This window comes from Ovis canadensis, chromosome 7 (genome assembly GCF_042477335.2).
Source record: "Ovis canadensis isolate MfBH-ARS-UI-01 breed Bighorn chromosome 7, ARS-UI_OviCan_v2, whole genome shotgun sequence".
NCBI lineage: Eukaryota > Metazoa > Chordata > Mammalia > Artiodactyla > Bovidae > Ovis > Ovis canadensis.
This window is the reverse complement of record NC_091251.1, coordinates 24,694,721-24,941,606: the sequence shown is the minus strand read 5'-3', so window position 1 is coordinate 24,941,606 and position 246,886 is coordinate 24,694,721. Positions and strand designations below refer to the sequence as shown.

The 246,886-nt window shown below is 46.7% G+C and overlaps 4 protein-coding genes and 3 non-coding genes across 14 annotated transcripts; 4 read left to right on the top strand and 3 right to left on the bottom strand.

Annotated features, from left to right (window-relative positions):
* Positions 1 to 8,453: 8,453 nt before the first annotated feature.
* Positions 8,454 to 8,560, bottom strand: LOC138444507 (U6 spliceosomal RNA). The gene has a single exon (XR_011258524.1). It is a non-coding gene; the product is annotated as a U6 spliceosomal RNA (small nuclear RNA).
* A 1,225-nt stretch (positions 8,561 to 9,785) lies between these two features.
* Positions 9,786 to 63,360, top strand: DPP8 (dipeptidyl peptidase 8). Of its 5 annotated transcripts, none has more exons than XM_069595414.1 (21): positions 9,786 to 9,964; positions 11,693 to 11,829; positions 13,995 to 14,264; positions 19,884 to 19,996; positions 25,515 to 25,688; positions 26,547 to 26,715; positions 32,444 to 32,554; positions 33,912 to 34,040; positions 34,580 to 34,641; positions 36,321 to 36,421; positions 37,194 to 37,371; positions 38,255 to 38,414; positions 41,044 to 41,123; positions 43,907 to 44,059; positions 44,309 to 44,444; positions 45,845 to 45,990; positions 53,097 to 53,243; positions 54,458 to 54,610; positions 55,822 to 55,964; positions 56,668 to 56,779; positions 59,130 to 63,360. In XM_069595414.1, exons 2-21 carry the CDS (start codon positions 11,793 to 11,795, stop codon positions 59,250 to 59,252), a joined length of 2,697 nt encoding a protein of 898 aa, XP_069451515.1. In that variant the 5' UTR covers positions 9,786 to 9,964; positions 11,693 to 11,792; the 3' UTR covers positions 59,253 to 63,360. The 5 variants fall into 5 exon arrangements, with proteins under 5 accessions (XP_069451515.1, XP_069451511.1, XP_069451514.1 ...); XM_069595410.1 differs by having other exon boundaries at positions 9,786 to 9,992; XM_069595413.1 differs by having other exon boundaries at positions 9,786 to 10,096.
* Positions 63,361 to 78,908: 15,548 nt separating this feature from the next.
* IGDCC4 (immunoglobulin superfamily DCC subclass member 4) lies at positions 78,909 to 117,978 on the top strand. The gene is made up of 20 exons (XM_069595408.1): positions 78,909 to 79,196; positions 89,182 to 89,532; positions 90,167 to 90,308; positions 97,053 to 97,189; positions 98,420 to 98,560; positions 101,753 to 101,908; positions 102,618 to 103,031; positions 103,483 to 103,647; positions 104,205 to 104,342; positions 105,104 to 105,274; positions 106,428 to 106,667; positions 106,824 to 106,925; positions 108,381 to 108,564; positions 109,252 to 109,379; positions 111,133 to 111,303; positions 111,537 to 111,674; positions 112,801 to 112,906; positions 113,455 to 113,683; positions 114,413 to 114,574; positions 115,096 to 117,978. The coding sequence occupies exons 1-20, from the start codon at positions 79,127 to 79,129 to the stop codon at positions 115,507 to 115,509; spliced, it is 3,759 nt and encodes a 1,252-aa protein (XP_069451509.1). The 5' UTR covers positions 78,909 to 79,126; the 3' UTR covers positions 115,510 to 117,978.
* Positions 117,979 to 121,201: 3,223 nt separating this feature from the next.
* IGDCC3 (immunoglobulin superfamily DCC subclass member 3) lies at positions 121,202 to 164,473 on the top strand. Its single transcript, XM_069595409.1, has 14 exons — positions 121,202 to 121,632; positions 124,298 to 124,603; positions 156,682 to 156,826; positions 157,197 to 157,327; positions 157,795 to 157,932; positions 159,218 to 159,376; positions 160,543 to 160,708; positions 160,972 to 161,219; positions 161,410 to 161,574; positions 161,886 to 162,077; positions 162,234 to 162,338; positions 162,810 to 162,948; positions 163,074 to 163,278; positions 163,533 to 164,473. Exons 1-14 carry the CDS (start codon positions 121,542 to 121,544, stop codon positions 163,698 to 163,700), a joined length of 2,358 nt encoding a protein of 785 aa, XP_069451510.1. The 5' UTR covers positions 121,202 to 121,541; the 3' UTR covers positions 163,701 to 164,473.
* Positions 164,474 to 191,666: 27,193 nt separating this feature from the next.
* LOC138444502 (U5 spliceosomal RNA) lies at positions 191,667 to 191,782 on the bottom strand. Its single transcript, XR_011258519.1, has one exon. It is a non-coding gene; the product is annotated as a U5 spliceosomal RNA (small nuclear RNA).
* A 4,946-nt stretch (positions 191,783 to 196,728) lies between these two features.
* On the bottom strand, positions 196,729 to 196,846 carry LOC138444504 (U5 spliceosomal RNA). The gene has a single exon (XR_011258521.1). It is a non-coding gene; the product is annotated as a U5 spliceosomal RNA (small nuclear RNA).
* Positions 196,847 to 206,519: 9,673 nt separating this feature from the next.
* PARP16 (poly(ADP-ribose) polymerase family member 16) lies at positions 206,520 to 232,350 on the top strand. 4 transcript variants are annotated; one of them, XM_069595405.1, is made up of 7 exons: positions 206,520 to 206,652; positions 207,125 to 207,445; positions 222,354 to 222,491; positions 224,766 to 224,972; positions 227,842 to 228,013; positions 229,429 to 229,570; positions 230,927 to 232,350. In XM_069595405.1, exons 2-7 carry the CDS (start codon positions 207,272 to 207,274, stop codon positions 231,063 to 231,065), a joined length of 972 nt encoding a protein of 323 aa, XP_069451506.1. In that variant the 5' UTR covers positions 206,520 to 206,652; positions 207,125 to 207,271; the 3' UTR covers positions 231,066 to 232,350. The 4 variants fall into 4 exon arrangements, with proteins under 4 accessions (XP_069451506.1, XP_069451508.1, XP_069451507.1 ...); XM_069595407.1 differs by having other exon boundaries at positions 206,570 to 206,652; positions 230,930 to 232,350; XM_069595406.1 differs by having other exon boundaries at positions 206,573 to 206,943; positions 230,930 to 232,350.
* The last annotated feature ends 14,536 nt before the right edge of the window (positions 232,351 to 246,886 follow it).

Sequence of the window (246,886 nt, the reverse complement as noted above, 5' to 3'; positions counted from 1 at the left end):
CAGCACTCTTGCCTGGAAAATCCCATGGACGGAGGAGCCTGGTGGGCCGCAGTCCATGGGGTTGCTAAGAGTCGAACACAACTGAGCAACTTCACTTTCACTTTTCACTTTCATGCATTGGTGAAGGAAATGGCAACCCATTCCACTGTCCTTGCCTGGAGAATCCCAGGGACGGGGGAGCCTTGTGGGCTGCCATCTATGGGGTCACACAGAGTCGGACACAACTGAAGTGACTTAGCAGCAGCACCAGCAGCAGACTATGTATGTTGAGCTTGTGTAGATACTATTAGGCAGTTTTACAAAGAGTTTTGATCAATTTACACTCACACAAGCAAAGTTAGTTCTAGTTGCTCTCAGTCATTCAGTCAGTTCATTCGCTCAGTCATGTCCAACTCTTTGTGACGCCATGGACCTCATCACACCAGGCTTCCCTGTCCATCACCAACTCCCAGAGCTTGCTCAAACTCATGTCCACTGAGTCGGTGATGCCATCCAACCATCTCATCCTCTGTTGTCCCCTTCTCCTCCTGCCTTCAATCTTTCCCTGCATCAGGGTCTTTTCCAATGAGTTAGTTCTTCACATCAGGTGGCCAAAGTATTGGAGCTTCAGCATCAGCATCAGTCCTTCCAATGAATATCAGGACTGATTTCTTTTAGGATTCACTGGTTTGATCTGTTGCAGCCCAAGGGGCTCTCAGAGTCTTCTCCAACTCCACAGTTCAAAAGCATCAATTTTTTGGCGCTCAGCTTTCTTTACAGTCCAACTGTCACATCTATATATGACCACTGGAAAACCCATAGCTTTGACTAGATGGGCCTTTGTCGGCAAAGTAATGTCTCTGCTTTTTAATATGCTGTCTATGTTCGTCATAGCTTTTCTTCCAAGGAGCAAGTGTCTTTTAATTTCCTGGCTGCAGTCACCATCTGCAGTGATTGTGCAGCCCAAGAAAAGAAAGTCTCTCACTGTTTCCACTGTTTCCCCATCTATTTGCCATGAAGTGATGGGACTGGATGCCATGATCTTTGTTTTTTGAATGTTGAGTTTTAAGCCAGCTTTTTCACTCTCCTCTTTCACTTTCATCAAGAGGCTCTTTAGTTCTTCTTCACTTTCTGCCATAAAGGTGGTGTCATCTGCATATCTGAGGTTATTGATATTTCTCCCGGCAGTCTTGATTCCAGCTTGTGCTTCCTCCAGCCCAGCATTTCGCATGATGTACCATGCATATAAGTTAAATAGGCAGGGTGACAATATACAACCTTGACGTACTCCTTTCCCAATTTAGAACCAGTCTTTTGTTCCATTGCCCAGTTCTAACTGTTGCTTCCTGACCTGCATACAGATTTCTCAGGAGGCAGGTAACGTGGTCTAGTATTCCCATCTCTTGAAGAATTTTCCACAGTTTGTTGTGATCCACAGAGTCAAAGGCTTTGGCATAGTCAATAAAGCAGAAGTAGATGTTTTTCTGGAACGCTCTTGCTTTTTCTAGTTGCTCTATTTCCTTGGTACTTTCAGTCTTTTAAATTTTAGTCATCTTGATTGTGATAGTGAAAGTCATTCAGTCGTGTCTGACTCTTCAAACCCATAGACTGTACAGTCCATGAAATTCTCCAGGTCAGAGTACGGGAGTGAGTAACCATTCCCTTCTTCAGTGGATCTTCCTGACCCAGGAATTGAATCGAAGTCTCCTGCTTTGCAGGCGGGTTCTTTACCAGCTGTGCTACCAGGAAAGCCCTGGTCATCCTGGAGGCTGTATAATAAAAATAATTTTAGTCCAGCATATCTGAACCCTGAGGTTTATCAACTGACCTCTATCCAAGGTGAATTGAATTCAAGGCTCTTGGTAAGCAAGGAGGCTGAATGTTGACATTTTGCCTCAGATGCTCCATAAGAAAAGTCCAGAGGAAGGGGACTTATCCAGACTGGTTCCACCACCACTAACCCATTGGATGACTTCTCTGGGCCTGAACTTCCATATCTATCAAATGAGAGAGTGCCCTCCAATATTCTTCTCAGCTATTCCTAAAGTTTCCTGTGAGGACCGCTATTGTGGGCCTCTCTCTCAATGGGAAATGCAGTTAAAAAAATATATATATATATAAATGGGGAAGGGAAAGAGTAGCATCCAGGTAAATTATAAAAGATAGCAGAGGGGGTAAAAAGGCAGAGCAGAAGTAGCCCTGCCGAGCTGAATCAGGAAGGGCTGAGGGTTTGATGATACCAGTCAAATGAGAATGCAAATGAAGCACAGTCTTTGTATTCTACCTTCCAGGTGAGCCTCCCCAGCCCTCTTTGGCCCAGGGTCACCCCTCCCTCCTCTGGTCAGCGGAAGCATTTGCTGAGTGCTTTCTGTGGCTGAAGCACGTGGTGGTGGTGTAGTTGCTAAGTCGTGTCCGACTCTTGTGACTCCATGGACTGTAGCCTGCCAGGCTCCTCTGTCCATGGGATTCCCAAGGCAGAATACTGGAGTGGGCTGCCTTTTCCTTCTCCTGGGGCTGAAGCACATGCTCAGTACATAAATCTGTACTCCTGCCTTTGACAAGTCATCATACACATTCTCCTTGTCCAGCATTTTACAGAAGCTTTTTATATCTATAAGAAACTTTGAAAAATGAACTACTGAATTTGGCTGTGCTGTGTCTCACCCAGGATCACCCAACCAGATATCCTTAACCGAAATCAAGTTACTCTATCTAGATGGCACAAAGTTGAGAGTGGAGAGATACTGAGAGATCAGCCCAGGCATCTGAACCTGGGGAATCTGTGCCCACCCAGTTCATATCCCTGTAACCTCTTAACTATGCCAAGAGGGTTGTGAGCATTGCAGCCAATCGTTGCTGTAAAAACCTTCCCCTCAACCTGTCAATCCCCAGTTCGGGCGACTGTGCAGAGATGCCCCTTTCCTTGAGTGTGGGGAGTGGCCTTTCTACCTTGTTCAATTTGACCTACCTGATAAGTCTTGGCTTTCTGGGCTGCCCATATGGTTTCCAGGAAGACAGTTGGTGTGCTACCATTTATGGAAAAATAGTGGAGTGGAGAGAAGAATACTACATTTACATATAGGCATTTGTTTATGGGCAAACATGGGCAAACTCCAAGAGATGGTGAGGGACAGGGAGGCCTGGCGTGCTGCAGTCCATGGGGTTGCAAAGAGTCGGACATAACTTGCGACTGAACAACAAGAAATTCATATATTGTGTTGGCCAAAAAGTTTGTTCTGGCTTTTCTGTAAGCTGTTACAAAAGAATTTTTGGCCAAGTCAATATCATAAAATGGGCTTCCCAGGTGACCCAATGGTAAAGAATCTGCCTGCAATGCAAGAGACACGAGATCACTCCCCGGGTCAGGAAGATCCCTTGGAGAAGAAAATGGCAACCCGCCCCGGTATCCTTGCCTGGGAAATCTCATGGATAGGGGAGCCTGGTGGGCTACAGTCCATGGGGGTCGCAAAAAAAGAGTCGTGCCTGACGTAGTGACTAATACCCACACACTAAAATATTACATAGAAAGTGTATGTGCGGAGGGAAACAGTGACTGAAAGATCAGCAGAGGAGAATATGTTTACTATATACACTTTGATTCAAAAAACTAAATATGAAAAGAAAATTAACTGAAAAGGCTCCTTTTTGTTATGGCAGCTTGGTTTGTACTGTCTCCAAAAAGGTGCAAAATATAGAGGAAGTGGAAAAACAAACTCTAACCCATCTGATATGATGTGGTCAACTGCTATTACATGCTTGTGATCTGTTTCCTCAACTAGATCAGAGGTCCCCAGCCTTTTTGGTACCAGGGATGGATTTCATGGAAGACAGCTTTTCCATAGACAGGGCAGATGGTTTGGGGATGATTCAATCACATTACATTTATTGCACACTTTATTTCTAATCTAATGCTGCTGATCTGACAGGAGGTACCAGTCCATGGTCCAGAGGTTGGGGAACCCCTGAACTAAGTCGTAAACCTCCCTGCAACACAGATAGTCTCCTTTTGGTATCCTATAGCATCTAGTACAATGCTTTAGAAAGTAAATGCTTAAAATGTACATGTTGATGATAATGCCCAGCGCTAGAAAAGTTTTAGTGAAATTGGCACACTCATGCTGAGTATAGCTAAGGGCAGTGTGAATTCGCGGCATTTTGAAAAGCAATTTTGCAAGAGGTAACAAGAAAAATGGAGATGTTTATGCTGGTTGGCTTTGTAATTCCCCTTTGGAGATTTTATTCTAACACAATAATTTCAAGGAAGAAAGATGTATATATGAAGATGTTTACAGTGTTACACAGAAAAACATTGGGACTTAAGAATGACCAAATGAATTGTGGTATGACAATTCAGTAGAAAAACTATACAGCTGTGCAAAATAATAAGAAACTAGCAGTGCTGAAAATATGATACAAGATACAAAGATTTTGATTACTGCTTTATATAGCTGTAAGATACTAGGGAGTAACTTGTGTTTTTGTTTTCTTCCTTTTTAACCCTTGATCCTTCCCAGCAGAGGGAGCTAGCATGAGGCAACCATTGTTTTCTGGGAGTTATAACTTTGGGGTTAGAAAACAAAGACATCAGAGTCTTCTCTTTTAACCTCAGTTGAACATTCAAGACAGAAAATATTTGGAGTAATATTCAGACTAAATAAAAATTTTCCAGGCACTCTTTCTGCACCCTTCTGATGTCTATGTCAGAAGCTTTTTCTATTTCTTTTATACTTTAAAACTTTATTTGAAAATTTCCAAGTATAAGAGGGAGGAAAATGTTTACAGATGACAGAAATAAAAAGATGCCTGATAATAATCTGTTAGTAAGGAGAGGACCCAGGATGGGAACCCAGGACTACCTGACTCCAGAAATCCGGGCTCTGACCCATGAGTCCCTGAGCAAAAGTACCACTGCCTGAAGACCATGGACTGGTAGATGCAGAAGGACGGCGAGGCAGGCTGGTCTCTGATGAGGCCCAGTGTGAAAAGGTGTCAGGTTTGCTAAAAATGAGGTCAGAACCGCTGGCGTGCTCAGTCGTGTCTGACTCTTTGTGACCCCCTGGACTGCAGCCTGCCAGGTTTCTCTGTCCATGGGATTCTCCAGGCAAGAATACTGGAGTGGGCTGCTATTTCAGGGGTTCTTCCTGACCCAGGGAAGAACCTACTTCAGGGGAAATAGTTTGTTATCTACTCCAAGGTTCTTCCAGGAATCGAACCCTTGTCTCCTATATCGCCAGCAGATTCTTCACCACTGAGCCCCCTGGGAAGCCCAGAATTGTATGAGGACCTGATTACCTCAGACAGGCATGGATTTCACTATGCAGTCCAGAGACTTCCCTAGTGGTCCCGTGGTTAAGAATCCACTTTCCAATGCAGGGGACACAGGTTCTATCCCTGTTCTGGGACTAAGATCCTATGAAAGAGGCAAGAGGGGCTACTGAACCCCTGTGCTCCTGAACCACAACTAGAAAGAAGGCTATAGGCCACAAGGGGAAAAAAAAAAAGATCCTCCAGGCTGCAGCTAATACCTAACCAACTGATAGCTGATGTAGCCAAATTTCAATTAAAAAAAAATTTTTTTTTTAAGTCGCAGCCAAGGTTCCCTGGAAAGGGTTCTCACTTGGCCTTACCACTCTAGCTTTCACTCACATTTACCTGCCTGCTGTCCATTATGTCAGAATATGATTGTTTTATGATGCTTTTTGATTTGTTTTGATCAGCAAGGGTGGATTTGTATCATCACCACCATGCTATTTATTCAGACCACGTGTGCTAGATAACTTGCCTTTTCCTGAGGAGTTCCTAGAGTGTAGCTTAATATGATACAGTTAAGTAGGTTTTGTCAAGCACACAGATACAAGTTTGGCAAGGCCCAGACCTGACTGATTCAGCCAGTAAATATACAAGGAGCCAGTTTAGGGACTTCCCTGGCACTCCAATGGTTAAGAGTCGACCCTTCCAACTCAGAGGGGTGTGGGTTCAATTCCTGGCCAGGAAACTAAGATCCCACATGCCACATGGCATGGTCAAAATAAAAGCAAGGAGCCAGTTTAGCCTCAGACAGTTCATTATTTACATATACCACAAAGGGAAGAATGTATCAAGGTGCCAGCTGCCAGTGATCCTTATCCCACATATGAAAAAAGACACTCCTGAAGCAAAAGGGGCCAGGTGACTACAATGTAAGTTCTGGGATAACTACCTGCTGAGGAGCCAGTTCTAGGCTGCAGCTAAGAGGCTTTTATATTCTCAGCTCTATTATGGAGGGGTAGCGGGGGATGGGGCAGAAAGTCTCCAGCTCATCAGACCTGCAGGGGGACAAGATATTCGGAGGCTTCTGGTCCTCTCCAGTTTCAGAAAAGTCACAAAGCATTCTGCTACAACTCAGGTAAGTATCCGTTTGACCCTTTTACCTGGGAGGGAGGCCTTTGTGGTTACATACAAGGTGGCCAGGGTTCATGGAGGAGATGTTCGCCCACCACTTTCTCAGGGTTAGAGGCTTTTTAAGCCTGCCACGTGTACATGTGCTTAGTCGCTCAGTCGTATCCAACTCTCTGCAGCCGTTTGGACTGTATCCCACTAGGCTTCTCTGTCCATGGAATTTTCCAGGCAAGAATACTGGAATGGGTTGCTATTTCTTGCTCCAAGGGTCTTCCTGACCCAGGAACTGAACCCTGTCTCCTATGTCCCCTGAATTGCAGGCAGATTCTTTACCCACTGAGCCATCAGGGGAGCCTTAACCCTGCCATAGAAAGAGAAAATAAGACTGAAAACAAGAAATCTGAATTCAGATCTAGTTCAGTCCGTCATTAGCCACATGACTTCAGAAAATCTTTTACCTCTCTGGAGTGCGTTTGTTTGTTTTGAGGGGGTTGGTATTTTTCTTTTCCCCTGAGCTTTACTGTTAATTTCTTTTTTTTTTTTTTTTTACTTTACATTAATATAGTTGATTAACAACATTGTGTTACTTTCAGGTCTATAGCAAAGTGATTCAGTTATACACATACATGTTGCTATTCCTTTTCAAGTCATTTTCCCATATAGGTTATTAAAGAGTATTAAGCAGAATTCCCTGTGCTACACAGTAGGTCCTTGTTGGTTATCTATTGGAGCTTGTATTTTTTTAATCAATAAAATTATGTAGTTTTTGTGTGCTTTTGAGGCGGTCTCTTTCCTCTTATTTGAATGTAAACTGCACAAAGTCAGGGATTTTGCCTGCTTTGTTTACTATTATAGCCCCAGTGCTTGGAACAGTGGCAGGCACACAGCAGAGATTCAGTAAACATTTTTGTTGTTATTCAGTCGCTCAGTCATGTCTGACTCTTTGTGACCTCATGGACTGCAGGCAGCTTCCCTGTCCTTCACGATCTTCTGGAGTTTGCTCAGACTCATGTCCGTTGCGTTGATGATGCCATCCAACCATCTTATCCTCTGTCACCCCCTTTTCTCCTCCTGACCTCAGTCTTCCCCAGCATCAGGGTCTTTTCCATTGAGTAGGCTCTTCACAGCAGGTGGCCAAAGGACTGGAGCTTCAGCATCAGTCCTTCCAGTGAATATTCAGGGTTGATTTCCTTTAGGATTGACTGGTTTGATCACTTTGCTGTCCAAGGAACTCTCTAGAGTCTTCCCCAGGACCGCAGTTCAAAAGCATCAATTCTTTGGCGCTCAGTCTTCTTTATGGTCCAATTCTCACATCCCATGACTACTGCAAAAACTATAGCTTTTTGCAGTATATGGACCATTCTGATGTCTCTGCTTTTCAATATGCTGTCTAGGTTCATCATAGCTTTTCTTCCAAGGAGCAAGCATCTTTTAATTTCATGGTTGCAGTCACTGTCCAAAGTGATTTTGGAGCCCCCCAAAATAAAGTCTGTCACTGTTTCCATTTGTCCCCCATCTATTAACCATGAAGTGATGGGACTGGATGCCATGATATCTTAGTTATTTTTTTTTTAATTTTAGTTTTTTATTTTTTAAATTTTAAAATCTTTAATTCTTACATGCATTCCCAAACATGAACCCCCCTCCCACCTCCCTCCCCATAACAACTTTCTGGGTCATCCCCATGCACCAGCCCCAAGCATGCTGCATCCTGCGTCAGACATAGACTGGCGATTCAATTCACATGATAGTATACATGTTAGAATGTCATTCTCCCAAATCATCCCACCCTCTCCCTCTCCCTCTGAGTCCAAAAGTCCGTTATACACATCTGTGTCTCTTTCCCTGTCTTGCATACAGGGTCGTCATTGCCATCTTCCTAAATTCCATATATATGTGTTAGTATACTGTATTGGTGTTTTTCTTTCTGGCTTACTTCGCTCTGTATAATCGGCTCCAGTTTCATCCATCTCATCAGAACTGATTCAAATGAATTCTTTTTAACGGCTGAGTAATACTCCATTGTGTATATGTACCACAGCTTTCTTATCCATTCATCTGCTGATGGACATCTAGGTTGTTTCCATGTCCTGGCTAAAAATATGGAACGCTTCACGAATTTGCGTGTCATCCTTGCGCAGGGGCCATGCTAATCTTCTCTGTATCGTTCCAATTTTAGTATATGTGCTGCCGAAGCGAGCACTCTTAGTTATTTAAATGTTTAGTTTAAAGCCAGCTTTTTCGCTAATGAAATGAAGATGTTTTATTTTGTTAGCATGTGCATTCAAAGTCCGTCCAGGTGTTTTGTGTTTGTTTTAGTTTTTTGCACAAAATTCATAGAGGAGTCCCAGTGAAAAAATGACTATTCTTTTAGGGGAACAACTGAAAAAAAAAATTCTGAGTGAAGACAGATTTAAGTTCAGGATGAATAATTACATAAATAAACCCTCATGACACTTCTGACAAATGGTTCCTTGCAATAATAGAAAAAAGGGAAGGCCCAGCTTGTCCACTGTTTCATTCTACACCTAGCACCTTCCTAGTCATCTCCCAAGCCTCCTCTTTCCTCTTTCTCTCAGCCAATGTGTAGTGCAGAATAGAAAATAAATTACCCGTCAAGAGACCTGCCTCCGGTTCTGCTAAAAGCAAGATCACTCACTTCCTTCCCCGTTTCTTCATCTTTATGTATCTGCATGACACACATGGTTTTCCTTAATTGTAACTAAGTGATGTTAGTATATCACTTTCACAGATCAAGAAACCGTGGCTCAAGAAGACTAACCCGCTGAAGGTCACTAATTAGTACCAAAGCCAAGCTTTCTGACTCCAAGTTCAGATTTCTTTGCGTGTTAGGTGCTCAGTCATGTCCGACTCTTTGCGATGCCATGGGCTGTAGCCCACGGGGCTCCTCTGTCCATGGAACTCTCCAGGCAAGAATACCAGAGTGGGTTGCCATTTCCTTCTCCAGATCGAACCCAGGTCTCTCACATTGCAGGCCGATTCTTTACCATCTGAGCCACCTAGGACGTCCTGTCAGGGTTCTTTGCACCACAACAATGAGACATCTAGAAACCCCCAGGCAGAGGTCCCTTCCCTCTCCATGTCTCCCCTATGAAGGGACAGGGATTTTTGCCTGACTTGGCCCTTGTTCTAATCTCAGCGTCTACAATTCCGCCTCGCACATAAGAGGCACTCAATATGTATTTGTCGAAGGGGAAAAAAAAAAAAAAAGATAAGACGCGCCACAATTCTTCCTGTAATTTCCAGCAAGTTACTGCCGTTTTCTGGATTTGTTCTGTCCCCCACTCTCGCGCAGTTTCTTTCCCGCTTCTCGTTCGCCCCTCTGGCCACTAGACGGCACTGTCGAAAGCGAACCCCGTCTAACAGAGAGCGGCGCCCTTCTTGGCCCCGTTGCGCCTTCCCCGGTCGGAGGGCAACGCGCAAGAAACCGGAAGTGCCGGAGCCGCCGCCGCCGTCTTTAAGTGCCGTGTTCACCCCTTCGGTTACCGCCGGCGCCGTCGCCAAGGAAGCCGCTGCAGCCGGGTCTGGAGTGGAGGCGGCGCGGCATGAAGCGGCGCAGGCCCGCTCCTTAGCGCGCGTCAGGACGGTCCGGGCGGGGCCGGGGAGGGGGGAAGGTGCAGTATCCGCCCTCTCTCCTTCCCCTTCGCCCGCGAGGCCTGCGCCCCTGCCCACTCGGGCCTCTCCGCCTCTCGGAGGAGCTGCCCGGCGCATTCTCCCGGTTAGCTAGCTCTGCGGTTTACCCGGCGCGCCGCTCTGCGCGGGCCACGGCCGGTGGTAGAGCCCCAGTTGCCGGAACAGGAAGCCGAGGCTCTCAGATTCCGAGTCAGCCAACGTTCACTGGGCGCCCCCTGAGCGCTGGGTGCTGGCCGCCGGGCTTCCACGTCCGTTATCTTAATTGAGCCTTGCTGGGGTGGGGAGCCGGGTGTTGTCCAGGCTTACAGATGAGAAGCGGAAGTCCACAGAGGCAAAGGGATTTGCCTAAAGTCCGACTGTGGCAGACCGGATTCGGACTGAGATTTTCTGGTTTCCTAGCTGGTGTTCTTTCTACTGCCCCATTTCTAGGTCGATTCCTTCCCTCCTTGTTCACTGGCCCCTTCTCATTCTATTTCACCCACCAGGGCAGGATAGGTTCTTTCCTCTCCTATTTCAAGCGTGTCCTCTCACACATTTTTCTTAAGTCTTGGCACCTTCCCAAGTCCCCTTAATATTCTCTGCTACACTTCTGCTCTTCATTCTAGTTCTCAAGGTCTTTGCCCACTTTGTGGTAATAAACCTCTCAACTAGCAGTGTGGATCCTGGCGAGTGAAATAACTAGGCTTCAGTGAGGCTTGGGGTGTTTAAGTGGACAAACTGGCGCCTGGATTAAAAATTAAGGAGTGATATTTGAGTGGGTCCAGATTCAAGCGTCATGTTTTCTAACCCGACATACTCTTCTCTGAATGGGAGTCCTAGTGCATGAGAAGGTGTCTTGACCTCTTAGTCCTGTTGTTGACCGTGTTAGCACAATTTCACTTTTTCCCCTCCATTTGCCAGTGACCCGCATGTCTCTCCATCACCTGTCAGGGCTATGAAAGCCTCTGATTAAAACCGATAACCAAATAACGGGTGTAATCGCAGACTCTGCTCTTTTTTCTTTTACTAAGCTAGAATTCCAACAAACTTAACACTTCCGTTTTTCAGAGAAGTTACCTAATTCAGTTATCAATATTTGCAAAGTGTACATGGAAAGGAAAGAAACAAAAATGGAGTGCACTGAAAATGGATAGTACATTCTTTATCTTGTGAAAATCTTGATGTTAACAGCATGTTCTCTTTTTGTAGTAATAGTTCTTACTGGTTATTATACTGAATCTGTTCTGTCTCCAATCTGCTAAATATGAATTCTGTAAAATAATACAAATTGACTATTATGTAAAAGAAAAACAGGACCAGGCACAGAGAAATAAATTTTATTATCCATTATATATCATTTTGAGAATTTGTAATAGCCATTGAGTAATCTCACATCTGTATTCCTTTTATACTTTTAAAATAATTTCTATAATTTACCTTTTAATATGTATCCAAATGTCAGGACTAAACTGTGTAGATAGTCTTTGGAATAAATTCAGCTGTACGTTGCTGAAATAAAATCATTTTATAATTTTCAGAAAATGCAGACACAAAATAATCCAGGCATTGTATATTATATCAAAAAGAATATGTATCAGTTCTAAGTACTAATTGAAACTTTAGGTTTAATATATTGGGGGCATATAACCATTTTAATAATGATCAACAGGCTTATATTTTATTTCATTATCCTGGTGAGCAGGATTGGATGGTGAGAAAAGGAAAGACTCCTGTGAGAAGAGAGCAGGATGAGCAGAGGGATCTATGCTTGAAGTCGAGTCACTTGAAAAAGATCTCTTTGAATGTGGAAGAGATCTGAACAGATGAAAATACAATCAGGTAGGCACCAGGGAAGGGCCTCAGGTGAAGAAGTAGGGGGGGCACTGAGGGTGTGTACTGGCCTGTTTTCTAATTGTTGAAATTAGAAAACTCGGGTCACGTGGCTTGAGGATGTATATCTAAGGTGCTGTGGAAATATGGAAATTAGTTACACATTTGTGTATATTACTAAAATTATGTACTATCAGGTCTATGCAAGGAAATGCAGAATATACATTTACCATAAAATATAGAGGAGTAGTGTCATTGCACTGTAGAATGTGTGTGAGAGAGAGAGTGTGGAGAAAGAGAAACGGTGAGTGTGGGCATCTAGTACAATTTAGGAATAGTTATGCTTAAGTGCAAGGTAATGCAAGTTTTACATACAAGAGATGTCAGTAGCTCAAGAAGCTGGGCAGTGAGCTTGGGAAGTCTGTCTGCTAAGCTTCCCTGTTCCATCCCCATGCTCTATTGTTTCAAGCAGTGATTTGGGGATGAAGTTCCAAATTTAACACAAGGAGTGGACAAGAATGAGCCCGGTTTGTATATCTCCTTGTTTAACCTGTCCCTCACTCTCTTAGGAATCAAACTAGATCCATTTACATATTTGATAGAAAACAGATCTCCACCAGCTTTTAGATGGGCAAACAACCACTACTGTCATATACTGCTACTTGACATCAGTGTGCTGAGTATCAGTTGAGCTGAATGACTTTTCTGTTGAGCTGTGTGGATTTTAATCATTGGAGGTAAATGCCCAGTTGTAATAACGTTCCAAGTTGTATACCTATAAAACTCTCGAAATAGGTTTTCTGACTGCTCTTGCTACTATTACATTGAAAATGGCAGTGTAATTCACTGTAACTTGAAAAAAGGCACAGTATCCTAGCCATTCAGTTTTGTTTATTTCATCACGCAGCGTACCTGATGGAGTAATTCACAGCCTACACTTGCTAGTCTTTTTCTCCGTGGTTGGTAGTTTTTTACCATAAGCTTCTGTTAACCTGTGAAATTAAACCTTAAAAAAGACATGTTAAATTTACAGCTGTGTATTGATTTTTGCTGTAGAAGTGGTTAATAATTACGTGAATTGGTTACACAAATGCAGTGTAGTTTATCTCCCAGGTCCTCATGTTTTTGGCATTTATTATTTCCAAAAGAGCAGGTTGCCCCCAAATTTTTATGTTGCTCCTTTTTGGTAGTGTTATAAATAATGCATGTCAGAATATCTTACAGTGGCTTATAATAACACTTCTTGTTATTTATTCTGATACTTTGCACCTGTTATATTTAAATATTGAACTGGATAGAGGAAAAAATCATCTTCTGGATTTGTAAAATGAAAGAAACATCATTAGTAGATGAAATGTTAATATTGTTTTAGGGTTGAACTGGTAAATTGGGTTCAGACTTTTGTCAAAATATTGATAATACAAACATTAAATGTTTTCAACATAAATTACAACTAAAGCCACTTTTTTCTCATTTAATCATGAGAGTAAAAGTTGTGTAATCTGTAATAAAAGTATAAAGGTACACAAGGGGTGGATATCTCTAGGCAAGTGCAAAAGACAAGAAAAATGTACCAACTAGTTAGGTCTTTTGGTGTTTGGAGTTCCTATTTAAAAGGAAACTGTATTATCTTGGGTAAATGCTCCAGGATGATTATTACAAGTACATTTTTTGCAACAATTTTATTAGTGTTCTAATTGGTTGTGATTGTTTCTGTTAGCTGAAGAAGTCCATAATTTATCAAATGTATTACTTTTTTAAAGTGCAAGAACACTGAACTCTCCTGGCACATTTAGCTTCACTATTGACATGCTCTTTGAAGGAACATAGCAGCCAACTGGCATATGGCCTGTTTCCTTCCAGTGTGGGAAAAAAGAAGGAATTTTGGCAAGAGATACCTAAGGAGAGCCTTTTATAAAAGTTCCCAAAGAGATTTATAGTCACTGTGAAATAGACATGACCTCAATTTTTTTTTTAAATCTCAGTTTCAAACTGAACACAGAGAAGGAGGAGCTATTGCTTTTCTTACTAAGTTTCATTGCAACTGTACTGAAAAGCATTTTTCCCCTTTTTTGGCGGGGGGGAGAGGGACCCTAATCAGGCTGTCATTCTGATTAGCGTAAGAGAGGACAGATCTGTGAACTTCGTGTGGCTTGCTTATTTATTTATTTTAGGAAAATGCAACATGGCAGCAGCGATGGAAACAGAACAGCTGGGTGTTGAGATCTTTGAAACTGCAGAGTGTGAGGAGAATATTGAATCACAGGATCGGCCTAAATTGGAGCCATTTTATGTCGAGCGATATTCCTGGAGTCAGCTTAAAAAGCTGCTTGCTGATACCAGAAAATACCATGGCTACATGATGGCTAAGGCACCACATGATTTTATGTTTGTGAAGAGGAATGACCCAGATGGGCCTCATTCGGACAGGATCTATTACCTTGGTGAGTATGAAGTCATAGTTTCTGAAAGGAAATGCTTTCTTAATTCAAAATTAGAGGCTAGATGCAACTGGCACTCACATTTTGGTGAATAGATAAGTGAATCAGTGATGGTTCCACTAAAGAGAAAAAAAAATTTGAAGAACTTCAGTTTGGGTACTGTTTTAACTTTTTGTCCCGTTAATTATGTTTTTATTTGCAGGTAACAAATCAGTTGATCATGATCTTACTTTCAAAGTAAAGATGCCAGATATTACTTCTTCCTAAAGTGAATTTTAAATGACTTTCCTTCAGAATGGTCAGATTCTTTAGGAATGGTAGATGAGGAACACAAATAACAAAAACCAGTAGTTTGTTCCCACTCTCAGCAGCTGCTGCTTTCACTTTACTAAATCAAGGCTGGTCTTGGTCTCTGCTTCCTGAGCCCATGCAGTCCAGATTTAAGATATGTCGGCATTAAGTCTATTATATCACTGATTGACTTTTTTTGTTTCTTTTTTGTTTATACACCTTAAATGCTTTACTTAAATGATGTGGTAAAAGAAATAGGCAGTAAAGACTGAACACCAAGCAGCTTAGGCACAGCTGGTAGCTCAGCTGGTAAAGAATCCGCCTGCAATGCAGGAGACCCTGGTTCGATTCCTGGGTTGGAAACATCCCCCTGGAGAAGGCATAGGCTACCCACTCCAGTCTTCTTGCCTGGAGAATTCCCGAGAACAGAGGAGCCTGGTGGGCTACAGTCCACGGGGTTGCAAAGAATCAGACACAAGTGAGCGACTAAGCACAGCACAGCATTGGAAGAAATGACTTATCTATGACTTATCTATCTTATACATAGACACAGGGCAGTAGATAAAGAGGCGGTCTTGGAGTCGGAAGCCTAGGCTCTGGTATCAACTCCATGGCTGACTGACTTACCCTGTGAGTCTCAGTTTCCTCATCTATCAAACAAGGATTAATATCTTTCTCATAGGATTGTCTTAAGTGTTGAGTTGACCAAAAAGTTTGTTCGGGTTTTTGTCTGCTCGTATGGAAAAACTTGAACGAACTTTTTGGCCAACCCAAATTTAAACAAATGTTAATAAACACAATACTGTTCTTGTAGAACCAAAACAAATTTTACTACAGCTAGTCTGAAGAAGAAAACTAGAAAAGAAAAGAAAAAAAAATTTTTGTTATGCGATCTCCCAAGCAGTTGTCTGCACTACAGTATTATTTTTTAGGATTAGAAATAAAAGTTGTAAAAAATCCTGAAAAAAAAACCAACAACAAATAATAGTTGTAAATTACAGTATGCTACCTAGTATTCACCAACTGGTAATTATTATTTGTACTATTATTAGCTTAAGTCCCAAAGGCCCATTCATTCATTCATTGTGACTCATCGAATACATTTATTGAGAGATGGTGCTGAAATATTTAGGTAAGTCATCTGAGTGAAAGTGAGTCTTTCAGTCATGCCTGCTGTTTGTGATCCCATGGGCTGTAGCCCACCGGACTCCTCTCCATAGAATTCTCCAGGCAAGAATACTGGTGTGGGTAACCATTCCTTTCTCCAGGGAATTTTCCCAACCTGGGGATTGAACCCAGGTCTCCTGCGTTGCAGGCAGATTCTTTACCATCTAAGCCACCAGGGAAGCCCAAGTCATCTTGGAAATACATATATGTCTTTCTCAAGAAACTTATGCTTCGGCTTTGTTGGAAGCAGAAAATCAGACTTCCCTTTGATTGGAGAAGCATTGTAAGAAAAGCTCATCAATAATTGCTAAATCAGGCAATTTGGTTGGAAGAGAGTTTGGGCAAAATTAGGGGGGAAGGCCTTATATTTTGTATAGTATTTAAAAATTATAGCCATACTGTCTGTAGTTCTTAACAGTAAACAAATGTCTCACAAAAATGTTTATTAATTACCATTAAAAGTGCTTACCAAAAGGGATTTCACCCCTAATACAAGTAGTTGAAATGGGATCCCAAGCCCATAAATTTTAGAGTTCCTCATGTAGTCATGCTATGCTATTTTATTTTCCTAACCCATAGCCTGAGGGAATGAATGTTTGGTTGGTAGAGTGAGAAAGAAAAGAATGTGAGAGATGAGAACACCGAAAGAGCTGAGGCCCGAGTAAACTCCCACAGCTAGGAGTTGGGTGGGAAAGGAAGGGCTGAGATGAGTTTGAGGGCACTGACCTCCTGATGTGCCTTTGTTTACCAAGTTTTTAAAAATAGGTCTCCCGCCCTCCTCCAAAAGTGTTTGATTTTTTTTTTAAAGAGATTCTCTGCATGAGTCCACATTAGTAATTATAGATTTTTTAAAACAACAATTTCAGAATATTTCATTATATAACTATGCCATATTTTACTTTACCAGTCCCCTAATAATGGGCATTTAGGTCTTTCTTTTTGGTATTACAAAAAATGAGGGAGCAAATATCACTGTATATCATTTTATACACATGTGAATTTACTTAATAGGACTGATTGCAAAGAGTGGAATTACTAGGACAAAAAGTGTACAGATTCTGAATTCTTATTGATATTGCCAAACTACCCCTCCATGGAAGTTACAGAGTTTACATCCCTGCCATCATTGTCTCAGTATGTATTTCTCTGTACCTGTACCAATAGTGAGTGAGCAAACTTTTTATCTTTCCCAATCTAATTGGTGAACAGCAGTCCCTCACTGTAATTTTTTTATTTATTATTGTTTTTTAATTGAAGTATAATTGACATTAGTTTCGTGTGTACAACCTAATGATTCAGTATTTGTATACATTGTGAAATGACCATTACAGCAAGTCGAATTAACATCTGTCACCATACAGTTAATAAAAAAAATTTTTTTCCTTGTGATGAGAACTATTAAGACTTATTCTTTTAGCTACTTTCAAATGTGCACTATAGTATTATTAATGATAGGCATCGTGCTGTTCTTATATCTCTATGTTTCATTGTAGCTTTAATTCGTATTTCTCCTGAGTGAAGTTGAGCATCCTTTCACATATTTACAAGGCATTTGTGTGTTTTTTTCTGTGATTGATCTGTTTGTCATCACTGTCTATTTTTTATTGGGTTGTGGGTACTTTTGTTGTCAACTTAAAGCATTTTTTGGTACAGTGAAGGAATTAATCCATTGTGATATTTTTTTCCCTGAATGTTGAATTTTTTCCATGAATGTTGAATGTTTTTTTGCCTTTGGTCCCTTTTGCCCTTTTGTAGAAATTTGTGGGTGGTTGGTGTTTTTTTTTTGGTAGTTAAATTTTTACTTTTTGTGTAGTTTTGTATCCCATCTAGACATCTAGAAAAGTTATTTCAACTTCAGATTGTATTTTTTTGAAATCCTTATGCACTTTGGACTTTGTTTTGCTCCATTGATCCGTCTGTCAAATCAAGTGCCAGTACTATGCTGCTGACTATTATTACTATAACTTTAGATGTTTTACTGTTTGATAGTAAACAAACTACTTTTCATTACTTTTTCATACTGTTCCTGATTATTTGTGTTTGCTTGTTTTTCTGTGAGAACTTTAAATTAGCTTAAAGCTCCTTTCCCCTGATCCTACTTAAACTGTTAGGATTGCATTATATTTATAGATGAAGTTAGGAAAGTTGTCAGTCTTTAAAATTTGTTTATTTTTGGCTGTGCTGGGTCATCATTGCTGCATGAGGGCTTTCTCTGGTCGCGGTGAGCAGGCGTTATTGCTCTTTGTTGCTGTGCTCAGGCTTCTCATTGCAGTGATTTCTTTTGCTCTGGAGCAGACTCCAGTGCTCGAGGCTTCAGTAGCTGCAGCGCGTGGGCTCCGCGCTGGCGATGCCTGTGTTTAGTTGCCCTGTGACTTGTGGAATCTTCCTGGACCAAGGACTGAAACTGTGTCCTCTGCTTTGGCAGGCTGATTCTTAACCCCTGGACCACCAGAGAAGTCCTCTTTAAAGTAATGAGCTTTTCAAGAAAGTTGTATGCCATTTTATTTGCTCGAGTGTTGTATAGCTACCTGAATATTAATTGTTTCCATATAAGTTTGTTTCAAAAAATTTAATATACTTCAGACACCAGTAAATACTGTTGCATCAACAAGAAAGAAACAGTGGGAAAAGGTCATTCTGTGTTACACAGAGCTGGAGTGTGTGTACCTTAGAAGTTTTTATTGGTCACGGTTGTATCCTAGAAGACACGGAACAGTAGCAGTTTCAAGAGGGGAATGTGAAGGGATTGTGGGAAATGACTCTCACTGAGAATAGATGAGAAACAGCTTTATCCTAGTCGAATACTGAAAGCTCTTAGAAGGGAAAGGCTTAAGGAGGATATGATCATATTTTGTAAGATTATGAATAGTATGGATAAGTGGCTACTGTCTTAAGAAATATGTAACAAAGTAACTCTGGAATGTGCAAAGTAGATTTAAGGTAAAACTAAGTGCTGGGTTGGGGAGATCCCCTGGAGAAGGAAGTGGCGACCCACCACAGTATTCTTGCCTGGAGAGTCCCATGGTCAGAGGAGCCTGGCAGGCTACAGTCCATGGGGTCACAAGAGTCAGACACAGCTGAGCCACTAACACTCCCACAAATGCTGAAAATAAGTATCAGCTGATAACTAACTTTTTACTAAGGCAAGACAGACTAAGAAAGGTTTAAGTAAAACTTAGGATAATAAAGGGGTACAGGAAGCTGTGGATCTTTGGGGACTCATCCCCAATCTTTGCAAGGGTTAGCATGGAAGTTAGCATGTCCTTCCACAGGCTGCCTTCTCTGCCATTATCAGAAACACAAGGCTGAAGATTTATTCTGCTAGGAGAGAGTTTTTGTTCTTCCGGTGTTACTTACTTTCTCTTTCTCTCTCCCCTAGCTTTTTTTTGAAAGTGATGCCTTGCTGGTACCTTTATGGTAGAGTAGTAGGACTTTATTTTACTGTGAGTTTTCTTTGGTTCACCTCTTCATAACCATGGTGTATTTCTGGTACTTCTCTCTGTCATGTAGTTTATTCTACACTGCTGTGATCTTCCCATTCGGTTATCCTATGATTTCACAGAATAGACCGGTCTTCTACTTAGTGTGGAGCTCTTTCTTTCACAGTTCCTGAATAAAGGATAAAGAGACTTTTAGCAAATCAGATACCAGATTCTGTGTTGTTTTAATGTGAATGTGCTTTCATTTGAAGCTTATTAGTGATTATAGTGATAGATATTTATATTGAAGAAAAATTCGAATTCAGTTAGACCTATGTATATTTCTAAATAAATACTGTAAATGATTCAGAAAAAGAAGCTTAATCATCTGAAGTTGTCACAAAGCACCCCCATTTGAAATCTAGTAAGTCTGTTGCCAATTTATAAGACACTAACAATTTTTTTAAAAACTAATAATGACACTTAACCCTTACAAAATCTTATACACCTTTTATGTTTGCTTTGAGGACTAAGATTTGAACATTTTCTGGGAGCCTGGGTTTTACTGAAGAAAACTGCCATGGCGTATGACGTGCGCATCTCTGCCTTGTTAACATGCGTTATCGGTCCCATAGAGTACAGCATCCTGCAGTGTGTAAGAGGCGTTGTGTACTTACTGCTGTGACTGTAGTAAGCAGATTGCCATTTCTTAAAGTAACAAAAAATGATCTGTTTTCTTTTATAGCTATGTCTGGCGAGAACAGAGAAAATACACTGTTTTATTCTGAAATTCCCAAAACCATCAACAGAGCAGCAGTCTTAATGCTCTCTTGGAAGCCTCTTTTGGATCTTTTTCAGGTAGGATTAAATGTTGTTATTATTATGATTTTGTGTATGTTTTTAGTATCGCATTTATTTAGGGGCAGAAATTCAGTTGGGATCTTATATTTGAAGTAGATATGAATCAAAAGGAATTAAGATAAATGTTAATAAAGCAATAATAAAAATAATTTTAAAAGACCAATAAGCCATAATATAAAAAAAGAATTAAAACGTTTTTGTGTTTTTCTATGTATGACCCTGAAAGTTCATTTAATTCTCAATATCTGAGACTAGGGATATTAGATGTTATTAATACAATTCAGTGTTTTTTTGGCTACCCAGTGTGGTGTGCCACGTGTGATCTCAGTTCCCCTACCAGGGATCAAACCCACGCCTCTGCAGACCACTAGGGAAGCTAGTTAGGTGGTCTAACTACTAGACCACCAGGGAAGCTCCCAGATTTTTTTTTTAATTACCTTCTCCCTGTTTAGCCACCTTTCCCTTCTGTAAACTTGCTAGTTACATGGTTCTCACATTTTGGGAAAGAATTGTTCACGTAAAAGAAGTAATGTATATTTCCAGAAAGCTTTTACTTAAATCTTTAAATTGAATTTGTAGGTCTGATATTTAGTAACAGTACTAATATAAGGATTAAATAAAGGTACTAAGTTCAGTTTTTGTTTCTAAATAGCATGACTCAATTTAGGGAAAATCAAAGGTTAAGTTTTTTTAGACAAAATGTAAATGGTCAAAAACATCAAAAGAACAAGATCATAGTTTGGGTACAATTGTTTGCCTTTTAGGTTCTCACTTTATATTTTTACATTGAATATCATTGAATGGCATATTTGGACTAAATGAACCAAAATGTGATATTTCTCTTAGGAAGTAAAAAAAAAAAAAAAATAGCGTCCATGACAGCTAACCATTTTGACTACAGCTGTTTATCAAGGATGTTGTTTTTCACATTGGTTTGTGATTTTTCTTTAAAGCAGAAACATTTCTTATTCTAAGAACAGTGTGTTGAACTAAAATAATGGTAATTTTCACATGGAATAGGTTGTAAATTAGTGAGTCAGAGGTTTTTGTGGGTTTTTTTTGAGGTCTATTATGGAACATTTCAAACCATACAAAAGTAGAATCCCATGTGAACTAGTTTTAGCAATTATCACATCTTGGCCATCAGTGTTTCATTACAGCCTTACCAGTCCCCACCCCCACGTTTTAGATTATTTTGAAAGAGCTCCCAAGTATATCATTTCACTCCTAAATAAATCATGTCTCTAAAGAATATATATTCTTTAGAGACATTACCACAGTATCATCATATCTTTAAAAAATCATTAATTATTTCTTCATATGAAATATTCAAATTTTCTTGATTTTTAGGTAAATGTTCTCTTTTTTTTTACACTTGATTTGTTAAATAGGATTGAAATAAGTTTCATATGTTACAGTTGATTGATAGGTTTCTTAAATTTCTTTTACTTTTAGTCCTCTGATTTTCTTTCTGTCCTTTTCTCCCCATTGCGGTTTATCTATTGAAAAAAGAGGGTCTGTTCTGCTGATTGTATTCCTGTGGTGTTATTTGATATGTTCTTCAGTTTCCTATATTTCCTATAAATAGAAATAGGTAGTCAGATCTAGAAGCTTGATTAGACACAGGTTTGCTTCCCCTCCCCACCCAAGACTACTTTACAGATCAAAAAAATTGAAAGCAAGGTCTTGAACAAATTCTACACCATGTCCATAGCAGCATAATTCATAAATAGCCAAAGTGTCCATGGACAGATGAACGAATAAATAAAATCTGGCATATACATGTGATAGAATATTATTCAGCCTTAAAAAGGAAGGAAATTGTAACATGCTTCAACATCAAGGAACCATGAAGCCACTATGAAAAGTGAAATAAGCCAATCACGAAAGGACAAATGCTATATGACTCCACTTATATGGGATGCCCAAAGCAGTCAAATAGACTATCAGAATGGTAGTTGGCAGGGACTGAGGGAGAGAAAAGTGAGGAGGTGCTGTTTAATAAGTTTAATGGATATAGAGTTTCAGTTTTGCAAAATGGCAAAGTTCTGGAGATGGGTTGCACAACAATGTGAATATAATTAACAGTACTGAATGGTACACTTTAAAAAGTTGTTAAGGTGGTAAATTTTATGTTATATATATTATTTATATGTATATATTTTTTGTACAATTTAAAAGGTAAAGAATACTTCATCAATAATGTTGTATGCCCCCATCAAAAGTCATATAGAGCTTTAGTTGCCTGTGATGATAGCATCATTTGATCATTACCTAGATCTATTATATTTATCATTCCTTCTTCATTTATTAACTGAGAAATTTCTATACAGAGAAAACTGCTATTCAACAACTATTCAGTGATCCTGAGGAGGAGTTCACGATAGAAAGGCAGGATGTTTCTTTCCTTTATTTCCCATTCTTCAAACACAGTTTTCTATGTGTCATAAATTAGGAGTTTTGGAGGGTATTTTGTTTCCATTTTTATATCTTTATTAACTTACAGTGTAAGCCTGTTTGGTATCTTTTGATCCATTTACAGTCGTTATTCTTATTGTACAAATTGTCTTATTTTTGACTGTTAGAGTCCCCGTCAACTTGACAGATCAAATCACTTTGACATGATCCTGGTGGTAGTTGGTATTTCTCTTACTTGGTGGTATGGAGATGTTTCATGATCATCTTTCACATTGCCTTTTCCATGCTTGGAATCAGCCATATCTGTCTGCTTCCTTTAGAGGAAAGTGGTATTAAGAGACTTTGATTTGGGTACTAGATACTGAGGGACAAGCTGTATACATAATCTTTATTTGTTTTTACATCTGTGTTGTGTTGTACAGACAAACCATATTCAACCACTTCCCTCTTGATGGACATTTTAGTTATTTTCAATCTTTGTATTATAAATAGTACTGTAGTAAAATGGCTTGGGCATACAACTTTTTACATTTTGCCAGTGTATCTTTAAACTAGATTCCTAGAGCTGAAATCGTTGGACCAGACGGTACATGGTTTTGTAACTTTGCTAGGTATCAAATTTCCTTCCATAGGAGCTGTGCCATTATGAATTTCCATCAGCAAGGAATAATTATACCTGTTTTCCCATAGATTTTCCAACACAGTTTGTAGTCAGACATTTGGATTTTTTGCAAATCTGATAGAAATGCTATCCCAATTGTAGTTTAATTTGCTATTCTTTTATAGGGAGAGTTGACCATCTTTTTATCTATAAACCATTTTTATGTAGCGTGGTCCTTTTTTCATTTTTAGAAGCCTTTTATTTCCTGGAGATACTCACCCTTTGTCTGTGATAGAGTTTCAGATGTTTTCATGAAGTTGTAATTTGCATTTTTACTTCTTTATGGTGTGTGTGTGTGTGTGTGTGTGTGTGCATGTGCATGTGCCCATGCACCACATGAAAGGTTTTGTATGATAGAATATATCCTTTTGATATTGCTTCTAGAATTTGTCTATCATAGGACAGTTTTTCTACACTCAGGTTATAAAAGAATTTACCCATGTTTTCATGTAGTGCTTTATATGGTTTCACTTTTTAAAGGTTTATTGAGGTATGGTTGACATATAAAAATTGCAAGTATTCAAGTGTATGATTTAATATATTTGGATATGCATACATACTTTTATTTTTTTTCATTAAAAATGATTTTTTAAAGCAATTTTAGGCTTACCATAAAGTTGAGAGGAAAATACAAGGATTTCAATCCATATGATTATTTTATTTATTAAATTTTTATTAGAGTATAGTTGGCTTACAGTGTTATCTTAGTTTCAGGTATACAGCAGAGTGAATCATTTATACATTTACATATACACATTTTTTTAGCTTATTGTCTCATATAGGCCATTATAGAATACTGAATGAGTTTCCTGTGGTATAGAGTAGGTCCTTACCAGTCATCTGTTTTATGCATAATAGTCCGTATATGTCGGTCCCAATCTCCCAATTTATCCCTCCTCCCACTGACTTGGTATCTATATTTATTTTTAGATTCCACATGTAAGCAGTATCATATGTTTGACTATTCAATGTGGCAATCTCTGGGTCCATCCATATTGCTGTAAATGGCATTATTTCATCCTTTTTTGTGGCTGAGTGATATTCCATTGTACATACATATGTACCGTATCTGTTTTGTTTATTCGTCTGCTGATGGATATTTAGGTTGCTTCTATGTCCTGGCTGTTGTAAATAGTGCTGCAATGCATGTTCGGGTGCATGTATCTTCTTAAATTATGTGTTTTTCCGGATATATAAACTTGACTACTTTTAAAGTATTAGTCCTTGAGACGTCCCTGATGATCCAGTGATTGGGATTCCATGCTTCCACTGTGGGAAACCAAAGTTTGATTTGGAAACTAAAATCCTGCAAGCTGTGGCATGGCTAAATAAAATAAAATAAAGTAATTAATCGTTGATAGCAGAAACCATGTCTGTTTCCCTTATTTATCTCTTTATCATAAAGAGCTCTTAGGGAAGCTGTGGATATAAATTCTTAAAACTAGCACTTACTAGATTTTTCTTTATGTTTCTTCTTATACATGTGAAATTATATATATGTATCAGATACTACTTTTAGTTTGGGAAGGCCCCTCATCATCATCAATCATTAATTACAAATATTCTTTGAGGGAGATTTTAGCTGTTGCTTTAAGTGGGAAAACAAAATGAGACAGATTCTGCTCTCAAGGTTTTTTTTAATTCATTTACTGAAAGAAAGTGAAAAACAAAACTATAGCCAAATGAGTAAAAGAGATAGTAACTCATATAAATATCAGGAAACTTTCCTGGCCAGCATTGATTTAGGGCTGAGGTTTTGGGATAACAGTAAAACTCAGATGGATAGAAAGAAAAATGGCCTCTCGGTGTGAAGGGAAATGGAACAAAGGCCGGGAGCCAGAACACCACGTACTGGGTTTTACATCAGTGATGTGATGGGCCTGACCTGGGGTTTTATTAGAGTAGTATTAGCAGATGTAGTGGAAAGGTACTAATGACAGCTCATGTTTGAGAACTTTACTCTGTGCCAGTCATTGTGCTGATAAACATTTTACATATTTTTATCTAAGTTAATCTTCACAGTGCTGAAGTAGATGGTTTACTACTACTCTGAAAGTGAAGAAAACTACTTTTGAAGAAGTTAAACTACTTCAGAGTCTCCTCTTAAATGCATGCAGAGCTGCTGTATTACATTTAAGTTGTAGGAGATCTTGAATGCCAAGTCAAAGTGATGGAGCTAAGAAACAAAACAAAACAAAACAAAGTGATGGAGCTTAACTCTTGCTCTCTAATGTATGCAGTATTCATCTAGGGACCTTTTACCAAATTTTTCAGCAGACTTCCCAAAATTAATCTGTTTAAAGTTGTAACAAATTTTGGGATCACTCAAAATGTAAACTCAATAATACCGTAGATACTAGAATTTCAGTGCTATTAATAAAAGCAAAAAGCTGGCTTTCAGAAAACTGGAATAGGAGACCTCTCTTTCTGCATTAGGCGACACTGGACTATGGAATGTATTCTCGAGAAGAAGAACTATTACGGGAAAGAAAACGCATTGGAACAGTTGGAATTGCTTCTTATGATTATCACCAAGGAAGTGGAACATTTCTATTTCAAGCTGGTAGTGGAATTTACCATGTAAAAGATGGAGGGCCACAAGGATTTACTGTAAGTTGATTTTACTACTTGATAAACTGTTAGGTGTCCTAAAATTATTTGTGTCCAAATCAGAAAGATAGTTAAACTAAAAAATTCTGCTTACCAGTTTTTTACCACTAACTTAGTAGTAAAGAAAATAGGAAATAGGGTATTAATTTCCAATTTTTAGTTAATAATTTTTCAGTGACATTAGTTATATAATTTTAAAATACTGAAAACACTTGTTATGTAGGAAGAGTTAGTTATGTAGTAGTTATGTTAGTTATGTAGTAAAGGGAGTCAGTGTGCCATTTTTTGTGTAATTGCTGAGTTGGATTTTCAAAGATAATGATATCACAAGACAATCCCTTTATGGTTCTTCTAAGAGCTTAATTCATCTCAATAAATAGTTTAAAAGTTTGATTTTATTCCAGGCAGTTTTTCATGTGATATTAGAACTGTTCTTCTGATAAAATTGTGATGCTTCTAGCTTTCATTACAATTTTATGAACAGATTATTTTATACTGGTAAAATGGAAACATTTAGTAAGTGAAATAGGCGTATAAGTTTAATAAAAGTATGCAAGAAATGATAATTACTCTGTTTAACAGGTTTGGTCAACAAAATTTGTGAGGTGCTGTTATATTGTCTTTATTTCCATTCCTGTTATGCTTAGCTTATTAATTCATAGGAAAAAAATGATCCGTTTCTTGTAAGTTAAGACATATCAGTACATTTTTCTGGAGAGCAGTTATCACAGTTGATATTATACTTGGGATTATTATTCATTTTATAGGAAGGGTGCCAGCAAACACCCTGTATTGTATGTATGTAAATGCATATGTATAAGCCTGATACTTGCCTTTAAATATTGTTTACTTTTCTAGCAACAACCCTTACGGCCCAATTTAGTGGAGACTAGTTGTCCCAACATTCGGATGGATCCAAAACTATGCCCAGCTGATCCAGACTGGATTGCTTTTATACATAGCAATGATATTTGGATATCAAACATTGTAACGAGAGAAGAAAGGAGGCTCACTTATGTGCACAATGGTAATTCAGGTTCTTCAAATCAATTTTCCTAGAAAGTATTTTTAAAATTTAATTTGCCTTTGCTTACATTTTGAAATAAAAGCATGCTAGATGATCTTTGTATTTTAAATTTAAATCTTTAAAATTTAAAAACAAATATAACTTTTTTTATAAACTTGTATATATCACCTCTAGAATGCTACTTGTTTTTTTTTGAAGTTGATGGCTATGTTTAATGTCTTGATTTTGCTGATATTATAGGTGTCTTCACATGTCCCAAATAATCAAGTATATATTCAATGCATGCACTTTTAATGTCAATTATACCTCAGTAAACCTTAGAAAAGATGATAGTGAAGCTTAAAACAACAAAAAGAATACAAGTTTCTGAGAACACTAGATTACATAAAATTTCCTATGGGGTAGAAGAAAGAACTACCTCTACCACCACCAAAAATGAAATAACAAACAAAAAGAATCACTGTAATGCTACCTTGTTTTAATGGTTATTTTCAGACAGCACAACAGTAGCACTTCTCTGATTGAAATAAAATTTAATTTTAAAAAATCTTGTTTTTAGGAAAACAAACAGAAAAACTCAATACACACTGTAAGAACTACTTAAAAATGTATTTTCCCTTTTTGGAGAGCCTACTTAGTTATTTTGTCGTAATAGGAAAAATAAAACTTTCTATGTTTTAGAAATATTCAATTTTTATTGAAATGACTTTAATAATGCTGAGCACTACTAAAAGGGCTTCCCTTGTGGCTCAGCTGGTAAAGAATCCGCCTGCAATGCAGGTGACCTTGGTTCGATCCCTGGGTTAGGACGATCCCCTGGAGAAGGGAAAGGCCACCTATTCCAGTATTCTGGCCTAGAGAATTCCTTGGGCTATATATATAGCCCATGGGGTCTCAAAGAGTCAGACATGACTGAGCCACTTTCACTAAAAGCACAGAAATGATATGGATTTTTTTCCTTTTTCCTCTAAAGCTCTTATACAAATGAAAGAAGGGAAGTAGTGTTTGGTTTTTTTTAACGTGGAAATAGACCTTAAGGTTAAGCTCCATGATGAAGGACAGTCCCTCTAAAAATTTATTGTCCAACTTTCTCATAATTTGATGGTCATAAAACTGATTTATTGGGCATGGGCATCTTCCTTAATAAATTATTTTAGAATATGATAGTGTATTGGCAACAGATTTTTCATTAGGATAGTCAGTGTTATAGAAGAAGCCTTTTCCTGAACAACTTACATTGATTTAAAACACTGAATAGAAGTCAAGAAATCTGTTCTAACCATTGTCAGTCAACAAAGATATATCAAGTTCCTGTGTGCCAGACAATGTGGAGGGAACTAAGGATACAGAATTGAATAAGACATAGTCCTGGCCCTACAGGAAACTTTATAAACAAATAACAAAACAGAATGATAAATAGCAAACATTGGGTGTTAAAAGAGTACAAGCCAGGATAGTGGTCCCAGGAGGCTTACCTGAAGAGATGAAACTTAGTGAAGTCACTCAGTCGTGTCCGACTCTTTGCCACCCGTGGACTGTAGCCCACCAGGCTCCTCTGTCCATGGGATTCTCCAGGCAAGAATACTGGAGTGGGTTGCCATTTCCTTCTCCAGGGTATCTTCCCGACCCAGGGATCGAACCCAGGTCTCCCACATTGCAGGCAGACACTTTAACCTTTGAGCCACCAGAGATGACAGTTAAACTGCTCTCAGCTAGTGACTGTACATTAGCCAGTACACTCCAGTCAAAAGGACAGCCTGGAAAGGCCTTGCTGCAGAAGGCATCATAGTTTGTATGAATTAGAAGCAGTCCTACGCTCCTAAAGCATGAGGTATGAGTCAAGATATAGAGAAAGATGAGGCTGGAACATGAGGGCAAGGAGAAGGGTGGACAATTTCTTAGGTAAATGAACATGGCCTTTATCATGATATGGGGGTTCACTGGAAAAAGCTTTTAGCAGTTGAGTAGTGTGGTCAGAGTCATATTGTAGATAAATTGTTCTGAATAGTTTGTGAAAGTTATATTTGAAAAGTGCAAGTCTAGAGAGAGGGCAAAGCTTAACTAGTATAAATACTGTAAATACCCAGGTTTTAACAACCTAAAACTAGAGTGTAGAATAGAGAAAAGGGGGAGGAGTAGGGAAATTTTTAAGTAAAATGTCCATATTTTGGTGTTTAATGAGTCTTCATCTGGAGTCAGGAAGTCGGGACAGCTACCACTGGCAAAACAAAGTTTAGGTTAGTAGTTAGTAAATCTGGGTTGGAAATCCTAGCCATTTGTTCATGGTTTCAACAAACATTAGAGACTCACTATGTACTGGTTATTGTACTTGGGGCTGGGACTGCTTTGACAGTGACTGTTAGAAATAAGGCATGTTTTTAGTCTGTATGTTTTTTCCTGCAGTAGAATTGTTTTCCATACAGGATTATTGTGAAGATTGGCAGAATTTAAAGTAGAAACCACTGAGATCCTGCTGGATGTGTGTGTATGCTGGGTGTGTGTGTGTGTTGGAATTTATTTTACAGATCTGAGAAGTGATTCTCTCGTGTGACATTTCTCTTTTAACCATTTTATTTATATTTGGCTGTGCTGGGTCTTCGCTGCTGCGTAGGCTTTTCTGTAGTTGCGGTGAGTGGGGGCTACTCTTCGTTGCCATGTGTAGGCTGCTTATCGTGGTAGCTTCTTTTGTTGCAGAGCAAGGGCTGCAGGCATGTGGCCTTCAGTAGGTGACGCACATGGGCTCGGTATTTGCGCTCACAGGCTCTAGAGCACAGACTCAGTAGTTGTGCACAGGCTTAGCTGCTCCGTGGCGTGTGGGATCTTCCCAGACCTGGCATTGAACCTGTGTCTCCTGCATTGGTAGGCAGGTTCTTTACCACTGAGCCAGCAGGGAAGCCCACTATAATAGTATTTTTATTAATTTTTTTTCTGTGCATGTAGGTATATGGTATATTTTTTATTTTCAGGGTTAGAGTAGTAGTTAATACCATCTAGAACTGGAGTATCTAGATTTGAGTCTCATCTACTGTTTTTTACTTCTGTTCTTTTGAGTAAGTTGTTTAACCTATCTTTGTTTTCATATCTGTGAAAAGGTTAATGAATAGCATGTCATCATAGGTTGTTGTTGAAGTTTTAATATTTGCGAAGTGTTTTAGACAGGGTCTGAAATTTGTTTATTTAGAGAAGTAGGTAGAGAGTAAGCATCATCACTTTTATTTCTCTTATCACAATAAATTTCCAAATGAAAGTCTTTTGCACGGGTTTATTAGTCACTCAGCATGTGCATTTGCTTATTCTCTGCCTTGTATATAGAGAAACTTAAAAGTAACGTCATACCAACCTCTACTCTCAAAGGACATATCTTAACAAGGTGATACCATTTATTCATCTAATTAATCTTAGTGATTGAGGTCATCACCAGGGACGCCTGTAATAAGTGATAGATATAAACGACTGATACATATTATCACATCTACAGGAGAACAAAACATAAAACAGTATGGGAGGTGTAACTTTGGAGTCGTTGAATGATCCAAGAAAGCTGAGCACTGATGGCTACATCATTAATTACAAAATTCAGAAACCCGGAAAACGGAGCTTAGTTTTGATTAAGTTGTTGTGAAAACTTCTTTGGTGGCAGGATGTGACCTGAACTGACCTGAGGTTATTTATAGTCCTCATCCTCCTTAGTTTGCCTATTCCTAAATTTGCTGCAGGAATATTAGTGTATTTGATTACCCTGCTGGAGATACGACATAATTATGTGTTGATATATAAACATGAAAAGAATCCCACAGATTCTGTGTTCTGAACACTTCTGGACTCAAAAGTTTGTTGTTTTCTTACTTGATTTTTATTTTATATTAGAGTATAGTCGATTTACAGTGTTGTGTTAGTTTAAGGTGTATAGCAGTGATTCAGTTATACCTATTCTTTTTCAAATGATTTTCCCATTTAGATTATTACAGAATATTGAGTAGAGTTCCCTGTGATTTACAGTAAGTCCTTTTGGCTTATCTAATATTTTATATATAGTAGTTAATTTATGTTAAGAGTGCCAGTTTCTTTTCTTTTACGTGTTTGTATAGAAACCAATATTTGTTGTTTAGTCACTAGTGCTGTCCAACTCTTTTGCCATTTCCTTCTCAAAATTTTTTGGTAAGGAGCAACTGGTTCATATTACACGTTATTTTCAGACAATATATGTAGAAAATACAGATAAGAAAAAAATAATACATTGAAACTTACCTGTAAAATTAAAATCACTGAAATATCACTATACACCCATTAGAATTGGAGAAGAATTCTCATACATTGCTAGTAAGTGTATAAAATAATACAGATACTTTGGAAAACTATGTGGCAGTTTCTTATAAATTTAAACATAAAATTCCATTCCAGCCATTTCAGTCCTAGGTTTTTATTCAAAGAAATGAAAACATATGTTCACAAAGATTTTTATACAAGAATGATTTCTGTTGAGCTCTTTCAGATTTTGGTCTGTTGCCTAAGTGCACATAGCTTAGCTAACTGTTAGGATTGGATGAAACCTATGAATATAATAAATGTCAGAAGACCTATAAGTATTTAACCTATCATTGTATATCAGAGTTTCCATGGGGATAATTCAAACTTCTGTCAGTATCCTGACTGATCAGAAAACTTGAATGAAAATCAGAAATCTCAGGGAAAAACACAAAAACCTTTTCTGCACAGTAAACCTTAAACATCAAATAAGATCAAAATCTTACATTTTTATAAACTGATAAGTGACATTTATCAATTGATAAATAACATTTTTAAACAAATACTTAGTTTGCTTCAGATAAATTTTTTCTGAGCAAATGTGAGTTTCAGAATTGAAAATAAAATTCTTAGCTGAAACTGATGTATCAGACTTCTGTTTTGTTGTAAGATCAAGTCTCATAGAAACTATACAAGAATATATTTACTTGTACACAAACTCACTGTGGAATGTGAAGTTTTTGAGATGGAGAGATAACTTGAATTCTGTGAACACCCCAATAAATGTGACTAGGGTCGGAAAAATAAAAGAGTGATTTTAGCATCTCTTCATAATAGCAACTAGAAGCTGTTCAGATGTCCATTAACAGATGAATGGATAAAAAAATTGTGATATACAATGGATTACCACTCAGCAACAAACATAAAGTATGTACTGTATGATTTCACTTACATGAACGTCTGGAATATGTAAAACTAACCTTTGGTGATAGAAATCAGATCAGTGGTGCTTCTGAGGCAGGAATGGACATTGACTGGGAAGGGACATGAGAATGGAAATATTCTGTGTCTTGGTAGGCTTAGGAGAGTTACAAGGCACCAGGACCCTTCTCGTGTATTCTTTTCCCCATGGTCCTAGCTAAATGGGAAAATAAAACCTGACATTTATGGAGCACGTACTATGATGGTTCAGGCTTTGTTGTAAGTACTTTATGAAAAATAGCTCATTTAGTCCTCATAACAACCATATAAGGTAGGTTCTTATTCCCATTTACAAATGGGACACTGCAACGGAATGTGATCAGGTGATTTGCCCAGGATCAGTCATTTGGTGGATGATGGAGTCCAGATTTGAATTCAGTCCATTTGGTTTCACAGTTCACCACGATACTATAGCTGCCTTTCAAAATAAATGGATCATTCTGCTTTGTACCTGTGAAAAGATGAGAACTTCTGTGAAAATTTTGCCTTTATGTTTGTTTAGAGCTAGCCAACATGGAAGAGGATCCCAGATCAGCCGGAGTTGCTACCTTTGTTCTTCAAGAAGAATTTGATAGATACTCTGGTTATTGGTGGTGTCCAGAAGCTGAAACAAGTAAGAGGGTTCAAAATAATATACTATAAGTCAGTTAAAGTATTATGAGATTCAACTACTAGTTAGTTAACTGCACAGATTCTTAATTCTGAATAGTAGATTCTTAAGTGATAAAGATTAGATCCTACCAGTAGTTACTGTGAATATTCAGGCTGTATACCACCATAATGAATTCTCATAAAAAACAATTATTTGTATTATGGTTCAGTGCCCCAGGTCCTTCAACTCTCCTTGCCAGTTTTTCTTTCTTTTTTTCATTTTTAATCTTGGCATGGCTGCACCATGCGGCTTATGGGATCTTAGTTCCTCTATCAGGGATCGAACCTATGCCCCCTGCCTTGGAAGCGCAGAGTCTCAACCACTGGACCACGTGGAAGTCCCACCAGTTTTTCATCTAGAAGCTGGTTGGTGGCAACTAAAAATACCACCCTTTAGTGGGAGTTGCTGTAAAAATGTAGGATTGCCTAGAGAGTCTGCATGAACAGATGGCCAAATTAGTATATGAATGGATCAGGAAAAAAAGGCAAAAATTCCTTTTTTCTTTGTGAATTCACAGGTATTTCACTAGCTGAGAAACAGCTCTCTAAAGCAGAAGCTTTCAAACTTTTTGACTGTGATCTGGTTAGAAATTTGCTTTACATTCTAGCCTAATACATTGTACATATATTCTATATAAAACTGAAAACAAATTTCATGAAGCAATGCTTAATCTTACATGTAATGCACTCATATATTTTTTTTGCTTGTCTTATTTTTAAAATGCTGATTATGACCAGGTAAAATATTTCATGACCCACTAATGGATTGCACGTAGCATTCTGAACACATCTCTAAGGGACCATGAAAAGTATTTATATTTAAGCCATATCTTAGATTTGGACATTTTAAGATGTAAAATGTTTTGCCATAACTCTGTTGTTAAAACAAGATTATGACATGAATTAGAGAAATCATTTAAAAAAACCTGGACTCCTTTAAAGTGGGGTTTATTTTGTTATAGCAAATACTTAAGTGTAATAATTCCTGAAAGGAATGCATTTTAAGGTATGCAGGAACTGAAATCACAAGTCTGTTTCTTCCAGAGAGAGAGAGTGTGTGTGTCTCTGTGTGTGTCTGTGTGTGTGTGATGATTTTCAGTTTTTATCTCCAAGAGTAGTAACCTTTAACCAATAAAAGTGGCTTAGCAGTAACTCACCTTGCTACTGCAAAGATTAGTAGTATTTTCATACATGAAAGAGAATATATTTTACATAAACTATTTTTTACTATGGGAAATAGAATACTAGAGGGAATGGTCAATTGTGATGATTTTCTGGCATAGTGCTCCCAAATTTTCAATATTCAATTTCCTTTTAAGCTCCCAGTGGCAGTAAAATTCTTAGAATTCTATATGAAGAAAATGATGAATCTGAGGTGGAAATTATTCATGTTACATCCCCTATGTTGGAAACAAGGAGAGCAGATTCATTCCGCTACCCTAAAACAGGTACTGCGTTCCGCTGATGTCTATGTACACTCATTCCTGCTTCGCAAACAAGATTCTTCCGCGTTCATTCTAAAGCTTGGCTACCATTGGTCCTCTAGACCGGAGCAGAGATTGTTAAGTGTCTCTGAAGGGAATTTTTTTAAATTATAGGCTGATCCTTTTAAATTATTTCAAAGGTAGGGAAGTGCACAAAACTGATTATTTCAAGGAATGGATAAAGAAGTATCTTTGCTACAAACTAAAGATTTTTAAGGGATTATAATCTTAATAAATTAGCAATTTTTTCCCCATATTGCTATTTACAGCATTTCGATTGTGAAATGAAATAGGATTCTCCTTCATTACCTACTAATTCCTAATGTTTTTTGGCTCCTTTTATAGTCATATTGAAAATTACGAATTTGAGATAGAATTTTGAGTTTTTTATGTAATAAAGCCCTGACTAAATGCAATATTCCTGATTTGACTAAAAAGGATTCATCTGGTAAAATTAGTTTGAATGGCTTTTTATTACTGTTTGTTTATATCTCTTCCTAAAGGCACAGCAAATCCAAAAGTCACTTTTAAGATGTCAGAAATACTGATTGATGCTGAAGGAAGGGTAAGTATAAAATGCTGAGTTAACTTTTTGTATCATTTGTCTGTCAACAGAGATTGTAGATATGCTTTCTTATATTTTGGACTTGTGGAACTTGCTGAGACATCTGTAGATCATGATTTCAGGTTGACCTCATTTTCTACTTTGAAAACTTTCTTACTGGTTCCCAAGTTAGGAATATGAGGAGATGCGTATTTACCATTCCTTTCCAGTAGTTTTTCCTCTTTGCCTTTGTTAATTCTCCAGATCAGTATTTCTTAAATAGTGGTTATTGACTGATGAGTTACCCTATGTGTTGAATAGTTATCTGTCTTAGATTAAATATCCCTCATGTCTTTTATACTGCTGCTTTCCACAGTCAGATGCCTATAAGCTTAATGTACACATAATTAATTAAAAAAACAATCTTCTCTGCTAGACTTTTTAAAAACAGCTTTATTGAAGTATAGTTCACTTACAATGTAATTCACTCATTTAAAGTTTAAAATGGCTTTTAGTAGATTCTCAAGATTTGTGCAGCTATCACCACAGTCAATTTTAAAACATTTTCCTTACTCCTAAAGGAAATTCACATCCCTTAGTTATCACCCCCAAACCTCTCCATGGCCCCAGCCCTAGGCGGCCACTAATCTGTTTTCTGTCTATGGATCTACCTATTCTGGACATTTCATATCAATGGAATCATACAGCATCTAGTCTGTTCTTTCACTTAACATCTTATTTTCAAGCACTAATCCTGTGGCACCAAGTAACAACACTTCACTACTTTTTATCACCTAAAAATACTCTATTGTGTGGCTATATACCACATTTTTTTTACCCACTCATCAGTTTTGGACATTTGGGTTCTTCCAAATTTTGGTTACTAAACGTAATGCTACCAGTAATGTGGGTGTACAAGTTTTTGTACGGTCATACATTTTCATTTCTCTTGGTTAGATACCTAGGATTGAAATTGTTGGGTCATATTATAATTCTGTATTTTAACCTTTTGAGGAACTTCCAAACGGTTTCCGCAGTGGCTGCACTACTTTATATTTCCAGCAGCAGTGTATGAGGTTTGCGACTTCTCCACATCTTCATCCGCTCTTGTTATTATGTGTCTTATAGCCATCCTAGGGGATTTGAAGTTGCATCTTATTGTGCTTTTGATTTACATTTTTCTAATAACTATTGATGTTGAGCATCTTTTCATGTGCTTATTGGCCATTTGTATATCTTCTTTGGAGAGCAATCTATTCAGATCCTTTTGTTCATTTTTAAAAATTTATATTTTAAAGTGTGTTAGCCAGACTATTTAGGGAAAAAAGTTTGCTTACTCAAGACCATTTCACTAATATATTATACATATAGTATTTTAAACTAAAATGTAAAGAACTAGAGACTACTATTTTTCTTAGATACTGAAGTCTATAAAGTGATTAAAATCTGATTTTACCAGTTACTATCAAGAGTTCTATTAGTATAAACTCATGGAAAAAAACTTTTAGACTGTGCTAATCCTTTTAGTTAGAACTTTTTTAGACATAAAGAGAGCCAATAAAGGTAACCCATGACTTACTGCTGGTTTTGCTATATCCTGTGTACCTAAGACTGAACAAGTGTCATGCTGTTAAAGACAGTGCTTTAAGTAGACCAGTATCAGTCTTCTGTAACTAGATCCCTTTTTTCTTTTTCAATAGATTATAGATGTCATAGATAAGGAGCTAATTCAGCCGTTTGAGATTCTGTTTGAAGGAGTTGAATATATTGCCAGAGCTGGATGGACTCCAGAGGGAAAATAGTGCGTATGTTAAATTGTCACTTCTTTACAAATAATTTAGGACCCAGAACTGTCTGTGCTGTTAGGCCCTTCCTTTCCTTTGGAGCTGTTTTCACATGTAAATTTGCAAGGTAGTTAGTTCTGCACAAAGAACTCTTCCTGAACTCAGTGGGCTTGTAATCCTATAAGCATAGGTGCACTGCATTTTATTTCTGTCTCTTACTTAGCCAGTGACAGTTTCACAGTGTTACTTGTGGTTAAAGTAGGACTTTCAGGCTCATATGTAAGTATATGTATTTCTTTAATTGTATAATTTAAGCAAAAATATTTGTACAGCCTTATGTGAAGATGTACATGTATTTCCTGTGTCTGATGTGGACAACAGGAGTTTTCATGGGGCTGGCATTTGTTGACATTAAAGGGAGAAAATAATTTCAAAGGCCATCTGTGATTTCGGAAATTTAAAGAAAACTACTTTTAAAACCTCTACTCAAGCTTAACTGTAAAAAAATAACTGGAATATGTGTACCTATGGTTGATCCATGTTGATCTAAGGCAGAAACCAACACTGTATTTTAATTATCCTTCAATTAAAAATAAACTTTAAAAAATAAATGTAGAATGAACTAATACTTTTCATTAGCTGTTTATAAGTGATAATTTAACATATACTAAAGCAATACTGTCCCTTGATTACAGAAATAACCGATGGGTGCTAGGGGAAAGATTAGTGGAATATTCATTTTCCGAAAGTGAGCTTTATTTTGTTCTTTTCTTTTGTTTATTTAAATAGTGCATGGGCCATCCTACTAGATCGATCCCAAACTCGCCTACAGATAGTGTTGATCTCACCTGAATTATTTATCCCAGTAGAAGATGATGCCATGGAAAGACAGAGATTCATCGAGTCAGTGCCTGACTCTGTGACACCACTGATTATCTATGAAGAAACAACAGACATCTGGATAAATGTATACATGTTTTCTTGTAATACTTGGTTTAAATATTTTCTCAGAATGCTAAAGTAAATGAAGCTCGATAGCAAACTATCAAAAGAAATTTTTTAAGTTCACAGCAATTTTGAATGTTATTTGCTTAGTTTGAACATTTCAAATGGGAATATTGGTTCCATAATGGGGAATGGTTTGTAGATGAAAGGTCGATGCCATTCCAATGACATCTCCCTGGATGCTGAATTGCCCTTGTTTCTGGACACATCAGATATTGAAAACACAACCTCGCCAGTGCCTCTTGAGAGGACCACGAGAGTCCTGACTAGAAAAAACTTTCTATTTTAAGTTGGTAAACTATCCCAAAATATACCAGTTTTGGATTGAATCTTTCCTTTTCCAGTTTAAAGGAAAAAACTCACACAAGGTGCAAAATAAAGAAAGCCAGATCACTCTCCTCTCGCCGCATATAGGCTTCATGTGACCCACCTAACACCTAACATCTGGTTCCCTTGAATTGTTAGAATATTTCTCTCTGGAAAAGTAAAAAAAACATTTTTTCTCATAATTCTTGTAATAAGATTTATATCATTGAATAAACTTTGTGCCATTTTTCAAAGAATTGCAGAGATGGTGAGTAAGGAACAGCTTTTGGTTGTGTTTTTCATTTTTCTCCATTTGGAAACATTTATTTCTTGGTAGCTGATGTCTTTGACTAAAATAAGGTAAATATGAAAGGCCCAGGAAAAATCTGTAATTTGTACATATACCATAACGCATAATCTGACAGTTACTTATATTTCAGAAAATGTTTATCAAGTAATTCTTTCTCTCTGGCTTAGTCAGATTGTTTGCATAGTATTCTCATTAATGTATATAGTAAATTAATCTATTTATTTTACAGATCCATGACATCTTTCATGTTTTTCCCCAAAGTCATGAAGATGAAATTGAATTTATTTTTGCCTCTGAATGCAAAACAGGTTTCCGTCACTTATATAAAATCACATCCATTTTAAAGGAGAGCAAATATAAACGATCCAGTGGTGGGCTGCCTGCCCCAAGTAAGAAGTTACTTTCTATTTAAAAAGAGGCAGAAGGTGGGAGGGTATATATGAGGTAGCTAGAGCAGTCAAATTCATAGACATAGAAAGTGGCTGCCAGGGGCTGAAAGGAAAATGCGTAAGCCTAGGAAAAATGAAATAGTGCATTGGATACTTCTGTGTTTTTAAAAAGACTGAGTATGGTTTTCTACTTTAATAATACAGAGTTTGTTTTAGAATACTGGACATTTAATGATGTTATGCTGTATGCTTTACTGCCATTTATAACTTAACAGACTCAACATAGCCATTTTTTAAAAATTGTGGTAAAATATGCGTAACAAAATTTACCATTTTAAGTGTGTGGTTTCTTGACATTAAGTATATTCCGTGCTGTTCTGCAACCGTCACCACTATCCATCTCCAGGATTTTTTTCGTCTTTCAGAACTGATTCTGTCCAATAAGTAATATCCAATTTAGTGGTAAATAATTAATAGCTTCTCATTCCTCCCTCCTTCCTTCCCCTGGCAGCCGCTTTCCATCTTTATGAATCTGACTGCTCTAGCTACCTTGTATACGTGGAGTCACACAGTGTGTGTCCTTTAATGACAGGCTTATTTCATTTAGTATAGTGTCTTCAGGGTTTGTCCGGATTGTAGGATGTGTCTGATGTCCTGCCTTTTTAAGGTTGAATAATATTCCATTGTACATGTAAACACATTTTGTTTACCCGTTCATCTGTCTATTAACAGTGAGGTTACTTCTTTAGACCATTTTAAATAATGCTGTAATGAGCATGAGTGGACAAATAACCAGTTTGAAACCCTGCTTTCAATTCTTTTGGGTATTTATCCAGAAGTGAAATTGCTTAGTATTGTAATTCTTTAAAGTTTTTTGAGGAACCACCACCATATGCTTTCAATAGCAGCTGCACCTTCGTACATTCCCATTAGAAAGTGCCCAGAAGTTCCAGTTTCTCTACATCCTTGCTAACGCTTGTTGTTTTCTGGGTATAGTTCCTTTTTTGTTTGTTTTGTTTTGGTTTTTGGTTTTGGCGGGGTTTTGGTAAGAGCCATGCTAATGGATGTGCAGTGGTATATCCTTGTGCTTTTGATTTGCATTTTCCTAGTGTTTAGTAACATCATATTATTTAGCCAGTTTGTATCTCTTTAGAGATATGTCTATTTGAATCCTTTGTGGACTTTTTAATTGGATTATTTGTTTTTTCAACATGCCTTTTAACATCATTCTTATTTGGGAAACACTGACCTACAATTTAGGACAGCAGAGTGAATACTACCTATGACTTGCTCCTTCTCTTAGCATGAATTTTTTTTTTTAAATCAGACTAGATCTTGTATATCCAAGATGGAGATTTCTTCCCTAAGAGCCTTAGTTTAATTTGACCCTTGGTGTGAAATTGCTCTTACTTGTTCCTCTGTTGTTCAGAAGTTAAATCTACTTAGAGATTCCAGAAAGTTTAGTGATGAAGACTGGTCAAAGAGCTATGAATAGTAATTCACTAAAACAACATTCTTGGGACAGGATTAAAAGACAACTTAAAATTTTATACTCGTATTGAAGAATAAGAAGCACTGTCACCTCAGCTGACATTCTTTTCAGAACACTTAGCCCCTGTTCCTCTCAGTGTCTGCTTCTGGGCCCTTCAACCTGTCTACCTCTTTCCATTTCCCTCCTTTTTACTTAGACTTTCTTGCTCCAGATCTTCGTCCTGTTCCTTGATGTCCATTTTATTTTCCTCTTCCCTTCTCTTTTTTCTCCCATAAGTGGCTATAATATGTAACAATTAGTATTTGTTATATATTAAATAATACTTATTTTCTGGTGATAAAATTTAAAGTACTAAGTTGAATTTTTGTGTCTAAGAAAAAGAAAATGAGTCTATTTTTTTTAACTTGAGTAGGACCCTACTTAAGATCCTATATCATCTCAGCCTCTTCTCAGCTATCACTTTGAGAGCCAGAGCTGGCAGTAGCTAGCCAGAGAGCAGGGGTTTCTTTCTTTTTTTATTTTAACCTTCTCCTTAGGCCACTGAGAGAGCCTCATCTACCAAGACAGAATCTTACAAAGATAAATGGAACATGTTGTTATTTGCTATGGTAATATTCAGTTTGTTTTTTGCAAATAATAAACAGTTGTATTAAAATTTTCCTTCTCTGGCTTAAGTAGTTTGCTGCATTTCTAGAAGAAACGCCTCCTGGACGCATTAGATTGTTTTTGTCTATCTAACCAAAGGTCTAGGAATGCAAGTGCTTTTGAGTTCTTTTCTGTCTTTACCGTTAGAGCGTATTTTGCTGTTTTAACTTTAGTTACATGGATCATTCCATTACTACTATGAAGACTCATACTTGGAATTTTTTTACCTGTAGACTTTATGTTGAGGTGAAACTCACATGACATTAACCATTTTAAAGGGAATGTCCAGAATGAATGGTGGCATTTAGTATAGTCAGTGTTGTGCAGCTACTGCCTCTCTTTAGTTCCAAAGGATTTTCATTATTCTAGACATAACTTTGACTTTTTCAGTGTTCCCTTTTTGAAAAAGAGAGTTTAGAATACTATTTTTCATTGTTTCATTTGATTCTGGTCTGATGTAAAGTACTGAATTATAATTATATTTATCTTTAGGTGATTTCAAGTGTCCTATCAAAGAGGAAATAGCAATTACCAGTGGTGAATGGGAAGTTCTTGGCCGGCATGGATCTAATGTATGTTCTTTTATTCTACTGATATGATTAGTCAACATCAGCTGTGTGTATGCAGTACTGAAAATCGATAGTCCAACTTCATATGACCCCAGTATTTTGAAAATACTGCTTCTGCTGCTAAGTCGCGTCAGTCGTGTCCGACTCTGTGCGACCCCATAGACGGCAGCCCACCAGGCTCCCCTGTCCCTGGGATTCTCCAGGCGAGAACGTGAGTGGGTTGCCATTTCCTTCTCCAATGCATGAAAGTGAAAAGTGAAAGTGAAGTCACTGAGTCGTGTCCGACTCTTAGCCACCCCATGGACTGCAGCCCACCAGGCTCCTCCGTCCATGGGATTTTCCAGGCAAGAGTACTGGAGTGGGGTGCCATTGCCTTCTCCGAAAATACTGCTAGGGCCTCAAAAAACCCAAGTTGTTGGAAAGGGAGAATCTTAGTTTAAATTCTAAATCTCACCCATTTATTAGATGTGTTCTGGTGACTAAAGGTCACCATTTTCAGATGCAGTGTTGCGTCTTAGTAAGGAATGGGCTGGTCCATACTTTCCAAGTCTCGCAAAAGTGAGTGAGGATATAGTTTGAAAATTATTTCTGAATCTCTTATAGACTACTTGTGTCATTTCTGCATTAGTGCGTTTACAGTTCCTGAGGTAGTGATGCTCTTCCATTCGCCTGTTTGTTTTATCTCACAAATTTAAAGTTTCATATACCACTTGCAAATTATAATGGACATTTATACAGAGCATAGATTGGTAAGGAAGGGAGGAAGTCCACCCTCTGTTTCACTGTTGGCATATGGCTTGCTATAGCAATTCAATGAACTCTAATTTTTTTCTTTTGCCTTTCATAGTACCTTGTGCTTCTTTCAGCTTTCAGTTAGGTGGTCAGTTTCATGAGATCTCTCAGAGCTCCATCCTTTGCATGTGTGATACATAAAGTTAAGTTGAGGTATGCTACCAGGATTTAGTGAAGGCCTATGACTTCCTCAAATTGATTGAGAAATTTATTGAAGAATTATGTATACTGGCTACTATAGAAGTCACTCAGTTCCTTAGATGATTAAGGAGAACGAATGAAGACACAGACCCCAGGTTTGTTTTTGTTGGTGTGATAACTTTAGGATATAACAGGATATATAGGTCACCTATAACTTAGGCGACCTTTAAAGTCTCATTTCCACTGGCAGTGTCAGTTGGCCTTCTGGTTATATATTCAATATATTTTTTCCTGTTTAGGGACCCTTAAATGTTACTGTCAGATGTTAGTGGAATTCTTAAGTTCTGATAATAAAAATTTACACTAATATAAACTTCATGCTATGTAATGGTTGGATAATACTGAGGGAAACCCCAAAATTATACAGAGCTGAACCTTATTTGGGCAACCTAAATGTCTTTCTATTACTTGCTATAATGTGCATCAGCTCTTTTCTATCATGCCTGTTTATGTGATATATTCATCTCTCTTTCTTACTCTTCTATTTTCCCTCTATTCTTGCGTTATTTTTTTTTGAAGTTATCTTTCCATTTTCTACTTTTGCAGGTGACCTGTTCACCCAAAGATTTTTAATGCCAGTAATTGAGTAAATCTTTGAGGCTTTTAAGTCTGTTAGCCACTAGGGTTCTCAAAGTGTGGTCACTAGACCACAAAGTATCAGTATCACCTGGAAACTTTAGAACTGCTAGGCCCACCCTAGACCTCTTGAATTGAGAAAGTTGTCTGGAGGTGGGATTCAGCAATCTGTTTTACAAACCCCTCAGGTGATTCTGATGTAAAGTTGTTACATGAAACAAAGAAAAAAGGAATAAGGAATTAACTATTTATTTAGTTTTGAAAGGCCTGACTTCTAACTGCTAAGTCAAGAGCAGAACCAGTCCTGACCTTTTACACAGATTAACACATACCTGTGAAGCTTCATGAAAGTTTGTTCTGCCATCTCTTATCCTTTGTATCCTTTCTATGTCATATAGGCCTTGCTTAATGTCAACTGTGTTTATTTCTATATCCATGCATGCTAAAATATGTTTGCAATGATTAAGAAGCTTCTTGAAGAAAATGTGGCATCTAAAAGTATTTGCTTTTAGAAATACACCTTTGTTTTCTGTATAAAAGTTTGGATTTTATTAAACATTATTTGAGTAGGCTGCTGGAAGATTTTGAAAAGGAACAATAAAAGCCATTTATTTAGAATCTCACTGTAATTTGGGAGGAATATTAAGTGAATTCAGCTGTGAGTGTACTGGCAGTTTTTTTTGTGTTCTGAATGAAGACTTAAAAGATCCTTCATACTTATTTATAAACTATGCCAGTATTGAAACTGTTGGAGTGATTGAGTAGAGTTATTCCCCAACCCAATAGATAAAACATTTTTGCAAATTTGTACAAAAGACAAAAAAAAAAACACTGCCTAAGATACTGCTGCACTGAGAAATAGACAGGATGCTAAAATTAGACTCTCTTAGGTGTGCGTGAATGGTTGACCTGAGCTGTGATATAGATATTTTTTCTCTGTAAAGGGTAGTCGTTTTAATGAAATAATTTTTTTATTTTAAGAAAAGCACACATTTTACCATATAGGAAATTAGCAGCAGCATGCAGCTCGGGTGTCCTTTTAACTTTCTGAACAGGATCTATTAAGACATGAACAAAACCAACTCAAGCTATTAACATCGGTGACAAATTTTTAAAGAGAGGCACAAGTCAGAGTGTGACTCAGATGATTCTGAGTAAAATTGACTGGTCTTGCCAAGGTCATACTAGCACTGATTTTTATGTTGTTATTTTGACAGATCCAGGTTGATGAAGTCAGAAAGCTGGTATATTTTGAAGGCACCAAAGACTCTCCTTTAGAACATCACCTGTATGTGGTCAGTTATGTAAATCCTGGAGAGGTGACGAGGCTGACTGACCGTGGTTATTCACACTCTTGCTGCATCAGCCGGGTATTAAGTCCCTGTTTGAAAAGGGTTTCCTGTCATATAAAAAATCTCTGCTCATATAATACTCCTTTTTAGTAACGTGAAAAGTGAAATGGCCTATAAAAACCTTAGCCTTAACTTTAACATTGTATATATATTCACATAAATGGTCAGACTGTTATACTCCTGCTGTAGCATCAGTGCAGATATAGCAACAGATAACCGTTTTTTAGTTTTCCCTGGGGGAAAAGTAATTGTTTTTCCTTTTTCTAGCATTGTGACTTCTTTATAAGTAAGTATAGTAACCAGAAGAACCCACACTGTGTGTCCCTTTACAAGCTGTCAAGTCCTGACGATGACCCAACCTGCAAAACAAAAGAATTCTGGGCCACACTCTTGGATTCAGCAGGTACTCATTCTCCTGAACCCTATCTTTAGCAAGATTAGTACATTAGTGCTCTAAACCCGTGTCGTAGGTCCACATTTCCTGACAGAGCCTTCCCGCCCCTCACCACCGCCTGTCCTTCGGCTGCTGGCTGATCTCATCCCGCCTAGTCTATCAGTTATCAAATAAGGCTGGTTACTTCTTACTCCAGGCAGGAGCAAGACTGGAAGGCCTTTTTGAAAATAAGATTAAAATAATCAAGATTAGTCCAGGTTCGATGCATGATATTGGATGCTTGGGGCTGGTGCACTGGGATGACCCAGAGGGATGGTACAGGGAGGGAGGGGGGTTCAGGATGGGGAACACGTGTATACCTGTGGTGGATTCATGTTGATGTATGGCAAAACCAATACAATATTGTAAAGTAATTAACCTCCAATGAAAATAAGTAAATTTATATTTTTGAAAAAAGAGAGCACTCTATAAAAAATAAATAAATAAAAAATTAAATAATCAAGATAACAGCTAGGAAGTGATTTATTCATGTTTGGATGATTTTCCAGGTAAACAACTGAACTCGAATGTCATGGAGACTGAACTAGTAATACGAGCAGGGAAGCTGCAGCTTTAAGGAATACCCAGCTGGTAGCTTTCTTAAACTTCTACCAGCAGTTGCAATGGCCATCTTAATAAAAGATAAATCCTCATTTTGTATGGGAGTGAAGAGCACTATGATTACCTGAATTTAAAATGCTTGATTTCTTAAATATAAATAATGGACTAATATATCTTTTAATTCATTTTGTACCCAAATCCTTTTTTCTGTTAGGTATTTTCACTCATAAATATCTCCTAAGGGGTTAAGAAATTAGTGCAAAACCACAAGGTATAGGTATGTTCTGGTGTCCACAATTAGAGTTTGTAATATGCTGATCTCTGCTTCAACTGGAACATCATCCAGTATACACAGACTTGGGAGAGGTCTGTGAAGCTTTCAAACACTGATCATGAATTTTTTTTCTGGGTTCTGATTAGGCTTATTGTCTAATGATCATAAAGAAATGTTTTTTGAGCACCTGCTGTGAGGAAGTTAAGTTAATTTGTGCTCTCAGTTTCTCATCAGGTATATGGCTTAACCATTGATAAGTTATACAAGCGGAGAGTGAAGTATTTGTGTTCTCCTTGTAAATACCTCCTGGGCTCCAGTGATTATTGATAATACTTTGTGTCTGCTTCTGAAATGGATATTTGATGTCTTCATTAGATTTCCTTTTTAAATATAACTATTTGTGCTTAATTTCTTGCTTCTCGTCTAAAGGAGGGATAGTTAGTTATTAGGGTAGTGGGTTTATGGTATTTTTCCCTTTCGCTCAGCTTGTCAAGCTCCCATAAGAACTTTACAGAATGTGTTTACCTCCTCCCAGGTCCTCTTCCTGACTATACCCCTCCAGAAATTTTTTCTTTTGAAAGCACTACTGGATTTACATTGTATGGGATGTTGTACAAACCTCATGATCTACAACCTGGAAAGAAATACCCCACTGTGCTGTTTATATATGGTGGTCCTCAGGTAGGCATATTTCTGTACCTATGTGTATGTGTTTTCATTTTCTTTTTTTTTAGATAATTTGTTATTTAAATGTCTGGTCAGTTGTTTAAGATTTGAGCATTGCTGAGCCTCTGCTGTTACTGACTCTGGCTTATGCTCTCATTACCCAGTTTAGGAGTTTAGGAAGCTGGGTTTTGTTAGGTAGCGAATTTGAAAATCAGTGTCACTTTCTTTTTTTTGGCCATGCTGCTTTGCTTGTGGGATCTTAGTTCCCCAACCAGGGATTGAACCAGGGCCCTTGGCAGTGAAAGTACAGAGTCTTAACCACTGGACTGCCAGGGAATTCCCTCAATGTCAATTTCTTAATTCACAGTGTGGACTGTAACTGTCATGGGGAATGTAATAGTCATGTCAGTTAGTAAATGTGTTGTATTCTAGGTAGAGAACTTGTTTGGAAAATGATATTAAATAATTAAATGTCTTGATTAATAAAGAATCTTAACAGATATTTTTGAAACCTTTGGTATCCTAATGAATTCCCCCTCTTCATTCTAAGGCCAGATCTCTCAAGCAAGCTATAATACTTTTATCAGCTAGTTAAGGCAGCTGCTGGAGAAGGAAATGGCAACCCACTCTGGTATTCTTGACTAGAGAATCCCATGGACAGAGGAGCCTGGTGGGCTGCTGTCCATGGGGTCGCACAGAGTCAGACACGACTGAAGCAACTTAGCACACATGCGTGCATTGGAGAAGGAAATGGCAACCCACTCCAGTATTCTTGTCTGGAGAATCCCAGGGACAAAGGAACCTGGTGGGCTGCTGTCCATGGGGTCACACAGAGTCGGACACGACTGAGTGACTTCACTTTCACTTTTCACTTTCACGCATTGAAGAAGGAAATGGCAACCCACTCCAGTGTTCTTGCCTGGAGAATCCCAGGGATGGGGGAGCCTGGTGGGCTGCCATCTGTGGGGTTGCACAGAGTCAGACACGACTGAAGCAACTTAGCAGCAGACTTTAAACCCGAGGCTTCCGAGATGGCATTGGTGATAAAGAATCTGCCTGCCAGTGCAGGAGACCCAAGACATGCAGTTTTGATCCCTGGGTTGGGAAGATCCCCTGGAAGAGGACATGGCAACCCACTCCAGTATTCTTGTCTGGAGAACCCCATGGACAGAGGAACCTGCTGGGCTACAGTCCACGGGGTCGCAAAGAGTCATGACTGAAGCAGCTTAGTACAGCACATACTATTCTTCAGCGCCGCAAGAAGTTTACATATTGATTTTCTTTTTTTTCCTGCGTTAAATAGTAGCATGTGAGTATTAAGGAAATTTTACTATCAGAGTAAAGTGTTTTGGTTAGGTTAGTTGGTTAACTGGTAATTTTTTTTAAAGTTTAATCTTGGTTATATATCTCACATTGAGCCCCTAAAGAAGTTAGAATTATACATATGTATATGTTTTTTTCCTAGTATAACTCTCTCTCTCTTTTTTAAAATTAATCTGTTTTTGACTGTGCTGGGTCTTTTTTACTATACTCAGGCATTCTGTAGGTTTGGCCACAGGGGCTACTCTTTGTTGCAGTCGCGCGGGTTCTCGTTGTGACGGCTTCTCTTGTTGCAGAGCACAGCTCTAGGTGCGTGGGCTTCCCAGCTTCAGGAGTTGCGGCTCCTGGGCTCTAGAGCACAGGCTCAGTAGTTGTGGCACATGGACTTAGTTGCACCGTGGCGTGTGGGATCTGCCTAGACCAGGGATTGAACCTGTGTCTCCTGCATTGGCAGATGGATTCTTATCTGCTGCACCATCAGGGAGGTCCAATTACAACTCTCTAGAATTCAGTAAATATCCTGTTTTGTAGTTATATCCAGTTATTCAGATCTGGAAGTGTATCTAGGTGTCAAGTTATCGAAAACATAAAAGGTAGCTACATAAGCCATAACATCTCAGCAGTGATGATCATATATCAACTTGTCACTTTGCCATTGTTTAATGTGTTTTACAAACAAAACATGATTTTCATTGTAGTTATCTACACATAAATTATGAAAGAGTTAAATGAGACTTCTCTTAAAAACTTGAAAGCCAGATCTTTGTGAACTTAAAGGTGTAATATAAAGAAATTCAAGAAACTACAGGGCACTCTTAAAAGCTTTACACGTTCTGTTATTTAAAAAAGAAGGATGTTTCTTCTTCCCAATGAAGAAATGAAATATGAGATATGTGAAAAACATACTATAAAAACTAGCTGGTTATCTAGATTTTTAAGACTAAAGGACTCCTCATATTAGTGAAGTGAAGTCGCTCAGTCATGTCCGACTCTTTGTGACCTTATGGACTGTAGCCTGCCAGGCCCCTCAGTCCATGGGATTTTCCAGGCAAGAGTACTGGAGTGTGTTGCCATTTCCTTCTCCAGGGGATCTTCCCAACCCAGGGATTGAACCCGGGTCTACCACATTGTAGGCAGATGCTTTACCGTCTGAGCTACCAGGGAAGCCCCCCTTACATTAGTAATTAAGTTTAAAAAGTCTAAGCCATATGAAAAGATAGTGTCACTAATCATTAGGGAAATGCAAATCAAAACCACAGTGAGATAGCACGTCATACCCTTTAGAATAGCTCTTTTTTAAATAATAAAGAAAATAATAAATGTTGGTAAGGGTGTAGAAAAATTGGAACTCTACTTTGCTGATGGGAATGTAAAATGATGCAGCCGCTGTGAAAAACAATATAGCAGTACTTCAAAAATGTATACATAGAATCGTAATCTGATCCAGCAATTCCATTTCAGGCCATATACCCAAAAGAATTGAAAGCAGAGACTCGGATACTTGTTTGAGTTACAGGTATGCAGTGTCAATTGCAACATCATTCACAATAGCCAAAAGGTGGAAGCAACCCTAGTGTCCATTGATAGACGAATGGATAAACAAAATAAGATATATAAAGGAATATTATGCACCCTTAAAAAAGGAGGAAGTTCTGACTTATGCTACATGGATAAACCTGAGGATATTGTGCTAAGTGAAATAAGCCAGGCACAAAAGGATAAATATTGTATTATTCCACTTGTGTGAGATACCCAGAAGAAGCAAATTCATAGAGATAGAAAGTAGAGTAGAGCTTGTCAGGGACTGGGGGAGGGATAGGGAATTATTGTTTAAAGATTTGAAGTTTCTGTTTGAGATGATGAAAAGGCTCTGGAAATCAGTGGTGGTTGTACAACAGTGTGAATGTGCTTAATACCACTAAAATAGGGCTGTTTGCCTCTCAAAGTGTTCTTTGGTGAGGCCAGAGGAAAATCTGGTGTTCAGTCTGCAGGGAGATGTCACCATAAGACTTTGAGTGATAAAATTGGTTGGCACTTCAAGCCATTGGGAGATCATTCATCCTTGTGTTTGATAATCGTTTTGATTAGTTATGAAGAGACTCCTTAATGTAAGACCAGATCTTTCTACTAGCACACAGTAACCTTGCAAAATTTGATTAAATCCTAAAAGTGATCCAAGCCTTTTTTTTTTCCTTCCCTTGGTGGGTATTCAGGTCAAAGTGGAAGTCTTTTTGAATAAGGAACAATGTCTCAATTCATAACATGAAAGGAATTACTTCCTGATTAAATGTAGCAGTGCCTGCAATAGGACATAAGTGAAACCAAGGAAAGCAACAAATAATTCTATTTGAAGTTGTTAAGGCTTATTGCTTTAAACTTTTTACTGATAACAGTAGTGTTGTTTATTTAGAAGGCAATGGCACCCCACTCCAGTACTCTTGCCTGGAAAATCCCATGGATGGAGGAGCCTGGTGGGCTGCAGTCCATGGGGTCTCAAAGAGTCAGACACGACTGAGCGACTTCACTTTCACTTTTCACTTTGATGCATTGGAGAAGGAAATGGCAACCCGCTCCAGTGTTCTTGCCTGGAGAATCCCAGGGACGGGGGAGCCTGGTGAGCTGCTGTCTTTGGGGTCACACAGAGTCGGACACAACTGAAGTGACTTAGCAGCAACCTAGAAACCTGTTAGAAACCCTTCCTGGAAAAGGCATGGAATTAGTGTATATCATGCTTACTAAGTGCTTCCTAGGCTTTGTTTGGTAAGCGTTAAAGTCACAAATCTCACATCATTATATCAAAAAATGAATGTCTTTCTCTGTACTTTTGATGTGTATTTAATCATGGATCATACCGTGGATTGTAAAAAGTTTTATTTCAACTATGTGTGAAATCAATACATGGTTATTAATAAAAGTGAATACCTTTAAAAATAAATAAGTAAAAATGTTTATTTAACAGATACTTATGATACTTCCTATGTGTTGGACACTGTTCTGCAAACATAAATGCATAAGTGAGGTTAAAATAGCAGAGTACAGGTTTTGAAGAATTGATAACTGAAGAAAACTTTTGGATTCTTAGTGCTAAAGGGCATTATGTGTAAGTACCTTCTTCTAAGAAGAAGCAGGCCTTGAGGCTACAAAGGCAAAAACACTGGCTCTGGGGGAAAATGTTTCTATCAGGCAACTGAGGCCGTCTTCGGTGATTTACAGCAGGCAAAGAAGTGAGTTAATTTTTTTATATGTTCGTATTTGTGCTCTTCTAGGCTTACTACTTCTTTTTGCAGCTCCCTTCCTTGAAAAACAAGCACCTTTGCCCACCAAACACCTCTTTCCAAGGTAGAAAGGAAAACCATCATTCTCTATTTTTCATTCATTCATTCAGCAAATAGTTACTGAGTGCCTGTTATGTACCAAGCAGTATTCTAGGCAGTGAGGATACCACAATGAACAAGTCAGACTAATGTCCCACCCTCATGAAGATTAATGAGGAAAATAAGATAAATTCTATAACTTCATATAATGGCAGTGTTATGAATAATTGTTGAGAAGGAAGATAACAAAGTGACTAATAGGAGGGTTCTGATCAGAAGGTCAAGGAAGCTCTCTAAGGTTGCAGAGGATGAGAAGGGATGAGCCACGTTAAAGATCTAAGGGAAAAATAAATGTCAAGGTCTTGGGGTTAGAACCAACTCAATATAATCGATAGTAAGACTGGAATACAGTGCTCAAGGGGGAGAAATGGTATGAGACGAGGTGAGAGAAAATAGCCAAGGACCAAATATTGTAGGGTCTCGAATGTAGTGGTAAGGAGTTTAGATCTTACTCTGATCTAAATGCCCAACCATTAGAAGGAGGCAAGCTATAAAGTCATACCTGGTTTACATTTTTAAAACATCGTTCTGTTACTATGAGAATAGCTTATATGGAAGCAAGTATAGAAACAGAAAGATCTGTTTGGCAGTTGTTACAGTGGTAACTAAGCATCCAGAAGTTCAAAAGGAAGATTTTTGTACACACCCACCTCCAGTCTAGCCCAGTAAATGATCAGTAGATGTTGATTGAGTGAAGATAGCATCAATTCTTATTTTAATTCCTGACTAACTTGGTTTTCCCAATGGTTTCCACCAGAGAACACTTTCTCAATTTTGCCAGAATGCATTTTTTGTTTATTATCTGTCTTTGTTGTTGTTGTTCAGTCCCCCAGTTGTCTGACTCTTTGCGACCCCATGGATTGCAGCACTCCAGGCCTCCCCGTCCCTCACCGTCTCCTGGAGTTTGCCCAAGTTCATGTTCATTGCATCGGTGATGCCTTCCAGCCATCTCTTCCTCTGACGTCCTCTTCTTCTTCTGCCCTCAATCTTTCCCAGCATCAGGGACTTTTCCAGTGAGTCGTCTGTTCACATCAGATGCCCAGCATACTGGAGCTTCAGCTTCAGCTTCAGTCCTTCCAGTGAATATTCAGGGTTGATCTTCCTTAAAATTGACTGGTTTGTCCCAGGTTCTGGCACCAAGAAATGAAACAAAACAAAACAAAAGATGGGTTTGATCTCTTGCTGTCCAAGGGACTTTCAGGAGTCTTCTCCAGCACCACAGTTGAAGGCATCAGTTGTTTGGCATTCCACCTTCTTTATGGTCCAGCTCTCACAATCATATGTGACCCCTGGGAAGACCATAGCCTTGACTGTATGGACCTTCGTTGGCAGAGTCATGTCCCTGCTTTTCAACACACTGTCTAGGTTTGTCATCGCTTTCCTGCCAAGAAGCAATTGTCTTCTGTTTTCATGGCTGCAGTCACCGTCTGCAGTGATTTTGGAGCCCAAGAAGAGGAAATCTGTCACTACTTCCACCTTTTCCCTTCTATTTGCCATGCAGTAATGGGGCTGGATGCCATGATCTTAGTTTTTTAAATATTTAGTCTTAAGCCAGCTCTTACACTCTCCTCCCTCACCTCATCAAGAGGCTCTTTAGTTCCTCTTTCCTCTTAGTGTCCACCAAAACCTTGAACTTCTGTAGCTTTTTGCCCATTAGTTAAAGTCTTTTCACTGGAGAATTTACTTCTGGTGAAGCAGTAAACTGCATTTAATTTCTCAGTCATTTTGAAGTATAGTTTCTAGGATGCGAAAGTTTTTTGAGAATCATCACCTTTTGCACTGATCTGTGTAACAGGAAAAAGTAAGCTGACTGGTCACTATTTTATTAAAGTACTGAAGTTTTCCCTCTACTGGTCAGAGACAATCCCAGAATATACAGGTAGGGAGAAAAAAAAATGATCCTGTTCCATCATTTGAAGGGTGCATTTCTTTCTCAAGGTAGAAGTAATCATTTTTGTAACTTTTTTATGGAATAGACTGAATCATTTATCTTGTAGTTAATATCTAGATTATGATTTTGAAGTCTGTAATTGTTCATTAATCCTCTAACTTTGCATATGAAGTTAAGAAAGAAAAGAAAGAACATAAACGTGAAAAGATTTAAGTTAATTTAAAAATATATCAGGGAAGGGGAAAGAGGGAGTTACTAAACAGTGACCTTAAAAAAAACCCTGAATTATGCAAGATGAATAAGTTCTTGAGATCTGCTGTGCAAAATTGTCCTATGATTAACAATACAGTATGGTACACTTAAATTTTTAAGAGGGTCCATTTTATGTATTCTTGCCACAAAAAAATAATTTCATTTTATAGGCAAAATAATATTAAAAATGTAAGCTTTCTGTTTTTAGCAGCATCCTGCCTCTCTCATTTGCTTTTGTGTGTCACCATAGAATACATTTCACTGAAGTTGTCTTTCTTCCTCAGGTGCAGTTGGTGAATAATCGGTTTAAAGGCGTGAAGTACTTCCGACTGAACACCCTGGCCTCTCTGGGCTATGTGGTCGTGGTGATAGACAACAGGGGGTCCTGCCACCGAGGGCTTAAATTTGAAGGCGCCTTTAAGTATAAAATGGTGTGTGAGCATACCAGCATTTCTCTTTTAAAGACATTTGCAGTTTTTGGTGCTTTGTTTGATGTGAAATCCCAGAGACAGAAATGGGGAAGGGACTGTGAGTGAGTGTGCGTGTGTACATATGTGAGTGTGTGTTTGGGGTGGGAGGGGAGGTGCTACCTGATCCTCACTAGGCTATTCCAGTCCACCTATAAGTAGCTCTGTGGAGCTGAGAAAGAACCACTTTACATAGAAACCCCCTCTCTTTCTATTTTTTATGTCCAGTTTAGCCAGAAGGCATCACATTTAGTTTTCAGCATCCTGTACACTATTAAGAGGAATAATTGAGATTTGTTCTGTCCTCTGTGAAGAGAGAAACCAACTGGTTAGTGCCTTCCTTGTGACAAGCCTCTTTCTCTCTACAGGAAGCTTTAAATGCTACCTTTTAGAGATGCCCCATGTCCTTTCTGCTGCTTTGGGAAATGATGAGAATCCGATGTTCCTTTTGCACAGTAAGGCAGTTACTGTGTTTGCCAGTGTATTGGACATGCTGAGTAAGACATGGGGATTTTCTCCCACAGCCAGTTCTTTGACCTTATGTTGTATTCTCATGTAAGTTTTTGTTTTTATTTTTGTTTTTGGCTCAGTGAAGTGAGATTGTGTGCACTGGCAGGCCTAGTAATACAGATAGGGTGGTGGTGATAGGAATTAGGACTATATAGGACTTTAAAGAAACTGTATGTTCAATTCCTAGAGGTAGATAATGGGCAAAGAGGAGGACAAGACCTCAAGAGTGATTCCTTCTACTTTATTGCATGAAGTTTTAAAGAGAAGTAAAATTAGTCATCCACTTAAGGGGGCTAATTTTTCATCTTTGGGTATAGGAAGGCTTGTTACAAGGAAGATGCTGACCTCTTAGCAGACAACAGAACAAATGGAAATGGGAAATACCCACATGACAAAGGACATTTGGGGTTGCAGTAGGAAAGAACTTTGTGACTAAGGGGTAACTAAACTCTAGGACAGGCTAGCAACAGAAGCTATAGGCTCCTATCTCTAAATAGAGGTAAAAAAATTTTTTCCAAGCCACAGAATCTCAATCAATAATAAGTTCTTTTCTTAAAAAAAAAAAAACACAGGTGTTTTTAGTAAGAACATCTGCCAGCTTTCAAAACACTCTTATAATGAGATTTTTATTTATCAGAATCAGTGAAATGTTCTCCCTTTTTTGACAGGGTCAAATAGAAATTGACGATCAAGTGGAAGGACTCCAGTATCTAGCCTCTCAATATGATTTCATTGACTTAGATCGTGTGGGCATCCATGGCTGGTCCTATGGAGGATACCTGTCCCTAATGGCGTTAATGCAGAGGTCAGATATCTTCAGGGTATGTGATTTCCTATGGTATTTCTTTTGCAATAAGGGTAGAATTTTCTATAAATTGAGATACAAGAAAAGAACCAAATTTCTGAAGTTGACAGTATTATGAAATGTTAGGGTTTGTGTGTTTAACAGCCATGAGAAATAATAGATTTATCTTGTCAACTTGTGGGATATATATTTATATTTCTTTATCTGTATATATCTGTATAAAATACTTGTCCGCTTGATCAGTTATTAGCTATTAACAGACATATGCCAAATATTATGGGAGATAGTCATGATTAGTAAAACCCACATTCTTATTGGGTTGTTCTTATTTGTTTAATTATTGGGCTACAGCCTCTGAGGGCAGGGCTCTATCTGCCTTATACTGTATCCTCAGCAGCCAAGCACAATGCTTAGCACATAGTAGGTCCTAAGTAAATCTGTACCAAATGAATAAACTACTAAATATATAAGCAGTGATTACAACTTTATAAACAAACTCTTAGAAAAATATGTTAGAAAAAAGATGCTAAAAACTGTTAAGAAAATGGAAATAATGAGTAGCATTTTTCTTTTTTTAATATTTCATTAACATGATTTTATTTTACAGTGGAAATTATTTATTTTTAGGAATAAAAGTGATAAGGTTTTTGTATATTCAGATAATCTTTATTTATAATAACCACGAAATGAAGTCTGAATACTGCCATAATTTTCTCAGGCTTGCAGCTGTCAAGAAAGTAATTACAATAATTAAATATAAAACTGTGTGGGGGCCTTAAAATGAGACAAGTGTTTAGTACGTAAATAAATTTCATTCATTGTTTTACATTTTGTACTGCCAACGGAAGCTAAAAGAACAAAAAAGAAGAAAGTGACTGCCCTTCCTATGTAAAGCTGGCGCTTGTCCCGTGTTTTTCCTCATTACACCGAGGCAGTCATATGTTCTAGCTCAGCCTCCTCTTCTCATGGAGACTCATGTTTGTGTTTCATCCAGCCCAGGTTAAGGATTTAGTGTGTGCCACCTCTGTGGAACATGAAGCTATCTGACTCATTAAGTATCAAGTTCTTGACCTTGGCATTCCCCTTTGATTTTCTAAGTAGCCTGAGACCGCAGTTGTGAGGCTAAAGCCTAAAGATAATTTTAGCCTATAAATTTGCAGTTACAGACTCTCAGTGTTAACCATTCTTTTCTGAACCGCGCTTGACTGTCACTGTTGTCTTCTGTAGGTTGCTATTGCTGGGGCCCCAGTCACTCTGTGGATCTTCTATGATACAGGCTACACGGAACGTTACATGGGTCACCCTGACCAGAATGAACAGGGCTATTACTTAGGATCTGTAGCCATGCAAGCAGAAAAATTCCCCTCTGAGTAAGTTCAAGCTTTAAAATTAAAATTATAAATTTAAAATTGTATTTTTTAAGATTGTCTTTAATAATAAGGAAAGCTACAAATATGACAAAAATAAAACTAATATTTTATGGATTACTAGAAAGCATGGCTGTTTTCTTAAAGCTGAATTATAGGCTAGTTCATATAATTTGGGGTTTTTAGCAAGTTATATTTGAAGCAATTGCTTAAGTGCTAAAAGAAGCTTATTAAGTATACCACTGTTTCCCTGGAGGAGGGCATGGCAACCCACTCCAGTATTCTTGCTTAGAGAATGTCCATGGACAGAGGAGCCTGGCAGGCTACAGTCCATGGGGTCTCAAAGAGTTGGACACAACTGAGCAACTAAGCACAGCACACCACCACTGTTTCAGAGTGGAAAAAATCCCATTTCTGCTTCCATATATTTTACAAATAGCATATATGATTATTCTTTTTCTAGGGATATGCTGTAATTATTAATGTATGATAATATCTTAATAAAAAATTGAATACATTTAATTTTTTTCATTACATGTAGCATCTGGTTGATATATTACTAATTTAATATTGAAATGTTGAATCCTTATTCTAACATTACAGTATAAGGAAGTTATTGTAGTAGGTTATGGTTAGTTTTAACAAGTTAAGTAGTTTTCCCATATTCTCTATTTTACCTCATCCTCTGATATTTCCATTTCTCCAGACCAAATCGTTTACTACTCTTACATGGGTTCTTGGATGAGAATGTTCATTTTGCACACACCAGTATATTACTGAGTTTTTTAGTGAGGGCTGGAAAGCCATATGATTTACAGGTGAGTTCTTTTAATTTTCTGATTAAAATAGTCATGATTCATGATTGGTTACTTTGGAATATAATAAACTATGGAGTGAGGTTGAATTTTCAGCTGTGGCTACTCTCTGCTTAAGAGAACTGAAATAATAGGCATAGTTAGCAGTGCCTCTGGTTGGATAAAAGTTAAGGTTCTATTCTATCGAAGTCAGGATGAAAATTTGCCTGTCCGATTACATGACTTGTGTATCTGTATCTGCTTTCAGTTTGTAATCGTGGACAAGATGACAGGAATCCATTCATTATCCTCCTTTGCTTTTCTTCTTCCCCTTGGAAGGGTGAGGAAATGCTGCTTGATTTCATTGTTGTAAAGGATTTTTAGGACCTGAATATGTGGTCTTTTAATTTTCTTCTATTTTATATTGACAGTGGGGCAGAAACCAAAAGTTACCCACCTCCATTGCTCCATTATTAAAAAAAAAAAAAAAGCCTTTAAGAGAAACTGTTCCTTCCCTTCCTTGTTTCTACTCCTTGCGTGGGTTATACACTCATAAGAAATGAAAATGTGACTTTTCCTTCTTTTATGTTTCAGTTGGCATTTATTCAGGTAAACTATGAGGTATTTAGCTATAGCATCAGTTTTCAGGGGTCTCAGGACCCTTTTATATACCAAACAGTTTTTGTTTGCGTGAGTTATGTCTATGAGTATTGCTCTCACATTGACTAAGAAAATCTTAAAATATTTATTTGTTTAACAGTGATAAACTATTATTACATATTAGCACAGATCACATTTTTTTAATGGGGGAAAACAATTTAAAGTTTACTGAGAAAGTTAGTACTGTTTTACATATTTGTAAATCCCTTTAATATCTGACTTAATAAGAAATAACACCTCAATGCTCGTATCTACTTCTGTTGTGCAGTGTTGTTTTGGCTAAATAAGTGAAGAAGTTTCAGCCTCACAAAATACCTAGCTAAGAAATGGGAGTAATATCTTAGCTTTTTCAGATAATAATGGCTGTTCTTCTTTGTTGCTACACTAAAGCTGGACAAATGGTACTTTCTTACAGGTTAGTTTTAGTGTGGAATCCGAAGCCGTATCTATAAACTTTTCATGCTCTGTTATAGTCTGTTGGGTGGATCTTGTACTTCAGATGCATCTTTTATCCATGCATTGGTCATCTGGAAAACACTGGTTCACCTCTAATTGTTGACTGATTTCATCATACAATATTTTAAAAATCACATGCATTAATGCTACCACTGATCCCAACAGAAAAGTCTTCCAGGTATTGGGAAACTCATGAAATAGTAGTGGCAGATGCAAGTTTTCCAAAATTCTAATTTTCACTTAAAATCTCAAAATTTGTCACTAACAACAAATACTGTCAATGTTGTCTTTGAAGTAGCCAGCTCACATTATTTTTGAGAGAATGTTTGCCAAATAGCCAAGTCTGAATCACCGTAGATGTCTTTCTTTCAAGTGAGAAAATGGAGTTCCATTTATAAGCTCAGTTTTAGAGACCCTGGCAATCCAGTGGTTAAGACGCCACACTTCAGTGCAGGGGGTATGGGTTCGATCCCCGGTTGGGGATTTAAGAGCTTGCGTGCCTCAAGGCACAGATAAAAGAAAGAAAACTCAGTTGTACAAGTCTTTCCCTTCAGACATCCTGTAGCAGAAGTGCTTTATGCATTCTGCCCATTTTATCACCACAGAATATAAAAAGACCTCTGCTCAAGGGTTGCAATTTAATAAAATTCTAAATTTTACTTCTGCTTAAATGAAGCTGGCATTTTTTCCTATTTACGAAAGTGTGCGTCACTGATTTGATTCATGCTAAGGCACCAGCAGTTTTACCCACCATTGCCTTTCATTATCAGTGCAGGTGCCAACACAGTGAATAAACGCTTATTCTTTAATGTCTTAGTTTTGTCTTAGTTTTGTCCTGAAAGTAGTTTTGGCCCTGTGTATCCCTTGAAAGGGTTTCTGAAGACTCCAGAAGTCTGCAAACCACACTTGGAGAACCATTGGTCCTTCTGTAAGCTTAGTGATACATAGGGAATTACAAAAAGAAGAGGGACCTCCTCAGCAGTTCAGTGGTTGAGATGCCACACTGCAGTGCAGGGGGCATTGGTACCTACCTTGGACAGGAACTAAGAGCCTACACATTGTGGGGCATGGCCAAAAAAAAGGTTTTTAATAATGATAAAGAAAAAAAGGAGGGGAGCCTTTACATTGGAGGTGTGTATGCAATATCTTGGAGAAGCTCTGCTCCATGTGATTAATCCCGTTGAGAATCTCTGGAAAGCTTTGGAAGGAGATACTAAGTTCTTATTTTTTGTATTTTGATTTTGTTGTTGTTTTTAAGATCTATCCTCAGGAGAGACACAGCATAAGAGTCCCTGAATCTGGAGAACATTATGAACTGCACCTTTTGCACTACCTTCAAGAAAACCTTGGATCACGTATTGCTGCTCTGAAAGTGATATAATTTTGACCTGTGTAGAACTCTGGTATACACTGGCTGTTTAACCAAATGAGGAAGTTTAAATTTAATCAGTAGAGAATTGATCATCACATTTTGGTACTTGCCACATAACATCTACTTCTGAAAGTATATCTGGTGCCTTGCCACATAACATCTACTTCTGAAAGTATATCTGGTGCCATGCAGGTGTTTACAGCTTGTGGATAGTAATCTAATACCTTAACCATACACACACAAAATTAAATGACACATATTTCTAAGGGACCCAGCAATACCTTGAAAATCACTGAGAAAAATAAGACATTAGCACCATGTATTCATACTACCTTATTTTCATTTTTAATAGCATTATGAAACCTCATGGACTTAGTGTATTTTTACAGTATACTTCTGAGTTTGTTAAAATATGATGATATTAGTGATTGGCTTGGTTCAATTCCAGAATCTCTGACTAGTTACAGATTTGATAGCACTTAAATGTAATTGACTAGCTTCTGCTTCATTGCTTGGGGTGTATCCAGCATGTTATAAAGTAATCACTATTAAACCTAAGACTTAACCAATCATTAATGATTGTTCAAGGTTAAGTTAGTGGCCTCCTAAAGACACTTACTTTGTTTCATTCAAACTCTGACCAGTTTTTAGCCAATTTAAATTGTATCTAGTATAAATGGTTCTCTTTGATGATATGACTGAGTGGGTTTTTCTTTTCACATAAAGGCAAGTAACTATATATGTAGCATGATTATAATATTGATAATTACAGGCAGGAAAATTTTAATCAGATAATTAGAGCTTAAATATTTGCAGGCAGTTCCTTTCCCTTTGGGAAAAGAAGAAAGTACACATTCACTCGTATTCTTCAGAAAATTTAGTGGTGCCATTTTCCATTGGGTATTTCCTCACTGAAATGTTCCAGAGTTTTAGGGCAATGGAAGGGAATTTTGGTGGAGTCAGGGAGACCAGGGTGTGGAGAATGGCAAGGAGAGGAGAAGGCAAGGGTCTGCTTAAGAACTAAGCAGAAGTATAATCTGACCAAAAATACTCATGAAAAAGTTTAAGAATTGAAATTTAAACTCCTAGAATATTAGTTAAGGAAACCAGAATTAAGAAATCACTCTCTTGCCAACAGTTACAGACTAACTTTATTCAGGGGAAGAAAAGCTCCTTACAGTTACTTTTACATTTCTAATTCTAATTTTTTGTTATTTTCTTCTTAATTTTGGAAGCCTTGCAAATTGAAACTTTCTTGAACCTTTATAAATTATTTGAGCATCATTTAAATATTGTGATCTTAAAATACAGAGGTTTCCAGACAACCTCTTTACCATAAACTGATCCCCAGCCAGCCGTGACTCTTTTTCAGTGTTCAAAGCTTATAAGCGATTTTTTGAATGGCCATGACATTTTCCTGATTTAGCCCTAGCACTTGACTATTAAGGGAGCCCATAGTGCTGATTGGTGCTGATTGGGATCTGTCATCTTAGAATCTTAGGGTGCTAGCTGGGTCACATTGGAGCCAATGTCAGAGAAGGCACCCAAGAGTTGACCCTTTTTATCACAAGCCTCAATGTTTGGAAAGTCATTATCAGTACTTCTAAACAATGTTCCAAGAGAAAAAAATTTTATTCTCTGTCACCATTACGGAGTGAATAGAGTCCTAATCCTAGAGAGCACAGCCTCCATTAGTAAAGATAACTGTGCTTGAGATGTGGACTTCATCTTTGAGGGCCACATGGGAGGTGGGAGAGGTCCAGAGATGGCAGGGTGACCTGGTGGTTCTGTCCATGGAGGGGGATTGGGTTTTGCTGTTTTTGTATTTATACTGTATTATAGGTACCACACTTTTCCCTATGACTGTATATGTATTGATTTTCTTGTTTATGATATTTTCCCATGCTGAGATATGTTTATATTCTTTTCAATGTTAAATTAAATTGATTTGGGTAATATTCTTCCCCAAGAAAGTATTTTCCCCCATGACTTAAGTTTGTATCTGATTACTGAAGACGATTTTTGTTTGTGGACCTAGTTGGCCTCCGAGGATATATCCTTATATAATATGCAAAGTAGAAATGGTATACAGTAGCTTTTAGACAGTTGTTCATTTGAAACCTTTTACCCAATATCGCTGTGTTTCCAAAATGGCATCTCATATTTTACCAAACAAACCTTAGAGGAACCTCATGGACGCTCAGATTCACAGGTGTTTTCCTTTTGCTTCTTGCCATCTGCTTTCCTCCCATCACAAGGAATGCATCTGTTTAACTGCCCTGACAGTCAGTTACAGGCCATTCGCCTTCTATAGAGGGGGAAAACACCTGACTGAATTTGCATGCAGAAAGACAACTTGACTGAATTTGATTTTTAAAATCAATGTGAAAAGCATAGTCATTTCAGGCAATCTGTAGAAACCTCACTAAAACTATTTGTACCCTATGTATGGGCAACAAACTAAAAGGCAAGAGTATAGCAACATTTTTAATGAGAACCAAAAAGCACTAGGTTAAACATCAACGGGGAGTTTTGCAGGTTTGATAACTGAGTGCACTTGAACAGCCATCAGGTAGGTATGGTTGCTTGTATGTTGAGCAGCGAGACTCAAGATCTGATTCATCTGGGATGCTTTTCAAAAGAAATGCACTCTTGAACCTTACTCTTAGAGATTTGGATTTGGTTGATTAAGTGGAGACCAGGAATCTGCATTTCTAACAAGCTTTCCAGGTGACTAAAGCAAGTCATTTGTGGGGCTACTTTAAGAAACTCTCCTATAGGACTGAGTTGGATTAAGAAAATAATAGGTGATTTTCACACTGGACTGATTTTCAAGAACCTAAAACAATAGTTAAGATAGCTCCTCATACAATAATTATTGGCTGTTTTTTCACTCTGAAAGAAGCAGAAGATATTAACTATCTCCCCTTGGTCTGGAGATTAATTTTGGAATGAAGGTTTTTTCCCTCTTGCTATTCCTGGCTTGTTTCCAATGCCTCATACATAAGAGGAAGAAGTCACAATGCATGCATGATTTTTCAAAAGAATGAGGTAATAGATAACTGATGCTTACTTTTACCTGTTTTATTTCTTAAAGAAAAGTGTATCCCACCTCTCTGTAATATTGTCTCTCTTTAGGTGGAATGATTCCGATGAGATCTCTCATTATTATAGAATTACAGAACTTTCAAGCTATTATATCTTTGGTATAACCTGATGTTCTCATTTTTTAGAGGAGGAACCTCCATATAGAGAGGAGAAAATATCCCCGTGGCCACACAGCCCCTTAGTGCTTTGTCAGTACTAGACTCCATCCAGATATCCCAACTCATGGTAGTTAAATGATATGTAGAAAAGGCAAATTTTTAAAGAAGTATTTATTAATATATTCCTATGAAACATTTTAAAGATAACATAAAATGGTTAATTTTTCCATTCTGAAGTAAATGCTAAGCATGCTTATTAATGAAGCAGTACTTCTAATTAGTATATGACATTCTGAAGTTAATTAAAATTGTTACACTCAACATGTCTTCCTCGGTGTAGTGGGAGGTTTGGGGCTTGGGATATAAAGTGCTTGTTTAAGCCTAGGAACCCAAATTAGAGCTATTTAAAGTAAGCAAAGAGACATGGCCATATCTAAACTAAGATATGGAAGCTGAGTGTCCGTTCCCAGCAGACATAGGAAACTTTCCTGACTCACCTTTCCACAGCCCAACCTCACCTGTCCATCTCGCAGCCTAAAATATGAAGGCATGTTAGTGCAAGGTGCTGGCTCCAGCTTTTTCTTACTTTGTCAAAGGACAGTTCTAGGTAATCATTTAAGAAGTCCCTCACAGAGAGAGAAGTAGTGTTTGTATGTTTGTTTTTAAATAACCCAAATACAAATTTATGTTGCATTCAGCACAATTGGAGTTCAGGTCTTTAATTTTAGAACATAAAGTGCCTGCTGTTTTAAGCGTTGACTTGTATAAAAAGAACTGCATGTCTCACTCCAGTAAGTTTATGGGTTTTCTCATTTTCAGCTACATGGCTTTTAATCATGTAAAGTGAAACATTAGTTTTGTTGCATTTTATTACAGGTTCTTTGTTGCAATAAAGATGCTGCTAAAATTAATTGATGTAAATGTCCCTTTTTCCCCCATTCCGCACTTGTACACTCTTGCTTTGACTAGTGGCAACCGTGACTGGTTAAAACACACGAACAAGATCATGTGCTTGCAGTGGAGAATGGAGACTGCAAGGTGATTGATTACATGTGGTTTCTAGTATAGATACTAACCAAAGGTACATCCTGGCTTCCTTGATAGTTCAGTTAGTAAAGAATCTGCCTGCAGTGCAGGAGACCCTGGTTTGATTCCTGGGTCAGGAAGATCCCCGGAGAAGGCATAGGCTACCCACTCCAGTATTCTTGGGCTTCCCCTGTGGCTCAGCTGGTAAAGAATCTGCCTGCAATGCAGGAGACCTGGGTTCAATCCCTGGGTTGGGAAGATTCCCTGGAGAAGGGAGAAGCTACCCACGCCAGTATTCTGGCCTGGAGAATTCTATGGACTGAATATTCCGTGGGATTGCAAAGAGTTGGATACAACTGAGCAACTTTCACTTTAAAAGATGCATCCAGACACAGAGGGAGGTGTGCTTTGTATGGGTAAGTGGTTCCCAGCACCCAGAGCTGGTGCTGCAAGGGTGGGCGATGCTTGGAGCCAGTGATGAGCATCTCCTCCCTGAGCAGCTGGCAGTCTCTCTGGAATGCCTCTTGGAGTTGACAGCGGCTTCTGCATGCTCCCTAGGAAGTTACAAGGGAGGTCAGTGTAATACTTTCCTCAGAGATTTCTTTGGCAATTCTCTGGTCTTTAAAGGCTGAACTAGAGAAAGGGTGGAGGAAAGAAGCAGATGAACCCCTCTAAAAATAGTAAATTTGTATTTGTCTCATAATTCTTCCAGAACAGACCTTCAGTTTGGATTTTATAGCCCTCTGAAGTTGTATGCAAAATACTCCATGAGTGAGTGGGGGTGCCTTCTGGGGAGCAGGGCTTTGGCATCAGAGTCTCAAAGGGATAATGTTTGTTTGTTTTAATGCTGTGTTCTATATTAGGGTCTTTAAACTTTTATATATAAAAATTTAGAAATAAAAGATTAAACATCCTACAGCCATAGACCTATCCTTTTTACCTCATGACATATTTTAAAAAGGAAAAAAAAGACCTTTAAATGACTCTGGGATAAACTAAGGTGCACTGGGTTAACCTGTTGAGGTTACTTTTAGCCAGAAATGATCAGCCAGACCCACCCAAACTAAAGAAATTTAGTGCCTCAGCGTATATATAATTTATGGCACTCCAGATGAGAAACTTTTTATAGACTATGATCTCTTTAATTTAGCCAGGATTAATGCTAATCAAAAATTAGCTTTCAAACTGCCCATAATCATCCCACAAAGATGTATGGCAGTGTGGACTTGCCAGTGGCTCTTGGGCTCCAGGGTCCTGTCACAGCAAGCGTATGACTTCAAGGCCTCTGACAGCCCTCTGGCCTGACCTCACCCAAGCAGTGGTTATGAGAAATATGGATTGATCCCTTCGTGCTTTGGAGGGGAGCAGAGTTAAAACAACTGCAGTGTAAGGATCTCATAACCATAATTTTATTTGGGGCTTGGAGCAGTTTGGGGAATTAACAGGATTTAAATAATCAGCCTAGTTCTGTCCACAGATATGGTGCCCTGGCCATGCCACCCTGGATGGGTGTGAGCTCTCACTGAAATGGATTACATGGGATCAGGTCTGACACAGGGAATGAGATTTTTGAGTTTGTGTGCTCCTTACTGAAAGATACACCTTCTAAATTGGCTCCCTACTTGAGCTCTTGAAATAGAAGTTTGGGAACAGGACAGTGGTCCTTAGCCAGTGTCAGGAGTCCACTCCCTGCCGCTGCCCCCACCTGCACATCTTCACTGGAAAAGCGCTCTGCGGAAGGGCATAGTTAAGCGTTCTCAGACTTCCCTGGTGGCTCAGATGGTAAAGGATCTGCCTACAATGCAGTTCGATCCCTGGGTCGGATCCCCCGGAAAAGGAAGTGGCAACCCACTCCAGTATTCTTGCCTGGAGAATCCCAGGGACAGAGGAGTCTGGCTGGCTACAGTCCCTGGGGTTGCAGAGTTTGATGCAACTGAGTGACTAACACTTTCACTTTTAGCATTCCTCTCATAAGTGACAGTTATTCGCAGGAAGGTCGTCTGGCCAGGTAGGTTCTGGAAACCACAGTGCTCTTCTGTGAAATGGACTCTCCATGTTGGCTCGGTTTCTGGGCACATGTGTGGCCACAGTGCCATACTCAGCAGGCATGTAAATACCACCCTCTGTACCTAATGTACTTGGGCACTTAATGGAGTGTTGCTGAGCCACATCATTGTTTTTCGTTGTCTCAGCTGTCCGTCCTCAGTCCTATCTGCTCCTACCTCCTCAGTCTAGGACCTGTAATATCGTGCTGGGTTGGAGTAGAGAGTGAAGATAAAGAATTCCACCTGGAGCTGGAAATGGCAACCCACTCCAGTATTCTTGCCTGGGAAATCCCATGGACAGAGGAGCCTGGCAGGCTACAGTCCATGGGGTCACAAAAAGTCGGACACAACTGAGCAACTAAAACAAAATAAGTGGCATCTGAAGTTTCTACACCCAAGGTAATCTGTGAGATGGGATCTGATGTTTCACTGGTCCCCTCATATGGAGTCATGTGTTGATTTAAAAAAAAAAAAAGCATTAAGTATGCTTTAGGAATGCCCATCATTCAGAGGGCAACTATCCATATTCCAGGCTCTGAGCTGCTTGCTTTTGTAAAACCATATAGACTGTTAGCTATTTGAAGTGAGTGTGTAATTGTTCAGAACATGTGGATTTCATGTATTTGAGTACCTGTCCAGTTACTGTCAGTTTTTCTTCTGCTGCCAACCTGTGACTCATGAACAACTAGGATCTCTTGCTCTTTCATTTCAGGGGCTGTTCCAGGACTCCAATCAGTAACCTGATTATTACAAGGTGCTGCATATGTTGGTAACCATATTGCAATACACCTCAAGGAAAGGATTCAGATTTTTATTTTTAAAATATTTTTGTTTCCTTCTCTTTTGAATTTTATATCCATGTATCAGCTCAGACATGCCTAACCTATAGATGGGGATATTTATTATGAAATGGGCTTTTTTATTTTTTTGAAGAGAATATTTTGCTTGAAAGGCAAAGGACTGAAAGATTTGTAGGTTGTTGATTTTGTTACTTCATACTGGAGCTTTCAAGTTTTCATTAAAGTTTTGTTTTCTACTTAAAAAAAAATTTTTCCAATTTTCCAAAATTTTCCAAATTTTTTCTGACTTTCTTCAGAGAAGGAGAAATATCGTATGACACCCCTTATATGTGGAATCTAAAAAGAAATGATACAAAGAACCTACTTACAAGACAGAGACCCACAGACTTTGAAAATGATCTTATGGTTGCCAGGGGAAATAGTTACGGAGTTTGGGATTGACATGTACCCACGGCTATTTTTAAAATGGATATTGTTAATTGGTTATACCCCAATACAAAATAAAAGGTTAAAGAGAATCCCAAGTGACTTCAAAGAAGCAATTGCCAACTTCACTGACCAAACATAGTAGCAATCATGTGCCAGGCCTGTGTACAGGAAACAAAGATGGAGAGGACACGACCCTTGCCCTTAGCAGGTCCTCGGGACCAACTTCACCTCCCACCTCACTAGTGCACTCGGCAGAGCACTGCCACCTTAACAGCATGATAAACCCGCACCGTCTCACTCCTGTCCCTAGTCAAATCCACTCAACACTCAAAGCCCTGTGTCACCTCACATTCCCTCACATGGTCTCTTCTCTCACCCACCAGCATCTGGAAAGTTTCTCCTTTTCTTCTTTTAATTAGTAAAACACATGCTTTGAGGCCAGACCCAGGTTCCTCTTGGTACCCTACAGAGCTTATATGAGAGTCTCCCTGCCAACACAGGTGACATTGCACAAAGGTACCAGCGTCAGCTTTGGAGCCTGGCTTCAACCCTTGCCTCTGCTACTTGCTATCTTTATGGGCGTGTGCATGTTTACATAACACTCTGATCCTTGGTTTCCTTAAGTGAGAAGTAGGAATAGTAGCAGAACCCTCCTCAGTGGGTTATTGTGAGGATTAAATTCGTTTAATATACTAGAAGGCACTTGGTGCCTGGCATGCAATAAAAGTGCTCAATAAAAATTATCTTAGATTTAGCACTTAATTTTATACCATACTGTTTGCCGCTGATTTTGTTTCTGCACTTAAGATTGCAGACTGTTAGACTAGGCACTGTATTATACTTGGTTAACTCTCTGCATCATAATCTACTATAGTCAGGTAGGAATCACTTATTAGACACTGGAATATCAAAAAATTTTTAATGAAAAAGTTATTTTGACCTCCCCTATATGGGATCATTTAATTGATAGGTGATAGTTTCCTGAATACCCATCCACCAATCTATTTGTAAGACTGCAAAAGAAAATTCTCCCCAGATTTAAGCTTTTAAGACTCCTCTGACATGTCATTGGAATTCCTATTCTTTGTCCCGCACTGAGGCTTTAGGTCTGAGCCGTGCTTGCAGTCACAATTGCCAGGGGAGCTTACAAAAAGGCGGATGTCGATGAGTCTTTCCTGGGGTCAGTTACATCAACATGGTGCGGGGTGGGGGGGGAGGTCAGCCATGTTTTAATAATTTTTGATAAGCTCCCTCAGTGATACTAATGTACAGCCAGAGTGATGTAGAACCTTTGAGACAGAGCAATGGAAGCCCGCATTCACGGAATGTCAGAGCCAGAACAGACTCTTAGAAATCATCTGGGACTTCCCTGGTGGTCCAGTGGTTAAGAATCCGCTTGCCACTGCAGGGACACAGGTTTGATCCCTGGTCTGGGGAGATGCCACATGCGATGGAGCCACTAATCCTGTGTGCCACAACTACTGAGCCTGCATGCCTTAGAGCCTGTGCTCCACAACGAGAGACGCCATCACAGTGAAAAGACCGCCTGCTGCAACTAGAGAAAGCCCAGGCACAGCAGTGAAGACCCAGCACAGCCAAAAATTTAAATAAGTAAATAAAATCAGTGACCCCTCCAATCATTCTAGAGATGAGGAACCTGAATCCCAGAGAGGACCACAGAGCCACATGGCTGTCAAGTGGCAGAGCCAGTGCCAAAAGTCAGGCCAACTCCCCGAGGCACAGGCATGTAGAACGACAGAGGCACAGAGCCAGTTGGTAACTGAATAGAGACCCTTGAATGCGGTCCCAGGACTCCTTCTAAATTTCCTAAAATCTCAGATGTTATCATTTTCATGATCTTCATATCAGAAACATAAAACTAAATAAGAATACGTCTTAGAATCAAGGAAATATGGAATTTGCCTGAAATCTGAGCTCCTCTGGGGACTGAGCTCATGCTGAGCTCAGAAAGCCTGAACTGGGTGGGTCTTGGATATGAATCTCCCTGAACTTGCCCAGAGAAAGAAGGGGGAGCATGAGAAAGACTAGCGTATCTAAAATCTGATAGACTTGTGTTTGAGTCCAGCAGTTGTGCTCTTGAGCAAGCCCTTGGCTTCTGTAACCTTGGACTCTACAGTGGGGTTCTAATACCTTCTTCACGGAGTTGTGGTGAGGTCAATGTGTTGGAAGTGATTTATGAAGTTCAAGTTGGCACTCCTGCCGTTGATCTGACCTCATCTCCTCCAAGGAGTGAAGGGCTGCCAAGGGGAGCAGTCTGCTTCCAAGACCTGAGCTGTCAGACCCAAGCCCTGGGGAGAAGTTAGATGTTGGGTGGGGAGGGGAACATAAGTCAGCCCCAGAGATCTTGGGAGAAGACCAGGTTCCAGGACGAGTAAGGAAGGTGGGGACAGAAGCCTCCCATGGGGGTGACCAGGCTCTGCCTTGACCTCAGATACTTCTCATTGGCCTGACTGAAGGCTGATCTTCCAGAATTACACTTTAACTTGGATGAAGATATCATTAACTGTAAGACCCTTGTTAGCATAACATGTTTTACCTGTGAGCAGTTGACACATTTCCCTCTGAATACCAGCTGCGTGCTAAGTTGCTTCAGTCATGTCTGGCTCTGCGACTGTATGGACTACAGCCCGCCAGGCTCCACTGTCCATGGAGGTTCTCCAGGCAACAATACTGGAGTGGGTTGCCACGTCCTTCTCCAGGGGATCTTCCTGACTCAGGGATCAAACCCATATCTCTTACGTCTCCTGCATTGGCACCTTGGTTCTTTACCGCTGGGCCACCACGGAAACCCTGAATATCAACCGCTAGCAATGGCACCCCACTCCAGTACTCTTGCCTGGAAAATCCCATGGACGGAGGGGCCTGGTAGGCTGCATGGGGTCGCTAAGAGTTCGGCACTACTGAGCAACTTCACTTTCACTTTGCACTTTCATGCATTGGAGAAGGAAATGGCAACCCACTCCAGTATTCTTGCCTGGAGAATCCCAGGGACCGGGGAGCCTAGTGGGCTGCAGTCCATGGGGTTGCACAGAGTCGGACACGACTGAAGTGATTTAGCAGCAGCAACACCTATATGGTGAGTGCCCCACCGCTTACACTATATTTCCTCATGACAGCATCATGTTCAATTTGATCTTCATAGTAAGCTTAGTTATGCAGTATTAATACCCTCCACCCACCATGTTGCTTTTTTTTTCTTCCTCCAAAGAAAGAAATGAGAGCTCAGGGAGGTTGTGTGCCTTGTCCAAGGTCACAGTGCAGAAGCAGAATGCTATTCCTGGCTTCGCTCATCCTTGAGCAAGCAACATGAGTTGAGCAGCTGCCATGGCCTGGCTCATGCTGAAGGATTCAGGGATCTGGGAATGCTCAGAGGAGTCAGTCTGCTCTCAAGGGTTCTCAATCCAGAAGTGGACATAGATGTATAAGCAAAAGAGGGTCAGTACAAAGAGAGATGTTGAGTGCTGAGTCTTGCGTGAGCACCCCACCCCCAGGAGGCAGGGAAGAACAGCAGTTAGAACAATGGGCTTTGACCTAGAGAGTCAGTGTTCCTGTCTCCCACCGAATCACTTCCTACTGTGTGACCATGGTCAAGTTACTTAACCTCTCTGTGCTTCAGCCACCTCTTCTATAACATAGAGTTATTAACGGCACTACTTCATGGAGTTGCTGTGAGCTTCAGTATGAAAAAAATGCATGCAGAATTTCTAGTATCTGACACACAGCACTCAACAAATATGAGTGACTGTTTTCTCTGGGCAGTGGAAAAGAGGATGGTCAGGGCTTCCCAGCGGTTAAGAATCCACCTTGCCATACAGGGGACACTGGTTCAATCTCTGGTCTGGGAAGATCTCACATGTCTTGGAACAAATTAGCCTGTGCACCCTAGAGCCCAGGAGCTGCAATAAGAGAAGCCACGACAACGAGAAGTCCCCGCTCCACAATGAAGAGGAGCCCTGGCTCACCACACCTAGAGAAAGCCCGCTCACAGCAATGAAGGCCCAGAGCAGCCAAGAATAAATACATAAATAAAAATTTTTTAAAAAAGAAAAGAGGATGGTCAAGTGGAGCTGCACAGAGGAGGTGGCGTTTGGATTAGGCGTCAAGGAATGAGCTTCTCCAGGTGAGAGTAAGTCATTCTAGGCAAAGAATCCTTTCCTCACAGGCATGAAGTGGGTAAAGTTTGGGAGCCGGCACTCGGGAAGGCTGGAAGCTGAGTGTGGCCCCGGGAGGCTATGATAGGGAAGGGGAGTTGCTGGGATAGGCTGTAAGGGCCTTGAACAGTGAGAGCCCTCGGGGTTGTGCATCCGGCCCCCGCCCCTCTCCTGCTGGCGGCCCCTCAACAGGTTTAGTTTGTCTGAGAGACCAGAAGAGAAGGTGGGTCATGAGTGGATATACTTTAACTTGACTGACTGACTTTTGCCCTTGCTGGGTCTTTGTTAGGCTGTGCAGAGAGTGTGGGCTACCCATGCGGAGAGTGAGGGCTACCCTTGTTTGCTGTGCATGGCTTCTCAGTGCAGTGACTTCTCTCATCGCACAGCACGAGCTCTAGGTTTTGCAAGCTTTGGTAATTATGGCCCCTGGGCTCAGTAGCTGCCGCTTCTGGGCTCTAGAGAACAGGCTCGACAGTTGTGGCTCAGGGGCTTAGCTGCCCTGAGGCATGTTGGATCTTCGCAGGTCAGGGATGGAACCTGTGTCTCCTGCATTGCAGGCGGACTCTGCATTGGCAGGCAAATTCTTTACCAATGAGCCACCGGGTAAGCCCCTAAGACATATATACTTTAATGGGGAAAGTGAAGAGGAGAAAGGCTATTAGGTAGGACAGGACCTGGGGAGGACTCGGGCCCCCAGGGGCTGAAGGAGGCCACAGTATCCAGCATGGAGGGTGCAGCTTCCACAGATGGGTGGACAGTGTGACCAGGATCACCTACCTTCAGTTCCGCAGAAGGCAGGGCTTGCATCCTGCCACAGTCAGTATGTCCAGCGACAGGCAGAGTTTCCAGAGACCTCAGGAGAGAGCTGGTCTCAGCCCACCGTGTTGGGTGTACAGAGGTCCCACACAAGGGGACAGAAAGAGCCACTCCAAACCCAGGCCTGCAGGGGAAAGGTGGCCTTAGGCACAAGTGGGTGTCCAAGAGCAGTGATTCCAGCAGGAATTAGCTTCTGGGCTCAGCAAGGTGGTGTAGAAAGCTGTAGGGGAAGGATGGCTCAGGGCAGGAGGGCCACCATGTGAACAATACTTCTATCATCTCTTTTTTTAAGTTTTAACTCTATCATAGTTACATACCCACATAGCTTAAGGAGTCAGGTTCTAAAATCTCTAAATAACATGTTTGTAACGTTACTCTGTGATTCGTTTTTCCAGTTTTACTTCATTATCTAGTGGTGTCCCACGACAAAAGATTAGAATTTAGCTGTTTTCCCTCCCATTTCCACCAAACACACACATCGCTTACCCCCCTCCTCATCTTTTCAATAGAGCAGTTCTACTGCAGTTTTACTTAGATCAATATTCAGCGTTTACATCATTATAACTATGTAAATATACTCAGAGATGAGTCACATATTGTAATAAACTGAATCATTTTCATTTATGCAGAACTTTGTTTTATCTATATAATTATCTTTTTTTTTTTAAGTGTAAGTATCGGCTTCCCTGGTGGCTCAGTGGTAAAGAATCTGCCTGTCAGTGCAGGAGACACAGATTCGATCCCTAGCCTGGGAAGATCCTACATGGCATGGAGCAACTAAGCCTGTGAGCCACAACTACTGAGCCTGTGCTCTGGAGCCAAGGGGCACAACTACTGAAGCCCGCTCAGCTTACAGCCTGTGCCCTGCAGGAGAGGCCGCTGCGATGAGAAGCCTGTCCACAGCAACCAGAGCGTAGCCTCTGCGCAACGTAACTAAAGAGAAGTCCATGCAGCAACGAAGACCTAGCACCGCCAAAAATAAGTAAATAACATGATTTTTTTAAACGGCAATTTTTTTAAAAAAGTGTATGTATTTATTACAGATTCAATCCCAAACTGGTCACCCTTTCCACTGATATTTTTGGTTTTAATTGCTAACATTTCCAATGTTTTTCTTTTTAAAGTACACTTTCATTGCCAATATCCAGCATTTCAGATATTTAATGAGTTTAATAGGTTTGGATTGGTGACATCTGGAAGGTAACCTTGAAGGAGCTGAGACTCAAGTCGAGTTTTACAGGATTGTATGTGTTTTTCCATTATGGTAAACTATACATGACAAAATTCACCATTTCAGACATTTTAAATGTACAGTTCAGTGGCATTCTCTACGCTCACACTGTTGTTCAACCATCACCACTATTTATCTTCAGAACTTTCTCATCTTCCTTAACGGATATATTTTTCCCTTAGTTACATTTACTATTTCTGTTTACAAAAATAATATGTGTTCAATGTAGACAATTTGGCAAAAAAACAAAAACAAAAACACAGAAAAGCACAAAGGAAAAATGAAAATATCCCGTAATTTCACAAATCTGTTAGCATCTGTTGATAAGAAAGAAATGAAAAGATATCTTAGGGTGAGAAGACCCACCCATCTCCCTGGCTCAGAGGATATGAGCAGAGGCGTCCTGTGGGAGATGGTTTCAAATGTGAAGAGTGAAGATATTCTAAACATATCTATCTTTAGTATTTTCCTCAAAAGGGGATGAATAAAAGAAGCAGAGAGTGGTTCTAGTGGTGAACCCAACCCAGTAAAGATTCTAGCATGTGTTCTGGTTATCTGGTAATACATATCAAACCATCCCAAAATTAACGGTGCAAAACACTGACAACAACCACGTGTTACCATTACTATTTCTCACAGTGCTGGGGGTTAACTGGTCTCAGGATCTCCTATGTGGTGTGGTCCGTCAGACAGGAGCTCGGGGTGGACATGGGAAGGTGTCCTCACACCCTTGGCTCCTGGACTGGAACAACTGGGGCTCCTCCAGCATCTCCATCTCCATAAAGTCTCCCCACATGGACTCTCCAGCAGGGCAACTTCAGGGTGGCCAGACTTCCTACCTATGGCTCAGGGATCCAAAGGCACGTGTCGTCTGGAGAAAGCCAGGTGGGAGCTGCATTTTCTTGACACAGCTCAGAAGCCATGTAGTACCACCTTCACCACATACAGTTCAGTTCAGTTCAGTTGCTCAGTCGTGTCCGACTCTTTGCGACCCCATGAATCGCAGCACGCCAGGCCTCCCTGTCCATGACCAACACCCGGAGTTCACTCAGACTCGCGTCCATCGAGTCAGTGATGTCATCCAGCCATCTCATCCTCAGTCGTCCCCTTCTCCTCCGGCCCCCAATCAGAGTCTTTTCCAATGAGTCAACTCTTCGCATGAGGTGGCCAAAGTACTGGAGTTTCAGCTTTAGCATCATTCCTTCCAAAGAAATCCCAGGGCTGATCTCCTTCAGAATGGACTGGTTGGATGTCCTTGCAGTCCAAGGGACTCTCAAGAGTCTTCTCCAACACCACAGTTCAAAAGCATCAATTCTTCGGTGCTCAGCCTCCTTCACAGTCCAACTCTCACATTCATACATGACTACTGGAAAAACCATAGCCTTGACTAGACGGACCTTTGTTGGCAAAGTAATGTCTCTGCTTTAGAATATACTATCTAGGTTGCTCATAACTTTTCTTCCAAGGAGTAAGCGTCTTTTAATTTCATGGCTACAGTCACCATCTGCAGTGATTTTGGAGCCCCCCAAAATAAAGTCTGACACTGTTACCACATACAGTGCTTTAGAAATGAGTCACTAAGGTCACTATATTCAAAGGCAGGGGAAGGAGATTACCTGAAGGGAGGGATGTCAAAGAACTGGTATAACTCTCCATACCTGTGGGTTCCATATCTGCAGATTCAAAAAACCACAGACAAACATTAAAAAAAAAAAAAGTTCCAGAAAGATCCAAAAAGCAAAACTTGAATTTTTCACCCATTGCCAGCTATTCACATAGCATTTACATTGCACTTAAAACAATTTATATAGCATTTATATTGTACTAGACATTACAAGTAATCTAGAAATGATTTAAAGTGTATGGGATGTTATATGTAGATTATATGCAAATCCTTCCCCACTTTATATAAGAGACTTGAGCATCCACGGACTTTGGTATCCATGGAGGGTTCTGGAACTAAGCCCCCACAGATACTGAGAGACAAGGGATGACTGTATTTTAAAAATCACTACAGTCATTGATTCTGGTATTTATTCTAGCATGATGTGAATGCCACAGAACCCCATTGCTGGTCCTACAGAGCAAGTGTTCCATAAATGATTAATTTAGGATCACAGAACCTACTGAGATCTTAGAGATTACTCAGGCAAATGCTTGCCAATGCTTTTTCCTGCTCAAATCCCTTTCACAGTAATATGCTCTCTTGACAGCTTCCTTAGTGATTTAAAACTCTCGTCATTTTTGCTTAGTAAATGACAAAAGAGTAACTTTTTTGAAGCATTCGCTTAAGAAGCATTCACTGGGCTCTTACTATATGCTGCACACTGTGTTGGATCCCAGGAAAATAACAATATATACATGGTTCCTGCCATAATGAACTTACTGTATGGCGGTAGAGCCAGACAACTTAATGAAGTATATTATAATAAAGTGTGTTGGATGCACTGATAGAAGTACCAGCTCACAGAATAATTTCTCTGGTTCTGATCTCTCTGCTCAGAACAAAGCGGTGTTTCCAAGACTTTAATATTTTTCACTTGGATGCCAGGCCATGAAAGCTCCTCACACTCAAGATGTTAAAAAAACAAATTATCTCCTCTATACAGACCTTCCCTCTGTTCTCTTTATTTAATGACATTCCACCCAACTGGCCAAATTAATAGAAACTATGGTCTTCTAGCCTTTTCCCAGTCTCTAGTCCCCTACATTGACCTGTCCCCACAATGTTACCTCTGTCACAGACTGTCTCAAGAAAGTTATTTTAAGAAAAAAACAATTGTAACAGTATATTGTTAAGACAGTTTTAAAGTACTTAAGTAAACTGATGATTAAAAAAACACTCTTCCCTATCAAAGAAGTGATGGGCGCTAGTTTTAAATTAATTGCAAAAATGTATGCTCTGTCAACAAACAAGATGACATATAAAATTTGGGGACCAAATGTACATTGAAATTTAATCATGTTATAGGATCAAAGATAAATATTGCCTTTATTTGGTGATTGCATTTTGTGCTAAAGTGAAAAAAACAAATTTTGAGTTTTATTTCTGAAATGTGAAAGAAAAGATTTTAGGATCTATTGGGAAGTACCTCTCCACAAATAACATAGATAAAATCCATGTGCCATTTCTCGTGCCCTCATGCAATAGTGCATTTCCTCCCCGACCATGGCTGTTCCTCCCCTACCAAGGCTGTAGCCTCTTTAAACTGTCAAGACCTAGGTCAAACATTCACAACAATTAACAATTCTGTGAAGGCTTTTTCCTCAACTACTCCCTAGCCTCCCACCACACACGGTTAGTCCCTCCTTCTCATATTTCCATTCTCCTAGCCACCCCATGCCATTTAGGACACAGCTATCTCCGTGGGCAGTGACTTGTATCTTATCCTGGCCCCCTGGCATCTACACGGTGTCCGATACTGGTTCACTGCTTAGAATTCAGCAGTGAACCCAGCCCGCGAAAATCCTTGTCCTCACAAAGCCCATATTCTGGTTGGGAGGACAGATTATAAATGAAATCAGTGAAACAGAGGATGTTAGAGGGGCTTCCAAAATGGGTCAGGGATAAAGTATCTGCCTGCAATACAGGAGATGCAGGGCATGGAGATAAGATCCCTGGAGGAGGGCATGGCAACCCACTCCAGTATTCTTGTCTGGAGAATCCCATGAACAGAGGAGCCTGGTGGGCTACAGTCCATAGGATCACAAAGAGTCGGACACAACTGAAGCAACTTAGCACGTACAGGGCATGTTAGAAAAATGGGGGACACAGGCAGAGTGGGGGGCTTGTGAGGATATGAGATGTGGGGGACAGAGCTCCAGACCTGCACCAGCTGAGTAAAGGTCTAGAGGCTGGGGGTGGGGGTGGGGACTGGCTACAATCAAGTTACAGCAAGGAGGCCGGTGAGACTGGAGAGGCAGTGAGCTAGGGGGATGGCAGGAGGAGAGGTCAGAGAGGTAGGTTGGCCTTCCAGATCAGATAGGCTTTCCTGTCATATATATGAAGGACTCCAGCTTTTGCTCTGAGCTAGGAGGCACTAGTGGGTTTTGAGCAGAGAAGTGACATGATCTCATCCCCATTATAATAAGATCACTCTGGATGCTATACTGAGAAAAGACTGAAGGGGGACAAGGACAGAAACGAGTGAGAGGGCTATTGTGACAATTTAGTGAGAGATGATGGTGCTTGGCTGAAGGTAGTAGCAGGAAACTAAAGTGTGAAAGACGGGATAGCAAGGAGTCAAGGATGGCTCCAAGGTTTTTGACCTGAGCATCAGGAACGATGAAGCCGCTAGGAACTGAGATGGGGAGACTGGGGAAGAAGCAGATTTAATAGGGAAGGTCAGAGCTCAGTTTCAAGCATGTTAAATTTGTTGCTGTTGTTGTTTTAATCCTTGCAGTTTATGGGGATCTTAGTCCCCCTCACCAGGGATTGGATCTGTGCTCCTGGCAGTGAAAGCCACTAGACCACTAACCACTAGACCACCAGGGAATTCCCTGGACTCGTTACAGGTGAGATGCGCATTGGCCAATGGAAATGTTGAGCAGGTAGCTGGATACACAAGTCTGAAGTTCAAGGGAGATGGTGCAGGCTGAGATATAAATGTAGGCATCTTCAGCATAAAGATTTAATTTACAGCTTTGATGACCAAATGAGATCACTAAGAGAAACAAGTAGGAGGGACGGGCTAAGTCAAATGCTACTGATGCGCTTGGCAATGAATGAATAAATGCTAAATTCCACTGGACCTGCAAAGTGCTGGTCATTATTAAGGGTTAATTAGCAACAGATGGGTATGGTACACACTGGGTACAGAGACAAAATAGCTCTAAGTCATGGAGACAGAGGAGATGAAGAACCATGGTATCTTGGTCTTAGGAATGACCTTAAATAGGTCATTCTGTCTGTACTTCACTCCCTACCCTAGCCTGACCACTGAATCCCTGTCTTTAGAGAAAGAAGTGTTCAGGATACCAAGACAACCAGTCTAGCTAGGACACAGAAAGCACAGTTGAAATTGTGAGTGGGGAATGACCCTCTGGAGTCAGAAAACCAGAGTTCAGGTCTTGTATCTGCTACTCTCTGGCCTTGTTTCCTTAGGCAAGTCACTTTGCCTCCTCCAGCCTCAGTTTCCCTGCATGTAACATGAGAGCAATCAAACCTTCCTCGTCTCTCCCAGGGCTGCAGAGAGGTCCAGGTATGGCAGTGCTCGGATGTTCATGGGTGCTGAGTCGCTTCAGCTGGGTCCAGCTCTTAGTGATCTCCTCTGTCCATGGGATTCTCCAGGCAAGAAAACTGGAGTGGGTTGCCATGCCCTCCTCCCAGGGATCTTCCTGACCCAGGGCTTGAACTGGCATCTCTTGCACTGCAGGTGCATTCTTTACCCACTGAGCCACCTGGGAAGCCTGAGCCAGTGCTTGGAGTAGAGTAAATGCCCTGCTGGGGCTGGTTATTCCAAGACCAAAAGAAGGTCAACAGAAGCCAGCAGTGTGTTATGGCAGTGGGAGTGGAGATGAGGAGGGAACCGCGTGTCCCCAGAGGGTCTGTCGGAGGAGAAGCTAAGGAGGATTCAGGCCAGGACCTGGGCTGGAATGGACTGGCTCAAATGGCAAGATGGGGTTATCAGGACAGAAACCAAGGCCTTGAATCTGCCTCCACTGAGCCTGGAACCCAGACGTTGGAGACCCTGAGGCAGCTGCAGAGAAAAGGAATAGAGACATCGAGGCAGAAAGAGATCCTGAGACAGAGAGGAAGAGACAAACAGCCCCAGAAACCAACTGCCCAAATGGGGGTGCCCATGGCAAGCCAGAGCCGGCGAGGCACACGCGCGCAGACCCCAGCAGGGCGGAGCACCCGCGAGGCGCAGGTCACAGCACAGGGCCAGGGTCCCTGGCGGGGCTCGACCGGCCGCGCTCGCCTGGCGCCCCCGCCTGGGCGGCTCGCCCAAGATGGCGATAGAGGGGCGGGCGAGGCGGCAGCAGCCCCGGCCCCCGCGCCGGCCCCCGCTCAGGCCCGGGCCCCCGAGGCCGCGCCCCCGCCCGCGGCGCCGCGCCTCCCCGGGCCACTGACGCCCGGCGCGCCCTCCCCCGGCGGCGGCGGCGGCGGCCGAGGCGCGGGGAGGCGGCGGCGGCGGCGGCAGCCCGGGCCCGGCCCCATGTCGCGGGGGAACGCTGGCCGCGGCAGCGGGCTCATCGCGCTGACCTTCTGCCTGCTGACCGCGCGCGGTAAGGGCGGGCGCCCAGGCAGCGGCGGGAGCGCCTGCGGGGTGACTGTGCGCCCCGGGCTGCGTGGGGCTGCGGGGCCGCCGCGCCCCGAGTCCCGAGCGAATAGGGACCGTGGGGGCGCCGGCTGCGCGCCCTGGTGCCGGTGATGCCTGCGCTCCGGGGTCCGCGAGCCTCGGCTGGTGGCGTTCGCGGCGCGTACTTGTCCATAGGGGGTGTGTATGTCCTTGGTTTGTGGAGTCCGGAGTGAGTGTACGAGTGTGTGTGTGTGTCTGTGTGTGTGTGTGTGCGCGCGCGCGCGCAGAGGGTGGGGAGGGGGCTTCTGCCTGGCGCACAGGTCCGCAGTGCGTGGCCGATCGCTGCGTGGCATCGCGGGCAGTGGCTGCGGTGCCGGTGGTTTGTGCGGGGCGGGTACTGCCTTGTACGCGCGCGTTTCCTGGTTGGGAGTGTGAAAGAGGAGGGGTGTGTGTTGAGATTGTGTGTAATTGTGTTCATGGCACTGAGCTAATATTTGGCCTTGGCTTTTGGGGAGTGTCCTTGCCCTTGGTGGGGGGACAGGAGTAGGAGATTCCGGATTGACTGGGGTTAGTTTTGATAAAATACTCAACTTTGTCCAGTGGGTGTGTCCCTGAGGCTGGTTGTGGGGAGAGTGGGGGACTGTTGCCTCCCCCCAAAACCCGAGGCCCGGAGTGGGCTGGGGGAGGGGGCAGGAATCAGTTGCTTTCGTGGACGAGTCCAGTACTCGCTGTCGGGCTGGGACGCGTATCACTTCTGCCCCACCCCCCAGGGACACATCTGAAAAGCGTTGACGAGGTCAGCAAGGCCCCCTCCAGCCCCCCAGCACAGGGCGCATTGGGGGTAGGTAACTCTCCAGAGTTGTCCTAGCTGGAGAAAGGGCTGGGGATGGGGTGACGGAGTCCCAAGTGTCTGTGCTTAAGGGAGCCTTTTTCCACCCCGGCCCGCTCCCTTTCGGCCCTGTGTGCGTTTGGGGGGCGGCCCAGGGGGAAGGTGGTTCGGAGCGCTGGGGAGGGGGATGGGCTGCCCGCTTTGTTCGCCTAGTCCTTGCCTTCCCTGCTTAGCGGGGAGCTGAGGATGTGTCCGGGGCTAGTCGGGGAGGGACTTGGCGGTGGGGGTGGGGAGGGGGATTTCTCTCCAGCTGCTGCGGCTTTCCAGAGAGACTCAGCCAGGCCACGTGGGAGGGAGGCAAGGACGGCGGAGGGGGGAAGGAGCCTCCGCCTGGCCCGCCCCGGCCCTTCTCCAGGAAACCCAAACAGCGGGTGGGAAAGTATCAGGAACTACTCGGACCCCCTAGCTCCCTACAAAGACACGCCCCTTTTCAGACTTGAGTGCTGACCCGGCAGGAGGCCGCCTGGGGTCAGGGTCCCGGCCTCTGGGCCGGGGTAGTGGGGGGTCTAGGGTTGTCAGGTGGGGTGCGGGGAAGTGCCAGAGAGGCGTCTGTGCTTCTGGAGGCCTAGGGATTAACGAAGAGTTGTACCCACCCTCTTCTCCAGAGCTCCAGACCGGGGTCGGGATCATCCAGCTAAGCGGAGTCAGGGCTGGGAACTGCACTCAATGGAGCATTATGGAGTAGCGGTGGGGCCTCCCGCCAGGGGCTCAGTTTGCCTCGGAGACCTGGCCTCTCCGGACTCCGAGTGCACAAGGCCGAGCTGGGGCTCCCTTGGCAGCAGTGTGCTTGGCTGAAGCTACTGCGCTGCTGGTCCTCAGTACTAAATCCTTTGAGTGTGCAAATCTTCTCAGTCCTGGGGACACTCCCCAGGCTAGAGTTCTGACTACCCAGCCCCATCTGGATGGAGGTCATTTATTCAACAAATATTTACTGAGTACTCGTTTTGGCTAGCATGTGACCGGTGCCTGGATATAGTAAATAAGGAGGAGACTGACAGGTAGTCAGCAAAGGCTTCCTTCAGGAAGTAGTGAAGACTAGAGCTCTGTGCAGAGGGTCAGTTAGCACGGCAGGAGAGCGATGGTGGGGAGAGTTTTGCAGAGAGAACTGCACGTGCAAACGCTCAGAAGTGACTTTCTTTGGACTATCGAATAAAACTAAATATGGCTGGAGTTTAGAGTGCAAGGCATGAGGGTGGGGCAGGTTAAAGAAGAATGGGCCAGGGGCCACAGAGTGTCAAAAAGAGAAGGCTGAAAATGGAGCTGGATCCAGCTCATGAAGGGGCTTATAAGCCCCACCAGGGTTTCTGGCCTGAGAGCCCAAATGAGTCCTTGGATTTTGTTTTTTGTTTTTCTTTTGAAATATTTGCTTATTTTTGTCTGCTCTGGGTCTTCGTTGCTGCTTGTGGGCTTTCTCTAGTTCCGGAGATTGGGGGCCCTTCCCTAGTTGTGTCTGGGCTTCTCAGTGCCGGGGCTGCTCTTGTTGTGGAGCACAGGCTTTACGCATGCAGGCTCAGTAGTTGCAGCTTGCTGGCTCCAGAGCACAGACTCAGTAGTTGTGGCTCAGGAGCTTAGTGCCCCTTTGGCATGTGGGATCTTTCTGGACCAGGGATCGAAATGGTGTCCCCTGCATTGCAGGGCGGATTCTTAACCACCAGAGCACCAGGGAAACCCTGGAGGGTTTTGAGATCTGTTTTGCATCAGCTCACTCTAACCAAGGCAGAGAATGACTGCATGGGATGGAGGCAGGAAGCTGCTACTTCTTGGGAGGCTGTGGTAGTAATCCAGAAGAGAGGGTGGTGGTAACTAAAGAGGTGGCAATTGGAATGGCCAAGTAGCTGGATTCTAGAGATATTTAGGAAGTAGAATTAGCATGATAGTTTCAGGGAGTTTGTAGAGAGTGAGGGGGTGAGAAGTAAAAAATAATAGACACTTGGGCCACCTTGACATGTTGGAGTCAAGACTGTGACTGCCTGTCTCCCCAGCGCACTTCTGGTCAGGGGTTGGGAGCTGGGGAAATGTTGATGTGAATGGGATCCTACCTGGGAGTGGTGGTGGGATGCCCAGTGCTCTGTTTTCACCACAAGCGAGAAACGGGGCTCTCCCTTACACCCAAGCAGAATTTAAAGGGTGGTGATGCAAGAGGTCAGTAGAAGGAGGGCTCTAAGAATAGGTGAGCTGCTTTCTTCTCACCAGGAAACTCCCACCTCTCATCCCTTTCTCAGTCGAGAGGCTCGAAGGCCAACCTCCATCAGTTGCAGTGTTGGGGTGGCCCTTTCTGACCTCATCTTGGGGGTTAGGAACTAGGTCAAACACAATCTCTTTTTTTTTTCAAGATTTTTAAATTTTGATGTGGACCATTTTCTAAAAATGTCTTTATTGAGTTTGTTACAGTATTGTTTCTGTTCTGTGTTTGGGCTTTTTGGCCAAGAGGCATGTGGAATCTTAGCTCCCATACCACTGATGTTGGAACAGGACATCTTAACCACTGGACCGCCAGCAAGTCCCAGACAATCTCTATTAATAGTGAATCTAAACAATCCAGTTAAACCTTCCAGTTAAACCTTCATTGATCTTGTATGTATTTTCATGGCTCAGTTAATTATAAGTTTCAAGTTGATTAATCTCACAATGAGTCTTCAAAGGTCAGCACTAAGGAAAACTTAGAAATAATTTTAGCGTGAACTAATTTTGCAGATGAGAAAACTGAGTGACTTCCCAGAGTTACATGGATGGAGACTGAACTGGGACCGTAACCAATCTCCTGGCTATTGGAGTAGCCATGCCTTCCTGGGATTCGGTACACATTAACCGGAGTTCAGTCTCTCTTCACCCCTCCCCCTCACATGAGAAGTTATCAACAACTTGGGGTTTAGCCCCCTCGCTTCGTGTGTCTGGGCCTGGGCCCTGGAATCCACTCTTCCTCACCCACCCCCACCCACTGCCTCCTGTTCTGCCTCCACTCTTTCTGAGATACAGGAACCAGACTGGACACAGAATTCCAGATGCAGAACAGATGTTATTGCCAAGCAGGCCTAGGGGCTCCCAGCTCCCCGGGTCACAGGGGAGGAAGAGAAAGAGTGGCTCTGATGGGGGAGGACCCCAGCTCCAGCCTGGTCAGAGACGGGGGATGGCAGCTGGGGGGAGAGAAGAAAACCAGAGAGGATGATCCGGGCCTGACATGCCAAGAAATGGAATCCTTGTGCTTGGGGCTGGCTGGGCTGCCAGGTCCTACTGCCTCACTGCTGAGGCATCTTCTGGATTTGAGGGGCTGTGGGGTCCCTGGGGTTGGGAAGCAGAGGCTCAGGAAGCCGTCTCTCAGGTGCAAACCTGAACACGCAAGCTGGTGCAGAGTGAAGACTTCCAGATGGCTTCGTAAGAGGCTCACTTACCTTGCACATAGCTTGGAGCTCTGGCAAATGAATGGAGCATAAGAGAGACAAAGGTGAGCACTCAAGCAAGGTATTTTTAAACGGACCTTCCATATAGCAGCAGAGGTGAGGTAATGAGCTCCCCAGTCCTGGTAATGTTTAAGTACAGAATTTCTTTGAATGTGAGTTTGCTGTTCTGTCTCAGGGCTTTTTCTTTCTTTCTTTTTTTTTTTTTGTGGCTGCACCAGACAGCTTGCACGATCTTAAGTCCTTAGTTCCTTGGTGAGGGATGAAACTCTGGCCCGCGGCAGTGAACACAGAGAGTCCTAACCACCGGACCTCCAGGGAATCCCTGCCTTGGTGCATTTTCAGCATTTTGTTGAATCTCTCATAGGTGCCACATACTATGCTAGGCATTTCCCCACATGTATTATGCAGATAATTCCCAGCCCTGAAGGGAGTTCCTATAATTTTTCCAGATAAGGAAATGGATGTTTGGAAAAGCACAAGGGGCTCTGTGTCTTGTCGTTTTGCGTGTGTCTCTGCCTGTTCTCTCATCTGTTCAAGGACTATTTATTGAACACCTGCTGTGTGCCAGACAGTGTCTTAGGTCCTAGGCAACGCTGACCAAGACGATAATCTCAAACTTGCCTCGCTGGGGAGATAGGCAAGTCAGAAATCTGCCATGCTAACTGCAATGGCCCAGGTACCCAGGGTCCTATGGGGCAGAAAAAGGAGTGGCCTCGAGGTCAGACCCCAGGATGGCACAGCTACTGAGGGAAGACGGAGCAGCAGTGCTTTCAGAGAACAGGAGGTGGTTTGGTCCGGTGGGGGCTCCGCGTGACAGGAAACAGGAGGTAGGCCAGTCAAGCGAGGGTGGCTTTGCTGTCAAGCCTGCTGGGGCCGAGCCTGACTCTGCAGGATCACAGATGAAGGGAATGCTGTCTTCCTTGCTTCCCAGACAAGCGCCCCAAGCTCTCCTTCCAGCTGTTGTGGGAGGGGCTTAGCGGGTGGTGTGGGAGGTGCCCAAGGTGGGGGCCTGGGGAAGGAGGTTTCTGGAGGAAACTGGCTTGTGTCTCCTGGGAAAGAGAGTGGTGTTGGTGTCATGGAGAATTGCCCTTGTAGACTGAAAACAAGTTATAAATCTGTTGGGCCCTGAAATTCAAAAATGACAAGGCACTGATGTTTGTGGCAAGTTCTTGCCTTAACGAAGGTGGCATCTCAGCTTTGTCCCCCTTCTTCCCCCCACTCCCTCATCCTCTTTTCTGAGCGTTCACTGAGGAACAGAACCCTGGCTTATGCCAGGCCCCCACAAATCCTGCAGAACAGCACTGAGCTGGCCCCAGGGCTCAGCAGCGAATCTCCTTTCTGTCTGGGTCCTAATTGGCCTCATAAAATCTAATTTATCCTGCAGGTGGGTAAGATAATGCCAGAAAAAGGAGACTGAGAGATGATCCTGGGGCTTCTGAGCATAGAAGCTCTGTATCTCCAGCAGGGTTCCCCCTCCCCACCTGGGAGAGTGAGGAGAAGGGCTTGTGGGAGAGGGAGACCCCCTCGAGGAAGAAAGCTGGCCAAGCAAGTGTCCACTTTGTCCGCCCTGGCCTGAGAGGGAGGGCTGAGAAGTGCTCATGGGAGGGGCTGGGGGCAGTGGGAAGGGGGGGGCATGAAACCACTGGGCAAACACGGCCCACTTTATGCAAAAAGATTTGGTGGTGTAGGAGCCACATTTACATGAAAGCAAACCCTGCTGTATAACAGAATAGGATGCAAAATGGGCCAGAGGTTTCAAAATAAAAGCATTTCAGGTGGTCAGTAAGCCTCCTGAGTCTGATCTCCTCTACTGCTGGGAGAATTTTGGTGAAAACAAGAACTGTGGCAGCTTTTCATTTTAAAACTAGGGAAACGGAACCAGAAAGGAAGAGAATGGACCCAAGGTCATACAATACCCGATGTACCTAGGACTCTGACTCTAGGCCAAGGCTGGTCCCACCACATCCCATGGTCTGTCTTAGGAAGGATGGGTAGGGGACCTCTGAGTGGCTGCATGCTGTGAGACCCAGGAAAAACCTTTCTTGGTGGGGACGGGCAGCTTCATGGAAGGATGTGGCACCTGAGCTGAGCCCCTAAGGATGCGCATGTCCTGGGCACAGAAGTTGGGCCCTGAGGCAGAGAGAACCTCCTCTTATTCGGGAGCAGCTCTCTCCTCAATGCTGGGTTCACCCCTGGGATGTCCAAGAAGGGCAGTTTCCCCAGACTATCTCCCAGAGAGGCGAGACCCTCCCCTGTTGGGCCTCAGTTTCCCCGTCTATAAAATGAGCAGTCTCAGGCTCTGCACATATTTCATTAACGTGAGCTGACCTGGACTCCTGGCACAGCCCTGTACCCGCTGGGGACCCCGAGTTCTCCCCACATCTACATCCCTGTTGGTTTCCACTGCCGCCTGGTCTTGCTGGGTGCTGAGCTCCTCTGAGCTGGGGCAGCCAGACATCTGCTGATCCATGAATATTCAGGAAGGAATTGGAGCCTTCTCTGGACTCTCCAGCCAGCCACGGCCCCTCTGGCCGCCATCCTGCCCGTCCGAGCCCAGGCTGCTGACAGACCCAGCAGCTGCTCGGGGCCCCAACTGTTCACATTGTTTGTTCACCACGGCAGGGGATTTTCCAAGCCTCCGACATGCTTTGGGGGGCAGGGAGGCTGCCAGAGGGCTCAGGGATTCGAGTCATGTGGGGCTTTTCTTCCCTGAAACTCAAACCGACTGCTCGGTGGCGGCTGGAATGGGGCATTTGGAAGCCGCTGGGCTGACAGCCCAGGCTGGCCTTGCCCCCACCGCGTTTGCATCAGAATCTAGGGGCTCAGATAGACAAGGGACTGGGTGTTGAGAATAGTGATTTGCATTTGTACATCCCCTTCCAGTTTATGAAGTCAAAGTATTAGTCGTTCAGCCGTGTCCAACTCTTTGCAACCTCATGGACTGTAGCCCACCAGGCTCCTCTGTCCCTGGGATTCTCCAGGCAAGAATACTGGAGTGGGCTGCCATTACCTTCTCCAGGGATCATCCCAACCCAGGGATCGAACCCGGGTTTCCTGCACTGCAGGCAGATTCTTTACCATCTGAGCCACCAGTGAGACCTCCAGTTTATGAAGTGCCTCTAAAGAATGAGTTCCCATTCCTTGATTGATGCCTGTCAGGCTTTGAACTGGAGCCCTGCCCTCCATCATCTGGTGTAATCCTCACAGGCTCCATAGTATCACCTTCATTTTACAGATGTGGAAACTGAGGCCCGGAGAGGTGAAGTGGCTTGTCACATAGCTGGTAGATGGAACGGCATGATTGGAAGCTTGATCTTCTGCCCCAGGATCAGGTGCTCTTTGTGGCTTCCTTCCCCAGTTTGGCTGGAAGCCAGGTGAGGCCAAGTGCTGCCTTCGCCTGGCTGCAGCCTCTAGTACTGCTGAAGCCAGTTGTGTCGCTGAAGGTGCCTGCAGAGCCTTTAGGAAAGGCAGAGAGGCCGTTCAGACCCCCTCTGTCTGCCTGCCTTCCCACTGTGGTGTCCTGGCTTCTGCCCTGGCCTCTGTATCTCTACCTGTCAGGACTTCTCCCCTCCGTCTTGATCCTATTCGGGGCTTTAAGTGTTGGCATGCATGTGTCTAGGTGTTGATGAGTGTAGCAGAGATTCGGGTGCACGTGTTTAGGTGTGGAAGGTATCTATAGTATCTAGATGATTCAGGCTTCTCAGATGGCTCAGTGGGTAAAGAACCCGCCTACAACGCAGGAGATGCAGAAGGCACAGGTTCGATCCCTGGGTTGAGAAGATGCCCTGGAGGAGGTCTTGGAAACCCACTCCAGTATTGTCTGGAAAATCCCATGGACAAAGGAGCCTGGTGGGCTACAGTCCATGGGGTCACAAAGAGTCGGAGACGACTGAAGTGACTGAGCCCTGCGCAGCTGGATGATACTCTGAATCAGTTTAGGAACAGGTGTGTCCCGTTCACTGAACAATCCTGCCGTCATAGAATCTCAGACATCACCCGCTATGTTTGAGTAAACGAGCAGGGCGGGGCTGGGGGCAAGGAAGTCCCCAAGGGCACACAGCTGGACTGTGACAGGTCCAGGTCCAGAACTGAGGGTCGCCTGAGTCCCGCACCGCTGTGCTGCCCGCGTGGCCCTGACGAGGCGCTGTCAGCCCTGGCCTGCCTGCTCATGAGTGTGGGCCACTGTCCTCACCTCCGTCCCTGACTCCCTCTCAGACACACCATGGTGCCTTTAAGCAAGGTGTCAGGCCAGAGGATAGGAGGGGGCCTTCAGCCTGGGAGTGTCTATGGACAAGGAGGCAGCCGGCCAACCTTGTGGGAGATACAGTGGGGAGAACCCACCATTTCCCTGTGAATAATGGTTACTAGCCTGGCTGAGATGTTGCTTAAAATGATAAACACTGGCATTTGGGTGTTTTGCCTTGACCCTGGGATGGCATTCCCTGTTCTCCTGCTCCCTTCCTCTACTGTCCACCTTTGTGGCCAGGGTGGTGTTGGAGCTGTGGGCTCTTCTGGGGCATCTGCAGAGGGTTGGAGGCCCAGGTTCTGTGCTGGCTCACTGTGTGGCTCTGGAGGAATCAGCTGCAGGGAGGAGAGTTTAACTCTTGCAGTCACTGCAGCAGAAGTGAATTGGACAATCATGGTTGAGACGACCTGCAGGATTCCAGGAGAGGGGACGACATTACTGAGCCAGGTCAGCCACTGTGCCGCTCTCCCTTACACGCGGCATCTCACTGACCGCTCACGGCAGCCTTCTGAAGAACGAATGACTGTGTCTTTTTAAATTGAGAGGCAATTCAGATGCCACAAAATTCACCATTTAAAGGGTACAAATCAGTGGGTTAAGTTTATTCACAAGGTTGTGCAACCATCACCACTATCTAATTCTAGAAACATTTTCAGCACCCAAAAAAGAAACCTTAGATCCCATAGCCATCTCTCTTCATTCTTCCCTCTCCCCAGTCCCTGGCAACCATGAATTTATGGTCTTGTCTCTATGGATATGCCTATTCTGGACATTTCATAGAAATGAGATCACATTATACAATATGTGGCGTTTCATAACTGGCTTCTTTCCCTTTGCATAAAGTTGTCAAGGTTTATTTCCTCTGAGGCAAATGTCAGTTCTTCATTTCTTTTGATAGCTGAGTAATATATTTATCCATTCGTCAAGTGATTGGGCTTCCCAGGTGGTGCTAGAGGTAAAGAATCTTCCTGCCCGTGCAGGAGGCATGAGACGTAGGTTTGATCCCTGGGTTGGGAAGATCCCCCTGGAGGAGGGCATGGCAAGCCATCCCAGTGTTCTTGCCTGGAGAAACCCCATGGGCAGAGGAGCCTGGTGGGCCATAGGGTTGCACAGAGTTGAACACGACTGAAGCGACTTAGCATGCATGCACGCACAGGTGATTGGGCATTTGAGTTGCTTCCACCTTTTGCTAAGAACTGTGTTATTTTGTGGATGAGGAAGTTGAGTGGGGCTGAGGGGCGCGCATGATGGGCATGAAGCGCAGTCGTTGGCCCAAGATCACAGGCAGAGGCAGAGCTGGGATCCAGACACAGGTTTCCTCATGACCGCTCTTTCTCCGAGGCTTGTCCCCAACCCTGGTGCAAGTGACTCAGGAGCTGGAGGCTGTGGGATGTTGGAGGACACACTCTGATGGCCCTGGTGTCCCTCCTCTACGCAGGGGAGCAGCCATTGCCCCAGGAGACGACCGTGTCGCTGAGCTGTGGAGCAGGGCCGCTGCAAGTAATCCTGGGCCCAGAGCAAGCCCTGGTGCTGGACTGCAGTCTGGGGGCAGCTGCCACCGGACCCCCAACCAGCATCACGTGGAGCAAGGATGGAGGCGCCCTCCCTGAGCACGAGCACCTTCGCCTGCTACCCAATGGCTCCCTATGGCTGTCCCAGCTGCCGACAGTAGATGGCGCTGACGAGGCAGACCCTGGGGCTCCAGAGGTCATTGAGGGCAGCTATTCCTGCCTGGCCCATGGGCCCCTCGGGGTGATGGCCAGCCAGGCTGCAGTGGTCAAGCTCGCCAGTAAGTGCTACATCTGGGGCTGAGCTGAGACCCACACAACGTGGGGTGTGGGAACTGGGATCCGCCATTAGTTACTTGCACAAAGGCTTGTCTCTGAGCCACCCCCCTCTCCCTGCCTCCTGTCCTGCTCAGTGGGTCCCTTCCTGCTACTATCTGTCTCACCGTTCAATAGTCTCACTTCTTCCCCACTCTTCTGCTGCTCCTCTTTTTCCTTCCCTGTGACTTTGAGGGTCTAGACCTGTGCTTTCCTCCAGGAAGCCCACCAGAGACTTGTAAGAGTGTCAGGAGCACAACGGTGCTCCCCATGCCCGTAGAGTGTGTGGAGCCGAGCTGCATCGTCCAGCCACCCCTTGGGGGGCTCTTAGGAGGCACAGATCACCATGACATAATTTTGAGGCCAGAGGAGACACTGTAGTCTGACATGAGTAAGGCAGGGGACTCATCTGACCAGTCATCGCCACTTACCCTCTGCTTGCCTGCCTGTCTGCGTCGGGCCGAATTTTCTCTGCTCGTGTTTCTGTTGCCCCGTGCCCCTCTGTCCGTGCGTGTGTGTGTTTCACCATCCATGCTCGCTGTGCCTCCTTTCTCGTGGCCCTCTCCTGTCGCTGTATTTTCTCACTGTCCTCATCCCCAGCCCTCGCAGGCTTCTCCCTGCACCCAGAATCTCAGACTGTGGAGGAGAATGGGACCGCTCGCTTTCAGTGCCAAATCGAAGGACTGCCAACACCCATCATTACCTGGGAGAAGGACCGGGTGACGGTGCCTGAGGAGCCTCGGTGAGTGTCCTGCAGGGGAGTGGGGAGTGGGTCCCAGAGGGCCGGTAGGTTGGGCTCTGGGACATTCTTGGAAACTGGGATCCTTAGAGTCAAGGTGGCTCCATTTGCCCAAACTGACTTAGGAGCCAACCACCAGCAGATGCTCAGCTCATTTCTGGTCCCAAAGAGAAATTGGGCCAGAGGTTTTTGCTCCCTAGGAGAAAAGCCACCTACCGAGCTATGCGGCTTGGGTTAAGAGCAGTGATCGAGTACTTCAGAGCATATGTAGCCTAACCACTTGTTTTATCGAGGAGGAGACCAAGGGCCAGAGAGGAGCTGTGTTTTATCCAAGGCCACACAGTGAGGCATTGGCTGGATGTTCGTTGTTTTTGCTCAGGGCCAGGAGGCTGCTGGGAGGCTTTCCCTTTGCAGGTTCCTCTAAGTTTCCACCCTAGAAACATAACTTCTTTTCTTCCCTCAGTTCCATCCAGTGGGGTGCAGCATCTGATAACTGGGTTGTGGAGAGCTTTCCTGTGTCATCCTCCTTTCTCCCCATAAAGGCAATGGAGCAATCCCAGGGAATGGTTTCTGGGGCAGAGGAGAAGCAGAGGCTAGACCCAGGACCTGATCGCTCCTGTGGCTTCCTGGGAAGGCCCAAACGTACACAGAGCATGTCCAGAAGGCATGAGGCTCGTTTGCATCCCTGATCTTGGAATTGGTCTCATGACTTGGCTGCCACCCCATAGATTCTTTTTTAATTGATGCGCGGGGTCTTTGTTGCTGCACATGGGCTTTCTCTATTTGCGATGAGCCAGGGCTGCTATCTAGTTGCGGCGCGTGGGTTTCTTATTTCGGTGGCTTCTTCTGTGGGTGAGAGCACAGGCTCTTTAGCACTCTGGTTACAGCAGCTGCGGCTCCCAGGCTCAGTAGTTGCAGCACATGAGCTTAGTTGCTCGGACGCATGTGGAATCTTCCCAAACCAGGGATCAAACCTGTATCCCTTGCATTGGCAGGCGGATTCTTAACCACTGTGCCACCAGGGAAGTCCCACCCCGTGGATTGTTACATTTTGGAGAGGTTTCTCCAAAGGCCTTTCCCAGCCGCCCTGCCCTCCTTTCCGTGCATCTCTCTCTCTGGCTGTAGTTACCAGCCCACTCTCTCCTCTCCCAGTTGAGGTGAGATTCCTCAGGCTCAGAAATACTGGTTTCCAGATCTCTCTGCCCTGGAACTAACCTGTCTTTAGAGTATTGAGTTGGCCCAGCTCCTCTGACTTTTATCCATGTCTCGATAGGGGTGAAAGTGTGAGAGAAAGTTCTAGATAGAAAAGCCACAGGCCACATCTCTGCAACAGTTGGAAGGGAGGAAGAAGGGTGAGAAGCCAAGATGTAAGTGATCCTGTGATTCTGGTGATCAGTCGGCCCCAGTGGTCCAATGGGTTGGACTAGATCGTGGTTTCCAAAGTGAGTTTTTTTGAGAATATTAGTCCCTAAAGATGATTCTTGGAAAAATTCTTTTTTTCCATGGTCAAATAAGACCTTGGAGTTGACAAGTCCCCTGAGAAGCCCTGTGCTGAGAAACCTGTTTAACTTGTTTAACCACCTCTTAGAGTCATTTGCTCAAAAGTGTCAGTCACTCAGCTGCATCCGACTCTGCGAATCCGTGGACTGTAGCCTGCCAGGTTCCTCTGTCCATGGGATTCTCTAGGCAAGAATACTGGAATGGGTTGCCATGCCCTTCTGCTATCCCCAGAATGAACATTCTAGGGCGGGGACCTTGGGATTGCTAACCCAGTTTCCCAGCACTGGCATGTTAAGTTCTGTGCCTCCGCGTGTGGTGCCCCTCACTGCTGGGGGTGGATGCTTCCAGCGGGTTGCTGGGTCAAGTGAGAGGTGGGAGAGAGCAGAAAACTCTCCCCACGTTAAAAGTCACGAGAGGCTCTGCTTAATGAGAGCGGTGTTTTCTCACTTAATCCCTCCCGTCATCCTTCAAGCTAAGGGTATCTTATTTTTCACATTTTCCTCTATTTACTTTGTTTATATTCCTGTTAAACCCATTTTTCAAATTCGTATAAACAGAGAAGAAGAAACAAAAATGACTCATCTTCTTACCACCCATGGAAAGCCTCTGTTAGTTTTGATGTCCACCCTCAGGACTTTTCCCTTATATGTTTATAAATATTAAAAATTTTGGCTGATATATACTGGGTATTTTTATTCAATCTTTTTTATAGAAAACAAAAATGGGATTATATTGCAATTCCTGCTGGGTTTTTTTTTTTCCACTTAATGCGTACAGAACCCCCTTCCAGGTCTGTCTGTGTGGCTGTGGCAGATGCTCTTCTCTGAACTGTGAAATGAGGGAACTGAGGATCAGAGACACTAGTCACTTGCCTCAAGTCACACAACTGCTGCTAAGAGTATCTGGCATTGGAGCCCTGGGGTGGATGAATTGGTGGTTGGGGTGGGGAAACCGCAGGGTCTGAAGAAGCTCCTGTTATAGGTGGGCTTAGAGATGGATCCAGTTATGCTCAGAGGAGAGAAGTTACTTCCTCAGTGTTTCTCCACAAATAGAGAAGTTCCCGCACCTCCCAACATCTAGTTAGGCCTCTCCCAGGAGGCTGGAGCTGCCTGTTCCTGGACTCTGGAAGCGTTTGCCCCCAAGTCCTCTGAAAATTGATCCTCATCTATAAATAAGCCAGGCTCATATGTCCCAGCACATTGTGTGTGGGGTGGGGGATAAAGAAATACCTAAAACGGCAACTTGATTATGCCCAAGGTATGTATTTTTACACATGCCCAGATAGAGTTCATGTACAAATATGCTATTCATAAACTCAACTCAGAGGTTTGAAGGAGACCATATGCCCAGGTGTAGGCTGTGCACATGTGCAGTTAATAAGCACACTCTATCAGGGTCTGTATGCATATTTTGGGCACTGACGGCAAAGTCTAGACCCTAAGGCAATTGCCTGATATTTAAACTAATTTCTAATGAGAGGGGATCATTTTTCTTCCACGGGAACCAATAATCACCAAGAGCAGCGTTTCCCAAATCACAGGCATTCACAAACTCCTGTCATAATCTTGGCCACCCCTAAGCCATTTATACAATCACTCACTTTATACATTTCTTCAAATCAACTCTCTCTTTTATAACTTTTGTGTGTGTGTGCTAAGTCGCTTCAGTCGTGTCCGACTCTTTGCGACCCTATGGACTGTGGCCTGCCAGGCTCACCCGTCCATGGGATTCTCCAGGCAAGAATACTGGAGTGGGGTGCCACTTCCTTCTCCAGGGGATTTTCCCGACCCAGGGATCAAACCCAGGTCTCTCACATTACAGGCGGATTCTTTACCGCTGAGCCACCGGGGAGGTCTGCTTGGTCACTTTGGTGGTGGTGGTTTAGTTGCTAAGTTGTGTCTGACTTTTGCGACCCCGTGGACCCCATGGAGCCTGCCAGGCTCCTCTGTCCATAGGATTCACCAGGTAAGAATACTGGAGTGGGCTGCCATTTCCTTCTCCAGAGGATCTTCCCGTACTCACACTTTAAAACAAATGGATTTAATTCCTGCAGGATCCCTGGTCCAGTCCTCTGCCCTGCCCATCTTCCAGGGTCCATCTTGTATCAGCCTCATGTGACCCTCAGCTCATATCCCTTTTCCTGGGGTGGATCTCTGAAGGGCTCTGGGTGGGGCGCCTTGGCCCTCAGGAAATTCAGAGCAGCTCTGCCATTTCTTCTCTGCTCTTGAATCCTGGGGTTCAAGTGTCGTTTTGCAGGTACAGGAAGCAGGCTCAGGCTTGGAAAGAGAATGATTACTCCCTTTTAGATAGAAGTTGCTTTCATTCTACAAGTAGCTATTTTATTTGAAGTCCTTTTAAAACTATAAGTATACTACTAACTTAAAGGAGAAAAAGTCACCTACAGATTGACCACAGATAGCTATTACCATGATCTTATGTGAGCTTATAACACATTAACAGGGTCAGGAGTGTGAAATAGGTAGGAATTATGAAGCCCGTTTTTCAGATGAGAAACCTGAGGCCTGGACATTGGATGTCACTTGCTAAAAGTCACATATATTGGAATCAATTCTCTCCACTATGCCACAGCTGCTTTTATTCCAGAGCCAGAAATGACAAAACAAAGTGCGTCTTTCCATTTAAATTTTTTTAAGTTTTATATTCCCAAACTAATAAATAAATGCTCGCTGTAACTAAGAAATTTAAAAGCAGAACAAAGAAGAGCCCCCCCACCCCCAGTAATCCCCCTTGCTGAGAAAACCTCGACGAATGACGTGAGCTTTACCACCCTTGACTTTTTCTGCGCACATCCTCGCATATCATTTATCTATTCTCCAAAAATAGCATTGCTTCGTAAACACTGTTTTGTGATTTCCCCCCACCCCCACCACTAACCAATGTATCTTGGACATCCTTCCAAGGACAGAGCTTTTGAAACCACATTTTTAACAAAGCAGAAAAGATATTAAATGAACATGAAAAGTGGTACCATCTCACTTCTTTGGCTGTAGCAAAGGCAGCAACAGCACCACACCCAAGGAAAGATATCCATTCCTTTGTTCGTTCATTCGGCACACATAATTAAGGCAGTATTGCTTGTCATAGGAGGTATTAGCTCTTGGATTGTTGTTTTTGTTGTTTAGTCGCTAAGTCGTGTTTTTTGCAACCCCACGGACTGTAGCCCTCCAGGCTTCTCTGTCTAGGGGGTTTCCCAGGCAAGAATACTGGACTGGGTTGCCATTTCCTCCTCCTGGGGATTTTCCCAACCCAGAGGCCAGACCCGTGTCATTGGCAGGCGCATTCTTTACCCCTGAGCCACCAGAGAAACTCTTGGATACCTGGAGCAATATTTCCCTGGAAAGACCGGGAACCTTTGGGGTCAGGAAATGTGGGCAGCTATTGAGACTGAGGAAGGAGGAAAGGTCTTAGAGAATATAAGGTGGAGGAGCCCAGGATGGGGGTGGGGGCCTTGTTCCTGAGATGGGTCCTTGTCTTTTCCATCAAATTCTCCGTGGCAGCAGGCTGCGTCCTGGCCCAGGATTTAGCTCTAGACACCCTGCACCTCCTCGTCACTTCTCTCCTGCTGGCCCCAGCACTGCTGCAGGCAGCTCTTGGAGCTGAGGCGAAGGCTCTGGGGGCAGAGTTGAGTTTGCCTGTAGGGTGAGGGAAGGAGTGATGAAGGTTTATGCTTTTGTTCTAAGTCTTTGGGCCACAGCAGATTTCTAGGCTTATGGCCAGAATTCTCTCCCAACACCCTTGAGCTAGTGCTTTTCTCCTGTGTTTAGATTTTCTCATACCCCGCTTTCCCCACGAGCCAAGGGGTCTTCGCGTGCACAGCTGCCCCATTCCCTCCCTGACCTTGACCTAGCCTGCATCCACAGTGAGAAACTAGAACTCTCACCCTCGAGCTGACCCTGCAGAGATCACAGCTAGAAAATTCAGGAAGACCCACTCCCTCCCTGCTGGGGCCAGAGCCCATTCTGCTTCCCACCACCCAGGCCCCCGTGGACACGTCTCTGCCTGGGATTGTACTGTCTCTAAGCAAGATCTCTGGGCTCTTCTAGCCCAAATTGCTTTCCAACCCTCACCAAAAGGGCAGACAACACCACCCTCATCCATCCTGCCCCTCCTCCATAATGTACATGTTGACTGGCGGGCGGGGGCACTTGCTGGGACTACATCCCTTCCCACTGGCATTGTTAGCCATCTAATGGCTGCTAAGACAGGCAGGTGGGAAGAACGTGGGATTTGGCACCAGGAGATGTGGGTTCCAATTTTAACTCTGCTTTAACTGTGGGACTCTGGAAAGATACCCTCCTCCCTCCAAGACTTGGTTTTGTCACCAATAAAATGAAGGCTATGATCCCCTCTATCTCTTAGGCTTGTTTCAAGGTTCAGATTGAGATGTGACTAGAAGGGAGAGGAGAGAGAAGGTAATACAGGCAGGAAGTAAACAAGTTCAAAATTTACAGAAGGTTATTTAATGAAAATAAAGTCTCCTCCTGAGAGCTCCCCAGATCACAGGTCCCCTCTCAAGACAACTGCTATGACCAGGAACATTCCGTGCAAAAGCATGTAAGTGTACATGTCCTCCACACACTGTTCTATACCATATGTATTTTGGAGATGGTTTTGTATCAGCACACAAGGAGCTGCATCCTCTTAACAGCTGCCTAGCATTCCATTCTATGAATGTACCCGAACCAATTTAGCTAGTTCCCACCCTACAGATGGACACTTGGATTGTTGCCAGTCTTTTGCTGTGGCAGACAGGGTTGGAGTGAATATTGTTAAACATACATTTTGTGTATGTGTATGAGAATATCTTGGGATGAAGTCCTTGAAGTGATGTTGCTGAGTCTAAAAGGTGCATGCAGATTTGATAAAATACTTATTTGGCTGTGTCGGGTGTTAGTTGCGGCATAGTTGTGGCTCGCAGGCTCGAGAGTGTGGGCTCGGTAGTTGGAGAGCTCAGGCTTAGTTACCCCGTGACATGTGGGATCTTAGTTCCCTGACCAAGCATAGAACCCAGGTCCCCTGCATTGGAAGGCGGATTCTTAACCTCTGGACCACCAGGGAAGTTCCAGTATCTTGTAGTTTTAATTTGCATTTATTACGGGTGAGCTTAGTAAGCCACAGTAGGTGTTTCAGGAAGGAGGGGGAGGTGGGTTCAGGACAGTTGGGGCACCGCCACCCTCCCTGTAGAGCTCCTGTCCGCCTCACAGGTGCCCTCTGTCCCTTCCCAAGGCTCATCACCCTTCCCAACGGGGTCCTCCAGATCCTGGATGTACAGGAAGGTGATGCAGGCTCCTACCGCTGTGTGGCCACCAACTCAGCACACCAGCGCTTCAGCCAGGAGGCCCTACTCCGCGTGGCCCACAGAGGTAAGGGGGCTGGCCGGATGGGGCAGTCATCCATCTCAGAGCTGGGAGGGACCTCAGGTGGTCCAAGACCTGCCTTCAAATAGGTGACAGATGAGGCCGTGAAGCCCACAGAAGGCAATGCCACCCAAGTCAGAGAGAGCACTTGGGGCCGGAACCCAAGACTTCCGGTCCAGGGCGCCCTTCCTGCTGAGACTGTTTCCGTAGGTGGATGGAGTGTCCAGGGCTGGGGACGGGCGCAGGGAGGTGAGGTGTCTGTGGAGAGGGTAGGTGCCAGCCCCTGCCCTGGGGGAGCCGCCCCGTGCTGCTTGCTGTGCGTCCGGCTCCTAGAGGTCTGGGACTATTCTTTCCATTTCCCTGAAAATCTCCCGTCCCAGAGTGACGCGGTAGAAAGGACACAGGCTTTGGGGTCAGAACGACCTGGTTTGAATCCTGGCTTCTCTACGCACCATCTGTGTGACCCTGGGCTCCTTATCAAATGTCCAGCCCAGGGAGGTGGTGAGAATCGCCAGGATAGGAATGGGAAGTGCCTGGTGCCTGGCGAGTGTTCAATAGATCTCACTTCAGGCCTCCCGCAAAGGCCTCTGTCTTGCCTTCCTTTGCCAAGGCAGCTCCCCTCGACCCCCACCCCTCCACTCATCTCTTCCCATCCCCCTCTCATCCCGTCCACTTTCCCTCCCACTCTATTTCTGGGGCTTAGCTGATGAGCTGAGTCTGGTTTGCTGCCCGTTCAGTGCCCGGGGTCTCTGCCTCCACCTGCTGGACAAACCGGGTATTTACCATGCTGACCCAGGGACCCAGGGTCATGCTGAGAACTCAGCAGGGAATGGGTGCTCCCGGCGCCGCCACGCTGGCAGAAACTCGAGCCCTTCCCCTGCCTTCCCCACATGGGAACTGAGGCGCTCCAGGGAAGGGACTGGCCAGAACTGGAGACTCCAACTGTTGACTTCAAGTCCAGACTGCAAGTCTACTCTTGACTCTGCTGGTTCTCTGCCTTGAGGGTGGGTTCCATCCAGCAGGAAGAATGGGGGCGCTGTGTCGGAGGCCCAGTTATTCTTCTCTGGCTCCCAGAGAAAGACCTCTGAGTTCCAGTCCCAGCTCTGTTGAACTACGCAGCTGCTCTCCCATCTGTCCGATGGAACCCTGGCTGCCCCACCTGTCTCACCAAGTGACTGAGCACCAGGTAAGGGGCTGACTGTGAAGACGCCTGATGGTAAGGCTACCTCTCTCCAGGGTCCCTGGCATCCGCTGGAGGGCAGGACGTGGTCATCGTGGCAGCCCCGGAGAACACCACCGTGGTGTCTGGCCAGAGTGTGGTGATGGAGTGTGTGGCCTCAGCTGACCCTACCCCTTTTGTGTCCTGGGTTCGACAGGGTAAGTGGAGGGAGAGGACTTGAGGGCATGGGAGAGGAAGGGGGTGACGTTGCACACACCCCCAAGTCAAGGATCTATGAGCGTGACCACAGTATGGTCACCAACCTTTGGTGTGGCAGGAACCAACTTCTGTCCCAGAGTGGAGTGTGGGTAGAGGAGCCTGGACCAAATGAATCAATCCGTATAGCAAGTTTCTTTTATGAAGCTCACTCAGTCTGCCTCTCACAAAATCACTCTTGAGACCTTTCTTGGGGGTGGGCGCTGGGCTGTTTCTCCACCTTCTATGTTTCCAGTCCTTACAACAGTGAGTGTGGGGCCAGTGAGTCAGGGAGCACTTGGACTCTCTGCTGGTCTAACTACACAGCCCCTCCTGGTCCACCCAGTCTGCTCCTGCCTTTGTGTGCCCGGCTTCATGCTGGGCACAGTGAGTGAAAGACCCAGGTGAAAGAGATGGGGCCCCTGCCCTCTGATCTCACAGTCTGTGTAAGGGAGATAAACACATGTCCGTGAAGAGACTTGATGGTATCCGGCAGCAAGTGATGAGTGCCAAGCAGGGCTGCATTACAGAGGATGCTGTCAGGGTAATGAGAGCGCCGGGCCAACATAACCTTCCAGTCTACTGAGCACGAAACCCACTTTCCTGCTGGAGCCTCCTAGAGCAGTTCAAAGAGGTTAAGGGCCAGGGCTGTTATTCCTGGTGGGCAGATGAGGGTACTAAAGCTCAGAAAGGCAGGTGGAAAGCCAGGACCCAAACTTTAGAGCCTGTTCCTTTTCTGGTACACCACCCCCTACAGCTCTGAATGGAAGAAAAGCAAGGATTTCTTGTTTCCACTTGTCAATAAGAAGTGACTTGGGACTTCCTTGGTGGCTCAGACGGTAAAGCGTCTGTCTACAATGTGGGAGACCCAGGTTCGAGCCCTGGGTTGGGAAGATCCTCTGGAGAAGGAAATGGCAATCCACTCCAGTACTGTTGCCTGGAAAATCCCATGGATAGAGGAGCCTGGTAGGCTATAGTCTAAGGGGTCGCAAATAGTCAGACAGAACTGAGTGACTTCACTTGTCCCAAGTTGATGGCAGAAGTAAGTCTTAAATCCAGCTATTTCTACCCCTCTTCCCTGGTTCAGTCCATGATCCCACACTCCCTTTTGTAAGTTTGTATCTCACACTCAAGGCTATATAATGATGAATACATAGACTTTAAAGAAAAGTAATACCCCAAGATGACTGTGTACCCCCACCGAGCTGATGAGAAAGAACAGTGCTGCTCATCTGTGCCTCTCTGACCTACCTGACCTCACTGGACTCCTGACACTTGCCTAGTTAGGGGGAATCTTAGGCCAGCAGGACCCTCATAGTATTATTGGGGTAAGCCTGTGATGTCACCCAATTCTATCATCAGTGCTTCTCAAATCCTGACCAGGCATCAGGATGACCCAGGAGCTTCTTCAAACTGCAGACTCCCTCCCTTCACGCCTGAAAGATCATGACCCCGGATTCTTAATGTTTAACAAGTTCCTAAGGTCCTTCTACCGAAAGTGTGGTCTTTACCTACCTCCTGGGTGAAGTTAGAAATGCAGAATCTAGGGTGCCTGACGCCTCTGCATCTTAACGAGGTCTCTTGTGATTCTGTGATTTGTTTGCACAGTTGGGGATTTGAGAATTGCTGTCCTAGAGGGTCCAGACACTGTGGTTCTGGGATCTCACTTGAAACTCTGCTAATACCACACTTAGAAGACAGAGACTGGCTTCACTCCTGTCCCTGGGTGCTGTTCCTTTTCCAGGAACTTACTCCACTTAAGTCTGGAGAAGGAAATGGCAACCCACTCCAGTATTGTTGCCTGGAGAATCCCATGGACAGAGGAGCCTGGTGGGTTACAGTCCATGGGGTCGCAAAGAGTCAGACACGGCTGAGTGAGTAACACAACACAACAACTCCACTAAGTCAGGCAAGGGGCATGGCTTTTTTGTTCTGTTTTGTTTTCTTCTGATGGCAAAAGGTGTACATATTCATTATAGAAAACTAAGGAAAAACAGAACCAGTAGACATCCCACCACTCAGAGATTAAATTGCTAACATATGAGTGTGTTTTCTTCCAGAGTTTTTTTCTATGCACATGTATATTTTCCCCCCAAATAAAAGCTTGCTGTATTTACAGTTCCAAGTCTTGTTTTCATTCAACAGTATATCATAAGCATCTCCCCATCTTTATTTTATTTATTTATTTTTGGCTACACCATGCTGATTGTGGGATCCTAGTTCCCTGACCAGGGATTGAACCCGTATCTCCTGCAGTGGAAGTTCAGAGTCCTAACTACTGGACTACTTGGGGCTTCCCTCTCCATCTTTAAAGCTTTTTCAAAAAATAATTTTAATAACTGATAGTCCATCATTTGAGTATAGGCATTATTTAATTTTTGAAGTCTTTCCCAGTTGTCCACTGTTACCGTTAACACTGAGGCGATCAGCACTGTTAACAGCTCCCCACCACAGGGTGCCCACAAGTGGAATCCGGGCTTCAAGGTCAAGCTGGAGCCCCTGTATAGCCCTATCTGCATTTACCCTTTCTCAGGCATTGCAACTTACTGTCTTTAAAAACGTTCCCACTTTAATAGGTGAAAATGAACATCTGTGTTTTGACATGCATTTGGTTTTGTGAAGTAGAATAGTTTTTTTGTTTCTTGGCGGTTTGCATTTCAGCTCCTGACTGTAAGGCAAGGGCTTTCAAAATGCTTCTCACTTCACATCAAAATAAACTTCAGGTATTCAGGCCTCTGGTTATGGTGCAGATCTTTCCAGCCCTATCTTCACCATAGCCCTGGGCTGAGATCACACTGCAGGAGTGTGTCCTTGAGAGAAATGAATTGAACAGTAAATGGTAACAGTTTAACTGAGTGGTGTTCAGAGCACCTATTAATGTGCCTGCTTCGTGTGGGCCAGTCTCACAGACCTTATTGGTTCCACCCTCAGAACAGCCCTTCCAGCGAGGGACTATCTCCCCACCGTACAGAGAGAGACCCTAGGGCTCAGCGGGGATCACCGGTCTAGCAAATGGAGGAACTGACCCAACCAGAGACTGTTAGGTTCTCTTAACTCGGGTGGAGAGGGCGCCCGCACTCGAGGTCCGAGGTCCGGAGAGTGGATGGAGGGGAAGCCGTCAGCTCCCCGCTCCAGCACTCTCCCTCCTCCCGCAGACGGGGAGCCCATCTCCACCGATGTCATAGTCCTGGGCCGCACCAACCTACTCATCACCAGCGCGCAGCCCCGCCACTCTGGCGTCTACGTCTGCAGAGCTAACAAGCCCCGCACTCGGGACTTCGCCACCGCAGCCGCCGAGCTCCGCGTGCTGGGTGAGGAGGGGTGGAGGGTGAGATGGGGCAAAGGACCGGGGAGCAGGTGTAGGGGGAGACTGCAGTGCGGCGGATTAGCGGGGCCTGAGCGCAGGAGGAATAGGAAGTGGGAAAGCGGGCAAGTGGGCGTGTCAGAGGCGACGGTGGAGAATGAAAAGGGAAGAAGATAAGGCTGAGGGGGGCGGGGTCCCAGCACCTGGGGAGGAGTCCTTCGTAAGGGGGTGGGGTGCCTTGGACAGACTAGGTAACTAGAGGAGACAAGTGTGGGAGGAGATTGGAGGACGGAGTTGAGGAAGAGGAGAGGGGTGATAAAGGGCATTGCTTGGGTTATTGGAGAGGTGGTCTGGGTGGGATCCGGGTAATGTGGGGAAGGATGAGAGTGAGGTTATTCGGGGGGGGGGGTACATGTGATAGGTGTGGGGTCCTGGGAGGTAGGGGAGGCGGAATAAGTGCGGGAGAAGGGTTAGATCCTGGAGAAGCCAGGGTATTTGGGGAGGCCGAGGAGGCCTGGAGAGAATGGTTAGTGTAGGGCCGGGGTAGAAGGAGGAAGCGAGCTAGAGCTGCGCTGCTGAGGGTATTTTGGGGGGACGGGTGAATCAGGGAGAGGTGAGAATGAGTGAGGGGCTGCGGGAGTCCCTTGGGTATTTGGAGGCGTTGCAGGCCTCTAGCGGCGGGAGCGCGCAGTCAGCGTCCCTCTCCGGTCCCCCAGCCGCTCCAGTCATCTCGCAGGCGCCGGAGGCGCTGTCGCGGACGCGGGCCAGCACCGCGCGCTTCGTGTGCCGCGCGTCCGGCGAGCCGCGGCCGTGGCTGCGCTGGCTGCACGACGGGGCGCCGCTGAGACCCAACGGGCGCGTCAAGGTGCAGGGCGGCGGCGGCAGCCTGGTCATCACGCAGATCCGCCTGCAGGACGCCGGCTACTACCAGTGCGTGGCCGAGAACGGCGCGGGAACGGCGTGCGCCGCTGCGCCGCTGGCGGTAGTGGTGCGCGAGGGGCTCCCCAGCGCCCCCACGCGGGTCACCGCCACGCCACTGAGCAGCTCCGCCGTGCTGGTGGCCTGGGAGCGGCCCGAGCTCCACAGCGAGCAGATCATCGGCTTCTCCCTGCACTACCAGAAGGCGCGGGGTGCGTCTGCCCAGCAAAGGCCTACTGCAGGGCGTGCCTCCGCGGTGGGGGGTAGGGACGGGCACAGGCTGGATGATTGAAGGCTGCCTTTGGGATAGGATGGGATGGGGTGAGAGACCTGTGTGTAGATGTGGGTTAGCGCATTTCCCCTTCAGCGAGAGGAGCAGCGAGAGGATGCTTCTCCCAGGGAAAATGCCTTGGCATTCCTGGAGCCAGCTTGTTAATTGCAGCAGGAGTCACTTCAGTTACACGCTAGAAAAGACTTCTAACCAGTGGGAGGAACTAATACAGTGCGACTAGATGTCAGGGGAGTTTATAGTCTCCTACTCAGATTATCTGGAATGATTTAGCTAGAAAGAGGCTATTTCAGGGACTGGACAACATGAAGGATTCCCTAGACAGCTTTGAGCAGTGGCCCTGTGACAGACACTTTGTCCCCTAACCCACTCAGGCGTGGACAATGTGGAATACCAGTTTGCAGTGAACAATGACACCACTGAGCTACAGGTTCGAGACCTGGAACCCAACACAGACTACGAGTTCTACGTGGTGGCCTACTCGCAGCTGGGGGCCAGCCGCACCTCCTCCCCAGCACTGGTCCACACACTGGATGATGGTAGGGCCTCTGCACCTGCCGTGGGTACCTTGGGCCCCAGGGAATTCCCTGGGGATGGTAGCTTAGTTTCTCTTAACTCCTATACGCCAAGGTGCTTTTACATGCCTTGTGCCATCTTTTGTGCCCTGTAAAAGAGTGGGCAAGGGTTCATCTCCCTAATTTGCAGTTGGAGAAACTGAGGCCCAGAAAGTGAGTGACTTGCCCAAGGTCAATAGTGCAGCTGGGACTTGAGCCCAGGTTTCATGACTGCCTGTAATCAGGTGGCCCTTCGCTGCACCCAGGTACCATCCATCAGGAGCTTCTCCATCAGGTACCATCAGACAGGAGCCAGTGACAGTCTGCTGGATGTAGGAGACTGTGCTGGGGGAATGTCCTGGGAAGGCTGTCCCATCCTCTCCAGCTTGGGGCTCCCCTGAGAGGCTCCCTTTCCTCCCTCAGATCCTGGTCCTGGGCCTACTTCTGACTTGCTGTGTGACCTGGGCAAGTCTCTGGCCGCTCCTGGGCCTCACCTTCCACGTCGGTGGAGCAGAGCTCATGCTGATGTTCTTCTGTCTCAGTCCCCAGTGCAGCACCCCAGCTCTCCCTGTCCAGCCCCAACCCCTCGGACATCAGGGTGGCGTGGCTGCCCCTGCCTCCCAGCCTGAGCAATGGGCAGGTGGTGAAGTACAAGATAGAATACGGTTTGGGAAAGGAAGGTGAGTGGGGGCAGGAATCAGTGAGGTGAGGGGTCGGTCAGAGCAGCTGGTGGAGTAGGGCAAGGTAAATCTAGAAAAGGGGAAGGTGGGCTGGGGGTTGAGAGGGCAGGAGTGGAAGGAAAGGCTCAATCAGAGGGCTTGCTCAAGACAGGGGTAGGGCTGGGGGCTAGCCCCACCTTCTATACAGCGTAATCTGACAGTCCCTACTGCAGGCTCCTTGTCTGTGAAGTGAGGCAGGTGACCTAGGTAATCCCTGGGGTCCCTCCCAGCTTAGAAGGGATAGGGAGGTGCAGGGCTTGCTTGTGGGATTGAGGGAAATGAGGCATGGGTGAGGTGTTAGGACAGATGTCAAGAATCTTGGGGAGGAGGAATGAAATTGATGAAGACACAGGAGAAAGCAATTGGTTGGGAGCCAGGGGGCCAGGGCGAGGAGGGAGGGAAGGGTGAGGAAGGGAGCTTGGGTGGTCGATAGGGCTCTGGAAGAGGCGGTGCTTGGTGGCTTCACAGTCAGCCCCTCGGGCCCATGCCCTGGTGTGTGTGGGCTGGCTCCTGGGGCAGTGGGGAGCGTGTGCCCTGATTCTCCCCACTATGAGCCCAGGCTCATGGCTGGCATCAGCAAGGGTCAGAGGCCTGGGCATTCACTGAAGCATGGAGTCCATCCAGGCACTGAGGGGTCAGGGCCTGAGGTGGAAGAGTCAGTGTAGGGGGGTTTAGGAGTTCTTAAGGGGGCCACCCAGAGCCAGTGTCTTCTGTCCCAGCAGATCAGATTTTCTCCACCGAGGTGCCGGGGAATGAGACGCAGTTTACGCTGAACTCGCTTCAGCCCAACAAGGTGTATCGAGTGCGGATTTCAGCTGGCACAGGGGCTGGCTATGGGGCGCCCTCCCAGTGGATGCAGCACAGGACGCCCAGTGTGCACAACCAGAGCCATGGTATAGGGTCAGAGGGGACAGGTGGGGTGATGTGAGTGACTGTGTGGGCGTTTGGGAGCCCTTGGAACCCAGACCGAACCACCCCCTGCATGAGAGATCTACCGTGGCTGCCCCTGCTCGATGGGTGAAGAGGCAAAGGGCTGGCGTTTGTAGACCCCTGGGCTCATGTATCCCTTCCATCTGCTGTGTGCCCTTGGACAGACCATTCACAACTCCAAGACTTCACTTACTACTGCCAGGTGTATCATGAAGATTAATTAATATAAACAAAAGTTTGATACATAATTAGAACTGGTTAAGTAGTAGCAAATAGGGGACTTCCCTGGCAGTCCAGTGGTTAAGAAGCCATGCTTCCACAGCAGGAGACACAGGTTTGATCCCTGGCTGGGGAACTAAGATTCCCATGTGCTGCGAAGCACAGCTGGGAAAAAATAAATAAATAGTAGCTGCTTCTGTGATTATGACTGTTGTGGGTTTTGTTGAGAGGCCCAATAGTAGAGTGGATAAATGAAGACAAAACCTGGCATACATACTATCTGTGTCATCTTGGGCAAGTTACTGGACTTCTCTAAACCTCAGTTTTCTTATCTGTAAAATGGGGACACTAGTAGTTTTGTTATTTTGTAGGGTTGTGAGAATAAAGTTAAAATACATGCTCTGAAGTGCTTAGGACAGCATCAGACACACAGTGAGCCAACCCACTCTCAGGCTCCAAGGAGGTCTCCCCACTTCGGTGGCTCCATCCCTCCTTCCTGGCTTCAGCAACCCCTCTGATCCCCTTGCCTGCTGGTGCCCATGCCTTCATCCCTTCAGAAGATTTACAGAGCCCTCCTCTAAGTCAGGTATTAACAGCTCTGCCCCAGAAGTGCTCTTGGCCAACCTCTTTGCAAACACCCAGGAGATGTCCCCGTGTTCCCAGCACTCTGGGCTTATGGAATAGTGAGTTCTCCTCTAGACCCAGCCTGGGCCTGACCCTTAGGCTGGTGGCTGAGTGGTGAGATTTATTGGGAGAACTCTGGCAAGGGCCTCACTCAGTGCTGTCTTCCTGCTTTCTGCTTCCCCATGCTTCTTCCCTCCTCCCTTCCCCGGCCTCCCCTTCTTCCTTCTCCTTCATTCTCTCACTCCTCCTCCCTTCCTGCTCCTCCGCCCCCAGTCCCTTTTGCGCCCGCAGAGCTGAAGGTACGGGCAAGGATGGAGTCCCTGGTCGTGTCCTGGCAGCCACCCCCGCACCCCGCCCAGATCTCTGGCTACAAGCTGTACTGGCGAGAGGTGGGAGCGGAGGAGGAGGAGACGGACGGTGAGAGCCCTCCAGGGGGCCGTGGAGACCAGGCTTGGGATGTGGGGCCCGTCCGACTCAAGAAGAAAGTGAAGCAATATGAACTGACCCAGCTAGGTGAGGAGGGCCGCCCGGGAGGGGATGAGACGGACACAGGTCCAACGGGGGGCTGGACAAGCTGGGCTGCTGGTTGGAGATGGAATCTCTCAGGGGACGCGAGAATGACCCCGGGGGTTCCTCTAACCAGCGAATGACCCCCATGGCCTTCCCCAGTCCCTGGCCGGCTGTACGAGGTGAAGCTCGTGGCGTTCAACAAACATGAGGATGGCTATGCAGCAGTGTGGAAGGGCAAGACGGAGAAGGCCCCCACCCCAGGTGAGGAGGCTGGGGAAGCAGAGAGGGAGGGCTCGGTCAGCAGGGCTGCGCCTGGCCTCCTTTCCCTCTCCTCCGGGCCAGCCCTTGTGGGCAGGCCGTCTGGAAGTTTCAGCCACCTACAAACCTATTCTACTGGCTTGTTTAGATCATAGGGAGAAGCTCCCGCTTCTGCCTTATAGGTCCATGTTTTCATTATCCATGAGCAGTGCTAATTTGGAAGGTTTGGACAGAGAGAAACCCAATGGTTCATCAGTGACTTCTGGCCCCAAGTTTAACCTTTAAACAATTTTTAAGATGACCCACCTTCATCACACTATCTCTCAGATTATTCCTCTGCTCTAGGCAGGGAGGGTATCCCTATGTGGCCCTCTAGGAAACTGAGGCTCAGAGTTGGTTCAGGCTACTGTAACAAAACATCATAAGCTGAGTAGCTTACACAACCAACATTGACTTCTCACTGCTTTGGAGGCTGGGAAATCCAAGATCAAGGCCTTAGCCGAGTCAGTGTCTGGTGAAGACCCGCTTCCTGGTTCATAGACCATAGGCCATCTTCTCGCTATGTCCTCACAGGGCAGAAAGAGGTCTAGAGAGTTCCCTAGGGTCTCTTTTATAAGGGCACTGTTATGGACAAAAAAATCTGTGTCCCCCAGAATCCATACGTTGAAACCCTACTCTCCAGTGTGATGTATTAAGAGGTAATTAGGATTAGATGATGTCATGAGGGTGGAACCCTCACGAATGGGGTTTGTACCCTTTTAAGAGTCACAAAGAGCTTGCTTCCCTTTTCTGCCCTGAAGATACAATGAAAAGTTGATAATCTATAACCCAGTAGAGGGCCTTCACCAAAACTTGATCTCAGACTCTGAAATTGTGAAAAATAAATTTCTGTTGTTTACCACCCAGTCTGTGGTTGTTACAGCGGCCCAGACAGACAGGACTCCACCATATGTTCAAATTTCAAAGTTCAGTAGGAACTTTGTGGGGGGACACAGACATTCATTCCATGACACTTCTATATACTTTACAAATATTAACTAATTTAATCCTCTTAACAACCCTATGAAATGTACATACTATTATTAGCCCCACTGATGGAATAGAGAATGGAAACACAGAGAGGTTAATTAACTTCTCCATAGTCACACAGCCAGTACATGGCAGAGTTGGAATTTGAATCAGGACAGCCTGGCTCCAGAATCTATGCTCATAATTACCATGACTTGCTGCCTCTCTCTCTCTTACATTCTTACATACTAGTGTTCCATAGTCTGCTTGCTGTATGCCCTTGGCCAAAATCACTTAAATCCTTGGGGGCCTCAGTTTCCTCATCTGTGAAGTGGAAATAAAGCATTATTCCCAACTCACAGTATCACAAGTGAAGGGTAAAAGAAAGTGCCTTGGGAACTGCAAACCACAGTACATATTTCCAGATGAGTGTCTTCCCTCCCTTCCCAGACCTGCCCATCCAGAGGGGACCGCCCTTGCCCCCTGCCTATGTCCATGCGGAATCAAACAGCTCTACCTCCATTTGGCTTCGGTGGAAAAAGCCAGACTTCACCACAGTCAAGATTGTCAACTACACTGTGCGCTTCAGCCCGTGGGGGCTCAGGAATGCCTCCCTGGTCACCTATTACACCAGGTGGGAAGAGGGGCTATGAAGGAGCTGAGTGGAAGGGAAGAAGGCAGCAGGTAGTGACGAAGAGAGGGGCCTGAGGGTTCAGGGACATTCCATGACTCAGGTGTTAAACTGGGGGCACATTGAGAGTCTGATGGCCTGGTGGCAACAGATGGGAAAGGAGAGCCCATCCAGTCCTGTCCCCTCACCGGGGGGCTCAACCCTGGGAGACATCATGCAGGACAGACCTATTTCTTCAGTCTCAGGTGATGGGGAAGAGACAGCCCAGCTGCTGCCTTGAGAGGCCCCCTGTTGGATGGGGAGTCAGAGACCTCTTGATCTCTGTTGTTTGGCAGACAAAACAAAGCATAAAAAGCAATAGATACGTATTAATACGATTGCAGCTGAAGGAAAATTATGCGTCTTTTCCTTTAAGTCAAGGAGAAGATGCATCAGAGAGGATTCTTTGGGTGGAGAATGACGTGGATTAACCCAGGAATATTTCTTGAAAGAGGGGCCCTGGCTTGGTGGTTGGACTTGGAATCTGATATATACGTCCATCCATCCACATCTCTCTGCAGGTCTCTGGATGGTGTTGGTGGCCCCAGTGTCAGGGAGCAGATTCCCTGCCCGAGGCAGGGGTTGGGGCTGGGTTGGGGGAGGAGACTTGAAGGGGCCTGAGAGTCCCAGTTGCATTTCTTACCTCGGCAGCTCTGGAGAAGACATCCTCATTGGCGGGCTGAAGCCGTTCACCAAATACGAGTTTGCGGTACAGTCTCATGGCGTGGACATGGACGGGCCTTTCGGCTCCGTGGTAGAGCGTTCCACCCTGCCTGACCGTGAGTAGCCCCTCAGCCCCTTGACCACAAGTCCATCTTTCACCAAACTTCTTGCCCCAGCAGCCCTCTTCTGAAATGCCCCTCAGAACCCCGTAAGTTCCTGTCACTCGCTTTGCATTTATGCTGGCAGTTCAGTGCTGGTCTTAACCATTTACTCACAGGCATGATCACGTGAGGTTTAGAGGAGCGGTTTCTTTTAAGAGGCTGTGCTGAGACCTCACTGAGCTGTGAAGAGGGTCAGCTCTGGAGGCAGGCGTCCTGGACTCTGCGTTTGGGTCCCCAGCGTGCCCCTGACACACAGGGAGACCTAGGCAGGCCCCTTCCCCAGCAGGGCTTCTGGGTCCTCATCTGTAAAAAGGGAAGGTGAGACCATGAGCTCTGCAGGTCTGTGACTCTGGAATCCTCTGGAAACGCATCTGGAGACAAGTGGCTCTTTGTCCTCACAGCACAGCCTCTTAGGTTCTGCTGATGAGACAGTTCCCCATTCTATCAGCAGACCTTTGTTCCTGATTTGAGATAAGAAGACGTGTGTAGGGTAGGGTAGGGAGGCCATCCACCCTCATGAATGCGCTTTTTTTAAAAAAAATGCTTACAAATTGTTTCTCACACACCCATGACCTCAGCTCAGGTGCCATTAGTCCCTCAGCCGTGTCCAACTCTGCTCCTCACGGACCGAGGAGCCTGGCCATGGGATTCTCCAGGCAACAGTATTGGAGTGGGTTGCCATTCCTTCTCCAAGGGATCTTCCCGATCCAGAGATCGGACGTGGATCTCCTGCACTGCAGGCAGTTTCTTTACTGTCTGAGCCGCCAGGGAAGCCCAAGAGCTCCGCTTATCGTGGTCTTGCACGTGGAGTTTAGGGAGCCTCAGTGTTTTCTCAGGGGAGACCATGACATGGAATCCCCAGCTCAATTGACCTGATTACAGAGGGGGGAATATTTTCTCCTTTCACAGATGGGGAGACTAGAGCCTGAGAAGTGGGGAGTCACCTAGGGCCATTGAGGGTTCTGACAGCCCATGGTGCTGTGGCCTTTTTAAGCCTTACAGCCCTGGGTCCCCATCTCACTCTCTGTTGGGCCTTGAAAACCTGAGCTCCCAAATTTCTGTTGTTTCCCAACTCACTAGACACCTTTTGTCCCTCCTTTCTTCCCTCCCTTCCTCATTTACTCCTGCCCCGCTCCCGCCCCCGTCAACTTCTCTGAAAACAAAACACAAAGCCTTTCAAGGTGGTACTTCTCACATGAGGATTCCTGTGACTCTTAAGGTCCTGGGCCCGGGCAGGCGTACATGGAAGCTATACAGGGCATCAACCAATTTTACTGAAGATTTGGGGTGGCAAGGGGAGTTAGGAACTTTATATTATATAGATATTAAATGTTACCATGGAAGAGATGAGTTTAAATGAAATGTGAGCCTTCCAAAAACTTTTGAGCTCTGCCCCCAGGTCCCCTGAGGACCAGCCAACCATCCTCAGCCCTTGGAAGTATTCGGGTGTGGAAATTTGAGGCGCTCTGCTCGAAAGAGTGGAAGAGAATTTCTAAGAGGGGCAGAATGGTGGCAAAGCCCCCCTCCCTAACTGTTTTCCAGGAATTCCCCAGTGAGAGACCCGACCTCATTTTGCTTCGTGGTCTGTGGTTTGTTCCAGTAAAGGCGGAAGCAAGGAGGCCATGCCTTCACACCCTGGCGCCCAGCTGCGCCCACAGCTGGGGCTGTCAGTGACCCTGCCTCTCCCGTCTCCTCCCCTGACACCCAGGGCCCTCGACACCCCCATCCGACCTGCGCCTGAGCCCCCTGACACCATCCACCGTCCGGCTGCATTGGTGCCCCCCCACGGAGCCCAACGGGGAGATCGTGGAGTATCTGATTCTCTACAGCAACAACCACACCCAGCCCGAGCACCAGTGGACCCTGCTCACCACAGAGGGTGAGTGCCCTCACCCCAGGACCTCTGAGCGTTTCCCCCCACCCCTTTCCAGCCTCCCCAGTGGCTGGGTTAGTACTGAGACAGCCACGGAGGTTTGTTCTAGGAGGAGCAGGCAGAAGCTGCTGCCTGGGTGGGAGCAGCAAGTCTTCCCAGGGCCACTTCCCAGCCCAGCCCTGCAGGCCACCCCCACCCGGGTCACCAACCCTGCTCTCCTTGGCTCCCCCGCCCCCCAGGAAACATCTTCAGTGCTGAGGTCCACGGCCTCGAGAGCGACACTAGGTACTTCTTCAAGATGGGAGCACGCACAGAGGTGGGGCCTGGGCCCTTCTCTGGCCTGCAGGATGTGATTACTCTCCAGGAGAAGCTCTCAGGTAAGAGGTGGAAAGGGAGGAAGGGGTGGGCTCCATCCTGGGGCAGCCCAAGCTCTCCAGAGGCCCCCAGAGCTGGCTTCTAATCCTGAAGTCATCTCCTCCAAGGCCTTGCGTTCAGGCACATGTTGTTGGACAGCTGCCCTCTCTATTTGGTGTGAAAGTGTTAGTTGCTCAGTCATGTCCGACTTTTTGTAACGTCATGGACTGTAGGCTCCTCTGTCCATGGAATCCTCCAGGCAAGAGTACTGGAGTGGCTAGCCATTCCCTTCTCCAGGGGATCTTCTTGACCCAGGGACTGAACCCAGCACTTCTGCATTATAGGCGATTCTTTACCGTCTGAACCACCAGGGAAGCCTGGTGTGGAGAGGACAAATTTGAAGGGGAAATAGGTGAGGTTCAGTGGTAATTCAGTCGAAAGGTCTGATTTGTGGGGGACTGACTTGGTTTCTTTGGGAGCATACTTTCACTGGAGAACTGGCTTGAAGAGGCGATGAGCTTTGTATGGTGGAGGTCTCAGGCCATGAGACTGTCTACACCGTAATTTGCAGGGCCCAGTGTGAAAGGAAAATGTGGGACCCCTTATTAAAAAATGAAGAAGACAGACTTCCCTGGCAGTCTAGTGGTTAAGACTCCACACTCGCTCTGGAGGGGGCATGGGTTCGATCCCTGGTCAGGGAACTAAGATCCCAAATGCCGCACAGCAACCACAAAAGAAAAAAATATCCTGTGTGCCACAGCTAAGACCTAGCATAGCCAAATAAATACATTTTTTTTTAAATGGGCAAGAATTTCAAGGTGGTGACAGCAGAGCATTAAACCAAGCCCAGAGCCCTTCTAAACATGGGCCACGTGCCACTGCACGTGTTACACACCTGTGAAACCAGCCCTGTTAGGCAGGCAAGAGGCATGTTTCACTGTCCAATGGGGCTGACAGTTGGAGAGAGAGGTAGTGGTGGTCCCTGTGAATCTGTGGAGCCCTCTGATCCTTGCATCAGAGATTTCACGTGTCCAAAGGAAGAGACTCAGGCCAGTGGCCTCCAGAGGAAGCCCCAGGATGTCCTGGCCTATGAGCCTCGGGTTTTCTCCTGTCCTTGATCTGTTCCCTTCCCTCCCTCTCCCCTGCCAGACTCTTTGGATGTGCACTCAGTCACGGGCATCATCGTGGGCGTCTGCCTGGGCCTCCTCTGCCTCCTGGCCTGCATGTGTGCTGGCCTGCGCCGCAGCCCCCACAGGTGGGTGGAAGGACCAGTCTGACCGCAGAGAGGAGCACCTTCCTCTGCAGAGAAGAGAGAGCAGGGAAAGTGGCTGTGACTTGCTCTAGCGCCTCCTGGGGGCCCCATTTAAGTTGTCTGGGATGAATGGGTTGGGGTGAGGTCCTCCTGAGCATGCGGAGCGGAGTGGGTTTAGGGACGCCCCCAGCGTATCCCCTCAGTAAGGGCTGGCATAGCATAGCTGCCTCTCTCCTGCTTCCTTGCTGGTGGTTGTTAGTCGCTCAGTCGTGTCTAACTCTTTGTGATCTCATGGACTCCTTGGTAGCTGCTAGCGTCTTGCAAAGAGGGCCCCCAAATCTCCAGATGCCCAGAGCCCGAGGAGGAAGGATCTCAGTGCAGTGTGACAGCTGTTGTGAACAGTCATAGAATTTCTTATCCATTGCACAGACGGTGAAATTAAGTCTCAGAGATGGGTAGGAACCTGCCCAGGGACATAGGCTGGACTAATCCCAATCCCAGCCCTGCCCCTCTCTTTGACCACACTGTCTGTTCCCCATCTTCCCTTCCAGAGAAGCCCTCCCAGGGCTGTCCTCCTCGGCCACTGCTGGGAACCCCGCACTGTACTCCCGAGCCCGCCTGGCCCCCCCCAGCCCCCCAGCTGTCCATGAACTGGAGTCCCTTGTGCACCCTCGTCCCCAGGACTGGTCCCCACCGCCCTCCGACATCGAGGACAGGGCTGAAGTGCACAGCCTTATGGGTGGTGGCGCTTCTGCCGCCCGGGGTCACTCCAAGAGAAAGGTGAGCCTGGAGCCGGGGAGGTCCGAGCCCCACACAGTGGTTCATTCCCAAATAGGACACTAGGGGGCGCGAGAGCACGCTGTGCGACGCTGTGAGAGGCCCGCTCCCCCCTCCCCTCCCTGGACCAGCTGCAGAAGAAAAGGCTCTCCCTCCTCTTTGAAAGGGTTGGCAAGGCAGGGAAGCAGATGGGCCTCCATCTCTGGCAGAATAGGTCAGCCTGGTTCTCAGGAAGGAGGGGAGAGCCCCCGAGGGGCTGTTGGCGGGTGACTCAAGGTGGCCAGAACACACCTCGTGCTGGGAGCTGGGGAGAGCGCTAAGACCCAGTTCTCCCCAGCGTGGGGGAAGGAGGCTGGTCCGGTAGGCTGTGGCCAGGTAGGACAGGGACCCAGATGAGGTGCGTCCCCACAGGGAGGGTCCTGTTCATGCTGGCAGTGCTGGCTCGTCCTGCATTCTCTGACCAGCCAGCTCGAACCCCTGAGTCCTTTCTCACCCTCTCCCTGCCTCTGTGGTGAAGGAGACCTTGCCTGGCTCAGAAACTCCTGGACTGTTCTGCAGGAGCATCTTTCTACCCTCAAATCCACCCCCAGACTCTCAGCCCATTCTGTGCCTGTCCCCACTGCCTTGGGGAGGGAAGTAGAAAGGGGGCCAAGAGTCTGTGGAGGGGGCTCCAGCCGTTTCCTGGGTATATCCCCAGCCAAGCCCTCAGCTCCTGCTTCTTTCCCTGTGCAGATCTCCTGGGCTCAGCCCGGTGGGCCCAGCTGGGCAGGTTCCTGGGCAGGCTGTGAGCTGCCCCAGGCAGGCCCCATGCCCTCTCTGACTCGGGCCCTGCTGCCCCCTGCTGGAACTGGGCAGACACTGCTGCTGCAGGCTCTGGTGTACGAGGCCATAAAGGTCAGTGTCCTGGAAAGAAAGGGGGAGGGAAGGAGAGAAGCTCCCATGCTTGGTAAGAGCAAGTAGTGAATCCTCTGGAGACCCCCTGGTGGTAACATCCCCGGGGGTAAAAGTCGAGCCTGGAGACCCCCGGAGCCTCTAAAGGTGAGTGGGTGGAGGGCAGGCCAGTGTTTGGGAAGACAGTCCCTCCTCGAGCTAGGCAGAAGTGGGCCACTGCAGAATTCCCACGGATCTGAGGGTGCACCAGTCTGACTGCATTCAGCCCTTCTTCGTGTTCACGGACCCCTGCCTGTATCTGGTATTTCTGAAATTCTGTGACAAGGGCAAATCGTAGTGTTTCCCTGCCTTCCCCTGGATCTGATCATCTCCTAGAGGACAGTCACTGTTCTTCCCTTACCAACTCCCGCATGATATATAAAGGGCTCTAGGCTGGGGGTCAGCCTCTCTCCACCCCGAGAGTGACAGTCATTCTTCTGACGGTCACGCTCAGTGACGGTTTTTGTGTTCTCTGCTCTGACCAGGGCAACGGGAGGAAGAAGCCTCCCCCAGCCTGCAGGAACCAGGTGGAGGCCGAAGTCATCGTCCACTCTGACTTTAGTGCATCCAATGGGACCCCTGACCTCCACCTCCAAGACCTGGAGCCTGAAGATTCCTTGCCTTCAGAGGCTCCTGACCTCACTTCAAGTGTTGTGGATCTCGGTCAAGGGGAAGACTGGCTGGACCGGGAGCCAGGAGGGTGTGAGCAAGCAGCCCCTGGGCCAGACAGACTCACCTGCCTGCCAGAGGCAGCCAACGATACTTGCCCCTACTCGGACCTCCAGTCCAGTGAGGCTCTGGAGGAGGCCCCTGGGAACAACTGCCAGCCAAAGGCCCCCTGCCCTCCAGGAGCCAGCCCAAGCCTGCCCAAAGCCCCAGTCCCGTCCTCCTCTACTTAGCTCCCCTAGAGGGCACCGTTTGGGACAGGCTGGTTTGGATCATGCGACATGTGTGTGGCTACACGTGTACTCGTCTCTGCCTGCAAGTCCTCAAGCCACTTGGAGCCTCCTGGGGTGCTTTGGCTCGGGGAGAGGAAGGATTGGATTATTCACTCCCCCATACTCTGTGACACATGTGACGCACAGTTACATGTGATGTGCACATGTGTGGAGCACATGTGTGTGTGCTGGTTGGTGAGCTGGGGAGCTCTGGGCCAGGCAGTGCTCACTGTGGCCTAATTGATCCTCCAGGTCAGGACACTGCTCCAGAGTGGTCTGTCCCCAGCCCTGCGGGCCCTACTCTGTCACCCAGCCTTTTATTACACACTCTGAGAGTGTCTCCAATGCCTTGTCTGACAAAGACAGCCCCGGCCCACTTTCCGGTTGGGCTGGGCTGAGTGCAAGTAGGCTCTGAATGCCTGACACTTCAGTTGCATCACCTCCCATCTGCCATGTGCCCCGAGCCCAAATTGAGAGGGTGTCTCCAGCTCCCCTCAGAGCGAGTCTGCACCTAATTTTGTAATTGGGGAAGTGCCTGCTTTTGAAAATCTGCTTTCTCTTGCTCTTCCTTCTCTCCTCCCCCTCACTCCTCTAAGGTCTTGTTTCTCTGTGCCCCTGTGCTCCGGGGCTCTGTCCTCTCCTCTCAGGGGCTTCTGTCTGTCCCTGCTGTCTCTCTCTCGCCTCTCCCACACTGTGTCATGTGGCTCGCTTGCCTGGGTTCAGTCTCAGCACCCTTCCCTCACAACACGACTACCTCATGTCTGTTTGGGGCCGTGATGGGACTCCTGTGTCCGCCGTCCACTTCAGCCATCATCCTCCTGCCCCTGCTTCTCTGTGCCTCTGTAGACCCCATCCCTAGGCAGACTGCACACCCCCAGTGTGGGTTGGGAGAGGACTTTTCAGCTTCCCTTGCATCTTTCTCCCTGGGATTGAGACTGGAGGGTTCTCCTTAGAGAGGATAAATGCAAGTCATCCTTGAAGGTTTTGAGACAAGGAAGGGGGAACATGACCCAGAGGCTTGGGATACAATTATTCCCTCCCTTCCATGCGGTAAGTCTGGTTTGCTGGACAGAGGCGTTTGAGGCACCTTCCTTCCCAGCTGGAGCTTGAAAGGGAGAACAGGGTGGGAATTAGGGGCTGGGCAGCCCCTTCGCTTCCCACTCTGTGCACCTTGTCCAGGAACTGACAGGGTGGGGCTGGGAGGAATCTCATCCTCTAGGGTGCTGGAAGTAGGGTCTTCGCACAGGACAAGGGTGATGGGCTCATCTCATTTTGCTCTTTCTTTAAATTCAGTCCTGAAGTCATTTTCTGTTGACCCCCCCACACAGGGACAAGCCTGACTTGTTTCATTTATTTGATTTTGCACCTCAGCCTCTCAGAGGACCATTTAGGACTTGGTCTCTTCTCCCTGAATTCACCTTTTTTTTTCACAGAGCAGCAAGCACATCAAGGGTTAACTCTGGCTTCTGAGCCAAATTAGAAATAACCAGTCTATCTTTCCTTTTTTTTTTAATGGTGAAATGTCTCTCCGTGGAGTTGCAGCTTCCTCAGACCCTTTCAGCATCTGTGTTTATTACCCTCGGGTGTCACTCAGGTTTGACACCCGCACCTACGTTTCCTCCTCCTCCCCCTTCAGGCAGCCTATGATAACACTAAAGATTATTAATGTTGGTTTTGTATCTCGTTAAGGACAGAACTGTCATTTGTACTGTTTCTGTAGCATTCAGCATTGCTGTGGCTAACACTACTGTATATGTTTCATCAGTGCTCTGAAGGTCAAAAGCCTCATTTTATTTGGCTGCTTTGATTTTTTTCTTTTTTTTCCTAAAGGGGGGAAAAAAAAAAAAAACTGTCCTGAATTAAATAGCTGTTTTAACAGTAGGCTCTTAGCATTACACCACATAGTCATTTTTCATGTTCTTGTTTAACAGGCACTGAGGTTCTGGTTTAAATTAAATAGCTGCAAATGAGACAATTTATAACCCATTAGGTTGGGTGGAAAATTGTTTCTCAAAAGCAAATAAGTAATAAATCTGGTATCTGCCTATAACTCACAGTTGATAAGAACATGGCCATTACTCACTAGCATTATATATGATTTGGGCTCTGGGTAATTTGGAAGTGTTAGGTTTGTGTCTTTGTAGCAGTATTTTTATTAGAAAAGAGTCCATTGGCCTTTTACAGGGTATTAATCCTTTTGTCACCTACCATGGATGCCTTATGGTTTTTGAGTCTCATTTAAAAACCTTTTCTTGATGCATGACAAGTATAATCGGTACCTGCTCATTTATTTGTCTGTAGTTTTGCTGTATTATTTAATTATTTTTCCAGCATTTTTTCTCCTTACAATTATGATATTCTTTAGTGTTAAGCCAATGCATTGATCATATATCTGTCCCTGTAATGAATTAATAAACTATTTTCCAAAAATGTTCTTGTTTTTAGAACCAAGTGACTAGAATTTCTTCAGCCTTTCTGCCCTAAAGAATGTATTTCTTACCAGGATGGGAAATGTTGAGTTTTGAGCAGAAGAGCAGGTGGTTAAAAGAAAGAACTGGACTTTCTCTGAAGAAGAGGGAACCTTTGTACACTGTTGATGGGAGTGTAAATTGGTGCAGTCCCTGTGGCAAACAGTATGGAGGTTTCTCAAAAAACTAAAAATGGAACCACCATATGACCCAGCATTTCAACTCCTGGGTATGTAACATAACAAAAACACTAATTTGAGAAGATATGTGCATGTCAATGTTTACAGCAGCATTATTCACAATTGCCAAGATATGGAAGCATCCTAAATGTTCATCAACAGATGAGTGGAGAAAGACAATGTGGTATGGTTAAGCAATGAAATACTGCTGCTGCTGCTGCTGCTAAGTCACTTCAGTCATGTCCTACTCTGTGCAACCCTATAGACGGCAGCCCACCAGGCTCTCCCTGGGATTCTCCAGGCAAGAATACTGGAGTGGGTTGCCATTTCCTTTTCCAATGCATGAAAGTGAAAAGTCAAAGTGAAGTCGCTCAGTCGTGTCCAACTCTTAGCAACCCCAGGGACTGCAGCCTTCCAGGCCCCTCTGTCCATGGGATTTTCCAGGCAAGAGTACTGGAGTGGGGTGCCATCGCCTTTGCCAATGAAATACTACTCAGCCATAAAAGAGAATGAAGTTTTGCTACTTGCAACAACATGGATGGAATTGGAGGTTATCATGCCGAGTGAAATAAGTTAAATACTCTATTACTTATATGTGGAATCTAAAAAATACAACAAACTAGTGAATATAACAAAAAAGAAGCAGACTCAGAGAGAAAACAAGCTAGTGGTTACCGTGGGGAGAGGGGAAGGAGCAAGATAGGGTAGGTCCATACTACTATATATAAAATAAGCTCCATGGATATGTTGTGAAATACAGGGAATAGAGCCAGAATTTTGTAACTGTAAATGGAGTATGACCTTTAAAATTATGAATCACTATTGTACACTTGTAACTTATATAATATTGTACATCAACTATATTTCAATAAAGTAGGTTACTCAGACTCCTAGGATAGGAACTACTCCCCCCACCTCAAAAAAGGAACTGAACCATCTCCCTCCCTCAACAGGCACTTAGAAAAAACACCTGAACTTAGGAAAGATGCTTTCTTTGATGGCATTCTTTTAGGCTCTTCAAGGATCTCTTTTCATCTGGACACACATTTTTTTTAACTTTGTCAGATGCAAGGGAGGAGTGAACCACCAAACTCCAGAGATTGGGTTCAACAAATCTTCTTTGTATAAATCTGGTTTCCAAAATGGCCCGTGATGCCCATTCACACATATGGGTGCAGTGCCTATGAGCTCAGAGACCCACACATGCACTCTCACCTTCACAATCATGCTGGTGTCCATTAACTCAAACCTAGGCACAACAGTCATACACCAGACTCCACGCTTACACCCCACACACATCTCAGGATTACAGTTGGCAACTGCTCTGCTAGGATCTTTATAGTGCCTGGACTATGGGTGTTTTTCTACTGCTGGGAACCAAGAACCAGAGGCCTTCCTGGCCAGGACCACCCCCAAAGTGGCTGGAGAACCAGCCCTGAGTTAATTGACACATTGTAGGGGGAGATACTGCACATTTTGCATGCAGGAGAATATCCATTATTTGCATATCACTCTCAGACCAAGCGTTGTGATAAAGAAGAATTAAACACTTGTCAAAATGAATTTAAAATGACAGCAACTCAGGACACCAATTTGACCTCTCCTGAGTCTAGGACAAGCCAAGAAGGGGTTGTTGAGAATTCAAGCCCTGCAGGAGGGAGTTTCAGGCCTTTCGGCCCAGGGAAGGCCCCCACCCCTCTGTTTCCTATGGCCAATAGAGGCTCATCCTTCCTGCCCTTCCTTGTAAGGAAATTGGTTTGGTACTTCGGTGTGTTCCCTGACCCTGAATTTCTCCATTGCCTCCTACTGCTTGCTCATATGTCTCAAGTCCTGTTCATCTTCCAGTTGCTACTACAGAGTCCTTGGGCTGCACAAACCCCATCACTAGTAAACTTACCTGATTTCTGGAGGCCCTTTCTTTACCTATCTGCATCAGAGTTAGTTTTATATATGTTAACACTCCTGCTCTGCAATTCCACAGTTGGTATCAAAAGAGAGATGTAATTACTCCTCTGCCTGACCAATTCAATGCCAATAGCTGAGTAAGGCAGAGACTACTCTCTTTAAACCTCTTGCTCCTCGAACTTAGTAGATGCTCAGTAATTTTGATGGACTAGCACATCATGCTGAACTCAACAGAAGATCATTTAATAGCGAGTGGCCAAGACTGATGGTCTCTGCAGGCGAGCGTGGGGCTGTATCTCCTAAGAGGCATGCCTATCTCCCGTAACAATCCTTACCTGAGACTGATGTCATCTCCTTTTACCTTCCCTGACATGAAACATTGAGTCTTTGTGGCACAGAAGTGTTATTGGGAATGTTAACTTTCAGTGTGCTATTCCAGTTATCAGGTCATTTGTCATGACCTGTATCCTTTACATTTCCTTGAGAGTGAGCAGGGGAGACAGGATATCTTTATCTTTCAGATGAGCTCTGACAGTGACTGCCCGGGTTTGCTGAACTAACCAGCAGGGAGAAGTGGGGTCAGAACCCGGGTTACTTTAGCGTTCTCTTTGTCCTGTTAGGTCTGCTCTCTCAGGGCCCTGGACCAAGCCGCCTTCCCACTCTTCCTCCCTCCTGTCCACCCAAGCGCCACAACTCTTCAGTCTAAAGAGGCCAACCTTGCAGCTAAACGTCCTAACCTTTGGGTGGAAGAACCAGAAACCCATGGAAAACCGAATCTTTAACAACTTTGTGCAGCTTTTAGGGAATTATCTCGACAATACAGACTTGGACACGGTGCAGAAGGGCGCAGCAGAAAGAGTGGGTAGGAGAGAATCCGGCAGCTTTGCGTGTTTCTCCGCAACGCGGTCCTACTCCGCAGTCCACTGGGTTTCCACTCCCCCAGCCCCCCAAGTTCGGAGCTGGCCCGCAGGGAGGGGTCCGGGGCTGCAGCTCTGGATGGCGCCCGCCGCTCCGGCCCCAGTTCAAAGCGCAGGGGGCGCGTCCGCCGCGCAGCCGGGAATGTCCGGCCGCTTAAAGCGCTCGCCGGCTCTTTTGTTCCCCAGACCCGGCCTCCGGGGAGAAGGGGCTGGGGGAGGGGACCGGGAGGGGAAGGAAGAGGGGCGGCGGGCGGCGGGAGGGCGGGGCGGGTGGTGAGAGTGCGGAGCGCGCACCCCGGGCGAGGCTGACAGATCGCCCGGGTGGGTGCAAGATGGCGCAAGCGGCCGCGCTCGCCCTGCGCCCCCGGAGCTCCTAGGCAGGCATGTGGCCCCAGCCCCCGGCCGCCCGGGCTCGGCCCCGGCCGGAGCCCCGGCCCCGGCCCCGGCGCCGGCCCCGCGGGACACTGTGAGCCGCGAGAGGCCCCAGAGCCGCGCGTCGCCGATCCGAGCGGACCGCGAGCCCCATGGCTGCCTCGCGCGCCGCGCCCCCGCGCCGCCGGCCCCGGCTCCTGCTGCCGCTGCTGCCGCTGCTGCTGTTGCCTGCGCCAAGCGACGGTGAGCTAGGGCGCCCGCGGTGCGGCTGCTGGGGCCCGAGCCCCGGAAGGCGCGAGAAGGGAGTGAGCGGGCGCGGGCGGCGGACCTGGGGAGAGCGGCGCGGACCTGCCGGCGGCCCGCGGGCTGGAGGGACTTGCCCCAGAAGGGGAGACGGGCGGGACGGGGAGGAGCCGCGGGAGAGGGCGCGGAGGCCCGGCTGCCGGGAGCGCGGAGCCAGGCGATGCTGAGGACGGACCCCCCAGATGAGAGCCTCACATTCAGTCCGCTGCGGCTCCAAGACTCGGTAGTGTCCGAGCCCGGACCAAGCGGCAAGGAGCGCGGCAAAGCAGGGGATCGGCGGGCAGGCTGGAGTTGGGGAGAGGGGGGAACAAGCCTTGGGAGACCGCAGGGCTGAGTCCGGTCCGAGGGGCGAGTTGGGGAGCGCGGAGCCCGAGGGTGGGCACCGAGTGGCCCGCGGTGGCCGAGGTTAGGAGACCGCCGACCCCGGGGGCGGAGTCCGGGACTGAGCGGGCTGAGATGGGTGAAGAGAGCGCGTTGCGGGTTTGGAGAGGGACTGGGACGCGGAGTGCGAGGGAGAGATCGAGGAAGAAAGAGGTCCCCGGCTGGCCGTGCGTGGGGAGGGGGAGACACCCTGCGAGCTGAGGAAAGGAAAGAGAAGCCGGCCGAGGGCGAGAGAGCGGCGGGGATGCCCACGTGCCCGCCCTGCCCCGGAGGGAGCACACGCAGAGCTTGGGGTCTGCGGGCTTCGCTGCCCGGAGCTCCGTCACCACCACCCTGTTCCCTCAGGGGCTGTAGCGGGCCCATTTCACGCGAGAGAGGTGAAAATCTAGTCGCTTCCCCTCCCACCCCAAGTTCTCAGCAGACACTCATCTGGGCAGTATTCTCTCCCCTCTTAGCTCCGGAGAAGCAGGGTGTCGCAAGCGCATCTAGTAGAAAGTTTATCCATCCCCCAGTTGCTATTAAAATACCGGGGTTGGGGTGCAGAGCCGAGGCAGCTGAAACGCAAGTCTTGGGAAGGATGGGAAGGGATCTGGAGGGGCGTGACCCTCAAATATCTTAAAATACGAATTACACTTCCCTGAAGGTGGGGGAAACGCCCCTCGCCGCAGCGCTCCTCCTTCTCCTTTCTCCCCCTCACTGCCCCGTCTCCCCGCAGCCAGGGAGCGCGCTGGCCCGTGAAGGGAGGGGCCCGCTCCGGGGTCACTAGTTGCCCAGAAATGCGGAGGGGGTCTGTGGCTGCCTTCTCAGCCCAGGTGGGTTCATTTCCCCAGGACTGAAGTTGTAACTGGTCTGGTAAGTTGCTCGCTGGAGAAGTTGGGGACTTGGCATCATGCCTGGGCTTGGAGCTCTCGTCCCTCCTCTCCCACTTCTGGTTCCCTGATCACCCTCATCTTCTCCCTTCTCTTCCTCCCCCTCGTCTTCCCCTTTTCCAGTTCCTTTCTCTTCTGCAGGAGTGAAGAGGTTGCTGGGAGAAAGGTTCTAGGAGCCGCCTTCTTTCTGAATTTTGAGAAATCGGAGTAGATGTTTGGTATCCCTCATCCTCTTTATGACAAAGGCAAAACAAACGGAACTGCCAAACCCCAGAGCATCCTAGGGGTGGGCCAGTGGAGCTGGACCATAACCTGGCCTGTACCCAGTCCTAGACCCACACACCCTTCTCCCTGTTCAGATGGTGTTGTCAGCAAAAAGAAGCAGCGATTTATTACTATCTCACTTTATGTTTGTTCAGAAATTTTAACTTTTCATAGTGCCTTTACGCCTGTAGATCATATTTAACATAGGGCTTCCCTGGGGGCTCAGTGGTAAAGAACCCACCTGCCAATGCAGGAGACATAAGAGACGTGGGTTTGATCCCAGGTTGGGAAGGTCCCCTAGAGGAGGGCATGGCAACCCTCTCCAGGATTCTTGCTTGGAGAATTCCATGGACAGAGAAACCTGGTGGGCCACAGGTCATGGAGTTGCGAAGTTGGACTGAAGTGACTGAATGCCTGAAGTGACTTAGCACGTTACAAACGACACAAGCCATATTGTTGTTCCTTATTTAAACAGATGAGGATGGAAAAGCCAGGGCATATTGAATACTTTACCTGAGGTCACACTGTGAAAGTCTGTGCGGCTTCAGTGTTTAACCAGGTGGCCACAGAAGTGGCAGCAGCTATGCTGGAATCAGTCTTGCTTTTAGGTCCCAGACTTGTAACTATTAACTCTGAGGTCTCGGACAAGCTGCTTAACACCTCTGGGCTTCAGTTTCCTTTTCTGTAAAAGATATGAATAAAGACCTCGTGCCACAATTATAGAGTCCATGCACCACAATGATGATCTTGCATGCTGCAATGCAGCCAAGTAAAGAAATATTTTTAAAAACCATACAAATAAAAGAAAGGTGGTAGAAATAATATCCATCTCTCTGAGACGGTCTGTTGATTAAGTAACTGTACTACATGAGATGATATTCATAAGGCAGAAATTTCTATATATTAATAGAGATTCCAAGCATGAGATGACCCTTCATAATGCATACATTTCTATATATTAATAGAGACTAATTAATTTCGCAGAATGATGGGGATGGGACACTCAGATCCAGAGAACTTGGAAGCCCTGTGTTTTCGAGTTCATTCCACACTAACTTCTCCTTTTACTCTCTCTCCCCCTCCTGATGCAGGTCTTGGCCACTCTGCTGAACTGGCATTTGCTGTGGAGCCAAGCGATGATGTTGCAGTCCCTGGGCAGCCCATAATGCTGGGCTGCAAGGTAGAGGGGACTCCTCCAGTGCGAATCACCTGGAGGAAGAATGGGGTGGAGCTGGAGGACAGTACCCACTCCACTGTGCTGGCCAATGGATCCTTGATGATCCGCCACTTCCTGCTGGATGGAGGAGGCAGCCCTTCAGATGAGGGGGACTATGAGTGTGTGGCTCAGAACCGCTTTGGGCTGGTGGTCAGTCGGAAGGCTCGAATCCAGGCTGCAAGTAAGTGGGTGCCCTTACTTTTTTTCCCCCAGGTCATGGAGGGATAAAGGGAGCAGTTCCATCTTATGTAGCTTCTGGAGAACTGTTTCAGCATGGGTCAGTTGAGAGGAGCATAGCAGCAATTTGCAGTGGTGGAATTATATCATTTACTCATTTAACTGACTGGAATGCAATTTGACAAGAATGTAGCCAAACACTCTTGTAGGAAAAGGGAGAGAGAAAGCCAGCTTTATTCAGCTCTTGGTTCAGTGTGTCTTAGCTTCCATATGCCTGTATATTATGAGCATCCCAGTCTTTTGAGCATGATTTTTGTGTTTAAAGATAAACTTTGGGGGTGATTTAAGAAGATTTTGAAGGGTAATTTTGATTACATGCAGTTATTAATTACGTGCTGACTTTCGAACCTTTGGGGTAGAATAAACCTCACTGTACCAGTGATAACATTCTGAAGCTTCACAATTTGCTTTACAAAAAATATGATAGAATAATTTCAGGGTTAACACAGTGATGATATTCCCCTCACTCACCTTCCTGCTGGTGTACTTTAAAAAAAAATTTCAGCTTTATTGAGGTGTAATTGATAATAAAATTATAAGATATTTAAAGCGTACATTATGATACACTTTACTTGATATTTGGTGTGCTTTTTTGATTGGGAGAGAAGAGGTGTTTCATCTCTAGAATTGTGCTTAGCTGATGGACCAGCAGTCATTGTGATGATGAAATTATGGTCGTGCTCTCCTGCTTTGTCCTGCCAAAAGTCTGCTGTTGCTGTTTAATCTGTGTACACTCATAGGTATTATCACATAAACCAAAATTATTTATGTATCTTGGGAAGGTGGCAAGCTATGAGGGTGGGAAGTCTGCTCACAGACTTCTGGTTCTTTCTTTCTTTTTTTTTTTTGGCTATGTTGCTCAGCATGTGGAGTCTTAGTTCCCTGACCAGGGATCAAACCTACATCTCCTGCATTAGAAGCAGGGAGTCTTAACCACTGGACTGCCAGGGAAGTCCCAAGAACCATTGCTTTTGAGAAAGGGTAAAAGTTTTGCCAAGTGGAAAATGTTCTGCATCCCATAATCTCTGTACTTCTGGGTGGTGTCCCTTAAAAAGGCTGCTTTAATTTTGGTTGGTAATCATTCAAATTAATGCTTATTAAACACTTGCTGCGTACTGGGCATCCTGCCCAGGTGCTCTATATGAATTATCTTATTTAGTCATTGTGTTGACACTGGAAGATAGGCAGTCATCATCCTCATTTTACAGATGAGAACTCTGAGACTTAGGGGGATTGGCGACCTTCTGGTGAGCAGAGAAGCCGGGACTGCAGCTTAGGTGTTCTGAATCCTGCAGCCTCCCACTTAACCCTTGTGGCACGCTGCCTCCTCCCTGTCTGATCACTGACCAATTTCTCCCTGGCTCCGAGGGCATTTGCACAGTTGCTCTGAATGGCTGGCGAGTGATGAATTGTTCCGAGGCAGGAGGCCTCTCCTTGGATTTAAGATGCCCCTTTGTTCTAAGGAAGGCTCTTCTAGGCCCCCATATGGAGCTCTCTGGGACGCGGCCCTGGACCTTGAGACGGAATCACTTCTGGCTCAGCAACCCCTCATCCTCCAGCCCTCCTGGCCGTGTAGGGGAGGCTGGTGCGTCTTCCGAGCAGATGGCTGGGTGTGAGGAGGGAAAGTGGGGACAGACAGTGGGGACCCAAGGAAGCTTGTTGGACAGAAGAGAAGAGACTTCTCAGGGAGCTCTCCCTGGCCTGCGTCAACTCCGAGGGCCTGATGGCTCCTGCATCACCAGCCTAGACTTCTGGGAGATAAATCCCCAGGTGTTTATATAGAGCTAATCGTAAATGTGCTTTTCTATAAATGGTAATACCTTCAAGATGTTCAGCCTCCTTAAACTCCTAACAGTATAAGCAGTTGAGCTGTGGGCTCTGGCTGCGGGGAGGGCCAGCGGGTGAGCTCGGCTTTGTTAAGCCTCTGGGGTCCTGGGGACAGCTGGGGATTTGCCTCCAAACCCTGGCAGTCTGATACGGGTTCTCTCCCCAGCAAGGCTTGTGGCCCCTCGGGGAAGGCTTGGACGGTTGGATCCCCTTTCCTCACGTCACAGGCTCATGTCCCTGTGAGGTTTTAGAAACCTCCAAAGCTGATTAGCCGCCTGGGTTCTCTCCTTTGGTAACAACGCCCTGCCCATGTGCCCACAGGCTGGGCAGATGTCGTATGACATAGGAGGAGGCCTTCTGAAAGGGTGTGAGGTGCCCTCCAGAGCCCCTGCTTCTCCTGCCTGCTCCACAGGGGCTGACGGGGCAGGAGGATGCTAAGCACCCCTCACAGACACACAATCCACCCAGCGCATCCGGTGAGGCAGGTCGGTGTGGGGCACCAGCCAGAGGCCGATGGCTGGGAACACCTCCTCTTCCATCCAGTGGGCCTGGATGCTGTCATTGAAAGATGGCCTGACCATGATGGACTAGACCTCAGGGCCATTCCTTGGGGGCTTCAGTAGCAAAGGTCTGCTGTTGGGGAAGAAGTGGCTCAGGGTCCTAGGAATACTCATGCTTCCAGCATGTCTGGTTTCTCTGCCTTGCTGTTCCATGTGGTTATAGCCTGGGGGCTGAAAATTGCGACACTTGTGAAGGAGGAGATCCTAAACAAGTTAACCTCTCCATGGCCCAGTGTCCTCACCTGTGAAATGTACATATAATCCTACTTTGTGGGATGGTGGTAAGGACTAGCACACTCCACGCTTTGCCTGGCACAGAGTTGGTACTCAGTAATGGAGTCAATCTTCTTTGCTTCTTTTAAAGGCTATTCCAGTCTTGTGGCTCAGCTGGTAAAGAATCTGCCTGCAATGTGGGAGACCTGGGTTCGATCCCCTTGGGAAGATCCCCTGGAGAAGGGAAAGGCCACCCATTCCAGTATTCTGGTCTGGAGAATTCCATGGATTGTACAGTCCATGGGGTCACAAAGAGCTGGACGTGACCGAGCAACTTTCACTCCCAGTGACATTGCCAGCAAAAGCAGACTCCTGAATCCACTCCCAGCCCCCAGCTTTCTCCCACACTGGGATTTAGTTAGGGAGTACTCCAGGAAAATCTCTCAGGGAGTGAATCTCGCACTTCAGAGGCGGAGTGCAACCTGTTCTGTTTTAACCCCTTCCTGGGAGGGTCTGGAGATTCTCCCAAGCCTCTGAGCATCCAGTGAAGCTTGGCTGCCCTGTGAGACCTTCTACCATCCCCCTGGAGAGGCTCCAGGAAGGGCATGTGGGACACCTGATCCAGTGGCAATAGGCAGTGACTCACACCTGTTGAGATCTGTGTGCCTGGATGACTCCAAAGAGGGATGGCCTGGCTACAAGGAGGGCAGATAAGTGGGGGCCCCACCCCCAGCTCCCCTCCACCCCCAGCTTCCCTCCACCCCCAGCCCTCCTCCACCCTCCTCCACCCCCAGGTCCCCTCCACCCCCAACTCTCCTCCACCCCCAGCCCCCCTCTACCCCCCTCCACCCCAAGGTCCCCTCCACCCAGCCCCTCTCCACCCCCAGCTCCCCTCTACCCCCAGGTCCCCTCCACACCCAACTCTCTTCCACCCCCAACTCCTCTCCACACCCCAGCCCCCCTCCACCCCCAGGTCCCCTCTACCCCATCAACTCCCCTCCACACCCCCAGCCCCCCTCCACACCCAGCCCCCCTCCACCCCCAACTCTCCTCCACCCCCAGCCCCCTCCACCCCCCTCCACCCCCAGGTCCTCTCCATCCCCAACTCCCCTCCACCCCTAGCTCCCCTCCATCCCCAGCCCACCTCCGGCAATACTCTTAGTTCCTGCCGCCCACTTTCTGGCCTCAGTTCCTGGTCTCGAGCCCTTTGGGAAACTGGAGTAAAGAGGTAGATGATCTGGAACACAGTTTGTCGGACTTTGCTGTGCCCATGATCTTGATAAAATTCAGATTTTGAGTCAGTGGGTCTAGGCCAAGGCCTGGGGGTCCTGCAGGTCTAAGGGATCCCTGGTGACGCCCACAGTGCTGGTCCACGGGTGTGAGAGGAGGGCCTCTCCCACATCATAGCTGCTAGTGTAGGGGCGTCTGTGGGCAGTACGGTGAGTCTGGAGAACATGGGCTTCAGGGTCATATCTGGGCAGGTTTGAACCCCAGCTCTGCCACTCAAGATGCCATGTCCTTAGCACAGTTACTTTCAACTCTTGAGTCAAATGAGTCTCTGCCTTCATTTGAAAAGAAAAAGAAAATGCATAATCCCGTCATCCTATCAGGGCTGTTGGGGAATCAAATGAGGTGATGGATGGAAAGTATCTGGCCCAGGGCTTGGCCTCTAGAAATGCTCATTAGGTATTATTGTTAGTATTAGGTTTGCTGTTGCTGTTGTTTAGTCGCTAAGTTGTGTCCGACTGTTTGCAACCCCATGGACTGTAGCCCTCCAGGCTCCTCTGTCCATGGGATTCTCCAGGCAAGAAGACTGGAGTGGGGTGCCGTTTCCCTCTCTAGGGGATCTTCCTGATCCAAGGATCATTGCCTCATCTCCTGCATTGGCAGGCAGATTCTTTACCCTGAGTCACCTGGGAAGCCCCTAGTGATAGGTATTGAGCGCTAATTTAGGATGAAGACAAGCCTGTTCCAACAGGTAGGATTCTCGAAGTGCCAGGATTGCCTCCCCCGTAGCCCGGAGCCATCCTGACTGGGCGTTCCCAACGATGGTTATGAGGGTAGGCTGTGGAGGGAAACAGATCCCTAGCTGGATGGACTTGGGTAAGTCACTGGAATCCCTGAGTCTCAGTTTCCTCATCTTTAAATTGGAGGAAATAACACTTGGCAAGGAGGAATGCTAGGAGGATCCCCCATGACAATACGTGTAAAGAACTTAGCACAGTGCAGGGCACATAGAAATGTTCCTTAGATACTGTTATTATTCTGGGGTGATAACAAAGGTGAGACGTGAAGTTCTAAGTTTCTTTAGATAAGGTGGTTCCAGGCGGGTCCCTGGTAGCCTGGACTCCTAGTAAGAGGCAGTGGGGTGTGGTGAGAGGGAAGGAAGTCCAGGTCTAATCCCCTGCTGTCTCCACCTTACTAAATTACCTGCTGCTCAGGCCGTCAGTCACCCGCTCCTGAAGTCTGAACCATTCACAGCCTGTCTGAGCGAGGGCAATTTCACCAGCTACTCTGAAATCTCTTCCAGCAGCAAGGTCCATGCCTGTGTGGATGTGGGGACAGGGTCTCAGCACAGATCTGTGGAGCCAGGTCTGGGTGGGCAGGTTGGGAAAACTATGGGCTGGAGCTGCTGAGTGGCACAGCTTGTGTGGTGGGCTCGGTATATTTAGGGGACTCCGGCAGTGCCTCAGTGTAGGGCAGCGAGTTGTGCAGGGAAGTGGTTCCTGGCACAGTGACTGGTGACCCTGGAGGTCTTTGTCACCTGGAGGCCTGGTGTGTGAAACCCAAGCTTTTTTCTCCTCTTTGAGGGACAGCTCAGCCAAAGTGGATGTTGTTCAGTCACTCAGTCATGTCCAACTCTTTGTGACCCCCTGGACTGCAGCACACCAGGCTTCTTTGTCCTTCACCATCTCCCAGAGCTTGCTCAAACTCATATCCATCGAGTCAGTGATGCCATCCAACCATCTCTTCCTCTGTCGTCCCCTTCTCCTCCTGCCGTCAGTCTTTCCCAGCATCAGGGTCTTTTCCAATGAGCTGGCTCTTTACATCAGTGGCCAACATATTGGAGTATCAGCTTTAGCATCAGTCCTTCCAAAGAATATTCAGGACTGATTTCCTTTAGGATTGACTGGTTTGATCTGCTTTCTGTCCGGGGACTCTCTCCAAAGTAACCCTGAGGAAATCTTACTTCTGCCCCTCACATGCTTCCACCTACCTGTTAGAGCAGAAAGCAGGTGCTACTGCTGAGGTGTCACCAGTGTGACGAGTGATGGGCATGCCAGGGCCTACTCTCACACCAGGTAGGTCACCCGTAAGTACGCCAGGGTGCAGAGGTAGGTGGAAATCAGTACTCCACAGCCTGACCTCTTCTGATGCTCTTGAGAAGCTGTGAGGCGTGGTGGAAAGGCCCTTGCCTGGACACTGGAGTCCTGTGTAACTCTAGGCAAGTCAGTCACCTTCTCTGGACTTTGTTTTTCTGATTGTAACATTGAGTTGTTGGACCAACGTTCATCTCTGTGCTGCGGTATTAAGGCTTCCTTTCCGTCCAGTTAGTCCTTGGACTGCCTGCCTTTCTGAGCCTTTTCCCAGTCTATTCTTGCCCCTGCTCGTCCCTTACCCGATCCCTCCCCAAAGACCACTTAATTCACTGTAATTTCTTCCTCGCCCTCCTAAGACGAGGAGTATTTGTGGTCTGTGGAATTCAGGCTCAGCCTTCCTCTCAGTGGGGGCTGCCTGCATTGTTAAGTAACTGTTTTGTGGCTGGATATTCCATCTGTTTCCTTAACTCGATTTTAAGCTCCTAAAGGGCTTCTCTCTCTTTTGTATCTCTCACGTCCTCTGCCTGTGGAGCCCGATAAAAACTAAATGAGTATGTGGCCTTGTAGGTGCAAAACTCCATCGCTCTCTGCTTCTCTTTGACTTTCCCTATTTCTCCCCACCTCGTAATTGATAGCATAGCTCAAAGGGACAGAAGCTGGTGAGTGGGGAATTTAACACACTAGGGGCAGAATCTTGGGGTGGCTGTGGCTGCGTGTTTTTCTCTGGAGGAGCTGAGACTCTCTTCCTCAGCAGATGGCGTGTGAATCAGAAACCACATTGCTTGGTAGCCCTCATGCCTGGGTCTTGGGGTCTCCCGCCTTGGACTGTATTCCCTGGCTGGATAAAGGCTGTGTCCCCAGGCCTGCTGGCCTCAACTGTAGTGGGAGGACCGCCCCTCGCCCCAGCAGCAGGACTTGAGTGTGGAAGTTACAAGCTTCTGGTTCCCACACCTTGGCTCCGCTGCCGCAGGCAGCCAGCTGGCCCCTTGAACACAATGTGCAGATCTTCTCTGTTCCCGTTCCCGGCATTGTCCATGGCCGGGCGCCTTGGCTGGGAATGCGGGCCGGTGAATAGCGGAGGCATTTGCAGCCTGCAAATGAAACAGGCCCCCAGCCCCCTTAGCCCCCCATTCCCTCCCCACCCCCAGGAGAAAGGACTTTTTCACTTCTGGTCTTCTTGTATTGCCTTCCCTTCGCCTCTCCAAAGTCCTTGCAGGCGTGTGTGTGTGTGTGTGTGTGTGTGTGTGTGTGTGTGTGTAAGAGACTTCACAGCAGCTTGAAGGCTGTTCAACACAGCCTTCAAAAAAACAAGTAGAATGGAACAGAAAGGCACCCAGGATGGAAAACCAAACAGCTCACTGCTGTCTTTGTTTAAACTGGACGGAGTGGTTCCAAAAATGTCTGCCTGTGTAACTAACCTATGGCTCCCTAAGATCTCTGGCCCTAGCCTTGTTGCAACAAGAAATGCAGAGGTCAGTGCTAGTGTTAAGTTGCTTCAGTTGTGTCTGACTCTTTGTGACCCCATGGACTGTAGCCCGCCAGGCTCCTTGTCCATGGGATTTACAGGGTGAGAATACCAGAGTGGGTTGCCATTTCCTTCTCCAGGGGATGTTCCCAACCCAGGGATCGAACCTGCATCTTCTACGTTGGCAGGCAGGTTCTTTACCACTAGCGCCACCTAGGGAGCCCATGGAGACCAGTAATGTGTGTGTATATTGCCACGTGGGCCTCTGTGGGCACCTGAGCATACAGCTACGAGCGGAAGAAGGGTGCATGGGGCTCAGGATGAAGGTCCAGCTTTCAAAGGACTCTCCTGTGGGAATCCCTCCTCCCTGAGCAGTGTGACCAGGCTAGAGATCTAGAATGGACCGAACTGGTACAGGGCAAGAGAGGGTGATGGATCATTTTATTAGGTCCTATAGCTGAAGTGAGGAAGGAGGGAAAGCTAGCCTTAGGTCACTGGCGGAGGGTGGGGCTTACATGATGGGAATGGGGGCCTGGCCTTAGTAACTTCTGGGAATCTAGGCCGTGGTTTTCTTATTTATTAGGCGAGTGCCAGCAATCTGGCTGCAATCCGAGCCTGCTGGTCTAGGCTGCTCGTGTGCCCACCCCCTCCCACCCCCCCACCACCAAATGACCATTCTTTGATGTCTGAGCTTGCTTCCCCTGCCCCCAACTTTGTTCACCCTGTTTCAAGAAAGGCTGACCCTTTCTGACTGCCCTCAAAGGTAAGGGAGGAGCAGAGAAGAGACTGTTCTCTGTGAATCCGAGTAGCCCCAGGGGCGCTTCCTGGACAGGTGATGATGTGACCTATGGAAGGGCAAAGACAGGGGCCTAGCAAGGGCCTGAAGAGGGGCAAGCAAGGAGGAGTGCCAGGCCAGACCCTGGACCCCAGGCAGACGGAGGGGATGGAAGTGTGGGCTTAATCCAGGCCAGCTCACCACCTGGTTCAGGCAGAGGGAGGACAATTCGATGCAGAGGGCTCCCAGCCCACCCTCTCCATCTCTTCCCTGGATCTTAGGCTCCTCAGTCTCTGACAGCGCCCCCCCCCCACTCTGCCCCCCACTCTGCCCTCCTGTGAGGCCACGCTCTGCCCTCCTGTGAGGCCACGTTCCTCTTTGTCTTTAGCATTCCTCCTGCCTCCTGGTTTCTCCTGCCCTCCCTTCTTCCTATCTCCAGCTCTCCTTATTGTTCTGTGTTTCCTCTTGCCTCTGGCTCCAACTGTAGCAATTCCTGTGTCCACCCTCCACTGCTGTGCTTGGAGGGAGACACCACTGCAAAAGTAGGTGAGCTCAGGCCTCGGCACAGAGCAAAGAGATGGGAAGAGGGGAGTCAGAGAGGATGAGGTGCAAAGAGGACCCCAAAGGAAGGGGTTCGTGGCCTCCCCAGCAAGTCAGAGTCTCGCTGGGGCACACTTTCCCGGGAGAGGAATCTGAGAACGCTGGCCCCTGCTTGGGCCCTGTCTCTGAGCCCGGACACTGACCACGGTGGGTGGTGGGGGCAGCCCCAGGCTCCTCTCTGGAATGCTGGTGTTGGGTTGCAGTGCAGATGCAAGCAGTGATAAAGGGCAGGAACTGGACTTTCTGGTCTGGCTGCTGCCCCCAAGGCCATTGGAATGTGAGGGGGGACTAGCAAGAGGCCCCAGGGACTTGGAGTGGGCAGATGGAGACCAGACCACCTAAATGGAGAGGAGGGGGCAGACCACCAAGAGAGAGGACCAAGTTCTAGCCCTTTCACTGAGTTGCATGCTACAGTCAAAGTAGCCTAAAATTCCTGGTCCATCTAGGACCTTGGAGGTCTGCCCAGCCCCGCAGTGGGACCACAGGCATCCAGACCGCATCCATTTGGACCTTGCCTGGTCCCACCTCCTCGTTTTACAGAGGTGAAAACTGAGGCCCTGAGGAGGTATCTTGCCCAAGGATGTGATTGGTCCTCCAGCCTGGGCAGGTTGGAGAGCCCCTTGAGTCCCTCGTGCCGCTTGCCCTGCCCAGTGCCTCACCACTTTCTGGTTGGGGATGGGGGAGATCTTTTTATATCCCCTCCAGGGCAGACTGGCACATATATTTTCATTTTTCTCCTGATCTACCCCCACCCCTGTCTGTGGGGGTGGTTCTGAATGTGTGTCAGCCAGGGGGTATAGGCTCCTGACATCTATGGCACATCTCAGAGAGTCTCTGAGTTTCCAGAGCACCTGGGATGCTGAACTGAGTGGTGTGAGGGCTAGCTACGTGCTGGCTCTGGTGGGGAACCTGTAGTAGTAGCAGGAGTCTTCCTAGTCCAAGGGGGCTGCACTGTCCTAAACCCTTTGTATGTTAATTTACTTAATTCCCACAGATTTCCATTAGTAGGCATTACTAGGCCTATTTTACAGATGAGTAAACAGAACTTTTCACTTTCATGCATTGGAGAAGGAAATGGCAACCCACTCCAGTGTTCTTGCCTGGAGAATCCCAGGGACGAGGGAGCCTGGTGGGCTGCCACCTATGGGGTCGCACAGAGACGGACACGACTGAAGTGACTTAGCAGCAGCAGTAGCAGCAAACAGAAGCCCAGACTGGTTAATTAACTTGCCCAAGGGTACACAGTAAGTAGAGAAGCTGGGATTTAAACCTGGTCTGCCTGACTCAAAATTCAATGGCCTGAGTGTCCTTGAAGGGGGCTAGAAGTCCCTTGAGAACATAATCAGTATTTTTGCCTAAAAAATATTAATAGAGCTATGCTTCTGTGCGGGAGTATTGGGAGCGAACAACTTAGAACCCTGGCCAAAGTGGGAGCCACTTCTGGGTGTGCCAGATGGGGCTACATGGTCCCCACCCCCAGCTGCTGCTGGAGGTCTGGGGAGAATCTGGAGGGCAGTTAGGCTGGGTGCTCTACTGGGATGCTCTGCAGAGAAAAGTTGTCCTACCTGAGAGGCTGGGCGGAGTGGCTGGATACAGGTTCCCAGCAGAAGTCCGGAGGGTGTTGGGCTGTAGGTGTGGGAATTGCTTGTTTCAAGGAGGAAAGACAAGTTCCCCTCCCCCGGAGCCCCTCATCTCCCTTTCCCTTTCTTGTTTCCCCCCGCATAATGATGCTGATTGCTCCACATCTGTCATAATTACTCTTTGTTTGAAAATTCAGAACAAATCACAGGAAAGGAACTGGTGTGGCTTGAGTAGGATCCTTCTCCCTAGGGGTTCCGGGGGTGGGGGCTGGGTAGTAGGGAAGAGACATAATCAGCCTTGGAAGATGGAGGAGCCAGGCTGCTGATTGTCCTTTTGCTGTTCCCTTGCCTGAGCAAGGTGGCCTAAGGCCTCGTGGAGTTACGTGGGCCCCACCCTGACCACAGTCCCTGCCCGCTGTGGTAGCTGGAAGATTCGGCTACTGCCCCATCCTGGGTGACTGGTCGACGTGAGGCCCCTGCCCTCTCGGCCCCTTCCCTGCCCTCTCGGCCCCTTCCCTGCCCTCTCGGCCCCTTCCCTGCCCTCTCGGCCCCTTCCCTGCCCTCTCGGCCCCTTCCCTGCCCTCTCGGCCCCTTCCCTGCCCTCTCGGCCCCTCCCCTGCCCTCTCGGCCCCTCCCCTGCCCTCTCGGCCCCGCCCCTGCCCTCTCGGCCCCGCCCCTGCCCTCTCGGCCCCGCCCCTGCCCTCTCGGCCCCGCCCCCGCCCTCTCGGCCCCGCCCCCGCCCTCTCGGCCCCGCCCCGCCCTCTCGGCCCCGCCCCCGCCCTCTCGGCCCCTCCCCCGCCCTCTCGGCCCCTCCCCTGCCCTCTCGGCCCCTCCCCTGCCCTCTCGGCCCCACTGAGCAGTGTGTGTTGGACGGCAGGCTCCACGGTCTACCCAGCAGCACTGCAGGGAGGGGCGGGCTGTGCCTGCTGGGAGGGCACAGGGCGGGGGCTTTACTGGCCAAGGGGAGGGGGCCAGTTTCGGCGGGGATCCCTAGAACAGGGCGAACTTCGGATCTCTGAGTGAGAACCGGTAATGAGGGTGGGGAGGGAGCGCCAAACCAGACCTTCTTGGGACGCCGCGGCAGCCCTGGGCGCTGTGCATTTCTTCACCCTCACTCTCAGCAACGTGACTTCTGGGGAGGATCCTGGATCCTGCCCCCACCCCTACCTGAAAGCCTTGGTTTGGGGGCTGATGATTCCTGGGGCGTATGCCCTGACCTGGGGCCCTGCCTGCCGCGGAGCTGCCTCCATGTCTTCCTCCCAGTCTGCCCGCTTCCCACCTGGGAAAGGGTCTGCCAAGACTGCGGACTGGGAGGAGCCTGGGCCTGACGTAGGAGTCATCATTACTTCTGTGTCCTCCTTGGCTCCCACTTCAACCAGGAGCTGCTTGTAATATATAAATATTCAACTCATCCCCATGTGGTTTTGGACTCACAAAACCCAAAGTCCACTTTCCTGGACCTCAGTTTCCCCATGGGTGGAAGGTAGTGTGGAAAGGACCAGATTACAAGGTTCTCAAAGTCCCTTCTCACTTCTGACTCGTTCTGCCCTGAAGGTAGTTCCCCCCTCCCCAACTCTCCCCTCTGCCCTTCCCCAGGCTGGCCCTAGCGCTCTCCTCCATCTCCCTCTCCCGCTCCTCTGTCTCTCCCGGGCTGGGCTTGGCTTCTTCCTTTTTGAACTGTCAAGATCACAGTTCTACAGCAAAGCTCTCTTGTCATCCTCACCGTCTGTCGCTGCCAACGCACGTGTCCGAAGCGGGGCTACTGAGTCCCTGGGATTGGGGTGTGGCGGGGGCCCTCAACTCCCTGCTCAGGGACTGGCTCTCCGCCCCGCGGCAAGCGCGGTGTGAAATGAGCATACCGGGAGGAGCCGCGCTCCGAAAACGACTCAATTCCTTTGCATGGGGAAGAGGGATGCCCCCAACCGTCAGCACAAAGCGGCAGAATCAATGTGCCTTCAATTAACCCGCGCCCGCAGTCGCGGGGCTGTCGAGTCACCGCGCCCTGTGTCTCTGGATGTGAGAACATGTGTGCGTGTGTGAGTGACCTGCGGTCTGCGAGTGCGCCTGTGTCCTCCTTGGAGCTCCTGTGTATGCTCCACCACTTCCCTGGCCTTCACCTGGTAACTCGGGAACTGGCTCCCACCGACTGGAGGCCACCAGGTCTAGGGCTCCCAGCCTCCTTCCTCCCGATTGGCTTGGAGTGCAGGCCAGGGACTGCTGACAAGGGGCGGGAGGGAGCTAGACAAAAGTTTGTAGGCCATCCTTTGAACAGGAAGCAGAGTGGGTCCCAGAACCTTCACAGAAGGGCAGCTGGAATGGAGATGTGTGCTTGTCGCCCTGACAGTGCTTGGGAGTGCGCTCCCCCCAGGGGCAGGCAGGAATAGGGAGAAGGGACTTTTCCGGGTTTTCCTGATATACCCTCACCCTGCTCTGCCCTGTCCTCCAGTCTCTTGCCCATGTTTCTCACATCACTGCTGTGGAAGCTGAGACCCAGAGAGCAGGCCTTGCCCCAAGTCCTGGGTGTACAGAACTGGGACAGAAAGCATTCAGGCATTCTTTCCAATGAGCTGATTGGCCAAATGGGATTTGGGATTCTAACTTCAGAGCCAGGATCTGAGAACGCTGAAACCCAGTATTTGCTTATGATAAACAATTCCTGGATCTTTTCCTGCCATCTTCACATCTGGCTGTTTTTTCCTCACCTACCCTGCTCTTCGTGGGTTATTTTTGTTTTGCCTCTTACATCCCAGCTTATATGGAATATCACTCTCTTTCTGCAGTAGTTCCTTTCACCCTAAATTTTTAGAGGCCTCTTAAAATTGTATGCTGGGCTTCCCTAGTGGATGAATGGTAAAGAATCTGCTTGCCAGTGCAGGAGACATGGGTTCAATCCCCGGGTCGGGAAGTTCCCCTGGAGAAGGAAATGGCAACCTACTCCAGTATTCCTCCTTGGAGAATACCATGGACAGAGGACCCTGGGCTATGGTCCATGGGGTCACAAAAAGTTGGATACAACTTAGCAGCTGAACACCATCACCACCACGAAAATTGTATGCCAAATCTCTAATACCTTGGAGAAACCCTGTTTTAAGTTGGTCCCACTTGAAGAATGGGTTAGAATATCCTTGATTCCATTATATCAGAAGACCCGTAATATATCATAGAATGAGTCTCAGGACTGAGCCTGTTTGACATTCCTGCTCTCTTGTGTTTCTGATTTTGCTTCTCAAATCAGTCATTTTCCCAGTGAACCGTGACAAAATCAAGATCATTTCAAGCAAGGCTGCTAAGTATAAGGTTGATGGGATCAAGGCTTCCCTGAAATAAAGCCATATAGCTTTTATTGCATCAATTCGGGAAGGAGTCATTGAACTGTATGCCCAGCTTGGCTTTTTAGGGGTGAGGAGAATCAGAAGACACCCCAGTCTGCTCTGGGACTGTGAGTATAAAGCTTGTTCCTCCCACTGGTTTGCAGATTCCTTGAGGGGTGGGGCTAGCTCCTCTGAGCATCCTCAGTGCTAGGCACAGTGTGGTGCCTGGGAAGGGTAAGAATGGAGAGCTCCAGGCATATGAAAGGGAGGGTGGGAACATGTCCTGCCCGCTGTGGTCAGCACACTCTTCCTCTGGAGCTCAACAGCCTGACTTGGGGGAGGCAAGGAAGGCCGGGTCGGATATCACTCGAGAGCCTACAGTGTACTTTCACTGAAGCCGTTCTCCGTAGGCTTCTGAGTCCCCTACTGTCAGGAGCCGAGAGCAGCCATGTCTGCATCTAACTGTATCACCGTCTCCTAAACCAGCTTCTTGTAGTCTTAAGAGGCACCCCTGTCTCCCTCTTCTGTTCCCTTCCTTGAAACAGCCTTCTTCCAAGGTCCCACTGCTGGCCACTTGGGGGAGGATCGAGACTGGACGAAGCTGCAGGTGAGGCGATTGAGTGCTGAGGGGGAAGGGGTTGGCCGGGTGGATTCAGACCTCAGTTTACCAGGAGAGGTGGCTACCGATACGCAGTCATCTCAGGGTGGGACACCCTTCCAGACAAGCTATAGAAAGTCCGAGGATGCCAGACCTTTGGCCTCATTCCCCAAATGGCTAACAGGCTAGTTCCATGCTGGGAAGTGTCCGTCTTCCCCTGTACTTCATGTGCATCCTCTTGGGAAGGACTATCCTTGCATATGTACATGCCTAACTTCCTGTTATCTTGAAAAATCATAACTATGATAACAAAGCCTCCTGTGAATGCATGTTGCTGTGGGAATGGATAAGAGAAGAAAAAACACACTCTCGTTATTATACTCATTATCTTCTTATCAAAATATTCACCCATGGAGCATTATTTTTAAAGTTACTTAATGGTCTTGGGTTTGGGGGAAGAAGAGATGTGAGGGGAAAGAAGAGATGTGAGGAGAAATAGGCTTCCTTTAAAAAGCACTTTTTTAGTTAAAAGTGTTGAATCTCCAGTTGGGGCCTGGAGGCGCCTCATGTTTTTTGAATAGTGGGTCATTTCCCAAGTGTAATTTTCTGGGGATTAGACATTCAGGCGCGCTTGTTGAAATCTGGACAAACTATAAAGACACATGTATAGTCCTATATAATAACAATTATAGTTTCTGTTTGAATGGTCATTTTAGTCTTGTAAAATGAAGCTAGTGGCCTGTATGGCATTAGAATGATCTCTGATCTACTGCAAACTAACTGTTGCTTCCTTGGGTAGGTCCTTTTTTTCTCTAGATGAAGGGACGTTAAGGATCATTCTTTACGGTCCTTGGGTCTGTGAAGGGGGCTCAGGGACTGCAGAGGAGGGAAAGAGAAGTCAGATTGGTGGAGCTTCAGGCTTCTTATATTTACCATATCCACAGCAGTTCTGAATTACCTTTTTGTTTTGTTTTGAAGTTCTTTAGACCAACTAACTAGGCATATCAGCTAACTAGGTAGACTGGCCTAAGCAGGGGAGTAGTTCAGCAGGCACTGGGATACCAAATACGCTTAAGATTCTAGAGCCTTAGGCAGAAGAAACATGACTCTGAGATGAAGATTTAGGAGAATTATTAAGAAAAACATTACGATCATATTGGCACTTATGACCAGGTTAAATTAAACCTTGATTGAGAATTGGGTTAGGAAAATAATAACCTATACTTAGATTTTTCTCTCCTTTAAAAAGCATACTTTTTTCATGTATCACTGTTACAACTAGCACTCGGTAATGTTAGACGTGGTTGATCAGTCAAAACAAGGAACCATTTTGGCGGCTGTTTAGTCTCTCAACAAGTGTTGTCCAGCCTTTAATTTTATTCTCAAATAAATGGATGGATGAAATGGCAACCTATTCCAGTACTCTTGCCTGGAAAATCCCGTGGATGGCAGAGCCTAGTAGGCTACAGTCCATGGGGTTGCAAAGAATAGGACACAACTGAGCAACTTCACTTTATGGGTGGTCCTGTTTCAGAATCTAGTTATCGGCTGTACACAAAGGGTTCATAATCTCGTTGTGTAACATGGACATTGCTGCTACTGCTAAGTCACTTCAGTCGTGTCCAACTCTGTGTGACCCCATAGACAGCAGCCCACCAGGCTCCCCCATCCCTGGGATTCTCCAGGCAAGAACACTGGAGTGGGTTGCCATTTCCTTCTCCAATGCATGAAAGTGAAAAGTGAAAGAGAAGTCGCTCAGTCGTGTCCGACACCTAGCGACCCCATGGAGTGCAGCCTACCAGTCTCCTCCGTCCATGGGATTTTCCAGGCAGGAGTACTGGAGTGGGCTGCCATAGAACATTAGAAAAGATTGCTGCCTTAGAAAGAGCCCAGTAATATGCATCATAAGTGATGCTAACCAAGGGCTACTGGGTCAGCCCAACAGCCTACTGTTGATCTGAGCAATGGACCTTTTTAACAGTTGAGAAGCCTGAAAGGACACTGGATCTTGTATGTTCTTCCTTTAGGCAGACATAATCTAAGAGCCCATCAGAAGGGATTAGGAAGTATGTGTTTCCAGGAAAAGGATACTGGAACTGAAGGATATTAAAGCAGGTCAGTTATCAAATCAACCAATCTCTAAGAGCATCTCTCCTACACCTACCTGCCTCTAAGCTGAGGACTCTGAGGGACAGAAAGATAAGACACCTCCTGATCTTGAAGAATGTGAGCTCCTCTTCCCGCCTTGCCAAAAAGCAACCATAACTGGTGGTGATAGTGAAGAGAGAAGGCAGCCTGATAAAGCACAGAATCTGTTGAACTGATTAACAGTGTGATTGTCAGCCTGTCCATCTGCATCGTGATTTTCCTTTAGTGCTGATTTCTAAGCTCAGCCTCTCAGATCCTCATATGAGAAGAAAAGGGAAGTGCCTCAGGCTAGTCCAGTTCCTGATGAAGAGTCGGTTTTCACAGGCAAGAGGTTGAAACTCCAGTCCCTCCTTCCCATGCACCATTTTCATCAAGGGGACCTTTACTTGGATCAAAGCAGTGGCCTGGGTGCTTCCGGTATCACGTCCCAATCCTGAACCGTGCTCCTGACTGGTACTGACTGTTGGGGCCTCCCCTTTCCAACCATGCTCTCTTCCTCCCGGAACATGCCAGTACATTCCTCAGCCCCCACAGCTCCCCATCTTCCTGCCTCCTCTTTTCAGAGCCCTGTTCCTCTCCTCACATCTCTCCCAGCCATTCTCTGAACGTCTCCAGCCCTTTCAGCTGGTGGCACACAGTTGGGCACTGAAGAATAGAAATCCGACTCTTCCCATTGTTTCATGTGTTCCCAGCGAAATCTAATTAGGCTGTGAAGGCAGGGCCTATAGCTGTGATACCGAGCTATCACAGTAGGGCACCTACCCAAGAACCCACTGGTGTAGAGGGGAGCCCCGGGGCAGTCTCGTAGCCCCCGCCGGGCTTCCATGGGTAGGGGGGTGCGCGGAGGGCTTCTTCCGTGGGGAGGCGGGACCTGCTTCCTCAGTTTCCCTGGGCCGGCCGGGTCCCCCCGGGCGCAGCTGGGGCATTTGCCCCGCTGGGGGGAGGGGGTGGCGGGAAATGGTGCCTCGCTCGCCCCAGCGACATCAAACCCTCGTTTGGCGTGCGAGGACAATGGTTGTCTTATTTTCTCCATTCGCCGCGCACAATGCCGGATTCTCTCATTCACCCGCGGCGGTGCGAGCGAGGTAATTAGCCAGCGCCATTCAGCGCGGACACTATTGCTATGCGGGGGGGCGAGGACGCCCGCGTTGGCGGGGATTAGCCGCGGCTCGGGGTGTGCAGCTGCGGCCACTTCAAAGGGGCCCGACGGCCCGGCCGGCTGTGGGAACCGGCGCCGCCTCCCTCGGGAGCCGCCCCGCCGGCTCGGCCCGGGCCCGGCGGACCGGACGCGGCTGCTCCTCCCCGGCCCGCAGCCGCCCGCCGCGCGCTCTCCGCCGGCGCGGGCTCAGCATTGCCCGGGCCCCGAGCTCCGGTGTCGCTCCCCATCACACTCCCACTTTCATCAGGACCTCAAGGGCTTCTTTTTTATTTTTTCTTTTGAGTCCCGGGAGTCAAAGGGCAAAGAGGGGAAGGTGGAGGGAGGAGCGAGGGGGGATGGGAGCTTGACACAAAGCGCTGACCTCTGCCGAGCGGAGCAGATGGTCCCACTTACTCCTGCCGCCGAGCGAGCGGCTCTCAGGGCCCCAGGCTCGGGGGCCCTGACCCCGCCCGGCAGCCGAATGCCAGCACTGGGGGCCCCGCGGGGGCCGGGCTCCCACATGCTCCACCCGCCCCGCTGCCGGCTCCTGGCCCTGGAGTCAGACTGCCTGGACTAACTAGCCTGCCTCGTTGCTGGAGGGGTTGGATGGGTGGATGGGGTTAGGGGTGCTGGGCTGAGAATCTGCCCTTGTCGGATGCTGGAGCTCGGGGGACGATAAGGATTCTCGAGAACCTGCCAGTCCAGGGGGTCCCAATGCCGGCCGGCCGTGCACATGTGACAGCCTCCTGCGCTTTCATAGTGATAATAGAGATTCCTGAGCACCGCGCCAGACCAAGGAAGTGGAGTCCGGAAATCTGCACTGTTACTCAGCACCCTAGGTTATTCTGATACACAGTCAGGTTTGAGAAGAGGAGTGGGGGTGCTTAGTCCCAAGTCCTTCATTTCACTGAAGAAGCTGAGACTCAAGGAGAGAAAGTAACTTGCCCCAAATAAACAATGAGTTGTGGCAGGGTGGGGACTTGGGTGGAAGAGAAGATAATGTGTAATGAATGACCCCCAAGATCATATGACCCTTAACGCTAGCATTCAGGACACAGTTAATGAAGACTTATTATTTACCTAGTATTTATTCTAGGTGCTGGAGGTAGAAAGGCAAATTAGACCATTCTGGGCCCATAAGGGACTCATAGGCTAGTAGGTGATTGATGTGTAAGCAACAGATTGTGGTATGTTTTGTTAAAGGCTAGGAGAGAGGCACAAAAGCAACACATTCAAGGCAGGAATTAATTCTGCCTCCTTTGGGGGCTGTAGAAGATGAGATGCTAGTAGAGAAAATGGCAAAAGAGTTCCAGGCAAATGGGGACAGCAGAGCCAAAGAGAAGTATGAACATCTATGGTATGTCTGGAAAAGACAAACCTGTCTCACACGGTCGGAGTGCAAATTACATGAAGAGAGAACTAGCTGCCTTTGAAGCTGGAAAGATGAATCGGGATCTAATAATGAAGACCTTGAATGCCATCCCAAGGAGACTACCTTGATTCAAGGCAATGGAGAACCACCAAAGATGTTAAACTGGATATTCAGGAAGATGATTATGGCTTCAGGATGGACTAAGAAGAGGAGGTGTGTCTGATGCTTTGCGACCCCATGGGCTGTAGCCCGCCAAGATCCTCTGTCCGTGGGGATTCTCCAGGCAAGAATACTGGAGTGGGTTGCCATGCCCTTCTCCAGGGGGTCTTCCCAACCCAGGGATCAAACTCAGGTCTCCCACATTGCAGGCGGATTCTTTACCAGCTGAGCCACAAGGGAAGCCCAAGAAGTGGAGGAAGGGAGCCCTAGAAATGGGAAGACTGGGCAGGGGAAGCTATTACAGAAGCAGTTGAGAGTGTCGAGAGCCTGAGCCAAGGCGGTGGGAGCAATAAGGGAGATTAGCCCGTGATTAGTGACCAGCTGACTGTGGGGGAGAAGGCGACAGGTGTGGCAGTGACCCCTTGTTTTGTTCCAGCTTGGGTAGTTGGCCCATGGTGAGGCTCTAAGAATCGCAAGAAAAGGAAGAGGTTAGGGGTGGATGTGTGAAACCTTTGAATTTAAGGGAAGGCTTTTGAAACCTATAGAATATTCCTAGGGCTGTGGGAGACCTCTGACAACTAGAGGACAGCAGTGGCGTTCACCAAATAAGTCTACTTCCAAGAGCTGGTGCCTCAGCCAAGAAAATTCATGATCCCCTCATGGAATGCAGGCCTCTTTCCTCCCCCAGTAGATAAGGCTTCTCCTGCAGTGTTGCCGGGGTGGAGGGTCTGCAGTCCTTAAACGATCATGGTTCAGAGTTGAGCCGCCAGAGATTCTGTAGAATCATGAGAGATAAATACAGCATCAGATCAAGGTTTGAGAAGAGAAGTCCTTTCATGGGAGGAGAGAGACCATTTCACCTAGTGTTATCCCAAAATATTAAATGTATGAACCTTACAGATTATCTCATCTATCCTCCTCCACTCCCATTTTAAAAATGAGAAAACCAAGGTTGAAATGGAAAGGTCACATAAGGAATCTGTGACAGTCAGACATGATCAGGTCACCCCTCCATTACCTAATGCCTGCTAGATTAGTCCCCTACAAATCCTAATATGTGGTTCTGGAAATTTGGGGGCAGTGTCTGTTTTTGTTGAGTTGTCCTCATGGTCACGTGAAAGCAATTTACTTAATAGCTCCAGCCTGCGCCCTCGAGCCAGACGTCCTTCCAGGAGGTGAGGGAGATCCGGTATCCCGACCAGAATGACGGAAGTTAAGGATGTCGTGGGCCCAGGCACGTTTACATAAGGGAGATTGGTGACCCTGACACAGGTGGAGACGTGCAGTCTGTGGAGAGGGGCCCCGCCGGGCCTGGACAGTTTCAAGTCTAAGGAAGAGAGGAATTCCCAAGCTGTCTCCTAGCCCCCAACCCGGCACCCTCGGCTGCCGCCTGCAAGCATGTGCGTCTCAGGCTGTAGCCGGATAGACTTTGTAATCGGCCCAGTTCAACTCGTCCATTTTACAGAGGAGGAGATAAGAGTCCCAGAGAGGGGCTTTGGCTTTATCAAGACCCAGTTATTAAAAGGACTGAGACAGTCACGGCGACCCTTCTCTTTAACGCATTCACCTTCCCTCTCCTGCCCCACCACCCCGACTCACGCCATGGAAAGCACTGGCATCTCAGTGCTTTGTCCTCTTCCTGCAAAACCTGGAAAATCAGTTCAGTTCAGTTCAGTCGCTCAGTTGTGTCCGACTCTTTGCGACCCCATGAATCGCAGCACACCAGGCCTCCCTGTCCATCACCATCTCCCGGAGTTCACTCAGACTCATGTCCATTGAGTCCGTGATGCCATCCAGCCATCTCATCCTCTGTCGTCCCCTTATCCTCATGCCCCCAATGCCTCCCAGCATCAGAGTCTTTTCCAGTGAGTCAACTCTTCGCATGAGTTACTCCTCTGTTTTCTAAGGCCTGAAAGTGACAGGAATAACTCTGCAGGCTCTATCCTTGCAGCTTGGTTTCTTGGTTTGCGTGCTTGTGGAAGGGCTACCTGGGGACTGGCGTCTGGGTTGTTTATTTACCTATGTTAATAGAATTTAGGAAACATGTGTGGGCTCAGTGACCATTAGGAGGCTAATAACACTGTCATATCATAGTGCTTATCTGCATTAGTTACGCTCTGTGAAACCTACCTCAAACCCTGGGGGAATTCAGTTAAAGTGAAGCCTGCTATGTCATGGGTGTCTCTGAATGTACATAGGCATGATACTTTTTTGGGGGCATGGTACTTTTAAGGGTCTAGGATGTCTGTGCTTCTGTGATTTTCTGTACCATTGTTCAAAGGTATGGTCAGTCGTGTTTGAGAAGCATTTGAATGTGTGTGTCTCACAGCTGTGATGCAAGGAAAGAGCATGGGTTAGAACATTTTAAGTTCAAATGCCTGCTGTGGCATCATTAAATGTTAATGCGTGAGCATCATTATTAAATGACTGTGTGACCTTGGGCAAGTTACTTAACCTCTCTGTGCTTCAGAAGGGCTAATAACCCCTGCCTCTCAGGGTTATACTGACATAATACCTTAGCTTTGCTCATCAGTGGTGTCTGCAGGCTTCTGTTTCTCAGGGTCACAGGACTGTGACCATCCCTAAGACTCTGGCTCCGGTGTTTCCACCTTTCTGATATTTCTAGGAGCTTGGGCAGAAAGTCTAAAGGCAGGGTCTGTGGGAGGAGGGAGTTTGTCCCAGGGTGCCAGGACATCATCTTGACACGTTAGCAATCAGTAAGTATCTGTTGAATGAATGCTTAGAGTTGATTTAGTGGGTGTGCTATGTAAACATAGGACAGATGACTGTATTTCCCAGACGAGGACGCATCCTCTGACTCACTGCCTGATATGTGGGAGCTAAATATTTGAAGTTGGGACTGCTTTTGAAAACCTAGCAGTGGAGTGGGTAGGGTGGTCTCATGGGGTGAGTGATTCGCTTCGCCTTTCCCCTCCCGTGTGTAGGGGCCACACTGACAGCAAGGGAACACACCCACCTAGTGGCTCAGCCAGGATGCTGCGTTGGGCAGGGCCTCCCCCGTGTCCCACAGCACACTCCACCAGACACCTTTACACCCTCCATGGTGGGCTGGAGGTAGGGGAGGGATGGGGAGCCCACTGCTTGCTGTGGAGGAAGAACCGGAGCCTCCGAATTACGGGCTGAATAATTGAAAAGAGGGCTTTGAGAGGTTTTATGCTCTTTGGGCAGTAAAAGCCCAGCCCAGAGACTGCAGAGAGCCCGACTGCCTCCCCTGCAGCTGTGCCTTGGGTCTTCCTGTCCGTTGGAATCAAAGATCAGGCCATAAAGGTTCGATGCTCACCAGCCTACGGTGGGCCAACAACTGGATGCAGGGACTTTCCCAAGCTGAGTCTGGCCCCCCACTGTCCCCCACTCCTCCCATTTGTCAGAGGTGGCTGCCAGGAGGCAGGGGAGAGACGTGGATTTATGGCTGCTGACTTGAAAGACAAAGTTGCCTTTTGTGTTAGAATGGGGGCCGGGGGAGTGGTGAGCTGGTGGTGGTGTGGGAGGGTGGGAGGGAGGGTCTGGGGTTCAGGGGCCTAAGGCAGGGGGTAAGGGGCTTGAGGAGGGGGACAAAAGGATCCAGAGGCTTCTCAGAGCAGGGTCACCAGGCAAAGGCCCAGATGAATCAATCACCCCCAGCAAAGCTGAGCAGGGCCTCTGAGCCATTGCAGTCTTCTGGGGCTGTTTGTAAGCCCCAGACACCATCCACCCATACCCATCCACCCAAACCCCACACAGAGCCTCCTCCCGGCAAAACACCATACTCCCTGGATTCAAAACCTTAATTCAACTCTGACTTCCCTTTGGAGGCCCAGGGAAGTAAATTCAGGTCTTCTGAGTTCATACTTTGCTCCATCCCAAATGTCAACAGCCAATCAATGTGGGTGCTCTTCCCTAACAGAGCCAAAGTCATGTGCGAGGCGGGGACCCAGATATTGGGGAGACTGGGACAGAGGGTTAGGAAGGGTGAGCCTGGGCCAGAGAAGCCTGATGATAAAACCAATACCCCATGGGGACTGTGGCAAGCTGCCAGCCTCCCCAGGACTCGGGACTCTCTGCCATCACTTCCCTCCTTCCCATTCACATGTAGAGATAGGACATTTACAAGTGCTTTGTGGAGTTTAAAGGGCACGTGAGGTGGGACTTGGCTGGCCTCCTCACCCCTCCAGGGTTGCTCTGCCTGGTGGGTCTGGGTGGAGCCTGAAGTAGCTGCAGGGTGCCAGAGTTCAGCAGGTGCTTTAACTGCACCTCAGAGAGCCACATCCATCCACCGGAATGAGCTTGGCCAATAAAGGCATGAGTTTATGGGCTTCATAAACATTTTACTAGAGAAGTCAAGGCCTCAATTACCCAATGGCTTCTTCCAACTGACAGCTCGCCTATTAGAGCCTTTGTGAAGCCCCCAGGCAGAAGTGAAATAGAAGCCAAGTTTGGTTTATACCCCACTGCCCCCTTCCCCCTGCAGTGACCCTCTCACCATTCAAGCCTTGCAAATTCTATCTTTACTCACTTTTTCAGAGCCTCTACTGCTAACTCTCTGAGCCTTTGCCTGTCCGTGAGAATATGGCTACTCTCTTGGAGGAGATGGCTCCAACCCCCAATCCCACCGTGCTCTACGATAACCTCAGCGCCTGTTTGGTTTTTTTTTCCTTCATTTTCTTGGCTGTGCTGTGCCGCATATGGAATCCTAGTTCCCTAGCCAGGGATTGAACCCAAGCCCCTTGCATTGTAAGCACAGAGTCTTAAACACTGCTTCACCAAGGAAGTCCCATAACCTCTCAGCATCTTTTAACTCAATTCCTCTATTTCCCCTCAACAATAGGTAGCAAGCTTTTGCTATTTTCTGAGGACTGTGCCAAGTATTTTACAAACAGGTCTCATTGATTCCCCCAGTGCAGCGGCTCTAACGACATGAACTATTATCAACCTTATTTTTATTAATATAAGTGAGAAAATAGAGGTTCTGAGAGACTAAGTAACTCACTCAGTGTCACAGAGCTGAGAGTGGTGGTGTTGAGTTTTGTTCCCAGTTCTGTCCCATTCCAGAGCCTGTACCATTAACCTCTTCACTGGACCGTTCCCTCAAAATGCTCTTAGCAAGTATTCCCCCACCAGGAGCAGAAATCTTGCTGTGTGAGGCCTTCCTGCCATGCAGAGATGCAATCAAACGTGGGCCTTGTCAGCAGTCTCTGAATCCATGTGGCCGGGAGAGGGGGGATCTGGCAGGGGAAAAGCTGGGCTAATGATGACGATACAGAAGAAGGCAGGGGCTCTCCGGTGGGGTAGCAGGAGAGAGGAGACGATGCAGAAGGCAGCTGTGGGTCTGAGGCTTTGCCTTGGGTGTGGGCCAGTACTGTCCAATAGGATTTTCTGTGACGATGGAAGTATTTTATTGGTGTTGTCCCATAAGGTAGCCTGTAGCCACTTGTGGCTGCTGAACACTTGAAAGGCAGTTAGTGAGTCAGAGGAACTGAATTTGTAATTTAATTTTAAGTGACCACATGTGACTAGTGGCTGCCATATTGGATAGCACAGGGATGGTCACTACAGCTGATAGCTGAAATCTGCTCCAAGTCCCCGGTGGTGTAAGGCTCTGTGGGTTCAGAGCGTTGCCCATGGTCTTCAGGCTCAAGACACCTGAGCGTCACTCATCATCACAAGTGACTGAAGGAGTTAAGGGTATTTCCTCTCAGTGGGCTTCGCCAGTGGCTCAGAAGGTAAAGAATCTGCCTGCAATGTGGGAGACCCGGGTTCAATCCCTACGCTGGGAAGATCCCCTGGAGAAGTGAACCAAAACCCACTCCAGTATTCTTGCCTGGAGAATCCATGGACAAAGGAGCCTGGCGGGCTACAGTCCATGGGGTCACAAAGAGTCGAACATCACTGAACAACTTTCACTCCTCTCAGAAGATGTTTCTCAGGAAACACCCTGGACCTCAAGTATTTGAAGGTCTGTTACATGAAGAATAGAATTGTCTTCTAGAGTAGCAATGTCCAGTGGAAATATAACAGAAACCACATAGATAATTTTAAATTTTCTAATAGTCACATATATTTTTTTAAAAAGTAAAAAAAAAACCAGAAGTTAATTTTAATAATAAACTTTATTTTACTTAATATATACAAAGTATTATTCCAACACAAAATCATTACTTTTAAATTTTTAATAACTTTTTTATATTTTTCGACTGTCTTTAAAAATCCAAACTATTATCGTTTCAACTTCATCAGTATTTAAAATTCTTAGCTATTATTATCAATTAAAATTATTTTTCCAACTTTTTAATTGTGGTAAAATACACGTAACGTAAAATTTGCTGTCTTGACCATTTAAAAAAAATATTTATTTATTTAGCTGTGCTGGGTCTTAGTCATGTGGGATCTAGTTCCCTGACCAGAGATTGAACCCAGGCCCCCTGCATTGGGAGCCAGGAGTCTGAGCCACTGAACCACCAGGGAAGTCCCTATCTTAACCATTTTTAAGTGTGCAGTTCAGTGGCATTGCTGCTGCTGCTGCTAAGTCGCTTCAGTTGTGTCGACTCTGTGCGACCCCATAGACTGCAGCCCACCAGGCTCCTCTGTCCCTGGGATTCTCCAAGTACCTTCATTTTTTATGCAAACCACCACCACCATCCATCTCTAGAATTCTTTTGCCCTCCCCAATGTGAATCTCTGTTCCCCTTAAACAGTAATTCCTTCAACCTCTCTCCCCATCAGCCTGTGGCAACTTCCATTCTACTTTCTGTCTCTATGAATTGACTACTCTAGGTACCTCATACAAGTGGAATCATGTAGTACTTGTCTTTTGGTGACTGGCTTATTTCACTTAGCATACGACAGAGGATGAGACGGCTGGATGGCATCACTGACTCGATGGACGTAAGTCTGAGTGAACTCCGGGAGTTGGTGATGGACAGGGAGGCCTGGCGTGCTGCGATTCATGGGGTCGCAAAGAGTCGGACACGACTGAGCGACTGAAATGAACTGAACTGAACTGAATGTCCTCAGAGTTCATCTACGTTGTGGCATGGGTCAGAAGGCTGAGTAATATTCCACTGTGGGCTTCCCTGGTGGCTCAGTGGTAAAGAATCTGCCTGCCTGCCAGTGCAGGAGACGCAGGTTCTATCCCTGCGTTGGGACGATTCCGTGGAGGAGGAAATGGCAACCCACTGCAGTGTTCTTGCCTGGGAAATCCCATGGACAGAGGATTCTGGCGGGCTACAGTCCACGGGGTTGCACAAGAGTCAGGCACGACTTCGTGACTAAAAAACAACAGCAGCGATATCCCATTGTGTAAACATATTTCGTTTATCCATTCATCTGTTGATGATCACCTGGACTTCCCTCACATTTTAGCTATTGTAAATAAGGCTGCTTTGAACGTGGATGTACAGCTACTTCTTTGAGACCTGTAATTCTTGGGGGTAGATACCCAGAGGTGGAATTGCTGGGTCATATGGTGGTTCTGCTTTTAAGTTTCTATTTATTTGTTTATTTTTGGCAGTGCTGAGTCTTTGTTGCACACTTGGGCTTTCTCTAGTCGTGGTGGGCGGGCTTCTCATCGTGGTGGCTTCTCTTGTGGAGCATGGGCTCTAGTCAGGGGGGGTTCAGTATTTCCTGCAGACAGGCCCAGGAGTTGTGGCCCACGGGCTTAGTTGTCCCGTGGCATGTGGGATCTTCCCAGACCAGGGATCAAACCCGTGGTCCCTGCATTGGCAGACAGATTCTTAACCATTGGACCACCAGGGAAGTCCTCTCTTTTTAAGTGTTTGAGGAACGCCCTCACTGTTTTTGCTAGCAGCTGCACCAGTTAACGCTCCTACCAACAGTCCACAACAATTCCATTTTTTTCCCAGGCTTGCCAACACTTGTTATTTTCTGTTATTTCTTGCTGTTGCTTTGATCGTAGCCATCCCAATGGGTGTGAGGTGGCATCTCATTAAGGTTTTGATTTGCATTTCTCTAATGCTTAGTGTCTTTTGGTTTGTACTAAATCTTTGAATTCCAGTGTGTATTTTAAAGGTACCGCCCAACTAAATTTGGACTGGTCACATTTCAAGTGCTTAATAGCTGTCTCCTCTATTGGAAAATGAAATTCTCAGGGGGAAAGTTGGGGCATTCATTGGGTGGAAGCATATGGGGTTCAGGCATGTCTCTAGCACAAGGAAAAGTGTTCACATCTGAGCTGCTTGAGGGGCAGCAGGGCATTCAGGACATCCCTGGTCCTTGGCAGGGAAGGATCCAAAGAGAGGGACTGGCCTTGATGGCCTTCGGAAGAGTTTGCAGATCGTGGTTGTTCTTCTTGAAGGGCAGTATGGATGGGGGCAGTTGGTGCCTCAGACCCCCAGGGCCTCCAGCTTCCACAAAGGCTGTGTTTTGAACGCTCCATCCTGGCAAGCCCACTGATCTTTTTGTCATCATACACCAGACAGGAGTCTGGCTGTAGGCAAGGGCTAGAGGCTGGGCCAGGGGGATGTGGCCGGCTTCCTTCCCAGAACTCTGGCCCGACCCTTCCTGCCCCGCAGCGTCCCCCTGGAGCCTGTCTAATCAGATCCAGGCCTGACCTTGCCAGAGGTCCTGGACCAGGAGGAAAGCCCCCTCCCCTCCCTGAGCCACTCTAGATCTGGCTCTCAGGAGAACTCCCCTCCCCTTGGGTGATTTATAGGGGCATCCAGGAGCCATATCCTGCCTGTTTCTGCTGCCTTCCAGGCTGGTGGGTTGCTGGGCTCTCCCTCTGAACCCTCTTTCTTCATGGCGTGTGTATACCCGTAGCGGAAACAGGGAGTGGCTGGGAGACTCCTCTGCAGACTGTTGGGGGACAAAGTTACTTCCTTCTTCGCTTCTCCACAGTGACCGCCCCCGCCCGCCCCGCAAGCAGACCTCTGTCCACCCTGTCACTCTCTCTGGTCCTCACCCCAGAGGGGCGTCCCAACACGACCCCCTCCCATAACCCAACTTGAAGCAAGGAACCCACAATGGCCCCTACCTGACCAACAGGTGTCAGCAGGAGAATAAAGCATCGGCAGCCACAAGCCACAGCTCACCTTCGCATCCGCCAGCCACGGACACGCTGCCACCCACACTGGCCTCTGGGCAGTGTTTCCAGCCCCCACAGTGACCCGTGTCTGCCGTTATCTACCACAGTGGCCTCCAGGATGGCTTGCTCAGGGATCAGGGTTTTTGGAGGTCCAGTCCTCAGCCCGTCAGCCCCATGGCTGCCCAGGGACCCTTTCCCAGAGTGAGACACGATCAAGGACTGCTTCCCCTAGCTCCGAGGCCAGCTTGTACAATCCAGTGCAGAACAGACTTGTCAACCCAACACGTCCTACTCTGAGAGATCGGAGATTTAAGTGGACCCTAGAAACTTTCTCCCCTGACTTCAGGAGTGAACTTGGAGTGAGTGGACAATTCCCAGAGACCCCAGCTCAGCTGAGAATAGACAAAAGAAAGTGAACGTGTTAGTTGCTCAGTCGGGTCTGACTCTTGCAACCGCATGGACTGTAGCCTGCCAGGCTCCTCTGTCCGTGGGATTTCCCAGGCAAGAATACTGAAGTGGGTTGCCATTCCCTTCTCCAGGGAATATTCCCAACCCAGGGATCAAACCCAGGTCTCCTGCATTGCAGGCAGATTCTTTACTGTCTGAGCCACTAGGAAGCAAAGGCTTGTTTATGAAGGTGGCAGGAATCAGAGATGGTAGGCCCTGAGGAGCTCCTGTTCACCCCTTCATCTGTGGAGGGGAGGCCGGGCGCTTTTGTTACACTGAAGCAGTGGAAACAGGGTTCCCAGAGATGGGCCATTATGTATACTTTCAGCATCATCACTTTAGAGATGAACTTGTAGCCAAAGCAGTAGAATAAAAGGTTAAAGTAAAAGAAAGGGATCCAGCATGGAGTCGGATTTGCTCTTCCTTATTACCCTCCGACACTGCCTGCCCAGGGCCTCACTGTAGTCCCCCAGGACACTGCAGGGATTCACGGGGCTGACCCAAGGGTTGAATAGGAGTGGGAGGAAAGGAGGGGAAGAAGGAGCCTCTGATAAAGGGGGCCAGCCCTCCTATTGCACCACCTGGAGCACACCGTGCAGCCAACTGGGCTTGAGGGGTGGGGTTTAGGAACCGTCTCGGGGGCTCACCACAACTTGCAGCACGGTGGTAACTCCCAACCAGTGAGAAAAGGCTAGTCCCACCTGCAGTCCACTCTGGGGTCACCTGGCCTTGGAGAGTGAACAATTTGCTGGAGCACTAAGGGACACCCCAGCACAGGGCTTAGGGCGTGGAACTTCTGATTTGGGGCTGGTAGAGCCACCAACTGGGCCTGGGCCTCAGTTTCCCCTTCCTAAAGTAAATGGGTTGGCTCGCGATGAGTGGTTTTCATGCACTTTTCAAAACAAAGCTACCCTTCAAAGGAGATGTTTGGCAGAATGGCAGTTGGGTGAAGCTGATAGAGAGGTTCATCAAGGTGCTGCTCTGAGGGAGCAGAGCAGCCCTCCTGGGTGGGGAGGGGCCCTGGCTGCCTCCCAGGGGCCCTGGGGACCTTTCAGACTCTTGTACAGTGAAAAGATGAGCAGACCGACTCCTTAACGACTCCTTAACTACCGCCTTTTCCTGCTCCAGCATTCCTATCCAGCAGGGCATTCAAGCCAGGCTTTGTCATTGTTTAGTTTTAGGGGGAGGAAGAAGCTTAGAAGCCAAACTTTGTCCATCCTCAGTGCCCTGAGGAGAAGCAGTCCCTTCCCTGGTATCTCTCCCCAGGCCAGCTCCTAGCTCTCTGTACCTCCAGGGAGCCCAGAATGGGGGCTGGAAACACAAAAGGATTCGGTTCCTTAATGAGGAGGCATCTGTACTCAGCAGAGCCATTAGTCCCCGCCCCAATCCCCTGGGGGACTGCAGGCTCCTCTCCAGCTGGAGTGAGGGGGTGGGTGGGGGAGAAGGGGGGGGTGACAGGCAGCTCCTCAGCTCCTGAGTGGGTCGGGCTGGGTTGTGGGGGCACAGACAGCTGACCCAGGAGTCTGGGTGCCCTCTCCACTCCCTAGGCCTGCCTCCAGCCCTGCCCTCCTGGAGGCTGAGGCCTGGAAGCAGTAGAGGGGTCCCACTGGTATGTCTGCCCCCTCCCCTGAACCTCTGGGCTGACCTGCAGGCTATTGGCCAAACACAGCCTTTGGCCTGAGACGGGGTAGGCTGACCTCACGATGCTCCCTGGGGATCATTTCACCAAGCCTGATGGGGACACCAGCTGGGCACTTGCCCCCACCCACCTCCCCTAGGGCCCAAGGTGCCCTTTGTAAGAACTATATCTACCTGGGGACATGTGTGATGGATTACCTACACAGAAGCCACAGAAGCGGAACCATACACCAGCCACAGGAGCTGAGGGATACAAACCCCCATTCACATCCAGCCTCAGACCCACACACCACACCACACATACACACACACAGCCCCGTCCTCCCGCACACACAGCCCTGCACACATGTGCAAGGAGGTGCTCACACCCATCAGCCACACTCCCAGGAGGCCCTGAAAGAGGAGGAGGCAAGGCTGGGGATTTTTATGCATGTTTATATTTAATGAACCACATGCAAATGAGACGGAGAACGTGCCACAAAAGAGTCAGCCCCCAGAGACTCTGGCAAGAAGGGCACAAAGGCTTGGCCTTTCTGAGCTGCCCTGGAGTCCTGCACAGGCTGGAGGATTGAGGGGGTCTGACATGGGGTGTGCCCGCCTGCAACCAGGGAGCTGGGAGCCGGAGCTGGGACAAGCTCCAGGGTCCCTGCTGCTGTGGGGGAGGGCTCCTTCTGGGAGGGGACAACTGTCCCCATTGATGGAGTGTTGGAGGGGAGGGGCTGCCTGCCTGGACAGATGGTGAGCCGCCTTCCCGCACTTGAAGCAAAGTGGATTTTAATGAAATCACAGCCCTGGTGCTGAAACTGGGAAGCCGCGTGGGAGGGGCCCCTTCCCCGGGGCTTTACAGGTTGGGGAGTGGGGATGGCTGGGAATGAGGGTGGGCAGGGACACTTAACCAGCTGAAAATGGAGTGAGGGGAGGGGGTGGCCTACGGCCCCTCTCATGATCAACCCCTCTCATGATCAGCGCTGGAGCAGTTAGTTCAGATCCCCGAAAGGTGGGGAGGCAGTCCCTGAATATTTATGACACATTGAAATGTAGATTGGTGGGTCTGACAGTCTTCTGAGAGGCTTGTCACCTTCGATGGATATACCACCCTCTTGGGGTACATTGAGAAGCTGCAGAAGAACCGGGGATAAAGGGATGAGGATGAAGGGCAAAGAAAGCCACTGGGCTCTGGTCTCCAGGGTCTAAGGACTGCTGGGTGACGCTGGCCTAGTCACTTCCCCTCTCTGGGCCTGTTTCCTATTCTGTAAAATGTGCAGCATACTATTTAGCACCTGCATACTTTAGCCAGGGGAGGGGGGCTTCCCTGGGGGCTCAGTGGTAAAGAACCCATCTGCCAATGCAGGAGACTTGGGTTCAATCCCTGGGTCGGGAATATCTCCTGGAGAAGGAAATGGCAACCCACTCCAATATTCTTGCCTGGGAAATCTGTAGCCCTCCAGGCTCCTCTGTCCATGTGGGTCACAAAAAGCTGGACATGACTTGCGACTGAACAACCACCACCACCTAAGGGGGAGTTTATAAAAAATAAATCCAAAAGCAGCTGTAAAAGTGGGGAGCAGGCCCTGGGAGCAAGGCTTTCCGTGACTGGCCTCTGTGTGCCCACAGCCCACTGTTTCAGTGTTAGAGGTTTATCATTCAAGAATTCGTCCATACCTTTCTCAGTGTCCAGCCAGGCCTATACTGTGCCTTTGGGGGAGATATTCCCACAGGTAGGAGGCAGGGTAAGCGCTGCCGTGCGATCTGAGGCCCCCACACCCTCTCCCATCCCCTCTGCTCCTCGGCAGCGTGCCTCCCCCGTGCACACCTCCTTTTCTTTCTCCAGCCATGTCAGACTTCCACGTGCATCCCCAGGCCACCGTGGGCGAGGAGGGCGGTGTAGCCCGCTTCCAGTGCCAAATCCACGGGCTCCCCAAACCCCTCATCACCTGGGAGAAGAACAGGGTCCCCATTGACACGGACAATGAGAGGTGAGCCCTGGGTGGGCGTGACCGGGAGGCTCATGGTATGACCAGGAGGCAGGCCCAGTCCAGTGTCTGGGCCTTGAAGAAGGCCTGCCTGCAGCCTCTGGGGTGGTATTCCTGCAACTTTGTTGAGACTGAGTATCTGGGTGGCTTGTGAACCCAGATGTAATACTTGAGTCAGTGAGAAGATGGGTGTGTGGCCGTTTGTTGCTGAGGCTGGAATTGCAGGTGTGTCCACCAGTGAGAGTCCCAGAGTGTGTCTGCGATGACGAAAGTGAGACTGGGACCGTGGCTGGGTGGTGGGCTGTGTCCGTGATGCTGAGTGTCCTTGGGCCAGGGGTGCTGTGCTGGTGGTTGACCGTGCCCCCCACCACAGGTACACGCTGCTGCCCAAGGGAGTCCTGCAGATCACAGGCCTTCGGGCTGAGGACAGCGGCGTCTTCCACTGTGTGGCCTCGAACATCGCCAGCGTCCGGGTCAGCCGCGGGGCCAGGCTCACCGTGACAGGTGCGGGCCTCTGCCCATCGCATCCTTCCCCACCACCACGTCACCCTCCCTTCAGTGGAGTTCCAGGGCCTGGACTGTCGAGTGTGTACCGAGCACCTTCTGAGCACCTAGCTCTGTGCTCGGGAGGAGCCGAGGAGGGCGCAGGGACCCCGAGGAGGGTGCAGGGACCTCGAGGTCCCTCGCTAGCTCAGATCTCTTGGAGGAAGCCCACCCTCTGCTTCTAGGTGGTTAGGTGGGGGTGGCTGTCCCACCGCGAGAGGCCCTGACTGGAGAGATGAGTGTGATAACGTCCAGGGACCGCCAGCGTCTCCTCTCTCCACCCACCGGACCTGGTTTGGGGCTGCAACTTGTCTCCCACCCCCCATGGCCTGAGCTGTGTATATGGGTACGGGGGGGTGGGGGGGGAGTGTGGTGAGGAGGTGGGAAGGGTCCCAGCTACAGTGAGCAATGTGGCATCTTCCTCCCAGGCTCCGGCTCTGGGGCCTACAAGGAACCTACGATCCTCGTGGGGCCTGAGAACCTCACCCTGACTGTGCACCAGACCGCCGTGCTCGAGTGTGTCGCCACGGGCAACCCGCGCCCCATTGTGTCCTGGAGCCGCCTGGGTGAGCCCCATCCTGCAGCCCCCGCCTCCCCCAACCCTGGGAGGGCCAGTCTCTTCTCCCAGCGCTGGGGGAACTTGGAATCCTGTTTATTCTCCGTGGGGGTCCGTTTTCTCGAGTCCTAGGGAGGGGGTGGTTTCCCTCTCCTTGGCAGGACCAGGGAGGTCCGCCTGCCCACTGCATTCTCCCTCCCCCCCGTGTAGATGGCTTAGCTCCCCGGGTTACCTCATCCAGTCCTCCTCCAGTCCTGTGCCAGCTCACCTCCTCCATGCTCCACTCACCCTTGGCCTCACCACTGGGGCCTCCAGAACCTCTCTGCAGCTCTCAGCACCCCTAGTCACTTCCCCCTCCGGCTCATCTCTGTCCTCTACACCCTGGCCATCTTACCCAGCGATGCAATCCCAAACCCCTCCAAATCTCAGCCGGTAGTCACACCCTCTCTCCGAGTGCCCAAGTCTCTAGCCTGGTCCCTTAAATCCCCAGCCTAAATCCCCAGGCAGCTGAAGGAGAGAAATGAAAGGGTGCAGATGGGCCCACATTGTCTGAGTGGAGAGGTCACTGGGGGAAGGAAAGTCTGGAGGGGACGGGGTGGGGTCGCATTCACAAGGAGACTGCAGTACATTGTAGCAGCTGAGTGATGGGGAAGGAGGGGGCAGCAGGCAGGATAATGGAGTAGATTTCACCACTTCAGAGGTTGAATGGGGAGCTGTCTCCTCGCATTCTGACTGTGCTAATCTGATCCTGGGTGGGGGGAGGGCCCAGGGCCTGGGAGAGGCCGAAAAGAGTGGCCTCACCATTAGGAGGAGCCCATAGGCCTGGTAAAGACCATCTGGGAGAGCATTTCCCAAAGCGTGATCTGCAAGGGGAAGGGATGGCTTGGTGGTCTAGCAAGTTTGGGAAACCGAGTTAACCAGATGCCTTGGCTGCGGGACTTGTCAGAGCCTTGATATTAATGGGCACTGGGATAGTCAAGGAGCAGAATGGATATTTGATCAAGGAACTTTGCTCAGGAGAGACAAATCAGGCTGGGGAACATCCACGTAAGACCTTACTTTCCTGTTTGAGAAACGAGGCGGAGGGGACTTGAAGGTCACCAGAGAGGCAGGATTAGGACCCAGTTCCCTCCTGCCGGGGCAAGAGTTTCCTGTGCTGCCCCTGCCCCTCCAGCATGCCGTGATGCTTGGAGAGAAGAGCCAGAGGCAAAGACAGGGGCTCCCTGGAGGACTGATGGTGCTCAAGCTGGGACGTTCCTGGACACCTCCCTCCCTGACCCTCCCTTCCTCTTTAGATGGCCGCCCCATTGGGGTGGAGGGCATCCAGGTGCTGGGCACGGGGAACCTCATCATCTCAGACGTAACTGTACAGCACTCAGGCGTCTACGTCTGTGCAGCCAACAGACCCGGCACCCGGGTGAGGAGAACAGCCCAGGGCCGGCTGGTGGTGCAAGGTACGGGCTCCCCCACCCAACGCCGCCCCACACTGCCCCTTCACCTGCCCCATCCTGCCCAAGCCCAGGGCCTGATGCTTGCCCATGTGCCTGTCCTCACCCTAACCTTGCCCCTGCCCTCTCCAGGCCCCTCCCCTCTCCAGGCCCCTCCCCCCAGGAATGTATGTGTTGGGAAGGGAAGGGCATCTTTGGTCATTGGTCCTTCCAGGTGCCATCACCCCCCATTCATTTCCACCTTGTAATCTCAGCGGGTCTCCCTGACTTGTGCCATCCCCCTCCCTGGGTCCCTCCCGTCACATGCTGTTCTCATTCACACATGTGGCACTTCCACGCTCACACCTGCACGCACGCTCTCAGCATGTTTGTCATTTCACACTCTCACACCCCAGCTCCCTCCACACACGCAAAGACAGACACACACATTCTCCCCTCCGGAAGCGTGTGGGCCCTCTGCAGTTGACCAGGTCATTCTGTCCATCCTCCTGTCCTGGACCTCAGCTGTCTCTGTGAACTGGGCTCGGCGATCCATTCTCGGGGTGGGGGTCGGGGGCGGGTTCTGTGGTTGTTCCCTCCTGGAGAGCTGGGGAAGAGATGGGAGAGAGCGGAATTAGGAACTTAAATGCCTGTTTGTTTAGCATTCCATGTGCCGTTAATCTGTCCAAATGAAAGTGATGGAGCATTTCATTTCTCGGGTGTTAATGGAAGCTCAAGGCTTGGGATTGGAGGAGAGTGGAACAGAATGTAGGGGTGAGGGGAGCCGGTACTGAGGGCTCATCCATCTCCCCGTCATTACCGCCTTCAAGGTGCAGCCAAACCTATTAGCACATTTATTTGTTTAACAATTTCCTGAACAGGGAGCTCAGCTTGATTGCTTTCGGATACAAATGTCAGTCTTTTAAATAGTCATTGAAATGGAGTCCTCTCTTGGGTCTGCCTCTCCTGAGGCGGAGGGAGGTGAGGGCTGCCATATCCTGGAGGCTGGACCAGGCTGGAGGGTGGGCCCCACCGGGGGGGGGGGGGGGGGGGGGGGGGTACTCTCCCCATCCACCGGCTCTCCTGCAGGTCTCTGGCCCCGCCCTCTCCCCTCCTCATCCCTTCACTTAGAGGTGTCCCCTGCGTCTCCCCCTGACCCCTCACGTTTCTCTGTGCCCCTACCCTGACCCTAGCCCCGGCAGAGTTTGTCCAGCACCCCCAGTCCATCTCCAGGCCGGTTGGGACCACAGCCATGTTCACCTGCCAAGCTCAGGGCGAGCCACCTCCTCACGTGACATGGTTGAAGAATGGACAGGTCCTGGGGCCCGGAGGCCACGTCAGGCTCAAGAATAACAACAGGCACGTGCGTGGCGTGTGTGCGGGGGTGAGGCCTGGGGAGGTATCGGGGAAGGGGGTTTCGGATGAGTGGTCCAGGCAGGCCGTGCACCTCCTGCTGGCCGAGAATACTAAACTGGGGGTCTGGAGACTTGGATTTGAGTCCCAGGTCTGCCCCTAACTAGCTGAGAGACCTCAGACAAGCCTGTTGTTGTGGGGAGATGTGGCCCACCTCCGAGGAGACTCTGAGAGGAGGAGGGGGTCTGAGACTCCCCCTCTCCCTGCAGCACCCTGACCATTTCTGGAATCGGCCCTGAAGATGAGGCCATTTACCAGTGCGTGGCCGAGAACAGCGCCGGCTCCTCTCAAGCCAGCGCCAGGCTGACCGTGCTGTGGGCCGAGGGGCTGCCCGGGCCCCCCCTCAACGTGCAGGCGGTCTCCGTATCGTCCACCGAGGTCCGCGTGTCCTGGACCGAGCCCCTGGTGAACACCAGGGAGATCATCGGCTATGTCCTGCACATCAGGAAGGCTGCCGGTGGGTGGGGCCCCGGAGGGCAAGGGGGCCTCTGCAGCGCCTTCCTCTTACTCCCACGCGTCCTGACCCTCCTGACCCTACACCTTCCCTTGCTCCTCTGGACTGCCCCCTGGCGGCCGCCCCCGTTTCCCCAGTGTGGGCAGGATTCTTTCCTGCCCCTTCACTGCCTACCCCGCCCTGGCCTCCCCAGACCCCCCGGAACTGGAGTACCAGGAAGCAGTTAGCAAGAGCACCTTCCAGCATCTGGTGAGCGACCTGGAGCCTTCCACTGCCTACAGCTTCTACATCAAAGCCTACACGCCCCGGGGAGCCAGCTCAGCCTCCGCCCCCACCCTGGCTAGCACTCTAGGCGAAGGTGAGGTCTGGGTGTGGAGCACAAAGCCCCAGGGTTTTAGGCAGAACCCACGTGCACCGTTGTTCAGGCTGTGCAGGGCACATAGGGCTTCGCCCTGGGGCTGAGACGGGGCTGGGTCAGCTTGGAAGAAGGGGTGCCCTTTTCTGTTGATAATTCATGCAAAGGCGCTGTTTGAGCAAGCAGAGGCCCTGGGTAGAGTCAGCAACTGGGCTCTCGGGGGCAGTGGGGTGTGGGGCGTAGGTGGCTGGTGGGAGGGAAGCATTTCAGTGACCACCACGTCCTCACATCTCAGCCCCCTTCTCCACCCACAGCCCCCGCCCCACCGCCGCTGTCAGTGCGGGTCCTGGGCAGCTCCACCCTGCAGCTGCTGTGGGAGCCTTGGCCCCGGCTGGCCCAGCACGAGGGCGGCTTCAAGCTGTTCTACCGCCCCGCGAGCAAGGCCTCCTTCACTGGCCCCATCCTGCTTCCTGGAGCTGTCTCCTCCTACAACCTCAGCCAGCTCGGTGAGGCAGAGGCGGCCCGGGGCTTGGGGCGCTGGGCAGGGGTGCGGTGCCTGGGGCCAGCAGGCGGTTCCCAGGGGTCTTCTCCAGTTCACCCTGGAGACACCATTGCCTGGTGGGGCCTGGGGCGGTCCCTCAGCAACCTGCCCTTGCCCCCAGACCCCACTGCAGTGTACGAGGTGAAGCTGCTTGCCTACAACCAGCATGGGGACGGCAATGCTACAGTCCGCTTCGTGTCTCTGAGGGGAGCAGCTGAGAGGACAGGTGAGGGGTGGGTGTGGGGTCTGGCCAAAGACTGGCCCTTAGGAAGGGAGGCCAGAAGCTGAGTGGGGGGCGGGGGGAGCAGGCATCCAGGGAAAGGAGGCTCAAACAGTACACGAAGAGCTGGAGAACATAGGCTTAGATCTGAGCTTGATGCTTGGCTATGTGACCTTGGGTAAGTTACTTAACCTCTCTGAGCCCTCATTTTCTCCTTCATAAAACAGAGATGGAATACCTTTATAGAAGTGTATGGAGGATGAAATGGTCCATCTCAAGTGTTATTCCTAGTATTTGGCACCAAGTTAGTATTCAGTCATTGGTAAAAAGAACCAAAAACGATGGGCTGGGACCCCGTAGACAAGGGCAAACGCCATGGGGACTAGGGGGGTAGGAGCAGATGTGGGAGAAGTAGCCCACAAAGGCTGGGTGTCTGGGAGCCACAGCCCCCAACCTGCCCCTGCTTCTACACCCCAGCCCTGAGCCCACCATGTGACTGTCGGAAGGAGGAGGCCACCAATCAGACGTCCACCACGGGCATCGTCATCGGCATCCACATTGGGGTCACCTGCATCATCTTCTGTGTCCTCTTCCTCTTATTTGGCCAAAGGGGCAGGTGGGTCCTGGGCCGGCACAGGGCAGGGGAGCCACACGGGAGGGGCAGTTTGGGGCCCACTGTCTCTATCCCTGTGTTCTTGCCGCTCCCACATCCCTCCTCCTAACTCTTGGCTCATCCCCTAGGGTCCTCTTGTGCAAGGATGTGGAAAACCAGCTCTCCCCTCCTCAGGGCCCCCGGAGCCAGAGGGACTCTGGCATCCTGGCACTGAATGGGGCAGGACGGGCAGAGCGGGCCCAGCTGGGCCGAGACAGGAAACGTGTGGACGTGAAGGAACTGGAGCAGCTATTCCCCCGAGTAGGGGCTATGCAGCCTCACCCTAGACCCACGGTGAGTGCTCCTGCCTGAGCCAGCCCCCTGCTTTAGGCTGTGCCCTCCTTACCTTGGCCATAGGCCTCGGTCACCAGCCTCTGCCAAGCTACAAGACACAGAGCATCTCTCTCTGTGCCCCCAAGTTAGGCAGGAAGGCCTGGAGACCTAACCCCTGAGTGGAATGGGCTCCGGCGCCTGACCCTCTGACTCGGGGCTCGTGGGCCTCTGGCCCCCCTTGCTGAGGCCTGTGTGACTTGCCCTGTCCCCAGCAGGACCCCGAGGCCCCTGCCCTGTGTGAGGAGACCCAGCTCTCCATGCTGCCGCTTCAGGGGTTCAGCCTCCTGGAGGAGATGCCGTCGGAGGCCCCGCCACCCCAGGACGTGAGCCCTGGCCTCCCGAGTGAAGGACTGGCTGCCCAGCCTGCTCCCTCGGGACCGTAGCTGGTGTCTGGCAGGCTCTGCAGGGAGCAACCCCCATTCTCAGGTCAAAGGCAAGATTTCTCCTGTCATGTGGGATTCACGTAGGGGCTTCCAAGGCGCTTCTGTCCTGACTGATCCTCTGATTCTCAAGACCTACAGTAGCCTCAGCAAGAACCCCTCCAAGGACCCAGAAGGGTTCCTACAGGAGCCCCCGCCTTGGGCCAAGGACCCCCTTCACCTCTGCTTGTACCCACATGACTTGAAACTGAACTAATGTTTTCCTTTAAAAAAGAACAAACTTAAGAAAAAAAAAAAAAGAGCGAGAGAGAAAGAGAAGAGAGAAGGTGAATTAGACTCCAAAACTGTGCGCCAGCTGAGGCTGGGCGCCCGACACTGTCAGCCTCCGCGACCTTGTTTTCTCAGGATGGAGTTTTGCTGTTTTGGCTCTCAGCACCTACCTCAGCCGGAATGAATGTCCTCGGGGGAGTGGGGCCGTGGCCTCAGCCCCTTGCCCCACAGAACCCCGAATGCACTCCTACCTCAAGCCCCTTTGGGGGCACCCCTTCTCCCTCCCCACATTATTGCCCAGAGTTAAGAAAAAAAAAAAAAGGAAAAAAAACACTTCCCCATTTCCAGGTGTGAAAGAAAATGTCTACCTCGAAGTTCACTGGCTCTCAGGCCTGTGTTGTGTCACTGGACCGTCCCTCCTGGCTCCTCACCAAGGGTGGGTCTCTTGGGGCCTGCAGAAATAAAGATGGAATTGGTCAAAGAAAATGTGAAAAAAAAAAAGAAAAGCCAAAAATAAGAGGAAAATTTGTTCCTGGGAGTGTAAATTGTTGCTCCAGACTAGCCGCTTCTCAGCACCCTACCGGTGCTCCATCTCGTCGGCCTGTCCACTCCCATTTTGACCCTCTCAGCCAACTCATCCTTGACTGGGACCCCAAGGACCCTCTCTGTACCTGGGCCTTGGGAGGGTGGGCCGTCACCCTGCAGCCTGCCTGCCCACAGAGCCGCTGGAGCAGACTGGCCCCAGGAATGTACTGTGTGTGCCGGTTGTGTGCATGTTGGCGGAGGTGGGGGGGGGGGGTCCCCAGCCCTCTGTCCCCTGGGACACTGCCAGCTTGACCCACTCCCCCGGGCAGTGGACCAACCACTGTCAGCAGCTACAGCCGGAAACTATTTTTATACGAGGTGTGTTTAAGGATTTATGTTCTTGTGATTTCTTGTTTCTCTTTTCTGTTGTGTTCTTCGAAAGACTTAGTTAAAGATGAAGAAAAAAGGCAAAGGAAACAAATACGTATTTTTGGTTACACGCAAACATTTTTTTAAATAGCAGAAAGAAAACATTTGTTTTAAAAAAGAAAAACAAACTGTATTCTTAAGTATGAGATTAGACCATAAAGTCCCTGACTCCCAACCCTCTAGGGACTCCCCACCCCAGACTTTAGTGGATTAGCTGAAGGAGGTACACTTGACGGGGTTTTCCTGAAAGACTGAAGTCTCATCCATGTGGATTGGGGAAGGGCGCTGTCCCTTCTCCCCGGTGCTGGGCCTGAGCCCAGGGTGCCTCAGACCTCCCAGGCAGTGCCCCGTGGTCCCTGCAGAGCTGTCTCCACACCCCCTTCCTCCTGGAATGCCCTCTCCCTAGGGAAGGGTGGGCATGCGGGAGGGTGGATGGGGCCACCTGGCCCATCTTGGGTTTGCCACACTCATTTTGACTGAATAAAAGTCCTGTTGCCAAAGTGAAGCTTGTGTGTTTGGGTACCTGTGGCAGGTCCTAGGGGAGGGGTGGAAGTGCTGGGTAACGGGACAATCCAGGCGGACTCTGACAGGGTCGGAGCCCAGCGTGGTAACAGCGGAACCCTGGGTGGTCCTACAGGAGCCTGCTGGGTCTTCTCCGTGGGTGGGGAGGCCAGGTAGGTTCTCGCAGCCTCCCTGGGCGGGGGTGGGAGGGGTGGAGTTTGATGTTCTCGTTATCACCATCTCCTCTCACAAATGATGGAACCGAGAAAGGATGAGAAATGAAGGAAACCTTTTATATCCCACACGGCCCATCTCGGCATGGTCGGCCGAGATCAGTTCGCATCCTGGCCAGGTAGCCTGGTTCCAGAGTTTGCCTTCTGACCGCGGCTCGTGCCTCCCTAGCTGGCAGGAAGGGATCCGAGACTAGTCCTTCCACCAGATGCTGACAGGCCACCGTACGGAGCCGGTGGCTGCGCAGGGCTATGTGCTTTTAAAAATAATCAGTTAATTACTTTGGCTGCCCCAGGTCTTGGTTGCAGCATGCGAGATCTTTAGATGTGGCAATGTGGGATCTAGTTCCCTGACCAGGGCTCGAACCGAGCCCCCTGCACTGGGAGCTCATGAGACATAGCCCCTGGACCACCAGAGAAATCCCAGCTATGTGCTTTTTTCTGCCTTGTCTATGAGGAAGGACTAAAGTTGAGGAGACTGGGGCCCTGACTGGCTGAGGCTTTACAGGACACACGGCCAGACCCTTGGCCAGGCCTCTCTGTTCCCCCTGTGGTTTCTTCAGTCCAGACTCCTGAAGCTGCTGAGTCTGAGAATAGGCCAAGAGAGACTGGGCTTAAAAGTGTCATGCTGACAAAGATCTGGAGGTCTCAGGGCTTCCTTGGAGGTCCACTGGTTAAGACGCCGCCCTTCCAATGCAGGGGGTACAGGTTTGATCCCTGGTCCCTGGATCCCACGTGCCGCACAGCAAGTCCAAAAAATTAAAAAAGACCCGGAGGTCTCAGTGGGCCTCAAGCTTAGGAAGAAGCAATGGTGTAACGCAACTGCTTAGACTGTCAATGTCCTCTCTGTTGCTGAAATGGAAAGCCAAGGCTCACCCCTGGGAGACTCTGCAAGTCTGGAGGAATGGGTTCTATACCCAGAGGCACCTTTTGAGAGGAACAGACAAGGACAGTGGTTGGCAAGCTGAGTTCTCCAGCTGTGGCTAGAGGGTCTGGGGGAGCCTCCTTGCCCATCACACCTAGAGCAGCTTGACTTCTTTTGTCTTCTGAGTTGAACTCTGCATGAGATTTTCATTAGAAAACAGGGTACTGCTTCTAAAAGAAACATCTGAAAGCCCTTGGCCTGGCACTTCTGGATAGAGGCCTGCAGGGGCGGCTGGGGCCAAGGTCAGGCCACAGACAGTGATGGTACAGTGGACGCTGAGCTGGGAGAGAAGCCTGAGGCCACATGGCACCGTCATGGGTCTTGGTGAGAAGTGGTTGACTTGTCTTGATTTTCCCAGAGGAAGGAACTAAGCCCAAATATAGAAATAATACCTTGCCTTTCTTTACGCAGCACTCCACAAACACAGAAATTCTTCAACTTGAGCCATCCAAGGACAACCTGGGGAGGTGATGGGGGGTCATATGGAGGAGCAGACGTGAGGCTAGGAGGGCAGACCACACAGCCTCCAGTGCTCCCGTCCCTCCAAGGCTCCAAGAGGCTAGTACCTCCCCCAGGGAGGGGCCCGGAAACCTTTTAAAACCACCTAATAGGACTCATGTAGATGTATGCAAATTGCACACAAATCACATGCAAATAAAGGAAGGGTCTGTTCTAACAAGACCTTGAACTGAGGTAAAAGGAGAAGCAGGGTTCCAATTAGGAAGTTTAGCAGAAATTGCTCTCAGCTGAGTGGCCCAGCTGGACTCTAGGTCCTGAGATCTCAAATGATCCAGTGGCCTCTGGCTGAATACCTACACACACAGATACACACACACAGACACACACACACATGTGTGAGCAGAAAGCAGCAGCAGCCAGGGATTAAGTTCGCTCCAGTTACCAAATGCTCTGTAACCACCCCAACATGTTAGAGGTTTACCCTAACATTTCTTTTGCGCACACATCTGCAGTTTGGGCCAGGCCCCAGCGTGGAGAGCTGTCTCTGCTCCACTGCGCATCAGCTGTGGTAGCCTGAAGCCCGAGGGCTGGAATCATTTGAAGGCTTGCTCGAGTCTGGTGGCTGATGCTGGCTGTCAGCCTCCGCGCCTACATGTGGCCTCTCCATGTGCCTGGGCTGCCGCACAGCCTGGTGGCTGGGGCCCAGGGATCAGCGTCCTGAGAGCCAGGGCCAGGCGGAAACTGCTAGGAAACTTAGAACCTAGCCCTGGACATCCTGCAGCGTCACTGCCACGTTCTGTTCCTGAGAAGCAGGTCACTAAGGCCGTTGTATTCCAGGGAGGGGAGTTAGACTCCTCCACCTTTGGATGGGACTGGAGTCAGGGATGTTGCGGGCTTCTTTGACCACAGGTCCACACCGGAGGGGTGGGTGGAGAACAAGTGTGAGCTGGGAGGCTGGGCAGCAGGAAGGCTGCTCCCCGAGGCTCTGGGGTATGATGGGAGGGGCTGGAGGAAGACAAGCACTGCTCCCGACTCCTAGCCAAGCCATGTTTGTAGGTCTCATCCCTATGATTAGTGAAGCTCGGTTTTGAAGGGCCAGTCCTGAGGTCACAGGAAGGGAGTCCCAGGCCTCTATGAACACCTGGCAAGGGCCTTCTCCACGGCCAGCTCCCTCAGTGCAGCGAGGGCTGAGGGGCCAGGGAGAGCTGGTGCCAGCCTGAGATCCCCACCCACCAGGGATGGTGGTCCCCAGAATGACCCCAGAATGGCAGAGCAGGGAGGGACCACTGACCCATTCATGAGACAGAGAAGACAACCGAGAGCCAGGAGGAGCAGGCATCGCTCAAGTTCACAGAGAAGTTAGAGGCAGGGCCAGGGCTGGAGGCCAGGAGCCCTTTGCGCTAAACCTAGTCAGGCTACAGTTGATGGGGAGCCTGGGTCCTGGGGAGAACGGGGGGGTTGGGGATGTGCGAACATGAACCTGGGGGCAGGCAGTGAGGAGAGTAGTCCTCCTGCTCAGGACAGGTGTGGGGCAGCAGGGGTCGGGAGAAGCTGGGCTGGCAGCAGGAATGGGGGAGGGGGAGCAACCAGCGATGAGGGACCTGTCCCGAACTCAGTTCAGGCTAGAGTCAGGGAGTGGGCCGTCTAGACCCGTGCCCTCCCACGAAGAAGTATTACGGGGATCGGTTTGTATATTCTGATTGCACCCAATGAATTCATATTAGCCAAGAGTTCGGTTTAAGTGTTCAGATGAACTCATTGTTACAGGCAGAGAAAGTGGGCAGAACAAAGTGAGTGAGGGTGAGTGAGATAAAGAAGACAGGACCTCTGCATCCGGCATTGCCTCCGTGAAACGGAGGGAGCCTCTGGACGAAGGACCCGGCCTGCAGTGTCTCTCAGCTCCAGGGAGAAAGGCTGTGACTGGCGAGGTTTGCTGCCCCCTGTGGAAATAGCGAGGATTACAGCTACAGGAAAGAAAGCCTGTCAACCCTCGCTTGATGGAAGCTAGCAGCTAAGCTCAGCCCCACACTGGAGAGACAGACCTAGCTCTCAGTGAGCAGACAGTATGGGCTTCAATTAAAATAACTTCAACTTATCCAGGTACGGGCTTGGATGGGCACTGGCAAGCTGGGAAAGCAGAAGAAAACACGATTCATTGCAGGCCAGAATTAAGGAAGCCTTCAAAGACAAGTGGAGAAGAGGGAAGGGCTGAAGGCAAAGGGTAAGCAACGAACACGGTAAGACCATGGAGCAGCCAGGAGGTTGTCATTTGCTGCGGGAGACCTAGCACTTAATAGAGGCTCAATAAACGTACAAATGAATGACTACTAAATCTCCAGAGCATATGTTTTTACACGGTTGATGTGTTTGAGGAAAACTTTACATGGCTTTCCAGGTGGGAAGGGAACTAGGGAGAAAGCCAGAGAGCCTGGAGCTTCCTCGGGAAATGGAAAGGGGTGCTATGGAGTCCTTGGTGCCCCGCTGATAAGGACGAGTTCCTCTGTTATTACTTTTGGTGGCATTTCTAGAACACCTCCTTGGAGTCTTCTCACAGCCTTGCAGCAAGCGGAGCTGGACTTACTGTCATCCTCCCATTTACCAGACAAAGAAACCAAGGCCCAGAGAAATGAGGTGGTGGAACTGGGGCCTGAACCTGGGCCTCCTTGTGCGAAGCCCATGCTGGTTGCTGACTGTTATCTGTAGACTGGTGGGGGCAGGCTTGAAGGCAGACGTGGTCCAAATGGAATGGAATGAAATTAAGATTTTCTTTTTGAATGTTGAGGAGAGATGCAGGGATGGAAGGCCCTGAAGAGGAGGGTTGAGGTGGGCATGTTGGCTAATGCAGGTTTAGTGAGGAACCTCCTGAGCTCCCCACTGACCCCAGATCAGTCCAGGGCGTTTAGCCTGGCATTCAAGCCTCCCTCACAAGAGGCAGTGTTACCCAGGGGTTAAGAGCATGGGCTCAAGTGTATAATCCCCAGTCAGCCACTGTCTGGCTGTGGCCCAGTGGACATCCCTTAAGCTCTGGTGCCGTCGGTTCCTCTTCTATAAACTATGGAGAAGCAGAGCACAGACTTCACAGGTTGTTGTGAGCAGTAAAGAAGTCAGTGACAGAAAGCAGTCAGGACTGTGCTTACTATTACTATTATTATTCAGAACAGAGCCTAGTTTTCTACCTGACTGTCATCCACTTCAGTCCTCCAAGCTAGGCTCCTGGCTTCTTTTTTTTTCAATCACTGAAGAAATTTATTTATTTATTTTACTTTACAATATTGTATTGGTTTTGCCATACATTGACATGAATCCACCACAGGTGTACATGTGTTCCCCATCCTGAGCCCCCTCCCACCTCCTTCCCCATCCCATCCCTCTGGGTCATCCCAGTGCACCAGCCCCGAGCACCCTGTCTCATGCATTGAACTTGGACTGGCGATCTGTTTCACATATGATAATATACATGTTTCAATGCCATTCTCCCAAATCATCCCACCCTCTTCCTCTCCCGCAGAGTCCAAAAGACTGTTCTATACATCTGTGTCTCTTTTGCTGTCTCGCATACAGGGTTATTGTTACCATCTTTCTAAATTCCATATATATGCATTAGTATACTGTATTGGTGTTTTTCTTTCTGACTTACTTCACTCTGTATAATAGGCTCCAGTTTCATCCACCTCATTAGAACATGCATTCTTTTTAATGGCTGAGTAATACTCCATTGTGTATATGTACCACAGCTTTCTTATCCATTCATGTGCTGATGGACATCTAGGTTGCTTCCATGTCCTGGCTATTATAAACAGTGCTGCGATGAACATTGGGGTACACATGTCTCTTTCAGTTCTGGTTTCCTTGGTGTGTATGCCCAGCAGTGGGATTGCTGGGTCATATGGCAGTTCTATTTCCAGTTTTTTAAGGAATCTCCACACTGTTCTCCATAGTGGCTGTACTAGTTTGCATTCCCACCAACAGTGTAAGAGGGTTCCCTTTTCTCCACACCCTCTCCAGCATTTATTGCTTGTAGACTTTTGGATTGCAGCCATTCTGACTGCCGTGAAATGGTACCTCATTGTGATTTTGATTTGCATTTCTCTGATAATGAGTGATGTTGAGCATCTTTTCATGTGTTTGTTAGCCATCTGTATGTCTTCTTTGGAGAAATGTCTGTAATAATGAGAAAACAGAAAGAGAAATTAAGGAAACAATTCCATTCACCATTGCAATGAAAAGAATAAAATACTAGGAATATATCTACCTAAAGAAACAAAAGACCTATATATAGAAAACTATTTGGAAAAGACTCTGATGCTGGGAGGGGTTGAGGGCAGGAGGAGAAGGGGACGACAGAGGATGAGATGGCTGGATGGCATCACTGACTCGATGGACGTGAGTCTGAGTGAACTCTGGGAGTTGGTGATGGACAGGGAGGCCTGGCGTGCTGCAATTCATGGGGTTGCAAAGAGTCGGACACGACTGAGTGACTGAACTGAACGGATAAAACGCTAGTGAAAGAAATCAAAGAGGACACTAATGGATGGAGAAATATACTGTTTTTGTGGGTCAGAAGAATCAATATAGTGAAAATGAGTATACTACCCAAAGCAATCTATAGATTCAATGCAATCCCTATCAAGCTACCAATTTTTTACAGAGCTAAAACAAATAATTTCACAGTTTGTATGGAAATACAAAAAACCTTGAATAGCCAAAGCAATCTTGAGAAAGAAGAATGGAACTGGAGGAATCAACCTGCCTGACTTCAGGCTCTACTACAAAGCCACAGTCATCAAGACAGTATGGTACTGGCACAAAGACATAAATATAGATCAATGGAACAAAATAGAAAGCCCAGAGATAAATCCACACACCTATGGACACCTTATCTTTGACAAAGGAGGCAAGAATATACAATGGAGAAAAGACAATCTCTTTAACTGGTCAACCACTTGTAAAAGAATGAAACTAGAACACTTTCTAACACCATACGCAAAAATAAACTCAAAATGGATTAAAGATCCAAACGTAAGACCAGAAACTATAAAACTCCTAGAGGAGAACATAGGCAAAACACTCTCCAACATACATCACAGCAGGATCCTCTATGACCCACCTTCCAGAATATTGGAAATAAAAGCAAAAATAAACAAATGGGACCTAATTAAAAATAAAAGCTTCTACACAACAAAGGAAACTATAAGCAAGGTGAAAAGACAGCCTTCAGAATGGGAGAAAATAATACCAAATGAAGCAACGGACAAAGAATTAATCTCAAAAATATACAAGCAACTCCTGCAGCTCAATTCCAGAAAAATAAATGACCCAATCAAAAAATGGGCCAAAGACTCCTGGCTTCTTTGGAACACGCCGTGCCATGGTGCCTCCAGGCCCTTTCTGCACGCTATTCCCTCAGCCTGCAGTAAGACTGTTCAACCATCTCTTCTTTTCAGATCCTTCCAAACATGATCTCCTCCCACTCCTCCCTGATCCTTTCCTTTCCTGCTTTTGCCCTTCCTCCACATCCTCTCACACAGAACTATTTCCTTCTGTAGCATAAAATGCACATGATGTGTGCCGCTCGTGCCTGCTTGGAGAATTTAGGATGTGAGCGTCCTAAGAACAGGCATGGTTTCTTATCTCTCTATGACCCACTGGTGCTGCTGTGGAGCAGCACTAAGTACGTAATAAACACTTGTGGAGAGAAAGCAGGAAAGCAAAGAGGGAGGGTGTGTGTGTTCAGTTGCTCAGTCTGAACCCATGGACTGTAGCCCGTCAGCCTCCCCTGTCCATGGGATTTCCCAGACAAGAAGAATACTGGAGTGGATTGCCATTTTCTTCTCCAGGGGATCTTACCAATCCAGGGGTCAAACCCGCATCTCCTCTGTCTCCTGCTTGGGCAGGCAGATTCTTTAAAACTGTGCCGCCTGGGAAACAAAGAGGGACGGAGGAAGAAAGAAAAGACAAAGAGAAAGGAGGAGAGAGAGATGAAAGGCAAACTAGAGATGAAGCCAAGAGAGACTTGAAGAGAAACCAGCTCCATTCACCTTCCAACAACTTCAGGGAAAAATAAGAATGCCGGGACTGCAGACTTTTGGGTCGTTTGCAACACTTCCTTGGCTTTCCTTTTCATCCCTTGAGCCATATCATTGGAACAGATTTTGAAAACCTCACAGTGGCTTTGGACCTGCTCTTTAGCCCCTCGGAAGCTCAATGTCTTCATTTGTAATAGAGATAATAATGGTACTTATCTAATTGGGTTGTTAGGAGACTCAAATGAGAAAACAACTGGAAAATCTCTGGCACCTGGCCCATAGTAAGCACTCAAAAATTGCTGTGTATTATGATGGTGATGGTTCAGTGATTCCAAGAATCCCAGACCTGTTGGAAGCCAGGGCCGAGCCCTGCTGGTGAGGAGATGGGCTCCCTAATCTCGGAGAGTTGCCTATTGTCCTAGAGCTGGGCCCAGTGGTCACATAGAGGTCACACTATATTTTCTTCCAGGCCTTCGCACCCACCCCCGCCCCCACCAAGAAACACAATAAAGACTCCTGATTGCTTGATTAAAGGAAGCGGATACACAATTCATTTCCATTTTAGACCTAACCACCCCACAACCTTTCAGAAAGAATTGCACACCCTACTCCAATTTACACACGGAAACAACATGGAATTTTCCAGCGGGTCCTGAAGCCTTTGAAGTGACCAGACCAGACTATTGATTTATTTCCAACTAACCTCTCTCTTTGAACCCAGAAGGGTCAAGGTTAATTATATAATAAAACACACTGTGCCCAGCTGCCCCCTCTGAGGGTGCAGGGAGCCCCCAGACCTTTCTGAGCCAGCGAGAAGTGGATCGTATTTCTGATCCCTTCCCCCGCATTCATTTCCTTCATCAGGGACCATTAAGGAGGAAGAAAAAAAAATCCAACCCCCTCATTTCCTCCCTGAGAGATAAATTTTAATTTGCTGGGAAACAACAAAGGGGATCTAAGCTACATTTCCAGGCTGCACCCTGTGGTTGATACATCTTGTTGGGAGCACATTTTCTGGGATCCGCTGGGAAAAGGGGTGGGGCGGGTAGAGGGGAAGGAAAGGGGTGCAGGCCCTCTCCCACACAGAGGGAAGGGAGCCCCATAGAGCCTGATTTAGCAGAAGCCTCCTTTCCATTAAGCTTTCTTTGCTGGTTGAAGTGAGTTCCCCACCGGCCCCAGCTTCTGTGTGTGTTCCGTCAGCCCTCACCAGCCACCCGTGGTGAGCACTGCGGTAACCCCGCTTTCCCAGATGATGGAATAGGGTCCAAGTGGTGGCAAAACAGGTCCCACTTATCACAGGTAGGAAGTGGCAAGGCCAGTACTGGAATCTAAGCTTTTGTTCTCCTTGTAAAATAATGGATTCTTCCCACCTACCCCCATTTTCCTAACCCGGGGGAATATTATAAATGTTCTTTTCATTTCCATCATTTAAAGAAAAAAGATACAGCACTGTTATCTAATATATAAAATCATAAAGTGTTGGTCTCTCAGTCATGTCCGACTCCTCACCACCCCATGGACTGTAGCCGGTCAGGCTCCTCTGTCCATGGACTTCTCTAGGCAAGAATACTGGAGTGGGTTGCCATTTCCTTCTCCAGGGTATTGTCCTGACCCAGGGATTGAACCCTGGTCTCCTGCATTGCAGGCAGATTCTTTACCTTCTGAGCCATGTAATATATAGTCCATTATAAAATGTCCCCAATTGTACCAACAATGTTCCCCCCTTACCCGTGTTTCCCCATCCAGGATCCAGCCAAGATTCACCCACTCCCTTGGTTATCCTGTCTCTTTCCTCTCTCCTCTTCTAGAACAGTACCAGCCTTTTGGTTTTTCCTGACACTGCCATTTCTTTTTTAAATATTAATTTGGTTGAGTCAAGTCTTAGCTGTGGCATGCAAACTCAGTTGCGGCATATAGGATCTAGTTCCCTGACCAGGGATTGAACTTGGGCGCCCTGCATTTGGAGCATGGAGTCTTAGCTACTGGACCACCAGGGAAGCCCCTCCTGATACTGACATTTCCGAAGGAGCAAGGTCAGTTGTCTCTCAGATTAACCCCCATGTGGATTTATGTTTCCTCCTGACTATTTAGAGTGTTCTCTTGTTCTTGAACTCAGGTTCAGCCACTCGTTGCTCAAGAATCCAATACTGAGAGATACATGTCAGACAAAAAGGAAAGACGGCTTTATTGAGTAAACTGGCAACCCTGGGGAGAAGGTAGACTCTTGTCCCAGAGCACCAACTCCTAGGGTTTTGCTCGGAAATTACCCAGGGAGAAGAAGAAGGGGCTACGTGCTGAGGAGAGGGTTGTGGGGCGTATGGTCAGCTCATGGACGTCTTTCTGATTGCTTGGTGGTGAGGTAACCTGGAATGAACATCATCAGCTCTCAGGTTTCAATCAGTCTGGGGTCTACATGCTTGTGGGCAGCAGGGAGTTACCTTCTTCCACCTGGTGGGGCTTTCGGTCTGTGCAAAACAGCGCAAAGGACATTGCTCAGAGGATGACCTCTAGCCCTTGAAGAGGAACTAAAAAGGCCCTCGACTTTGTTCAAGGGCTAAACTATTACTGTTTTGTCTTGACTGTTTTTCTTTGCTTCTGCATTTCCCTCACTTCTTGATTAAATATATTCTTTGAAACTGGGGGAAGGCCTGGAGGCTAAAGTCTTTCCACAGACAACGGGCAGGCAGAGGTTGGGGTGGCCCCGTAGTGTCCAGCTGGGTTACAGTTAAGTAGGGCCTCACATCTGGAGGCCCACGATGCCAGCTGTTCTTGTCAAGGGATGCAGGATTTCCAGCTCCAAGGCCAAAGCTTTGTTCTCAGCCTCTTGGGGAATTCCTAGCGTGGAGAGAATGCCGAGTAAATGATTCCACCAGGGGGCGCTGTCGGCACTGGCCACTGGAGAAGCTCGCTCTCTGGGACTCTTCCAGGCCCACGGACCGCAGCCTTGAACTTTGGGAAGAAGCCCACCCATCACAACCATCACAACCTGAGATGCACTTCTCTAACTCGTCTCTCTGGAATGTTCCTACGTTTGTGTCGAGGCTTCATCCCTTCATGAGGCTGTCAGGAGCAGAACCAATGTTCCCTACTTTCTGCCCCTGCAGCCTCATGTTCCTGCCTCATTGCATGACTTGTCTCCACATAGTAGAGGTCACCGTGGAGCTCTTCCTAACGCCCCTTTGTCTAGGGCCCAGCCCACTGTCCACCAGCGAAGGTTCCCATAAATATTTGCCAAGTAAATTGTAACCCAAATGAAATCAGTCTGTCTTGTGGTCAATCTCAGTTTCACCTTTCAGAGAAAGACCCAACATCCAAAAACAAATTGAAAATCTGTTTAAGTCTTTGCTGAACAGCCTGGAAGAGGTGTCAGAGGGTCAGTTATACTACGTGCCATACACTAAGGAGTCCAGAGTATTCTCTTTGCCCACCTTTCTCCCTATCATCTCATGGCTCCACTTTCACTGCCAAACCTCTCTTCTTTTCTCTCCAACTCCAGTCTGTACTGGATTTTCTCTTATTCTCGTCCAAATCCCTCCTCCCTTTGGATCAATTTACTCTATGTCTTTTAATTTTTTAAGTTAGTTTAAGTCAAATAAGCAATACACAAAAAAGTCCTCACTGTAAAAAAAAAAAGTAAGGAGATTCCCTGGCAGTCCACTGGTTACTACATGGCACTCTTATGGCTGAGGGTCCTGATTCCATCCCTGGATGGGGAGCTGAGATCCCACAAGTCTCAAAAAAGAAAGTTAAATATTACAGAGATCCCATTTCAATCACCCCAAACCCAGTCCCCCTCCCAGGGATAATTGTTCTTGTCTATGTGATATAAGATCCTTCCAGGCCTTTCTCCATGTAATTATAGATTTCTATAAGTACCCAAGTCAAATATCTGTGCGCATGCTCAGTCACTTCAAAGAGTCATGTCTGACTCTCTGCAACCCTATGGACTGTAGCCCACCAGGCTCCTCTGCCCGTGGGATTCTCCGGACAAGAATACTGCAGTCGGTTGCCATGCCTTCCTCCAGGGGATCTTCCCAACCCAGGGATTGAACCTGAGTCTCCTGCATTGCAGGCGGATTCTTTATTGCTGAGCCCCAGGGAAGCCTTAAGTCAAATATATGGTATACACAATAATGACATGTATATTTTCTGTTTCCAATTTTCAGTGCTACATTTGATACCCTTGGCCATCTCCCTGTAGTCGTCAGTGTGTGTTTCTCTACAGCAGGAGTGAGAGGATTTGCTGGGTCCTGGGCCACAGGCCCATGGGATGACCGTCTTTAGTGACTGTGTGAGCTTACTGGCCACCAGCAGACTGTGAGAGGACCCAGCCTGCTTCTGTCTTGCACAGGCAACTTCCTTCCCCTCCCAAGGTTGCTCTGAGGATCAGAGAGCATCCTGGGAACTTTGCCCACCAGTAAGTGCCCAGTTCAATCCCAACAAGCCTCATCCATTCACCTTAGCTGATTTAGAAGGGATTAACTCTCTAAATCGGAGAAGGCGATGGCACCCCACTCCAGTACTCTTGACTGGAAAACCCCATGGACGGAGGAGCCTGGTAGGCTGCAGTCCATGGGGTCGCTAGGAGTCGGACACAACTGAGCGACTTCACTTTCACTTTCACGCATTGGAGAAGGAAATGGCAACCCACTCCAGTGTTCTTGCCTGGAGTGTCCCAGGGACAGAGGAGCCTGGTGGGCTGCCGTCTATGGGGTCACACAGAGTCGGACACGACTGATGCAACTTAGCAGCAGCAGCAGCAGCTCTCTAAATACTGTGGTTGTGTTCAGGTTGGCATGATCTGTTTTCTTACCTGGGCTCCTTCTCCAGTTTCTTGGTGCCCTGTCTTCTCTCTGTCCCCTGGCCCCTCTCCATCTCCTTGACCCCCCACCCACCCACTTGCCTCTCTGACCCTCCAATCCTCCTGGAACCAGTGCTAGGAATGAACCTGCAGCCCCTGGGCCAAGTCCCCACTCGAACCCTCTGCCCACTTTGGCTCCTGCCCGAAGTGGATGCAGCATGCCAGCTCCGCGAGGACTCCCGCCTGCCTCAGCCATAATGTGTCACAGCAACCCTGCAAATGTTGTGGACTGAGCATTTTTTCAAGGACATTAAATGTTTTAAAACTCTAAATTACAAAGCAACAAGTAATGGCACCATAATCAAACGGTCATGTAATGCAAATAAAACATGCATAGGTACTTCCCTGGCAGTCCAGTGAGTGATTAAGACTCCTAGCTTCCATTGCAGGGGGGCCAGGTTCAATCCCTTGTCAGGGAACTGAGATCCCACATGCAGTGTGGTACAGCCAAAAAACAACATTCCCAAAACAAAGCCCATATGGGCTAAAATACTTAGCGTGGTAAAATCTTAATTAAAAATAAAACACGTCTTTTTTTTACATTCTTACTGTTCTCTCTTGGAGAAGGCAATGGCAACCCACTCCAGTACTCTTGCCTGAAAAATCCCATGGACAGAAGAGCCTGGAAGGCTGCAGTCCATGGGATCACTGAGGGTCGGACACGACTGAGCGACTTCACTTTCACTTTTCACTTTCATGCATTGGAGAAGGAAATGGCGACCCATTCCAGTGTTCTTGCCTGGAGAGTCCCAGGGACAGGGGAGCCTAGTGGGCTGCCGTCTATGGGGTCGCACAGAGTTGGGCACGACTGAAGTGACTTAGCATACTGTTCTCTTAACTGAGATCCTCTCTTTTTTCTGTTTTAAAATTTAAAAAAAATTATTTATGAAAAAAGGCTATCATCTGTGTTTAAAAAATATAACATTTATTTATTTATTTGGCCGCACCCAGATTTAGTTGTGGCATGAGGGATCTTTGATCTTTGTTGTGACTTGCAGCATCTTTAGTTGTGGTGTGCAGACTCTTAGTTTCAGCATGTGGGATCTAGTTTCCTGACCAGGGATCAAACCTGCACCCCCTGCACTGAGAGCCCAGAGTCTTAGCCACTGGACCACCAAGAAAGTCCCTTTTCGTTTTGTTTTGATTCAGATCAACAGAGAGGGTCAGTGCCTAATTTTAATAATGGATGATGGACTCCCTTATAGAGCACAGACTAGAGGTCATGCACCCACGTTGACACACTTTAAACTTACGAGGTGGATACTACCATCATCATGCCTGCTCATGGACGAAGTATCTCAGGCATGGAGACGTTAAATGACTTGCTTGAGGTCACACAGCTAGGAAGTTAGAAAAGCTGGGATCCCAACCTAGGCAGGTGACTCCAGCGCTTGGGTGGTAACCACGGTACCACACTGCCTCTCAGCCTTAATATGGGCAACCCTCAGCCTGCAGTTAGGCACATATGTTTGTTTTCCAAAGCTCTATTGGAAAGCAATATTTGGAAAACTTACTCTGATGTTTCACTTGAATCTCTCAGTGACACTAGGGTGGAAGGGAAGACCCAGCTTAAGGGCCAGCATGACGCCCAGTACCCAGCCTGAAGCAGGTACCTTCCCTGACTTGGAGGCGCTATGGAGCATGCAGCACTGGGCAGTGTGTGTGTGCATGAGGGTGCGCATGCATGCATGGATGCGAGCATGGGCACATGCATGGTGTGCGTGTGGGGGCGTGGCCATCTTGGCGTGACCATGCAGCCCTGAGCTGGCTGAGAGGCGTCTTTCATCCCCGCAGGCAGCAGGCATGGGCAGATCACCTGCGTCACTGCAGGCAGAGAGAGGCTGCTCAGATCAAGGGCAGTGGTGTTTGTCTCTGTCACACTCTTATCTCCACTTCCCTGAGCCCAGACCTTAGCATCATAAAATGCCAGGGCTGGGATGAAAACGTGGAGGCCCTCCCTTGAGAAGTGGAGACACCAAGCCCCAGAGAGGATACTGTTAAAGTTAAATATAAAATGGAAACTGGACTTGAGGATTCTCTGAGCAGATAAAACCATATCGGCTCTGAAAGCAAAACAAAAATCCAGCTTATTTCATGAAGGTAAGTAAAATGCAATTTTAGGTTATTTCTTGTTAATGCCTCTGACAATCATAGAAGAAAACTTCAGTCATTTTCCTAAAAATAGTATGATCGCTTTAAACCAGTCCCCTGCCATCTGAAAACCCAGTGTAATCACCATAAGCCATCTTGTAACTTCATGCCCCTGCATTTCACATCAGTCTTTGCGAACCTTCCGGTTCGTGAACTGCTTTTATAGGCATAATAAACTCTTACTAAATACTGTTTAGTAACAGTATTTAAGCTGAAACTCCAATACTTTGGCCACCTGATTTGAAGAACTGACTCATTGGAAAAGACCCTGATGCTGAGAAAGATTGAAGGCAGGAGGAGAAGGGGACCACAGAGGATGAAATGGTTGGATGGTATCACTGACTCGATGGATGTTCGAGCAAGCTCCGGGAGATGGTAAAGGACAAAGAAGCCTGGCATGCTGCAGTCCATGGGGTTGCAAGGAGTCAGACATGACTGAGTGACTGAACTGAACTGAACTGAACTACTGTTTACTGATTTGGTGTTTTTAGTTCAGCTAGTTCTGGATTTTTGAAAGTACTCAGCTTCTTAGGGGCAGAACTGGGATGAGAGCCCACATCTCCCCGTCCAGTTCCATGCTTTTGCCACAACCCCACTGCCCAGACTTCTGTCTGACCTACAGTAGTCATATAAGGATGTGAGAGCCGGACAATTAAGAAGGCTGAGCACTCAACTGTGGGGCTGGAGAAGACTCTTGAGCATCCACTGGACAGCAAGGAGATCAAACCAGTCAATCCTAAAGGAAAGTAACCCTGATTATTCATTGGACTGATGCTGAAGCTGAAGCTCCAATATTTTGGCCACCTAATTTGAAGAGCTGACTCTTGGAAAAGATCCTGATGCAGTGGGCAAATTCTTTCACTATGTGGGGTTTCAAGAGAAGAAACAGGAAATTGTGTCTTGGAGGAAGGTCCAGGGAATGTTTGTGGAATGAATGAATGGAGCATGACAGGGTAACAGGAGCCCTGGGAGAGGCTGGACAGGAGAGCGTTGTTGGTCTCTTCATCAAAAGAAAGGGTCAGAAAGTCCCCTGTGTCACCTCGGGAGATAAGTTACCTTTGAGGAGATAAAGAGGCTTCTCTGTGGTGGGGAAAGGGTTCCCCTAGACAACAACCCAATTGTCCTGGAAAGGGGGCGACATTGGAATTTCTGTGTGTTCCAGACCATCCCTGGGCTGCCATTAGAAAGGCAGGATGGGAAGTGGATGTGGGGGTGGGCTTTGAAAGGAAGGGCGGCTAGCACTTGGGATTTGGGCCCTGAGGATATAGATGTGTGTCTGGGGCTGCCCTCTCAGCAATATGAGAGGCTGAAAACAAGGAAGCGATCTTTTCACGCCCCGAAGACACCCAAATCAAGGCGCCAGCATTGAATGGAAGATCCCGTCTGTATGATCAGAACACCCAACATGGCTGTTCTCTTGCTCTCTGTACCTCCCCTACCCGTCCCTGCCTACTACACCCTCCTCACCTGACTGACCTTCCCTCTTAACCATAGAGCCTAATCTCGGGGGTAAGCCTACATACTGGCTCCCAGCCCCAGCTGGCGCTTGTTGTAATCTTTCCATCAGAACTGCTCCACCAAGGTGATTTATTAAAGGGGCAGTGCAAGGCGTGGGCCTCTGCAGGTTTCCCTGGTGACCGACAAACTGATCGGATGTCAATTCTCTCTGTAACTGGTAACCTCCCTCCTTTCCCAGAAGTAAAGACTGCTGGTGAGGTGTCTCTCCAGGATCTTGCTTCAGTATGTAGGATCCCCCCATCCATTAAACCATGGAGACCTCTGTTGCTGACTCCAGGCTCTTTCTTCCGACTTGAGGCTGGGTGAGCACAGCGCTTGCAGGCCTGAGGGGTGCAACCCAAGCTGTCCTTTGCATCCTTGCTTGCTGACGAGGCGTGGCCAAGAGCAGGGCTGGCTGCAGGGCTTTTGTGTGGAAGGCACCAGAGGCTCTCAGACCTTGAGAGTTTGGGGCAAATGGTGTGTGTGTGTGTGTGTCTGTGTGACCTGGTTTCTGGTTTTATTTGCCTCTGTGTGTCTGGAGCAGGATATGCCTGTTTCTGAAGACACAGGGAGGGACTCCGCAGGAAGCCTCTGAGTTAGTGTCTAGTTTTGAAAGATGAGAGCAATGTTTTATTTGGCATTTCACTTTTAAACATCTCCCTTTTGAGTCCATCCTCTCTCCTGCTCCTCGCCACACCCTGTGAGGCAGGCAGGGAGACGCCTCTATTTTCTCTCAGAGAGGACTGCCTCCTGTGGGGATCACTCAGCAGGAGACTGTCTTTCTCCTGCAGCTCCTTTCACATTCCCAGGGTCCTGGCCAGGGATGACAGGAAGCACGAGACTGAATCTGTTGAGGGGAGCTTCTTTCTAGGCTGGGAGGAAAGTCCAGCCCGCGGTGACATCCAGCAGAACGTGAAACCAGCTATGCTGTCTTAAAATATCACTGCAAGAAGGGTTCAGAAAGGGAGAGTCGAGGTCTTTTCCTTTTCCAAAAGAGTACTAAAATCATCTTGCTGAGTGCCCTGAAAAGGCCTCTTGAAGCAATAGAAACATTTCAGAGAAAGTAAGCACAAAAATACATTGAAAATGTAAACAGAGATTAGTCAGAAAGAAAAAGATACTTTGGAGAGAAATGTCAAAGCCCAAATTTAGTGCTTTGAGAGAGAAAACTAATTGACAAATTCTGACAAGATTTATCAGATCAAAAAGGAGTGAAGACATAGTAAGTAAATAGTATTGGGGAAAAAAAAGGAGACGTAACTGAAGGGACAGCAGAGACCTAAATAATAGAGATTATAAACTGTGTGCCGAGAAATCTTACAGCTGCAGAAAATGTATTATCTGTGATCTCTCTTAGAACAACTGACTCAAGAAGACAGAAAAGTTGAATGTCTATAACTAATAAAGACAGGAATCAGTAGCAAAGTTTTAGGCCTCAAATGAAAAATTTCCATTTGCAGCAACATGGGTAGCCCCGGGAGGGTATTGTGCGGAGTGCAATGAGTCAGACAGAGACAGACACTGTATGTTACCACTTACATGTGGAGCCTAAAAAATAAACAAACGAAACAACAACTCAGGAACAGGCTCACAGGCAGAGAGAATAAAGTCAGTCAGTTCAGTCGCTCAGTCGTGTCCGACTCTTTGCGACCCCATGAACCTCAGCACGCCAGGCCTCCCCGTCCATCACCAACTCCCCGAGTTCACTCAAACTCAAGTCCATCGAGTTGGTGATGCCATCCAGCCATCTCATCCTCTGTCGTCCCCTTCTCCTCCTGCCTTCAATCTTTCCCAACATCAGAATCTTTCTAAATGAGTCAACTCTTCACATCAGGTGGCCAAAGTATTGGAGTTTCAGCTTCAACATCAGTCCTTCCAATGAACACACAGGACTGAGAGAATGAAGTAGCGGTAACCAATGGGGAGAGGGAAAGGAGGTGGGCAAGGCAGGGGGAGAGGCTTAAGAGGTACCAACTACTGTGTGTAAAATGAATAAGTAAGTACCAAGGATATATTGTACAGAACAGGGGATGTAGCCAATATTTTATTGTAACTTTAAATAGAGTATAATCGAATGTGAATCACTATCTTATACACCTGAAACTAATATATTATAAATCAACTATATCTCAATTTTAAAGAATAGATAACAGGTAACTAATGCGAACCTGACTGCATAGCACAGGGAACTCCAGTCTTGATGCTAAATGGTGTCCTAAACGAGAAAGAAATACAAACAAAGAGTGGTGTTATATATACATATACATATGTGTTCATATATATATACACACCACAGCTTTTGAACTGTGTTGCTGGAGAAGACTCTTGAGAGTCCCCTGGACTTCAAGGAGATCAAACCAGTCAATCCTAAAGGAAATCAATCCTGAATACTCACTGGACGGACTGATGCTGAAGCTGAAGCTCCAATACTTTGGCCCTGATGCAAAGAGCTGACCTTTTAGAAAAGACCCTGATGCTGGGAGAAATTGAAGGTGGGAAGAGAAGGGAACGACAGAGGATGAGATGTTTGGATAGCATCACCGATTCAATGGTCATGAGTTTGAGCAAGCTCCAGGAATTGGTGAAGGACAGGGAAGCCTTGCAGAGAAGGCGATGGCACCCCACTCCAGTACTCTTGCCTGGAAAATCCCATGGATGGAGGAGCCTGGTAGGCTACAGTCCATGGGGTTGCAAAGAGTCGGATATGACTGAGTGACTTCACTTTCACGCTTTGGAGAAGGAAATGGCAACCCACTCCACTGTTCTTGCCTGGAGAATCCCAGGGGGGAGCCTGGTGGGCTACTGTCTATGGGGTGGCACAGTCGGACATGACTGAAGTGGCTTAGCAGCAGCAGCAGGGAAGCCTTGCATGCTGCAGTCCATGGGGTCACAAAAAGTCAGACATGACTGAGCAACTGAACAACAACAACAACAACAACAACAAAATATATATATATATATACACACATATAGTGATTCCCTTTACTGTAGGGTAGAAACTAATACAACATTGTAAAGCAATAAACATTAAATAAAAATTTAAAAAGCAATAAAAATTAAAATAAATAAAGTAATAATATAACCAAGTTGGGTTTTCCAGTGGGCTGAATATCTGTGTCCCCTCCCACCAAATTCATACGTTGAAACCCTAAACCCAGTATGATCAATTAGGAGAGATGAACTGAGAGTAATTAGGCCATGAGGGTAGAGCCCTCACAGATGGGATGCTGCTGCTGCTAAGTCGCTTCCATCCTGTCCAACTCTGAGTGACCCCATAGCCAGGCTCCCCCGTCCCTGGGATTCTCCAGGCAAGAACACTGGAGTGGGTTGCCATTTCCTTCTCCAATGCGTGAAAGTGAAAAGTGCAAGTGAAGTCGCTCAGTCATGTCTGACTCTTCGCAACCCCATGGACTGTAGCCTACCAGGCTCCTCCATCCATGGGATTTTCCAGGCAAGAGTTCTGGAGTGGGTTGCCATTGCCTTCTCCAACAGTTGGGATTAGTGCCCTTATAAATAAGAGGAGGCCAGAGTGCTAGCTGGCTCTCTTTTCTGCCCTGTGAGGATACAAGAAGTCAACACTCTGCAGTCTGGAGGAGGGCCCTTACCAGAACCAGACCCATACTGGCATCCTGACTCCAGACTTACAACCTTCAGAACTATGAGAAAGAAGTCTCAGTTGTCACCCAGTTTATAGTATTTTGTCATAGCAGCCTAAGACAAATTTATCCCAGAAATGCAAAATTGGAACATTTGGAAATCAATCAATGTCACTCACCACATTAACAATTTAAAAGAAAAAAGCACATGATTATCCTAATAGATGCAGCAAAACTTAAGTAAAAGAGAGTATAAGCACATACTCGATATAAGTTATCTAATACTTAAAAGAAACATCATATTCAATGGAGAAGTATTTAAAAGCATTTCTTTTAAGATCAGGCATAAGAAAAAGAGGTCCACTATCATTTCTACTTCATACAAGTTCAACGTTGCATATGTTAACTGTTCAATAATAAAAGAGAAAAAATATCAGAAAAGAAGTTTTTAAAAATTGTGTGGTTAGATAGTAAATTCAAATTATGAAAATTCTTTGGTGGTCCAGTGGGTAGGACTCCATGCTTTCACTGCCAAGGGCTGGGACTTGATCCCTGGTTGGGGAACTAAGATCTCACATCCAGGCTATATGGCCAAAAAAAAAAAAAACTTCTTTAATTAAATAAATTACTTGAGTAATAAGTAATCAAATAAATTATTTAATTAAATAAATTCAGATCCCATTGGATTTTCTTTTTTTTTAAGATTTTTTTTTAATGTGGATCATTTTTTGTCTTTATTGAACTTGTTGTAATATAGCTTCTGTTTTATTTTATTTATTTATTTATTTTTGCCACGAGGTATGTGGGATCTTAGCTTACCGCCAAGGATAGAAACCTGCATCCCTTCCTTGCATTGGCAGACGTCTTAGCCACAGGACCCCCAGGGAAATCCCCAGTAGGAATTTTCATGGCAATCAGAAAGCTATTCTAAACATTTTTGGAAGAACAAAGGATAGCCAAGTGACTCCTGAAAAGAAAACCAAAGAGAGGGATTAAGCCTACCACTTTCAAGTCTTATTATAAATCCACAGGAATTAAGACGTGTGATATCAGCTCAGGGATAGATAAGTTAGACCCACAGAACAGAATGGAGAGCCCAGAGTGTTTATGATGTTGATTGTGGTAATGATTTCATGGGTCTGTACTTAACTCCAAGCTCATCAGGTTGTACACCCTAAACACGTGCAGCTCTTTGTAGGTCAATCACACCGCGACAGAGTGGTTTGAAGAAACAAATAGTGAGCACAGAAACATTCCCACTCTTGTAAGGAAAGCTGATGTCTGTCAGAGCTGTCACTGCAGATCAGTGGGGAAAGAGACAGCAATAAATAAACACTGCTGGGTGATTGTCGGAAATAAAAATGACCCGCACGTCACACCATGTAAGTCCCTTACATACAAATGAGTTCCATTCTGAGAGCACACACGTTTACGTCCAGTGTGTTCGTAAGTCCAGCAAAGTTAGCCTAGGTACCCAGCTAGCACAGCTGGCTGTACAGTACTGGGCAACTGAAGTGACTTAGCAGCAGCAGCATATAGGTTTATAACATTTTTCACATGAATAATACATTAAAAAAATAAAGAAAACATTTTTAACCTCACATTTTTAATCTCTCTCATTTTTGATCTCACAGAGATTATATACTGCTACTATCCTAGTAGTATACTAGTACCAGCTACATCACTGCTGCTGTTCCATTTGCTTCCAGACATCCCAGGCTTGAAATAAAGCCGCTGTACTGCTGGACTCTACACAGCACTCTACAGTAAAGTACACAAAAGCTATACAGTATACAGTAAAGTACACACATTTGTAAGGATGCACACACATGACAGTGTGCACCGGACACGTGAGCTAACTTATGTGACTGGACACGTGAACACACATTTGCATCTTTGAAAGTTCACAACTTGAAGGTTCATATGTAGAGGACTTACTGCACAAAAATTCAGTTCCAGATGAGTCAAGAACTTAAGTATGAAAAGCATAACTTTAAAAGATACAGGACTTCCTTGGTGGTCCAGCGGTTGACTCCCCACCTCCACCACAGGGGGCACAGGTTTAATTCCTGGTAGAGGAAGTTCTGTACTGCCCTGGTGGCTCAGATGGTAAAGAATCTGCTTGCACAGCGGGAGCGTGAGTGTGAAGCCGCTCAGTCATGTCTGACTCTTTGTGACCCCGTGGGCTGTAGCCCACCAGGCTCCTCTGTCCATGGGATTCTCCAGGCAAGAATACTGGAGTGGGTTGCCATCTCTTTCTCCAGGGGATCTTCCTGACCCAGGGATCGAACCCAGGTCTCCCACATTGCAGGCAGACGCTTTAACCTCTGAGCCACCAGGGAAGCCCTGGGTTCAATCCCTGGGTTGGGATGATCCCCTGGAGGAGGGGATGGCAAACCACTCCAGTATTCTTGCCTGGAGAATCTCTATGGACAGAGGAGTCTGGCGGCCTATAGTCCATGGGGTCACAAGGCGTTGGACATGACTGAGCAACTAAGCACAGCACACAGAGGAAGTTCTGCACACTGTGCAGTATGGCCAAAAAGAAAAGAGAAAAAAACTATATATGTATAATAAAAATATAAAGATATAAAATTTAATAACTTGAGGCAATGAATTATTAAACACATACACAAAAGCACAAAATCAGAATACAATTTTTTTAATAAGATCAATCTGACAATATTAAAATTTAGACCAGTTCACCAGAAGAGGCTAAAAAATTGGACAGGGAAGCCTTAACCTGGGAGAAGGAAAATGCACCACATAACCAGCAAACAGTATATTTAGACTCTGGAGGACTTCCCTGGTGACCCAGCGGTTAAGAGTCCGCCTGCCAATGCAGGGGCTCAGGTTCCATCCCTGGTCTGGGAAGATCCCACAGGCCATGGGGCAACTAAGCAGGTGTGCCACAGCTACCAAGCCTGTGCTCTGGAGCCCGCAGTTCACAACATCTGAAGCCAGCGTACCTGAAGTCAGTGCTCTGCAATGAGAGAAGCCACCGCAATCAGAAGCTGCAACTAGAGAGTAGCCCCCTGCTCGCAGCAACTAGGGAAAGCCCAAGTGGCCATGAAGACCCAGTGCAGCCATAAATAAATAAAAACAAAAGTCTTACTTAAAAAATAAAGTCTCTAGAGTCTGTATCAAAAACTACAACCACTTAGAAAATGACATTGCAGCAAAAGACAAGTACATGCCTTTCATAGAAGAGATGCCATGAATGGCCAAAACGTCTTTAAAAAGATGTCCAACCTCATTAGTAATTAAAGAAATGTACATTAAAACTAAGATATAATAACTTTATGACTACCAGATGGGCGAAATTTAAAACCTGAATATACCAAGGGCCAGTAAGGCTGAGAAACAATGGGAATATGCATAGGCCATTGGTGGAAGTATAAATGGGTACACTCGCTTTAGGGACAAATTATTATACCTGCTTGCCCTAAGAAATTTGTGACTCCATTTCATTCTTAGGGAAAGAAAGCCTTACACAGTCTAAACAAGAAAAACATCATTCTAATAACCAAACCTGTAATAAGTAAAACAGACAGTCCAGCCTAAAGCCATGAAAGGAGAATAAGATCTATTGTCTATTATACTTTGAGCTGGCTTCTTTTTAGTTACAATCTGGTTGAGCGTTTTAAAAACAAAAGTCCCAACTATAAGCAAGGTGAAAAGACAGCCTGCAGAATGGGAGAAAATAATAGCAAATGAAGCAACTGACAAACAACTAATCTCAAAAATATACAAGCAACTCCTGCAGCTCAATTCCAGAAAAATAAACGACCCAATCAAAAAATGGGCCAAAGAACTAAATAGACATTTCTCCAGAGAAGACATACGGATGGCTAACAAACACATGAAAAGATGCTCAACATCACTCATTATCAGAGAAATGCAAATCAAAACCACAGTGAGGTACCACTTCACGCCAGTCAGAATGGCTGCAATCCAAAAGTCTACAAGCAATAAATGCTGGAGAGGGTGTGGAGAAAAGGAAGCCCTCTTACACTGTTGTTGGGAATGCAAACTAATATAGCCACTATGGAGAACAGTGTGGAGATTCCTTAAAAAACTGGAAATAGAACTGCCTTATGACTCTCCAATCCCACTGCTGGGCATACACACCAAGGAAACCAGAATTGAAAGTGACACGTGTATCCCAATGTTCATTGCAGCACTGTTTATAATAGCCAGGACATGGAAGCAACCTAGATGTCCATCAGCAGATGAATGGATAAGAAAGCTGTGGTACATATACACAGTGGAGTATTACCCAGTCATTAAAAAGAATGCATTTGAATCAGTTCTAATGAGGTGGATGAAACTGGAGCCTATTATACAGAGTGAAGTAAGTCAGAAAGAAAAACACCAATACAGTATACTAATGCATATATATGGAATTTAGAAAGATGGTAACGATAACCCTATATGCGAGAAAGCAAAAGAGACACAGATGTATAAATAGAACAGTCTTTTGGACTCTGTGGGAGATGGAGAGGGTGGGATGATTGGGAGAATGGCATTGAAACATGTATAATATCATATAAGAAACGAATCGCCAGTCCAGGTTCAATGCAGGATACAGGATGCTCGGGGCTGGTGCACTGGGATGACCCAGAGGGATGGTATGGGGAGGGAGGTGGGAGGGGGGTTCAAGATGGGGAACACGTGTACAACTGTGGCGGATTCTTGTTGATGTATGGCAAAACCAATACAATATTGTAATTAGCCTCCAATTAAAATAAATAAATTTTTAAAAAGTCCCAATTAAAACATTTCAATCATAAAATACACTCTGGACTTCAAACTTAATACGAAAGAAAAAACAATAACCACATTTTTTTCTGAAATTATTTAATTAACCAGCCCCTAAAATAATCAAAACCCCCATCAACTTCACACATAACTGCTCATCAAGGAAGATTAAGCCATGTAAATAAGGAAAACAAACATACGCTTTCACATTAGTCACTTTTGATTAGAAAAGCTGGATTAGAAAAGGCAGAAGAACCAGAGATCAAATTGCCAACATCCATTGGATCATCGAAAAAGCAAGAGAGTTCCAGAAAAACATCTACTGCCTTATTGACTATGCCAAAGCCTTTGACTGTGTGGATCACAACAAACTGTGGAAAAATTCTTCAAGGGATGGGAATACCAGACCACCTTACCTGCCTCCTGAGAAATCTGTATGCAGGTCAAGAAGCAACAGTTAGACATGGAGCAACAGACTGGCTCCAAATTGGGAAAGGAGTATGTCAAGGCTGTATATTGTCACCCTGCTTAGTTAACTTATATGCAGAGTACATCATGAGAAATGCTGGACTGGATGAAGCACAAGCTGGAATCAAGATTGCTGGCAGAAATATCAATAACATCAGATATGCAGATGACACCATACTTATGGCAGAAAGTGAAGAAGAATTAAAGAGTCTCTTGATGAAAGTGAAAGAGGAGAGTGAAAAAGTTGGCTTAAAACAACATTCAGAAAAATAAGACCATAGCATCTGGTCCCATCACTGCAGAGCAAATATATGGGGAAGCAGTCCAAGACATTTTGGCGGGGGACTCCAAAATCACTGCAGATGGTAACTGCAGCTATGAAATTAAAAGACGCTCGCTCCTTGGACAACTAACCTAGACAACATATTACAAGGCAGAGACACTAACCTTGCCAACAAGGGTCCATCTAGTCAAACATACTTTTCCCAGTAATCATGTATAGATGTGAGAACTGAACTACATAAGAAGGCTGAGCACTGGAAAATTGATGCTTTTTGACTATAGTGTTGGGAAAGGCTCTTGAGAGTCTCTTGGACAGAAAGAAAATATAACCAGTCCATCTTAAAATCAGTCTTGAATTTTCATCAGAAGGACTGGTGCTGAAACTGAATCTCCAATAATTTAGCCACCCGATGCGAAAACTTTATTTTTGGGGGCTCCAAAATCACTGCAGATGGTGACTGCAGCCATGAAATTAAAAGACACTTACTCCTCGGAAGAAAAGTTATGACCAACCTACACAGCATATTGAAAAGCAGAGACATTACTTTGCCAACAAAGGTCCGTCTAGTCAAGGCTATGGTTTTTCCACTGGTCATGTATGGATGTGAAAGTTGGACTGTGAAGAAAGCTGAGCGCCGAAGAATTGATGCTTTTGAACTGTGGTGTTGGAGAACACTCTTGAGAGTCCCTTGGACTGCAAGGAGATCCAAGCAGTCCATCCTAAAGATCAGTTCTGGGTGTTCTTTGGAAGTAATGATGCTAAAGCTGAAGCTCCAGTACTTTGACTACTCTCATGCGAAGAGTCAACTCTTTGGAAAAGACTCTGATGCGGACTCGATGGACATGAATTTGAGTGAGCTTCGGGAGTAGCACTTGGGGATTGTCTTAAGCCCAATAAGCAATACACTCGCGCTAACAAGGTTACTACCACTAACCAACAACATTTCTCTGTTAAAGCATTATTAGTCTTTCATTAACCAATATAGGTAGCCTTGTCGAAACAAGGCCTCAAAAAATTAGTTTAAGACTCAGAGTTGTTCCTCCCCACGGAAATCTTTAGTAAAAGGCGAAAGATTTATACGATCTGAAGAGAAACCAGAGTATACTCCACAGCCTTGTAATTCACAGCTCGGGTAACAGAAACTCCTACACAGTGAGGGTGACTAGCTAACTCCGAGAGCCAGTGCCTGAACAAAAATTTCTAGATTACTCTGTAAACAACGGTCTAATTTCAGAAAATATAGGTAAAGGAAAATTTGAAGTTTTACAACTTAAACTTGTACGGTGTGCAGGGCGCGGTGGGTATGCAAATAAGGCAAGTGGGCGGCCTTTCCGCCCGGGAAAGCTGTCTTCACGCAGCGCCCCTGTGTCGGCACTAGGGGGCGAAGCGGCGGGAGGGCTGGCTGGCAACGAACGACACGCGGCATCGACACGCCGCACCGAGCGGAGACCTGGGATTCAGATGTTTTGTATATGTGTATGTCCGACTTTGATTTCTGTTACAGACTTTGCTGTTAAATTGAAAAAGAAAAAAAAATAGCAAGTGACTGGCACAAAATTCATGACCGTGGTTCCTCCCTTCGGTGGATTGAGGGTTTTCAAAGTTTGACAATTTCCTTTTTCTTGAACTGCGTGGTGGGCGCACAGGTGTTTTGTTTGTTTGTACCGTGCACGTCCAAGATGTACACTCTGGAATATTCTGCCGTTTGAGAAAAATTCATAGCCGTGTCCTGTTTAAAATTGGAGCTTTGGATATCCCCAGGGGGTCCAGTGGTTTGGGCTCTAGCTTTCACTCCCTGCTGGTTCCTTTCGTGGTAGGGGAACTAAGTTCCCTCAAACTGCGCAGGCCAAAAAAAAAAAAAAAAGAAAAAGAAAAATTGCTGCTTGCCGCGGTGGGTTTCAGATTTCCCGCCTCCTCACCTGATGCTACTTGTGGCGATGAAATCTTATTTCAGTATCAGACCTCGAGTCTCATCTTATTTAGAAAACAAACAAACAAACCCATGAGCTGTACTCCTCTGCAGTGCTCAGGAACGGGCTCCGACAGTCTACAGAGAGTCCTTAACGATTGTGGTAACTGAAAGTCTTGGGAAAGGAAATTGCAGTTCTTTTTTGACTCTTCTGGAGGCCGTGTCAATATTCCACTTCCCAACTTCCATACCTCTGAGTTGTCATGTTTGGTTTACTAGTTCTTCTGCTCACAATATATTTGACATTATATTTGATTTAAATGGGATGAAAACAGCTTTTGGGGGATGCAATCCACTTACCACACAGTTCACCCATTTAAAGTGTACAACTAAGTGACTTTTAGCATATTCAGAATCCTGTGATCATCTCCACAAGGCGGTGGCGCTAGTGGTAAAGAACCTGCCTGCCAATGCAGGAGGCTTGAGAGACTCAATCCCTGGGTCGGGAAGATCCCCTGGAGAAGCAAATGGCAACCCACTCCAGTATTCTTGCCAGGGGAACCCCATGGACAGAGGAGCCTGGCAGGCTACGGTCCATGGGGTCGGAAAGAGTCCGATAGGACTGAACCGACTTGACAGGCATGCACACAACAATAGTGTTTTTGTTCTGTTTTGGCAGGCCTGTGGACCATATGGTATCTTGGTTCCCTAACCAGGGGTGAAACCTGCACCTCCTGTAGTGGAGGCAGGGAGTCCTAACCACTGAACTGCCAGCAAGCTCCCCACAATCTAGTTTTAGAACATTTTCATCAACCCCACAAAGGAACAGTTTCCATTAGCAGCTATTCCCCAGCTCTCCCATCCCCCAGCCTCTGCCAAATACTAACTACTTCCTGTCTCTAAAGTGCCTCTTCTAGACATTTCACACCAATGAAAGCATACAACCAGTGGCTTTTGGTGACCAGCTTCCTTCACTTAGCCTGTTTCTGAGATTCATTCACACCATCCATTCATTCGTTTTGAGATTCCTTTGTGTTCTTGCATATTTCACAGTGTGATGAGGAGTTGCAGTGTTCTCACCCTATGACAATAGTTACACCTTCCAGGGCTTGGTCAGGGGCTCAGTCGCTGAGGGGACAGGAAAAGAGTGTTTCTCTGCTCCTAGATTGGGGGGGACCTTTGGTCTCCTTCATTCTGAAAGGATCCTGGGCAGCTTTCACTGGCTAGAGAACGACAAGGAGGGTTAACTTGTTTTTTAGCCGTTCCAAGCTCCATGGACATTTCCAGGACTTCTGACTCCAGAGCATGGACACAGCTCTGATTGTAAATATGGGGTTTGAGGGGCTGGAGCAATTTGTTTATAGTGTGCCTGGAATTTCATTTCTGTCAACAATTCATACTAATATGTAATATAAGGTGGCAGTCCCCAACCTGTTTGGCACCGGGGACAGTTTCATAGAAGACACTTTTTCCATGGTTGGGAGTGTGGGGGATGGTTTCATGATGATTGAAGTGCATTACACTTATTGTGCACTAAATGTCTATTATTATTACATCAGCACAACGTCAGATCATCAGGCATTGAAAAAAGGCATACTAAAAAATAGAAAACGTAAAAACCTTTATTGGAATTTTTTGATTGAAATTGTGATTTGTTCTTGTCTTCTTCCTGACTCCAAAGGGAACATTTATAACACTTTCTGTTACATGTGGTGTTTGCTCCAGGTTTTTGGTTGCTAAAATTCTTCCTTAGGTTAGGTGGATGTTAAATTTTACCTATATTGTTGTTCAGTCACTTAGGCAGATGTTAAATTTTATCTATATTGTTGTTCAGTTGCTCAGTCCTGTTCAACTCTTTATGACCCCATGGATGGCAGTACACCAGGCTTCCCTGTCCTTCACCATCTCCTGGAGCTTGCTCAAACTTACGTCCATCAAGTTGGTGATGCCATGCAATCATTTCATCCTCTGTCGGCCCCTTCTACTCCCTTCTTCAGTTTTTGCCAGCATCAGGGTCTTTTCTAATGAGTCAGCTCTTCGTATCAGGTGGCCAAAGTATTGGAGTTTCAGTTTCAGCACCAGTCTTTCCAATGAATATTTGGGATTGATTTCCTTTAGGATGGACTGGTTTGATCTCCTTGCAGTCCAAGGGACTCTCAAGCGTCTTCTCTGCAACATCACACCTAAATGTATAATGAATGGGTATTTGAATTTATTCAATACTTTTTCTGCATTTGTGGAATTATTATAGAATGCTTTTACTCTAATCTCTTCCAGTGAGGGTCTACATTAAGAGATCAATGTTAAATCAGCCTTACCTGTTCTTGTGGATTGTTCTTTAGTTCCTTTTTGTAGTGGCAGGATCCCAGAGGCCACAGCTACAAGTGGCAGGTCTGAGACTTAGAGCAACACCTAATTCTTTCAGATTCTGCAGTGGAGAAGCACGCTCCTGTGCAAGGTAAATTGGGTCTCTGGGTCTCAGCTCCTGTCCCTTTCTCGTTTCCTCTGCATCCTCTGTTGGCCACAAGGGGGCGCTTGCTCCCCCTTTTAGTGCTCAATTCTGCCGCAAGTACCTACGTGCAGTCCGGCTACCGCATGGACCGTAGCCCGCCAGTCTTTTCTGTTCATGGAATTATCCAGGCAAGAATACTGGAGTGGGTTGCCATTTCCTCCTCCAGGGGATCTTCCTGACCTAAGGAGGCAACCCGTCTCTCTTGTCTCCCTTGTTGGCAGGCGGGTTCTTTATCACTAGCGCCACCTGTGAAGAAACTTTGAAAACGTAAACGTGAAGTGTCTCAGTCGTGTCCGACTCTTTGCGACCCCATGGACTGTAGTCCGCCAGGCTCCTCTGTCCATGGGGATCCTCCAGGCAAGAATACTGGAGTGGGTTGTCATTTTCTTCTCCAGGGGATCTTCCCGACCCAGGGATCGAACTTGGGTCTCCTGCATTGCGGGCTGACTCTTTATTCTCTGCGCTAGCAGGGAAAGATACTTTAGGTGCAGAACAATTACAAGCTTTTCCCAAAATAAATAACATCAAATGCTAAAGAATCACGCTAAGCAAAGAAAATAAACTATAACGGCTGTAACTCCAAAATAGCGGCTCAAAGAAAAACAGTTTTATGAAAGTACCCTAACTTTTAAATAAGATTAACTTTGGAAACTCTCTGGCAATCGAAAGGTTAGGATGTTGTGCTTTTACTGCTGAAGAAGTGAAGTCGCTCAGTCGTGTCTGACTCTTTGCGACCCCATGGACTGTAGTCTATTAAGGCTCCTCAATCCACAGAATTTTCCAGGCAAGAGTACTGGAGTGGGTTGCCATTTCCTTCTCCAGGGGATCTTCCCAACCGAGGGATTGAACCCGGGTCTCCCTGTCTGCAGGCAGACACTTTACCGTCTGAGCCACCAGGGAGGCCTGGGGCCCTGGGTTCAATTCCTGGCAGCTCACTCGCTTTGTCATGTCTGACTCTGCGACCCCATAGGCTGCGGCACACCAGCTTCCTTGTTCACCATCTTGCTCAAACACATGTCCATTGAGTTGGTGATGTTCTCTACCACCATTTTGTTCTCTACATTATCCCCTTCTCTCCACAGGATTTGACTTCCTTGATGGCTCAGGGGGTAAAGCGTCTGTTTACAGTGCTGGAGATCTTGGCTTGATCCCTGAGTGGTAAAGAAACCCTGGAGAAAAAAAATGGCCACCCACTCCAGCACTAACACCTGGAAAATCCTATGGACGAGAATCCTGGTAGACTACAATCCACCGGGTCACCAAGAGTTGGACACGACTGAGCGACTTTATTTTCACAGCATTTATGGCACATATGAATAACATTGTAAAAGCACCTCCATGACTTATGTATTATGTTAATATAACAACATTTATGGGAACATACTTGAAGAACCTACATGCTTTTAATAAGCTATACTAACAGCTGTTTCACCTGTTTCTTTACATTGACTTGATGAAATGAACAAGCACCTCAGAAAACCTTTTAAACAAATAAAAAGACCTAGAGATCATATTATGTACTGTATGTATATAACTAATGTGTTGTTGACAGCAAAGGTATGATAAGGTATTCTGTAACTCTCCCCCCCAAGAGAAAGCCCAGTTCTTTCTTTTTGACCACAACAAACAGCCTCGCATCAAGCAAGGCTTACAAAAAATTGGTTTAAGACTCAGAATTGTTTCTCTCCACGGAAATCTTTAGTAAAAGGCGAAAGATTTATACGGTTTGAAGAAAAACCAGAGCATACCTAGTGCTGCCCATAATTCGATTTCCAGTAACCACAACTCCTACTACGCTGATGGTGACTATTTAATCCCCAAAGTTACTACCTGAGAAAGTTTACTCAAGGAATTCTGAAAATAATATTTTCACACTTAGAAAATTCAACTAAGTAAAATTTTTTATTAAACTTGAAAACTATTAAACTGTTTGCAGTGCATTGTGGGTATGCAAATGAGCCTGAGTGATCGCCCTTCCCCTCGGAAAGTACCATATTCAAACCGGGCTCTGGGCCAACTTTAAGGGCTGAAGCCATGGCTTGGTTGCCCGTGAATTTTTTTTTTTTTTGGTATATTTTAAATAAAATAATTTTCTGATATCTGAGGTGGGGGCGGGCGTTGAGGATAGATAGCAGAGTAATTGTTAATCTGAAGTCCAGAATAGTGGTTACTTATAGCAGGGAGTGAGGAGTGTGACTGGGGAAGGGACCACAGAGAGTTTCAAAGGTGTTGGCACTATCTTTCTTCTTAAACTGGGAGGGAGGCCGCAAGGTACCTTTTTAAATATTTTTCTTTATTTTGATGTGGATCATTTTTAAAGTCTTTATTGAGTTTATTACAATATTGCTTCTGTTTTATATTTTTTGGTTTTTTGACCTCAAGGCATGTGGGATTTTAGTTCCTTAATCAAGAGTCAAACCTGCACCCCCCTGCACTGGAATGCCAAGTCTTAACCACTGGACCTCCAGGGAAGTCCCCATTTTATTGTATTTTCAATTATATTTAGATATCATATAACATCATGTATCATATTCATGAGCATTGTCAATCTTCCCCATCATTGATGTCTGTTTTTATGTCTTTTCATCTAGCTTTTAAAATTAAATATTTTATTTAAAAAAAACCGCCTTTTTTTGCTGCGTTGTTGCTTTTGCGCAGGCTTTCACTAGTTGTGGAAAGCAGGGGCTACTCTTCATTGTGGTGTCTGGCCTTCCAATTGCAGTGGATTTTCTGGTTTCGGCACACAGGCTCAATACTTGCAGCTCACAGGCTCTGGAGCTCAAGCTTAGTTGCTCCAAGGCATGTGGAATCTTCCTGGACCGGGACTGAACCCAGGCCCCAGGCACTGGCAGGCAGATTTTTATCAACTAAGGCACCAGGGAAGTCCCTCATACAGTTTTATAAATTTATAACAAAGATTTTTTTGGTTAGATTTTCCTTACCGTTAATAGTTTGTAGTTTGGGGGGCTAGTATAGATATTTTAAGGTAGAATTTGTTGTTGACATTATAGTATTAGTTGAATTTTATTTATTGCTCTTGCATGGGTTAAGCCCATGCACCACAGTTACTGAGCCAGTGTGCCTAGAGCGCCTGATCTGCAACAAGAGAAGCCAATGTAATGAGCAGCCCACAGCAAGGAAGACCCAGGGCAGCCAAAAATAAATAAATAAATAAAATATATATTAAAAAGGGCTTCCCAGGTGGCGCCAGTGATAAAAAACCCGCCTGCCAATACAAGAGATATGAGATGCCAGCTTGGTCCCAGGGTCCAGAAGATCCCCTGGAGGAGGGCATAGCAACCCACTCCAGTATTCTTGCCTGGAGAATCCCATGGACAGAGGAGCCTGGTGGGCTACAGTCCATAGGGTTGCAAAGAGTTGGACATGACTGAAGTGACTTAGCATGAATATATATAAAGAGAAAAATGATCCTGCATCTTCATTTTGTACTGGACCTCAAAAGTTATTTGGTAGAATTGTTTTGATTAAGCTAATAGCATTGTACTCCTAGTATATTGCATTTTTTTTCTTCTTGCAGTATAGTTGGATATTGAGTTAATCATAAGCTTTCCCATTTAATATATAAATATGGGAAATTATAGATTTTGTATCATAAATTAACTCTGCATGTATAACCTAAACTCAATTTAGCAACAATGGACTTTTAAGTAGACTTAATTTTGTAAGAAAAGTTTCAAACATTTTAAAATTTTAAAGAAAAATTGTGAAGATAATGCAGAGTTTCTGTATACCCCACACCCAATCATCCCAATCACTAACATTATCAATATGGTACATTTATTATAATTAATTAATCAATAGTCCCTAGTTTATTCAGATTTCCTTGGTTTTTATCTAATGTCCTTTTGTGTTCAAGGATCCTACTCAGGATACTACATTTTATTTAGTAGTTATGTCTTCTTAGGTTCCTCTGGCCTCTGAGTTTCTTAGACTTTCCTTGTTTTGATGCCTTTGAATTTTGAGGTATACTGATATTTCATAGACTCTGCTTTTATTGGTGTTTTTTTTGTGTGGCTGTACTGGGTCTTTTTGCGGTTGTGCAGGCTGTTCCTTGCAGTGTGTGGGGCTTCTCTAGTTGAAGCGCATGGTCTTAGTTGCCCCACAGCAGTTTTAGTTTCCTGACCAGGGATCAAACGGATGTCCTCTGCACCGGAGTGTGGACCCTTAACCACTGGACCACCAATGAAGGCTCCCCTCCCCCGTTGGGATTTGTCTGATGTTTTCTCATGATTGGTGGTGGTAGTGGTTTAGTTGCTAAGTCATGTTCGGCTCTTGCAACCCCATGGACTATAGGCCACCAGGCTCCTCTGTCCATGGGATTTCCCAAGCAAGGATACCGGAATGGGTTGCCATTTCCTTCTCCAGGGGATCTTCCTGACCCAGGGACTGAACTTGCATCTCCTGCATTGCAGGTGGATTCTTTACTGACTGAGCTACCAGGGAAACCCCTTCTCATGATCAGACTAGGGTAATACGTTTCTGAGAGGAAGTCTACATAGGTATATTGCCATTTTCATAATTTCATTTCAAAGGTACATACATCAACATAATTTATCACTGTTGATATGATGACATTAATCAGCTCTAGAGAGGGGATGGGGATAGGGGTTGACTCAATCACCAGTGGTCAATGATTGGATCAACCATGCCTAAGTAATGAGGCCTCCATAAATGTCCAAAAAGGATGGGGTTCAGAGAACTCTGGGGTTGCTGAACACGTAGTGATGCTGGGGGAATGGTAACCCCCACCCCCTCGAAAGAGCATGGAGAAAGCCCCTTCCCACATATTTGCCCTGTCATTGCTTTCATTTGGCTCCTCATGTAATTCTATATTTTTATACTCTAGGAAGTTAACTTTTTCTGAATTCTGTGAACCACTGCAGCAAATTAATCAAATCCAAGGACGGGGACATGGAGGCCTCCAATTTACAGCTAGTTGGTCAGAAGCACAGGTGATAACCTGGCCTTGAGATTGCAACAGAAAATTATGAGACATGCAAAGAAATAGGAAAGTGTGACTCATACACTGGGGAAAAAACAGTCAACAAAAACTGCCTGTGAAAGCAACCAGATGTTGGGTTTAACAGGCAAAGCCTTCAAAGTAACCTTTATAAATATGTTCAAGGAGCTAAAGGAAGTGATTGAAGAAAGAAAGGAAGGCATAAGGATAATGTTACATCACATAGAGACTACTTTATTGATAGAAATGAAAGAGAAATTATTCAAAAAGAAACAAATGGATGCTGGAGTTGAAAAGTAGGCTAATGGAAATGAAAATTTCACTAGAGGGCTCAGTGGTAGATGTAAATTGACAGAAGAAAGAACCAGCAAATTTGAAGACAGACTGAAAGAGATTACATAATCCAAGAACAGAGAGGAAAACACTGAAGAAAAATTACCAGAGCCTCAGAGAAATGCAGGACACCTTAAACACATCAACATATGTGTAACGGCAGTACCAGAAGAAGAGACAAGAGAAAGGAAGAGAAAAAACATTTGAAGAAATAACAGCTAAAAACGTCCCAGATTATAAAAATAACCATTTACACATCCAGGAATCTAATGGATTCCAAATAAAATACAATTCAATGAGGTCCACAGACACAGCACAGTATTGAATAAAAATGCCCAAAGCCAAAGACAAGCAGGGAATCTTCAAAGCAGCAAGAGAATAATGCCTCATCACTTACTCATAACAGCCAAAAGCGAGAGGCAATCCATATGACAGTTCACTAATGAAAGGACAAACAAAAGGTGGTATATGCAGACAATGGAACAATATTCAGCCCTTGAAAGGAATGAAGTATTGATGCATGCTACACATGGATGGACTTTGAAAACATCATACTCTAAGTGAAAGAACAAGTCACAAAACACCACGTAGTATATGACTCCATTATGTGAAATGGCCAGAATGGGCAAACCTAACGAGATAGAAAGCAGATTAATGGTTGCTTAGGGCTGGGGTCGGAGAAGGCAATGGCACCCCACTCCAGTACTCTTGCCTGGAAAATCCCATGGGTGGAGGAGCCTGGTAGGCTGCAGTCCATGGGGTCGCTGAGGGTTGGACACGACTGAGCGACTTCACTTTCACTTTTCACTTTCATGCATTGGAGAAGGAACTGGCTACCCACTCCAGTGTTCTTGCCTGGAGAATCCCAGGAATGGTGGAGCCTGATGGGCTGTCCCCTATGGGGTCGCACAGAGTTGGACACGACTGAAGCGACTTAGCAGTAGCAGCAGCAGGACTGGGGTACTTGAGAGCATAGAGTGGTGATAGCCTAAGTATATAGGATTTCTTTTTGATATGGTGATAATGTTTTTAAATTCACGACAGTGATGGTTGCACATATCTGCAAATGTACTAAAAACTCTTGTTTTACACTTTAAATATGAATTCTATGGCCTGTGGATTATATTTCAATAAAGGTGCTTTAAAAAAAAAATAAAAAGAACCACAGTGATATGGAACTAGATAACCCAGCTTGCTCTGAAGAGCTCCCAGCCTCTAGAGTGGCATCCTCAGAGAACTTTCCACACCCCCTGGAACATGCGTATTAACAGTGCGACTCTCATTTCATGTGTGAGATAGCATACTGAGCAAAAAGCAAATTTCAGGTATTTATCCAACAAACGATCCTTGAGGCCAGTAAGGTGGCCTTGTCTAAGGGTCCACAGTGAAGAAGAGCAGTAGTTCCCAGATCCCCCGCCTCCCTGCCATAGGCTTTGCCTTTCTGGGTCTGACCTTTGGCAGCCATGTTAGAGATGCTGAGTCCCATGAGGCTCCCAGGATTTTCAGGACACTAAGGGCCTTTTTGGAATGAAAACCACAATCACAGAAAACTAATCAAACTGATCACACGGCCCACAGCCTTGTCTAACTCAATGAAACTATGAGCCATGCCATGTAGGGCCACCAAAGATGGATGGGTCATGGTGGAGAGTTCCAACAAAACATGGCCACTGGAGAAGGGAATGGCAAACCACTTCAGTATTCTTGCCTTGAGAACCCCATGAATGGTATGAAAAGGCAAAAGGATAAGACACTGAAAGATGAACTCCCCAGGTCAGTAGGTGCCCAATATGCTACTGGAGAACAGTGGAGAAATAAGTCCATGAAGAGACGAAGCCAAAGCTAAAACAACACCTAGCTGTGGATATGACTGGTGATGGGAGTAAAGTCCAATGCTGTAAAGAGCAATACTGCATAGAAACCTGGAATGTTAGGTCCATGAATGAAGGTAAATTGGAAGTGGTCAAACAAGAGATGGAAAGAGTGAATATCGGAATTTTAGGAATCAGTGAACTAGAACGGGCGAATTTAACTCAGATGACCATTATATCTACTACTGTGGGCAAGAATCCCTTAGAAGAAATGGAGTAGTCCTCATAGTCAACAAAAGAGTCCGAAATGCAGTACTTGGGTGCAATCTCAAAAATGACAGAATGATCTGTGTTCGTTTCCAAGGCAAACCATTCAATATGACAGTAATTCAAGTCTATGCCCAAACCAGTAATGCTGAAGAAGCTGAAGTTGAATGATTCTATGAAGACCTATAAGACCTTCTAGAACTCCCCCCCTCCAAAGATGTCCGTTTCCTCATAGGAGCAGCAGCAGCTGCTGCTGCTGCTAAGTCACTTCAGTCGTGTCCGACTCTCTGCGACCCCACAGACGGCAGCCCACCAGGCTCCCCCGTCCCTGGGATTCTCCAGGCAAGAATACGGGAGTGGGTTGCCATTTCCTTCTCCAATGCATGACAGTGAAAAGTGAAAGTGAAGTCACTCAGTTGTGTCCGACTCCTAGCGACCCCATGGACTGCAGCCTACCAGGCTCCTCCATCCATGGGACTTTCCAGGCAAGAGTACTGGAGTGGGGTGCCATTGCCTTCTCCGTCATCATAGGAGACTGGCATGCAAAAGTAGGAAGTCAAGAGATACCTGGAGTAACAGGCAAATTTGACCTTGGAGTACAAAATGAAGCAGGGCAAAGGCTAACAGAGTTTTGCCAAGAGAACGAACTGTTCATAGCAAATATCCTTTTCTAACAACACAAGAGAATCAGTTTGATTAAAATAATCAGTTTGATATAATATCAGTTTCATTATATTCTTTGCAGTCAAAGGTGGAGAAGCTCTATACAGTCAGCAAAAACAAGACTGGGAGCTGACTGTGGCTCAGATCATAAACTCCTTATTGCAAAATTCAGACTCAAATTGAAGAAAGTAGGGAAAACCACTAGACCATTTAGGCATGACCTAAATCAAATCCCTTACGATTATACAGTGGAAGTGACAAATAGATTCAGGGATTAGATCTGATAGACAGAGTCTCTGCCTGGAGAACTATGGACGGAGGTTTGTGATCAAGACCATCCCCAAGAAAAAGAAATGCAAAAAGGCAAAAATGGTTGTCTGAGGAGGCCTTACAAATAGCTGAGAAAAGAAGACAAGGTAAAGGCAAAGGAAAAAAGGAAAGATATACCCATTTGAATGCAGAGTTCCAAAGACTAGCAAGGAGAGATAAGAAAGCCTTCCTCAGCGATCAATGCAAAGAAATAGAGGAAAACAATAGGATGGGAAAGACTAGAGATCTCTTTAAGAAAATTAGAGATACCAAGGGAACACTTCATGCAAAGATAGACACAATAAAGGACCTAACAGAGCAGAAGATATTATGAAGAGATGGCAAGAAGAGTACAGAAGAACTATACAAAAAAGATCTTCATGACCCAGATAATCATGATGGTGTGACCACTCACCTAGAGTCAGACATCCTAGAATGTGAAGTCAAGTGGGCCTTAGAAAGCATGAAGTGAAGTAAGTTGCGCAAAGCTCAGTCGTGTCCGACTCTTTGTGACTCCATCGACTCTAGCCTACCGGGCTCCTCCGTCCATGGGATTTTCTAGGCAAGAGTACTGGAGTGGGTTGCCATTTCCTTCTCCAGAGGATATTCCTGACCCAGGGGTCGAACCCGGGTCTCCCGCAGTGTAGGCAGACGCTTTACTATCTGAGCCACAAGGGAAGCCCTTAGAAAGCATGACTACCCACAAAGCTAGTGAAGGCGATGGAACTCCACTTGAGCTATCTCAAATCCTGAAAGCTGATGCTGTGAAAGTGCTGCACTCAGTATGCAAGCAAATTTGGAAAACTCAGCAGTGGCCACGGGACTGGAAAAGGTCAGTTTTCATTCCAATCCCAAAGAAAGGCAATGCCAAAAAATGTTCAAACTACCGCACAATTGCACTCATCTCACACGCAAGCAAAGTAATGCTCAAAATTCTCCAAGTCAGGCTTCAACAGAACGTGAAGCGTGAACTTCCAGATGCTCAAGCTGGATTTAGAAAAGGCAGAGGAACCAGAGATCAAATGACAACATCTGTTAGATCATTGAAAAAGCAAGAAAGTTCCAGAAAAACATCTACTTTGACTGTGTGGATCACAAGAAACTGTGGAAAATTCTTCAAGAGATGGAGATATCAGACCACCTTACCTGCTTCCTGAGATATCTGCATGCAGGTCAAGAAGCAACAGTTGGAACTGGACATGGAATAACAAACTGGTTCCAAATTGGGAAAGGAGTATGACAAGGCTGTACATTGTCACCCTGTTTGTTTAACTTACATGCAGAGTACATCATGCGAAATGCCAGGTTGGATGAAGCACAAGCTGAAATCAAGTTTGTCAGGAGAAATATCAATAACCTCAGATAGGCAGATGACTCCACCCCTATGGCAGAAAGTAAAGAAGAACTAAAGAGCCTCTTGATGAAAGTGAAAGAGAAGAGTGAAAAAGTTGGCTTAAAACTCAACGTTCAGGAAAGTAAGATCATGGCATCCAGTCCATCACTTCATGGCAAATAGATGGGGAAACAATGGAAACTGTGACAGACTTTACTTTTGGGGGGGCTCCAAAATCACTGCAGATGGTGACTGCAGCCATGAAATTAAAAGAAATTAAAAATTTCTTGCTTCTTGGAAGAAAAGCTATTAAAAAGCATATTTAAGCATATTAAAAAGCAGAGACATTACTCTGCCGACAAAGATCCATCTAGTCAAAGCTATGGTTATTCCAGTGGTCATGTATGGATGTGAGAGTTGGACCATAAAGAAAGGAAGCACCGAAGAATTGCTGCTCTTGAACTGTGGTGTTGTAGAAGACTCTTGAGAGTCTCTTGTACTGCAAGGAGATCAAACCAGTCAATCCTAAAGGATATCAGTCTTGAATATTCATTTGAAGGACTGATGCTGAAGCTGAAACTCCAATACTTTGGCCACCTGATTTGAAAAACTGACTCATTTGAAAAGACCCTGATGCTGGGAAAGATTGAAGCCAGGAGGAGAAGGGGACGACAGAGGATGAGATGGTTGGATGGCCACACCAACTGGATGGACATAAGTTTGAGCAAGCTCTGGGAGTTGGTGATGGTCAGGGAAGCCTGGTGTGCTGTAGTCCATGGGGTTGTAAAGTGTCGGACATGACTGAACTGACTGACTGAAGAGTTTTTTCTGAGACCATAAGGCTCTCAGACACTTTTGGATGCTTCTGGAGCAGTACAGGTCTCATAGCATCCAGAGGTTTGATGCAGTTTGATACAGACTCCTGGGAGCAGCCAGCACTGATTCCAAGTATGAGCCTGGGAAACCATGTGATGGCTGGTGGTCTAGCCTTGCTCTTTCTCCCAAAGTCATACCTAAATGAGAGCAAGGACCTCTCCTCTGGGTTCAGGGTGCTACTCAGTCTGGATGGAGAAGGTTTGGGAAGTTCCTCCCTTGGAGGATGCTTGAGTGCAGAGGTGTGGGCAGTGTGTTGAGGGGCTTCTTGGTGTAGGAATTAGCCATCACGTGTGCTTAGATTTCCATGTGACCATGAGGCCAAAATGTGGGGGTTATCTTAATGGGGTTGTGAGTTAGCGGAGGGGATGGGGGTCTGTCCCTTCCCTCCTGCAGAACTGGGTCAATCTGCCCTCTGCCCGCCCCTATTACTCGTCTCCAGGGGCTCCCTTTCTTGTAGGCTCTCAAAGGTCTTGTCTGAGAAGCCAGAGACTTTTGCAGTGCAGCGAATTCTGAAAAGCAGAGGAAAGGTCTTTGGGTTTTTAGACTCTCGGATTCACGCATCTGGCTGTGGAACCTTGGGCAATCATGGCAGCCCTCTGAGACCCAGTTGCCCTGGGTGTCAAACGACTCTTTTTGCATCAGCCCATTTTGGAGGGATATGATTCCAGAGGGAGGCAGGAGGTAGTAGCAATTCTCCAGGCGAGACCAGCAAGCTGAGCCCGCGGTGGGTCAAAAGTGCGCCTGGGTCAGTTTCTATTCGGGGCTTCAGCAAGGATGGCCCGCAGCAGCGTGGGCGACCCCGCCCGGGCCGCACACAGGTTAGCCGGGGACCACGCCAGGAGAGGCGCGCGGACGCTCCCAGCACTGGGGAGTGGGCGGAGGCGGACGCGGGAAGGGGCGGGCCCTCGCTGGGCGGGGCGGAGCGCCAGGCCGCGCCCGAGGCTCGGCGGGGACGCCGGCTGCTGCGGCGGGAGGGCAGGTAGGGCCCTGCGTTCGGCGGGGCGCTGGAGTCCTTCCGGCGGCCGCCGGGCGGCAAGCGGACACCTACAGCTGGCGGGACGCAGGCAACGCCGAGGGCAGCCGGGCGAGCGCCGGGGCTTGCGACGGCGCCGGTCGAAGGCGGGACAGGAAGGCCCCGCGCCGCAGCTTCTCCCGGCGTAGGGAGCGGGCTCGGGCCGCGATCCCCTCTGGGGGTGCCCCCACCCAGGCCGCTTCAGAGGACACGTGTCGGGACGCTGTCGTCTCACCCATGTCATAGCCCCTCCCCCAGGTCCGGGATCCCCGGCCGGCTGGCCCCATTATCCCCCGGCCCACCCCTCGCGCTGGCCCGCGGTCCCGGCCGGGTCCCTCTCCTCACCCGTCCGTCTCCCTGGGCGGCGAGTGGCTCGGCTCCCCCCGCAGAAGACACTCGTCAGCACGTTCTCACCCTGTCATCTCCTCTCTCCGCCTAGCTCGCCCCCGGCCGAAGGACCCCGGCCCCCTCCAGCCCATTGTCCGCGGGCCCAGCCCCGCGCTGACCGCAGGCTTGACCCTACCGACGCCCACCCGCCGCCCCCGCACCTCGGCGCGTCTCCCCCCAAAGCGCGCGGCGCCCCGGGATGCAGCCCGCGGGGTGGGCGGCCGTCAGGGAGGCGGCAGGCCGCGACGTGCTGGCCGCCGACCTGCGCTGCAGCTTCTTCGCCTCGGCCCTGCGGAGCTACAAGCGCGACTCAGTGCTGCGGCCCTTCCCCGCGTCCTATGCCCGCCACGACTGCAAGGACTTCGAGGCTCTGGTGAGTGTGCCCCGTCGCCCCCGGCACTGCGTCCGGGCCGCGTTGTGTGTGGAACCCGTGTTTCGTGAAGGTGCCAGCCCCGCACTTAACACCCCCAGCCTGGTCTTGCGGAAGGTTTGTTTCCAGGAGCTCAGAACACTCCCAACACCCTAGATATTGACACTCCCAAGTGACTCCCCGAGATGAAGTGAGAAATTCAACAATTGCATAGGCCTCCACAGCATTTCCTAGTGAATCAGCTGATTCTGCTAAATAGGAAGTTATCTATCCCAAATGAGACATCATAAGTCATCAAAGCCACCGGGACCTCATCTTCAGATAACGTATTATGTGCCCAGTACTTTTTATAAATTGTAGCATATGTCCAGTACACATGTAAGCTGTTATTTCTCTGATGATTCAGGAGGCACTTAATTTCTTGCAGAGTTCACCTCAGGGTCAGCCTTCCAGATATTAGTTATCTTTGTAATCCAAATGTTCGGAATTACCTAGAAAAATCGAACTTGCCAAACTTGCTTCTCTTGAGAAATAAAAAATCGAAAGCCTATAGGCTTTAAAGACATTGAGTTTGTACTCAGAGGTTTTCTCTCAGAAAAAACTCCAGGCCTACCCTGGTTTCATTGGTGAGTTCTGCCAATCACTGAGGAACTAAGTAATTGCAGTCTTGCAAAAATTCTTCCAGAGTAGAAAAATAGGGTAGTGTAATCTTGATACTAAATCTAGTAAGAATGATACAAGAAAATTATAGGCCAATGTCACCGAAGAGTATAAATATAGAGATCATCTATTAGGATCCTAAAATTAACAATATATAAAAAAGAATAATTACTTATTAATATGTTGGGTTTTTACCAGAAATGTGAAATTAGTTCAACATTAGAAAATCTCTTAATATTACAAGCCATTTTTATGGAATGTTGATCATGATTAGAATTAACAGATATTTAAAATTATTTCTGATGAGGTGGTCAGTATTGGGTGACCCTTTTTGCTTTCACTCCCAGATGGTCAAGGGGTAATGGCCCAGCTTCCTCGCCCCTGCCTGGTCCATTGCAGCTTAGGCTAGGGATGTGTTGATGGGGCTTCAGATCTTGACCACGGTGCATAGGGGTTTCAGGGTACAGGGAATGGGAGGTTGGAGAAAGGCAAGCAGACTGACTTCCCCCATGGTTTGTTCTGCAAATTCAAATATTTAATTCTGTGCATTTGTGCTATCAGAGTGTTGGAGAATGAACCTTTCTTCAGTTTTGTCAGTGGATATATACTGAGTTCCTGCTGTGGGCCAGGTGCTAAGGATACAAAATTAAAAGAATCAAGGAGAGGTTAACAGATCAGTTACCCTATGGGGTAAGCCCTATATACAACACAGAAGCCCAGAGCAGGACTCAACATCTTGGCAGTAGGCTGGAATCAGAGAGTACTAACCAGGGGCAGTTACAACACCATGCTGAGTCCCCAGGGACATGGAGGATTTGGAGTTGCTGAGAGGAGGAAAGAGGTATTCCAGGAGTAGCAGCAGGATGGGCAGAATACTGGGATCTCATCAAGAAGGACAAGTCTGTGCTTCCGTGTGACTTTTGTGGGGAATAGGAAAAGATGAGGCCAACCAGGGCAATCAGAGCTGTGCATGATCTGCCCAGATGTGTAGATTTTATCCTTGGTCTGGGAGGGCAGTAGTGACATCCAGGATGTATAAGACCCTTGTGGTGGCGGGGTGACAGAGGGATCTGTTCAAGAGTAGAGAGAGAAAAAACTGGGAGTCAGAGGGCCCAAACTCACCAGAGGTGATGCCCCACAATACGCTTTATTATTTTTTCCAAGAAACATCCAAATGGACTAGAATGCTCAGCATGTTCTCTTTCTGTAAGAACAGAATCAGGTTACTTTGATGGATATGGGATAACACAGAGGGATCTTTGGAGTTGTTCACGCATTGATTTGTTCATGCTTTTTAAACAATTCATTTTAATTATACAAGTAATGTTTGATTATATTCTTGTTACAAAAAATCCAAGTGATAAAGTGTAAGCGTCCCTGATGGAGCTCACCCTGCCCCACATCCCTCTCCATAGCTACTAGTGCACTCAGTTTGAGGCATACACTTCCTCCCACACTGGTAATCCTTTAGGAGAGCATTGACAATTTGGGTAGCCCCAAATAGCTGCCTCCTCTGTAGGGACAGACTGTCGTGAGCATGGGGCTCATTTGGGGGCCATTTTTAGACAGTGCACTCTTTCTCTCAGGGGCCACTGAAAAAAAGCGGATTCTTACTATCCCAACCTGTCACCATTCCTTATGGGGCCCCAGAGTGAGGGAAGTTAGCCCAGGCCATGCAGATTCTTGGTTTTCTTTTAGGCAGAAAGAGCTTAGAAGCTCTTTCTGAGGAGAAACCTCTCACCAGGCAGGGCCTGGCATGACCTTTGGGGACATGTGCATGTTCTTAGATAAACACGCTGTAGGTTTCATTTTGCCATATGTTACTTGAATTAAAGAAAAGGTGCAGAGAACTTGGCATCTGGACTTATGTCTTTCTGACTTAAAGGTTAACCTATAAAAGAGAGTCCGATCTGGACTCGGCCTTCTGGATCATTTTGTGGTTACTTGGAGAAGGAAGGTTTGTAGCTTTTAAAAGTCTCCCATTTTCCATCCCTGATCAGGGAAGATCCTATGTGCCTCAGAGCAACTGAGCTCCTGGGTCACAACTACTGGAAAAACATCTCCCATTTTAATTTGTTTGGCTAAAAGCCCTTGGAAGTAATGTGAAACAGTGTATCATTTTCAGCCATTTAAAATTAATTTTCTCTACACTATGAGATGTCTTAACACCTGTAACACACTTGTTGCAGTTTCCAAAATTTAGATCTCTGGCTTAAATTACTTCTTGACAGTTGTTTTCCTGAGACTGCCCCCTGCTGAGCCACACTCTGAGGCTTAGCGTGGCTCTGGCCTGTTCTTTCGTGGGCTTCCTGGATGGCTCAGATGGTAAAGAATCTACCTCCAGTATAGGAATCTACCTGCAGTAGAGGGTTTGATTATTTCATAGCCCCCCAAATTCCAAATCATCTCTCAAGTACCTTGTTTTGAGAACGTTTCTGTCAGTGTTCAGCTTTTCGATTTTGTACTAGTTATTTGTATTCCCAGTGCCTGGCCTGGGAGGTGCTTATCAGATGTTTGAGGAATCACACTGGGTATGTGCTGATTGCCCAGGCTGAGGGTTTTTGATTCTGTTTCTTGGGAAAAAAGTTGGCTCAGCTCTTTTCAGGTCAGAGAATCTGTAGCATTCTTGGAATGTCCAATAGCCTTGGCCATCAGCCCCCTCAGACTTCAGGTTGTGCAGTTCACATTCCTGAATCACTGACACAGAATCTTGTCACTGGCGTCACAGCCATAAGGTTTTTGTTTTGTTTCCCCCCCTAGAAAATACCGTGCCCTGGTTCTCCATTAGCTTGCAGACCCTTGCTGGGAGTGGGAGGTGGGCAGGGATGGCTCTTTTGTATTAATTTCAGCCCCTTACCACCCAAAGTGTGGTTGAGGGCCTGCAGAATCAGCATCACCTTGGAGCTTGTTAGAAATGCAGCTTGTTGGGCCGCACTCCAGACCTACCCAGTCAAAATCTGCATTTTAAGGAGATCCATGGGTGTTTCTGGGTGTTTGTGGGCTTCCCTTGTGGCTTAGCTGGTAAAGAATCCGCCTGCAATGTGGGAGACCTGGGTTCGATCCCTAGGTTGGGAAGATTCCCTGGAGAAGGGAAAGGCTACCCACTCCAGTATTCTGGCCTGGAGAATTCCATGGACTGTATAGTCCATGGGGTCACAAACAGTCAGACACGACTGAGCGGCTTTTACTGGGTGTTTGTGTGCCTAGTAAAGCCTGAGAAGCACTGCAGCTAGCTACACTATTCCCGTATCCTATTCGGGGGCCCAGTGACTGTTGGTTCAGGTCTGGCTTATAATGTCTAGACAAACTGACTCCTCAATGTCTGGATTAAAACGTGAATAAGCTTCTTCCCTGACCCCAGGGCATGCCTGCCCTCTCCAGGCCACTCCCTCTCTGTCCCTGCAAACTCTGCTTCATCCTTTCAGATACAGCTGGAACCTCCTCTTATTCTGGGCCTCCACTTCCTAGCAGTTAGGAGTCCTTCATCTGGGTTCCTACACAATTTTAACAAATTTGCTGTTATAAATAATGCTGTGGTGGGAATTCCCCTGGGGTCCAGTGGTTAGGACTCCATGCTTTTGTTGCCAAGGGCATGGGTTTGATCCCTGGTTAGCAAACTAAGGTCCTTCTATTACATTAATCGTTGCTTATATGTCTAGTTATTTTCTTGAAGTAAATTCCAAAAGGTGAAATTGTTGGGCTCATCAACTAACAGACCTTTCTAAGGAAAGCTTTTGTTGCTTATTTCCTGATTGGAAATTAAATATTAACATTTACTGGGAAGATCATTCTTTATAAGGGCCTCAACCTTGGCTTGAGTTGGAATTACCTGAGAAGCTTCATACTGACATCTGGGTCTCACCGTGTACATATTCTGATTTAATTGGTTTGAGGCGGAACCTAGGCATTATGTTTTTTGTTTATTTGTAGAGAATATGTAATTTAAATTTTTTTCTAGTAATTGATTTGATCATTTCATGGGCACTCAGGTGCTGAGTAGCGGAGGAAATGGTAGCAAACAGATTCAGTGTGGTCAGTAAGTGTCCTTTAGGTACATACTTGGTATCTCAATGTAAACCTCTCAGTCTCTCAGATTATTTTTTTATTTCTGTTTTCAGGAGGACTGTGTGTAACGCATTTAATCTTCCTAATAACTCAGTGATGTAGATTCTGTTACCATCTCTGTCACCATCCGCTCATCAGTATATGAGATGGTGGCAGATAACTCTCCAGCTTCCAGGTGATGCTGGTGTGGGGTTAGGGTAGAAAACCACCCTTTTAAAGGGTCCCTGTGATGACTCTTTTTATGAAGAGGGTTGTAGACTCTCAACCCTAATCTGTCTTAGTCAATCTGGATTTTCATGCCTTCAGCTCAGTTCATTTAGTCACTCAGTCGTGTCTGACTCTTTGTGACCCCAGGACTGCAGCATGCCAGGGTTCCCTGTCCATTATCAACTCCTGAAGCTCGCTAAAACTCTTGTCCATCCAGTCAGTGATGTCATCCAGCCATCTCATCCTCTGTTTTCCCCTTTTCCTCCTGCCTTCAGTCTTTCCCAGCATCAGGGTCTTTTCTAATGAGTCAGTTCTTTGCATCAGGTAGCCAAAGTATTGGAGTTTCAGCTTCAGCATCAGTCCTTCCAGTGAATATTCAGGACTAATTTCCTTTAGGATTGACTGGTTTGATCTCCTTGCAATCCAAGTGACTCTCAAGAGTGTTCTCCAACACCACAGTTCAAAAGCAGCAATTCTTCGGTGCTCAGCTTTCTTTATGGTCTAACTCTCACATCCGTACATGACTACTGGAAAAATCATAGCTTTGACTAGATGGACCTTTGTTGGCAAAGTAATATCTCTGCGTTATAATATGCTATGTTGGTCATAGCTTTTCTTCCAAGGAGCAAGCGTCTTTTAATTTCATGGCTGCAGTCACCATCTGCAGTGATTTTGGAGCCCCCCAAAATAAAGTCTGTCACGGTTTCCATTGTTTCCCCATCTATTTGCCATGAAGTGATGGGACCGGATGCCATGATCTCTGTTTTTTGAGTGTTGAGTTTTAAGCCAACTTTTTCACTCTCCTCTTTCACTTTTATCAAGAGACTCTTTAGTTCTTCTTCTGTTTCTGCCATAAGGGCGGTGTCATCTATGTATCTGAGGTTATTGACATTTCTCCTGACAATCTTGATTCCAGCTTGTGCTTCATCCAGCCTAGCGTTTTGCATGATGTACTCTACATATAAGTTAAATAAGCAGGGTAACAATGTAGCCTTGATGTACTCCTTTCCCAACTGGAGAAGGGAATGTCAAACCGCTTCAGTATTCTTGCCTTGAGAACCCCATGAATGGTATGAAAAGGCAAAAAGATAGGACACTGAAAGATGAACTCTCCAGGTCTGGAGAACAGTGGAGAAATAACTCCAGAAAGAATGAAGAGATGGAGCCAAAGCAAAAACAGTGCCTAGTTGTGGATGTGACTGGTGATGGAAGTAAAGTCCAATGCTGTAAAGAGCCATACTGCATAGGAACCTGGAATGTTAGGTCCATGAATCAAGGTAGATTGGGAGTGGTCAAACAATAGATGGCAAGAGTGAATATCGGCATTTTAGGAATCAGTGAACTAGAATGGACTGGAATGGGCGAATTTAACTCAGATGACCATTATATCTACTACTGTGGGCAAGAATCCCTTAGAAGAAATGGAGTAGCCCTCGTAGTCGACTAAACAGTCTGAAATGCAGTGCTTGGGTGCAGTCTCAGAAATGACAGAATGATCTGTGTTCGTTTCCAAAGCAAACCATTCAGTATCACAGTAATCCAAGTCTATACCCAAACCAGTAATGCTGAAGAAGGTGAAGTTGAATGTTTCGATGAAGACTGACAAGACCTTCTAGAACTCACCCCCCAAAAAAAGATGTTCTTTACGTTATAGGAGACCGGAATGCAAAAACAGGAAGTCAAGAGCTACCTGGAGTAACAGGCAAATTTGACCTCGGAGTACAAAATGAAGCAGGGCAAAGGCTAACAGTTTTGCCAAGAGAACAAACATCCTTTTCCAACAACACAAGAGAAGATTCTGCACATGGACATCACCAGATGGACAATGCCGAAATCAGTTTGATTATATTCTTTGCAGTCAGAGGTGGAGAAGCTCTATACAGTCAGCAAAAGCAAGACCGCGAGCTGACTGTGGCTCAGATTATGAACTCCTTATTGCAAAATTCAGACTTAAATTGAAGAAAGTAAGGAAAACCACTAGACCATTTAGGCATGACCTGAATCAAATCCCTTGTGATTATACAGTGGATGTGACAAGTAGATTCCAGAGATTAGATCTGATAGTCTCTGCCTGGAGAACTATGGATGGAGGTTCATGACATTGTATAGGAGGCAGTGATCAAGACCATCCCCAAGAAAAATAAATGCAAAAAGGCAAAATGGTTGTCTGAGGAGACCTTACAGATAGCTGAGAAAAGAAGAGAAGGTAAAGGCAAAGGAGAAAAGGAAAGATATACTCATTTGAATGCAGAGTCCCAAAGAATAGAAAGGAGAGATAAGAAAGCCTTCCTCAGTGATCAATGAAAGAAATAGAGGAAGACAATAGGATGGGAAAGACTAGAGATCTCTTCAAGAAAATTAGAGATACCAAGGGACCATTTCATGCAAAGATGAACACAATAAAGGACAGAAATTGTATGAACCTAACAGAAGCAAAAGATGTTAAGAGGTGGCGAGAATACTCAGAAGAACTGCACAAAAAAGATTTTCATGACCCAGATATTCATGATGGTGTGATCACCCACCTAGAGCCAGACATCCTGGAATGAGAAGTTAAGTGGGCCCTAGGAAGCATCACTAGAACAAAGCTAGTGGAGGTGATGGAATTCCAATTGAGCTGTTTCAGATCCTAAAAGATGATGCTGTGAAAGTGCTGCACTCAATATGCCAGTTTGGAAAGCTCAGCAGTGGCCACGGGACTGGAAAAGGCCAGTTTTCATTCTGTTCCCAAAGAAAGGCAATGCCAAAGAATGTTCAAACTACTGCACAATTGCGCTCATCTCACACGCGAGCAAAGTAATGTTCAAAATTCTCAAGCCTGGCTCAACAGTACGTGAACTGTGAACTTCCAGATGTTCAAGCTGCATTTAGAAAAAGCAGAGAAACCAGAGATCAGGTTGGCAACATCTGTTGGATCATTGATAAAGCAAGAGAGTTCCAGAAAAACTTCTGCTTTATTAACTACACGAAAACCTTTGACTGTATGGATCACAACAAACTGTGGAAATTTCTTTAAGAGATGGGAATACCAGACCACCTTACCTGCCTGCTGAGAAATCTGTATGTAGGTCAAGAAGCAGCAGTTAGAACTGGACTTGGAACAACAGACTGGTTCCAAATAAGAAAAGGAGTACATCAAGGCTGTATGTTGTCACCCTGCTTATTTAACTTACATGCAGAGTACATCATGTGAAATGCCAGGCTGGATGAAGCACAAGCTGGGGTCAAGATTGTCAGGAGAAATGTCAGTAACCTCAGATACATAGATGACACCATCCTTATGGCAGAAAGCGAAGAACTAAAGAGCCTCTTGATGAAAGTAAAAGAGGAGAGTGAAAAAGCTGGCTTAAAACTCAGTGTTCAGAAAATTAAGGTCATGGTATTCGGTCCCATCACTTCATGGCAAATAGATGGGGAAACAATGGAAACCATGACAGACTTTATTTTGGGGGGCTCCAGAATCACTGCAGATGGTGACTGCATCCATGAAATTAAAAGACGCTTGCTCCTTGGAAGAAAAGCTGTGACCAACCTAGACAGCATATTAAAAAGCAAAGACATTACTTTGCCAACAAAGGTCCATCTGGTCAAAGCTGTTTTTTCCAGTAGTCATGTATGGATGTGAGAGTTAGACTATAAAGAAAGCTGAGTGCTGAAGAATTGATGCTTTTGAACTGTGATGTTGGAGAAGACTGTTGAGTCTCTTGGACTGCAAGGAGATCAAACCAGTCAATCCTAAAGGAAATCAGTCATGAATATTCATTGGAAGGACTGATGCTGAAGCTGAAACTCCAATACTTTGGCCACCTGATGCAAAGAACTGACTCATTAGAAAAGACCCTGATGCTGGGAACGGTTGAAGGCAGGAGAAGGGGATGAGAGAGGATGAGATGGTTGGATGGCATCACTGACTCGATGGACAGAGTTGAAGCAAGCTTCGGGAGTTGGTGTTGGACAGGGAAGCCTGGTGTGCTGCAATCCCTGGGGTCGCAAAGAGTCGGAGATGACTGAGTGACTGAACTGAACTTTCCCAATTCGGAAACAGTCTCTTGTTCCATGTCCAGTCCTAACTGTTGCTTCTTGACCTGCATACAGATTTCTCATGAGGCAGGTAAGGTTGTCTGTTATTCCTGTGTCTTTAAGAATTTTCCAGAGTTTGTTGTGATGCACACAGGCAAAGGCTTTGGTGTGGTCAATAAAGCATAAATAGATGTTTTTCTGGAACTGTCTTTCTTTTTCTATGATCCAGTGGATGTCGGCAATTTGATCTCTGGTTCCTCTGCCTTTTCTAAATCCAGCTTGAACATCTGGAGGTTTTCATACCTTAGGTTTGTGCAAGGTGAGCCTGTACGCAACTGTTCTGTCTTATCTTTCCTGCCTTCATCGCAGTGGGCCACCCCACTTTTCCAGGTGTCGTTCTGTGGTCAGGTCCCTGAGGCTGGTGACCTTGGCTGTACCTTTGGTTCATTTCCTTCCAGCACCTCCACCCACAGCTAGTAATTATGGCCTCAGACATCTTCCTAGACAAGGGTTTTGTTTTGTTTTTTTTTTTTCAATATGTTCTTTCCTGCTGCCAGCCCTTCTAGGACAATATTGCTTAACATCTAAGCCTGAGTATCCCCGCTTTTCCTGATGATAAGAATCACCTGTGACAACTGCTGTAGACACAGTGTCTTGGGCCACGTCCCAGGAGAGTTTGATCTGGGTTGTTGCCAGGTGTCCGCCAAGCTGTCCTGTGCCCCTCCCAACTCCTTCCCTCCCTCCCCCGCCCCAACCCGGACCCGAAGCAAGGAGACTAAGTTGTCTCCTTCTAAGGTCATTGGTCCCCTCTCTCTTCTGCTTGTCTCCTGCTGGTTCCCTGCTCTTGGTTTCTTAGTCACCCAGACCACCTCTTCCTTTCTCAAACCCCTTTGACCACTTAGCAGTGTCCAGTGTTTAGGACTTGCCCAGGCTCCTTCAGCCACTTCTCCAACTGAATGCATCCTTATTCCTTAGAGCAGAGACTGCAAAAAGGTGGCCTGTGGGATGACAGGTTTTGTTTTTCATCTGGTCTTTTACAAGCAAGAAAAAAGTCTGAGGCTCCACAGCCTGGGTAGAGGTGGCCCTTAGGCAGAGAGCAGCTGGAGGTTGGTGGCTGGGCCCTTTGGTGGGCCTCCAGTGCAACACAGTCCTCACTGCTCTTTCCTAGACAACCTCTTTCTCTTCTTCATCACTTGCCTGGCCTTGGGGCATTTGAGCCCTGGACCATCTTTTGGGAGAGGCACTGTTCCCTTCTCTGCCTCTTTGTCTTGCTCTTTGCCACTGGGAATTCTCTTCCTCTCAAAATTCTACACCCTCACTCAAGGTTCCATTCCCTCCCTACTTGCTTTGAGAACTCTTCCGTCTGCCTTCCCCTCAGCCCCCATAAATGCCTGCCCTCCTCCTGAACACTTTCCCCTCAATCCAGTTGTTGATAAATGCCTTCTAATGTCACCAACTGTGGTTCCTTACTCTTGTCTAGATGGAGAGTTTGTCTTCTTGACCACTCCCCCACCCCCCATACTACACATGACATACATCTTTTTTCTTAAGCCCTTTGACAGGGCTTAGGCATAGACAGTAGCTAGCTGTCTTGGCTGTGTTATTCAGGAAACACACCTAGAGCTTCCCAAGCAGCCTCTTAAATTTCTCCTAGAATTGCTCTCAGAGAAGGCAGTGGCAACCCACTCCAGTACTCCTGCCTGAAAAATCCCATGGATGGAGGAGCCTGGTAGGCTGCAGTCCATGGGGTTGCTAGGAGTCAGACACAACTGAGCGACTTCACTTTCACTTTTCACTTTCATGCATTGGAGAAGGAAATGGCAACCCTCTCCAGTGTTCTTGCCTGGAGAATCCCAGGGACGGGGGAGCCTGGTGGGCTGCTGTCTCTGGGGTCGCACAGAGTCGGACACGACTGAAGCGACTTAGCAGCAGCAGCAGCAGAATTGCTCTTTTGGGCTAAAACAGTCAGTCCACTACTAAATTTCTCCATTGATTTGGTAGGAAAGCATCATGGAGAATGAACTTGTGTCATGTTACCTGGCTTCACGTCTCTGCCTTGCCACTGAATAGCTGTGTGACCCTAGGCAAGGCACTTGAACTCTCTAAGCCTCAGTTTCCTCATTTTTATGTATGTTTGTATGTATGTATGTACATATATATCTTTTAAAGTTAAAAAATTTCTTTTATTGATGTATTCTTGATTTACAGTACTGTTTCAGGTGTATAACACAGTGATTCATGATTTCTAAAGGTTATACTCCCTTTATAGTTAGTATAAAATATCAACTGTTTCCTTCACTGCACAATATGTCCTTGCAACTTGTCTGTTTTCACACAGTAGTTTGTGCTTCGTAACCCCCTACCCTTTCCTACCCCTCCTCCCTGTCCTCCTCCCACTGATAACCACTAGTTCTCTATATCTGTTTGCTTGTTTGTTTTATTTACTAGTTTTATTTTTTGATTCCACATATAGGTGATATCACACAGCATTTGTCTTTCTCTGTCAGACTTATTTCACTTGCACAATGCCCTCCGGGTCCATCTGTGTTGTTGCAAATGGGAACAAAGCAACAGCAGTGCCCCCCTGTGTGGGCAGGCAGCTGTGGGAAGAGCCTGGGCCTAGCTCAGAGTTGAGAGGGGTCTCTCCCACGTCCATAGACTGAGCCCCTGAAAGAGGCCTTGTGTAACTGACAGTCTCTTGTGAGGCCTCCGTCACTCGATCTGGACTGCTGGCAAAGGCTGTGGCTCGCAGGTGGGATCTGAGAGCGGCGATGGGTGTGGTCATTCCAGTGGGAGATAAGACTGGCATAGCAGGTGTGGACCAGGAGTAGGAAAGAGTGTCAGTGGAGACCACGGTGTCCCTGAGGATATATCATTTGGAATGCATCTTCAGGTACTCTCAGTGGCTCCATGTTGCCTACAGAGCAAAAGTCAAGAGTCCCAAGGAGGGTACAGAGTCCTTCACAGGCTGATCTCAAGTCGTCTTCTCACTCCTGTTCCTCCTGGTGACGCTTCCGCCACACTCTTAAGCTGTAGCCACACTGAACCAGCTGCAGTTAATGAAGACAGCACTCTCGGCAGCCCCACTAACTTACTGCCTTCTTACTGCTCTAAGCACAGTACTGGTTTAACTTGGTTAACCTTCAGCAGGAGCCTCAGAAGTGGCTAATCTCATTCCAATTATATGTTTGAGGAAACTGAAACACAGGAAGTTAACTCACCCAGGTCATACAACTAGTAACGGGTAAGCCCAGATTTGGACCTGAGCCACCTGGGAAAAGAGCTTGCAGTTAACTTCCCTTGTGGCCATCAATGCCCCTGACTACAGGCTGCACTTCTGTGCTTCTTGTGCCCTTGCCTGTCAAACTCCATCACACAGCACCTCCCCTTCAAAGCCTTTTCTGACCGCTCCCTTTTCTCCCAGCACCTACCCAACAGGAGTCTCTCTTGTTCCCCTTTTTAGTTTGTACCCATCTTTGTTATGACAGTGAATAGCTGTAAGTCATAATTATTTCTCTTTCTGCTTCCCTACTGTGTAGCTTCAATTCTTGTGGAGCATCTACACATCCCTGTTTTTAAATTGGATCCCCACTGATGGTCCACAAAGCATGCAAATTTAGTTTTATCAGAAACCTGAGTCTGTTGATTGCATCTTTAGAAACAGACAGGAATAAAACAACTCTGAAATGTTACAGGGTTAGGGAATAAACCTCCCAAGGTTTGCAACTGTGAACTAGCTAAAAACAGGAAAGAACTGCTGGTATTCATGAAGTACCAACTACATCCCTAGAAAAGGTACGTGTTGTCCAGGGAGAAATGCAAATTAGAAGAAAAGAAATGGACATACACTGTATAGACCAGGCCCTGAGATTCTGTTACCTTCTTTGATCTTCCTGACAACCCACATGGTTGATAGTGGGGCTCTCATGTTAGAGAGGAGATTGAGGCTCAGCCAGGTCTAGTGGTGGAGCCAGGTCTAAGGAGTGGGGATTCAACCTGAGATCCATCTTTTCTTTCCTCTACATCAAGGGAAACAGAACTTGGAAAATACAAGACAGTCCTTGGTCTTCAGGAATCCTGGCTAATTTGGAGAGACAGTACTGGGGCTGAGTGCTTTAGGGGTTTGGAGGAGAGGGATTGTCTGGGTTGGTAGAGTTGGGGGAAGGGGCATTCCAGGGGACTGAGTGAGCAAAGCTTGGAGGAAGTATGTTCACAGGTGGCACCAGTCTGCAGTGGTGTTTTAAATCCCATTCTGGAGAGATTTGGCTTCTAGTCAGTTCTAATTTCTGAGAAAAAGCTACAGATACGTTGGAGCTCTCTGCTAGCCTAGGTTCTCCAATCGCTTATCAGAAATCCTGGCACCAAGTCTGCTGTGGAATTCAGATTCTGCCTGATTTTACAGAGGCAGTATTGTCCACCTCACACACCAGGTACTAGCCTATATCAGAAGGCTCTGGGATGGATCACAACTCACAACAGGCATTCCATTTCTGCAGAAGTCCTTGTTGTGGTCCACAAAGAGGTCCAGGAGCTCGTCTTTGCCCTCAAGTGTGACAACTCAGGTGTTAAGGAGATGAGATTCACATTGAGTGACTGCAGGAACTGCTCTGGTCTAATGAAGCCCTATGCTCCACGGAGGCTGGCCCCTCTGGTAACAATATCACGAACATAACTACCAGGGTCCTTACAGAAAGTGACCACACTCAGGGAAACCCCAACCGCGGATTCCCCACACGGTTTCTTCCAGTCCAGCTGCAGGTACCGTTGGGGTTGTAGTTACCATAAGCAGTGTTGCTTAGTTATGTATGTAATTGCTGTATTTCTTTTATCTGGTCTCCAGGGGAACAGGTGGATAGGAAATTAACTCATGCTAAAGGGAAAAGGTGTTAACCCTTTACCCGCAGTATGTACTCTGTTCAGTTCAGTTCAGTTGCTCAGTCGTGTCCGACTCTTTGCGACCCCATGAATCGCAGCACGCCAGGCCTCCCTGTCCATCACCAACTCCCAGAGTTCACTCAGACTCACGTCCATCGAGTCCGTGATGCCATCCAGCCATCTCACCCTCGGTCGTCCCCTTATCCTCCTGCCCCCAATCCCTCCCAGCATCAGACTCTTTTCCAATGAGTCAACTCTTCGCATGAGGTGGCCAAAGTACTGGAGCTTCAGCTTTAGCATCATTCCTTCCAAAGAAATCCCAGGGCTGATCTCCTTCAGAATGGACTGGTTGGATGTCCTTGCAGTCCAAGGGACTCTCAAGAGTCTTCTCCAACACCACAGTTTGAAAGCATCAATTCTTCAGCGCTCAGCCTTCTTCACAGTCCAACTCTCTGGTAACATCTCCAGCAGGGTGCATCCCATAATCAGGTATTGAAAGTCCTGGAGAAAAAGACATTGTGTTAATAGTAACACAAAGTGAGATAATTCGATGAAATGAACTTCACTTCTGCTCAGGTTAAGCTTTTTAAAAATTATTTATCTCTTTATTCTTGGCTGTGATGCATGGGCGTTTCTCTAGTTGCAGTGCTCCAGCTCCTCGTTGCTGTGACTTTTCTTGTCGTGGAGCGCAGGCTCTAGGGTGTGTGAGTCAGTAGTTGCAGGTCCCCGCTCTAGAGCCCAGGCTTGGTGGTTGTGGCTTAGTTGCTCAGTGGCATTGGTATCTTCCGGACCAAGGATCGAACCCAAATCTCCTGCATTGGCAGGTGAATTCTTTACCACTGAGCCACTAGGGAAGCCCTTCAGGTTAGGTTTTGTACCAGTTGAGTTACATATAACCTTCCAGTGTTCAGAGCGTTAGGAGTTGGGCAGTATTTGGAAAGGGATCACAGACTTACACATTTTGCCCTCTTAAGAAATTCCTTGGAACATGAAAGACGTGCAGGTTGCCTGCCTTACCACTAGAGGGCCCCTGGTTACTATCATTTTCCCCCAGGATCCTTGCTAACAGTTTTCCCTACTTCAGCTTGCAGATGCCAGCAAGTTACCTAACCTGAAAGAACTTCTCCAGTCCTCAGGAGAAAAAGACCCATCGGCCTGGGACCTGATGAGCTGGATTTTATCGTCAAAGGTCCTGACAATCCACAGTGCAGGGAAGTCAGAGGTGAGACTTTGGTGTATAGGGTCACAGATTCCTGGGCCTGGAGAGCTGTGGGACCTCTTTGTGCACCAGTGTGACCTGGGCAGCTTGTTGAAAATGTAGATTCCTGGACCCTGTCCGCAGAGATTCTGATTCTCTGTCTAGACTGGGGCCCAGCAGTTTGCATATTGGCAGGGCAAAGCCGTGTTCTCCCTCCTTACTAGCTGTGTGACACTGAGCAGGTTACTGGGTGCATTTTGGTACCTGGGTTTTCACTCTGTAAAATGGGAATAATAATAGTATACTTCTATCAGTGGACTGGCTCTGAGAATTAAATGAACTTCCTCACTTAGAATAATGCCTAAGGACACGTGCTAAGGGTTCAGTAAATGTTGGCTATCACAAGCACCCCAGATATTTCTAACAAGGGGAGGATCCTTGACCATAGCTTAAAAGATTCCCGCTCTCAGGAAGCAACGAGGCAGACTGAAGTGGTGGATATCCTCAGGCTGGGTTCAGATCCCGTCTGTTATTTAGTCTTCTGTGCCCTCTTTGTAAATTGAGAATATTAACAGCTCAGAAGGGTGCTATGACAGAATGTGCGTCACCCCCAGTGTAGTTTCTGGCACAGGGCAGGCACTGCATAAATTGGCTTCCCTTGCCTGGCTGGGATCTTGCAGGGACAGGCTGGGATGACAGGGGTCAAAGGGTAGACTGACAGATCGCTGATCTGGTGTTCTTACCTCTAAGTGGTAAGAGGGGTTTGTCTATACCATTCTTCACTTAATCGTTTTTAATTTAAGAGCATTTGATTTTATAAGTTCCTGCTAAAGACAAAAATCCTCCTTACGTGGCCTAGAATTTGGTATCTCGGTTTCTAGTGTCTAGGGACATCCCCCATCCACGTTGGGTGGTAAGAAACCATCAGCATCCTGGAGTGGGAGTCAGGATACCTGTGTTCAGGTCCAGGCTGGGCTGCTAACTCCTGGGTTATGCTCTTTGGGTTTCACTTTTGTCATCTGTTAAATTTAGATTTACTCCTTCCTCGTCAGGCATTTACTGGCTGTTGGGTGTTACAGGCAAAGTAGATAAAGCGGTTGCTTCTTGATGTTTGATTATAGAGCAGTTAAATTCCATTAAAATATGAAGTGTTGGGATCCAGGCTTATCAACTTTTTATTTATCGTGCCCAAGTGAGGACATTAGTCTACCGCATATCATTTTACAAAAGGATATTTTAATATGAAAAAGGGAGGATGGCCCTGACCTCAGGCTGAAAGGATAATTCTTTTAAAGAAGGGCTCATGGCAGCCTTACATCAGTGTAAATATATCTGTGAAATTGCCCTTATTTTTGTCATTTAATCATAACCCAGAGAAAGCTTGACCACAGACTGACTTGGGTCTGGGATGTACTGTTGGAAAGTTACAGAGATGATGCGGTCTCTGCCCTGAAGAGCATTATTATTACCCCTTAGGAAGGAGTTCATCCTTGCATATCAGTTGACTTCTGCTGCATCACAAACCATCCCCAAAATCTACTGGCTGGCAACAACACGGACTGCTTCTCACGATTCTCTGGGTTGGTCGGGTGTTTCTTCTGAGCAGGGCTGGCTCACGCGGGGCTGTCCTAGGGCAACCTCACGTAAGCGGATGGGGCTTCAGCTATCCCAGCTGAAGGCTGCTGTGGCTGGTGCCTGCTTCTACAAGGCTGTCATCCTGTAGAAGGTTTGCAGGGCTTGTGAAGGGTTCCCAGCAGCAGACAAGGGAAAGGGAAGCCCTTTTCAAGTCTCTGTTTGCCGTATGCTTGCCAAGGCCCCGTTAGTCAAGAGAGGTGACAATTTAGGGGGTGGAGAAATGGATTCCATCTCCCTATGAAATCTTGATGGAATTCCACCTGCAAAGTCACATTGCAGAAAGGTGAATGGACAGGGATGGGAGGAAAAATTCGTGGCCAGTTTTGTAATTTATCTCACCTTTCTAGCTCCTGATAGTATTGTAAAGATGGAATGCAGGAAATAAATGTGAAAGGGTAATGAAAATTAGATGTGATCTTTAGTTAGAAGATACAATTCATACTCCTTAGTTAACTGACTGTAGGGGAAAACACCGTTAGAGGAAAGCAGTCTTGAGCTGTAGGCTCTGAACTTGTTTATAAACTGATGTTTTTATTCCTGTGAAACCAGTTGTTCTCATGAGCAGTGCCCATAGGAGCTAAGCCCCAGGCTTTAGGAGGCCATTTTGGCAGCACTCTTTACCAGCTTCCCAAATAAAACTGCGACTTCCTGCATGTTTTCAAGTTTGAAAAGATCCAAAAGCTGACTGGTACCCCTCACACGCCTGTCCCGGTGCCGGACTTCCTGTTTGAAATCGAGTACTCCGACCCAGCCAACGCCAAATTTTATGAGACCAAAGGAGAACGCGACCTCATCTACGCCTTCCACGGGAGCCGCCTAGAGAACTTCCATTCCATCATCCACAATGGCCTGCACTGCCACCTGAACAAGGTGGGGCCCAAGGCTGCTGACATCAGGGGGCTGTGAGGGGGGTGGCCAGAGCTGGTGAGGGTGGGGGTAGGTAGGTTCACCAAGGTCCTGCCACTCAAAGTGTGGTCTGTTGACCAGCAGCATCACCTAGGAGCCTGTGAAATGCAGAATCGTTGGCCCACCAGACCTGAGTCAGAACCTGCATTTTAACAAGGTCTCCAGGGGATTCCTCTACTGATGAAAGTTTGAGAAGCGTCGCTTTAAAGATGGTTCTCAGCCTTGGGTGCACATTTAGAATCGCTTGGGGGAGCTATTAAGAGTCTGGATGCCTGGCTACGTCCCCAGCTTGTTAAGTCAGAATCTGTGGAAGTGGGGCCTGGGCACCAGTATGCTTCCAGAGCTCCCCAGGTGATGCTACTGTGTGGCGAGCCTGGTCTTCCCAGCATGATCCCTGGACCACATCCCTGGGAGCTTGTTGAACACATGGAATCTCAGGCCCATCCAGACCCCATCATATGAGAAATCACAATTCAGTAGACTCCCAAGTGATTCATATGCATGTTGAAGTTTGAGAAGTACTTGCCTCGGGGACCCTCCGAGAGAGTCAGTCATTAGGAAATTGAGAGGAGCTCCCTCCTTGAGCTCCCCCGCACCTCTTTTTTAGGGAAGGGCCCTGTGCTGGGTCATCATTGCTGCGCATGGGCTTTCTCTAGCTGGGGCAGACGGGGCCCACTCTTCACTGGGGTGTGCAGGCTTGATTGCCCCACGCCATGTGGAATCTTCCCAGCCCAGGAATCAAATGTGTCCCCTTCATTGGCAGGCAGACTCTTAACCACTGTACCATGAGGGAAGTCCCTTTGCTCCCTTTTTTAAAATGGGTAAATTTACTTAATCTCTCAGAGCCTCGGGGTCCTCATCTGTAAAATAGGATGCCATTCCCCACCTTCTGGTGTCCTGACAGGACTGAAATACTTCACATATGCAAAGGGCTCTTCCTGTACTTAAGCACTAAGGAAGCAGTGGCTTCTTTTAGAGGCTGAAGGAGAGGGACTGGGGGGGTGGTTGGAGGGTGCAGCTTCTCCCTCGGTTGTGCCAGCATCGGCCTTGTCTGGGGGTTGGTTCCATGAGCTGTGGGCTCATTTGTAGCTGATGCAGCTCCAAGGCAGGAGAGACTTTTCCAACACTGCTGCAGCTGATTATCGCAGTTGAGTTGTGTTGAGGAGGACAGGCCTGTTTACTCTGGCTCTCGGCTTATTATTATGGCCAGGCTACTGGAATCCAGGGGCCCTACACTTCACACTAGAGCACGTCTGAAGAAGTTGTTTGCTGATTCCAGTCTTGTAACCAAGCCTTTGCTTGGTTGAGGGGTTTGTTGCTTAGAAGCATCTCATCAGAGCCCTTTGGTGAAGTGGATGTTCTTCTGGCCGCCTCTGTCTGGGTTTTCAGTGAGGGGCTTGCCTGAGGGAGCCTGCCTGCCAGCTGAAGCTCTAAGAGTGTTTCCTTGGTAGAGATACTCCCAAGTTTCCTGCTTTGTGCTCCCCTGTGCATGGTTCTTGAGTCTAGGGAATTGTGTATACATGGGAGGCATAAGCAGAAGTGGCTGTAGGGTCAGATCAGAGACATTTCCTCCTTGGAGGTCTGTGCTAGCTTTTGAGATAATGGGGACATTGTAAAATGGCCAAGCAGAGGCTTGTTTTGTTTCCCCTAAGCTTCACTTAATTGGTTGAGAATTGTGGAAGCCTGGTGCTGCTGAATAGGATGTTTCTCAGTTCTCAAGTAGAGGATGTTCACTGAGCTATGTAAGGCCATTCAGTCATCTTAAGAGACTGACACTGAGGCCCAGAGATAGAATTTGAATTACAACTTATGTCAAATTCCACCCACTGGTAGCAGTTACTTGGAATATTGTGTGAGGAGTCTGAATCAGTATGAATGAGTGCCATGATTGATATTTTTAAGTTGGCATCGTGATTGATTATTGATGTCTACATGGGCAAAGGATGTGTTTGCTATGCCTGCTGTGGCCTCAGCGTGCAGGTATTTCACCTGAGAGCCTTCTCTTTTACGTGGCATGCTTCCTTGTGGAGGACAGCAAGTTAGCACCTGCCGCCAGCGATCTGCCTCCTAGAATTTTGGACCTTTTCTTGGTCTGCACCAACACAGAACTTAACCCTGCTTCTCATATAGCCCTGCCTTATTTCGTTACAGTGTCTGGTCTGAGAGATTCTTTTCCAAGTAATGACTCAGATCACTTCCCCTAGTCACTTAGGTGTGACCGCCCTCTCCCTGCACACAGGGGCATGACTTTGCTTCTGCAAGCCTGTGAGTGTCACCATGCTTAATCCAGTCATGTAGCAGGAATTACTGATTGCCTAAGACACAAGAGCCTGTCTGTGATGGAATAGCCACTGCTCTCTCGTGCCAGGTATTCTGTGTGGTGCTTCATGTGCGTCGTCTCGTTGAATCCTTGCCCATGACCTTGTGAAGAAGAGATCATCATCACCACTTTGCAGGTGTGGAAACTGAGGCCCGGAGAATTTATATTACTTGCTATCTTGTTAGAAGGGTAGACAGGGTTCAAATGTGGGTCCGTTTGGGCTCTTAACACCTGTGTTTTTCTTACTCAGCCTTAAGCACTAGAACTACTAGTTTGCCAGGTTAGTCAGCCACATCCACAATCAGTTAAACTGTGGTCAGATAGGAATGTGTTTTGTAATATCCCTGTGATGATGTCATGGGATTGTTTGATCTTATGTCTTTTCCTGGGGTCAGGAGAGGCTGGGAGACTTTGTGTTAACAGCTCTACTGAAGAAAGACCTGTGTTGTTTTGCTGCCCCCACTCGGCACTCACCCAGCCCTGTTCGTTTTCTGTTGATCTCCGCTGTTCCAGACATCCTTGTTTGGGGAAGGGACCTACCTCACCAGTGACCTGAGCCTGGCCCTCATTTATAGCCCCCATGGCCACGGGTGGCAGCACAGTCTCCTTGGCCCCATCCTTAGCTGCGTGGCTGTGTGCGAGGTCATTGACCATCCAGATGTCAAGTGCCAAACGAAGAAGAAGGGTGAGTAAGCGCTTGGCCCTGCCCTGGGCTGCAGGCCTCTGGGTGTCAGGCTCTTGCCTTTGGCCCAGCTGTTGGGTGGAACACCCGTTGCATGGCAAGGGATGGGTTGGGTGCAGAGCAGTGTAGGATAGAGCCTGCCTTCAGGGAGTGAGCCGTCTCCTTAAGGACTGAACACAAGGTGAAAAGGGTATCATCTACTACAAGGCAGTAGGTCAGTAGTGCCAGCTGAGAGTGCTGATAAGGTCCATGGGATAGCTCAGAGGAGAGGGCAGTCACGGTGGGTCCAAGTGCTCAGGGAAAGCTTTGAGGTAGAGAAGAGGAAAATGAACCTGCGAGGCCAGAGCACAGGCTCCTTGAAGGCAGAAACTGGGTCTCATTCACTCTTGGGCACCTATTGTCAGCAGGGAGCCTGGTACGTACTTGACATTCAGTAAACATTTGCTAAACTGAAGCTAAGGTTGCGTCTCGCCCTGTTCCTCCAGGCCGCTCTGGTGTGTGCTGGAGCCCCAGGAGGATGTGAGGGGCAGCTGAGGCCATGGGGGTAAATCCTGGGCTCCCCAGTGAGCAGATGACCAGCAGGCCCCTCAGTCCGCTCTCCTGATCTGTCCCTTAAGGCTCTGCCCCCTGCTGTTTCGTCCTGAAAGGCAGAGAAGTCACAGAACTGTCATTCTAGACTCCAGAGCTGGCCTGTTGGTTCCACTGAGAGAAGGAGAATTGAGAACACTGTTCCTGGCCCCTAATGTAAAACAACTGGAATCCTGGGGAACGGGCCCAGGTCTGACGCCACTCTCCCAAACCAGACAGCATGAATATTCGTTTGTATAATTCTTAGGAAGTCTGCACACCATGACATTAAACATCAGGACAAGACCTGGTAATGTCTGCTGTCACAAAGCTTCGGCCTGTTGCGGGCTTTTTTGATTGTTGTTTTTCTGGTTCTTTTTCATATAGCTTTTTCATGTTACTAAAAGGAAAGGGTTTCTGTTTTTTTTAAACAAGTCATGGTATGAAGGGTGGAAGATGAGTGTTCTAGGAAGCTCGAATCCAGAATGGTTAATTTAAAATGCCTGTTAAAAGGCTTGTTCTAGATCAAGTCCTGTTGCTAGCTGCTAGCCCCGGATTATTTTTTTGTTGTGGCCATCAGTCTGCTGCTTCCCTCTGCTTTCCCCACTCAGTCTTCTTCTTTTTTACCCTCTTGTATCTTTTTTTATTTTCCTATTCCCTTTTCCCTCTTCCTGGTGGTCTGTCTGTGGGACTCTCCTGTATTTTAGTCCTGCTTCCCGTACACAGGCCATTCCTCTGCCTGCTGGGGCCTCTCCACCCTCAGGACCAGGAGGCTTGACTCGTTTCTACTCGTAGTTTGCTTTTGTTATTGTATTTCCCCCTGTAAAGTTGTGCTTTTTCTCCTTATTCAGATTCCAAGGAGATAGATCGCAGGAGAGCGAGAATCAAGCACAGTGAAGGGGGCGACGTCCCTCCAAAGTACTTTGTGGTCACTAATAACCAGCTCTTGCGCGTGAAGTACCTGCTGGTGTACTCGCAGAAGCAGCCCAACAGGTGAGACGGACAGTTGCTGCACGAAATCCAGGAGGACAGCCAAGGGCTGTGTTCATAGGAGCGGGTTCCTGGTTGTCAGCGGCCCCTCTCCCTCAGCCTAAACCGCAGCTATGTATAAAATACATAAAGCACTCTGCTTCATGTAAGGGGTGAGGAGGGAGGAATACGTTGAATAAAATGTGGTCCTGGCCCTAGGGGACTGGGTATTACAGTGAGGAATGGCTTTGTTAACACAATGACTTGAGGGACTGAATGAAGCCGAACCGTGAAGCCCCTTAGCCACCTAGGCTCTGATCACGAGGCTGAAATCCACTGACTGGGCTGAACTGAGAGGTAGATTGGGGCCAGGATTGAGCTGGAATTCTGATTCTGTGCTGTCCGGCTCAGTCACTTTCCACAGTGACTCTCAGACCACCACCTGCTCCTTTTTGGACCTGAGATGCTTCATCTTTATCTCTAAAATTAGAGTGTCGAATCCAATAGCAGATGAGGCCATCCTGCCCCACACGAACCTGAGAGTGGCGATTCCTCACGCTGTTCCAGCAGGGTGTATTTGGGGGTTTGGCAGGGCTCTCTGGGGTTGAGGGTCACTTTGAGATTTTGTTGCATTGTTGGTAGAGTTTCTCATGGGGATGAGCAACAGGTAAGCAGGTTAGACAGGGAAAGGGTTATTGTTAATACTCCCAACTCCTGCTTATCTATACCAGTGGCTTCTATGCTTCAGGATTCAATAAACTAGTAAAATCATCTCCCCTTAAATCTGGGAAGTATGTACAGGGTTCCTAAGTTTGGGGGACAGTATTCTGTGCTTTAGAATCATCTGGCTTTTTCTACTTGAAAATTCCATTCTTTTCCCACTCCTTCCTGCAGTGTCTCTGTACTGCACATTTGGATGGCTTAGATCATCTCCCAGTGGGTCAGAGAGGATTTCCCCTGCTCAGAGTGATATCTGTGCATGTCTGAAAGTGAAAAGCTTTGTGCTAAATACCCTGCCACCTGCCGCCATCTGGTCATCTGCCTTAGCAAGGTCATCTGTTTAGATACCATGGTCTTGCTTAAGAAAAGACTGGTTATAAAAGGTACAAGAGGAGCTATAAAAGAAAAGATTAGGATGAGCTCATTGCATAGCTGTCTTTGTACATTTAGAAATTGTTCTGGTGAAAGGCATGTCAGTGCCAGGGCAAACAGCTCCAGATTTTTTGAGCAAAGGAGCACGCATGAAGCTTCATTTCATGGCTCACTCGGAGGACGAAATTCATCATTTCATCTTCTCTGAGCCAGAAGTTGTTGCATACCCTTTAAAAAAATATTTTTCTCTTTGTTCCAACATTCCCCCACCCCCTCTCGCCGCTGAAGCAGGGCTTCCAGCCAGCTCTCCTGGGTCTCCAGCCATTGGTTTACGGTCATGATCACCCTGTATCTGCTGCTGCTGCTCGCAGTGAGTGTCATCAACTCCTCAGCTTTCCAACACTTCTGGAATCGTGCGAAGAGATAATCTTTCTGGGCCTGGTGTGGGGGCCACCTCGATCACGTGCCTTATGATAACTTGTTCTGTATCTCCTGTGCCCCCCATCCAGCCAGGTCAAACCTGGGGGCCACCTGGGGACCACAGGACAATTTTCATATGCCATAAATGTATCAATTGCCTTTGACGATGCTCTCCGCCACTCTAGTCAACAGAGGGCACTGGCCCCTCTTAGCTTTTGGGGGAGATTTCCTGTCTGTTCCTTCCTAAACAGTCTTAGGGAGTTGGCTTTTTTGCCAGGGCCAAAGGAGAAAGTCCTGCTGCATTTGAAAACAAAGTGTCCAGGCTGTGTGTGGGGTGTTTACAATTGCTTCTGGTGGACATCGGCCCTTCTCTAATGCCTTCTTGGAAGGCAGAAAATGTGTAGTGGGGACTATAAATCACTAGGCAGTTGCCTTGTTTTGACTTGAGACACCCAAGAGGAACAGTCCTGTTTCTCATAAAACTCAGTGGGATCGTTTTGAATTCCATCAGCCTTTGTATGCGAGTGCAAAACACTTTTCACAGTTTTCTCACGTCAACAAACAGTCCTCTGCTACAGCTGTAACCCCTCCACCCAGCCGCGGATGAGAAAGGAAGGAGTCAGAGACCCGATAAAAACGATGAGCAACGCAAGTCGTCTTTTTCTAAAAATTACCAATTGCTGATTACAGCCTAAATGGAACCAAATGTTTGTTTTCTGATTTTTTTAAAGAATAACTATTTGACAATTTGTTTTTATGAGCTAAAGGGGGAAATTTCTAAACCTAGAGCACCATTTGGCCAGCGCCCACAGCCTCTTTCCTGGCCATGCTTTAGAGAAAAAAGATTTGAGCTGCAGGCCTGCCTCCTGCTCTCGTTCTCACGAAGCTGCCTTGATTGTGGCCCATCAGCCACAAGTGCCACACTGCAGGCCTTCTGGGGGTGGCCGGCCTTTGAAGCAGAGGCTGGCCTCAGTGTGCCACAGGTGTGTGGGGGCCACGCCTCCCTCCCAGGGCCTGCGGGTCTCTGAGACTCAGCCTGAGCTTTAAATGCACAGGAAAAGCCTCAGGCTGCTCCGGGAGCACTGGTTCTACCTGCTGTATTCTCTGCCCCTCCTTCCTGCCCAGTGTCAGCCATCACGGAGCCCTGATTTTGGGGGGAGATTTCTGTAAAGAAAGAAGATGGAAAGTCATTTTTCTATAATTTGTGAAGTTGTGAAAAAGCCACTATCATGGTTTCTACATTGAATATTGGAACATTTCAGAAATAATAAAGATATTTTCCTAATTTCCAAGTTGCCTTTGTGACTGCTTTTCAGCCTTAATGCGAGGCTGCTGTGTATTCGTTGTGAAGAATTTCATCCTCTCTTTGCTTCCATGTTTGGGGTAGCCATTTTCTGGAGAGTATGTATCTCTAGGATATCCATAGGCATTACATTTATGTCACTGATTTAGCAAATGTGAGCACCTACTGTGTACCAGGCACTAGAAATAGGAGCAGCATCAGGTCCAACTGCCCCTCCCCTCATGGAACTGACAGTCTAGCAAGGTAGACAGACCAGCAGACATTCTCAGGAGTGAAGTTGGCATTATAGGATATTATAAAGGAGTTCTGGAAAACAGTTGGCAGGGTATCTTAACATGGTCTGGGGTCACCCTGAGCCTACAAAGGTACCTTTCATGTACTGATTTCTTTAACCCTCACAACAGACAAGAAAATGAAGTCCCAGAATGTTGAATAACTTGCCCAAAAGTTACATGGATCGGAAGTGGCGGAGCTGAGGGTGGAACCTGGCTTCAGTGTCAGTCTCATAAGCTCCATGCTGTACAGCCTCCCGGGGCTCCCAGGAAAAGGGATGGTCACTGAATCCCGAAAGAGCCATCAGTGTTAGACTAAGAGGTGGAGGAAAAGTGTTCCAGGCAGTGTGAATAACACATGCAGAGATGTGAAGTTTTTGCTGGAGAAGCTAAAAGCAGGAGAGGGTCACAGTGGAAGAGGCTATGGTGAGAAGTGGGGCTGGAGAGATAGGCAGGGGCCAGATCATGAAAGACCTTACAAGCTGTGGGCTGGGGAAAGCCATTCGATTTTAAGCAAGGAAATGACATGATCAGATTTGGTTTGCAAAAAAATTACTTTAGCTGGTAGTTGGAGAATGGATTTAGGATTATTTTGAGGATTAAAAGAATTTACCAGTTACAGTAGGGCAAGTAGCTGACACATTTCAGCTGCTGTTACTATTGTTACTTGTTTTCAGTGGCCCAGCAGAGGGGATCATAAGGAGGAGCATGCAAACAGTGAAGTGTCGCAGAAGTGAAAAGGAAGTCTTGGTGAGCAGTGTTAAATGCAGCCAAACAGTCAGGATTATACCTGAGAAGTATTTATTACTGAGTTGGAGATCATAGAGCAGTTTCAGTAGAGTCCAGCACAGGGGATAGTTGAACAAAGTCCAACTACACAGACCTGACATGAGCAGTTTCCAGGGGTTGTCAGACAATATTTATTTAAAAACTAACCCCCCTTTTTCTGAGGTTTCTGTTCTTTTCCCACCTTCCAAAAAAAAAGAGGTTATATAATACCTGATGTGACTGTGGGACAGGCACTGGGCTTATGATGGGGAGGATGGTTGAAGAATGGTCCTGACACCAAGGAGCTTCCAAGCCCATGGGCTCCAGGGACAGATACGTTTCTAAAGAGGGAAGGAAACCGCGGGAGCCTGGAGGGTTGGAATGGACATGAGGGAAGACTAGGACAGGACAGGCCCACTTTGTGACTTTCATGAGCCCTGGGCACTTTGCCTTCATGGGCCCCTGTACCTTAAAAAAAAATCTAAAATTATGTTTTAGGACTGAGTTGGTATAAAGATGAATGTATTACTATTATGTACTAGAATGTTTCCTTCCTTTTAAAAGCTCATTTTCCCCCCTTCTACTTTTTATTTAATTTGGCTGTGCTGGGTTTTAGTTGCAGCACCTGGGATCTTAGTTGCTGCATATGGGATCTAGTTCCCTACCAGGGATTGAACCCAGGACCCCTGCATTGGGAATGCAGAGTCTTAGCCACTGGACTATCTAGGAAGTCCCTCTTCTACTTTTAAAGGGAATTAAATCCTTTTTGTGATGTGGATTCTAGGCCCTGTGCCTTCGGTGCCTAGTGGATGAGCCAACTCTGGATGAGGGTCATGGGATAGTGTGGGGCCCTGGGGGATAGTGTGAGATCGCTGGGTACCTGGGGATAGAGAGGCAGGAAGGAAACAAACCCTAGTCTCAATTCTGTTTGGCACCAACTCCACATCTAAGGCAGACCCTGTAGGCCAACAAGCTCAGGAAAGGGCAAAATTGGCTTCTGGGAGTTGAGAGTTCGGGGCTCATGCTGCAGACACTTTCATAGAGGAGGAAGCACCAGTCTCCTTGCCAACAAAGCCCCTCAGGGCCAAGAGCTCCACTGGGCAGCTGATGGCAGACGAGACCAGATGGTGGTTCATTTGGAGCTGCCTCTTATCAGAGGCCCGGCTGCCTTGGTCTTATCAAAGCAACCTCATCAGCCTTCTGTCACTAATGCCACTGCCAAGGGTGGGGTGAAGGGGATAGTTATGGGAGGTGGCAAGTACACTTTTCACAGACTAGGTCCCTGCTTCTGAGAAGTGCCAAGGATCCCATGAGCTGTCACCTTCCACCACAAAAGGAAGGATTTTACTCTGGGCTTTTGGATAAGTGTATATGTGTATGTGAGAGAGATGTGGAGGAGGGATGTGGCCCATTCTTGTTTCTGTTTCATTAAACACTGATTGCCTGCAAAACCAGTAGTGGGTAGGAGGTTGTGATTTTAAAAGCCCAGTTCAGATCTTTTTCTTTAGAACTTAGCCATCCGAGCCCATTCCTGCTGCTAAGCCCAGGAAGTTCGTCCTGACTTGGAATCAGCCAGACTCACCCCCCTCCCCCCATTGGCATTTGCCATGGTGATTCTTGGTAGGGGGTGGGGTGGGGCTGGATTCAGCTCCCTAGAAAAAAACAGGACCAAACTTCTCCCTAATCCCCTTCCACAGCCCTCCCCTCCCCTCCTCTCCACCCTGCCCCACCTCAAGAGTTTTCCATCTCTCGGCCTTTGTTTGTTTTTGATTTTGTGAGTCTCTCACCTCTGGATGGGTTTTTGTTTATTTTCAAACTGTCTGGGGCCGTGCACCATGGAGACAGTGTCCTGGGCTGCCTCTAGCCCTGATCTGGTTAGAATAAGCCCCTTTCCTTCGCATGAATCTCCAACCTGACATTTGGAACATCCAAAATAAATCATAATATTCTGAAGTAAGATACAAACCACCATCTCCACCCACTCCCGCTGTCACTTGTCCACTTGGAAAGAGTTTTTAGAAAATTTCCAGTGTTCAATTGCAGTGCCCACATAGCACAGCCCTGAGAAGGGGAAGAAGCATTTATTGAATGCCTACTGTATACCAACCACTGGGCTAGGCTTTGCTTGTATTAAAAATCTGGTGGTGAAAGTGATGTTTCCTGCACTAAAATTTAACTGCAAGCTCTTTGAGGGCAGGGCCCTGGTCATCTGTGTAAATCCAAGTATCTAAGATATTGTGGAAGCTTAAGAAAAGCATGTTGACTGAATAAATGGATGAAAGGATGTACGAAATTTCTTTGCCATAGAAGAGGGTAATGTCAGCAAAGATGACTGAGGTCAGACAAGAAAAAATTCATTGGTAAGCCAGTACAGATGGATGAGGGTTTCAGAGAATTTTGTGGACATTTTCCGGTTGATTTCAGAGTCTCATTCTTTGTCACCAACAATACCTTTTGGGAGTAGACTGGGGTGGGGAGGACCGAGTCTTTTAAAAGTTTCATTTTTAAAGGCTCAGACTCAAAATGCAAATGGTCCTAAGAGAGATTAAATTATTGATTTTGATGTTTATTCATACACAAGTGTAAATGACTGAAGAGGAAGCCTTGCCTAAGAACAGGTTTTAGTAAGAGTTTAGAAGGGGCAAGGAAGTGGTGAGAGAGAAATCCCTGGAAGTTCAAGGGTGAGTGGAGTTTTGACCATTTGAGGGGGTAGGGGGAGAGGGCTGAGGCCACTGGAGTCAGACTTACTTGATAACCTAAACCTCTTTGGCCCAGTGAAATCAGCCTGTGGAGCTGACCGGCCCTTCTGCCCTGGCAACATTGGTCACTTCAGTCAAACTGCCTGTTGGTGGGGCAGGAGGAGACAAGGCTGGTCCGAATTCCTGGGAAGTATGGACTGCATACTGTTTAAAGGTGTAGTTCTTACTGTTCTCAAGCATGTCCAGGCTATCCCAAAGAGGTCCGTAACACATCGCCTATCAGAGGTCTGTAGGGATTTAAAACTAGAACATCAATAATATTTTTAGAGGGTTTACGTATGCTTGAAAAGCATGTATCATCTTAGTTTCTGACCCACTTATTTCTTTGGTTTGATATTTGTTTCTTGACCCCTGAGGTCCATATCACTCTCCTGGTACCGAACCCAGCTTCCCAGGGGGGAACCAATTTCCACACTCCCTGGATTTTGGTAAAGCTGAAGGCCCCGCCCATCCATACACTCCAGGGGGTGGAGCAATGGCTGAGGCCCAAGCCAATCAGTGAGTTTCAGCCCTGCACCTCTGCCTCAGTGATTGGTTCAGACATGGGCATGTGACCCAATCAGACTCCCCAAGGAGTTTTTTTTCTCGAGCTGCTAGGAAAGAGGCTTGCGTTCCTTCCGTGGCCATTTTGCTGCCTTGGGAGGCTTCAGGCTGATGCCAACACTGCCGGAAAGCAAAGCCAAGAGGGGAAGAGGAACAGGGTCACGATGATGATGTTTGAGTACTGAATGCAGTTATGCCTGGAGCTGGATTTTTCACAAGTGACCAATGTGGTGGTTTAGTCGCTAAGTCGTGTCTGACTCTGCGCCCTATTGACTATAGCCTGCCAGACTCCTCGCTCCGTGGGATTCTCCAGGCAAGAATACTGGAGTGGGTGGCGATTTCCTTCTCCAGTGGATCTTCCCAACCGAGGAATCAAACCTGGGTCTCCTGCACTGCAGGCAGATTCTTTACCGACTGAGCTAGGAGGGAAGCCCTGGTAGCTCAAGTGACCAATGAATTTGTCTTTATTTAACAGAGTTTAAATTGGGCCTTGTGGGGAATACAGGGACGGAGTCCATAACTTATACCCATTGTCATCTCCGGTGCTCCGTTATTTTTGGTGTAAACCTTTTATTGAATACATAAAGATGTGGTTTTCAGATACATGAGTCTGAATTGTATTTTGACAATCCTCACCCTTGGACTATAACCACAAGGCACTCAAACCAGTGCAAAATGAGAATTGGGCAACACACAAACGCACAAAATACCATATTCTGGGGTATTCTGCAGCCTTAGCATCAGGATGTTTCCTTGGGTCACCTTGCACTCTTCCAGAAAGTCTTCTGGCCTAGGGAACCCCAGAGTACTCTGAGGTCTGTGAGCAGTGGAGGGGAGATGAGACCAGGGCTCCAGGTTATATATTATACTGGCGCATCTTGGCCCTCCAGAAAACCAAAGGTTGACTCTGTAGCAATAGAAGGAATGAGGGAGAAAGGCACAACCATTTATTAAGTGCCTCCTGCATGATGGGCGGATGGAAAGAATTGTTTGATCTTCACAATGTCCTTTCAAGGCAGATACTATTGCCTTTACTTTACAGGAGAAGAAAGAGGCTTGGAGAGGTGACTGCCCAAGGTGAAAAAGCCTGAAAGAGGCAGAGCCAAAGCTGACTCTAGAGCTGAAATAATAAGAAAGACAGGTAAATGTGAGCTGTCTGAGAAAAAGGGATCTGGGCTGATGGGGTAGGAGGCTGGAGTGGGCAGCACCAGGCTCAAGGTGTGCCAAGGGAGCTCACTTCCCAGGCAAAGACTGTTAGCTCTGCCATGTCTCATAAGCAGGGTGCACCTGGATGCTGGAAACAGGTGCAGGGGAAGTCTCCCCCGACACCCACACTATTAATGAGAGCTTTGGGCTCAGCTTCATTCACCTGTCCAGCCCCATCATTGCAGACCCAGTAGGTGAGCTCTGAGGGGCACATGGCACTGCATGTGGGGCACAGAGGGACGGCCTCTCCTTTCCACCCCCACTGCCTGCTCAGAGATTGGGCCATCAGCCTGCTCTGATTCAACTGACTTCTTCTAAGCCTTGTATCAAGGGGCTGACAGCGGCCAAATCCCCCTGATTGTCTGAGATGTTCCCAACATCAGAGAATAAACAGTCTCCCCTGTCCAGCCAGCTGTGCTGAGCAGCATTCCTGTCTCCCAGCCTGCTTGGCCGGGTGGGGCTGCAGCCCTGCGTCCACCTCCAGCAGAGGCCTGGGGGGCCTGGTGAGTAGCTGGAAGGGAGAGGGGAGGTAACCATCTGTGTTCAGACTGCACAGCACATTCCTGTGCCTGAGTCCCCATTTCGCCCCCCTGCCAGGCACCTCAGCCACTCCTGGCACAAGCTCTGTATTTGTAGTAATGACTCTTGTGACTTCAGACAAGGTCAAGACAAGGCCACTGTCCCTAGGTTTGGAACCCCTTCACCCGTGCCCAGAAAGCTGCCTGGGGAATTTGAAGCTCCTACATCATTTTAGGTAGATCTGAAGGCATCACACCCCTAAGGCTTGTTTTACAGAGGTGGGCATCGTGAGTCAGTGCAGATGCAAGGCAAGACCCCAGGGTTTTTTTTTTTTTTTTGCTGTCCACTACCTTGAGATGTTGTGGCTAGAATGACGTGAGGGGCTCTGGGTGAGAGGGGTGGCCCATGTTTTTGGAGAGGAGCAGAGGTGTTTTCATCCTACGCCTGTTTTGGAGATCAGGCTTGTGGCCGAGCCATTTCCTGAGGAAGCAGTCTCTGGAAAAGCACTGTTTACCCGCCCCTCCTAAATCATCCTGTTGGGAGTGGAGCTGGGGCAGCAGGACCTGAGTGGGGCTCTGCCACGTCCAAGATCCAGCTCCCAGTCGAGGCTTGGCCAGGGTATAGTAGGTGGCCGGGGCCAGAGGGCAGATTACTTGGGAAGGGGGTGCCTCGGCCAGCACACACCATCTGCTTTTCTGCCCTAGGGCTCTGGCCTGGGACTGCGGGGGAGGAGAGAGAATACCTCAGCCTGTCTGCAGAAAGAATTCCTCTAGGACCCCCCTCTGGCCGCAGACAGTGTGGGAGCCCAGGGTAGCCCGGGGGTCTCTGTGGGCGGCTGTCTAACTTTCAGTCTGTCTTGGGCTTATTCTTTTGTCTTTGTCTGGCTGCGTGTATCAGTGTGGTTTATGTGACTGTTCCACGTTTGTATGCGTAGGCAGCTGCATTTCCAGTTGGAATTGGATTCCTCAGGGGGAAATTGTGTGCTTCTGTGTTTGTGTGCATGTGTATACATCCACATCTCTGTGTAAGCTCATGTGTAGGGGTATCTTCGAGGGAAAGTGTGGGCCTCTGTGTCTTTGCATGGGTAAGTAGGTCTATACCTGGTGGGAGTACACATGTGAGCATTTACGTTAGTTTGGTAAAACCATGCACTTGTCTTTGTTGATGTATTAAGTTGAGGCATATGTGTCTTTGAGAGCAAGGGCATATATTTGTCACTGATATGTTGGTGAGTCTCTGAAAGCATGGGTGCTTGTCTGTTTACATTTGTGCAGAAGCATTCATTCACTCAGTCTTCAATTCATTCATGAAAGTGATTTGCTCATTTACTAACAGGCATCTTCCAAGTGCTTGCATTGTGACTGGCCCTATGCTGGCACAGGGGATTTAGAGAGGTGTCTAGCTCACGTCCTAACATTTGAAAGACCTCGGGGAAGTGTACAAATGAAGGCTTACATTCATGTCTAAATATTTAAATATTCTAAGTCAAAACAGCAAGCAGCTAAATGAAAGACTCCTAATAACTGGAGGGCTGGGTTTGATTTGGAATTCCCAACTCCCGAGTTTTGTGCTGAAACTCAGCAACACAGAGCGAGTGGCCCCAGCCTCTCCTTCCCCATCCTGGCTTCATCCTGTAGCTCACATGCATGCGTACTTCTTCACATGTGTCCAGACTCCATGTGTGTATCCCCCTTGGCCACCCTTTGCACCTAGGGCCGCACACCACTGCTAAAGTCCACCATATGGCTCTGAACCGGAACTAATGCAGTCTCACGTACCTGGTTTGTAGTCTAGGAGTGGGGCCTGGGTTCCTGGTGGACCCATCCTCTTGACCCCAGGGGCTTCTCACTGTGTGGGATGGTGGGGGTCAGAATAGAGCCAGAGTGTGGCCATCTAAAAGGCAGACCTAGAGTAAGGACCCTTCCTGCTTGTTTTCTCATAGAACGGTCCTGTGTGCTTGTCTGTGCATGGCCGTGGATGTGTTTTTCTGTTGATCTTTGTTGGGTCTTCTAGAGGGCAGAACCCACAGCTTTTCTCCCATTCTTGCCTCACCTGACTTAGTGAGGACTTAGGACTGTCAGATGGGCTGGGGTGGTGGGAGGAACACTGGCCTGAGTCTGAGTCACTGTCCTGTGCTCAGCTCGGACCTGCTCTGTGATTTGGCCTCAGTTTCCTCATCTGTTAGAGTGGCGACGTGGGATTACCACGTCTTTAATTTACAAGCCTTGCTTGGTTTATGGAAGGAGTGGGGTTGATTTCCGGAGTTAGTTACTTTCTAGAAGTTCACATTGGGAATGCTTAGTTGTAGACTGCCTGGGCTCATATAGAACCAGCTTTGAACGCCAGCTTTGCCGTGTGTGCTATGCCTCTCGTATTGTTACTCTCCCTCAGGGTGGTGGTGATGACTGAATAAGATAAACGTGTGTAGCAGGGTGGAGCGTCATGCCAGGCTCACAGTAGATGTTCAATAAACATTAGCTTCTGTCCTCATATAGGGTCTTTCCAGCTTTCTTACCTTATAAATTCTGGGTTAGTAGACATGTCTAATTGAGATAATTGGAACCTCATGTTTGGGGAGCTCAGGCGCTAAGTTGCTTGAGGGGGCACAGTTGGATGAGACAGTCTGGCCCTTAAATGCCTTCTGAGAAGCTGCCAACTCATATATGTGTGAGCTTCTCCCTCCACTCCATTCTCTGATTTGGACCTTTGACATTTTCTTTAGTTTTACGAAAAGCATTATGGAACACAGATCCAAAGCCCTTTTCTGACCCGATTCTGCCCTGAGCCCATCCCTGGTGCCGCAGGACGCTGAGCTAAGTAGGGTCAGGCCACAGGGAGGAGCTGGGTCAGGTAAGGCCTCAGGCTGCCCGACATGTCTGGGCCTGTCTGACACCAGCCCCAGTAGTGGGCAGCCCCAGCTAGGCGGAGGGCACCTGTCTTCCATGATTGATACTCCTGGGAGGGCATCTCTCTGCTCCTGCGCACATGGCCTTAGGATCCTGGAGCGCTGAGGAGACCTCCATAGCGCCTGTTCCCCCAAGTCTTCCAGAATGGCTAAGTTCCAGCAGGAATGACACGGAGGGGGTTGGGAGAGGGCAGGTGACAGCGTCTCTCAGCCAGGGCTGGTGGGAGTGACCGTCTTGGGAATCCCCTGGAGCCTGCGAAAACTGGCAGCTCTTGGACTCTCCGGAAATATCCCTGACCTGGAGGGAATGAGGGTGGGGTCTAGGGCCTAGCCAGGGATTCTGAGTTGAGAAATGCGCTGAGTAGGAGCTCAGGGTAGCTGAGGTGCTGAGGGAGGCCCTCAAGGAGAGGGTCTGCCCTTGGGGTCATCCTGGGCACCCCTCTGACCCACCTCTCAACACACACACACACACATGGGTGATGGAGGAATGATTTGATGATCTTCTCAGCTCCAGAGCTGACTGGACAGGTGGGAGCAACTTAAACTGCAAAAGTCCCTCTGGGAGTTATTTTGATATCCCCCCATCATCACCGGACTGTTCTGTTTGGAGCCAGAACTGGAAATTTTCCTCTTAAAAAAAAATGAAAACAAGAGCACAAGTGGGTTGAGCCCAAAATAATGTGTTTAAGGAAATTTCTGCTTCATGCTGGCTGGGACAGGGAATGTCTGGTCAAAGAGCTGCTGACGGCCAGGGTCTCTGTAAGTAAACAGACCGCCTCTGATGGCCACCCTGAGCTCATTTCCCTCACTGGTGTGCAAGGAGGGTGATGTCACCCGAGGAGGGCCTCCTGGTCAGGCAGTTTGTCAGTGAGTAGGTTGGAGGCCCAGTGAGCGCCAGCAGTCTCAGTGCGGCTGTCCAGTTATCACCAACAGCTGCTTCTCATGCAGGCGATTCTGACACCCTCCTACACATGCTCGTCTGTGACGGGACTCCAGCCACATCCATGATCTCACAGCCAGGGGTGTTTGTGGGAAACTTGGGATTCATTGTGCCGTCCCCTGCTTCCATGCAAGGCCCCTTCCTCAACCAGAGAGCTGGGGAGAGAGGCACCTAGGTTGGATTCAGTTGCAGGGAGTAGCCTCTGGAAGTACAGGCCCGTGTCCTGCCCCTGTGGACAGTGGGCTTTGGCGGCACGCACCACTGCCTGTCTCCTGGGGCCAGACAGCCAGGTCCACTGGAGGAGTTTCCATGAGCAGAGGGCCCAATTCAGGGGAAGTAGGGTGGGGAAGAAGCCACAAAACTCCCTCTGTGTCTCCTGAACAGGCTCTTGCTAAGCACAGCGGTCGCCAGGTAAGGCTTTTACGGTGTTTGGAAGCCCTGCAGCAGGTGTTGAGGAGCAGCTGCCAGAGGCTGGGTCATGCTCTGTAGCCTTCTCCCCAGTCACCCTGTACCATCCTCACTTTCCCTCCTGGCTGGGTGGTGGGGAGCTGTGAGCCTCCAAGTAGACAGGTGGCCAGAAGCTTCTTGGCAGTGAGCCTCAGCTTTTCATTTCTTTGTGTCCCCCAGAATACTGACCTTACAGGGGACTCATCAGTCACCCAGCCCTGCCCCATAGAGCAACCAGCCCACTCAAAGCCTACCTGACTTACCTCAGGCCGACTGAGAAACTCAGACTGACTGGCCAGCTCACAGAAGACTCACTGCCTGCTTGATGTGCAGCCCGACTGACCAATACATCTACTTATTCAACAAATAGTAATTGAGCACCTTTCTTGTGCCCACTGTTATGCTGAGTGCAGGGGATATAGTAGTGAACAAGACAGACAAGATTCCTGCTCTTAGGGAGCTGACAGTAAATAAAACAATGATGGAGTGATATGTGTGTGTGTGTGTGTTTAAAAATTTTTAAAAATTTTGGCCACACCATGCAGCATGTGGGATCTTAGTTCCCCAACCAGGGATTGAACCTGTGTCCCCTACATTGAAAGTGCAGAGTCTTAACCACTGGATTGCTATGGAAGTTCCAAGGGTGTGATATATGTATGTATTATGAAGAAAATAAACAGGATTCTATAGGAGAGAGGAGCCATCAGGCCCTACCCTGGATATAATGGTCAGGGAAGACCTCCCAGATGCATAATCTGAGAACTGGGGAATGAGAATGAGAAAAAAAAAAGGAAACATGCAGAGAGCCCGTGGAAGAACTTTCCAGATAGAGTGAAAAGCAATGCTGAGGCCTTGAGACAGGGAAGAGCTTGGTGTTACCTTGGAATAATAAGACTGATTTGATGGAACATGGTGAGTGAGCAGAGAGTAGCATGAAGCTAAGGTTGGAGAGGAGGCCAGAGCAGACCAGACATGGCCTTGTAAGCCACAGTAAGGATTTAGGTAGGTGTGAGGGGAAGGCCCTGAGGACTTTAAGCGTAAGTGTGACATATACTCAAGAAGAAATAGATAGGGACTTCCCTGGAGGTTCAGTGGTTTAAGACGCCGTGCTTCCAATGCAGGGACATGGGTTTGATCCTTGGTTGAGGAACTAAGATCCCACATGCCACATGGCCAATTAATAAATAAATAGCACCTAATGTTGGTTCTGAGGTAGAAAAGAAAGAAACAGATAACCTGGATAATACTCTATCCACTAAAGAAGTTGAATTTGTAGTTTAAAATCTTCCCACAAAGAAAACTTCAGACCTGGATGCCTTTACTGGTGAATTCTCCCAAACATAAGGAAAAATTACCAATTTTATATAAAATTTTTCAGAAAATTGAAAAGGAAGGAATAGTGCTTAACTAATTCAGAGACTAGCATTACTCTGATACCAAAACCAGACAGACGTGAACATAAATGCAAAAACTTAATAAAAATTCTAGCAAAGTAAACCCAGCAATGTATAAAAGAATAATTCATCATGACCAAGTGGGGTAAACCCAGAAATGCCAGCTTGAAGAAACATTTGAAAATCAATTCATATAATTCACCATATTAGCAAACTGAACAAGGGAAAAGCAAACAACATCACCTCAGTAGATGCAGAAGGGCTTGACAAAATCCAACACTTATGTTTGATTCAAAACCCTCAGCAAAGTAGGAAAAGAAGGAAAGTCCCTCGATCTGGAATCTATGAAAAACTAAAGGCTAACACATAATAGTTAATGGTTAAAGACTGAGTACTTTCCTTCACGAGACAAGAGTGTCTGTTCTTACTACTTCTGTTTAACATTGTACCAGAGGTCCTAGCCAGTGCAATATAGCAAGAAAAATTAATAAAAGGAGAATAACAACTGAGTCAAATGGTGTGTTTCATTTCTGAGAAAGTACCATAATGTTTTCCAAAGTTTTTACACAATTTTACATTCCTACCAGTAGTGTAGGAGAATTATAGTGTGTTTTATATAGCGGATGCCATATGCTCTCCAACACTTGGTAAGGTCAGTCTTTTAATTTTAGCTTTCCTAAAAGCGGATGTGTAGTGGTATCTCTTTGTATATTAATTTACATTTCCCTAATAACCAAGGAAAGTTATGACCAACCTAGATAGCATATTCAAAAGCAGAGATACTACTTTGCCAGCAAAGGTCCGTCTAGTCAAGGCTATGGTTTTTCCAGTGGTCATGTATGGATGTGAAAGTTGGACTGTGAAGAAAGCTGAGCACTGAAGAATTGATGCTTTTGAACTGTGGTGTTGGAGAAGACTCTTGAGTCCCTTGGACTGCAAGGAGATCCAACCAGTCCATCCTAAAGGAGATCAGTCTTGGGTGTTCTTTGGCAGGTATGATGCTAAAGCTGAAACTCCCAATACTTTGGCCACCTCATGCGAAGAGTTGACTCACTGGAAAAGACTCTGATGCTGGGAGGGATTGGGGGCAGGAGGAGAAGGGGACAACAGAGAATGAGATGGCTGGATGGCATCACTGGCTCGATGCACGTGAGTCTGGGTGAACTCTGGGAGTTGGTGATGGACAGGGAGGCCTGGCGTGCTGCGATTCATGGGGTTGCAAAGAGTCAGACATGACTGAGCGACTGAACTGAACTGAACTGAATAACCAAGGAGCACTTTTCATGTCCTTATTTGCTGCTTGTGTATCTTCTCTGGAGAAGTGTCTGTTTAAAACTTTCTCATTTAAAAATAAAATATATTTTTTGTGCCTTCTCCAGTTCAGTTCAGTTCAGACATAGGTATACATATATCCTCTCCCTTTTGAACCTCCCTATCATCCCCCTCCCCGTCCCACCCCTCTAGGTTGGTACAGAGCCCATTTGAGTTTCCTGAGCTATGCAGCAAATTCCCATTGGCTATCTATTTTGCATATGGTAATTAACTTTCCATGTTACTCTTTCCATACATCTCATCTCCTCCCCTCTCCCCATGTCCATGAGTCTATTCTCTGTGTCTGTGTCTCCACTGATGCCCTATAAATATATTCTTCAGTACCATTTTTCTAGATTCTGTATATGTGCATTAGCATATGATATTTATTTCTCTTTCTGACTCCCTTCACTCTGTTTAATAGGTTCTAGGTTCATCCACCACATCAGAACTGACTCAAATGTGTTTCTCTTTATGGCTGAGTAATATTCCATTGTGTATATGTACCACAACTTCTTTATCCATTTGTATTTTTAAATATATTCTAATACAAATTCTTTCTTCTTGTATTTTGGGTCTATTCTTCCTTTACATATTCTCGATCTATTATAAATAGGTTTTTAAAAAGTATATTCTAGATACAAGTTCTCTGTGGGATATATTTTACAAATATTTTCTCCCAATGGTGGCCATCTTTTCATTTTCCTAGTGGTTTTTTCCTTTTATTGTTAGCACTATTTGTAACATATCTGAGAACTCTGCTTAACTCAAGGTTATAAAGATTACTGATAATTTCACAGGTGTATCCAATATGCAAAACTTATCAAATTGGATATTCTAATTGTATCCAATTGTACATGTAATTGTATGTTAACTATACCTCAACAAAGTTGCTCAAAAAACTGCAACCTGATCTAATTTGTGAAATTCATTCTGGCTGCTATGAGGAGAAGGGGCTGGGGTGGGACAGTGGGTAAGAGTCGGAGCTGTGGGTGCTTAGGAGACTGTCACAGTCATACTGGTGGGAGATACTGGTGACAGTGGAGATGAAGAGGAGGGGCTTCCCTGGTGGCTCAGACAGTGAAGAATCTGCCTGCGATGCAGGAGACCTGGGTTCATTCCTTGCGTTGAGAAGATCCCCTAGAGAAGGGGATGGCTACCCACTCCTGTATTCTTGCTCTAGGAACTCCCATGGACAGAGGAGCCTGTTGGGCTCCAGTCCATGGGTTGCAAAGAGTCAGACACGGCTGCACAAGTATCACTTTTCAGACATATTTGAGAAATATTTTGAGACCTAATAACAAGTGCACTAACAGACTTATAAGATGCGAGAGAAATGGAGAGCTCTAGGATGGCTACCAAATTTCCAACTTGAGTGCTGAGTGGCTAGGGATGCCTGGTCAGGAAGACTTGGGGGTAGAGATGGGAATGGAACCAGAGTCCTCTTTTTGTCTATCTGTG

Coding starts and splice junctions, on each gene's coding strand:
- DPP8 (XM_069595414.1), top strand. CDS start 11,793: ATGTGGAAGAGATCTGAACAGATGAAAATACAATCAG. Junction 19,997..25,514: donor CTCTTTTGGATCTTTTTCAG/GTAGGATTAAAT, acceptor TTTCTGCATTAG/GCGACACTGGACTATGGAAT. Junction 34,642..36,320: donor TGATTGATGCTGAAGGAAGG/GTAAGTATAAAA, acceptor CTTTTTCAATAG/ATTATAGATGTCATAGATAA.
- IGDCC4 (XM_069595408.1), top strand. CDS start 79,127: ATGTCGCGGGGGAACGCTGGCCGCGGCAGCGGGCTCATCGCGCTGACC. Junction 109,380..111,132: donor GCGTTCCACCCTGCCTGACC/GTGAGTAGCCCC, acceptor CCTGACACCCAG/GGCCCTCGACACCCCCATCC. Junction 111,675..112,800: donor TCTCCAGGAGAAGCTCTCAG/GTAAGAGGTGGA, acceptor CTCCCCTGCCAG/ACTCTTTGGATGTGCACTCA.
- IGDCC3 (XM_069595409.1), top strand. CDS start 121,542: ATGGCTGCCTCGCGCGCCGCGCCCCCGCGCCGCCGGCCCCGGCTCCTG. Junction 157,933..159,217: donor TGTGTCCTGGAGCCGCCTGG/GTGAGCCCCATC, acceptor CTTCCTCTTTAG/ATGGCCGCCCCATTGGGGTG. Junction 162,339..162,809: donor GGGAGCAGCTGAGAGGACAG/GTGAGGGGTGGG, acceptor TCTACACCCCAG/CCCTGAGCCCACCATGTGAC.
- PARP16 (XM_069595405.1), top strand. CDS start 207,272: ATGCAGCCCGCGGGGTGGGCGGCCGTCAGGGAGGCGGCAGGCCGCGAC. Junction 222,492..224,765: donor ACAGTGCAGGGAAGTCAGAG/GTGAGACTTTGG, acceptor CATGTTTTCAAG/TTTGAAAAGATCCAAAAGCT. Junction 224,973..227,841: donor TGCACTGCCACCTGAACAAG/GTGGGGCCCAAG, acceptor CCGCTGTTCCAG/ACATCCTTGTTTGGGGAAGG.